This window comes from Strix uralensis, chromosome 4 (genome assembly GCF_047716275.1).
Source record: "Strix uralensis isolate ZFMK-TIS-50842 chromosome 4, bStrUra1, whole genome shotgun sequence".
In the NCBI taxonomy this organism is placed as follows: domain Eukaryota; kingdom Metazoa; phylum Chordata; class Aves; order Strigiformes; family Strigidae; genus Strix; species Strix uralensis.
In genome coordinates this window covers 33,165,849-33,454,206 of record NC_133975.1, presented here as the reverse complement: position 1 = coordinate 33,454,206, position 288,358 = coordinate 33,165,849, and the positions used below count along the sequence as shown (strand labels likewise).

The 288,358-nt window shown below is 36.0% G+C and overlaps 1 protein-coding gene across 1 annotated transcript; it reads right to left on the bottom strand.

The window, feature by feature from the left end:
- Window positions 1-123,225: 123,225 nt before the first annotated feature.
- On the bottom strand, window positions 123,226-265,985 carry TUSC3 (tumor suppressor candidate 3). Its single transcript, XM_074866287.1, has 10 exons — window positions 265,793-265,985; window positions 215,672-215,841; window positions 200,875-200,992; window positions 198,340-198,480; window positions 197,641-197,781; window positions 187,833-187,922; window positions 148,392-148,455; window positions 134,582-134,656; window positions 132,154-132,244; window positions 123,226-123,511 (listed from the first exon to the last, which is right to left on the bottom strand). Exons 1-10 carry the CDS (start codon window positions 265,919-265,921, stop codon window positions 123,496-123,498), a joined length of 1,035 nt encoding a protein of 344 aa, XP_074722388.1. The 5' UTR covers window positions 265,922-265,985; the 3' UTR covers window positions 123,226-123,495.
- Between the last annotated feature and the right edge of the window lie 22,373 nt (window positions 265,986-288,358).

Here is a 288,358-nt window from a genome sequence, read left to right as displayed (position 1 = left end):
AAAAAGACAATTTTCTGGGAGTTTTGTTTCTCATATTTTTAAATGCTTTTATTACACAGAAGATTAGTAGCCAAGATGCAGAACTGGTATATTTACATTAGCTATTTAGGGTGCTAGAGGCTTCTTCTAGTTGTAGATTTATAAATGCATTTATAAATGCAACATTATGATTACTGTGCAATATTCACTTGAGCACATCATTGGTGACATTGAAGTGATTTCTCTCATGGTGGAACCAATACTGAAGCCACCTAACAGGCCTCCAACTAGAGGTGCCTACTTGAAATGAGGATGCAAGATTCTCCAGAACATCTCTACACATGCATGATGCCTGTGGTTGGCAAGTGGCAATATATACGTCACAGCTGGTTATGACATGAGGTCAGCTTGTGGTCCTGGAACCATAACAGCAGCAAATCAAACCATGGTCTCTCACTCTTTGCTCTGCAGCAGTTGGTAAGGCAAAGATATCTATTAACTGCTGTATTACAACTAGAACAGATTTTGATGTTAAAGTTCAAAACAACACATGGAATCTTTAGAAAAAGTCTTCCCAAAAATGTGATGCAAACAAAAACACTGACTTACTTTTTAAAATATAGACTACCTGGATAATTCTCTGTATCTTGAACACTACAAAGGAAAACCAGAGCAAGTACAAAGAGTGAGATGTTTTTACCAGCCAAGCTTCTTCATAAAATGAATATGTACAGTAGCATCCAAAATATAAATTATCTAGTATGGTCATCAAAACTTTTTAGATACCATGAATTTGATGCCAGACATGGGAACTGTGCAGAGGAGAGGTGAGAAGATTTTTTTTTCTATCTAATGTACTATACAGAAACCCATGAACCTTCTGATGTTGTAGTGCCAGAGAATACATAGAAAAAGGGAAAGAACACAATCTTGTGACTGAACTTCAGGAACTGAAAGGCTGCACATAATCAGGTTTAAATAAAGCAGATATACTGAGTTGCCGTGAATGTGTTTCACTGAACAACTCTGACAACAAAGGATATGACAAAAAGCTTATGCAGTCATGTTTGCTGTATGCGTTATTATCAGCCTCTCATTTTTATGAGCTGAACTGATTTACAGAGTTCAAGCTTCTATCACTTATGAATAGAATGGGTATGAGATGAACTGTGCTGACAGTACTTCTCTGTAATAGATGATAAAATGTGTGAATACAGTACAACGTTGCCTAGTAAAATAATAACTCTTTCAGATGAGGTTAATTATCTTCATGATACAGATAAATGGTCTTCAAGAAGACTTTCTTTGGTTTCAAGGAAATTTATGGAAATATATAGGGTTTTTTGTAATTTTTGTATACAGAAAGTAATTAAAGGGGTTAGAGACCTGAAAATAGGTCTTCAATATTCCTCATTCTTCTTTGGAAATAGTCAGCCTGACTTTAATGAATAACAAAAGCATACTTTGTAATTAAACCCCAGTCTGAGGTCATGTCATACCGTAAGAGATGTAATTTCAAGACCAACCAAGCTTCATTACAAGCTGATAGAAAGCCAAAGCTTCCACGTGTTGGTTGTCTTTCTTAATCTCCTACTTGAAGGTGGAATTAAAGAGGAAATTTAAACAGAATGAAGTGGAATAACAGTATCTTCAGGAAAAAAATTATTGGTCAGCATTCAAAAAAGAAACAGGGAAATTAAAAGTTAGCTGCTATCTGATCATTAGTAGCACTTGTGGATCTAATCAGACCTCTAAATTATGTATGCAGAGGAGCAGAAATAACCTACCCCATCTTCTTGTTTCCTCTGACCAACAATTTCATTATTGTTTCGTCCTAACTGAGTGTTATGTACCTATCTCTGCTACCTGTGTTAAGGTCTTGCTTTGAACAGGAATGCTTGTCAAAACAAAGGGAATGAGCTGTCTGTCAACAGGATGTTAGAAATGTATGGCCTCTAAGTTTCTTATAAAAAACATTTTACAAGTTCTAGGTTATACAAGAGGGATGGGGCAAGAAATATTTTGATGGGGCAGAGGGCAGAAATAGAGTTATTTCTTAACCTTAGCATCTGAGAAAAGATTGAAAGGAAGGGACAAAGACAACTAACACCTGTGAGGAACAAACCAAATCTTATATGACACTATCTTCTGAAGTCACTGATACATCTGTGTGGATGAACACCTGAACATCATCCATTGCAGATAGAAATTAATAAACAATAAAGCAAGTATAGTCTTGATATTTTATACAAATTACTGTAATCAAATTAACTACCAAAACCAAATCTCTAGTAGAAAGATTATCTGCAGGTCTATGGCTCCATATCAGATTACGGTACACACTTGTGTAAGAAGCTTTTCCTCTAAAAATTGCTAATCAGTTCACATGCATCACTGACTTTGTCATCTGACAAATGAATGAGGTAGGCAAGTACTAATTTAATTTGCAGATTTGGAAATGGAGAAGCTAAGTGCCTCTGTCAGTGTCATACAGTAAGTCTCGTTAGCAGTGTAAAGAACAGAAGCTGCAACTTCTGATTTAGTTTTTCTGTTCTTTAAGTTTCAAACCACTACCGTTCATTCCCTCTCATTTGCAAACAACAAAAGGAATGGTGTCACTATTAAGATTTTCCATTTCAGTAACAATTTATTATTAGATAAATTTTCATTTTTAACAGCTCCAAATTCCATAATTTTTCATGTAGGAGAACGGGCTTCTCATGACAGATGAGCAGAATTTTTTCATGACAGATAGTGAGGCAGTATCTGCAATAACTAAAGTAGTCTGTAACAGTCTGAGATAAAAGGCAGAATCCAGTGGTCACATAGGTGCATCTTTTGGACAAGGAAGGTGAACATTAATTCATGATGAATTAATTTGTACATTTTTTGTATTATTAGTATTTCCTGAAGAATAGCTATGTAAAAATAGGAAAAGCAGGATATGGTTTCTGCATGAGGATAAAGTAAAGCAAGCCTTCTAAGTGTAGAAATAGTCTCTGGTCAAGAGACACAGGCAGATGTTTAGATTTTGGATCTGTCAGCTCAGTTTGGTTCCAGAGAACAGGGTATGTCTTTACGAAGTTTAATAAACCATATTAAAGATATGTGCAACAGTCATTTCTTTAAAGAAGGAAATTGTTACCGTGTATTGTACTCTGCCATTGTGTAATTGTAGATATTTCAAATAAGAAATCCTAAATGTTCAATTTCTCATTAGGTTATCTTTTGTGAATCCTAATCACATATATGCAAAATTTGCCCTCCCATTACAAGTATGTGTCTCATAGGGGTAAGTGAAGTTCTGTTTTGGATTTGAAAGCTTAGTTGAAAAATATAGTTGTAAGGACTGGAGTGTCGTTGATCTCACAGTGAAGATGCCGATTTTCATGTACAGGTTGTTAGTGTCTAATATTAAAGAGAAAAAAATTTTGTAAAAGTTTTATTTTTCTTTCAGACAATAAATTTTCATATGGGCAGATGACAGCTGAGGGTTTCTTTTTTAATAATTATATTCAAACAAGGATTTGGCAATACATCAAATACAGGATATAAACATTTAAGGATCTGGAACCTTTTAGTTCCCATGTCTTTGGAGTAGAATTCAAAATGCAAGCTTTCAAGTGCAAAGAAAGAGGTATTCATGATCTGATTTCAGGAAACTACCCTAACAAGCAAACTATGGGATGTTCAAGGTAGGGGCAGCCTCTGTAATTTGATTCTGATAGCAATCTCTTGGTAAATATCTAGTCTTATTTTCACGTGTGTCTTGGACTTGATTTTTGGACTGTGGAAACCTAAATTACATCCGTGTCTGGTTCCAAATGCCCCTAAACCCATCTTCATCTGGGCCCTTTGGCTTTAGAGTACTCTTTTTAACTTTTAGCCACATTTATTTACTCTTAGCCGCTCTTGTATGTCAGAGAAACTGATCAGAAATCAAGAGCTTAAGATCTGAGAATGATACAGGAAGAAGGCTCAAGAAGTCAGAAAAACACCAGTATGCTGAGTATGTAACAACCTTAGGTTGCCATGGGAAATACACAAGGGGATGTTTGCCTAATAAAATTAACTCAAAGTCTTTCCACAGCACTACAGGATGGATTTACTTATTTCTGCTAATAAATTAACATTCTTAGAAAAAATTAATAGGGAAGTAAAAAAGGGAGAATCAAACATCTGCAAGAAATATTGGAAAATTAAAGAGGAAGAATTAAAAACAATTACATGACTGAAATAATTCTATCAGCCCAGACTAACAGGTACCGGATCAGTCTGGGTATATTCATGTTTAGTGAGCAGACTGTAATTCAGAAGCCAGAAGTAAGATAGTTTCATATTATACCATCTTACTTGTTTTTCATTGTCTTTCTTGTTGCCTTGGATTTCCTTGTGTAGCCTATGCCTGATCTTAGAGAAACTAGCTCTTAAGCGGATGAAGTACAAGTATGAAAGATGTAGAATCATAGAACAGGTTGGAAGAGACCTTTAAAGTTTATCTAGTCCAACACTCCTGCAATGAGCAGGGGCATATTCCACTAGATCAAGTTGCTCAAAGCCCCACCCAACCTGACCTTGAATGTTTCCAGGGAGGGGCCATCTACCACCTCTTTGGGCAACCTGTTCCTGTGTTTCACTACCCTCACCGTAAAAAATTTCTTCCTTATATCTGGTCTGCATCTACCCTCTTTTAGTTTAAAACCATTACCCTTTGTCCTATCACAACAGGCCCTACAAAAAAGTCTGTCCCCATCTTTTTCATAAGCCCCCTTTAACTGCTGAAATATCCCAATAAGGTGGAGCCTTCTCTTCTCCAGGCTGAACAACTCCAACTCTCTCAGCCTTTCCTCACAGGAGAGGTGTTCCATTCCTCTGATCATTTTTGTGGCCCTCCTCTGGACCTGATCCAACAGGTCCATGTCTTTCCTGTACTGAGGACTTCAGAGCTGGGGTGCCTTTTCATCTTCAGTCTGGCGCTGATACTCTTGCACTGGATAGTCATCTGCTCTTCTCCCGGATTTACACCAGGTACTGGTCTATCATTTTATCTTCCACCAGCCTGGAAGGCTTTCATTCTATGAGGATGAATTTCAGTTCTATAGAGCATCATTTAACTCTGGAGTAAATAATTTGATTGCTGAGTAACATGTCTGGGTTATGCCTGTGTAAAAAGAAATAATCTGGGTCCTAAAAATTCATACAAGAAATCTCTGTGGTGAAGCATCTGTTGTTAAAGTCAAAACTTCTTTGAAGAAAATTTGTTCCAAGGGGGTATTGTTACCATATTAACACAACAAATCTTACATCTCTGGTGCAAGGTTATAACTGTGGAGTGAACAGCCCAGCAACATGCTGGGTTATTTTAGTTTGAAGTTGTTTAGAGAAGAAATCTTTTCTTTAACATAAAATCATCCTTAATAATCTTGATGGGAGGTTTTCTGGCTTCTCAAGAAACAGAGATGGAAAAATAATGAAGCTGAGTAAATGGAGTTTGAGTGTAAGGTCATAATAAAACACAAAGTTAATTCATCCAGTTTCAGGGTTAATTGTAAGGCTTCAGTACAGCTCTGAAGCTAATGGGCCAAATCATATTTAATATGAGTAGAAATAAATTTGAAAGAATATGAAAGGTAGTTGCCTCAAAATCTACAACAGGCTGAAGGGTAAGTCCAAATACATAAAAAAAATACTGTGTATAGTTGAGATACAAGGAGAAAAAGAGACACTTGTACTGGGAAAACAGGATTTCTTCCACTCTTAGGCTGTAAATTCAGCAATTTCCCAAACAGCAAATTGTTCAAGCTTTGAGCTGTGGTGATAAAATAGATAATATTTTATTATGTACTGTATTATTGAGTGAGTGGTGAATGTGTTCTTAGCATTGTACAAACAAGTAAGAGGACACAGAGCTTACCCTAAGGACCTTGCAATGTAGGTCAGACACAAGCAAAACATCTCAGGCACATTAAAAACTTCACTGACAACACATACCCAAGGTGGTGAAGAAATTTTGGAATAAGGCTTTGCAGGGGAAGGAAATACTTAAAGGAGTGATTTGAGGAAGACTGATGAACTAGATAATATAAAAGAAATAGTTGGTATACAGGTCTGCAGGGACCTGATCCAACCATGCAGTAACTGAACCTATAAAGTGCCATGAGTTTCAGGCATGAGGTGTCAACAGAGAAGAGGGCAATAATGCAAAAGCCTGTGAAGGGACAACGCCAGAGAGGCAGAAAGGAAATTTGTGCTGTAGGTAAAGTAGCAAAAGAATGATGATGAGGCAATTTTGAAGGAGTAGGTTAATTGGTAAGGGCATTCTAAAGGTCTTAAAGTATGGCTGCAATACCAAGTGTAACCTCTTGGCTCTAGGTTTTCTCTCTGTGAACATGAAACATAACAAATGGAGATGAAAATGACAAAAAGTTGCATTTTGATAGGAAAAAAATTCCTTTCATCAACCTTTCATCTGTTTTGTATCTTTATGCACTCAACAATGAAGCTAAATGGAATATTTAAGATTCATCCTACTATGCATTTTTTTTTCATCTTTTTTCTAGGATATGTTAGTATAAAACTGTCCTAAACCCATTTACTAATCATCTATTAATAACCTTGTGACATCTGTTAACCAAACCTTTTCAGAAATGCTTCTTTCTCCTGCCAAAAAAGATCTTTTCTGTCTTTTGCTTAAATAACATTTTTTATTCAAACTGTTTTAATTTAATCAGATAAATTTCTCATTCCCATTTAATTTTGAGGCTTCAGAAATTCACCATTAGTAGAAGATTTGATAGCAAAGACTAACACATAGCTACGGTTAGTTACTATCCAGAATAAGTTTGTTTAAAGAAATGAGACCAACCTCCTTCAGAAAATGAACATATATCCACACTCAAACTAACTGTCCGAGCAAAGTTCAGACATGACTAAAATAAGAATGAAGTGGAGAAACTAAAGCTATCTTGCAGCCACGTTTTAGGAGATAGCATAATTTGCTAACATGGGAGAATGGAGACAGATGTATGCCACTGACTAACTCAACAGGAATTTACACACTCTTCCCATCACCTGAAAATCCCAGAGGAATGAACCACCAAAATCAACTGGCATCACATATATGGCTTCTGAAGGAATGTCAATGTGAGTCACATGTGCTGGAGGCAGCGCTGACCCCGGTGTTGGTCCCTCCCCCAGTCCTGAAATACCACACTGCATCATTGTCCTTATGTTGAACTCTCTATTATCCTTTTCCTTCTTTTTTCAAAATACTGATATTTTTAATATGGGGAAAAAAGAACCATATAGATATGCCTGCTTTGTTTTTCACTGTAGAAAAGACAGTATTAGTTAGGCTAACAGTCTGAGTCAGACTATAATAAACACTTAACTGTTCAGTATGCTAGAGTATAGACAGCTGTGGGTAGATGGGTGTCTTGGATTATCCAGATTTGATAATGCAGGAATTTTGACACTGTTGGGAAGTACTACGTCAAACTGTCTTTGTTGTCTTCATTGATGCTGAAAGGGCAAAGAGCATTTGCCTTTCTGCAGTTGCTTGATGGGTTATTCCTTTTTTCCTCTCGAGATGCAAAGCTGGTGAAGGAGTTGTCACCCTGGCCCGTGTCAGCACTCTGCAAGGCAATACACAGAGATGTTTTGTACAGCAGTTGCTCTTTGCCAATGCTGCAGATTTCATATTTACTTCACCCCAGTTGTTGCCTCTCTTTCCACAACCAAAATCAGTGGAAGCAATGGAGAGGCCTGAACACTACTTCAGTAACTGATTGTGGTTGCCACTGCATTGTCATTACAGGCTAGACAGAAGAAAAGTTCTTCCTCTAAAAGTGACACAGACTTCAGATTTAGTAGAACCCTAGAGGTAGTGCTGAATCTTTCCCTCTTACTGTGATAGAGAATGTAAAGTTAAGTGAGACACTGGAATTAGGTCTTCTGTAGGACTTGACACTCCCCTTAGCTCATTGCCATGTGTGAAGGGCTCTCAGAATATCCTGTCCCTTGCTCTAATTATAAACTAAATAAGGATTAAACTTGCTTTAAAGTTATTTGTTTAGATAACAACCTAGTTGTTTTGCATTCTTCCTGAACTAGTAATTGTGAGCTGTGACATCCACCTCCTTTCCTTCTCTCTCCACTCATTATAATTTGTGGTCCCAGAATGGTTCATATTAAATCCCTATTAGGGGTCTATCAGTCACTTAAAGGAAGCTACTGGGGATTTGCCATACAATGGGAGCTGTTAACAAAAAACCCACCTCTATGCCATGCTCTGTGTGAGCTGTGACTGAAACATTCATGATTCTCAAGATATTGAGTGGACTCCAAATTAGCAAAAATTGCCTGTAATCTCCTCCAGCATGAGAGGGACCACAGGACAGCCTTGGTTAACTGTATACTACAGGCAGTTCAAATACACTGGAAATTGACTCATATATCATCCAAATTCTGTCCTGAGCACCAGAGAATACAACACAAGAAGCAAACTACTAAACAAGTAGTGGCAAAGATCAACAGTCTGCTTTTATTTAGGTAAATGAATCTTGTCTCTCTTTTATCAACCACTGTTGGAAGAGATACAGCTGAAATACTGCTTTTCTCAATTTCTTTGAATTTTCTATTAAATCTTTTACTGATACATTCAATCTTCTAAAGAGAAAAAGCATACAAGACAAGAAAACTATGAGGTAATTTTTAAATATTTTTTTCACCTCCTTTTTCTGTCTATTTTCTTCTTCTAATTACTTACTCACCTGTGTGTTGTTTTTTTTTTTTTTTTTTTCTCTCATTATTGTAATGGAAAAGACAGTGATGATACTAACTCATCAGCCAAATAAAAAATTATGAGGCTGATTTGTCATTACAAGCTGCTTTCAAATGTGAATTCCTCTAGTAATAGCAACACACAACAACAATAAAGGATGGTGGTGGTACCGAACAGAAATGAAGGATGGGGACAGATGGGAGCACACAAACACGCCAGAAAAATTACTTCAGGAATGAGAAAAGTGTGGCTTAGCTGAGAGGATGTGAAGGAGTATAAGGTAGATGAAAGTAAAGACTAGAAAAGGTATATTAGAAGGGCTGAGGAGCAAGTAGGATAATTAAGAGATTAAAAAGTTCAGTGAGAATGGGAAAACCATGAAGAAAAATAGGAGGATTTGTGGAAACACTATAGAGATATTTTTGGTTTGTGTTACCCAGCAGAAAATAAAAAGCTGTGCTAGGTATTGGCTAGACCAATAAACAAAAAAGAAAGTTTTAAAAACAGAGTGAAGATTTTTACACATAAAGCAATAATTTTGGGATAGAGTTAACCATTTAAATGGAAGTCAAATCATAACATGTTAATTGCCAGAGACTCTAGCAAATTTTGGTTTTTATAGACAAATGCACTTGTGCAGGAAAATCCTCAACTGCACACTGTATTCACACTATATTTAATGTGAAGATTTAAGAAACTGTACCCAGTTACAAACCTTGTAGTTTGAATCATTGAATTCTTTCTCACAGCTTCTATCACAGAATCACAGAATCAACTAGGTTGGAAAGGACCTTGAAGATCATCCAGTCCAACCATTAACCTAACACTGCCAGTTCCCAACTACACCATATCTCTCAGCGCTATGTTGACCCTACTCTTAAACACCTCCAGGGATGGGGACTCCACCACCTCCCTGGGCAATCCATTCCACTGCCTAATAACCCGTTCTGTAAAGAAATACTTCCTGACATCTAGTCTAAACCTTCCCTGGCGCAACTTGAGGCCATTGCCTCTTGTCTTATCGCTTATTATCAATTCTGCCTTCTACTTTTCCTTAGCAATATATTCAAGTTTAAGTAGAAAACAAAATCTAATTAAAAGCACCTTCAGAAATATACCTCACACTGCACTTCCCACAATCAAAGTATATATGATTGATACTGTAAGAAAATGTTAGCAGAGGACTTAAGGAAAGTTAGAAGTCATCCTAAACCGTACAGAGGGCATTTCCCCCCCTTTTCTACAGCAATATAGAATGACTTTACAGTTTGACAATCTTATTTCAGAGAATATCAGACTGTATATAAATGGGTGTTGTCTGTGAAAATATAGTTTAAGCTGTGAATGCTAACAGGCAGTAGAGAATTAGGTGTATGTGAATGTCCAAAATTGACTTTTTGAACTCTCAGTCTGAAGCCTGTTTCTTGCTAGAGGCAACTGGTATGGGCTGGTTGTAAATTTTGAAAGTGCTTGAGCTAAACAGAAGTGGCACATCGTTTCCTTCAATTAATATAGTCATGAGGAAGAACCGATTAAGTAGCCTAATTATGCATTGTGCTTCTGCATGTAGGCTGCTTAGATTAGGAAAACTAGCCACTTTTTCTTCTGGAAAGAGAAGTTGGCAGCAAAAGAAGAGTTCCCAAAAAGAAGAAGCAGTCTTGGAAAGACATTGAAGGAAAGATCTCAGAAGTGGGTGCAGATCCGGGAGATGAGGGAGATGCCAGGGGATGCCCTACGACCCTAGCTGGTGATCCCCAGGATGGGTCACTGGGAGCAGTGGAGGGACCAATACAACTTTTGAAGATTGGCTAAAGTAGAGCTAGAGAGGGTAAGTGAGTGAATGAGTGACACTGAGATAATCAAGTGCTAATCTTGTTGGCTCTTAAACAAACCCCAGTACCAGATCCACCATGGTCTGTAATTTACTCTGTCTTGTCATTATAATGGGGACATATAGTAAATTAGTATTAAAGTTCTATCAACAGAGAACCTTTGGAGAATATAAGCAGAAAGAAAGCCAGTAACTCTTCACATGCCTGGTCAAAATATTTTGTGACAATATGTTTTTATGATGCAAAGTATTGTCTTCGTTATTTTTCTTTGGGACAGCAGAACACACTGAAAAACTGTTTCATAACTTTTCTTATCTTTAGAAGCTTGATTCCGTGGTAATTGAAAATACAAGTTCTGCTCAGGCGGTATTGGGGAATAGGCAATAAGCACAGCTTGAAGATTTGTAAAAAAAAGAATGTGACAGTTTCCTACAAGGCATGGAGATGAAAACAAACAATAACACATCACTTTCTCAGTTATATAGGCAAACTGAATTCAGTTTAATTCTTCTTATAAAAGCTCTTATAAGTGTCTATTCTTTTTCCTTCACAATCATTTCATTTATTCACTTTCCAAATTTGATGTATCACCAAGGTTAGTGCCCACTAGATATAATACTCTACGTGAATTTGTTTCAGGCTGAAAACCAGAATCTGATCTTTAATGACCTTGAATTTTGTATATGCAGTAAACTTAAGGCAGAGATTGATTGTACAGATGTGCCTGTAGTTTTTTTACTGAAGGAGCACAAAATATCCTCTTCATGTTGACAGAAGAAAATAATTCAAGGGATATGAAAGCTGTTATGAAAACCTCTGGGAAACAGAAATGTCAGAATATGTTAATGGATAGATCTTTAAAAATGCATCTCATTCCTGTGAGCCTGTATACCAATTTCATCCACCATTCTTAGCAATTCCAGACACAGTAGAATAGATTCAAGATAACCATTTAAGAAAAGCATTCCTTTGAATCTAACATGGCTTTCATCATCCAAAACGAGGTGAAAACATCATCCATGATAATGGATGAAAAGGGAACTCTTTGGATTAAATGTGAAACATTTTCAAGAACATCCTTGCAGTTTGGTAATGAGCTATGAGATAACCCCACTTGGGACAGACTCAGTGGAAAAGTGGAATGGGATGGACGGAACTGATCTTTCTGAGCTGTTCTCTCAGCAAGCAGTGTTTTCCTGCTGATGAACGAGCCACGCAGTTTAATAACAAACTTTGTAGATGCTGTAATATCAGAAAGAAGCCCAGACTCTCTATAAAGGGACTTCCATTCCTCTGCCTTGGCTTTTGCCTTTAGTAGATGAAGCAGTCACAGACTACCTTTCATAATTAAATATAGAAGGTTCCATAAAAGAAAAAAAATCCCTTTTTTTTTTTTTTTTTCTTGGACTGGGAACCAGACAAAAGCGAAATCCATGGGAATTAGAAACCTCAGTGTTTTTTAAAATCTCAGAGGAGTTACTATCTGTGGGAACATAAGCACCTTAACAAAACATACCGTAAGCTTTTAGCCCATAGTCACTTGCACAGGGTGAATTTTCAGCAGGGGTAATCTGGATGATGATGATGATGATAGCAATTTCTGTTATCATGGCTTGTGCTATTTTATAGCATGGATCCATTGTACCAGGATCTGTAATATCACATAGAGCAAGAGCAATACAACATTTTCTCAGGAGATTTAAATGTTTGTGCCTAGGATTATATTGCTTATCCTGCTTGGTGGTAGGGTTCGCAATAAATGCAGTCAGATTGATCAATTCTGGTTAAATATCCAGCAGGTTAAGTTTTCTCTGTGTCTCAGTTATACACAAAAATTTTTAAATGCTGACCTGAACTGTTCATTTCAGGCCATACCTAGTCAAAAGAAAATATTTTGTCTCCTTTAAAAATGCCAAAACTCAGGAAGTGAATTTCAAGTCATTTTATAAGTCAAATAAAATACAGACACTTAACACTCTGTTATACTATCTGAATATTATAAAATTTAAGAGAGAATCAAAAACTGACTGATGAATAATACTGTAGTGAAGAAATAATTAAATAGTGTGAATTTTCATTTCTGCCTTCCCAGAGACCTATGATCTCTGTGTAGTTGCTGAAAGTTTCCAAAGAAAACCCTTGAAAGGAAATCAGTTCTGTTCCTTGTCAGAAAACCTCAGTGTAAATCTTTGTGTCAACACATGTCCTTCCAGTTTAGTGGCTAAGATAACAGTGAGATGGGAAGGAAGGGAGGGCAGTAAAGCTAAACACGTATGATCTTCTTTCATATATAGGCTCCTAGTTAATGAAAAGGCAAAAAGAAACCTGATTTGGAGACAAAGTTTTGTGGCTGGAAGAAAAGTATCTTTTTGTGGCTGGAAGAAAAGTATCTTTGAATAGATAAACAAGCCTTATCTTCTCTAAGCATACATGCACAGACCCTCAGGCTGAAGTGTGGATGTGAAGTGGCTCTGTATGTGTGGAGCTGAGACAAGTAGGTCACATGTAGGAGATAGTTGATACTCATTTTTGCCAATAGAAACATGTAAATTTGAAAAATGTTCCAAGTATGGGCTCATGCCCATACTGAGATTTATTGCAAACTTACAACCTGATCAATTTATGTGCATTATTTTAAGTTTTTCATAGCTCTGACAAACAGAACATCACAAAGCTAATGAATTTTCCTTGGTCCATATTGGTAGGATACTAGAACACTTCAATTTCCTTTTTTAATATTCTTATGTTTTCTATTAGTCCATTCATGGAAATGACTGATCTATTTTGGCTGAATTATTCTGTAAAATTCTTCGTGATGAAGTTATAGCTAAGCAGTTTAATGTAACTGGGAAAGGGCCTTTTATTGAGAACTGTGAGATCACCTCATTATATTGCTGAACTTACTTGACACTAATAACATTATTTAGGCCAGGTTACACCCAGTGAAAAGATTTGCTCCATTTACTTCACTCAAATTACCTACTTGCGGAAGATTTACCATTGGCACTTCCTGTGTATCATTAATCTTTTGTTAGGTATTCAATTAAAGTTCAGGATAAGACTTTTTTTTATACATTCCTACAACTTTCAGCATATTTAATGAATGATGCAATGTTAGTATAATTTTGGAATGTTGATTTATAGGGATAAAACATAATTCAATTTATATGGAGCGTAGAGTCTTAATTTCAGAATATAAGTCAAGTAAAGGTAAAATGTGAGACTATCAATACCAGTCCCCTGTATTTTCATATAAACTGAAGAAAATATATAAACCTAGACAGCATTTCCTTTTTCCCCAGTACTGGTTTAGTAGATTAGGAAGCCCATCTTTCAGTGTGCAGTGCAACAAAATAAATATTACAGAAAATTCCAATGTGGCTTTCTGTAAGAAAATAATAAAATCATAAGAAGATGAGGAAATTTATTAGAAACCTCAAAATTATTCCTGTGCAGTTTTTGCAGTTTTTTCACAATTTTATGTTTCTTTAGGTAAGAGTTATACACAAACTCACCACAAACTGCCATTGAAATTGAAGTACCAAAAACCTTCTTGTACCCTTGGTTAAGGGTTTATGACAGATACATGAGCTATTTTCCTAGCAAAGTATTTTCCATCATAACAAATAACAACACAGTTAGAGAAAACTAAATTATGATTATTTAAAATAAAAGAAAATGCACAGGAGTTCTTGCACATTTGTAATGTTAAATTTCCCAGACATATTTTTTCAATGTCAAATAACCCTGTCAATTGCAACCTATTAAAAATATAGTCTAATCAAAATGCTGCTAGATTTTACACTAAAGAAAATAATAGAGAATTACCTTCCTGAGGCAAAGACAGAATTAGACATCTGAGAGTATTGCCATTCTTAGATAGAGTTAGTTCTCCTATACCTTTATTCTAGAAACATCTTCCATGTTTTCCTTTGCAAGATGGGCCTTCACATCTCTAAATCTTGTGAAATTATTTTAGTGCTTTATTTAAAATAAATTCACAGCAATTAAAATTACCATTGTATGTTTCCGAATTAATGAATGAATGGAATATTTTTAAGGTATTGTAAAAATTATTAAAAGATTTTTAATATGCCTACTGAGGTTTGATTATTTTCAATTATAGCAACCAACTAAGTAATCCTTTTACTTTAGGCTGTTTTCCCAACGTTATTTGAGGGGTAAGAGCCTGGGCAGATTGAAATTGAGAATGAAAGCATCACCTTATTCAGTCTGCAGGCATTGGATACAGTAAAAAAATTGAAAATACAACTTCAGGCCAAGATTTAATAAATGGCCTAACAATGAAATTCCTAATTCTTTAGGTAGATAGTAAATATGCAAACAAATTGTGAAATAGTTAAATCCAATGAATATGCAGTTCTCATGTTGCACAGAAGACATTAAATGTGCAATTGTAGTCATTGGTAATATGAAAAATTAAATTCAGTTGCCTTTGCTGAAAAGAAGTTATCCCACTTACCCCTTTTATACTCTGCTACCCCATCCCATGTCATATATACCTTTGTAGCACAGCATCGCTAATAATTAGGGTTAGGAGGAATGACTACCCAATTGGGCAAGTCAGAAACATGCAAAGAAAAACACGTGTTATCTTTCTGTAAGTTATCCTCAGATAATCTATAAATATTGAAACATTGGTGTTTTTCTGTAGCCTTGACAAAAAGCATGTTGGATAAAATGCTTTAAAACAGACAGAAATGCCTTAAGTGTTTTCCAGCTCTTTAAATAAATGTCATGTCCCCGGTGATCTCCTACCTGTTTATACTAAACACTTTTGAAACAACTATTACAAAGTAAGAAAGAGGGCTGTGATATATAATATCAGAAACAAATATTTTATTCCTGAAAACATTATACTTATTACACTTTAGAACTCCTTAACAACTAAAAATGTTAGAGTAAATGTCTTACTAAAACATTCAGAAGTGTGTAGGAGGTGCTCTTGAAACCCACTCTTTGTTAGGTGAAACTGTTCTTTCCTGCAGTTTAAGGTGAGGTAGTTTATCTGCTCATCATTATAATGTCCTGCCTTTCAAAGACCATCAGTTCTCACCCAGCTTAGGTGTGGTATCCTCATATATGACAGGGCAGATATGACTATAGCTTTGGAAGGCAAACTTCCCAGAAAAAAAAAAAAGAATTGATGGCTCAGAGGTGGTAGGCAGGTGAGCTTCCCTTGCTGGCAGTGTGTCCTCAACAGTAATGAAGTGACAAAACAGTGTTGAGGTTTGAACTCAGCTGGCAGCCAGACGCCACATGGCCAGCCGTTCACCTCCCCCCTCCCCGGTGAAATAGGGGAGGGACAAAAAGAAGAAAATTCATAGGTTGAATAAAAAGAAAGAATTTACTAAATATAACAAGAGAGCAACAGTAACAACAGTGATTCCAAAAAGAAATGGGTAAAATCAGCTGTGGCTACTGAGCGCAGCGACCGCCCCCACAGCAACACGTGACCAGACCGAAAATGGCGCGCGCCAGAGAGAGCCCGCGCCCACCTGTATCCCTGGGCATGACATCACATGGGATGAAATACCCCAATGACTGATTGGCACCGGCCCTCTAGCTGTGCTTCCTCTCAACCCAGGGAAAGATAACTCCCTCCTGGTTGAAATCAGGGCAAACAAAACCAACTGATTTTTGGGTCCTTGTTCCCACAAAACAATGGGTGTTTTCAATGTGTGTTCAGAGTCTATCTATGAAGAATTACTAGACTGGAAATAAATTACATCATTCCAATAAGGTTCCTCATTAGCCTATGAAATGGTTATAACATAGAAAATGGATTAACTGCAGTTACTATGAAGTATATGAGGATTAAGGCTGTTTAGTGTTAATCCAACTGTATTGCATATAGTCTTCACAGACAGTCATGAAATAACCCAAAGTGGGAAGGTAAGTAAGCATACAGATTTTGTCTGATGGTCAAAAATTATTCCAACATGATAGATTCATCAGTTTATGATCCTCAAAATATGACTAATCATAATCAGTTCCTAACCCTCAGATTGACAGTTCACTTCTACTCTGTAGCTTTTGTAGGGTTACACACTAGCAGGTGATTGAGAGATAGAGTGAACATAACAATAAAAATATAAGAATAAGGGCATAAGAGTTTGTAACAAAATGAGAGTTAGTTAAAAGTTGTGTGATCTGAAGTAGGAGAATAGATGTGGATATAGACAGTACTATATGATCATTATTTATCAAAGTGGAAAGTCAAGATCTTTTTTTTTTTCTTTTTGGTGAAAATGTCCAATTTTATTTTAGGAAAGTCCAACAAGATATTGCTGTTTATCACTTTGTACCCACAGCTTGGGATATTCTTCCTCAAGAACTCAAAGAGTCTATATCTAAAGGGATAATGCAGGGTAAAATATTAAGATGCAAATGCAACAAGAAAAGCAATTAAGGATAATGTGGGATGGCAGTCTATGTTGTCTAAAATTTTGCTAAGATATCTGATGGCTTCTGATATTAAACCTCTTCAAGCAATCCTATAGATGGCTGAAAACGTGAACCTGATGTAAAATTTTCCTGGAAGTACAATGGTTTTGCTCTTTACACATGGTGTGTTATGAAATGTATGATGTCTGGGATCTTAGGGTGCTTCAGAAATGGAAACCAGCAAGAAGATATACTTCCTAGTGAGTGAAAGGTAAGTCACTTGTCCAGGATATGGAAGTCAGAGAAATAAAAATCACTGGAAAAAATAATAATGATTAAAGAAGAGGGTAGTGACCTAGAGATATCATGCAGAAAACAAAGAGCATGACACCACTGATATCCTCTGAGCATTTCAGATATGTGAAAAGCACAGTCAGAAAGGACACTGCACACCACTTTGAGATCACTTACTCCAGTGTCAGAATTGTTGCCCTAGTAAAGCTCACAGGATTGGAAAGAAGGTGTATTGTAGTAAAGTGTAAAAACAAAATAACTGCTGTATCTGAGTGAGATACAGCTGTAAGGCTGTAAGATGTAAATATTGTGAGAAAAACACATTTCAGAAGTTCTTTTGACTCACATTAAAATATTGGGATAATTCAATACAAGTTAGCTACTGACTGTATTAGCTATAACTACAGCTGATAGAAAAAAGCCCAAACAATGTCAGGCTTTTAGGACACTTGGGTAGGATGTTTGTCGATAAAAATATCTCAGGGACTAATGGCAGATATCTATGACAAAAGGTAATTTGATGATAAAGTGTTCAAATTGGACCAAGAGGTGAACTAGCCCCATGCAGGAGGTATAATTCTTGATATTAAGGATAAATTTCATCTCATGTCCAAATCTAGCCACCAGTTCAAACCTGGCATGCAAGCAAGGAATGTAGTTAAGCATCAATGACTATATTGCTGATCCTTTAGACTGCAAGTTGGTTTTGGCAGGGACTTTATTTATCTGGTATATTTTTCTCTTGCAGAGCACCATAAATGTCCATAGTTGCTGAGAGCAATGATACTTTTTGAACCATGCTGCAGGGAAAATGGAAATGGGATGCTGAACAGAAAGGATGTAAAATGCGGGAAAGAACAATTCAAAAGAAAGAAACAGAAGAAACAGAGTGATAAATGGAAAAGCGAGGAAAAAGATGGAGCAAAATGGGAATGGTTGTTGTACCAACAACGTTTCTTAATATATAGAAGACAGCCATCCATAGTATAACATCCCACAGAGTTATCCTGGCGCATATTGGGGTCTTTATTTATCAAAGCACAGGGTGCTGTAATGACCATGGACATAAGAATGAATTGACCAGGGATTCTATGTGCATTTTTCTCTGTAACGTAGAAGGAACAGCTTAATAATGTGTAAGAAACAAAATAGATTTGAAAAGAATATTTATCAAACCAAATAGATTGAGTCAGTTTGAAGTTATCATTTTCTTCAGTAAGTTCCCTCTGATTTCAAACGTTATGTAGCATATGCTGCTTACTCTATGGCAGACAACTCAAATAATCAATTTCTTTACAGCAATATAAATGAGTATTACTGAGTTAAGTATGGCTAATACAGCTCTGCTTAATAATACTACTATTATTCTCTCAGGCCTGTAACCCCTTCTAAGACATTTGTTTAATATATCAAGGTGACGTACACTTGAAACCTTGCTTTCCAAATACACTTACATCTTTATTTAACCTTGTGTCTGTGACTAATGAAATGTGCTATTTCTGCTTTACTGTAATGGATGGCTAGTTGGAGCAATACACAACTTAGTAATGACATCTCATTCCATAGAAGACGTTATAACAAAAATACATACATGAATCAGAGCTGACAAATGCATTTTTACTCCATATGTTTTATCTCTTTCTCTTTGACATGTGTTTATAGCCTAAATGGCTTTCCCTGTAAAATCTCACTGGTAACACTTCTTGAAAGTTCACTTCTGACAATCCCAGGGATTGCATTGCCCCAAGAAGTGAGGAGAACATGTTGGTACATTCACAGACTGTACACCTAAGTGTAGATTGAAATGTGTAACTCCTTCATTTAGAAGGCAACTGTGCACTTCAAAGGACTAAGAAAAGTATGTCATATCCCATGGTTACTAAAATGTTAAAGCATTTTTTTTCCTGAAATAAAAGAATTATTGAAATTGTTTTGCCTACATGTATCAAGCATTACAGGAAGATAATGCGACTTGCAACATTTGCAGTAGTAGACTAATTTATATAGTTGCATGAATATAATATAGGGAGGACCACACTGACAAGGCTGAAGGCTAAGATGCATCTTGAATTAACTTATGAATTTATCTCTTGTTGCGTTTATATTTAAAACAGCAAACATATTTTAGAACCTATTATTTATTACTATATAATGGATTTTTCGTTGGCTTAAAAGAAGGTCCTTCTAATCAAACACAAAATGCTTAACTGATCCAGATTATAAACCAGTGAAATTCTTGTCATTGCACCTCAAATGAATATGGTAAAATTGGAATACATTCAGGAAAGGATGGAAAGGATGGTTAGAAAGACAAGGAGTCATCACTTAACTAGCTTTTATTCAAGAAGATTTTAAATAATGTCTCATTCAGGAAAGAGATAATCAATTGAAAAGTAATCTATGCTTCCTAAAAGGTATGACAAAGATGACTAGGGAATGATGATTTTACTTTTATAGTAGCACAATGGGCTTTGAAGGAAATAATGAACAGCAGGCTTAAAATAAACAAAAAGAAGCACTTTTCCATACAACCACAACTCATAATTAAACTGGGAATCTGTCAGAGGAATTGCAAAAAGTGAACCATAAACAAGTTCAGAAATGGATTTGTCAAATTCAAGAAAAATAAATCCTTTGGCAACTATAAATGTAAAAGTCTTAGATGCAACCTCTGGAACAGGAAGTTCTTAAAGTGAAGATTGGAAGGGAAATGGAAATATCAAGGAGGATATTATTCCTTATGGGAATAATTGTTGTCAGTTATGATTGACAACCATTGTTGGTGTCAGAAAAAAGATACCTGTCTGGAGAAACCCCGTGCTGACCCTATATTGTCATTCTTCAGGCATTCCTTCCACTGTTTGTTGCACCTGTCTTTTATGTCTTCTACTACTTTCAGTTTATCAGTAAAGGCTTTTTTCTCAGTGTCATGGATTGAACCCAAAGGGCAACTGAGCACCATGCATCCATTCACTCACTCCTTTCCCAGAGGCACAGGGGCAGGTGATGGGGGGTGCAGTCAGTCCACCACTTCTTCCTCCAAGGAGGGGGGAAACGCTTCTGCATTTTTCCCCCTGCTCCATGTGACATCCCTCTCACAGGAGACAGTCCTCCATACACTCTCTGCCGTGAGTCCTCCCCACAGGATGCATTCTTCTCGAGATGCTCCGGTGTGGGTCATTTCCATGTGTTGTAGTCCTCCCAACACCGAACTACAACAGTGGAGGTTTCTTCTTCCCACAGAATCCCGGGGGTCCTCCATAAGTTGCAGATGGTTCTCTGCTCTACTGTAGGCCTCCATGGGTGACAGGGAGGACAGCCCTGCCATCTCACCACAGGATACATGGGGGCTTTCTGCTCCAGCACACCTCCCCCTCTTCCTCCTTCTTCCTTCCACTTACTTCAGTGTTTGCACAGGTGTCCTTCTCACAACTCCTACTCAAAGTCCCAATGCTCTCTCAGGTTCCCCTTAAATACAGTATCACAGAGGCGTGACCACCATAGCTAATTGGCCTGCCCTTGGTCAGAGGCAGGTCTGACTTGGGGCAGGAGGAGCTTTGAGAGTCTTCTCACAGGAGACCACCACTGTAGACCCCTCCTTCACTACCAAAAACCCCACTACACAAACCCAGCACACTCAGTTTCAAAGTTGATTTTGGAATTCATCTTGCAATGATCACAGAATCTATAGTACCAAACATTTGGAGAGTATGATTTAGAAATGTGTGTCTTACATCATAAAATGGTAACTTTTGTGAAGCAAATGGAAGATAAAGGTCCTAAACAAGTTTTGGACCTTTAAGGATAAAACAATACATATAATAATGAATGCTTCAGTTCTTTTCAGTAGGAAGAGGTTCAGGCTTTGGATCAAAACATCTGTTAGACTGTAAAAATCAGTTTTGATAGTGTTAATGTGGACCTAATTTTTTCCCTCAGAATTTGCTTGAAACCTGATGTTTTACAAGAATTGTATTTGTCATTTTGATTATTCTCAGCATCATTCACAAATGCTTATGTTATTCTAAAACACTCTGAATGTCAAATCTTCAGTATTGATTATTGTTGATATTAATGCTACAGTTAAAATAAAAATATTATAGAATTACTTCAAGATTTTTGAGGCATTTTAAACAGTCTTAACTGCTTTCTGAAAGTCACAGTTGCTTTGTTGTTTTTCCTATGTTAACAGATTTTTGTTAGGTGAAGTTGCCCCGGCAGCATTGCTTTTCTTTAAGATATGGAAGCAAGACAACAAAGTCAGCTTGGTTGGTAATTACAACAATTTGCTTGTCATGGTCATGAGATATATTGGATGTCCCCTAAGGGATTCTAGAAGCTATCAGGATGGCATATATTTTTATGACATTTAAAGTTGTCTTGTGAAAGAGATACAGGATAAAGTGTTCTTCCATTAAAATTAAATTTATTTGATAGTTGTGCTCCCATTCCTCTCCTCTCCATTCTAACATGCATTATATTTGATAATCCAATGGCTGTAAGAAATTGCTGTAAGGAAGTTTCAGGTAAATGTACACAGTGCTTGCTTTTGTTGTTGAGACAGCATGTGATAATGCTCTCTGGAGTCTGACATTTTCTAATAGAGCCTGCCAGAATGCAAACTTGCTTGGATATTGTCAGAAGTCTAAGTGCAAGTAGAGAGTTTTTTTATACTGCTGTTGATTTTCAAAATTTCCTTATGTTTATTAGGTAATAGAAATAGAAGTATTTCAGAAAAACTCTGTTTTATGACAATTGTTACAACCTCAGAAATACATATTTCTTCTAGGGTTATAGCACAAAAATGTCAGCTACCAATTAGGAATTAAGGTGGTGTATATACCAACACAGTATCAACCTTTGAGTCTTTAGATGTTTTCAGGTTTAGAAAAACTTATATTTTTTTTTGTAAAATATAATACATTCTTCATGAAGAATGTTAAGCTACATAATTCTCCAGTATTTTATGAATTAGCCATTGATATAAAGCAAAGATAAAAATAAAAGTTACTGCTAATGGCGAACAGCCTTTACATGTGCAAAATCTGCCCAAACATTTTTGTGATGACAAATAAATCCCTCACTGGAAGGGAAGAGTTAAGTTTTTTTTGATGTTTCTTTTGATTAACTGAAAACTACCTTTGGTCAACAGTGATTTAGAGGTATATCCACAATGTATCTGCAGGACATCTGCCAGGATTTTTTTTTTCTTTTTTTAAACTAGTTCTAAATCAACGACCAAATAGATATTAAGAAACTATTCATCTCAGTTCTAGAGGCTAGTCCTTCTAAGCTAGATCTGTGGAAGACACACATACTGTTAAGTCTTTTGTTGCCTGTTCCTGTTTTACCTCTGCTGGAAATTAAGAATTCTTATCTTCTGGGCTTACAAAAAAATTAAATTTGAGTAGTCATTTGTCTGCCTGTTCTCACTGTTACAGTGAATCCTTTATGTTTTATCTGCTTAACAAATGTCTTCCCACTGCATTTAAGTGTAGCACAATGACTCTTGACAACCTTTTAAGAATAAATACCTGAGATTAACCTATGTTCTTCCTAGAGAAATATTCTGTTTTATTCTGTTCTTTTAAATAATTAACTTATTATTCAGGCAATGTTTAACTAATGCCTTACTTCCCTGACTTTCTAATTAAAGGAGGCCCAACACTACATGGAAGCCTTTCAGTTCTACTGAATGAATAAATGAACGTTCCCTACTCCTTCAGATAATCCCAAATTTTACAACACTTTGGTATAATGATTTCAGTGAATATACTGTCACTACTGATGGCATAGATGATGACAAAGTTTTCTCTTCAAGATGCATAAAAGGCAGTTTTGGTTCATGATCTGTCAGCAGCTTGTATTTGAGGTCCCTTCCTGTATGTTTCCTTCATGCATGGCTGACTTTGAAGTATTTTTTCTGTATGTTATTAAAAAGCAAATGTTGCTGCTATTAATTCTTTTTTTCAGAGTACATAAATCAGGTAGCATGTGAGTGAGAGAGGCTGTGTTTGCAAGTTAAAAGCTTTCATGCAGCATAAAAGAATGACAATGTCACTCCTCCTAGCTGAAAAGACTAGTAAAGGACAATAGTTTTCAAAACCACTGCAGCTGTTTTTAAATAAAGAAACACATCAAGACATTTATAAGGTGGGGGAAGAACATTCATATCATTCAAGTGAGAAATATAACTTCAAATGGTATCTTTGCATCATATACATCTAACCAGAGCATAAAACTTTCAATGACCTTTTTAGTTAAAAGGATACAACTTAATATGGATATACTTAGGAGTGAATACATTTTAGATAAGTGAGGGAAATAGAAAACTCTATAGCAGGAGTAATGTTAAGCTGCTCTTAGCAATATCTATGTGCTCTAACTCCCAGGAATACCCCTGTGACAAATGGCAAGCTGATAACTTCACCTGCCTGCCAAATGCCTCATCCCATTCAACACTGGAGTCTGTGTAAGTGAAGATAAATGCTCACAAAATTAAGAATGGCCTAATTCTTAGCCTGAAGTTAAATACATCATGCTATACATATCATCATGCTGCCTTGCCTGAGAGAGAAGAAATTAGACTAAATGCAAACTAAAGTCCTAATTTAGGACAGCAAAAAACAAATTAAGCAGGAAATGCCAACTCCTGACTGTAACAGTACAGCTGTGGCATAGTCATATTATTATAGGCAGGATTATCTAAGAATATGAGTGACACAAAGGAGAACAGTTATTAGACCAAATGAAGTAGCTAGAAAATCCAAAATACTCCAGGTCACATGTTTTTCTTACTCGGTTACTGAGGAATGCAGGCAATACACAGAATCTGAGGAGATCTCAAGCTGTCAACTTCATTCTCAACTTGCTGCCTTTTATTGAGATATATTATAATGCAAACATAGCACTGAAAGCTCTGACAATGTACTGCATACCTATGTCTGGAGAAACATGTGGCATCATTGCTCTCTATGATTCACCCTGACTCCATGTGCACCAATTTACACAGGTTAATGCTCTATGACTAGTTAGTTCCTTTTATTATTTTTCATGTGAACTGTCTACCAAGCAGAGTATCTATACTTTTCCTTATCAACATTTGAGCTCAGTTTTGGGGTAGGGGTGTTTGTGTAAACTGTCAATTAGATATGGAGTTTTCTTTTTAGAGATGAAATTTTAAAACTTCTGGTTTGTTCCAGTTATCCTAGAGGAGGATGAGACAAAAGGCAGTAATCTCTGACACCAAAAAGAGAGGGGTTTGGTTTTGTTGTTTCTTCTAGAGATGCAGTAATGCCCAAGATATATGACTTGGGTATTTTTGCTTGCCTTCCTAGTTCACAATAAGCCTATTCCCTCCCTACCAATCAGACCATCCCTTTCAGACAGCAGTCTGTGATGCTGTTGGGCCAGCCAATGGTTTAGTTTTTCTTGCTGACCTGTTTTCTTTTAACCAGTTTACCTTAGTTTGAAGAGAAGACTTGGGTAGTAAAGGTGCTTGCTGCTAATTGGAAAGAAAAAGGTGACAAAAAAGGCTCTCAGCCCATGGAGACATTTTCCTAGAGATCTGTGTGTGTCAATTAGGAGTTTAACAATGGAAGAATAACTTTCCAGAGTCGTCAACAGAGAAATAATGAAGCAGGGAGGAGTAGGAATAGGAGTTTGAAAAGGTTCATCTTCTATAGAATGAGTATCTGTACATAGCCACCTAACTATGAATGTGGTAATGGGAAATGTATGTTTTGCTTTGAGCTTCAAAGTCTCTAAGGGAATTTATGTGAAGAAGGATGGCTTTGCTGCTTAAAGCAGATGCTGTATGCAGCTGCTGAGGGAAAGCAGACAAACCTGATTTCCCTTGCATCTGCTCCCAGGATTGTGTGGAGCCTCATAGAAATGTATTTAAGCTTCCCTCCCCAGCTATTTTCTTTGCCCTTTACGCCATCACATTGCATGGGTGAGACAGTCATGGCCTTTGGATTACCTCCACACAGGTTTCTGTTTTCTCCTTCAGTGTCTGTTGGCTGTCTTGTTTTCTCAGTAGCAAATATTGCAATTATGGTCGGTGACTTGTTCTTGTAGAGTCAGACAAAGCCCCATCTCATTTTGACCTTTGATGAAATGAATCATGTCATATGTTTCACACGTGCCCTTTCCAGATATGTTATGGCAATCTATCTGACAGGACATAGAGGACAGGACAAGATAAAATAATAACTGATGTTATCAGCAACAGCAGGAATGAAAGATCACAGGGTTTTAAGTTTTTCTAGCTACATGTGATTTTTCTGAGATAGTAAACATGTATTGCTTGTATAATAAACAAAACCTTTTTCTTTCTGGAGTAAATCAAGTCACCAAAGAAAAAAAAATTGTAAGCCATAATAGACGTTATCTCATTTTTCTATCTCCTTTCTCTATCTCCTTTCTCTGTCTGCTGCAACTAAGACTTTCAGTGGTTCTGTTTCTGGAAAATTCATCTGACTTTTGAATAAAGCAGCATAAAGGCTTCCCAGCAATTGTTTAAGAACATATTGCTGAGTTCAGCCTTTGTGGAAACAACAGTTCTGAAGTTTGTGTTTCGTAGAAGCTGTAAAAAAGCATAAGCATAACCTAAGCATAACATTTTCACTTCAGAATAAAAATGATCATAGATCAGCAAACAATCTGAATTCTTCTGAGCTGTTCTTGAGGAAAGATTGCCAATAATTTATCCAACAGTGAAACAAATGTCTTTACCAATGACTTTTATTTAATATGTAATAAAACAGAAGACCCTGTGCCCACAGGATCTCCAAGTGATGACTACCTAGTTTGGAAGTGGAACACAATGTAAATGAAATAACTCTTCATTTCCAGACTTCAGACATAGATTATTTTTTTCTTCAGTATCTTAAAAACAATGCGTGTCTTACGCAACTAAATAATTTAAGTTTTGGAACAGAACTAACATCCAAAGCATAAATGAAACATACGGACTAGCAAATAATAAAAATCTATCTATTATGAGAAATGTATGCTGACAAAATAGATTTTAAAAATTGTTTTCTGCAAAGTTGTGATAATAATAATATCTGGTAAGAGCATTTTTCATATTTCATCAAGGGTCTTAGTGTTCCCACTCCTAATCTCAGATTGAGCACAGTATTTAATGTGAAAAGGGTACTGTGCAACATCTTTTTGCCAGAAACAGGTAATTTATTTGTCTAATGACAGAAAGGAAGCCAAAGGAAAAGACAAAAAAACCCTCAGGTCTGACTCTATTACCTGGCTTTACCAATTAAGGCATACCTATGTGCAAACATTAGAAAGTTTGCTTAGATATTAACTCAGGGGTGCAAAGAATGATTTAAGATTTTGCCTCTTCACAGGCAATTGAGGCTGTATTTTGACCAATGAAATTATTACTTGTAACTGCTTGAAGTACTCTTATGACATTATTTTAGAGGTTCCAGATGGTAATCTGTGTATACCCAAACACAGGAGGGGAGGCACTGTTGAAAATTACCTATGTTTCACGTAAGATATGTACCCTAATAGATGTAGAAACAAAGATATGAATAATGTAGAAATGCAGGATTGGTTTACTATAGTTTTCTGCATATTCATAACTAGACACAAGAAATATAAAAATAGTCTCAGCACAATCACTTTTAATTTTATCAGGGAAAAATGAAACATTTACAATGTTCAAATAGGTACTGTGCTTGATTATTTTCTTTTACAAATTGCATAGATTAATTGCCTGCAGAAAGCGATATTTAAGCAATTTCAAGCAGCAGTAGACAGAAAAAAGCTATTCAGTTGTGGAATGAACACTGAGAAAAAGACTGAGCCACACACCTATCTTAGCCTGGGGTACAATAGATTTTTATCAGAAGAGAGGATGCTAAAGACATTGTTAAAACCAGAAGTATAAACCCTGTCAATATGTGAAAAAACTGACCACGGTTCTGTTTCTTTCAAAGTAGGAAATATCATGTTGAGTGTGGGAGAATAAGCCCATCTGAAAACTGGGAAATGTGAAAGAGACAAAGAGCACATGTGCAAGAGAGAAATGTCAGATGAAACATTTTTGAGCTTTAAAATTTCAAAAGCTTACACTTATATACTCAAATAATTTGGAGAATTTTCTATATAAATAAAGAAGTACCATTATTTTCAGCTGGATTCTTTTAAAAAGACACATGATTTATTGGAAAAAAATGTTCCCCAGAATGTTTATTTGAGAGCTGTAACTTTTTGTGAAACTATGTGTGAGGGCAATAAAATGTTTAAATTCCAATATACTCTACTTCAAGACTAAAAAATTTGAATTTCAAGTGATTTTGTGACACAGATTTGAAATAGCTCACTGCAAGTATTTGATATTCTGTGTGAACAAGGCACAGTATCACATCATTTGTATTTTTAAAAGATGAGAGATATTAACAATTCTATTGATATTCTTACTTAATGTCTTTGCGATGGATGAAGCCTTTATTTATGGGAAACCATCATAATTCTTATGCAAATAGCAAGAATGCTTCTTTCCTAATAATAATAGAATCTACCTAACAGAACTGTATAGATTTTTATGAGTTATGAACTTCTGGCATAGTATTTAACCTGTTAGACTTTTTATTTTTTATGTGTTTATGAGCACATTGGAGATGTTGAGTAGAATACTTATTAATGCTAAGTGTTATAACACCTACCACAACTGATGATTCTTTTTTTGTTCATGGAAAGCAGAGTTTTAAAAATCAAAACTTAAAGTGGATTACAAAATTCAAGGAAAGCTTGAGCTGATACAGAGGCTTTGATATATGCTCTGATATGAAAAAAACAACAATTGAACAAGTATACACAATTTTCTGTGGTTCTAAAGGAGAAAAAAGGCTTTTGTCATCTCTGCTTGAGCCACAGCTTACAGAACACAATCCTCTCTATATATGTATTTTTTTTTTGTGGAACGTCACCTAGAGTATATTAACATTTTATCACTTTTTATCTTTTTCTCACTCAATTTGTGTATAATATGATTTTTCAACCACAATTTTAGCACAATCAGAGGCAGCTGTGACAGGATCGCCTTTGTCTGGTATATGTAGAGGCTTTGTTTATTAATGAAGGCATTCCTTTCATTTGTGTGCTTTTACTGAAGTGGAAAGCTAATATAACATCTTTTCACAAGAGAACTCTGAACCCCTTTGCAGAAATTTCAATATAGACACCTCCAAAATGTCAAAAGAGTTTTAAATCATCACCAATCCATACAAGGACTATTGTAGAATATAAAACTTTTAGTACTTCTCTTTCATTGTAACATGTTAATTTGAAAAATTTTTGATGTTTTCTCCACAAACATAACTATCATGAGTAGTAATAACAGTAATGATGATCTTTGATAAGTTAAACTAAGAAATAAGGAAGCATTGCTTGTAAAAATAGAACTTAAACTTTTAAACAGGCGATTTTATTCTGCACACAGCAATTACTCCTGTTGTCAGCACGATGAAAATTTACTACCGCAGGAAGTCATAAAGACTCTGATGCATTCTTACACAACACAGTGTGAGCTGCATCTGAATGAGACTGTCCTTTCCAACAGCCTTCCCCTCCCCTTGCACTACATTGTGCCAGCGTTTACATCTGTGGCATAATATCCAAGGTTTTTGCACAATTCAGAACCAGACTAAGTTGCACACCAGCACTTTTTATGATTATTTCAAGGTTGGAAGTATTTTCTACTTATTTAAATCAAGGAGCTTTTCCATCATTTTAGAAAATAAATTAAGAAGTGTTTTTGGCAGGATTGTTTTTCTCCAGTGCCCAAATAGCCAACGGAGCAGATCCGTGTTTTGTTATGTCTTTTAGGAAGAATCTGACAAAGCTATGAAAAAGAAGCTCACTTGCTGCCCAGATTCATGACTAGTCTTTCTGTGAATGTGAAGAATAGGAGAAAATACACCATCAGTCAGAAGGGGAAGGACAGACTTATGCAGCACCAAACTCAGGAATAATAAGAATCATACTCCTGAAAATCTTAATGCAGTGGCTGAAATACCTGACAAGGGATACTCCAGATGAAAATTTTGCATATGGAGCTAAGGTCTGCAAAGGGCTTGCAATCTTGTTATAGAATTCAATCCTGATGGTGAGGTGAAGATAAAAATTAACTAACCACCTGATACAACAGTGTAATGACAGCTGCGGGATGTTGACATAATATCCTAATGTTGAGGATTTAGTGTAATCTGTGGCTGCAACTCTTCAACTACTTTCTGAACTGTTTCTCAGGCTACTCAAGCCACTCTTTTTGGTCCTGCAAAAAATCTGGGGACATGTAAGCCTACTGGTTACTGATCTGGACCAGATTTCAGAAGTACTTTTGTTAGGTATGGATGTCATATCAGCTGACATGGGTATTTGCTGACAGAGATTTTAGGTTTTAGTACTTTTGACTCAGTCTGTAAATTCTGTACACGTGTGGATCAGCTCTTGAAGACAGAAAAAATACTCTTCCCATTCCTAGTCCAGTATCCATTCTATATCACCTTTCTGTAAGTTCATGCATATGGAGAAGTTAACTCGACAGAAATGAAACCTTAAATTGAATTTAAAAATATTCACACAGATGTACAGAAAGTGGTTCTGTGAACAAGAAATACAAACATCTATTTCCTTTCTTTTGGTGTCAGAAAAATGCTACGTATTGAACATTTTTAGGATTCCCTTCTGTTCTGACAGACTAAACAACAGAGATTAGTGTTTGATCTCTTTGAATCACCTATATAGAGAAATTTCCTTACAGGTTCCAAGAGGTCAAGTCAGAGTATTCTGCTATGATGTTTCATCAAAAGGAATTCTAGATTAAACAAATAGCAACTCAGTCTTTTTTTTCCTGGCCTTTACTATAGAAATGTATGTATATTCAGGGAAAGTTTGTCTTCTGCCCATTGATTGCTCACCATTTCTTGTAAATATTGTTTATTTTGTTCAGTTTTTAATCAGTAAAAGCACAAGTCAACCACAAGTTCACTAAAAATAACAAGAAAAAAGACGGAAAGAAACTTCTTTTACAGATAACCCTTTTTTAAATCAGTAGTGCCATAAGAAGATAATTCAGAATATAGTAGTATTTGGAGTTAAAATCTTCTTGTTTAATCAAAGTTCCATGACTATATCTAAAGGTGCATCCTGAAGATACCTTACATTCAGCCAACCACAGAGCTTCTTAAATCTCTCAGGCTGGTTGTCTTTTGAATCAGTTTCAGGATGTGTGCCTTCTACTGGAATCTGAACAATCAGATTGGCCAAGTTTGCCTTGTACAAAGATGACTGATGTGTGGGAATTAGAGATGCAGGCTCTGCCTCATCAGAGACATTTCTACTTGATGCACATGAAGAAAAAACTGTAAGAAAACCTGTCTTTCTAGAGACCTGAGGACTCTTATACATACTTTATAATATATACACTATATGCAATATATACACTCTTATACAGATGGTGTTCATTCACACAGGAATACATTTGTTGTCTTTCTCTGTCCTGTGTGCTCCATTTTCTGGAATATTTTGGATGTTTTTCTGTTTATACCTTCTAATATATGTTGTGGTTTTTTTTTTTTTTTTTTTTTAAATCAATGCTCTATGGTATACTCTAAGGGTACCACACAATCAACGTCCTTTTTCTGAGTGTGTATAATTTTTACATTATTCATCCTAAATGTTGATAATAATCACTTGATCATATCTTCAAATACTTTACTTATTTCCTTCTTTTTTGTTATAGTCCTCTACCTCCATGAAGAAAAAAGTATTATACGACCTTGGTGTACAGGTTTTCTCTTTTTCAATCCTATCTCAGCTACCCCAAAACTTTGCAGATGTGCTTCCTTCAGACTTGTAATCATTTGTAGTCAGTATTCAGTTTGGTATCATGTGCATATTGCATAGCATGTACTGTGCTCTAGGAAGTAAGAGAAATAGTTAAAAAAAAAGTGTAATCCCTTCAGGTACCTTCCAATTACAGCATGTAAACAATATGATGCACAAAAATTTTATCTTTTTCCATTAGCAGGTTGTCATAATTCACGTTATCTATATAATTTTTAAATATTTTTCATCTCAGTTTGTCATGAAACAAGGCAAGTTCCAGCATTGCTGTTTCGAGATTTAATATGACAGGTTTTACCTCATTGATGTAATTTTCTCTTTGAACCATATGAAGAAAAACTATCAAGAGTTTTTAGCTATGAAATCAGCAGATAACTGCAGACTAGTGTGCTGGTATATTGGGGACCACTGAACTTTAAATTATTTTGTTGCACTACCTTAGTACTGAAAATTAAAAAGGGCCATGAGTAACATCAAAGCAAACTTTCAGCTTTTATTCAAAGTAGTAATTCTTTTTTGTACTGTTCTTTCAGATGTCCTCACACAAAGTTTTTCCAGTGCTGCCAAGCCAATAGTTTGTAATCTGAAATTGTTTCCCATGTTATCAGATTGATTCTGGAATGTCTTTAATTTACTGCACTAAGATAATATCATGACCACCACTTGTTATCACCTAGTATTCACATTTTATCTCACCTTCCGAAAATATTAAATCAAGGTTTTGAAATTTAGTACACACTGAAGGCAGTACCATCTGAATCATATATGATTTAAAAACATCTGTTAAGTTCTTAGTTAAATATGATTACAGAGGATGCATCAAACTTGTAGCCTCTAAACAATAACAGCAAATTTCTTTGCTGAACAAAGAAAGTTACAAAACAGTGAACAGATCTTAAAAAAAGTTAAAGCTCATATTTGGGCACTAGATTATCTCAGGTTTTCTCAGGTTTGCATGTCCAAAAAATTATACCAAAAAATCTGCATAGTATTACCAGGGAGTAAAGAAACTGGGTATTATTGTTGTACACTAATTTAAACAAAGAGGCCTCATTAGCCATGATGACATACATACACTACATTTTGCCCATGCTGATTTCAAAAGTATTGGTTTGTATTTATACTCACAAATCAAGGTTAGCATCAAGAAAATATTTTCTAAGTCAGAGAATGGACATGAATATGAGAAATATTACACAGTGAGATCAGCCTGTGATTGCTTACAATCTTGTGCAGCTGAGTGTAAAGAAAGTAATGAGAGCTGTGTGTAAAGGCAGTAAAGACATTGTGATAACTGTCTTTCCATTCCTTTGTCAGCAGCAATTCTTTAGACAGTTCATTGGAAAAACATTTTGTATGTACTTAACTTGTCCAAGTTGTTATCTTCTATTCCTGTAGCATTCATCCTTGTATAGCACCACAGATTATCTCTAAAATAGTTGTATTTTTATTAGACTTGTGGTTGCAAGTAGATTTATTTTGTTTTATTTTATGTTTGTGATGCCAATGATTTCTTAACAAAATCATCCACTCCAGAGACTTCTTTGCTCCTACTTCAGAAGATTCTCAGGAGCACAAGGTTGCAAATGACAATACTATTTCCTACTGTATTATTTTTTCTGAAAGTGAGATGCAGAGAAAAGAAAGTTTATATTTGCATGTCTCACAGAAAATCACATTACAATTGAACAGAGAAATTAAACTTTTGTTGTTTTCTACCATCACAGAGTAATACCAAAATATATACATGTGTGTAAGCTACATAAATGTACACATAAGTACATATATACACATATATATAATAATATTGTATGATGATATTGTTTACTGTGAGAAAATTTTCAGATTTAGTGAAATATTTTATACACTCAAAAACACATATCTATGCAAATGAGGAAAATATGACTGAAATAACTTGCTGTTATAAGCTTTACACTCACCTGATGTCTTACCATTTACCAAACATTTAAAGTAATAAAAGACATATTAATTTTTTATCCTTCCATTATATTTGTTCTCATTTTCATGAAGATATAAGGAATGCCCATTTCATAAGTTCTTTTGCAAAGTATAACAAATTATTTTCATTACAGAAAGTCATATTTTCTTCCTATATTTTTTCTAGTTTCATGACTATTGTCTAAAATAATGAAGTTCTCTAAAAATCTGGTTGCAGACAACTAGTAAAAAAATACACAAATTGCCATATTATCAAAAAAGTCCCCAAGAGCTCAAAGAAATATCACAGATGTGAAAACCAGCATTCCTAAACAAACACATAGATAACAACCCTGAAAACCCGCAAAAAGATGTATTAACAGATTATTCTACTTGCACAGCTTTACAGCTCTGCAAATCATAACACTATGGAGTACTGAATAATTTCACAACAGTACTGAATTCCATTACAGAGCCTTCATTACTGGATTATTGGTCCATTAAAGCCATCAACACATCGTTCTTGAATAATCACCATAATGATGAGCCACTGCCCTGAAACATAATGATGTGTATAAACCCTGCAGCAATAATAAAATCACAAATTAATGTTTATTAATATAAGAAAGTACTAAGTGGAACTGACAACAATCAGTAAAAAGACTGACATGCCTGTTTAGCGTTCCCTAAAGCAATGAGAACAGTAGGTGAAAAACTTCTTTTAAATACACCATATCTAAGTGAAGATATGAAGAAAAAACTGTTCTATCATCTCTAATGTCCAGGCCTGGAGGTACAACAAAGTTGTGCCTGTATATTTGTACAATGAATTGGTTTATTCCATATTTTCTGGATTTTTCCCGTTTATTAATAGAAATAACTGGGAGACTCACCAAAATTTCTGGAAACAGAAGTTCTGTATTTCCCAAGAGAACAGATACTGCAGAGCCACTAGTACTGCACATTTTTATATGTGTCTTCTAAAACACCTTAAATTTTAACCTGAAAAGACTCCCTTGTAGGAATGAAAGATTAGCTCATTTTCAGTGCTCACTCAGTTCTTGTAATTTCTTCTGAAAGTGACAACAAGGATGCCAATTAGTTGGAGTTAAGATAGATTTTGTGATGTGTTGAAGAGAAGTTGCTACAAGTATACTTGAAGTTGCTAATGTACAGGGACCAGTAAAATAGGACATTTAGTTTTAACGTTAACCATCACTTGTGTTTTTCTAGCTTTTATTTTTCCTACAATGTATGTAATTTCATTTATACTTTTTTTCCTAACTACCTTCTGTAGTCATTACCCACCTGTAAGATGTTTTGAAACTTTTAACTCCTTGCCTAGTGAAGATAAGACAGACCTTGGACAGTCTGAAAAACTCCCTGAGTACATCCCTAATAGCAGGAACCTAAAAAACAAGTGTCTAAGAAGATGCCAGTGTCAAGATAAGCAACTGGAAGCTGGTCTAAACTAACCTTCTTGGAACAAACAGGAGCTGAAGGACAGATGAGGTAACTCTATGGCCATATATGGACACGAGAAACCTAAAGTTCAACTAACGGACAGTGTGAGGAAGACTTATGTGGACCACTAAGGAGGGGAGAAGACGCTCACTCTATTTTTACTGCGCATGCTCAGACTATGTAAATGAATTCTGAGAACCCATTAGAATAAGACTGCCTTTTCTAAGAAATCTGATGAATATGTATACTTTTTGTGTATATTAGTCAGAGTGTTCTCCTAGTAGGGGTGACACTGGTGGTGCCCAGCGCTGCAAATAAAGAATACCTGCTTAACAGTTATACTCAATTCTGACTGTTGAGTGAAGCTCTCTGTTTCAGGGTCTTGAGATCATTATTGTATTTCATACATGTCACTGACCCACTGTTGGCTAGTAATACATTACTGATCAAGAAACTTCAATTTGTTATGATTCATTTGCCAAGTTCTCATTCTTTTTTGAAGGGAATTATTAAATTTTCCTTCTTTTCAGATAAAAATTGGATTCTACCCTGGAAGATACACTTTAGCTGAAATGCAAGTTACTGAACTCAGTTCAGGGGCAACTGGGTGAAATATAATGATCTATGGGAAGTGATCCCAGTATATAAGCAGGTTGCCTCTTGAGCCCCAGAGGCCTGTCAGTCTATGAAGTTTACCTGAAATATTCATGCTTTTTGAATCTGCACCGGTGTACACTGTGATAAGCTGCTTCTTAAAGAAGAGTTATTCTTGCAGTTCTGAAGCGGAGAGGATACCCCAAAACAAATATTTATTGCTGTATTGATAGAAGTGTAATCACTGACCCCAATGCTTGCCACTATAACAAAGTAGAATCCATTCACCCATTATCCTTGAACATAGTGCATTTTCACAGTTAGATTTTTTATTTCAATCCCTTTAAAATGAGGGAGAGGGGGTAGGTGAGGAGGGGTGATTTTTCTAAAAGAAACAGCCTGAGTCTGGCAGGGCAGGTAAGTTCATCTGATGATTTTTTAGATTTCCATGCATGTGTGTACTTTCCACTTTCCTGGCTGCAATATATTTTAGGATACAGGGGAAGGAGAATTATTTTTCAATTTGAGGGAGCACTGCTACATTGACTAAATGGAGGCTGAAGGGTCTTCAGGACTTTGGAATCCATAGACTTGGCCCCCTGACTAAGTCTCTTCACTTAGTGGAGAGTTTCCTATTTCTCCTTAATGAACTCTCTTGCAAAAGAATGAAGGCACTAAATAATGTGTATTTTCTTTGGAAGAAATTTGCACCCAGCTACTTGCCCTCTTTAGTTTTTGAGGAAGAGAGGTAAAAAGGAAAAAGGGTTTGTATAGGGCAGGTAAAGGTAAGGTGCTGTAGATCTGTGAGTATAGTGAGTACAATCAATAAGGCTTCAGAACTCCCAAGAAAAGTGTTTATAGTTTCCATGGTTGGAGACAGAAACTTGCAGTCAAGCAACTTTAGTTTCTTGCTGTAAAACCTTTGCTAATGGGTTTTTTGACAATATATTTTATTTCATCCGGTCAGAAGATGTGGCTGTTGACTACAGCATACAAGTTAGAGATGTAACAGATGGAGACGGTACACTAAAACTTTAAATTTTTGCATATATAAGGCAGTAATACTCCATCTGGGACTTTCTCTGCCTTTGTGCTTCATCAAACACCTCGTCAGGCTACAGCAGGCATCCCAGCTTTTCTGCTTCACAGACAGACTGTCCCAAACTTCTAAATACCTAGACAAAACTTTTCAAACTACCTTTTCCTTGAATGCATCTAATCCCCATGGGGAGAGTTTAATATTCTTACCTTCATATTTTCAACCCATACTAAGGAAAATGCTGATGTTTCAACTCAAGCAGACTAAAGATGCATTCATATTAAGGAACCCAAATGTTTAATGAAAAGAACCCCAAAATTAAAGCTTCTTGATCAGAAAACTAGCTTTTTTAACACTTAAGTACACATAATTCTGGGAAACTTATCTATTAAAATAGTTAATCCATACAAGATTAACTGTCTATAAGTCCCTTTCGGCTGAAAAATGTAAGTGGTAGGTAGTGAAAAATACAAACATTCCTCAAATGTTTTTAAGCTTTGATGTTGCTGTTGTCAGCTTTGTATTATTTTCATTCTTTCTTTTTATTTCTTGATTTAGCATGAATAATTTGTTAGTTGTAATTCTCAGACTACCTAATAGGCACAACTGATATCTTTTTGCAAATTAGACTTAAACTGATTACAGTTACTGTTGAGGTATGTAGGTCCAGTATCCGCAGATGGTTGTTATCCAGTGAAAAATACTGTATTAATTAAATCAGCTCTTAAATACAGCAGCCTCATGGACCCAAACTTCTGCAGAAAGAATATGGTGCAATAGGTATTTCCTCTCCATTAATTTGATTCATTGCATTGTTTACTTGTTGCCAAAATTTACTATAAAATCTAAACAAAGAGTAATACTTGTCCATGTATAGTAACTATAGCACATGATATATGGGACATATTTGTGCAAAGAGCATGAAACTGAATTCAAGATACATTTAATTAAAAAAAGATTATTTAGACTCTGCAACATAGAAAATTAAATTATATCTAGTTGAATTCTGGGACAATATTAGGTCACGTAAATCCTAAGCTGCATTCCAAATACACACAGTTTTCTGACTCATCAGTAACAGTAAGGGAGGAGTGTTGCAGACTAGTCAGCAGCACTTGCAATGCTCATCTCAGCAAATGGCTGAATCTAACAAATGCTGTTGCTTTCAGCATATGAAGTAGTAAGGGTGGAATGGGAAAAGAACAAATACAGGTACCTTCTTTATGGAGGGTACTTGTGGGAGAGCACTGTCCCTAATTTTCTCAAGCAAGCTTTGGCTTAAGTGCTTTTGTTGCACATCATCTGACTTCCATCCTGAAGAGTCTGCAATGTCTAAGGGGATAAATAGAGAAACATGCACACATTGACAGCACTGCAACTTGTCCAGAAAGGATTTTAGCTTTGTATGTGTTAGAATTTGGCTGGCCCACAACTAACTCTCTCCGTTTGCACAAATGGAGGCATTGAAGGGAATAATTGCATCTAAGGGATATGTCAGGGAAAATGGAGCAAGAGAACTCTCTTGCTTTATATGGGCATGGTGCCTCTAGCTATCGAGGTCATGGAAACTCTATCTGGGTTCTCATAGGACAGTTCTCCAGGTGAGGAAGACAGTTCAAAGTGAGATAGAAAGATAAGAATTTTAACACATGAATGTATTTAATGAAGAATGATAACTTCTCTTTTTAGTGTTAACTAGCAAGTGAAGAACCACTGAGGTACTTGCACAACACCCCAAACCAGCCAGAGCTTTAAGACAGTTCTGCCTATGTCTTGTTTTTTATGTGAGCTTTCCAACAAGACCAAACAGCTTTTATAAACCTGTTTTTATTAGAACTGTAACTGGAAAGAGAAACTCCGTTTTAAAAAAAGGAGAAAAAGTAGAATGTGAATAGGGAATCTTTGCCTGCCATGTTCTTGTGGAGCAGGACCTTTAATTTAGGGTTATTTTCATTCAGCAACCTTTACTACCTTCTTGGACTGTAACAAACTAACCCTGCAGAGGGTCTCTGTCACCCTGAAGGGATGACTCTGGATTTAGTCTCTGCTCAACAGCCTCCCAAGCTCAAATGTTCTGCAGAGGTACCTCTGCCTACCTCAACTTGCACTCTGAAACATTATCTCCTGAATACTTTTATCTGCTCCCACAAAGGAATAAATCTCTTCTCCCTTCTTCTAGAAAGTTGTGTTTGACAAAGCATGCAACAACCAGGACATGACAAACTTTTGCTTCCCAGATTCATCCTGAGAAAGAAACATAATGTGTAAGGTGTGAAGAAACAAATAAAAGAGCTGCTACTCACAAAAAATGTAGGCCATGATAAAAGGAATCAGAAGAGAAAATGAAATGAGAGATCATCAGTCTTAAAGGAAAATTTGTAACTTTACTGTTGAGTACTGTAATTAGTCATTAATAGACTTCTGCACTTTCAAAGAAATTTGGTTCAGTGTTTCCCAAAGCAGGGAGGAGGAGCTCCTCTGTAATATGATCCTCAGGCTCTGTTCAACCCTTGAAGCAAGGGTCTGTCATGTGCTTTGGGAGAAGCTGATATGTTCCGTTTTCTTGATGTTCATTGTCAATGCAGAGACATGTTTGACCTGCAACATCTTCTTTCAAATGTTTGCAACTGACACTCTTATAAGGGAAAGTTTTCACTTACAGACGAAGTTTTCACTTAGCTATTGCAATTCTTCAGCTGCACGTGGGTGGGATGGAGGAAGCCCTGTGAACACAGCTACTGGCTGGACCTTTGAGCAGGCAGAAAGTGCAGATGCATGGAAGCTGCATCACAGTCATCAGGACATGACTGCACATTAATTTATCAAAAGAAATGGAGAAGAGATGACATATTACGAAGTTGAAATACATCAAGTAGATTCTAGGCTCCAGTGTTTATCTTAAAATTAAAACGTCAAAACATTCTTCATAAGTTATTTTAGACCTCTTTTTTTTCCACAGAAAACACTTGGAGAGTTAAGTGCAACATTCTCTGATTTAGATTACATTATAGAATGGTCTTGGAAATATTTGCTTCAATTCTTCTGTTAACATAGGGAGACTACAACTATTCCCCAGCCAATTTTTTTATATTTTATCCCCTTATTTACAGAATATCAACTGTTGTCTTCCCATCTAATCAAAAAGTAACGTGATAATGCTGTAAATGCTGATACTGTAGGCATCAGACTTTATCATAATGAAAGGCTGCTAAGCTTTTTACTTTGTGCAAGAACAGGTTTTAAGAATTCTACCAGAATCATTAGAGAATGATCTCTGACATATTTTATCTATTTTTTCTTTCATTTATGCAAATGTACTAATATACTAAGTCTTACTAATATTTCACATCACCTCATCCTCGTGTATTAGAACATTGTACTGCATGCATGAAGAAGTACTATTCCTCCCTCTCCCCTGCCCCCCACCTCCTAACTAGCTTAAAGTGTATTTGAAGCCTGTTTATTGGACTTCAAAACTACATACGAGTATTTCTTCTTTTCTGGTTTGGAGGTCATCTGACTCAAAGTGTCTCTAATCCTTCGCTATCGCAAACAATCCCAAGTCCTCTCTTCTGCACACCATGGCACATATGATGTATAATTTTTAGTAATGCTTCTCTACTTTTCACATTTCTGTTTAGTGTATGAAAGTTCTAAGAGATTTCACCAGTCTCCTCAAGGAAAGCTAGTTTCACTCTTACCTGTTCTTCTGAGGACTATTAACTACTGGCTGGATTTCATATACTACCAAGAAAATCTGGAAGCTGTATCTATTGTGATGACCAGTGACAAGTGGCGTTCCTCAGAGGTTGATATTGGGACCTGTGCTGTTTAACATCTTTTTCAGTGACATGGACAGAGGGACTGAATGTACCCTCAGCAAATTTGCCGACAACACCAAGCTGTGTGATGTGGTCAACATGCTGGAGGGAAGGGATGTCATCGAGGGGAACCTTGACAGGCTTGAGAGGTGGACCTGTGCAAACCTCATGAAGTTCAACAAGGCCAAGTGCAAGGTCCTGTACATGGGTTGGGGCAAGCCCATGCACAAATACAGGTTGAACAATGAGTGGATTGAGAGCAGTCCTGCAGAAAAGGAATTCAGGGTATTGGTTGATGAGAAGCTCAACATGATCCAGCAATGTGTGTTCGCAGCCCAGAAAGCCAACCGTATCCTGGGCTGCATCAAAAGAAGCATGACCAGCAGGTTGAGGGAGGTGATTCTCTCCCTCTACTCTGCTTTTATGAGGCCCCACCTGGACCTCAGCTCTGAGACCCCCAACATAAGGACATGGACCTGCTTGAGTGAGTCCAGAGTAGGGCTGCAAAGATGATCTGGGGGCTGGAGCACCTCTCATATGAAGACAGATGGAGAGAGTTGGGGTTGTTCAGCCTGAAGAAGGCTCTGGGAAGACCTTATAGAGGCCTTACACTACCTAAAGGGGGCCTACAGGAAAGCTGGAGAGGGACTTTTTAGAAGGGCATGTAGTGATGGGACAAGCAGTAATGGCTTTAAGCTGAAAGAGGGTAGATTTAGATTAGATATAAGGAAGAAATTCTTTCTTGTGAGGGTGGTGAGACACTGTAACAGGTGTCCCAGAGAAGTTGTGGGTGCCCCCTCCCTGGAAGTGTTCAAGGCCAGATTGGATGGGCCTCTGAGCAACCTGGTCTAGTGGAAGGTGTCCCTGCCCATGGCAGGGGGGTTGGAACTAGATGGTCTTTAAGGTCCCTTCCAACCCAAACCATTCTGTGATTCTATGATTCTATTCCAGTAATCAGAAGGCACCATGAAAACCAGTCTCTTTATTTGCAGTACAGATCATATGGCTTTATTCACAGAGCTCTTTTTTGCCCTGCCACTTAACTCTTTTTCAGCTTTTTCAGGTTGTTACTGTTTTGCCTACTATTGCTGATCACCTGCCATCTATCACTTGCTAGTTTGTCAAAAGGCAAAATATCTGCTTTGTCAGTGATTCTCTAGGGTTTTTCTCCTCCCTGTAGTACAATTCAATGTTTCCATGTTCTTCCAGTTACTTTTCCATTTATCTGCCATTTGACTTTGAGAGATTCACTGGCTAGTTTATTGTGTGGAATTTGTCATATTTTTCTTTTTGACTTTTTGTCATGACTCTAATTATTTCTTAGGTGCATTTATGTTTAGGAAGGAAACATTTAAACAGACAGAGTCAGTAACCATACTATTAGGATGATGACACCCATTTCAACTTGGATTCTTTCAAATTTAGTTTGAAGAAAGAAACTTTAATCACTCCTCATGTCTTGCATTAATTCACTCATTATTTATTTAGTACAGTTCCTGTATGTTTTCTTTTGAACTTTTCAAATACTTTGGTCTCATAAATCTTCATGCCCAGGCTAAATCCCCTTCATTGTTCATTTCATGCACAATTCTTCCACCAAAATTTTTGAGCAATCCTGGAAATTTGCAGAATCCTAAATCTACCTATCTAAATTCAGAACTCATTGCTGCTTACTTTATATTGGTTAGTTTTCTCTCTGGAATACTGCTTCTTTCTCTCTTCACTGCTAATTCTTTGTTATACATTGGGCTGACAGGTTTGACAAACTAAGGAAAAACTGCAGATAGCAAGGGAATGCGCAGAGCAGTGATAGGTGAATTAAGAAAGACAAGCTGCTATGAGTGGATATGTGATTATTAGGATTGTAGTTAATGAGCAGAGAAAAATGTAGGGAACGTAATGGAATTAGAAGAGTTATGAAAACCAGCCTGTAGTTAGTATTTAATGAGGGAAATGGTTATAGCCCTCGCCTGTCCAGTATGACTCTTTCTACTAATGTAATTGATAGGTTAATCAAGTTAGAACATCCCGCGTGCTATAAAATTTAAGAAAATATCTACTAGTGTTATTATATATAATACCAGCCAATGTTTGACAAAATGTCAAAAAAACCCAAAAGAAAATTAGTAAAACTCTGTGGAAACTAAACCTCTGAGGTATCTTCTCTTTCACTCTTACAGTTTATTTAACCACATTTCTCCAATTGCTCAATTCATTATTAGTAAAGGAGAGCTGTTTGAATCTGCGGATTTTGATTCTAATTCCTTTTTTTAGCCCTCAGTAGCGTACCTGATCCATCATCTTTTCTGACTTCAGAAAAAGTCTGGTTTTGAAATTGTTTAAATCCGAATTTATTCCTTATCTGGAGATCTTGTTGTAACCCAATCCTCTCTATCCTTCATGTCTGAGATTCCTGTACAATTCCCTGTGCCTGGATGTTCTATTTTTTCTAACCATCATCTTTTGATATTAGCTGGATGTTTTCTGTCAAATAACTGGTAATAGTATTGGGGAGTCAGTAGCATCTTGAATTTCTATCTATCTTCCTCCATTTCTCAAGATCTTCTCAAGATCTTTACTCTGGAGGTTTCTATATTTCTGTGAAGTCTAATTGAATATTCAGGTTCTAATGTAGAATTACTTTAGTTTTTTGTGACATTGCATTATAGCTCAAATCAGAATGCAGCACAAAGTGAATTTGAAAACAGATAAGAAATGAAGGTAGTTACAAATGCAATCTGAAGTACATGAACAACCACTTTATTTATCTAGCAAAAATCTAACGGATGCCTGAGCAAGCTTCCCAAAGGAACAAACAAGCAATTTAAAAAGTCAAAATCACAAAAATGTCAGTGGTTATTTTGGCTCTCTTCACCATCAGGAGCATTCATTAAATAAACATGAGTCTTCTTTTTATATTCCTGTGGTTTTGACTTTTCATTGAATGCTTATTGTTCCTTTGGGGTTTTGGTTTTGTTTGATATTGCTTTCTCCTACATTTTACATTATAGCCTGGATATAAGGAATATAAATTGTAAACTAGTCTTACCAGATGTTAGAATTACAGTTGCATGAAAAAGATCCCAGGCCAGAGAAGCTTATAAAAATAAGTTTATTGTCATTCAAATTATTTTTTATTAAGATAATATAATAATAGGATAAGAATATCAGCCAGGATTTTGAAAAGAACTTAGGTGCCTGTTGTATTAATTTCACTAAGTATCAAGTTCTTAGTGTTAATCTTTGTCAGTCTCCCCATTAATTCTAAGTAGTCCACCAAATTCTTGGTTCTAGAGTTGATCCATTGAATAATAGGAACGACAACATCAGGAAAGTGATTGTTTTTCTGGAAATGACTGTGTCTCGTATCACAGAAGCACAAGACATAGTAGAAAAAAATACTGTATTAATCTATTTCTACTATAAAAAAAGTAATTCCTAACAGCAAAATAGCATGAAGAAGCCAAATTCTCCACGTTCACCAACAGAGGGAATAATATAAAATAGCTGCTCTACAAAAGCTAACTATTGCATTTAAAAGTTCTTTTATAAAAGTGCTAATATACACATGGTTTAAAATACAGTAAATAAAAACATATGCTTTGGTCTGAAGTCCAGAAATGGGAAGGTCATTTGTTATTATAGAGTTTAGATAACCATTCATTACATACATTGAAAGACATGCATTATCAGTTACACATATTATGATATTAAATCATATATTTTGTTTTGATTCTGTATGGGAAGAATGTTAATATAAACCATAGAGGAATGAGCTTATTCTTAGTTACATTAAAGAAAATGTTATTGGCTTGGTTCGAGTTTTAGAAAAAAATCTGAAATGAGTTAAGGTGCACCTGCATCATTGTGTAAACTTCGACTGAGTTTGGAGAAATTCTTGCTATAATGATTCACTACAGTATTTCTTCCATCTTTCTCTCCAACACTTGGTGCCAACTATTGTCAAAAAGAGAATATCAAAATATATGAATTTCTATATTTTGTTAGTTGTAGCAATGATTATATTTCCCATCATGGAATATTAGAAATTAATATTTCTGGAATTTTTCAATGCATAATTAAACCTTTTTTTTTTCTGAACTCAGAAAACTTTTTAGTCATTAATTAGAACATCAAACATGCTTTTATATATTCCGTAAAATTCTGTTAGTCTTAAAGCAGGACACCTGGTCCCATTCAAGGTTCAGCTTAATATTTGGCAGGCAACTTGTATCAGTGATCTTTAAAAAGCAGGCCTGTCACTCTCTCAGAAATGTTATATCAGTCTGACAGTGTTGCCTTCTCTCTTTCTCTTTTCGGTTTCATTAACTGCTGGCAGTAGACAAACTTGTTCATAAATGAAAATGAGAAGACCTTGATGAGGTTCATTATCTCTGAAAGTGATAATTATGTTATGATCAGAGGACAAGATGTTGATGCAGCAATTTTTGATAGGTGGAGCCTCAAGCATAAAATTACATACCCGGTAAAAAATGTCCATGGTGATATCTTGGAACAAAGCAGAGAGTGAATAGTAGCATTTCTGTAAAGAAAAATTGTGATGGAAGAGGCGCAGTGGAGGTATAATGGGCAAAAAAAGAATACATAAAATAGGTTGGAAAGATTGTTGATTTCTTTTGGTAGTGTCAGTAGAAATAAAAGAAAGCTCAAGTGCTGTCAGGACAAGATATCCATTAAAACAAATGGTAAAAACTAAAAATGAGATTAGCTGCAAATGAACTCAGAGTACTTTATGATCCCTGAAAACAATACTGATTTCAGTCTCAGGAGCAAGAGAGTACAGAAAAAATTTTACTTCAGGTAATGATACTTTGGGTTGGGACATTGTACTGGTATAATTCCAAAACTGGCTAAATGAAATTAATTTATGTTAAAAACAGCAATACAACTGAGTCAGAAAGTTATGATTAACCTGCCTCATCTTCTGTGTAAACCTGTAGAAATGCTGCCATTATTGTTAAGGACAGCAGGCTAGAATTATTATTTAAATCCCACTGAAGACATTTGGGCCTACTTTCTTCCTGAAAGGCATTTTAATTGCCTTGCCCTAGCTTATTGTCTAGGCTCCCTCAATACCACCTGTCCATCTTTGGAGGATATTAATCAGTCTGTGGAGGCATATTATGGTCTAACTACTATAAAGACAGCCTAGATGTCTGGTTTAGACAGCACATAATTTTTGAATATTTAAATTAATTTATGTCATTTTCACCCTTGAACTTGAGCACATGGTTTGAATGAAGTGATTTTAACCATATAATCAAAACCAAATATATTTTAGGGATTTTGCTGAATCAAAGCTTTGAGAAGTGAAATGAGAAACGTTTGTTTGCAGCATAGCACCACAAGCTTTGGTGAGGACTCCACATAGACTATAGAGCCAAATATTATATGGCATAGGAAGAAGCACTAAATAAAAATCTAAAATGAATAATTCAGGGGAAAACTATCAGTATCTTTTATCTCAGCATGGCCTCTTCTTTCATTCTCAGAACTATTTTATAGATGGTGGACTTATTCCTTGCCAACCAAAATATTCCCAGTGGATTTTCAAAGGGCTTGGTTGCTTAGACTCATTTCAGATGTAAATCTGCTGAAGTCAAGCGATGCAAGGGTTGAGTCTGGGTCTAGATTAGACACAGAATGACCTTCTGAGAACAATTCTGACCTGTAGTTTTTAAAGGAATTTAGACAGAAAGGGCCAAGAGAAAATGCATTAAAGGACTATATTAGGGAGTAACAGAATTAGTTAATTCATAGACTATATAAACAAGATAGAAAATGTTTTGTGAGAAATATAGTTTGATTTCAATTTCTTTTCTCTTCCTTTGGAGTTTACTTCTGTCCTCATTACAGGTATTCAAATGTGAAATGGGAATTTGTAAGCTGAGTAAATTGGAATTTCCTCTGAAAAGCACTACTTGCCTTTTGCTTTCTTTAGTTTATTCCATCATTTACTACAGAAAGAAATAATAAAAGAATAAAAATACATTATGTTTCATTTGTGATTGTGTTGTCAAAATGTCTGTGCTTTATAGGAGAGCTCTTTTAGCTACTCCTAAATAGTTATTTTGAAATCTAATAATTGGAAGGCTAAAAGATATGGTGTAATTATTCTCTCTGTAAAAATTTGAACCATTAAAATTTTTTGCATCCTACTGTATCCACTCTCTCTCACTACACTTTTTAAAGAGGGTTTTTTTAAGATACATTTTTTAAATGTGTCCTTGTATTTTAGGAGCTGAATGTATGTTTTGAAAATCCTATAGATTTTAGAAAGATGTTATCCACATTTTGTGTGTATTTAGGAAAACACAGTGGCAAATGCAAACCAAAGCATTGGAAATCAGTATAGTTTATGGATAGACTTTAAAAAACCCCAATTCACTGAAGCACAACTTTTAATGGTATAACTATCTTTTGAAAATCTTATTTCAAGTTTCACTGAGAAATCTGCAAACAGCTGTCATGAAGAGAAGGAATGAAAGAGGCAAAGAGGGGACTCATATGGTTAAAATTTTCACATGTTTATTTTGGTCCTGTTCTTTCTTTTTTTGGGCATTTGCTGTTAGATGTGCAGTTATGGTAAAAGATATGTGCTTTGTTGGTTATTTTTTAACTGAAAAGTCTGCTTTTGAAAGTGCGATGTTAAGGTGACATTCTTTAAATTGGAAAGCGGCACTGTTTTATAAGTGGCTAACTGTCTCTACCATGTAAAATGTTCTCCTGCAATACAATTTTAAAACCAGATTATGGTCATTATGATGAAACTAGGGAGACTATAAATCCAAACTTTTATTTTTCACCAGATCAAAACAGAGACTGTTTTCATCTGTGGATTGAAGTGTCTGTAAATAAAAGGTAGTAAGAATAAAAATATTGTATAGCTGCTATTCTTAGCTACACTGTGTTTCTATCTTTCTGTGAGATGCAAAAAGCATGTGCATATTAAACTGTGACTTCTTGAATGAAGGCACAACACTTGCTGTGTACTTGCTCATGGCCTACTACATTGGAACATGAATTCTGTCCAGGAATGTTATCTTTTAATAAAAAAAAAAAAATTAAAAATGTGAAACAAGAGAACAATAAATAGCTATGATAATAGTATTAATACCAAACTTACTCATGTAATGGCTACAAATACCTAGTGGATGTTTGAGCTTACTCATGTAATGGTTGCAGATATCTAGTGGATGCTGCTTCATGATCAGAATCAAACAATGAATACTGTTTTGAGCCTTAACAGTTTAACAACATAGCTAGAAAACAGGTTCACCTGGAGCTAAGTGGGAGAAAAGACCTATGATATTATATGAGCAGACTATAATAGAGAAAAAAATTCAGATGAGTAGCTCAGTCTGTTCTTTACACATGTAATAGATTCCACATTATGGTTGAAAGGAGGAGACTACTCCATGTCTTCTACCAAAGCAAAAGCAGGAACATTTGATGTGTTATTCCAAATTGTCACTGACTTACCCTAGATAGTAAGTATATTTCTAATGTCCATCTTTTGTAAGGGGATAGTGTCCCCTACAAAATATTGGCTTGGTTTCTTCTGGTTCTCTTATTAATTTACATAATAATGCTTGGCTGGACTCCTCCTAATCCATGTAAACCATTTTGAATGAACATGGGATATGAATAGTCTTTATTTTTTAAGCAAAATACAATAATCTGTTATTTACTAAAATTAAAGGTTTTTTTTTTTCCTTCTGTCAAGAAGTCCCTGCAAATAGAACTTAGTTGCAGAGGAAGGAGTAGTGCTGAGTGAAGGTTTCCACTGACACTATAAAAATATAAATTAGGTAAAGAAACATACCAAAAATTTATTTAAAATTATATGCTCAAATAATGATTAGAGCTACTGTTGTTTCAATATCTGGAAAGGTAAATAAGCTGGCCAACTTAATTATAAACTGTACAGCCTGGGTGTCAATCTTGGGCAAGTAATAGATAGGGTACTTGACTAATAGAAAATTAGAGGCAGGTAATGTAGTTAATTATAATGAAATGGATTTTTGGAAAATATATACTGTCAGGCTACTCTGATATTCCTTTTTTTTCCCCCATAAGATTATATGCTAATTGATAAAAAGTAATTATCAGTAAGACATTTTTCTTGTTTCTGCATGATATTTTGATTAAGAAAGTAGAATGATACAAAGTTAACATGACGTGCATTGACTAGATTGAAGCTCACTAACCAGCAGTCAAAACATAACAGTAATTGTCACCGAGGGGGACGATTCCAGTTTGGTCTCACTAAGATTCTTGGTCTTATTCTGTTTAGCATTAGTGAAAAAAACTGTACTGGCAAAGTTGACAGATGAGATAAAGATTGAGAGAATGATAAAAAAAATGGGTATGATAGGTCAAAGAGTATGAGCAAACAATATATGCTTTTGTATAGCCAAATGAAACATTATATATATACTGAAAAAAGTATGTAGCTCAAAATTAAAGGAGACTGTCTATGGAAGCCTACTGTCAGTAGTGTCCAAAAAGTTAAATTAGGTTATTATAGAAGCATTTTATAATTTTTGAATGTATAAAACCAGAGGGGGGTAGGCTAAAAAATCCAGATAATAGAATAGCTAGAATAGCTTGTTACTGTCCCACTGTGAAAGAAGGTGAATTGGGCTCACCTCTGCTCTCAAACCAGAATTATAATGGGGAGACTCACAGTAAGGAGTCTAATTCCACTAGGCTGTAGAGGAAAACATGCTTTATGTAGCAGAAGAGGCTGCAGAAACTTTTGGACTTTGAGGGCTCTGATTTAATTTCTTTTCTTCTCAGCTTCATTACAACTCTGTGTCTTCTTTTCTCTCTCTTTTTCTGTCTCTCTGTCTCATCTCCTTTCATTTTTACTTCCATTTATCTAACTTTAAAAACTGTGGGATTTACATACTGTTTGCTACTACTATTGTTTCCATTCTTATTTTAATTCATTCCTATATTTTGCTCCTTATTCCCAGTCAAATGTCTCTGTTGACCTGTTTTGTGTCTTTGGACAGAGACCACCAACTATTCCTTGACTGAACAACATCTAGCTCAATTCTTAGTTACTCTTTTGGCACACTACAGGACTATAAACCAGTTTCTAATCATAAGAGTACTGAAAGAAATTATACTACCTCCCACTCCATTTTATTCTTTAATGTGTTAAATTGCTTTAGGATTTTCACAGAAAATCAAGTTTTTTGAATTGTTTAACTCCTCCAACTACTACTATGTTTATCTGTAGCACAGTAATGAAATTTCAAGTCTCTGAAATGAAAAAGGCTACAATATGGGAAGTATTGCTAACTTCTTTTATGAGATGGGATTCCCCTACCCTCAGATGCTGTACATTCCTTGAGCTCCCACTGTATGCTTGTGGCAACTATGCTTTTGATGCTTCCAGCACCAGTTTTCAAATTCCATCCACATCTTAGCATCTTGAAGGCTTGTCAGTCACCAGCAAGGGTGACTGATTACAGTTATTTTGCAGGGTTTTCTCAGTGTAATCTTTCCTATAGGTGATTATTGCTGCTAAATTAACTTTTATCCTCTACTCCAATAATCAAAAATTGTCCTGTTAGAATCATCATATCCAGTGACCCCATGTGATTTGGAATTAACATTCAAGTTCATGAGTGGCATCCAACCTTTCCTGCAAGGGAGCTGTGTCATTGATCAAGAGATTGGCCAACAGTCAAAACCCCCTCAACTTCTTAAATTTATCCTTCACAATAAATTGCCTCTGGCCATGCCCCAGGACACAGACCTGGACAGATGCAGGAATACTGTCAATTACTAAATGCCCATTCTGAGGACTTATCCACACAGAGAAATTGAAGATGATAAATGTAGTCCATGCAGAGTAATCTTCTCAGATGACTTAATTTTCCTGCCAAATCCCATAGTTAAGTCAGATTATAAAGCAGAGAAACTTGCCTCTCTCATCTTTTCTGTCCTCCGGACAAGCCATACTAGATGCTAGATTCTTCTGTATTTCTTTTACTGTCAGTACTCCTAACATATTAAGCAATTTGCAAGCATATAGATAATTGATGTAAATTACAGACTATTACACAAAGGAACATATATGTTCCACTACCAAGCTAGCAGTAGATGTATAGTGTTTATGCAACATTTGTCTTGTGAACTTACTTCACCCCCTTTACTCAAATGATGGTGTCCTCTGTCTCCCTCCCCACTAATATTATTCTCTGCTAATCCAGACATGGTCTCTTTACCTTTGAGACTGAAGGGTTAATCTTCTTCTTTCCTGCCTGGACTGTATGTTTGATCTAGGAATTATCAAAAGGATTTGGCCTGAAGTGTGAAAATGAAGTCAAAGTGCAAGGGCATATTAACTGATGAGGTAATGTTAAGAAGCAGTATAGAATTTATAGAATGGCTAAATTTATAGTTTGCCTATATTGATATTGAGGGGTCAGAACAAGACAGTTAATTTGTAACAATATTCTAAGAAAAAATATATATTTAGTTGTCAGCAACTAGAAAACACCATATCTTCTGGCTTTCAAAAAAGAAAGAGTATAGGAAAAGTTGAAACTTACAGAAAAGCTATAATAGGGTAAAGAAAAGGAAATAGAGGGAAGGCAAAGTGAGACTTTTTATGGACAAACTTTTTTCAAACTATTTAACGTGCAAAGATTTGGCAAAGCTAGCTGCTCCTGTTAATTTACAGGATAAATTAACTCTGCAAAATAGATGAAGCATATATCGTAAGTAATCAAGGACAAGAATCACTTCTATTACGTCAAATATCAGAGGTCTGATCCTTTGTTACCTTGTGTCTTGCCTAGTCTTTTTCTAATGAGCACTAAATACATACAAGGTAGATATAAAATGCCATTTTAATATGTGAGGCAATTCATGTGCCATGTAGGACCTTTGCACTCTTCTGAGACTGAACAAGGTACAGGGCAGGAAAGAATGAGTGTCTACTGGCAGAGAGGGAGATGGGAGGGTAGACACGTGTGCCTGCTGAAAAAATCTACTTAATTCAGTGTGTAGTCCACAGATACTTCACAGAATCACTGCTCTGTGTAGCTTTGGTTTTGTTGTTTCTCTGGTCATTAGAAGACATCCTTTGAAAATTCTGTCTGAAATAGATGATGTGATGTTAAGGCCAAGAGTTACCTCATCTCCTCAAACTTTTGTTGACTGCTCAGCCCAAGAGGAATGAGAACTATTACTAGTCCCAAGGAGGACCTTGGTTGATAGGCAGCATATGAAATAATGCAAAAGTCAAACAGGTTACAACAATAAAAAAAGTGAAATCACTTTGCTAGACAATTAATAGTATCTTTTTCTACTACTTCCAAGTTACCATGTATTTCCTCACTAAAATTGAAAGATACATTAATGAAACTGGGAAAAAACCTGAAAGCAGTAACTTGAACTTAGGCAAAATTTCCACAATTATATGACTACTACTTAAGTGTATATGCTTTTACAAGTCTGATACATAGCATTTTGTGTCATGTGTTGTTTATATTCTCAGATAAGATGATCATTCTAAAAACACTGATGTTACTTGCACTCAGTCATATCACTATCTTTGTTGGTCTCAACTTTTCTACAAGTTTTGTTATAATTTTTCATATAAAAGATATGTCTTTTCACATTACCCATTATAGTCCTCTGAAACAGATTTATTAAAATCTGATTGTTCCCTTTAAATTTCAACATTAGTTACCATATCTTATGATGTTGCTTTTATCAATCTCCGCTGATCAAGTTTTAATAACTTTAGATCTCTTACCTGTGTTTCCTTCTAGTCTGGAGTATATTAAACAACATGCCAGTTATGGAAGCTTTGAGTGCAGATAATTTTTAATAATTTTGGTTTGCTACAAGAAGCACAAAAGGCTAGAATCTCAGCAGGAGTAAATACATTTAGCTTTCCATAGTTCTATGAAATTAAATGGCAGTGTGACAGTCACAGATATATTCTGAGCTTCTACACGTAAATATGGAAATATGGAAATAAATTACTTTTTCTGCAAGAAATATTTGAGGTTTTTCTACATATTACCACTATTTTTTCTTTGTCTGGGGAAAGTAAACTCTTCCACATGCTACTTTAAGGATTTGCAGTTGTGACAATGGGGAAAAAATGCAGTGCATTCCTCTTGGTGGCAACAGAATGAAAACAAAGTCCATCTATAATTCAGAACTATGGTGTATCATACAAAAATAAAATAATAATGATGTGATTCATGAATCAGAAACTCTGATTGTTCAAGAAATGTAATAATAAAGATAACGTAACTCATTAGTGATACGAAATACAAAAGTTTCCAAGCAGGAGCTGAAGAAAGTCTCAAATTTCTTCATTAGAGTTTATTAGAAAATTGAACATGAATTCATGCATAATTAAGGTTGAATTAGCAGCAAATATGAGACATAGCATCCATAGCACCCTCACAAGTGATGAGGGTACTTTTCTTAAGAACAGTGAAGTCTGGCCAGGTAAATCCCACCTTCAGGATACTCATTTGCATTTTACAGCAGCATATAATGAGGTTAATGTGGCATTCAGTGTGCTTAATTAAAGATAAGTTCCCAATGGTCAACTTCTTAATTAAGAAAGTGGCCTAAATAGGCCAGTATTCCATTTTTTATCATTATGACTGTAATCAGTAGTGCAGTACAAATTGTATGACACCTCATACAGCTGAAGACTACTACTTCAGTTTAAGTGTTCATCAGAACTATTCTTTTTATATGCAGCAAAATGGCAATATTTGCTTTTTCAAGGACATAGGGTTATAACTGAATTCATGGCATAGGCTGAAGATCAGAAGTTTAGGACAACACCTGCTTCTCTTCTTGGCTAATAAGATCTGCTGCTGCTCAGCTGCTCAGGCAGCTGTGCTGAACGCAGGTGTTTGTTTGGGGGTTTGCTTTTTCATATGGCTTTCTGCATGTTTACTTCTGGTTTCTGTCTAGACTTTTATTAGCAAATTCAACCACTGCAATCCTATATTATTATTTATCACACTGTGTAACTGCCAGGAAGACACTACTTGTGATGAACAAGTGGCAGAAATTTATCTCAAAGTGGTTACAGGGTCAGAACTTGCTGCTCTCTTCCTCAGTGAACTGCATGGCCTTCCCAAAGTGATGTCAACCAAACTTTCATGCCACGCTGTAGCATCCAGCACCATCCCACATCCCAACTCTTTTATTTAGACTATACTCATTCCTTGCATCAAAGCTGAATGTTACATTAAAAAGAAATAACTGAGTCATGAAACAAACATTCCAGGCATAAGCACTTTAATAGATGATGAATTAATTAACTCAGTTGCTAACTAACTTCAATAGAACAATGAGTTTAGCATGTAAAGGATTGAATTTACAAAGCTGCAGGCACACAAATGACTTGCTGAAGTATTCACTGAGTTTAAAACATGAAACACTGTCAAGTGTGGAACAAGAATTGTGAGAACTGAACAGTTCACATACTTTGCAAATGTAAAGAAAAAAACAATCCAGATGTGCTTAATTGCTTACAGAAAGCAGGGAGGTCAGAGAGTGAAATGCAAAGAGCCTTTTTTGGTGCCAATTTAAATTAGTCCACGATGCAGACACTGCATGGGTAAGTCTGGTATAATGGCAAATTAACTTTCAAAAACCGGAATATGAATCCTACAAATAAACATTTCTTATCTAAAGACAGTCCCCAGAATGGTGCAGTCCAACAGAAATAAACCGAGTTTTTGGTGTTGCCCTTTGATATCAGATTTCAAGTTATTAGGCTAATATGTTTCTGATGTACAATTCATCTTAAAATAGATGCAAGAATGAATTTCCAGTGAGGAAGCTGCTATTAGCCACAGTTTCTAGAACATGGAACGGCTTCTGGTTCTTCACTGTTAAATTAGAAAAGTAACTCACCCAAAAGCCTGACTAGAAGATAGGATGTTACTTTAATTCTGTACAGTGTGATATTTTTACACCCTTTCCCAGTAAACTCAAACACAGCTTTCCCAGATGTGTTCAATGAAAACTAAGTATGAGGATGCCACTCTCTCGAAATCAGTAGCAGTTTTGCCATTCCCATCAATGGCTCTAATACTGTGTGAGCGGTGCTTGACAGCCTGATTTCAGATTTTTTTTTTTCACTGCGCAGCATGTATGTGTAGTGTACATCTCACCCAGAGGTACCTCAGAAATGCCTCCCTTTCGTAGTTTGGAACATCCCATGCACAATTTTGACCTGAAATAAATGAAAATGTTCTAGGCCATGTATTCATTAATGGAGTCAATGTGAACATAGAAATAGTTAGGAGCTAGAAATACATTATTATGTATTTGGTTTCCCATGGAAACCAAAAGGTAAATAGATTAGTTTAAGCCATGGCTTATTACCACTGCTGTCTCTTTCTATTAATGTTCTTAAAGGTATCTGTAAAACACATGAAAATTTGTCTCATTCTTAAAATGTGATTCACCCACCAATTTTTTTACGTTACATATAAATCCTAAATGCAAAGTAACATCTAGTAATTATAGTAAATAAAAGAAAAAATACATCATTGAACTCTCAGGCTTTAAAATTACTTCATCATTGCTGATGTGCTGAATTTAATTTTTCTGTTGAATGTTCGTACCATCACAACACTGGCAACTCTCCAACTTTCTCCTCCTCAGAGCTTTAGCTGCTTCTTATGGGTGCTTTTATTGTATTTGAGATTTCCATTTTTATTAAAACAGAACTAAGTCTTTAGGATTATAATTAGAGTACTATACCGTATTGATATTTTTAAAATAAAGGCAAAATATCTGCTTTCAGAAAACGTATTATAGCAAGCTTCAATACTTCTGTACATCAACACTTAAAAATATATTTCTTCTCATACTGCAATATAGTAATTGTGCTTCTGAAACTTTTTTCATGACTATTATGGCAAGGTACCATTAAAACAGATCTTTAAGAATAATTTGATCTAATCAACTGCACCCATTTCTCCAGCAAAATAAATTTAAGGAACAAGTAAATAATATTTAAAATTGACATTTAAGCTTAGTTAGCATTAATGTTTAAGCAAAGACAAATATGTTAAGGTTGAGGTTTTTTCCGAGCCCTACTACTGCCAACCCTACCACAAGGAGACTATTTTAATGCACCAATTTATTTTCACTGAAGTATGTCATGTTCACAAAGGTAAACCCTGTAGCTTAGGTTGCTAGTTGTTCTGTTGTATCTATTCTTGGAAATGCTAGAAAGAGCTTACTTCCCCCCCCCCCCACCTTTTTTCATAATGATCTAAAAAATAATCTTTGATGTTTATGTCTTCTTCCTGCAGAAAACAAGCGGTATATGTGAACATATTGTAAATGGTATCAGTATAGCAGCTGTTTGCCTGTTGTAATGCTGACCATCTTTTGTCCTTTTCATTTTTCTTTATTCCTTGCCTTCACTGCTAATGATTTAGCATTTAATGGGATAAAAAGGTAAAAGAAGGGACAAGACCAAAATGAACACGATGACAGAATTTATGCATCTGCTGTGTGAACCATCTATCTCAACACTGTCCGTCTCTTCTGATTGCATCCCTTCTTCTACCTTTTTAAAGACATAGATCTTAGTGAAAACACATCTGAGAACCAGAATGGGTTTAGAAAACTGTGAAAGTGCATTGATCAGAACAGGAAGAAAATCAGATTGCATATGAGCTTAATCAGCCCTTACCATCACATCTAACCACAGAAGAAAATTAGTACTAATAGAAAAAGAACCACCAACAAGAGAGTGTTAAAGAGATATTATATCAGTGTTACTTCGTTTTGCAGGCATAAGAAATTTGGCCATTAATCTGATAGAGAAAACTTTGTCAATCTCATGTGTGGTTTATGACAGTGTGCTTTATGGGTTTAGAGGAATAGTTAGAAGGGAGATTTTTGTAAAGACACTATGAAGCTTATGGAAATTGTCTTTAAATATTAACTACTTAATTTAAATGTTGAATATGTCAGTCCAGGGAAGGAACAGAGGCACAGTTCAGTGAGATAAAGGTACATAAAACCCCTAAAGTTCTTATTTTAAACAAAACAGATTTAAATCTGAGTCTGCACAGTACTTTCTGAAGAGACCTGGAAGACAAATGAGCTTTCATCTGTGCTTCAACAAAGAAGTGGGGCATAGGGTGCAGTCTAACATGCTTTCAACACAACCAGCTGTGATGTCCTGGCTAGCATTGCCCACTATTTGGTACCATGTGGGCTACTCAGCCACAGGCTAACTAAGTTGGTAGGCCAGTCTGGAAGAAGCTGCACTATTGCCCATGCTGTAGCTTACTTGGGATTAAAAAATGGCTTCAGCTTTCCTCTCTTCTAGCTTGGTATTTTTCATGAGCATTAGACTAATTTACAAGATTGCTAGATATAAGCAAGCTTGTCTGAAAATATATTTTTTTCCTGGAATAAATCTATATTCTGTTGACACTGCAACCTGAGGTAATATTGTATATATCTGCATTTTTAATGTATGCTCATAAAACCATTACTGCCTAAACTTACATACTGTCACATTTTAATGCCCTAGCAACTGAAACAAAGGAAAATGTGATATATGCCTTTTCCAAAATTATATTTGGGAAACCACCAATGCCATTTACAATCCAATAGAAATGTAACTATTTAATATATCAGTACATTCTACCCTGCTGCAGTCCCTCTGCCTGAATATAATATCCCAAGCATATATCACTTCTTTACTTATGCTAAGCACATACAAATAAATCAGATTCCTGACTTTTCTTCTCCACTTCTATGGCTTGAAATAAGGTCCAGATATTATTAAACTTTTCCATTTTGTTGTCTATCCTATAAAGATATAACCTTTTCACATGATGCCATGGATTCAAGCCCCATTCAAAATTCTGGTCATTCCAATCAGTCCAATACTATGACAGATTTTTTTTCAAAATCATCAGCCTTCTAGGTGTCACCTTTAACACTGTTTTAAGCACAGCTATAATTCCTGAAATATAAATGAGTGAAAAAGAAGAATCTGTCCTTGTTTTCTCCAGCTCCTGGCTCATCTTTACATTATGGTTCGCTATTTTGAGGACATTTTCCATGTGTTCTCTTATTTGCTTATAATGTTAAGGTGTTTAAAGTGTTTCCTACCTATGTCTCTTAAACTCTATTCATAATCAAACAGCACTTTTTGTTCATGGTGTTGAAATACTTATACAATTTCTCTCTTTGAGAAGTATTTGGAGAAATATTTGGGGAAATTTCTCCCCTGATTTTGAACCAGTTCACTAAATGGAAAAGAAGCTGTGTAAAACATAGATTTTGATCTGGATATAACCAAGCAGACACTAGGGAGCAGACTGGAAATGCCATTTTCAGATTGCCTAAAAAGTAGATGCAAAATTTCAACCAGACTCTAGGAATGGGATTCAAGGTAATCACAGAATTGAGAGAAGGATGCTTAAATCAACTTCTAGGAAATGGTAGAGAGATGGAAATCTCGCTCCTTTCTTGGACTATGGGTGTCTAACCAAAAGGCAGCAGTGAGGGATAGTTGTGAAACTGGGATTCAGTCAGAAATCTCTACTGCTCTGAGTGATGAGGCAGAACTCTACAGGCATGATGACTGCAACCTTTTAACAAGGTCAGGACTTCAATACTTGTGTGTCTGAGCTTTTCCTCACCTCTGTAGCCAGGAATATAGATGCCTCCAGAAACCCTGATGGTAAGGATAAGAGCACTCTGTTGCATTTCAACAGTCCTGGATTCTGCTCCCTGCTTTCAGGATTCTTAAGGTTTTTGTCCCATAGCAGTTTAATGTAAACTGTATTTCTGATCAGTCAAGTCTCTCTATGCCTTGTGCCTTCTTAAAAAATCAAGTGTTATAGCAGCAAACAGTAAGCATTTAGTAGAAAGAGAATAAATCATGAAACAACAATTATTTTACTCTGAGTTAGAAACAGTAGTGTAGATAATGGTGGAAGACACTGAAGATTTTTTTCACAAGGGCAATTAATTTTATCCCAAGAGGGGAATATGATTGATTAAACACAATTAGTTCCATCTTAGCAATGATACCTGCTTAAATTTTAAGCACAAGTTATATGTTATATCTTTTAGGAATTATTTGGATTCAGAATATACTTATAAATTGTTTTTTAAATCCTTACAAAATGGACATAACATTAAAACTATTGAGATCAGTAAAAATGTAGAAAAACGAGACTGGGGGCTGAGGGCATGGAAATCACTCAAACAACCTGCTGGGCATTCAGAATAGCCCCCTTGCTGTTCCCATATTACTCCTTCATGAAGTGACCCATTTTAAAAGCAATTAGGTTATGCTCCTGTTCCTCTGACTAGGAATTTTCCATTTTATAATCTAAATGTATTCAGAACCACTTTATATACACTTCTTCTTGTGTCAACACTTATCCTTTAGCTTGAGGGGGGTTTTTTTGCCCCTCCTTATTGTTTTCTCTTTAATTTATTTATAGACAGTTATCCTCCATAGCCTTTATTTGCTTGACTAAAACAAGTTATACTATTTTAGCCTCCCCTGTTGAAAGATGTGCTCCATTTATTACTCAACCCAAAAGCAAATATTTCTCAATGTTGATTCTCTGTGACCCCCACCAGAAAAATTCACAAACCATAGAGCAGATTTCAGAAATATTTAAGTTGTTCCTTACATTCATGTCTCTGACAGTTAGCAGAACACTGTAATTTTCAGAATAATTGGTATCTCAGAAATAGAGTGGTACTGCTATAACAATGCAAAACTGTTGGCTTTATTTAATACCCAAGGACAGTTTTCATGGATCTTTATTGCTGCAATCAGAAATTACATTCTTGTTTCCAAAATTAATTGTCATCGTATCCCCCTTCCCCCTTTAATACATATTTCATTCTAGCTTTGAATTGCTTCTGGTTTCTAGCCAACAGAATGGATTTTACAATTCGTGACTGAAAAAAGAATGACATTGAATTTAACCTTCAAAATGTAATCCTTTTAAGTCTTGGTGGCTTATAATACAGCCATCTTGGTTTTAATGGCAGCTGTTTCCTCAGATTTACAGCTCAATTTTCACAAATACATGAAATACTCATTGTAGGTCTCAAATGACACGTGTTCAGGAACATTACAGTAATGAATAAAGGCATTTTTGTAGTGTCACTAAACATATAATCAAGCTCTCAAGAGTCAACAGTTTTGTGCTGAAGTGCAACATTATGGTTTTTTCCTTCTGGCATTAACTCTATTAGATGGTCTGTACAACCTGATTATTTGTCCTTTGTGTAACATTCACTTTTACCGACTGTCAAATAAAAGCTGCTAAAAGACATATTTTGCAAAGAGTGTTTATAGAGACAGCCACATCTATAGTATTAACTATACATTGTGAACTGCTATCTATCTATCTGTTACAGATTTAGGGGAAGGGTAAGTTTCAGAAGGCCTTAGGAAGTTTAAGGCTAAAAATTAATGAGAGTTTTCATGTTTAGTTTCCACAGGGTAAACAATTTTCTAGAGATTACCATAAATGTTATGAATCTTGTGGGACATTCTTAAATATTCTTAAATAATATTTACCATTCCATGCAAAATCTTGAGACAAAGATACAGCAAGTTTATGTGAGAGGGATAGGAAGAAGAATCATATAAGACTAACTCCCATCAGCTGCTGTGTTCTTGGATGAGGAATTGCTGTGTTCACAGCAAGGGGGAGAGAAGTGAATATAAGAAAATTTGGACAAGGCATAAGGAAAAGAGTGTGGCATATGCCAGGGCCCAAAACATCTTCCTTTGGTTCTGCTTTTATTAGTTATTGCTCTAGCTCTCTAACTAATTTTGACTGTTCTCTCTGGAGCTGTGATTTGGATCTGGTTTTACATGATGCAGATTGGGCCCCGTACAGTGACCAGCTTATGAAGAATGTTTCTTGTCTGCCAAATAATTGAGCTTCCAAGTTTTTGATTCTTTTGTTGTTGAAGTACAGTTCCACTCCCTTCTTTCAATTTGAATTGCATGTACTGAATATCGTATGGCTAGTCTATTGTAATTTAATTATTCTATTTAACTATTACTGTGGTTTGTGTTTCTATGATTTTATAAGTTTTAGCTATGTTAGTTCTCCAGTCTTGACTGATTTTATTAGTCAAGTTGAACTGGTTTTTAAGTCACATAAGGGTTTATAATAAATATTTAAAATCTTGTGATATAGCAAATGAAAATAGTGTGTAACATAATTGTACACACAACTATGTACACATATTTATGATACAATAGATGTCCTTGGCAGAATTGCTTCTCCTTAGTGTACAACATTTTTTACTATACCGAGAAGCATTGTTCTTCTCACAAGTGCTATGCAAATAAGCTTATACTTGTTTATCAAACTTAAGTTTGCTTTTGAAGCTTTGGAAAAGGCCAGTAAATTCCAGTAATTTCTGAAATAAGTCTGCTTTTGTTATTTTGAGTTTAACTTTCCTCAAAAATCTACATAGAATATTTTGTAGCATCTAAAGAAAAAAACATTCTGTATGTAGAGATCTCAATAAATAATAGTTAAGTGAAAATGTTGCAATGCACTATGCCTTCAGAAGAAAATGTTCTGGTCACATCACTATTTTATTTCACAGGATGAATTCACTCAGTGTAACAATAAGAACTATGATACTGCGTATGAAAAACAGAATAATTTTTTTTCTGAAAATAGATTATTTGTATCAATTACGATGTCTTAAATTGCTATACTGAAGACATAATACATTTTGTTTATGTCAATGCCAATTATATGGCAACAACAATCCAGTGTGTTATATGAAAATCACAACTGCAAAAAAACTCCAACATATGAACAAGACATCAAAAAAATTGGTAACAATTTTAATTCAGTTGAGAATAAACCAGATCTAAAATTTAAAGGAAATAGAGAACACTTCTGGTGTAATATGCTCCCTACTTCCTAATATTAGATCCTCTGATGCTAGAATTTCATTACAGTGACCAACACTGGACATGAGTTTTTAGTGTGATATAGCACTGTATTTCTTTGCAAGAATATTGAAAACCTAACTGCAGCATTTTTATTTCATTGAGGTTCAGCTTTATTAATGTGGCCATTAGTGGCCTACATAAATATTCCTTCTCAAAACCGGTAGGTTTTTAGATGATGCTCATTGATTTGATGTTCAAATAGAAGATCTTGGAAAGTTTAAAGTTGTTATTCCTTTATGAATAAGAAACTGGAATGAAGGGGGAAAAAAGATCATCCAAACAGACCACAGATTTTCCTCCATGTCAGCTTTAAAGCATGCACACTAGCATCATGTTGCCTTACCTTTGAGATAAGACAAACCCTCTACTTCTAGTAGGTAAGTCTTTAAGAAATGATGAAGTTTCAGTCTAGGTTCTTGTCCAGATTCTAGTACCAAGCCAGAAGCAACAATTTTCACATTTCTAAACTAGACACAGAAGTTTCACCAAGTACCTTTCTCTGTTCCTTGTCTTGAAAGACTTCATTTAGAGATGAAATAACTCTGAGACCCCTATAATTCACTGTGAATACCATGAGCAACCCTTTATCTAGGGAAGCCAAGGCAAAACTATAATCACTTTCTAGAAGAATAATTCTACCAAATTAATAGCTGTCTGAGACACAAACTTCTATGGCTTGGGTAAAAGCTTTTTGTGAACCTTAAAAATAAATGTATCTTCTTTAAAAAAGGTTGCTAAGATACATGCCTATACCCTATCCAAAACAGTGTAAAAGACTGATCCCATAAAAAATAAAATGTTAGTCATCCTTTCTGTGTAATCAGGTTATAATAATATTTCTAATAGCTACTATATTTAGTCATAGATATCTAGATAATAGCTGTATTTGAAATCCATGTACTGGATTAGACAAAATTAATTCAACTGAGTTCTTGAGTTTTTGCTTAGAGTAATGAGTCCTTTTTATCCCTCATATTAAAGCAGAAACCATCACATACCTGGTACACATACAACATGCTAGAATTGCAGGACTCATATAAAGAGCTTGTACAAAAGAGAGTGTGAAAACAGAGCCAGATGTTTGTGTTGTTTTAGTCACTGAACTTTCTCAGAATTCCTTAAACCTTTTCTCCCATTAGGGAACATTCTGTTACAAATGATGTCTTAGTGTTTTCATGTTCCAGAATCATCGTTCAGTTTTAGAGCCTCATATATAGCTGATACCCAATAGTACAGCTCTTTCCTATTTTTACAGTTTGCAACCTTAATTGCTACTATTGCATAAACAGTGATGTGAACCATGACTACCTGAGTGTAGCATTGAAACAGAACATATGTCAGTCTCTGTGAAACAGGAAAAACTACAGTATTGTCTCTGTATCACTTAACCTAAATGAAAATAATTTATATAAAATTTCTGATCTCTTTATTGCACAAAAAGAATAAAGCTAGAGTTATGTGACACCTCTTCTTAATTTTCAGGCTGAGAGGACTATCAAAACTAACTAGGAATTCTGAAAGTTCTACATTTACATGTCAGAAATATTTCCCCAGAACTTCAGCGACTGGTGAAACTAAGTGTAATTAGTCCTAGCTAGGCATTTTTTAAATTTTTAAAATCAGAAGTCGTTGAAAGATTTCTCTTAAGAAGATGAGTTGAACCTAATGAAATTATACAGTACTAATATTTTTAAAAGAAAGGCTAAATGTAATGGAAGAAGAGATATAATCCATGGTCAGTTTTTAATGTAATAAAAGCAATTGGTTTCTCTGACTTGAAAGAAATAACATGTTCTGTGCTCAGTAATGCTAATCCTGGCAGTTGCTCCTGGCCATGTATCGCATATAATTTTCAAAGGTACAAAGACATGAAAAAATTCTTACATGAAACAGAACTCATGGATATTAAGATGACAGAGGGTAAAGTGAAGAGTGTGGGCTTTGAAGAAAGCAGGGCAATTTTCAAAGCAACTAACTTTTATTCTTTTTCTAGAGTTACTCTGTCAAAGATACTTAGCTCAGCTGTCATTTCTTCCTTACTAAAGCCATATGTTTCACAACTTAAATCAGTAGATCCATCTGTGTTATTGGTGGTGAATAGCAGTGGTTAACTGCATACTCTGCATACAGATCATTCTGTTATACACAGACTCAGTTTTCATTAAAAAAAAACCCAACAGCCAAAACTGCCAGCTATAAGTCAGAGACATTTTCAGGTTTCTGACCTGAGAGGATCTGAGAAACAGCGAGGAATGAGATCTCTTTTTTCTTACCTGCATAATTTGTTCAAAGCCATTATGAAAAAAAAAATATTGTTTACCATGTAATTTCTTTAATATTTTCAAGTTCAGAATAAATCTGTTCCAATATTTACAGTGGCTTTAGAAGAGCAGAAAGTTAGCATACAAGATATTACTCCATTCCATCATGCACAATAAACTTTTTATGTATTGGACCAATTGAGTTTTAAATACTAGTACATAATAAAGTTTCAGTAACATCCGCTGCCTCATATCATCATCTGAGTCACATTCAGTAAGATTTTTCACCTGATAAAATACTTTATTTGATAAGGTCTCTTACATGGGTTTTTTTTTGCAGAAGTTGAGCCTTGGGAGGTAGAGGGACAGAAACTGAAACGATACTAGCATCAGCATGGTTTCAGTGAGGTATCATCTTCCGGGAAAAAAAATGTTTGCTCTCACTTTCAAACAGCTCTGGTAGTGCCTTAAAGAGTCTCAGAGTTGCATGCTTCTTTTAAAAAAGTCACCCTTGCATAACTAGCAGCCCCACCAGTATCAGCATGTTTCTGTTTCTGGCATCACCCGTTACATTGCACTAGGCAGGGATTCTCATTCCGGCATACCAATTAACACATTGCTGATTTATTTTGAACAAAATAAAAACCACCTGTCTCTCATAACATCTTTCTGAAACGGCAGCATTTGAAGAGCCAGAAGAGGTGATATTTGAAAGCTGTCTGCTCAGCATTCCTTTAGAGGATGTCTGACTTTAGAGAACATGTGTAACCAGACCTTGCCAAGCTAACATGTAGGAGGAGGTGAATTCAGAGAGGCAAAATCTCTCTCCGGATCCATGATAAGGGGTGACTCAGCTGGGCTGCTCTTCAAACTTCTGAGCTAAAACACCTTCTGTCAGTGACCTGTGGGATGAGTGGAAGGAGTTAAAAGCTTTGAATCAATGGCTTTCTGGATTACTTGGCTGCTTCTTTTTTTACCCATGTACTCCCAAGTCCAATTTAGGGCCAGTGCAGAAAATGGTTTTGTTTTCATGCAGACACAGAACTGCTCTGTTGAGGGAGAAGAACTTAGAGTTCTGACCCAGCCCAAGAGCACGAGCCGTACTCAGAGTCACCTTTCTGTAGCCATAGTGCAGACCTTTACATTAGGCCACTATATCTCACCTTCATCCTGAACTAAGTAAAATATGTATCTTCTCTGTACTAATAAAATTCTATGGAAAAGCTGCTTTTAGGCTCATAAAATTAGTCCCAGAAAAAAACCCTTGATAAACACAACAGATTAAGGATGAAGGTAAACTGCAACACATAAAAAGTATGTGTCAGTGAATAAACGCAAGCATTTTAGCTTTCTAGCAGCTTGTCAGCCATGCCCACAGTTATTTTGAATGAAGACATTTCCACAGCAGCTGACATAAGGATGTATCTTAGTATTGGAAGAATTGAGTGCTTTATGATTAAAGTTGAATAGTAATGCCAATGCACACCAAAATAAAAAAAATAAATAACAAGCTTCTGCATAGAGTGCAGTTTTTCATCTGCTTCTGTATCAGTTATGTGGAGAGCTGACATTTTCACTGTAATATTGCAGATGTGTTTCTATTACCTTTGTTTAATCAGAATCTAGGTGCAGCTCTTGGCAATGGAACAGGATCTCTGTTTGAAAATGAAGCCACTCTATTTTTTTTTTAATTTATTTTTTAATTTTTTTTTTTACATTATTAGCTGTTTTCAGATTAACAAAACCATGGATACTTTCATATAGGATATATATTTGCTGTGTCCACCACCACCAAATTTACTACAATCAGCTTATCCATGCAAAAGAGATCATGAAGAAGAGGTGCAAGAATCCCTGTCTGGTGACTCCACGTCAGTGCTTGGGAGCTGCGCGTGGGCTTGGGGCCCGCCCTGGTGCCTGGTCCCACCCCTGCAGGACCTCACCCAACTGTCCCAGCTCCATGTCCCAGCCTGGTGCCCAGTGATGGCTGTGGCTGACCCCAGTCTCTGTCAGCAGCCCTGCTCTTCTCGCCCTGTCTGGACACGGGCCCAGGTTTTCCTGGGGGGAATTGCCTGCCCCTCAGACTCACCCACTGCCCCCAGATCACCACCCTTGTGGGGGAAACCTACTCCTGTTCATCTTTGGCAGTCATCTTTCACCTCTTATAAATGGTTTTAGCAAGGGTAGAGCTCAGAGACCATGAGTGTTGCCAATGTGTATAATATTTGCAAAATTCCTGAAGGAAAGATTTGTCTGCCACCTCTTTGGCCAGCATAGTTTTCAAGCCTACAGCTATCAAAGACAGTAGTGAACTGAGAGGTACTTGTTTGGATGTTAGTATGGAGGGACCTCTGCAGAATTCAAAAATGGGATAGGAAGGAATAAAATGATAAATATGAAATATATTGTGGAAAGCCTGGAAAAATGAGAGCATATCACTGCAAACAAAAGTAGTAGTTGCATAACGGGCCTAAATAAGACAGTCTAGAAAATGCTATCAGCAATAGCTCTGAAATATCCAATTTGAGATTATCAGCTTTTTTGGGCTAGAAGAAACTGACGGAAAGCTAAAACTAATTGTTGGAAGAAGTAACACACAAAATATAAGCCAGTGCCTTAAAGATAAAAATTTTCCATCTCTGATTACTTTTCAACTTTATATCATGTGAAATTCTGATTATATAAACTGACATTTATCTTACTAATATGGAGAATGACGTCTGCTTGTGCACTGGAACAAAACAGTAGATATCACTACAAATAGCATAAGGTACAGAAAAAGAAAATATTGGTTCATTTTAGTCTCATAGAAACTTTGTGTTCCACATTTGTATATATAGATGATATAAATAAACTGTTCATATATTCACTTCCTCTGCTCCTCAGATGGATTGCAAACACTCCCCCACTCTGCTAAGAGATTAGAATACCTTGTCTCCTGAAATCATGATCAGAGAGATCCTGAAATTAAGAGTAGAACTAGATTACCATCTCTGGCTCTTTGTGCATATGTAGGTCTACTTATCTCTTTTCTTTTTTTTCCCCAAAGAATTGGAGTAGGATTTCTAGACTAAGAGTAGAGATCATTAATAGTAGAAGGCAGTGATTTGAAAAACATTGCAGATTTTTTTTTCAATAATACTGTAAGAATTGTGTCAAATGAAGCCTATTTGTTCTAGATGCATATGCATTCATTTTGTCCTAGTGATAATTTTAATTATGATTGGAGTGCTATAAAGAAGCTGATAACTTTCTAAATTTATAGATGAAGAACTGGGCCAAAACTAATTTTTCTTCTCCAACACAACATTTGATAAAGAGCTTGATCTTCAATATTTCGGGTTTTTTTTCTAACATGTGCTTAATTTTTCTCCTTTGTCAAGGGTTTTGAGCTATCTCTTTTTCATGATAAATAGGAATCCTTTCAAAAAGCAGTTAGGGTCAGACTACATACTGACTGCATGTACAGGAAGGTTTGAAAAGGATTCTTTCTTTTAAGTGTTCATTCCCACTACTAAAGCTCTATTGATTGCATTGCCAATGTTGCTAGCTATAGGAACTGCTTATATGGTATGAGCTGAGAAAACTGATTCTTAAACAACCTCATTCTGAGAGATAAAAAGCAATTGTGCTTGTGATGGCTTTTTTCTTCTGAAGTATCTAATTCACTGAGTTTCTTACACAGTATTCCACTTATATCAAATTATAGTGTAAAAACCCCTTAGATTAGTTGACATTAATATAGGTAGCTTCAAAGTTGTTTTTCTGTTGTTTCCATTAGTTTCTTTGTTTATTAAAAAGCTTTCCTAAAAAATAACTAGGTAAATCTAGTGAATTCTAAGCATGGCCAACAACTCCTATGGGCAAATGCAGAAACTCTCTACCCTTATATATAAACTAAATGAAAAGTTATTTTTGCCGTGTCTGTTTTTATTTGTCAATCTTACTACACTCTTACTTCCTCTGTTTTGACATTTATGTCAGGGTTCAATTTTTCTTTTCCAAAAAAGACCAAATATTAATCACATCGAGAATAATTAATGGACACAATTTCAGAAGTGCTAATTAATTTGGCCTGATCAATTCCTGGCAGTTGATACTTCACAGTTGTGATTTTCCAAGGAGCTGGGCACACGTTTCAACTCTGGGTGGTAACTGAAGCAGTGAAACCACAGAATATCTATAAACCAGCCCAAGATCTCAGCTTGGGCATTCACACAGATGAAGGCATTTAGTATTGGCAAGTAATCTGGTACAGGGCAGTTTTAATCTACTGAAAGGCTGAACCTGCAACTCCAAATTTCCTTTTTCAGCGTAGTATCCCTGCTCTGAAGCCACACCGAACCCTGGGAAATACCTTCTGTATTCAGGAGTGAAAGCAAGCTGAGTCAAGTTTTCAGCCTTTCAGTTGAATATTTAGAGTATATTTCTATTCATTAAGCCAGGCAGCAGGATGACTTTCTAACAATTATGAAAGATAGTATGCCTACTGCAGTAATACACCTGCTCCAGATCTGTCATGAATGATCTATATCTCCACCATTTGAAATTTCACTCCAGAGGATCTTATGTCATGTTCCTAAAGCAAACTTTTCAACATTTCATTGACTCCTTTCCTCATTTTATTTCCTTTCCTTTCACCTTCTCTTTTCTTTTCAGCTTGAATTAAGAAACTTATCCGTAGCTCATCAAGGAACAAAATTAGGCACGCTGGAGATAACACTTTTTACAGTAACTTTTGAATTTGCTAGAAATTAGTTATAGACAAGCCAGCTCATTTCTGCTTATCATGTAGCATGAGGAAAAGTTTTAAAATGTGGCTGACTGTGGACAACATTAAAATGCTTGGCCAATGTTGAACAGGAAAAACTGATATGAAAAGGCTATAATGTAGCACTACATAATCTGTCCAAAATTAATTCAGTCCATTTTATTGACTGATAGCTATGGTACAATATGCAAAAAACCACAAGATGTCATTTTAGAGGTTTCTCATCAACCTATCTGTGAAGTGTTTCCAGGTGTACTCAAAATATTGTTCATCTGAGGGCACTTCTTCCTACACATTGCACAGTGCACATCCAACTCCAGCCAATGATATTTGCTTCCAGTATGTGACAAGCATGCTCAGCGGGATGGACAAGCTATCTGAATGCAAATATAGGGTAACTTATTTGGATTCTCACTGATGACTGCCTGAACCAGTTTCCAAAAGGAGGGTCTTATGAAGCAAGTAATGTGTTTAATGTATTTGTTAGTGCTGTGCACTTAGCACACAGTACCTCATATTTGAATCCTAGGTGTTTTAAATGTATTTGTTATTTTTTAAATAGTACAGTAGGGAACTTACAGGTAATAGTATTCCAAATAGACATGTGTTTTACTGTTTCCTGTGTCAAACCAAATTTCAATGTCATATAACTGGAAATGCTCATGAGAGAATCTCTCAGTGGTCTCCACTCTGAGAATCATCTTTTTAAAAAACTTGTAATTTCTGACTTACTGTGTTAGTCTAGTTTAGCTGTTGTCAAATCAACATTTCAATATTTAAGAAATGTAGCTTTATGAATTATCACACTAAATTTCTCATCTGTGCCTCATTCTATAATTTGAAAATCTCTTCTCCTGCCAAGTTTTTCATAAGTGCTAGGAATCTACTGTAATAATAAACATCAGAAATAATTATATGAATAGAGTTCATCCTTTTGAGGGATTTATTTCCTTTACACCAGGTAAGCACTAAGTATATAGTTATATTTGCTGGAAGAACTGATACAGAAATTGTGCCTAACGAGATAAATCAATGTATTGTTTGGGCAATAAAGCAAAAAATATAGCATAAGAGACTGATAATTAACACTGTGGTGCTAGAAAACTGAATAATGTTTAGATGTGCTAGTACATGTCTAGTGACAGAGTTTTCACACATTTAAAATTCTTTAATAGAGTATCTTATTATTTCTGATATTATCAACCTCCATGTAGGTCTAATGGAATTTTCAACTTGCAGTACTATAATTTTAGCATCTTAAAACACTAAAGTGGTAAAGCCTCGGCCCTGTTTCATATGTTATTGCTATTATATAAGCTAGATATAGGGGAGTTTGGAAGAAGAAAGGTTGTCTCTGAAGCAGAAATAGCTATTTGCAAAATTGCCTCATGACAGCACTGCCTCTGTAGGGAAAATTTACCTCTGGATTGCAATTACAGATAAGAAGTTACATGGAAAACTCACTCTAGCTTTGCATTCACCATCTTGTTTAGTTTCAATCGTTAAGCCTTCCTTGGTGTGACTAGTACTTAACATTTTGCATTTTTTGGTCTCTTCAGCATACTCCCATGACATGGTTATTTATAACTTTCTTTAAAATTGGACTGTACCATCTTGCCCTCCTACCCTCAAAGCCAGTTCTTTTTGCCCAGTTTAAAATGTCACAGTCTGGGGTTTTAGAGTATTAGATAATTTTTCATGCTCATGAGGAATTTCTAGTGCTTTAAAATTTTAAATGTAAATCCCAATATCTTACAAAGGAACTAGAGAAAGACAGTTTGGCATAGCATCCTTCAGCCATCCCAGCCTGTCAAGACGGTTTTTTTTGAAAGGATGGTGACCCTCTATTGATACTTTTATAGACACATTGATGGCATTTATAGAGAGATTCTACATCATCCCAAATTTGTCTTCTGTTGTAATACTGAAAAAGGTTTTAAGAATTAATATAAAAGTCATCCTGCTCTGATGAACTAGAAGTTCACATACCCATTCTCAGCCAGCCACCTGACTCCAGACACACTTTGCGTAAGGGCATAACAGAGTACAAGGTATGAATCTCCTGGATAAGAATGCATATGCAGAAAGGTGCTGGAGAAAAATGTGAACTCAAGATAGCCATACTACTAGTAATGATCTAGATTAATTTTGGGGTTAAAGACAGAATTAAGTGAAGAGTAAGAGTATCTGTAGTTTTAAACTGCTACTATTACACTGCTAAAACATTTATGTACTTTCTTCCATAGGTGAACATGCTTTGTTCAGTGAATCTCATCTCTTCTTGGCATGACAGAAACCTAATTTTTAAAATCATATACTTAGAAATTGTTGCTCTGAATGTTTTACAAAGCTGTTTATCCAGTATTTATGAATATGAAATTCTGTCAACATTGAATTGTGTTTAATAACAGTAGTTAATGTTATTTGCAGAAACTGCATGGTGTTTTTTTCTCAAAACCAGAACCGTTTAAATGTTTTAAAACATTGTCACAGTGTAATATATGCAGCAAAGTTTTTTCTGCACAATAAGTAGAAACCCATATACAGGATTGCTATTTACCAGTAACTTGGAAGGCATTGTATCAGTAAAAACGAAAGATTATACTATCAATAAAACCACAAGAATTCATTTGGATTTGGATTTGAACTAATGTAGATCATAATAAAACTGCACTTCTTTAAGTCTAATTTTAAGTATTCTCCACTTTTTTAAGGAAATAGTCTATGACTTAATCAAATAAATTCATAAATTAAATGAACATTTGTGTTTTTTAAAAAGATATTAATATAACCATTTAAATCCTTAGGCAAAAGTAACACCATAGGGTTGTATTTTTGTGAATTTCCATTCCTTCATACACAGGCATGCCTGTCTGGTAAATAATCTCCAAAGTATATCTCTCTTAATCCAAAGAAACAAAAAAGGAAAAAAAATCAAAAAAACCCACAAAACAACCCCAAAACTCAAACCCCTGCATATGAGAGACAAGGATGAAATGCAGAATCAACAATGGAAGAACTTCAGAAGCTGTGAGAAATATTTACATTTCACAAAAGTATTCAAATTTTGATACTCTGACAACTTCCATAGGGGGAGTGCCAATAGCTCAACCTCTCCTGAAAAAGGACACTGTGATATTTCAGCTCTGACCTTCTCATTTCAAATTTGAAATCCAAAATGGGCAATAGAAAGAGGTTCCTTATGTGACAATTCAGATGTCAGTAAATCCTTGGCACTGAGTATGTTTGAATGCTGCTGATAATCACATGCCAGGTACTGCATTACTGGACTTCAGGAAATGGAAGTATCGCAAACTGGAAATTCCACTAATATTGCCATCTTTGTTCCCACCACTGAGTTAATGGCTTTTTTTAAATAGATCTAGAACCTAATTAGGCTATTTTAGTAATGTTCCAGAATAGAGACGATCCACTTCTAGCTCTCTAGCTCTATAGCTCATAACTGACATTCAGTTTTTAAAGATTTGATTCAGATCACCATTTTTACATATGCAAACTCAGAAGATGTTTTTCTTTATATAGCTAACACTTATTTTAGAACTCCTGATCAATCACTATCTCTGGATTATTACTGTTTGTTTTACTTGTTTAAGGAAGAGGGGTTTGGAGCGTATGAATTACTATGGTTACAGTCTGAATGGTAAAGAACAATAGATTACCCTTGACAGACTAGCTTTGCAATGATGTTTGAAACAGTGCAATAAATTAAAAAAAAAAAAAAAAAAGGAAAAGAAAATGTTGTTCTTTGACACTTCTTTTGCTTCATTATTCCTCAAAAAGTGCTGCATTAATTTTTATTATGATCACACCTAATAAAAGGTTAATTTCTGATGTTCTGGAATTTTTATAGATCAGATAAAGAATATGAAATTCTGGAAACGGCCAGCTAAAGTATAAGATATTGGAAGGGTTAAAATATTCTTGCAGGTATGAATCTTTTTAACAGACATGAAAACAATGCCTAGACCTTTTTTCTAACTATTTCATTTTAATGAGGACTTCATGTCTGAAAATTCATTGCTTCCAGTATAGATTTACTTTTTCAAGAGATTTAGAAAATAAATGTAAATTTGTGTGACCTTTTCCATGAGTTTTGAACATAACAATGTATCAATGAAATTATTCAGTATTACTGAATGTGATTTTTGCTGATCAAGACAATGTATTAAGAAAATCCTGCTTGTGCAGAATACCAGAAAAATAAATGAAACACTTATTGATCCATTTTGAATTAATTTAATTGAAGTTATATTGAAATAGGGTCATTTGGTTGATGCATCTGATTCAATAATAACTTTTCTGTTTTAAAAACTCATACTGCACAGTTCTGCAAGAGACCTTACTATTTGAAGTGTCATTTAAGCACCAATCTTGGACTAGGAAGGAAGGAAGAGGACCATTTTTATTATATATTTAAAAAATTGACTCTGTATGCTTAGTCGGTCTTATTTTTCATATTGTTTCTCTATTCTAAGTAGACTCGCTCTCATTAACAATGGCATTTCTTTGATTTACATTCATATTAGATGTGTTTATTAAAAAAGTACAAAGTCTGTGGGATTCCATCTGTTCTGTGACCTTGAGATTGTTCTTTCAAAGACTGGTTTCAGTTCCCAAGACTTTCACTTGCCCCAGGAGAGTACATGCTTTAGCATAAACGCAAATGATTAGGCCAAGTCTTATTATCACTAACTCTGGTAATAAAATTGGCAAAGCCAATTTGATCTATTACCTATATATATTTTGTGTTAGTCTCATTATAACATACAATTAACTTCTGAATGAAAGAGCTGTGGGAAATTACCTCATATCTGAAAACAATAATGTAACTATCTGGTGTGAACAGAATGTGGCAAAACCATAGCAAGCATGTGCTTGTAAGCAGGCTGCTGAAAGGTATGAGCTGTCTTTTTCAGCTGACTACATTTTTATCTCCAAGTTCACAATTTAGAAAATGGCCTCTGCTACCCAGCTTGACAGAACTAGAGAAAGCTGGGTCTCAGTAAGGATCTATTCTGCTCATAATAGGCTCAGAAAAGATGGGGTCAGGCTGCATAGCATGAGCACAAAGCTTTCAGATGACCTTTTTTTTTCTCTTTTCTGGTTAACTAAGTCTATTTTTTAATATTATGCCAACCTGTCACATCCCGTGTTACTAATGATACACTGACTTTGGAGGAATTGTTGTATGGGAGCACATCCAGGATGTGTCCAGGCTACCCAGAGAGGAAAAGTTATGGACTCCTTCATCAGCTCATCAGTTCAGGATTAGCCACTTGAACAATCTTTGCAAAGACTGGGCAGTGTCTGAGGTGGGAACAGGATGATTATACAATAGTGGATTGCTTTAAAACCTTACTAAATTCAGAAATGACTGTGCTAGCCCATCACTTGATTTTTTATTTGCTATTATAATGGAAGTTCAACAATGATGATAAAATCTCAACTGTTTGTATAATACTGTCTGGGGATTTACAAGAAGTGTCCAATGTGTTAGACAGGTGATAAAACTAAATATGTATCAACCAAATCCACAGTCCAAGCTGCAGTCCAAATCAATGTTCTGGGAACTAAAATTAGTCTGAACATACAAATTATTTTTATTGTTGTTGCATGAATACAAATATTGGAAGATAATTCCTTTATAAAGGTTACTAAATTGCGTAACACACTGCAAATCCCCCCCAATAATTTGTGATTGAGAAAATATGTTATTTGACCAAATATGAAACTTTCCATTCTGTTTTAATTAAATCAAATGAAATTGTGGAATGGAATTCCTCTTGAAAGAAAAATTTAAAACTTTTTTATTTAAAAATGGTAGAATCAAGCATTTTGAGGTTTTCATTATCCCCTGACCATTTTTTTTCAGCCAAAAGCTGCTCTCAAATTTTATAAATGGTTTAAGCTATTCTTCTAAAAGGTTTTTCTTTGGCAAGCTTTGGTCAGTTATGTCAGTAAGCTGTATATTGCACACATATTAAAATAAGAAGAATCTCTGTAATCCTCCTGCTGAATGAGAGAAAACGAAGCACAGATTTACCCTACATGACCTGAAAGTCAAGTGGCTATGTGTTCTTCAATTCCATTTGGCAATTTTACTGCAGGCACCTATGGTCACAGAAATAATGGTGCCAACTCACAATATTTTCTTAGAGCACTAATCCCTGCAGTCACAGGATCTCAAGACACCCTTCAGAAAGATGATAAATTTCCAGACATAAAAATTGTAAGCAAGAGCTTGGAAATGTGACTCAAATTCAGGATAAAATTTCAAAAACTAAAAGTGATTCCACAGTCCCAGGAGTATTATCCAGAAACACTGTGCTTTTGAGGCACAACAACCCAGAATTCTCAATGTATGTCTGGCAACTGGAAGGTGGTGCGGGCAAGGATGGTTGAATGTTGTAGAAAATGTGGGGAGGTGAAGGGAAAAAATGTGGAATGTTGTAGTGCCTTATAGAAACAGGGGTGAAGGAGACCCTGCAGGCAGAAACATGATGTGCTCTGGGGTATTTGGATATTTTGAGGAGATCCAGAGAAAAGTTTCTTTGTCATTGTGTTAGCAGGCACTGTAGATATAAACTCAGTGAGAAACAATAGACACTAAAAGTCAGATTTTAAGTAGAAATGTTGAGATGTCATTTTTTGGGGTTGTACATATGAGAGACACATGCTGTTATCTATGGGAGGTAAGCCAACGTATCTCAAACCAAGTAACCCATGCCTTTGTCAGCCAATGAAAGCATACTGCTTTGGAATTTTTGGTTTTGTTATTTGTAGATTTTTATCTTTTTAACTGTAGATTTTAATTTTTTAGCAACAGCTAATTGCAAAGCATTCTTCTGCATCTGATGGAAAGGGATGAAATATGAAAGGAATGCTGTAGGCAGTGGTTTTGAGCACCAGTTTTCTCTTCTGTAATTCATCCCAAAATTATGCTAGCAGAAAATGCAAGTGCTCTGTTGTGTTCTGACAGAACGGAGTTCATCAGATACCAGTTTGCAAATACTAATACATGATACAACATATACAAAGATAGATTTGTCTTTTTCAATTAAAAGATTTGATCTAAAATGTTTTAAGGACTTCTAAAATCCAGCCCATAACACCTAATATTTCAGAGGCAGGGAAGTCTAACTGTTTTCTATTTTATTATTCATCCACCTTATCTACACAAACCTTCCCATAGGTTTCAGTCAGAAAACTTGTCCTAGTGGAGAAGTTTATGTGAATTGCACCTGGTTCTGATTATTTTTAGCTTTTGTATCATATACTAATTCTCTTTTGAGATTTTTCATTAAAGTTCATAGATAAAATCAATACAAATCAAATTATATCAAAGTTCATGTCTTTAAAATGTGTGAATGGTGTTCAACTTAAATAAAAATGAAGTCTGGTAATTAAAAGCATTACCATTTTAATTAAAATGACTGTTAACAGATTGAAAGGGTGAACCTTGAAAGGTTAGATGCTGTTTGCAAACTACCAATCTCTAAGTCAGTAAAGTAAGAATTGGAAGAATAAGAAATGAGAATAAAGTAAGAATAGAAATCTACTCGTAGTATTATATAGTAATATAATGATATTTTTCAAAGGGAAAGCTATTCCTAGCTCCTAAATGACATTAAATTCAGGGAATTTCAAGATGCTTTAAAGGAGTTTAAGTTTTTAGGTCTTTTTTTTATTTTTTTTTTTTCCAATTTTTAATAAACTGCTATTGTGTAATGACAACTTTTGTATAAAAACAGCTTTTTTGCTTACTGGAAGACTGAGAGTGTTTGAAGTCTTACACATACCTCATACTTATTATTCTGGCTTCAGAATATCCTGAGCTGAAGAAGTCAAGGACATGATCATGTATTTTATGACACAAAGCACTATGTGTTTCTTTCATCAGATGATGGTTTTGGGGCTTTGTTATATTTCATAAGGTAGCTGTTGTGAAAAAGGACCTGAGGTTTACACTTCACTTTAGCAGTAATCCATAATCTGTGTGACCTCTGTTTACTAAAAGTTTGCCTATTTGTTGTGAAACCATAATTTCTGTATGTTTGTTAGTTTTGGTTGGGTCTTAGCACACAGTTTACATGTAAAAGAATTATTTTCTCTTTCACGCTTCAGCAGAATTAGGCAAAGCAGTTAGCAACAGAATTCAAATACCTGGGAGTTTTTCCATAACCTTTATTCCTCCTACTGTACAGTGCTTTGATTCTACTGCAGTGGTGTCAAAATGTATAGTTTTCCTTTTCAGGATTGCTGCATGAATGTGCTGTGCATCATATGGATCCAGTCCCATATAGGTTTAACTGTTTGATAGTGCACAATTTCTGAAAGCTTCACAATTATTTAGGAAAATTATTTCTATTCATTTTTGTTACAAAAAACCATGGAGCTTAAAATTTATAAAGCATGGAAAAAAATTATTACTTTATAACAGTAGAATAACTAGCAGTGATGGGAAGAGTGAAATCCAACTAGAGCCACTTATCTTCCCCTACAGCTTCAACTCAGAACTTTACATATCTTAAAGGTACAGAAAAGAGTACCAGACAGGAACTGCGTACCCAGGTCAGCCTGTTCTGTATGGGAGTCTTTTGTGAAAGAACTCATGGCTCTTATAACTGACCTATTGCAGTTATTGCAATTCATTACTATTAGTTTTCTCTGACTGTAGTCAGATCTCGGTTGTTTTCTTGTATGAGTTGGTTTGTTTCTAAACATAAAACTTTCTGTTTTAAGAAAAAAAAGTCTTTTTCCTTTAGGATATAAGGAGTGCAATGGTGAAAGGACAACATTGTCGTAAAGAGACACTTCTGATCTAATGAATACAAAGGAGACATTTCTACCTCAGGAGGTGATTGTGTGGTCATTATCAGTCACATAAAATATTTTAACTGCCCTCTGGAGTTGCGACTTCTGGGCTTTCATAAATCAGATGAGATACTGGTGGTCAAGCAGACTTATTTATATTCCCTGAGTCAAAAGAACTGTTTTTCCACAATCATTTTCACCCTGCACTCGTCACCTAGTCCTATTTTAAAATAACTAAAAGTTATTTTTCACTGCTGGCTAGTTTCCAGCAAAGGAAAACTGGTACCTGACTTCTGTGCAGTGAAAAATGAGAGTTTCTTATTTTATTACTACCCTGATCTCCCATGAAATTCTACCATTTACCAGTCAGCAGGACTTAGAAACCTAAATGCCTTGAGTGTGGGTGAGTGTACACCTCTTGTATATGTACACAAGTGTTTAACACTGAGAGCACTCCAGGAGATCCAGAAGTTTAAGGCTGCCCTGCTAGGAATAACCTCTCCTCCCACTCTTCAAAGAGCTCTTACATCTGAAAGATAGCTGAGCCCCTACTAGTGTTTTCTTTCTGTAATAACTTCTTGCTGAGCCTTAGCTTTTTCTTGTTGCTTTCTTCACACTTCAATGAGATGCCAGGCTCTTGGGGAACTTGGAGATCAAATGAGTTTTACGCACATAGTGCTAGGGCAAACAGTCAAACTATGGATGGCACAGGAATGAAAATAAAAGAGAAAATCAATCCCAGTGCCACAAAAAGCCCAGTCTAGACAAATAAAAAAAGGGAAATATCAGTCCACAAGGAAATAGTTTATCATGCCAGCGAAACTGAATGTGGTAAAAACATCTGATTCTGACTTGAGAAAGACTGTCTTCAGCTCTGATCTCTTTTCAGCTCCTAAAAATAAAGTTTCAAATAGTTCTTTCTCAGGTATCAAGAAAGACCTCAAAGAATTTTTTACCTTCAAGGAGTAGCAGTATTGTCCAGAATTATGTCTTATTACTTTCTTGGGAATGATTTGTAGTGGTATTATAGTGAAAAGTACAAAATCCCAAACCAAATGTGTGTTAGTCTGGGAAAGTTCTATTTTGTTTAAATTGTGTTAAAAATCTGGCTGGTTTGTTTCATTACAAGTATTCATCAGATTATATAGTTGGTTAGGAAACCCAACAAATATGTTTTCAGAAATTATATTCTAGCATTCAGTTTGAGGGCTTCATCATTTACTGTGAAAGAAGATGGCTATTTAAAATGCACTGTGAATAACGCCAGCTTCTAGGAGATGTAACAGAAGTTCTGTATGTAAAAGAGAGTAAAGTACATTAAAAAAGCAAGCTGTCTTTGTAACTGAGCCAGCCACCTAGAATCTGCTTTTTCATCCAGTGACCCAGCCAATATTGCTGCTCAAAGAGGTGTGGTGGTTGACATCTCTTCTGTAAATGCAATTTGATTTCTCCTGATTCACCCAGTACAGGCAACCTTAAAGAACACAAACAGGATTGTAAGGACATTGTAAGGACTAATGACATGTACTTCCCTGCATGAAACTGATACCAGGTTATCAGGTGTGCAGGGCAAAGAAACCAAATGTTGGTGTGTTACCTTGTAGTGACATAGACATAACATAGCCTCACAGGAAGAGCTGCTGCACATCAAACATCTATTGAGTCTCAGACTCTGGGGATGTTACAGGATGCTTGGTTGCTTGTTCACTCAGTTATCATGTAGTCTGGAACTTCTGTAAGAGCATTAGTCATGTCTTCATCACAGTTAATTATAATAAGATAAGTAAAACCTAAGGCTATTTACCTGAGTGTATATGTCCTGCACTAGACAAAAATAAGATCCTAGGAAAGGGAAGAACTGAAGGTGTTCCTTGAATGGTAATTGGAACTGGAGTTTTTGATCTGTCCAGAAACTTTAGCCACCAGTTCTTTTGAGGTATAAAATTTGTCACTTTTAAGCATCCTGAGAAATACTTCACAAAATCAAAAGAGAAGACTAAACAGACAAACTGGATTTTGAAATACATCTAGTTTTGCAATACCAAGTCACTTTTAACAATCAAGTAGATGCATTAGGTATTGAAAAATTTATGTTTAGGTAGTGGATGAAATTCAATGTTTAACCAATAGAGGTTAGACAATATGCTCTCAGTTGAATCCTTCTCATGCTAAAATAAAAAGGAGTTTTACAATTGGCTTCAGTGGTTGTAGAAATCAACCATTTCCCAGCATAAATAAAAAGCAGAGCTGATAGTTAGAACCTGGATTATCTGAACTACAGGAGGAATAACTTGTAGTTACTGTGGTATGTAATATTTAATGTCTTTTTGAAGAAACTGTGATTTCTAATCCCATCTATTTGCGGAGTAATAGTCATCCTTTTTAACAAACACATTGAATTTGTCAGCTTTTCAATTTAAAGAAGTACTATTGCGCAGTATATAACTATTTGCATATATATGCACATATTTTTATGTATGAATTATCTACATATATGCAACACAGATGAAAAAACCCTCTACATCTTTTGAACCTTCCTTGTATATTTTAAATCTTTATTTCTCAGCTGACAAGTGAAAAAAATACTACCATATGCAATCTTATGAAAAATATTCCTCTAAAACTTAAATGGATACTCTCTGCGGAGACAGGCTAAATTTTATGAAGAATTTAGCTATAGGGCAGATGTTTTCTATTTTCAATTTTTACAAGTCATCCCTCTCCCAGGATGCTCCTTAATACACTCATTTATAATCCAAATGATCTTTCCTACTGGATGGTTTCACCTAAGCTGTGTCTCTCATATCTGTGAGGTCAGAGAAGTCAATCTCATCAGTATTAAAGCTTGTCTAAAATTCTGAGTGACCCTTTTTAAGTTCACAGCAGCACATTAAAAGCTCAAAATTCTTTCCAGCTTCCGTGGGAGTTGGTGGCTATATGTGTAACTCCCCTTTCTTCCCCTACCTCCCCAAAAATTGTAAATTTTTAATGCTCTTTGGGCTCATATTTGGCCTTAGAATAATACAACTCTGGAATTATTTCAAAATATATCATAATTATACATGCTACGTATCCTAAATAATTTCATAAATAGCCAGCATGTCACAGGGTAAAAGAAATAGGATAGAAAGTGCATGGAGGGAGTGGTCAGTTGTGTGAAGGCCTTCAAATCCATATCCAGAAAGCATTATGCACCTTCTAAAATGAAGTCAGAAGAACACAAGTTATCTCCCTCTGCTGTGCACTACTCCACTGTTCCAAACATTGCATTCATAAAAATATATTATCTGTGTTGACAAACCTTACATTAAAGGGTAGGTTGTCTATGAAGCAGGTTCTTGGTTTGTGCTGAAAAGACAGCCACATCAGGGAACAGCTCTGTTTTCTACCAACATATTAATAGAAACATAGTTTTCTGAGGAATGTTAGAACTGCTGAGACAGGTTGTGAAGGTGGTAAGAATATCAGATGGGACCTCAAGAAATCAAAGCAGTACTCCTAATTTCACTAAAAAATCCCTTTGTGACCTTTAGCAAGTAATTTAGGATACAGTTTGCAAAAGCTCATAAGGAATTCAGATGTCAAAATCCCACTCATTTACAGTGAGAATTAGTGTGCTAAATGTACCTGAGTCGCTCACAGACGTGGGACGTGGTCTCAGAAGTTGCTTAGGGAAATGAGTCACCAGGGAATTAAGATGGCATTTTTTTTAAAGAACCTATTTGTAGAATAATGTTGAATAATACTAACCAGTTTCACAGAGGTTCAGGAATAGTTTGAATGTTACAGTGGTTATCAGCTTAGAAAGATATATGGATATACGTGCACAAAATGCGTGCTTTCTATGTGACCTAGAAGCATACTCTCCCTGGCTTCCCTTGATCAGGGTTAGAAAGCTCACCCTGCACAGATGGCAATGCACGAAGGTGATAGATCCCATCATTTCTGAAAATTATGGCCAGGTCATTTAAGCTACTTGAGAGAGTGCTGACATCTTGGAAAATTAGGGCTATTAATGCTTTATTTCAGGTGACCCAGAGGTATCACTGAGGAAAGTGAACAGCCTTTGCTTTGTTTTGTTTTCTTCAGAGAGCTCATTGTCTGGAAAAAAGCTGATTCTATAATTCACTTGATTATCCCACTGATAATGAGGACAAGAAAGCATTGAAGATTTCTCATGTAAGACTGTTCCTTGTGCTTAGCTTTTAATACTCCTAACCCAAAAGCAGTTCTCAGAGTCTAAGAGAAATCATAGTGTTTAATCATCTGGGACTGGGAAGGAGAACGAAGCCCTCGCTGGGTGACAGGAAAGGGTAGCACAGAAACATTCAGAGGCTGGTGATAAAGTAGGAGTTATTTCATCTTGTTTTTTGCTCCTCTGAAGGAGCACAGATAAGTTCACTGCTACAAGAAATAGGAAATGCCCTCAGGCACTGAAGATCTCAAGAGTGCATGTGTGTTTCTCTGCCTCTCTCTCACACCACTGAACAGAGTAGTTCTTTAAAAATCCTGTTCCAGGTGAATAACTGAACTCATCCCATAGAGCCAGGAGAGAAATGAAACTGCACTAATTTCCAGCATTAACTGTTGAGGAGGACTTTCACACACACTGGCCCAGCAGCTGGGTATCAGAAGACTGCATAGTATGTTCCTAAAGGTAACAGGTGGTATTTCTGATTCACAGCCCATACAAAAAAGCAGACAGAATACATTATTTTCCTTTCCCTCTTCTTCCTCTCCTTTCCAAACCATGCTCAAATATTTCTAAAAGAGGCAAGCAGTTTTTGGTCTAAGCCAATAAGCCAGAAAAGTGGGTGGCCCTTTAGAAACATGTTAATTAGAGAAAACTTTATTCTTTTGATGTTGAGTCAGCAAATAGGAGTAAACAGAGGCTAACAAGGAAATCAGAGGTAAGCTGAGGGTGTGCTCTTGGTGTTTATATATTTGTTTTGACAATCTGTTCCCCTGTACATTTGCCCTCTTTTCAGGCTTTCTTCACCTCCCCCAGCCTGGATAGTGCTCCTGGCCATGGACCTGTGCACCAGAGCTAAGGGCATTCTTCCCACATGGACCAAAGCAGGCTCACCAAGGCTTGACCTCTGAGAAAGAGAAATACCTTTACTGAGGGCATCTGGCAGAGTTTGGGTGTGAGCCACACATCCCACTGTTCAACACTATCCATTTGGCAGGGCTTTAGGGCTTATCCTGAAGCTAATTTTTAGAGACCTAGGGAAGATTAGTCTCAGCATCTGATGTGCCTGGAATTTTCAAGCATCTCCAGGGTTAAACAGAGGCTGTTTTTTAGGAGTTTGACTGTGCTCCTGTATACAATCATTTGGATCTAATTTTGTATATGTAATTTATGTTTTGATGGGAACACAGGTGCTATTTGAGGCTTTGAATTTACAAATTAAAGTGCACCTCAGGAGACATATATCCATGTAAATTGAAACTAATGAAGAGATTCCTACAAAGCCTAGCAAAGTCAAGCTATCCAGCTTCGTAGATCTCTGTAATAAAGGCATTCTATAAAATTGAGTTAAATGTATTAATGCAATAGTGTGTTACTGTATTAAGTTAATGTACTGCAGCATGAAATGAACTTTATCCTTTTAGAAAAACAATTATTATTTAATGTAATACAATTTTGTATGTGTTAGTACTGCAGAAACAAGGAACCATAGTCAAAATACAATTCTCATCTCAGCAAGATTGCTCTACATATTCCTGTTATTTACTTGCCCTGGATTATTTTTCAGCCTTGGACTTGCTGAATGTAAACAAACCAATATTAATTTCAGACAGTCATTTTCTAAAATCATCTAAAAGAATAATACGTTGCCCAGAAAATATGTAGATATGATTGTATTGAATGACATTTCTAATGGTTACTTACTCTAAGAAAACTGAAAATCAGCCACTTTATAGTGTTTCTAATTTACATTAGAATTCATTTTAGGCTGATTTCCATTATTTCAAATGTAACTGAACATGAGGGGTACTCACCATTTATTTGGGAGATAATTCATGGACTTCTGTGTCTCTAAAATGAATATTCACTTTATCTCATTTGCAAGCTTATTTGGTTTAATACAGAAACATGACTGAGATCTACAGTTTCATTTATATACTAATCTATAAATATGTTTATTTCTTACACTCAGCTAAACATGATACATAAAAGCAACATGAGTAGAAAGAAACAAATCATTATCTGTTGCTAGTGCTCTATCAGAAAAAAAGTTTTCCATTTTTATGTTGTGGCTTAGTTTGTATCCAAAATAACAAGCTATGTAATCTGTTATGATGATTGGCCAGACAAAATAGAAGATTTGTTTTTTCTGAGCTGGTACCAGCAGTTCAGCTGCAGATGTCACAGAGAGATAGAATATTGAACAGTTTTCCCTCTTTGAACATTGCTTTTCCTATTTGGTACATATCTCCCATAGAAGCAAGCTTAGCATGCTGTAGTGCCTAACCAGATTATCCTTGTGACTTTTTAAAAAACTGATGTAACAGATTTTGCAGTTTACTACACCATTCCACAAAAATTACTTTACAGATGCATGAATGTATATGTTTAAATGTTATGTTTTAAAAGATTAAAAAACAACTGAATAATTAAAAGTTTGCCTTCAAATGATGAAGCAAATGTGGTTAGAGACCAAGATGAGCTTAGTCAAGGGACAATAGTACATTATTATCTTCACTGACTTAACTATCTATCTTAACAATCTTCTCTACTACCATTTCTCAGCCAACCTCTTTTCTAGTGTATTTTTCTTCATAGTAATACTGTAAAATAGAAAAGTATTATGTCTTTTTTAGAAATGCAGAACTACAGGACATGTTTCTTAGTCATAAGCAGTTAGCAGAGGTGTCTAAGTCAGGACCCTATGTAAGTCAGGACAGTCAGGAGCCCAAGCAGTTTCTAGATTGAATGTATACCTTGCTCACATAAAATCCACATTACTCTGTGACCATGTCTTCCTCTGGCATTTCACTGCAACGAGTGTTTCCAAAGGTAGAATCTGAGCACATCTGGAGAAAAACAAGGACAAGAAGAGAAATGGGTTGTTTATTTTTGAAAAGTGTTGATTAAATTATCTTCAGCACATGTTTCTGTGGGGATTTTTTTGGTTTTTTGATGCTTGTCTGTGACATAGAAAAAACAGTGATATAAGAGCAATTTGTCTGCTGCTGATGTTGTGAATCACAAACCTGATAGGTGGATATGTGCGATGTGGCCATTAGCCTGAGCTGCACAGAATCGAATAATAAGGGTCATTTAAAGAAACTTGCAGGAATTTTGTGAAAGCAATGGGGTGGTCCATGAGAGGGCTGTGGGAGGGCACTCTTTCACTATGACAACAGTAGTCTACTGAAAGGACACTGGTTCCTTTAACAAGGAAGCTTGGCCATTTAGGGCCCACTTAGCCTGCAGTCAGCTGCACACATTCAATTATAAGACCTACTGGGAAAGAAACTGGTGATTATAAAAATCAGCAAGTGGCTCAGTTCTGACTGAGAGCTGCAGGGGGGAAGATAGGATCCTGTAACAGGCCTGAAGCAGAGGGATTAAAGAGAAGACAGTGGGGAGTGTATGTTTCTTCAATTTCCTTACCTGTGGTAGGCAGGGGAACCATTTTGTTTTGATGTTTGCCTAAATTTCATGCTGGAGAATAAATTGTATCCTAAAAAAGAACTGAGTCCCTCCTGCTCTGGGAAAGGCTAAGCAGGTCATCTTTAATGAAATCTTCCAGTGACACTATGATTTAGCTGATAATATTACTTTAATGCCTCAAGTACTTCCAGAAAGGATAGAAGATGTTTTATTTTTGTGGTTGTTTTCCTCTTTTCTTTTTTAAACATATATGTATTTAGTCCTTTTAATATCCCTCTGGGCCACATCCTGTCCTAAAAACTATCTTTTCATGCCACCTATAGTATAATAGATGTGTCATACTGTCCATATTACAAGTGCTGTGAGTTCTGGAGTAGCATGAAGTTGCTTATCTGTGCACTGACATCTTCATTGTCCCCACAGGAGAGTGAGATTTTAACTTTCTCAGAGAGCTTTGGACATCTCAAGTATTTATATGATATAAAAAGATGCTGACATTTTTGCCCCTTCCCCTCTCATTTTGAGTTGTGCAAAAAGCAGCTACTTCCTACGGGCTTTCAAATATATTGCTGCTCAATGATTTTAACATGCTTTTTCCAACAGGAAGAAACTATCAAGGGCATTTCCCAAACTATTTCCAAGTTATTACTCATCTTTATTTTTTTTATAACTTTATAAATTAGTTTAATTCTAGAGAGCAGCAAAACCTGCTGCTCAGGAAGCAATTAGCACTTATTAGCATGCAGAACTGGGTATTATTTTTCTTACTGTACTGTGGTTTAGAAAACAATAACAATGTGACATTCAAATTCTTTGAGTATGTTGACAAAAACATATTTAGTCAATGGGGCTGCCTGTAAACAACACTTTTTGAAGAGCAGGCTATCCTGCTTATCACTGTTCATATTCACAAACATGACAAACTAACAGACATTTTGAAATACAGAACCAGAAAGCAAATTCAAAGATATGCCTTAGGAGTTTCTGTCCCTAGTTCTCAGCTTTGGTCTTCAGAACACATCTTCTTCTCTAGGAGGTCACATGTCCTCTTCCTCTCAGATAACTAAGTAAATGTAGAAGTCACTGCATGTAAACTAGGTGCATCTGGTTTACCAAACTCTATCTGGGCAATATCAATTGCTTTCTGTATTAGTCACTAGTAGGATAGTAGATGAGGTACTACATTAATTTTGGAAAGAAAGACACTTCTATCATCTTAATTAAGTCCTTAACAACTATATTTTAAGGTAAGTCAAAAAAGTAAGGCAATGCTACTTTCTGGACAGAGAGAAACATTGGCAACATACAAACATACAAAATGATACTATGAAGACAGAAAGCCGTCACTTTTGTTATGCAATGTTTATTAAACATGAAAATTGTAACATTAAAAACTGCTGGTTAATCATTTATTTTGTCAAGTGAGGAGGAGGAATCACTATATCATCTTCTAGCCAAACCTTTATAAACTTAGGGTTCACACTTTTCTCATTCTGTCTAAATTTTGGGCATGATTCCTACAAACATCTATGTCTGTAAATACATTATCATCAGATTAAGAAGGACATGAGTAGGCTGAAAGACCTTGAGAGGCTAAGATGATCTAGACAATTTATCTGTACAAGAATGCTCATGGAACTTCCCTAAATTAACTCCTGTTTGTACTTTTAGGAAAAAATATTGTTTTATTTTAAAATTGCCAGTGATGGGTGATTGTTTCTTTTGGGTCTATGTTTTGTTCTCTGTCATTTAGTGAAGAGCAATAATAATTAGCAACTATCAAGAAAACCTGGAGCTTTGAGGTAATTCCAAGAGATGGCTCGATATTTGAAGGATTACCTTTAGAGGCTATTTATTCATCGATCCTCATATTAAAATATAGGAAATAGTATGATGGGAAAATGCAGGATAAAACCTTTAAAAATAAAACCAGTGGAATTTTAATGCTTAAAAATATGCTTTAGTTTTGAGTAGCAAAGTTCACTCTACAAATTTTGCCGACTATTTATCAGTCAAATTTCCCCACTGTGAAGATGCACTGAGTTACATTTGGGACATTTTTAATCTGTTATCTATGTAAAGAAAAGGCAACACTGGTTTCACCTTCACATAACTTAAAAGTGAATGAACAGAGTTTTCTTTACTTTTAAAAAATTCTCCTTCCTCTTAAATAAAGATCAGACTAAATATGCAAAAATCCAAACTCACTGGTTTCTTATAAAAGACCTAATGAAATACTAACTACATAGAATGTTTGTTAAATACTGTAATTATTTTCTATGCCTATGGGTACTTACGATTTGTCTTATTTGTCATCAGCTGATATTTCCTTAGCCATCTGTGTACAGGAAAAGCATCTTTAAGGTTGTTCAAGGTCATAAGTAAGCATTAAGTTCTGTTACAGTTTAGGTTTTGTCAGCTCTCTGTTTGAGACCACTGAACACATGATGCTCAAAACCAAATTTTCTTATTTCTGCACAAATATGGATATTACTTCCACCTCCACTCACAAATATATAAAGGCAGCGACAACCTGAAGTCACTGGACTTAGCGTCAAGTCACAGCCATATGAAACCATAGCAGCTATCTAGCCCAATGCTGGGCCAAAACTAAGCAATGTGATATCTGGGATGAAAAAGTAAGGAGAACAGGAAAGCCCCATATTGCTGACAGAGTTGTCGATAGAGCAAGAAAATGTTCTACTGAGCTGTGAAGAAAGAGGGCTTCTGGCAACTGTATATTAAAGTGCACTGAAGAGAACAGATGCAGATGTGGAGACCTGCCAGCAGTGCTGACACACGGTGCCAGAGGCTTTCTCCCCTGTAAGAGGGAGCACAGAAAGAGGTCAAATAGTGTACTGTAACCATCAGAGCCTTGCAGTGGGTGGTTTGAATCTGCTCCACAAAATAAGAACAAGCGAGGTTTCTGTGCAGATGTTGCACTGTCTTTTGAATACATAAGGCTTGAAGGAAACAATTAAATACTCTTCTCTGCAAAACCCTGTGCGAAGTTACAACCTTCATTTGGAAGAGCCTGAGCAACTTCCATATCTGTAGATAACCCCAGATGAATATTTGCAGGATGTTTGCAGTCCTGTAAGAATCCTGTTAGTTTTAAAAGGTGAAACAGGTTTAGGAAGTGAAAACTAACAGGGAAATATATGGAAGTGTTTTGGACAATCTGAAGGATTTTGAGTAATGCAGTTTTTGACCTGTTTTGCTCATTTAACCAAGAATAAGTCAATGTAATATTAATTTTATAGCAAACAGGAAAAGGGAGAATTAAAAATACTAAAACTAAACCACTGTAAATGACATCAAACTAGTTAAGGGTTAAACAACATAATCAGAAAATCAAAATAATAAGGCCTTGTAAACCAGTTGGCTGAAACATTGCTGTCTTGTTATTCTAAGCAAACTATAGTCAGTCATCACTTCATAATCCTAAACAAAAACTTGAAGGAAGTGGGTTTCAATGTAATTTCAAATGATATTTATTTTTTAACAGTTTTCAGATTATATAAATTAATCCATTTTATCTTACATTTGTAATGGATTAATTGCATGCATTTACTGCATCTCAGCAGTAAATCTGAGTAAAATACTCACCAGGGGTATTTCACTAAGTGATGGTACCTCAGTCATTTGCAGTCCTGCAAATATGCTTTTAGGCATCTCTGTAATAGCTGGCTTTCATATGTTCTACAAATGCCCAGTATGCATTCATTTCAAAAAGGAGTTTAAATAAAAATAGTTCCCTCCATAATGTTTGAAGGAAAGAAAGCAGCCTTCTTTGGTTGTCGTTGTGGTCAAACCCAATTCATGATGAATGAAAATAGAGCGAAATGGGGTGATGAGGATCAACAATGGCTTCTGGAGTTTATTATTTTGCACTAATGGGTATTTCGGGGTAAAAAAAAATTAAGTTTATGGTTACATGACATCTCTTACTTTCCCTCAAGTGTGATCCAATCTGAGGCCTTAAAAGCCAGTTTTGTGATGACTTTTAAACTAAAAAAACCCAGTTACTTCCCCTTCTAAGGGTTAATATTCTATTTTATTAACCTTTTTACACATCTTTTTTTTAGTTTTAATATACAGGGAGAAAGAAATCAGATAGATAAGGCACAGCAGTGGATAAAAGATTATCAGTGGTCAGGAGAATGGATAAAAAGCAGAAGGTACTCATATAGATAGGAGCTGTAGCCAGTTAGCTGAAACTGATAGTGAAAGATTAATCCAGCTAAGGAAATTAGTTTCTGGTCGGTAAAAAGTAATTGAAATGCTATATATTAATGCCAGCAGTCTCAGTAGCAAAACTGAGGAATAAGAACTGTTGGTGCAGGATCTGAGAAATAATATTCTCCAGGTAACAGAAGCATATTAGAACAGCAGCCATGGCAGGAACACAGGTATTAAAAGATATGCATTGTTCAGGACAGGCAGAAATAAAGACATAAGGTGATTGTATCTTAAGGATATGAAAAACTTCAGGAAATAAGAAGATAACAAGATGCATAAAGCACAAAATTTTGAAGTCAAAATCATGTGGGGAAGCATGAGCATGGTAAAAGATGAATTATAGGTAGGATACTGAGAGTTTTTGAGTTAGATATAGATAAGGATGGAGATATTCATGGAGGGAGAAATATTACCAACGGTTACACATCTATGAGAATCTTCTGAGCTACTGAAGGTAGATTGACAAATAAATGAAGCAAATATTCATAGATTCAGTTAATCCTGGAGATGGTAGTTGAGAGATTCTTCATCAAAAAGTTAGAGTGCAAAAGAGGAAATGCTATTTTAAACTTAGTTTTGGTAAATAGTTAAGAAACAGATGGTGTTAAAAATAACCAAAGTTGGAAGACTGTAAATTAAATGGCAAATAAGTAAGAATAACTAAGGTACTTGATTTTGAAATGTAGAAGATGACTTAGGAAAAAAAAAAGAAACAAGTTGGGGAAGATCAAGAAAACTTCTGATGGACAGAAGTGTGACAGAAACAAAGAATTTATTTCAGTTGAAGGTACTATGAATACTCAGGATCTACATCTCAGAAAAAGAGAGAGAAATCCTTGGAGGAAAAAGACTACACTTACCAACATGAACACTTTGAGATAGTTATTCAAACTATATACAGCATCTGAAAGGAGCAGGAAAAAGGAGGGATTGTCAGCAAAGAAAAAAATGCCAAACTAGAAGTTAAGAAATATAGGGAAGTATTAAAAAAAAAGAAAGCTTGCTCTTGGGAACAGAAGATAAAAGTCGTTAAACAAGGATGATATATGAAAGAAGAACTAGTGCATGGTTCTAAATTTGAATTAACATTTAGCTTCAGTGTTCAAGTTAGAAAGACACTGTTGGTCATGAAAGCAAAGCCAATTTAGGTGTATGAATGAATATGGAGATGGAGTTTACTCCTGCAAAGTGTACGCTAGTTGGGAAGACTGGATTACCCTAGCCCAGAAAAGCTAGTATAAAATACTGGGAGTTTCTTAACATATTTTCTTTTTTTTTTTTAAAATCTATTGTCTGATTCATGATTAGGTTAGACTATTCATTTAAGGGTAGTCACAGCCATAGAGAAGAGCAAAGGTAGGAAGGACTCATATTAACAAAGAAACTAAAATGTCCTGAGGATCTCCGATCATGCACCCCTTCACAAGCATTAAGAAAGCCTTTTAAAAAAGTCTTGAAAAAGAGTAAAATGGAACCTGGACGCAAATGAAAAACTGAATAAAATGCAGCATGGTTTTAACAAATTAAGAACATACCACACTAATTTAATAACTTCCTTTCATTTTTCTGTAGGTAAACTCACTTGACTTATAGAAAATAATTGATGATGGTGAAGAGAGAAATGAGAAACTGGAAGATGGTTAAAGAACTCACAAAACCTATTAAACACAAAGACAATAAGAGTTTATTGTCTAAAGATTATTAGTGAAATTTCTATGAAGTAAATTTGTGACTCAATGTTTTTAAATATATTAATTAAGGGTCTTAGCAGAAATATGGATGAAATCAACCAATATCACAAGATCAGTAAATGCACTCAGCATGTAGAAGATCAATCTCAGGAAAAAAAGGGCACCCTTGATTAAAGAAATAGGATATATTCACCTTCATAAAAGGCAAGTTCTGCACTTGGAGACAAAACATACTTCAGTTTATATAGGAATTTACTCTGAGAGCAACTGAAGACAAATATGAACCTGTATTGATAGAGAGATGTCCAGTAGACTTAGACAAAAAGTGTATATGAGTATATAGATCCTGAAAATATATCATGTCAAATATTATCCTCACTTCCAGTTGCTCAAACTGTCAGAGATGCAAAGATTGGCTACTAGGAGAAGAGAAAGCATACTAAAAAGAAGCCTAGAAAAGTTGAGGCTCAACACAAAAGTTGGAAGTAGATATAATTCTCTGAAACGCATAAAATGCATTAGCTGATGAACACTTGTCTTACCAAGAATGCCAAAAAATCATAGAAATTCTCAGATTATGACTTGAGGCTGAACCATATCTATCTCAATTCAAACAAGACGCTTGAGTTCCTTCCATGTTATTAATAACTACTTTGCCAGCTATTTGCTGACTTCATTGCAACCTAATTCCCTCCATGCTTAGTCTGAAGGAGATGGTCCAACTATGCATTTGGCATTGTTATCTCGAGATGAACAGCCCCTTACACACCTTTGAGAAAATGGCCCTAGCTATATAGGTGAAGACTCATTCACAAGGTATGTATATGACCTTGTTCAAAATTTTATTTTCTACAAGTACAACATTAGATTAAAACCTATGCATAAACCAAATTCAAAATATGAATAATTAATGTTAATGCTTACAAAGACAGCTTCTCTCACTGATACACAGGAGATAAGGAAATGCATTCATATTTGAAGATATGCATGTCAGTCCTCACATAACCCTGAGGAACCTTTTCCTCTGGCTGTTGTATTCTTGCTGCCAAACTCTCTGCTGCTTCCACTTAAGTAGAAAAGTTTTAGCAGTTATTCTGTGCTATGAAATTTACATTGGTTTTGCTACATAACCTTTTCCTAGATGGCAATGGTCTGACTGCTGTATCTAAGGAGATAGTGGGACAGTCTGACCTAATCAAATCATGTGTAGAGCCAGAGTTCAAGATGGTTTGGAGTTTATTCATCAGAAGAAAGGTTCAGCAAAACTTAGTTCTGTTCCCGTCAGTCAGATGTGCTCCTCTTCTAAATCAAAATGAAGTTGCTGGAAGGGGTTGCAAACATGGGAGAATCATACTGGCAGAGAAGATACCCTTCATGGGAAGATTTCATTCATTAACAGCCAGGATTTTACCTGTTTAATTTTCTCTCCGTAAGTTTTGATATTTGTTTTTGGGCTTTGTGTAAAAATAATCAATTTATCTGGAGAGCTTTTCAGCATTAATAGGTTAATAGAATAGGGAGAATTAGAAAAACAGCCATAAACTATATGTTGAATAAGAAATTAGTTTATCCCAATGTAATCAGAACTGCACAAGAAAGTGAGGTTGGAAAAGAGCCATTCTCATTTTGGTCCCTGGTGTCCTGAACCTGTGAGTACAGCTTTCATCAAATCAAACAAACTTTCCTCAATCAATCAAATAAACCATGGAATTAGACCTTCATGCAAACTACCATGTCCTTTAATTCTCTTGAAACACCAGGCATTATTCCCAAAAGTCAACCAGGTTAATGAAAGTGGAGAACTCCTGGTCTCCAGGACACATCTGAAACTGTGTGCTCTAATATGTGTGTTTATGTAATGCTACCTAATTGAAAAAATAATAGTAAGAAGCAGAGGATTAGTAGAAAATTCAAGTGAACCAAAGATGTTGCATAATGCTATATGTTTCCACTTGAGCCTGCAAGATCCAATACAGTGGTTCTCTATCTTTGTCTCTTGCCTTCTTTTCTAACCTGGGTGTTACTTATATCAGAGTTCAGGGAAAATATATTCATGAAAGAATTAATAATGATTATTTTGTTCACCACTGCCTTCCAATGGTAATTCAAGAGCTGCAGAGAATGGATTTTAAAAAGCCAATAATCCAAGACACTGTTCCCAAGCAGTTGAGCTGGTATAGTGAAACAACCCAGTAGTTGAATATTCTCACTATTTGTACAAGATAACTATAAACAGTAATTTGGGGTTTTTAAATACAGCAACAAAGAAAACAAACTGTAAAACCTGACTGTATCTTCCATTTCTCATCATATGTGATAGTATGAAACTAATATAAATTGCACCATTGTGACAAGTATTCCATGGAAATTAAAGAATTTCCTGATCCCCCATGTGAGAGAGGTTAACGTGGAACCTGTCACAGAATTATTAAGGCAAGGTGGTAGTAGCCAGGATTTCCACCTTATCACCCTGCCTGGAGGGCAGAATGGGATGAAGCTGGAAATTTTCTGGCTGTTTCAAGTGTCTTGGGTTTTTTGTTTGAAATATTTTGTTTTATAAATCAATAACAGAAAACCCTGAGGACAGGGACTGAAACTCTGGCACTGGTGAGAACATTATTTATCTTCCTTGGTTGGTTATTCAACCCACTGGCATACAATCTTACATGGAAAGCGATAGCCATGCCTAACAGAAATGGATGATAACTTATCTAAAGGCTATATGTATTGGGACTGCATTATTATATTGTAGGTAAAGGGAATTTTGCAAATGACTCAAATAAAATGAAGACTTGGCTCTGAGTGGGATTACTTATGAGTGGGATAAAGTAACTTTACGTTTTCAAGCTACATCAGGATATGGTAAATACATCTTTTATTATTAGAGGCTGAAACTCATCCATGTGTATCAAGCCAGCACAAAGCTTTTATACTACTGTCTATAGTTTAGAGATTCTATTGTTGGAAAATATTATTTTATCATAATTTTAAAGAGTAGATAGGTTGTTATAACATTAATATCTTTGCTTCAAAGAGGGAATCAGCTCCCTGCCCGAAAGAAATCTTATCAACTCTAAAAAAAGAAGCTAGTAAGGGGCTCTTACACCTTTCAGTATGTAAAAGAAAATGTGATTTATTTTTCTGAACATGTACTCTTATACACACAAATGACATGTATGTGTATCTAGTTCAGTCACTGTTCATGTAATTGTGTTCCTTTTCATCATCCTTGCTTAGTCTATTGCATGTAGAAAGAAGTGTTAGGAGAGAGAAAAGACTTTCAGAAGCACAGACACTCCCTACAACATATAGTAGAAGAAAGCCTATAGGTGTTGGTGACTCATTCTTGCCCATGTTTGTGAAAATGTCTAGCTTAGTTTTCAAGCTCTTCAGAACAGAATCTTTTCTTTCCTAGTGTGTTCAGAAAACACTTGACACCATTATAAATACTATTATAAAAACATCCATCATATACAGTTATTCCATGAATGTTATTTCCTTCTGACTGACCTGAAAAATTCTTAACTCCTTACACTTGTACTTTGAGTATCTGTCATCTTACATCTATTAATTTATATCTGACAAAGCTAAATGTGTTCTGTTCTTTTCATCTTTCCTTTAGCATCTTCTTGTAGTCTTTTATGTTCCTCTCTGTGCTCTCTTATGTGTCAACATTAGTGATCACAGAAAAAAGGAAGACTTCAAGATGATCTAATAGATAGCTCTAAATCAGGAATTGGTTTGATAAAGTAACACAAGCTAACCAGCCCAGCTTGGTACACTGCGCCTAGTGAGGCAAATGGTAGAAATCATCTTAAGAGACAGCTACACATTTTTATGGTGGGAGAAAATTGAAGGAGACAGTGACATAACAGAAGGTAAGGGGAAAGATAAGCTTAAGAGGAACAGACTCTTTGGGATAAGTTGTCTTTCCTTGTATAAGCAATTCTTATGCTTCTATGACACCTCTTACTTCAGCAGCTGGTGAGGCTTGATTTTACACAAGTAAAAAGTTTGCTAATAAAATAAAATTTTTTTTTTGTTTTTAAAAAAGCAGCACAGAGTTGCTTCAGGAGTTCAGGGCAGGTTAAATGTGACACAACTGAGATTTAATATTTGAAAAACTAGCTTTTCTAGCCAGAGATACTGCAGATTTAATGTGCTTGATAAATCACTGTCACTGCTACAATGGGACTGACATAGCAGGTATAGTAATAGAAGCCTAAAGGAAACACAACATGTTGAAGATGAATGATATCAAACAATACATTTAATGGAAAACAACTTGGACAGAAATGCCCTGAGCTGCTATGGTTCTTTATCACAACATCTTTTAAAATGTTGCATTGCTTCAACAGTAATTTTGAAATTGATGTGTAGGTGTATGAATATACTGTAAGAATTCAGAAGTGTGAGAGTATTTGATATAACATATGTTGCATACATTATTGAATGTAACTTTGTTTTATTTGCTCAAACCTATCCCAAAGTAAAATATGTGAAAATAAAGTGGAAAAGGTTGGTTGAGTTCCAAGCCCTGTACAGATTGGGATATTTCCACTATATCCTTCAAATGTTAGGAAAAATAATGTAGAGTAAAAGTAAAAAAATAACAAGATTATTATGACACAGACTACAGAATGAATTTTCTGAAGCAGTTTCTCAGTTAAGAAGTGTGACTGCATTTGTACATGAACAAGGTTTAGCTACCAAAAAAAATGAGGCAGAATTTAGGGGAGACATTTACACCACTTCAAACAACTAAAGTGTTTCTCAATTGAAAATTAAATTCTAAAATTAAAATCTTATAAACTTTGTCCAGACATTGTCATTGATGTTTATAGTATAATGTGAGAAGCCATCTTGAATCTGCCAGTTATAATTAACAGTTGTCTGTTTAGTTGGCGTTGTACAGCACCTTGACATGCCATACACAGAAAAGCAATGATGTGGTCACTGACAAAGAAGTAAAAGTATGCAATTAAAAATCCATCTTGGGAAGCATAGTCTGCATTTCATTATTTTTTCTAATATTACATTTGTTTTGGAAAAAATATCACTTTCTTACTCAACAAGTTTGCTTCAGAGTGTGGCTGGATGTGTTATGTATGCCTGTCCGTGAATATTTGGTTATCTTCAGGAGATAAAAATGTTTTAGGAGAGTGTCTCACTGCTACTTCAGCCCCTGGGCTACATTGACCTTATGCCAAATACAAATATTAGCAACAAATTGGATGGCAATAGTGTAGGATTCCAGTAGAATTCATCATATTGGTCTACATTTACTAAATATTCTTAGGTTAAATACAGTGCAACTTGGTGAGTTTGTGAAAAATAGGGCTCTACGTGAGTGTGGTGGGTTGACTCTGTCCAACAACTAAGCACCCACCCAGCCACTCACTCACTTGTTGCCCCCAGCAGGATGGGGAAAAGAATTGGAAGAGCAAAACGAAGAAAAACTCATAGGTCAAGATAAAGATGGTTTAATAAGTGAAGGAAAAACACAAAAACCCCACAAACAGTGATTCAAAGGCAATCACTCACTCTCCCCACAGGCAGACTGATGTCTAGTCAGTCTCTGAGCAATGTCCACCTTGGAAAGACTGCCCCACCAGTTACACGGCATGGAATATCTCGTTGGTCAGTTCAGGTCAGCTGTCCTGGCTGTGTCCCCTCCCAACCTCTTGCTCACCCCCAGACTACTCACTGTGGGTGGCAGAGCAAAAAACAGAGAAAGCCTTGACACTGTGCAAGCACTGTTCAGCCATAGCTAAAACATCAGTGTGTTAACACCATTTTAGTCACAAATTGAAAACACAGCACCATACAGGCTGCTATAAAAAAAGTTCCATACCAGCCACACCAAGTCCAGTATCGACTAAAACTTAATTTTAATCTTCCCCTGCCAGGGAATTATCTGTTACAGAGTATGATCCTGATGTCATTTGACTAATTGCAAATAGACCCCCGGCCACAGTAAAAGATATTTTGTCATCTCTTGAAAGACCTAGTTACAATATTCAAGCTGCACCTGATTGTTGCAGTGATTTTAACACTGTCCCACATGACATCCTTGTCTCTAAATTGGAGAGACATGGATTTGATGGATGGACCACTCAGTGGATAAGGAATTGGCTGGACAGTCACACTCAAAGAGTTGTGGTCAACGGCTCAATGTCCAAGCGGAGGGCAGTGACGAGTGGCGTTCCTCAGGGGTCGGTGTTGCGACCAGGTCTGTTTAACATCTTTGTTGGTGACACGGACAGTGGGATGGAGTGCACCCTCAGCAAGTTTGCCAACGACACCAAGCTGTGCGGTGCAGTCAACACACTGGAGGGAAAGGATGTCATCCAGAGGGACCTTGAGAGTCTTGAGAGGTAGGACCTTGAAAACCACATGAAGTTCCACAAGGCCAAGGGCAAGGTCCTGCACATGGGTTGCAATCTTATGTACAAATACAGTCTGGGCAACGAGTGGATTGAGAGCAGCCCTGTGAAGGAATTGGGGGTATTAGTGGATGGAAAACTCAATATGAGATAGCAATGTGCAATCACAGACCAGAAAGCCAACCGTATCCTGGGATGCATCAAGAGAAGTGTGGGCAGCAAGCCAAGGAAGGTGATTCTGCCTCACTACTCTGCTCTCATGAGACCCCACCTGGAGCACTGTGTCCAGCTCTGGGGCCCCCAGTATAAGAAGGACATGGACCTGCTCGAGCAGGTCCAGAGGAAGGCCACAAAGATGATCAGGGGGCTGGAGCACCTCCCTTATGAGGACAGGCTGAGAGAGTTGGGGTTGTTCAGCCTGGAGAAGAGAAGGCTCCAGGGAGACCTTATAGCAGCCTCCCAGTACTTAAAGGGGGCTACAGGAGAGATGGGGAGGGACTCTTTATCACGGAGTGTAGTGATGAGATGAAGCGTAATGATTTTAAACTGAAAGAGGGTAGATTCTGATTGGCTATAAAAAATAAATTATTTTCTGTGAGAGTGGTGAGACACTGGAAGAGGTTGCCCAGAGAGGTTGTGGGTGCCCCCTCCCTAGAAGTGTTCAAGGCCAGGTTGGATCGGGCGTCAGGGACACAGGAAGGTTGGAACTAGATGATCTTCAAGATCCCTTCCAACACAAACCATTCTATGATTCTATGGAATGTCTTTGAAGTCAAATAAAATATCGAAGAGAATTAAACTGGACTAGTGACATTTACAGAAAGTGCCTGGTGCAGTCCTTATGCCTCTCTGAAATCTAGATTCAAGTCCAGGGATTTGGGAGTTTTTGTCAAGATAATGCTTCATTTTGTCCAATATATTCAAAACTGGATGTGATTTTTCATCCTCCCTCCATCACACCTAAATATATTCAAAACTGGATGTGATTTTTCATCCTCCCTCCATCACACCTAAACCTCTGCAATACTAATAAAGATTGAAACAATAGTATCTAAACTGGTATATAGCCATTTACTAGAGTATTTCAATAAATGAGAATATAAACTGTACTTCTCCAAAAAAAGTGTAGCCAACACCAGTGCTTATGGTACGCACCTGGACCAGGTGAAAACAAACAAACCCCACCACTATTATTTTCCCTATGCCATTTTACATTCATTTTCTCTTCAGCAAAGTGTAGACTATCATGAACAAGGATATAAAGTGGGCACTGTTTACCCACACTTGAAATATGCTATTTTTTTTTCTCGTGCATGATTTTATGTAGACATCATTCATGTTCAACATTTATTGTCACTTTCAGATGTGCAAGTGGAAGTACCTGAGTCTGACCCCTTTTCTTCCTGCAGCTCCCTGTTCTGAAGACTTTGAAGGTCCTTGTCAAGAGCAAATAGTCAGATGTTGTTTTAACTGTATTAACAACAAAAACTGTGGTTTCTGGCAGAACCTGTGTCAGCTGAACCATAGATTTACTCCCCCCCCAAATTAAATAAATTTACTTCCCCAAATAGATAAAAGAGAAAAAAACCTCACTGTACAGTTTTACAATTTTTTGAAGTTTTTGTAACAGCAAGGAAATGAAAGTTGTAGTGTTTTCCTTTCTTTAAATGATTCAAGTGGAGTGAAAACTGCAGAACAGCTTTCTCATTGGTATAACTTTACTGGAGGTAATTTATTTTGCAAGATTATGCCCTTCTGCAGCATTCTACCATCATCATCCTGCCCTCCATTTGCCCTAGATGTATTAAACAGCAATATATCATTTCACATATATATACCATTTCTAAACTTAAGAGAATATTGAACAAAGTAAGTTAATAAAATGTATTCCATTCAAAATGTCAAACATCATAAACTCTGGAGACAGAAACAGTGTGGGTTTGGATCTAATAGTGAATAATATGTAGTAGCTTAAAAAATTGATCATAAAATTTTGCTAAGAAATTGCTCTCTGAATATGTTAAATTTATGACCACTGAAAAACCTATGAGCAATAAATCCTGCATCAGCTGTATAACTGTGGTAAGTAATGCCAAACTGGGAAACAACTTTACCTAATGGAAATGTAAACAAAAAATTTAATTGGTCCAAGGGGATTCTTTATGTCATTAAATATGCAGTAGAGTTTGTATGCAACAAACTTCCTCTCCAAACTGATGAAAAGATTGGATCCACAGCAGAATTGCCTGCCCCTCTGCTAGGTACATATGTAATCAATCTGTTTGTATTGTCACAACTGATGCATTGGATAACTCACTTTCGATATTCATCACCAAAAATAAATTAGACTTAACTGAAGTTCATAGCTGGCTGTATTGACACTCATATATTGACATAATCACTGTCTCTCAAAATTCATAAAGCTGATGAAGTAACTATATTTGCACACTCATCTACCATATTTTTCTATGATTAAAATTTATAACAGAATTTGAACACCACGCTCTTTATAAGATGTTGATATATTTTATGTGTACAGCTAGAATCATTGGCACTATGAGTTGGCACTTGTCAGAAAGGCCATGTTCTTAGTAATAGCACTCTTTCGGGAAACTTTCTGATTTTTTTTTCTTAGTTCAAGATGTGTTTGTAGAGTAGAGATTAAAAGGAACATAAAGATCCTGAACCATGAGTATAGTATAGCTTATGTAATTCATTGTACTATCATATTTTCCTTTTCTAGGACAACTGCCACTTAGCAGGAACAGTGATCCCCTGTGAAACTTACTGATTGTCTTTACTAATGTCTGTAAGAGATAAGAAACCAGGCCTGTGAGACACTAAGAAAAACAGTCCGAGAAAGCAAAAGTTGAGGCTGATGGAAGGAATGCCTCAAACACTCGCAAGACAAAACTATGAGTCACAGGGTGGATAGTGTGGAGGTCGAAGCTGATAAGGCTGCCCGAATAACACAAGATGCAGCTGGAGGAGGGAGCCCTGTGGAGACAGGGCAGCTCTGCTCTGGTGCACCTGGACAAATTTCAAGGGCCATCTGTCCGGTGAATGACCTTTGCTTCATTATCCATGAAATGCATATTAAAGTTAACACCCCTCAATATGCTAACGAAGGCTGACATGATCATGCTAATTACATCATCCCATGAAACACCTTACCCCTCCCCGTACATGGGATACGTAGGTATGTGGGTCAACCTAGGGAACGGACCCAAGGAAAGTGTGTGTAAATCAAGGGAGTGAAAGAAAGGGGGGGGACTGGAGAGTGCAGTGAAGCAAAGAAGATGGATGCAAGCGAAGAAGACGGATGCCTCCTGGAACCCTCGCTGGCAGGATCAGTGGAGAAACCCAGACCGGTGATCTGTATTTCCCCATTCCTTCTATCTCCCTCTTTTCCCTTTCCCATTAAGATATGCAAGGCATATTGTATTGCTTGCCACAACTTGCTATATACTTAGCCAGTTATCGTGTGTTCAATTAGTACATTGTGGGTAGTTAATAAATATTTGGACTTTGAGACTTGTCTCACCGTTGTCCGCTCTGTTGGGGATTTGCGAGTCACTTGTCTCCCTCATCTGAGCGGGACGTGACAATGTTCCTCTTCCAACAGGTAATGATCTTTTTTTAAGATTAGCATCTGTGTTTATTCATATAGTCTGTAACCATAGGTAGAAACAGCCATACAACAGAAATGCTGATGGCATTCTTTATAGCATGATAGGAAAGGAAGTCAGACATTACTTGAAATACATCAGAGCATACCAGCTCTTTTAGTTTAAATGGGAATTGTATATTGGCAGTCACTATAAATACTGTTGTGATCGGGATAAACATAAAATGAATCATACAGTGCTACACATGGCTGCATATTTGCTCCAGATTTTATCACCAAAAGTATTCTCACTAGCACCTGTATGCTGTACTCATGATCAAGATTAGTTTCTCAAAATAAAATGTAAATAAAGGCAGGGCTAGAAGTATGGTGCTTACTAGAAAATAAAGTGAGAAAGATTGATGATATATAGTGGAAAAGTGTATTTCTGATTTTGCATTCTTTTTCTTGCTTCTAGGTTCTTCCAGGAGAAAGGGTTTCTTTCTGCTGTGCTTGCAGGACCAGAACTAACCCTGATCCCTGGTGTGACTCCAGGTGGAGCAGACTGGCTTCAGAGCAGCACCTCTCCACTTGCATAGTCCTGATGATCTGCAGTATCTTGGATGCATCCTGGGTCTCAGGCTGGGCTCACCGCAAGCCTGCACCCCTGTACCACAGAGGTCTGAAGCCAGGGGAAGCAGGGAAACAGGAGCACTTACTTCTGTCTAGATGTAGGATATTGCTTCTGTGGAAGGCAGTAATACCTCTGATTACTTCACAACAGACTGGAAGTCACAGACTTTTGTAAAGGTAGGGTACAGCCTTTATGAAAGGTGGTTTCTCCTTGGCTCCTGTCAACCCTCCGGCTCACTGAGAACCAGGATGCCTTGACTGTCAAGGTGTCAGGTTCTCACTTCTATAAAAGAAGATGCTTTATGCCCTGGTCCTTCTGAAATTGGACTTAAGCACTTTGGGAGTTAGAACTGCATCTCAGAAGACATGATATTTCTCAATTGAAGCAGATCACAAAAGAAAGCAGGAAAAAAACACTAGGCAGAAATTTTTCTGGATGTCTGAACAGATCAAAGAGCTACATTCCAAGCAGCTTAGAGGATATGATGGAGAGAATAGCCCATGAACTGTAGAGTGTTATATCAGTATTGGAAGCTTAGTTCAATCAAATAAGAATTATCCACTTTTCCCTGCTTGGGTCACATGCTGCTTGAATAATTAGTGCACATTATCTTGAGAAATGATGAAATTTCTAACAGAACAGCTTTCTCTGTACTTCTCTTTTCCTCCCCTTTTTCAGAAGGTAAATTACCCTCTGCTTTTGTCCAGTCTGGCTCATTGTTTGATTTTTCACTCCTCTCAGAGCTAACATATAGGATATTCAGGAATATTTCAATCTTGCCCATAGGCATTAGCGTGAGGGTCTCCGCTCTCCTTCTGTCGACTCTCGACTACATTGCTTCTTCCTAATACCATTTACCTATACAGAAACTGGTATGTTATTAACTTTAAAGGCAATTTTCCCACTCTCTCTTCTTTTCCTATGACAGAAAGCTCAGCTTTCCAAATCGGCTGTCCCCTGAAGGCATTTAGTAAGATAAGAAATAACCTTAAGGCAATATTGTGACTTTTGCAACTATTGCTGTTTTGGAGATACAGGGTAACGAAGTCCATTCCTTTAGTTTGAGCTGCCAGAGGCATTCTGTCCACAGAGGACAGAGCTTATGTTCCACATTTCTTGCCTTTCATGAGTAATGCCAGAACTAAGAAATCTTTGACATATTAAAGGAAATTTCATACAAATCCCTGTAGCCTCACAATTTCAAACATTTTTAAATAGGAAAGAAATATTTTCTTACTCACTTAAATATTGAGACATAAGGCTATTTCCAAACTTGTTTTAGGAAGGAGGATGCACTATCCTGAAATTCCACCATACAGACTGGGTAATGGGGGAAATGAGGTGGACACAGTAGTACTGTAAGCTTTGCAGATGTAAATTTGCCATCAAAAAAAGAGAAAGCCTGACCAAGTAGCTAATCTTTGAGAAAAATATTAAAAGCTACTGTCTTACTAGAGAAGTATTTCAAGGTTAAATCCCGTAGCACTTTCAAAGACAGTCGCTGCTGTAAGGCAGTTATGATCCTGGAACATGACCAAATCTAGCACTGAATACAGTGCACATGGAAATTAAAATAGCTGATATAAAAATTTGGGTTATTCCTATTGCATTTATCTCAAAGAGAAAGAGTTGAATCATTCTCAATATAGAAGAAAACTGGGATTGAAATAAAAATCTGTAAATTTATAAAGTATAAAAATTTGTTCTTATTCTGCTAGCAAAAGCATTCAAGTACTTTAACATCAGCTGAGCCCAAGATCATGGGGGCTTCATAGATGAGAATTATTCCCAGGGTTAAAAACATGGAATAAAATCATGTCTGGAACACAGACAGTATTAACCATTACAAGCTCCCTAGACAAATTGCCTATGGATTTCTGAGACTATGCCACGTGCCATTGAAAGTGAGAAGGTATTGCATTTCTTCTTTGCATCACTGTGAGCACAGTGCAGTGGGAAGCAGGCCCAGTGTTTTCAGAGAATGTTTAATAAAAGAGCATAACTCTATCTATCTACGGTGTTTATTAGTCACTTGCCACTGGTTTCCTGCTTGAGAATCACAACACTGTGTAGTTGAGGTGTAGCCTGCTAACTACATTTCTCTTTTACTCATTCTTCCAAGACTTAAAATAATCCCATATGAGCTGAAGTGGGTCAATACATTCCGAAATATTCACTGAAGCAGGAAACATAATCTCATGGAATCCTGATTGTCTGCACAAGAGACTCCTAAAAAAAGTGGAAGCTGTGCATACTTGTTTAGATTCAAAGACACCGAGATGAAATTTACTTGCATCTCACTCATCAGGATTTCATCTTTGTTTTTTATTGCTGGTGTATAGATGTGACAATAACAGGAATTATTTCTGCAGACACAGATAACCACTAGAATTAATGTTTCAATAGCATTAGATTCATATAACATTACAGCCGAGGCACAAACTTCTAATAATAGTTAGTTAAGTCACAGCCTATTTAAGTTAATGAACAGCAAACATTCTTTCAGGAAAACCAAACAAATTTAAAGACTTCAAAGAATACTGGTTACCTGGTTCTTCTAGATGAGAATACCAACTATGCTGCACTCTATATTACTAGGACTATTTGATTAGGCAATGATGTTTTCAAATACTGAGTTTAAGTATTTGCCAGACAAGAGCAGTACTCAAAATTTCACTCAAACTGTTGTCTGCTAGCTAAACTCAACAGCGAAAAGCCTAAGAAACTCAACAAGCTTAGTTTACACTGAAATAGAATTTCAGCCTAATGAGCAAGAAGGGATATTGTTCAATTAGTGTCCCATGAGAGACATAGTCAAGAAATATGAGTTCTCTGTACTCTTTCCAAAGGTGCCTAAATTTGTGTCATAGTTGTGGGCATATTTCTCCATATCTATACATGATGCAAGTGCTTGTGTGATGAATTGCCAGACTGGAGCAAACTGACTCACATAATCCCAATACAGTTATTTTTCAAACCAGTAACACCACTAGGGCTAAAAGAAGAGAAATCTGTGCATGTGAAACTCCTGAATACCTTCAGGTACGAGAGACTCCTTGGCTACAGCAGTCTCCATTTCTGCAAGGAATCTCTCTTGTCTCCCTGTCTAACACATCCCTTTGGTTTAAACAGAAATTCCTGGTTGAACATTCCTCAAACAAGTTACAAGAGCAAGCAAAACTGCTTCTGATCACATCCCAGTGCTGTTACTTCATCTGTATTTTAGTTATGTTTTCCATCTGGAATTATTTTTACAAGTATCTCAAGAGTCCCTTCCCTTCCCTTCCCTTCCCTTCCCTTCCCTTCCCTTCCCTTCCCTTCCCTTCCCTTCCCTTCCCTTCCCTTCCCTTCCCTTCCCTTCCCTTCCCTTCCCTTCCCTTCCCTTCCCTTCCCTTCCCTTCCCTTCCCTTCCCTTCCCTTCCCTTCCCTTCCCTTCCCTTCCCTTCCCTTCCCTTCCCTTCCCTTCCCTTCCCCTTCCCCTTCCCCTTCCATTCCCCATTGGCTTTCTGAATTTTACACAACATTAAAACACCTTTAAATCTCCAAAGGACACCAAATAAATCATGCAATGCATTTTGTGGAATCCAGGACACATCACAATCACATCTTAGTTCCTGCTATCAAAAAGAAAATCAAACACGTAATTGGATAAAGATTCTGACAGTGTCAAAATTTTGACAGTTGGGACACTATTTTTTCTCTGTTTGGTAATGTGAAGTGCTGCTTTCTCTGCACAGTGGCAAATTTAAAATTATCTCATTTGCTACAGTCTGTTTGAACTTTCATTTCTCACCTTTTCTGTCAATCAGAGAATGCAGAAAGGGAAATAACTTCTTGGTGATTGGACACATGGAGCTTTAATCATCTGTCAGCTGCTGTAAATCAGCAGAGAGAACAGCCAAAGACAGTTCAAAAACTATAACTAAAGTGTCTAAAACCAGTCAGGTTTCTCTGATCACTGGATTAAATTAAAAAAAAAGAAGAGATTAAAATTGAAATTAAAGTACAGTGGGCAACTAAAGATGTTAAATACCTAAGGGAGAAGTTATAATGAGCCTACACTTAAAAGAATATGTATAACCTAATGGTTAATTAGGCTTTGGAGAACATAATGTGCTGAGGAATTTTGTTAAATGGAGAATATCATAAATTAATTTCTCTGCTTAGGGTTTTTGAATGTAGATACAGTCAGTCCCATAAACTGGGTTCTCGCACTAGATCTCCTCTTTGAGGCCACTCAAGGCCAGCATCTTCTTCCTATCAGCAGTCTAGCATCAGATATAAGAAAAACAGGTTGACAGAAATTAAACTGAAACAGAGTTTGAAAAAGGTGAGGCTTACTTTGTATTCACTGCTGTTGACTCTGTAAGTATCTCTCTCTCTCTCTAATTTAAAATATGGTCAGGAGACTAGGTGAAGGAGTGGTCGCTCACCGCGTCTCACTGCTGACATTTTCTGGCTCTTTCTGGAATTCATCATCTTGTTCATTCCATCCTGGCTGCAATGCTCAGCCCATGGTGACAAGAACAGTGTGAGCCAGGGAGTGGTTCTTCTCTATGGCCAAGCTATTGACAGCAGTAGGTTATTTCATTTTGTCAGTGTTTTCCCCACTTCTCAAGGCCTTTTTTCTTTTCTCACTTCCCCAATTTTTCTTTCAGGTTCTATAAATGTTCACTCATATTATTGTTTACACCAATTTTTGTGCTAAGTGTTTACAAAGTTAGATTTGTTGACTCTTTTCAGCCTGTAAAACATCAGTTCTCATGGTTAAAGGAATTCAAATAGTTTTCCTAAAGGAGCTATAATATTTTAAAGTTTTTCATTCATGACAGAAAATGCATTTCAAGTCAAAATGCAGTTTAATGAATATCGACAATGCAATTAAAACTTTTCCTATGATGGATAAATCCCAAGGAATTTGATGAGAAACAAATAAAGGTAGTTATGAATCACAGTTCCTTTTTATTTGCAGAATAAAAAGAATGCAAATTAAGAGGCAGAGATAGTCATGAGCAAAACATCCCACTACATCATCATCGACAAAACTTATCTTCATTCTTCAAGTACATTCATATCTTTTCCCCCAATTGCTTTACTGTTCCTCCATGGATCAGTGGAAATATTAGAACTGATTTCTCCTCTTGAGACATTGAAAGAAGTAGCAATAAGAAGTAATTCTGATAATATCAGTGATCAACAAACCTCTAAAAAATATGAAAGTATAGTTAAGATAAGACTCAGTGTTCTCCTGTGAGGAAGATCCCAAGGCCCCTTACAAGTGATGCATGCAGGCATTACTCTGTCTGTCAAACAAGTGTGAAGACCTTCAGAATACAGCAGTTGTTTAACAAGACAATATAATGATGCTGTGGGATGCAGACAAAATAAGGCAGTTAGATCGGTGGGAATATTTACGTGCTTAGAAAATAAACATCCGCAAACTTGATGTTTACTTTTAGAAGTTCAAGCTAATTCATTGCATTTCCCTTCCCTTCTCAAAAAGTAATTTGTAGTCTAACTGATTTGTTATTTTTAAATGTCTAGAAAAGTGGAAGGGTGAGATGTGTGGCAGAACGTAGGTGAGGCTCATCGTATTTTTGCTATTTCAGAGCAATCAGGGCAGCAAATTTCCAAACCCTGGAACTTTATTGCAAACACTGAGTCAGAAATATTTTCAAATATTTCAAAATGGGCTCATACACCTCATGCACTGGTTTCTGTGGCACTCACTAATCCTGAGACCACAATAGTAACAGGTAAAAATAAATGTGAAACAAAGCATGAAGGATCTGTTGGAGGGCGGGGAACCAGCAGTAAATGATGTTTTATTACATTACTTGGGAAACAACACTTAGGGCAAAGTAGAGAAGTTGCCATACAAACAACAATCAGAGGGGAAGAGATCAGAAAGCAAAGACTCCTGGTGGTGGATCTCCAACACGTCATCAATCTCTACCCAACATTTGTGTAGCTTATTACTTTAGAAACACACTGATAAGATAACAAATGCAAACACTATTAAACATACTGTCAGCATAAACAGTTTTTTAGAATAACATTTTATGAACCTTTAAACTATTCAGGTTTCTCTCTGAATTCATCAGTATTTTTTTCAAAAGTAACATACAGAATGGGAGAAGGAAGATCATTCCCTACAGTAATATGCATTTTATAAATGTATAGCTTAACTAACAAAGTTATCAACAAGCATTTAAGGAAACATTTAAAAACACATAAATAATCAAAATATGTTTACAATTTACAGCTAATTTCCTTGAAATATTTATACAATTGATAATTCTATTTATAGCAAAATTTTGCATATATGAATATTTCCCAAAAATATTTATGGATAATTGCAAATGGTGGATAATTTTATCAATTGTAGTACTCTTTTACAGCTTATTAGACGCAGCTTAGAAACAGGGCCACTGAATTCAATAGAAGATTTGGTACCATTCTAACATATATAGATTAGAGTCCAGAGTTAGTTATATATAGTACTAAGGTTTTTCAGTTTCTATTTATTTTATTTTATTTTATTTTATTATTTTATTATTATTATTATTTTATTTTATTTTATTTTTTTCACTTTAATTTTTTAAAATTTTACTTTATTATTCTATTCTATTCTATTCTATTCTATTCTATTCTATTCTATTCTATTCTATTCTATTCTATTCTATTCTATTCTAATTCTGTTCTATCTTTCTGTTTTGCTTCATTTTATTTTACTGATTCAACTAATCAATAGTTCCTAGCAGGCTCAGATTTACACATCTAAGCTCTCATTTTCCTCAGTCATATCACATCTTACCAATTACATGGGCAAACCACAACTATGACTTGCATATTTCTCTAGGATAGACACTTTGCTAATTTTCCTTTGTTTTCTTGATGTTCATAGAAAGAGCTCAAATTTTTTTATTCTTTTATATAACTTAAGGGCCCACCCTTCTCCAACCTGCAGAAACAATGCAGTTTGTGGGTTGCAATATGAGAAATGTTGCAAGTTTTTTAGTATTATTTAATTAAGGTGAAATGCTTTGAGTTTAATAAATAAGCACTTAAAGCAACCATAGAGAATTTACTATGTTTTCTGATTCACAGGAGAACAAGCCCCCCTGTTCTGGGCAGAGGCACTTGGGGCTGTTTCCAGAGGTGGGAAACCCGGCAGGTAAGGAAGGAGAGCGCTAGAGGAATGCGTGGCGGTGGCTCCTCCAGCAGATCTCCAGCCAGCAGAGGTGTGGGAACTGTGTGTACAGAGGGTGTGCTCCAGGCACCCTGTGTGACGCTGTGCTCCCTCTTTCCTTTCACCCCTCCATGTCTCAGCTGGGCCAAGAGCGGTTGCTGCTCTTTGATCACTGAGATGGACACAAATAATGGTGTGTACACCTGGGGAAGGACATGAAACACTGGTGGGAAAGTGGTGTGAGTACCCAATGGAGGGGCTATCCAGATTTGTGCTGGATCCCTGCAGGGACTCAGCAAGGGCTTTTGCAGGAGGTAGCTGATGTCCACCTCTGTGATCCTGCATAGAGCAGTGTAACTGCAGGATGTCACCTACTGCTTCAGCCCTCTCAGCAACTGAACTTGCATTATTTTTACTCTCACAAATCTTCAAGTTCTCTGCAGCTGGAAAAGGATGCAATAGCTTAACATTCAGAATTGTGAGGATGGTATCATTCCTTAATGCTGTTAGTATTTTTTCTTATAGAATCAGAATTATAGAATCATTTAGCTTGGAAAAGATCTTTAAGATCATCGAGTCCAACCATAAACCTAGGACTGCCAAGTCCAGCACTAAGCCATGTCCCTAAGTGCCACATCCACACCACTTTTAAATACCTCCAGGGATGGTGACTCCACCACTTCCCTGGGCAGCCTGTTCCAATGCTTTTCCGTTACTGAAAACGAAGAAGAAGAAAATGGATTCAGCCACAGTGCTGTTCAATAGTGTAACTACATCTCTTATGCTGGCAGCTAGCACCAGTACAGCATACTTCATGAACAGTTACTTTGATGGACTGTACCCCTGTGACATTGGACAAGAGCAGTAATGGCAGGCAGTAAGTCCATCAAATGGATTCACACTGAGAAAGATGCAAACCTTGTCATATTGTGACCTACGTGTGATGGTATGACCATTAATTTTCCCTTTTGTGATTTTTTTTCCTTTTCATTAGCAAAGATTACTCTTAATTAAACACTAGCTGTTAGATCAAAGGGAATTAGATCAAAGAGGAAAAAACCCAATACATTAAATTATTTGGCATAATACTTTCCCAACAAGCCTGTGAAAAATGTTTTTGAATGATACACTAGTAGCTAAAGCCTGAAATATGGAAGTCTTGTGTTTATTTATAGCTAGAGTCCTGCATATTACCTTGTTGTTTTTTTCCAGTTCACATAATATGTTGCTTTCAGGACTATCTCAGATAAAGATACCCGGCTATTGACAATCAACCTGGAAGTGGTGCCCAGCTTCAGTAATAAATACAAAATAGTCTTGCCTTTGCTACAAATAAGCATCTCCAGTTTAGGAGGCAAGTGAATTTGAAGATGATTAAGTGGAAATCTGCTCAAAGTTTTAAGAAGGATTTGACAAGAGAAGCAATTTTCCTTTGAGCTTGTATTCAGCTTTGAATCTCACTAGAGCAAAGCTTTCATTTCGCAGGCAGTCACTCACTGCACACCCGAGCTTTAAAATTTAATGAATGCACCCTTTGCAGGAGACTCTAGCAATAGCTCAGATATATTAGTAAGTGCAATGATGTCAATCAAAAAAGAAGAGAAAGGAAGTGCAAGTGATGTCTTTCATTGTTATAATCATTATTGATAGTTTTCAAGCTTCTGTGTTTTGAATTCCAGAACCATTCCCTATTTTGAACAAAGCAGAACCTCAAAAAAATAAAATCAGCCAATAAGATAGATCTATTATTTTCCTAACTATACTAATTATATTACATTAATTAATATGCATATTTTAGAGAAAGTGTTTCCAATTTAAAATAGCCAATGCTAATTTTCATGTAGCTATTCTAAAAGGTAGCCACAACTCACATATGTAACAATTCCAGCTAGTGTTAGGGTAGCCATTAATATTTATACATTGCACCAATAGGATTTACAAACATGCCATGGCAAGGCTGGGGTTAACCTCATGAATGAGACAGGCCTGAAGGAAATGGACTCAGATGCTGGGAATAAAAGAGTAGGAGGAAGCAGCTAAAACTTTGAGAGAGTAAGGAAGTCTTGGGGCTGTGGAGGGTATTGATTTCATGAGCAATAGTGGTATGTGACTGCTGTGGGGGAGAGCTGTGTTAGGAGACTGCCCTCTACGCTGGAGAGGCTCTTCTGGAGCACAGAGGCTGCTCTAGGTACAGCTGTGGGATTTCAGCCCATTCTGGGGACTGTGCTGGCTTGTTGCCTTGTGAAATTTATTCTGACGTGAATATTCAGGTAGACCTCACCTATAGCTTAGCATTCTCTATCAAACACTTAGAGCATGTCTTGTGTACTCAGGGCTTTTTGTGTTGTGCTAGGAAGGTAGGAAAAAATACAAGTTTCGTGTGTGAGAATTGCCATGTGTGACATGTGAAACTCTTTCAAGTGCTGTGTCTATCTGATATTCCTGATTTTCTTGAGTTGATCAAAGATAGCTGAAATTAAGCTGTTTCTATCTTCTCCTTGGTGTTAGGATGCCAAAGGCCTTGCAGTTTTTAAAGTCTGAGTTTTATTAAGGTAATCCAAATAAGAATGCAGAGCTGCTATGTAAAATGGAACAGAATATGAGTCATTTAAGCTTGAGTTATCTTGCCCACTATATCCTTGTACAATGGGTGATTTTCTTTGTCTTAGGTCCCAATAAACAATGTGGTCTTTTGTGTGCTCCTTGGACAGGATGGTGTCTACCATATCTGACTTCTAGGTGTGGATCTGCTGTCGTCCACATCTTAAGAGTACCTTAAACCTCAGTCTAAGCTGTAGAGAACCCATTGCTTAGTCTCTCCCCAGCCTACTGCCCCCAATCCTGTGCTCTAAGAAGCCTGTGTCAGTAGAGGAGGCACAGCATCCTTGGGGAGCATGCCATGTCCTTTGCTCCTGGGGTTGTGTCTGACCAAGAGCAAAGCTTCCTTTTTGTCTGTGCTTGCTGTGAACAAAACCGTAGGGGTATTTAGTAAATAGAGCAAATAACCTATACCTTCCATCATGATATGCATAACAACTACATTCAGATGGCAGGAAAAATGGTATATAGGTGCATTGGTTCTCTTTTAATTTTGATCAATTGATTATTTTTTTATCCACATTCCGTTACCTTTACCATCTTCTTGAGCTCACATCTGCTTGGAAATAGTGGAAGCTCATAACTTGCCTTTATAACTGGAAAGGTTCCGTGTTTTTCTGTTTCATGTTGCATGTTCTCTTTTGCTTTTATAGTCCTGGCTTACTGTGTTGAAAGCAATAACTGAAATAATGGGTATAGAAGCCATAAGTTGTAAATATAAAGTTACTTTTTTTGTATAAGACTTCTAAGCTTGATTTAACATCTTCATTAGAAATACTATGCACTCTTGTTCTTGCCATGTCATTTTTGATTAGGACTTTGCAGATGATACTCATAATTAGTGTAAATGTGTGCCTGCTGGAAGCATGAGTGAAGAACTCAGCCCAGCAGTCTCCTAAACTAAGTAAATTGGTAACCAATCAATTATTCTTAAATAGGAAGACACCTACTTTGCATAAGAAAAGAACCATGTAAAATGTAATTGCTGCTTTTATAAGCCAGGATTATTCATTACTGTGTATCTCATAAAGCTGTAATCCTAAGTACATAGAAGGCTACATGTAAGATCCACAAGCCAAATTACTCCTATATCCTCTAGTCCTGAAATATTTACTCTAAGGCCATGACTAATTGTGTAGTATTGTCTTTTTTGTGAACAGTAATAAATTTGCTTTTAAATTAACATTTTCTTGAGGCTAAATAGGATAAATATAATACAAGTTTTAGATAATTTAGAGCAGTGAACTGCTAAAGGGATGAGACATTATAGGATCTAAGTAATATTTTCTGTATAATTCTTGCTGAATCCTGTTATATTGGATGAGGTCAAGAAAAGCTGACTGTGTACTAAAAAAAGTATAGTAATTAAAAAAAAAATTAGTAACACCAAGAGATAGTTACTCTTCTTTAATGATTACCTGTACTTGAGGAAACACAATAAAACATCAATAAATTTCCAGTGCTTTGGATTGCATTAGATTTAACAAGGGAATACTATGGTTTATACTTATGTACAAATTATGGATATGAGGTGAAGGGGTTTATCTTGAAGATTTACTATTGCTTTTTAAAAAATAAAAATAATTAGAAAACTAATACTGTATGTGTCAACATTACCTTTAATTTCAAGGTGCTTAAGATGCATTATCTCTATGTAGAAGTTAACAAATTGGACTCCAATTCCCAAAGTTACTCGGCAACTGATAAGTGATTAGTGTTTTCTGATTTGTGATTTATGTACACACATCTAAATACCTTCCTTAATGGCTCTGAGTATGCTCCTCTTAAGCTCACAAAATAGTTGTACTTGCATATGCTTGTACATACACCTTTACAGGGTAATGGCTTAGAACATCTGTACCTCTTGCCATAATTTTTGGCATCTAGCTCTATAGTTGATGTGGTATTCGGTACTGATTACAAGCTATTACCTGATGAAAAATACTGTCTGTAAAAAGAATGAAGCATGCTTGTTATTGAGTTTTGATATAATTGCAATCAATTCCCCAGCAAAGCTGAAAATAAGACTTTGTACTGCTTAGGTGTTTTCTAGGATTTCATTGTTGAGAGCAACCATTAATGTTGTGGTGGTTCTTCCCCTCAAACTACTGAATGGAACTGATTTAGTTTTGGTGATGGATTTTATATTTAATAATTAACCAGTGCTGATTGCAGAAGACTGTTTTATTTACCTTAGCTAGTTTGTGTATGAGGTGTGACCCAACATCCTGTATCAGCTGTTGTAGCCTATGTGATAAAATACCTAATTTGTAATATTTGCATTTAACCCAGCTGAGAGGCGATGGTGGCATAAAATGCGAAAAAATATGCTGGTAGCAATTTAGAAAGGCAACTAAATTTTCTGCTTTGGTGAGCTGAATTAATTGTTTTAGAAACTTGGTTATCTTCTCCACTAGAGACCATCTGATACTCTTTGTTTTATGGCTATCTGGAAATGCAGAAACCTTCCTTTGGTGGAGGTAATAACACTGAAGATAGTTGTTTTGTTAAGCTCAAATCACCTGCAGCATCCTCTCTGTACAGAGTATTGGCTGAATGAACTCTTCCCAGCAACTTCCTATAATCAGTATTAATCAAAAGCTTTATTTTGTGTTCTGTCTTCTAAAAATAGTGCAGTTGGGTTCTTTGTGCAGGCTGTAGCACTAAGCACTGAATGTCAGTGGTTCCTTACAACAAACGTGGCTTTCTGCTTTTAGTTAGTTTACTTAGGAGTAGACTTTTCAGTTTCACCTGAATACCATATACTGTTGACTGCAACTAACACTCAGGAAAGGATTATCAGCACATAACATATCTGAATGCAAATAATGTTTGTGGGGACAGCGAAGCCTTATTCCATTATTTCTTCACAATACAAACATTGGTTTGGGAAGCTTGGCAAGTGTGAACACCAGGAAAGCTTGCATGAATGTGCTTGTTAGTAAACTGCAGCATGCATGGGAGAACTGAGAGCCTGGTATGTATTAAGAGTATATTTTGTAGCTGCAATTTATCTATAAATCCACTGACATAATAATATTATAAATCTATATATTGAGCAGTACTCTTGCTCTTAGACTTCTGACACTCCTAAGAGTACTGTTGCTTGCTTTACCCCATCTGCAAATCATGCCGAAAGCTGGTCTGTGCCAATGCGTTCCATTACACATCTTCGTTTACCTCTATTATCTTGCTGAGTTTTTTGTCTTTATTAACGCATGACACTCTAGAGCACCCTTCAGTGCTGATTTATATTAGTGTCACAAAAATGGCGACCTGCAAAAAGAAAATTCCCTCCCTCAAAAGGATGATAAATGTCTACTTAAGCCTGTAATGACATTAAATGTTAATGTTTTCCTGAAATGAATCAGACAGAAGAGGTGTTTGAAGGAAGAGTAACTCAGAAAGCATGACCAAGTGAAACCAAAGTGTGTTAATGCACTTCTTCAGGTACCCCTCAGTGTGAATGACACTTGAAAGTACTAAGCCACTTCAGAAAGAAAAGTGGTGCTACATTAATAGCAATAGAGAGCCTCTTAAAGGAACAGCAGATTTTGAGGGGTTTTAAATATGCCTAAGATTTGGCATGAAAGGAAGCTGAAAGAAAGACCATGAAATGTGTGTTTTACGCAAAAGATGAATTTAGCATGGGGTACTGGACACCTTGGTTTATTGTGCACTGGTTATATGCTATGTCCTTCTAATATTATCCCTGTTGATGAGCAGCTCTTAGTGACCAAAATGTTTTTTCAGTCTTTTTCAAAACTTAATTTCATAACAAACAGAGACCTCAGAGGTATTCAAATGTCCCTGAATACATATGGAAAGAGGGGTAAGTTATTTGGGGTTGCTTTGTGGAAGCAATTTCTGGTGAGGGAGTTACAAGAAAAATAAATCTAAATGTTAATATCTCAATAGTTCCTGGGTTGTACCAGCTGGTTGGCCTGTTGAGAACAATTAATATATCCCTGAACAGCATGAGTTGTAGCATCTGGGTTTGTTTTTTTTATGAATATGAACACTAGGATGTGAGTAACCATGACTTGTCCGTCAGAGGACACTGATGTCTTGAGCAGCCCTGAGAAACCATGGAGAATTCAGATTTCTCCTAGAAGGAGTCTCTGTGGGGACCGAGGTCTTGGGACCTTGTGACATTTGGATAATTAAGTATGTAGTCACTTAAGACTAATTTTCTTGACCCCTTAAGAATTGCCTCACCTGGCAACAGTTTAAAACGTGAAAAAATCCTATATCTAAGCTGTGGTGGCTAGATTTTTCAGTGTTGTCTGTCTGTCTTAATTATAAATGATAGTGGCTTCATTTACTATCATGATGAGCTGGCATGAATGCTTTTGCTGTTTTTATTCTGTGAACTAAAATGTAATCTTAGGATTTGCCGTGATGTGTGTGCCTGTGGCTTACACACTTTTCTTGTGGAACCCGTCTGGGGAGGGAGCTATACCCCCAGCAGGAAATCTTGTCTTCATTTGAGGAAATTCCCCTGAGACAGCTCTTACATGAGAACAGGGCATTGCTGGACTAAGGCTTTTGACAGACGTGATTACCAAAAGGGATGTAGGATGAAGTTAAACCATTACTGTCATCAGTTTCTTAACTTGCTGTATTTTAAATGCTCATTAAAATTCTCAGAATTTATAAAAATTCCTAAATAACTGAACTGTGAGGATAAGTTTGACATCAAGCTACAAGGGCTTCAGGATAGAGGCAGCATTATAAAACCAATGAACTGTGACTATATCCTGCTCTCACTGAATGAGAAGTGCTGGAGAAAAGCTTACTCTGCTCTTTCTACATGTTTTCTGTATTCAGGTATTTGGTGCATGATATGTTAATTGAAGATTTTAGGTGCAAGTAATTGCAGTGCTTGTATGAAAAATACTGTTTGTAAACTTTATTTTTGCAAAGCTGTATCTGTTCTGTTGTGCTTTCACCCTGTCCTCCAGAAACAAATGGGCCACTAACTGTGGGAAGGCCTCTCTGGACTGATGTGTCACCATGCAGTAGAGGCTCACTTTTAGCTTTGTTTCCTCTTATGGATTTATAATATGTAAGCTATGAAAAGGAAAAGACCATTCTGCTTCAAAGGGCAGGGGCACTGGGCCAGCCAAGCCCTCTTCTGAGAGAGGATCACCTTAGGAGGAGAGTAGCAGGGAAGCTGGCAAAGGCAAAAGGCTGCTTGGGTCATGCGGCCATGGGAAATGCTGTGTGTGCAGGCAGGGAGTTTTGGCCTGGGGCTGGACACCTCTGGGGTTAATGAAATTCTCTGAGAAAAGTCACAGTACCATCCAGTCAAGCTCCATGGCTCTGGCTTTAGTCATGAGTCAGAGACGCAAGAGGAGAGCCTGGAGAAAACAGGGCATCTGAGCAGCAATTAGCTGATGAGGATTTTAAGTGCCATAGTAGTAGGGCCATCAACCTGCCATGACCTTATCTGAGATGGAGGTGAGGGAAAGAATTGGTTAAACACAGCTGAGGGGAGTGAGTTGTTATAGAAAAGGGAGGGCTAAAGGCTGTTCTGCACCAGCTACAATTATTCCTAGCTCCAAATACCTTGACTAGGGAGGACTTTGTATTGAGACAAGATGGATGGTCAAATCCAACATCACTATTGAGGTGATTTATTACTTGCCACCAGATGTGCTGGTGGGAGATAGCCCTCTCGAGGGCAAAAACTGGCTACAAGCTTCCTCTGATACTAACAATAACTTCCACTACCTTTGACCAAGAAAAATATATTCAGATAAGTAAGCCATTCTGTTTACCTCCATTCTGCAAAATGACTCAATTGCTAGTGAAAATACATACTATCACAAAACAAACTAAAACTGAGTAGGACTCTAACAGCTTTTCTTTAAACATAATGTAAAACTTCCTGTTCTCTGTCCTTAAATGCAGAGAATGAAAGTCCTGCACCAAGTGCTACCGGAGAGGAAACAAATACTTATGGAAGTGTGCGCTCTACAGCCTAGATAAACTCATATTTTCCACTGTTTTGCCTGAAGTGCTCGTCAGTAATGACTTACCTTGAGGCTTTTTTTCTCTCTAGAGTAAGACTCCTAAAGCAAAAATGTAACTATTAAAAGATAAAACAAAGCTTTCCAACTTGGGAACTTCTGAGGCTTCTTCAGTACTGTTTATACTTGCGAAGCGTTTTTAAAATGCAAGGCAGAAAGGCTAAATACAAACCAGAGAAATATTCCCTATTTAATTCAAGTAGTTTAGAGGGACCAACACACAGCCTAGTGTTATGGAAGTTGCTCATTTCAAATAAAATATACTGCCCTGTGTTAATGCACAATACAAACCTCTCTTGAAAATATGGAAAGATGTTTCTTTCAGCATTATAAACTTATTGTGATGCTCAAAGAAATAAATTTGGGTTTGCTTATTCATGTTAGCTGTATCTTCCATAATAGTATAGCTAACTGGTATGAATGGAGGACACAGAATTTAATTTTTTTAGCATAGGTAACATCAAATTCAAAACCATTCTGCGAAGGTTTGTTCCCCTGCAAATACTGGTTTTATATGACAATGACAGAGAAAGACTTGAGTTGTTTGACCTACCCTTCCTTTATGGATGGTGTTGGGTTTGGTTTGCCACATGGCAGACAATGAGCTCTGAACTTGTGTAGCTCTTTGTGTAGCATGTATCCATACTTCAGAGAACATACAGTGCTCCTGTTCATATATGGACTACATAAGCGAATGTCTACTCTTGGATTTGAGAGGTTCTAACAAAAAGTTGTTAGAGCTCCAAAATTTCTTCATTAAGAACTAACGAGGCATTCTTGTGTTATGTGTGCATGTGTCTGGGATAGATAGATATGGGGGTGAAATTCTTCTAGGATAGAAAATATAGGGGGGTAAAAACCACCAAAGCCTCAACAAGTGTATAAAATCTTCAACTCATATTAGAACATGAAAGAACATGAAAGAAATATTACATTTTAATCACAGACAAAAACTATAGGCTAGTTCTCTCTTGAATATAGTTATTCAGTACTATCAAACATAAAGAGTGAGCTCATACTTGGTTGTTCATGTATTACAAAGAATTGGAAGAATAACTACCAGTGCTTCTGACTTGGTCTAAAGACATCTAAAATCTTTTAAGGATGAGGTCCTGAGTTTGTGTATGACTCTGCCTGACCAGACACTTGCATCCCTGTGGAGGTCTGTCCTTAAGAGGACACTGAGCCTTGTTAATGTCACTTACGGGACTGTGGAGAGAATTTTATTTGGCTGTTCTGAAGAGTATCTGGAATTGAATTTGATTGGAAAGAGAAGGGTGCTTTTTTTTTTTTTTACACTTTCTTTGCAACTTGAGTTGCAAGGCTTTGCTGCTATGAATTGCTATGCTTTGATCCTCAAATATGGATTTATTTTTTTTTTTTACAAGTTTGTAGGTGTCTACTGCTGCAGTCATGAACTAGTGAAAAATGCTGTCAACTTTTTTAGTATCACACTTCTGCTCATTTAGAATCTGGATACTTTTAAGAGGTACTGCTTGCTTATCTCTACCTTCAGATTTATACATCATTTAATTTTCATCTAAATGGTTCTTTAATGACAACGTATATTTATTCCAATTATATCAACATCTAGTTAAGGTAACTAACAAAGTGCAACAAAACAAATGTGGAACGAGGTTTCCCCAAACATCAGTTGGATCCATGTAAAAACTTTAAGGCCTGTGATATAGAAAAAGGATACAAGGAAGAAGCTGCTGGTACACGAGGATGGAAGAAAATGTAGGTAATGCTTTTGAAAATGCTTGCTAAGGTCTATAGAAAAATATCTAAACATGGGTGTGGGGAGGAAGTGTATGTGCCAAGTAGCATGCAGCAGAAGAAGCGTAAGAAATGGAGGACTCTGTATCGCCTGCTGCATGTAGACTTGCAGTTCTTACTGCCTGTGCTACAGCTCTGTTGTTTCTCATTGCTTCAGTTTGTTCTTTAAATCAAACTCCAACCTGTCCATATACTACTCTGAATGCTATAGTTAAGGTGATAAATTCATAGCACTGGAAGTGATCGCCTATGAAATACGACAGAAACTGAGTTATCAGCTCCTTATGAATGTAACAGAAAGGACTTACAACAAATAGCATTCACTCTAGCACTCCATAAAATGTTGTGCATTAGCATCAAAAGAAGATCACAAGATTTTTGATGCATCACATGTGATGAAAATGTCTTGAAGTTATTAATGACGCATTTCTGCATCTATTTTAAAAAGTGGTTCTATGTGTTCTTGTTGCTCAGCGCTTGAGATCTAAATGCATTACTCTGCTCTCTTTGTTCTGCTAAACTTTGTACTTTTATTTCCTACAGGGTTTGCATGACCCACTCACCTTGGGACTGGGGTCTTTAGAAATGCTTCTTGTCCTCCTGAGCTCTGCCAGTACCTGTGTCTGTCTGCCTCCTCCCTGACTGCTAGTGCTTTCCAGGCCTGCTTATTTGTGCTGTTAAGAGAAGAAAAGTTGCAGGAGATCATAGAATCACAGAATTATCTAGGTCGGAAAAGACCTTGAAGATCATCTAGTCCAACCGTTAATCTAACACTGACAGTTCCCAACTACACCATATCCCTCAGCGCTATGTCAACCCGACTCTTAAACACCTCCAGGGATGGGGACTCCACCACCTCCCTGGGCAGCCCATTCCAACGCCTAACAACTTGTTCTGTAAAGAAATACTTCCTGATATCCAGTCTAAACCTTCCCTGGTGCAACTTGAGGCCATTCCCTCTTGTCCTATTGCTTCGTTAAAGAGACTCATCCCCAGCTCTCTGCAACCTCCTTTCAGGTAGCTGTAGAGGGCGATGAGGTCTCCCCTCAGCCTCCTCTTCTCCAGACTAAACAACCCCAGTTCCCTCAGCCGTTCCTCGTAGGACATGTGCTCCAGACCCTTCACCAGCTTCGTTGCCCTTCTCTGGACACGCTCGAGTAATTCAGTGTCCTTTTTGTAGTGAGGGGCCCAAAACTGAACACAGGAATCGAGGTGCGGCCTCACCAGTGCCGAGTACAGGGGTAAGATCACTTCCCTGTCCCTGCTGGCCACGCTATTTCTGATACAAGCCAGGATGCCATTGGCCTTCTTGGCCACCTGGGCACACTGCTGGCTCATGTTCAGCCGGCTGTCAATCAACACCCCCAGGTCCCTCTCTGACTGGCAGCTCTCCAGCCACTCCTCCCCAAGCCTGTAGCGCTGCTGGGGGTTGTTGTGGCCAAAGTGCAGCACCCGGCATTTGGCCTTATTGAAGCTCATACAGATGGCCTTAGCCCATTCCTCCAGCCTGTCCAGATCTCTCTGTAGAGCCTCCCTATCCAGACATAAGAAGTGATTTCCTGTCATGAGAAGTGACCATTAAGCCCTATCCTTGGCTTGGTATCTTTTAACTGGTTTTTAAGTCATGAAGAAGACACTTCTCCCAACTGCAGATTAGGTTAGTAAAGCCATGCCAAATTATTTTTATCCATGTGCTTTTCTGACACTATTTTAGCCCTCTCCAAGCTTTGTAAGCTTAAATTCTCCTTTATACAAATCCTACACCTTTCCCAGCTGACTACGTTTACCCTTGATCTCAGTAAACTTTTTATTGCAGACTAAAACATCCTATCAGGATTGGAAATAGTTCATTGGTCTGTAGCTCAGTCTTTTCTCTAGACTCTACTTTTTATAGATGACAGCTGTGTTGGCAATCCATCAGTCCTCTGATACAGAGGCAATCTGTAATGATAGGTGAAGGCTCCTTGCTCAGCAGTTCTGCAACCTCACATCTGATTTCCTTCAGAGCTCTTTGATAAATGCCATTTGGTCCTGATATCTTACCAGCATCTAGTTTATCTATTTAAAGCAATTACAAAGAAGGTGCTAGACCATGTTGATCTATATCTTCTGGCCTAGCTCCTACAGAGAATTTAGCTTCTCTGTCATAGTCTTTATCACTAGATGCCCCTTCTTAAACCTTTGTCATCAGCTCTCTCACTAGGCCCCTACCTGGTCCCCTGCTTTTGATGTACTTTAAGAATTCTGTGCTATCATGCTAACACCTTGAGCATCATCTTTAGATTATTGTTTTAGACCTGTTATGTTTACAGTTGACCTGCGATGTGCTGTGAGTTCTCCTGTTTCTCTTAGCGTTCAAACCTGAATAACTTTCCTATTGACCATGTAAGTATTTTTTATTTCTTTTTGAGTTGCAGCACATGTTTTACCTGGGCTTCTAATACAGTATTTAACAGCCCCCAGGCTGGTTGTAGGTGTCTTGCTATTTGGACTGTTCTTTTTTTTTTTTTTGTGGGTTATTTTTGTTTTATTAACTGCCTTTATTTCTACATTGCTCCAACTTACTAGTTCAGATTTCACTTTGACTGTCCTCTTGCAACAGTATTAATGCTACTGTATTGTGGTTGCTGTTATAGAGAGCTCTCCCATGAACACCTCTTATGCTAGTAGCCATGCACTACTCAAGCTGCTACTTTTGATTTGGTTATTATTTGAGGTCTACCAGTTGTTCCAGGAGGCAGTCATGTATCACTGCAATACTTTACACCTCATCACAACCTGAAATACTTAATCTCATTAGCATGTGGTCTCATGATCTCTCATGATTATGACCTGCCTGAAACACAGTTTCTCTAAGTCTGTCTTCCTGTTTGCTACTGTCATCTTGATCAGGGGCCACTAGCACAGTTCTAGTTCTTTCTTAGAGTAAGATTTTTTTTTCTTAATTAGCTCAGTACAGACTTTCAACCATGGAGACCTACTGCAATGCTTCTTTTCTTCCTGTACGATGTCCATGCTGTTGCACTCTTTCACATGTAATCTTTCACATATGGTGCCACTTTGTCACCTGCATATCATGCTGTGCTGTTCTCAAGTCGGTAGCTTGGCAACAGTGTCCTGATTTTTTTTTTTTTTTTTTCTTCCCCCCACCAGGTCTCTGAATGCCTGTTATACCAGGGCTATTGTTTGATACCACAGATTCTAACTCCTCCATCCATTTCTCAAGCTTCTAGCACTGACATAAAGCTCTTGCAAATTCTGCCCTAGCTTCATGACACTGGCGTATATCAGTCAGCTGGCATCATGATCAGTCTGATTTGCCTTCCCTACACAATGTGATCTGCCTTTCTGGCTAACAGCTGATGCACCTCTGAAAAGGCTGCATCCCCCTTCACAATCCATATCAGTCTGTGAACTGGGTGTTTTGACTTGGTCAATTTTTTGCCAACTTCTAGTTTAAATCCTGCTCCACAACCTTGCAGCATTTCCACACCAGAAGTCTTGCTTCGTTTTTGTGTAAGATACAACCTGTTCTTTCTCTTTTTTCCTGTCCTAAAATGTTTCTCAGTCTTAACATACTGATATTTTCTGGAGAAGGAACAGCTAGAGCATTAGATGAAGTGAGTTTTGAAAAGTCCTATATCATGAATGGAGAAATTCCAACTTGATTTCATTCCTGGAATGCCAGGGACAGTGAACTGGTACATGGAAAACTACCAGCAGAGAGAAAAAGAAGAAGCAGGACTGAGGTAGAGTTTCATGTGATTCTTGTTTCCTGAGCTACAGAGAACACACTATGTAGGCATATGCAAAGGTTTATGAGCAATTCACATAATATGAGATGTGTGAAGCTACAAAAATGGCATTACAAATCCCTACATAAGCATTTCACAAAGCTGGGTGAACAGAAAACTGGCAACTGCTGTAACTCCTGTTCCAATAGACTCATCTGTATTGCTTTATTAACATTGTTCAGGATAATACATTCCTTCTGCTGCTACCTAAGGAAAAAAGCACGTTGTGGATTACAAAAAGTTGTTGCTCCCCATCCTCCAATTTTGTCACCACAGAGGCAGCTTAAAAGGATCCGCGTTCTGACTGATCTAAGCCTTCTTGCCTTCAAAATTCCACAAACCATTTTGAATTGTGCTCTTTGGTATGAAAGAGATATGAACTAGCAGTGTATGCACTCCGAAAACTACTGAGCCAGGAAAAGAAGAAATCCAGGATGAAAATATGTAAATATAATTTTATATTAATGACTCAACATGACTGAAGTGATCAGAGTCTATATATACATATACTGTTTCAAAGCAAAGCGGTGGTGAGGTGCATGTAGTCATTAAATGTTTCCACCATGGTTTTCTCTTAACAGCAGTTGAAGAATCGACAATATTTTGTTCAGTTCTAAAACACATTTCAAAACCTTATAACAAACTTCACATGAAAAATCTTGGCAATATCCTTTGGATTCATGTACTAAAGGTAATGAGGAAGCCTTAAACAGAAGCCCATTATAATGAAATTTATTTAAATTCTTGAGCACACTATATTCATAACTTTTTAGCACTTCCCAATGAGGTGTTTACTGTATATTTCTATAAATTACACATTCATTGCATAAAACTGCATTCATTTCTCTATCAGCATACTATATAAATTATCACAAAAACAGATGAACCAACAAAAGATTCTTGAATACATGTAACATTGGTGGGCAGATAATATCAGTAATAGCTTATCTTCATGGTAAGCAGCTCTAAATGAATCCCTCTTGAATTCATTTAATTAAGAAGCTGAAAAGAAAGAAAACATGATTAGATACTGAAAAATGCATATAAAACATAGCATCACAATTATTTGAATAAACAAAGAGTTCAAAACATTCATTTGAAGTCATTCGACATTTATCTAATAATCTCTTAAGTTTTTATATCCCATTTAGTAATTACTAAACAAGCATGAAAGTCATCAAATAAAACTTGAGTGACTGAAACTTAAATTTGCCTATTTAAAAAAATTAAAAAGTAAAAGGCACTTCAAACATCTGTTCTCTTTAATCAAGTTCTGCATCTGCTCCTACTACTTAAAGTGAGAACTACCTCTCCCAGGATGTTTCAGATTTATTTAGAACATTTTTCTTTTACTGTTGAAGTGGCCCCAGAGTGGGGAGGGTATAGAGGACTTGGCAAGGCTCTGTAGGGTTTCACTCTTCAACTCTTAATATTTGAGTAAATGAAGACGTTTCAGATGACACTGTTGTTTCTTTACCCTGGAACGAAACTTTGTGGTTTTTAAAAAGTAGGTATATATTGTGTGTCATATCTTTCTAAGTACTTTACCAAAGAACAGTGATGTCATAAATTGGGAAATGGGAACACAAAGAGAAAGACTTGTGCATGACTACAGAGTGAGTTAACTGTACAAACACAAAGGCAACGAACTACCGAATGGAGGGGTTTCTTCACTGCCTCTAGCTTTGAATGGAAGATCTTTCATCTCCTTATCGATATGCAGCACAGTCTAGCATACACATTGTAGTAATTTCATCAGTTTTCCATTCATGGCATAATTAATTAACCTTTACAAAACATAAATACAAGTGCCATAAGCTTAAAAGACTGTATCAGTATAAAGATGTTCCCTGCTGCAAAAGGGTGACAAGCTCATTAGGCAAGACATACAAACCAAGGCAAAACAGACAGCAATTGGCTGGGTGCTCCAGGGTGAAGTGATTATTGAAAGGGAACAGCTAGCAAGAGCAACAGCATGAAGAGGTGAATTGCAGGGTGCTGAGTGGAGAAGAAAGAGAATGCTGAGCACATGAGACTAAAAAGATAACCCAGGTCTAGGATAGATATGTAAGGCCATGTATAGGAATGGAACTGAGAGGAGAAGAGGAATACTGGTAGTGAAAAAGTTTGGGGGAAAGAGTGGGAAGGTCTGAAGATTACAATAATCAGGCAGGTAGCACTGATAGGTTCAGGAGGGGTAAAAGACTGAATCATATAACTGTCAGGAAATACAAATATGGCAGTGTCATTTTTGATAAATATGATACTACCATAGCTATTGTTCCTTACTTTCTGTCTACAAACAAACTGCATTTTTAGCAGCTAAGAGACATGATCTAGAATATGGATAAGGTAAACACTGCAAGTTATATGGAAGCTATAAAACAAGCTTAAGAGGCTAGATACACAAAGAAGGAAAAAGCCTAAGGTGGAAAACCACAAAAAGCCAAAAGACCATAAAAAATCATAAACTAGAGAGTAGCCAAAAAGAAGGGGCAGCATTTATGAAAAATCTAGAATAGCAAATTGGACAACATCTGTTGGGGTAGATCTACAAAAAGAAAAAAAACCCCATGTTCCCTTATGCAAAGCAGAATAGGAAAGGCTGGCCAAACTGTGCCCTTCCAGACATTAACTAGCTGGAAATGGGTAGTATAGGTAGGTAAACTAAGACTTACAGGAAAGCCATAAAAGCAAAAAGAGGAATTCTTAATGGTGGTAACCACAGAAAGAAGGTTCTACTCATAGAGGAGCATGCAAACTGTTTGCCACAGGATGAAGCACATGCTGCTTAAGAGATCTGCTATGGGGTCAGCCACCTGGAATTCAGATATCCCATTCTTTAAAGCACTAGAAACCAGCAATGAATGTGGTCACTTTACATAGAGAGGAATGTGGAGGTCTGTGGATATTCATGAATTCAGTGTGCTGTTGGATGGTTTAGATGATCAGAGAACTGAGTTCTTTTGCCTTCCATTTCAATGGGTGGTTTTGTTGCTGAAGAATGCAGTCTCTAGCCACATTAAGAGAAGTAGCATAGAAAATGCTAAATTTAAGATACTTTGTTTTGACAACTGTGCATTACTGTTTTCTTGTCTTAATATAATCCTGATTTCTGCTGTTTTGAATAAAGTAGCCTATTTTGCTGAGCACTACAGACCTGAATGTGAATCTTGGTAAATCAGATTTACCAGTTCATAAACTTTTCATGAATCAATTTAATTATGCATGAAATCAACATGAAACACCTGAACAATTGTTAGTAGTGCTCACATTTATTAATAAATTTAATTTTGTATGTCTGCAAATACTATTTATTCTACATACTAATATTTTACCAGTATATTTCCAAGAAATAACTATTCCATTTTATTCACTTGCATTTAATTTAAATTGCTCAATATTATACAGGATTTCTTTACTGAAACTAATTTAATTACAGTGAGGGTAAACATTTGTTACGTGGTGTATATAGTGAACAAGAGGAATTTTCAGGCTCTGGGGTATCTTGCAATTTGTTCTTGTTGCATTGACTGCTTTTCTCTAAGCAATGAATGAATACTTCAGGTCTGACTTAACATTTATGTTCTTTTGATGAAAATAAGGCATCTTTTATTTATCATGCTTTCCTGCAGTTTAGTTAATTTTCTCTGCTAGTCAATACAGAATATGTATTTTCTGTTCCACCAATACATAGTTTGGAAGGATGATTATTTTTTATGGTTTAACTATAAACTCTTCATGTTACTCTTTTCAATAATAGCTAGATACACTGGCTATAAAGGATAATCTGATAATGAAACACTTAACTGCAGCTACCAAAACATTCCTTAAAAAGCTACTTAATGAAAGCTATTAATGAAAACTTATATGAAAACTTTGAATTTTCAGGTGTTCATATCATTTAAATTCAGATTAAAACAACAGCAAATGATAAAACGTAGACTTGAAAGGACAATTGGAAGTCTCAACAGTAATGAAAGTGTGCTAAAAGTTTCATCCAGAAAACAAAGCAGAAAAGACAACACAGGGCAGTTCATAAGTTTCAGCCAAAGCTAAAAAAAAATAATCAAGAAACCTTTTTTAACATCAGTAAACAGTGGGTAACACTTCTGTGTCCTCCTGAAAAAAACAGTATTACAAGTATTTACATTCCTAACATCCCCAGTAATACAATACTGTGATAGTGTACTGATGTCGTCTGGTTTGTTCTTACCATTCTCCCTCATTCTTTTTAATATTCTGTGTGCTTTTTGGACTGAAACTTCCTGAAGTGAGGTTTCCAGAGAGCCTTCCTAGCTCTTTCCTGACTAGCAAAGCTAACTTAGAGTTCATGCTTTTGCATTATAGTTAAGAATAGTTTCTGTCATTCTCATGTATATTAGTTGACAGATAAAATTTTGTGTTGATATAACGAAATTTTATTGCTCAATCACTGAGTACCTGATACTTAATATATCACTTATTCACTTTAAATATTGGGGTGAGAAGGCTTCCAAAAAGATTCTCTCAGATATATCAACACTCTTGTCTTATTATTATAAAAGGGAAAATGTTCAACAATATTAGATAAAATTATTGCATTATCTTTCAACAGTTAACGACAGCAATTAAAATGAAAGTTTTAGCAAAATGAAAAATTTCATATAGTTCCCATAAAAAAGGTGGATTAGTACAGGCATGAAAAAGCCTGGCCATGGTAAAAATGGCTCTAGCAGAGAGATCTGTAACATGTTAGCTCATTCATCACGATTGTGCTCACTCAGAAAGTAACCTTCATGATGACCTCCATTTTGCATCACCTCTCCCACTCCAATACTTTATTGTATAAGGGTATTTTACCAGCACATTAATTAAAACATTTTCTTCCCCAACCCTAGCCTACAAAAAGAAAATTATTTGGAAGGAAGACTCAAAAACTTAATTGGAAAATGTGTGAAGTGGATGAAAGAAATGCAAACAAAATGTTACTGTCCTACATACATGCCATCTAAAGAGCACACTTATAGACCTGTACTCTTATCTAGCACTCCTCTGGACACTTTTCTGTTTGTCACAGAAATTAACAATGACAATGGCATTACCAGGGTCAAAGAAATAACAGCATTCCCAGTACTTTTATTTATGCACATTAGAAAAGGAAGTAAATCTCCAGTTTTTGAATCCTGCTTTATGTTTATTCACCTGTTTTATCTTCACTATGTGGAGGTCACTGGAAAGAAAGAGGATGTACTGCATGTTGTGTTACTGTTTCACTTTTTATGGACCCATGCTGCTTCACCACAGAGGACTTAATTGGTTGTTCAGGGCCAGAGAACAGGAACAATATAGTTTATTTGACTTTTTTTTTTTTTTTTTTTTTTTTTTTAAAGTAGGACAGTGAAGTTGATGCTTGAGATTGTGTATATAGCATTAAAACAATTTCAGTTTTCTTCAACTGTTGCTTTAGGCTTGCCAACATAAACAGTCTTTCTTTTTTCTGCCAGATCATTAGTATGCATTGTTGTTAGTATTGTTAAAGGCAAAGCTTTACTAGCCTGAGGACAATTTATCACATGAACACTGATAGTTTCAAGGTGAAATCTACAACCAGTGAAAGTAAGAAGACAGGCATATTTCACATCTTAAGATATATCTACACTGGGATCAATTGATGGGACATGGAACTCCTTGGAAGATCCTAAGGAATTCAGACAAAAAGATATATTACTGAAGTTAAAATGCAGGATATTAAACTAAAGGGGGAAAGAGAAAATAACAGAATTTATATACTTGGTCCTCCTTGGTGTTTTGCACATTCACTTCATTAAAATTCAGAACTATGCACATCAAAGAGGTTTCTCTTCAGAAACACTATGGCACTGTCATGAAGATGACATGGTTGAGATCACTGAAGTGTCAAAGAATCAACAGTATTTTTAATGCTTAATAAATAAATATTAATAAACAAACAAACAAACAAATAAAGTTTATTTAAAATAATGCAACAGAAAATGGGGTCAGAGCTACCCAAGAGAAACCTGAAAGATTGAACACTGGAAAGGACCAGATAAGTAAATTACACATTTGGGAAACTAGCAAATGAAATTTGATAATAGAAAAGCAAAAGGATCAGTTCTAGTTACAACTTCCAGTAATTCTGCATTGAGTGAGGATTTAAGATTGAATGATTAATTTATTCCCATGAAAACATGAAGAATCTAGGACAGTCCAAGTAAGCCTGTAAAATCTTGCTTAATTCTGCAGGAGCAGTAACAGTATAAAAAAATCAAAGAAAACTGCATAACACTTAGCCATCCATTAGACGTTTTTCATGTACTTATGCATCCACAGGGTTCATTCTTTTACGAATTTACTTGATGGGTGTTACCGATTAGTAAGTTGTGATATTGAATCTACTTAGGTCCTTAAGTCAGAATTTGGTTTATGGATCTAATAATTCCTTCATAGTAAAACATGATGCAGCACTATCTCATTTTAACATTGTAATGAATCATTCTAGTACTATCCTGGATTTCTTCTATTTCTTTCTTCACCATCTTTAACATACTAACAGGTTCACTTCTTTTCCACAGGCATTGCATACTAAATTTCTTGAAATTAAACATTTAATAGAATCCAAAATTTCTCTGTTCCCCCCACTCCCGATTCTTGATGTCCTTTATTCTTAGCTTGGATACTAACAGAGGAGTACAAAATCTACACAGGGCTCCAACTTCTCCAAATAAAAGATGTGTGATATTTCACTAAATACAGGCTCAACTGTGGGGAAAAAAAATTTTGAAAATAAATCCATCCCACCCAAAATTTACAGCAAACAGATTAGCAAGAAAAGAGGAAAACCCCCTACATTACTTAAATATTCTTAAAGCTCACAATACATGATACAACAAGATATGTAATGCACCTGAGCAATCAGGTCTGCAATAACATCAATGGTATTCACAGAATCACAGAATCATCAAAGTTGGAAAAGACCTTGAAGATCATCCAGTCCAACCATTGTGTAGGCTTGCCAACTCACAGAGCATACTAATATTCACAAGGTACTGTTCCACTTCAGACGTCCTAGGTATCATACAGCAGTCAAAAAACCCTAGTGCAAACAGTCACAAAAGCCATGCAAGGTCTGGAAATTGGCACAATCATATAAGCATGTTGTTAATAGGTGATAAGAACATTCCTAAGATGAAAGAACTAAATATGAAACTAGTACAACTGTCAGGTTTTCTTTAGTAACTGTTAAACTGCATGGCAACGAACACAACAACAACAACTGCTCTTTCCTTTTAGTAAACTTGTCATGAGAAATGCAACTGACATAGCGCTGAGGGATATGGTGTAGTTGGGAACTGTCAATGTTAGGTTAATGGTTGGACTGGATGATCTTCAAGGTCTTTTCCAACCTAGATGATTCTGTGATTCTGTGAGCTCAGAGCATGGGGTGACATTTGGCAGTGCTTCACAAGTGATCTTATGAGCTGCAGATCAAGCTCATAATTCCTTCTTCTTTTAAGACTTAAGCACTTAATGGGAAGTAAGAATACCTTACGCTTAGGAAAACTGGATCCTGTCTTTCACCCCAAGTCAGTTGAGCTAGAAGGTAGTCTCCAGAGAGGATGCTGAGAGGCTGTACACATTATCCCAGACGGCAAACTACTAACTCCATGCTGATGAAATTTTGCAATACACTATTGGGCCCTATACAGATGTCTTTACTTAGCAGAAATGAGTAAAAAGCAGAAGCACACCTTCTGTGCATATTGCAAGGGGAAGAGTTTTCTTGTCTTGAGTATGATGTTATTAAATGCTAAAATAATCTGAGGTGATCTAAACTAAACGTCAATTAATCTGCATAAAGAGACCAGAGTCAGGAGACAAAAAAATAGTTCTAAAGTCTTGCAGCAAAAACTAACAGAAAAATTGTATGTATTAGCTGAAATGTTAGATCTAAGTTGGCTTCCCAAGGCTGAATCCTTACTAGTGGAACATAACACAGAATATAAAGCTAGCTGCTGCACTGATCACAAGACCTAGTCATACAAATCAACACTAAGAAGTATCTGAGAAAAATCACAGAAGTATTTCTCATATGATTCTTTAAGAGTGACTGTAAAAACAATAGAACTGTTATCATTAATAGAGACAGTTCTTTTGTTCTCTGCTTACTAAAAAATAGCCCTTTCTGAATCTGTTGTACTAATGTTTCTCTTACGTATATATAAATTGACATTTCATCATGCCAGATCTTTCAGCAAAATGTTACTATATCTACATTGCAACACACATACCATCCACTTACTCTTCCATACATGGTAATAGTAATGTAGACTAATATTCTGTGAAGGATTAGTCTACTAGTTTATAGAAACCAATTTCACTGGAAATAAGGAAAATCTCATTTTTTTTAAATGCACTGTGGCCACCTAGAGGGGGGAAAAATGCACTCATGAATATTATCTCTATTGTAAAGCCTAGCATAGCATGTTAAGACTATGTCAACTGTATACATATATATACACACACAAGTATATGTACATATATATGTATATAAATATATACATACGTATATGTACACATATATATGTTTATATACATAGATATACATCTCTACAGGAAAAAAACTTAAAAGGGAGCAAAGATTGAAGCAATGAGAGGAACAGCATAGTTTCAAATAGGATCAAAAGTCAATGGAACAAAATTGCTAATCCTGGAGAATAGAACAACAGGAAAAGGACTCTTCCTCATTAAAAATATTTCGCCAACCTACAAAACAAAAGTTTGGGAGAGAAAAATCAAGAAGTCTCTGTTTTGTTCCAGAAACTTGATGAGTAAGGAAATGTCAGTGTATTGCTTTTATCTCAGTAGCCTGGTCCATCACTACTATAGCACTGAAGATTTCCTTAATTGCACCTTCCCTTTTCCTCTAGCTAGGCTTTTTCATGTACATCTGAAAATGGTACAAGGATCACAAAAAAATGCTATGGGCCATCTGTTCCTGACAGGTTACTAAAAAAAACATGTAACAGATCAGCAAGAAGATGTGAATCATAAGTCTAGACTACCTCTGTAGCTGACCTCCCAGTTGAAAGCATCCACCTACAAAAGGCAAGAACTGTATTTTCTTTACTATTTTTCTACTTTTTCTGCTTGTCAGACAAATTATAACGGTTTAATCAACAGCTGTACATATAATTAAGAAAGACTATAACCCTATCTTTACTCTCTGGTGTGGCTGACAGAAGAAGAGGGTACTTTTAGTGATATTTCATAGCTTTAGCACTGTACACTGGTTTGGTGTTTTTGTGACTTGTCTTATGTACATCTTATAAAGATACACAAATAAATATATCATAAAGGTTTATAAACTCAAGCACATGTTTTCTTTTGCATTTTTCATGGGGCACAGTGTATTCCATGTGCCTGTGCTCAAACCCATTTAACTGGTCTGCATTAACAGTCACATTAAAAACATTAGCTTTTCAGCCATTTTTGGTTTGCTTGAATCAATCACCATTCTTCCTGCTTCTTCTAGCTCCCACAGATTTCAGTGGTAAAAATTAAACATTGTTTACCTAAAAGCTATTCTTAAACTTATACAAAGCTATTAAAATCTATAAAATGATAATTCAATGAGAGATTACCTGTATGGGTAGCCATGGTATTTGGAGCGAAATATCGACAATAGGAAACTGAAGAAAAAGACCACCAGACCCAGGCCTACAAGGCATATTACTGGAAGGAAATAACTTTATTAGCACATAAAAGATTTAAAACTGGAATCTCTACAAAGAATATTATGTATGTCAATCATTTATGGAGAATTTTGATACAGTTAAATACAAAAATGTTACTGCCTTGACTGCTGATGCCCACTATCTTCTGACAGGGTTTCAAACATATATGGAAATAATATTTATGGTTATTGAGATAAAACAATTTGTCAGGCTGAAATGTATTTTCAAGAAAAAAGAGCAGAAATTTGCAACTCAAATGTATGTGACTGATGATAATGGATTTAATAACCCTGTAAATTATACAAATCAAGCAATGTAATTTCAGGTATTCGCTTGTTCTTTTTGGAAAACAAATTACATTTAGAATAATATCCTTTGACTAATGGAATCGTGTTCTCTCTAGTCAATCAACTAAGGCTGAAGTAAAGCAAAGGCAGTTTAGTAACTACTTTAGTAACTTAGTGGCTAAAACATTTCACTGTTGTAAGTTCCAAGGCTGGTAGCCAAATCACTTTTTAATCTTAACTTGATAGCAATATAAATCCTTAGGTTTTGAAGATAAATAACAATGATGCAGACCTTCCAACAGCATCCAGATGCAAGCACTTTGAGCCTTTTCAGGCAAAGAATGAATTAGCAAAGTAAATGCTTAAATTAACAAATAAAATTTGGAACACCAGTTGGCACCCTGTGTAATAATAGCATAAAATCTTTTTGATCATGATAGCTTGCTCAATTGCATCTAAATTAAAAAAAAAAAAAAGGCAACATGTTACAAGCTGATGCATATAATTAAGACACACCTCATCTACATTAGATGATGTTTTGGTTCTAGTGAGCTACTTTGACTTTAAAAGCTTCTCTCCTTATACTATTCCTACTTTAGCCAAATCTTTGCTATTTAATTGCAATATTCATGCTTCAAAAGTGTGTTGGCTTTGAGTGAAGGATGAGCAACCATGAAGCTGGGGAAACTGACAATGATGCATTTTTTCATTAAAACTGACCATGTGGAAACTGACATATGTCAATTGAAATATAAAATTTCTGCAGTTATTTTGAGAAAACTAGTCATGTACAAATCTTATAAACACACTTCATTATGAAGAAATCACCACTCACAAATATGATTTCAAAGCATGGATGAATAAGTTGCGAAGCATGAACAGTACAAGGCAGGTACACAGAGAGCATTCCAATAATGTCCACAAGCAGAAGAGACTCTGAATTTGTACTGCAGCCCACTGTTATTTTGCTGTTTCCATGTTCACAGAGCAAGATCTCAATCATGATCTAAGATCAAATTCCAATTAAACTCATGTTACTGTCTCTTTTGACATCAGTATTAAAGCTAGATACTGTAAAATATATTCATAATTAAGTTATTTATGTCTTCAGCTCATTGAAGGAGACCCTCAAATCACTATAGATTAGAGATCTCCAGCCAACATTCAACCAACTATTATGAAGAATTATAGAATGCTTTTATAGAAAACAGTTGACCAGCCCTATCTGCAACACTGTGTATTACATAGAAGAAGCTAAAGAACTGATCTAGAAAGAAAGGGGAAGCAGCATAGGAAGTCTGGTATCTTTCAAAGGTCTTCAACGCCTTATATGAGAAAAAGATTAAGTGGCAGGGGATATGAAAAAACATATTATAAAAGGTATGAAAGCTGATGGGCGTATTTGTTTCAACCTATGTCACACTCAGTAAAAGTTTGTTCGACATAACAGTTAGGAAGATTAAATCTGGATAAAAATACTTTTATATTTTGTGTTTATGCAATTCATTGCCAGAAAAATCTTGCAAATATTCTGAATTACAACAACATAAAACTTGTACTTCAGGCTAAGAATCTTTAGACATTACAGGATATGTTCTGCACTACATCTACTGTTGGGCTTTTACCTTCCTCTGGAGGAGAGGATACTGAGAAAGTTTACCAAGTAAATGAATTTTCACACTCCTCTGGATGTTGTCATCTTAAGCATCTTAAATACCTAAATTCATTTTGAAACAATGTTTTGAAACTCTTGTTCTTTACGTCACTTTCAACATAATTCAAGAGCCAAAAAGCATTTATGCAGTACTACGTAGTAGAGATACTGTGTCAAGCTGTACTTTGGCTGAGTATGCTTAAAACATTTTTTTACTGTTACAACTTCATGTGAATGCAGTTTTGACAATAGAATTTTTATACTCTCCTCCACTCCACAAAAGAAAATTGGTTTAAGGTAGAAACCTTCTGAAAACTTAATCAGATATTTATTTGTAATTTTCCATTGTCTTCTAATTGTCTAAACATTGGCTTAGTTGTACTAAAAAACTTACTTCTCCTTTTTCCAACATCCCCTTTGGAGGTAGCAGCTTCATTCAGGAGTACCATCCCCATGGTGATAGCAGCATCTGTATCGCTATTGTCAAGGAAAACAGCAGGTGTGTGGATACTTAAAAGGTATATCTATGAACTAAAGCTTTCAAGTTCATAAAATGAAAGTATTTATTATATATAAAACTGCGTATCGCAATCTGTACTGTATAAATACACTCACCTGTGGCAAAAACGTGCAGTAAGATTTTCCTTTGTGCATTCTAGATAAAAAAGGAAAGAAGGTTCGAAAAGCTTTAAAGGAGAAGTTGTCAGGTAGGACACAAATTTCTGAGTTATGAAAATAGCTACTTCCCGTTATCTTACAATATTCTGTATATTGTACTAAAGGATTTTAAAAAATGAGAACTGTAAGAACCAGAAATCATTCAGTGTTACTGCACACAATTCATTGGTTATTTGATGCAAACTGAAGCAGCTGGACTGCTTTATCTTGCTCTGCTTTTAGATAAGACATTAGCTCCCTCTTTAGTGTCATATTGCTTAATAGTTTAGCAGAGAAACATCTCAGAGGCAAAGTCCTCAGTCACTTTCAGTGTTTTATATCTCATTATAACTGTTACAAATGTGAACAAGTACATAATGATAAAACAATTGAACTAATTTAGCAAGATCTTAAACCATTCACTTAATTGCTTATTTGAAACTGTATAAACAAAAAGGAATGGTTACTACTGTGCATAACATCTGTTCTGAAGAGCAGGCATGTCTGAATGCCATACTGAAGGAGGAGTGCATCATGGGAGCTGAATCTCACAATTTCAGGAAATATGAACTTCATAAGAGCTAACTACCACTTGAATACGGTTGGATCTTTAAGCATTACTTATCCCAGGGCTAGGTAGTAGGATGACCACAAACTTTAAGAATGATAAGATGTTTCTATTTACACACACAGAGAATTAATGGGAGATAATTCAAACATGCTACATCCATAAACAGTATCTGCATCCTGTAACATTATACTTGCATTAATCCTATCAATGTTCATATTAACATTTTTCATATTAGAAATGTTCAAAATTAAACAAAAATGCCCAAAGACATCTGAAATTTCAGTTATACAATTTCAATTAAGCTGATTTAGAAATGTCAATGCTAACATCATCACACTTCATCAGAGATTAGCAGTCTGATTCAGGTCTGAGACTTCTAAGTTTCATACACATAGAATGAGAAAAGTCAAATGAAAAGTAACAGGATTAAAAAAAGCAAACACTAATGGTGAAGGAGGCAGATGCCAATAGGCAATGTCAAGGAAATAGAAGTTTTAACACCACCTCTTCAATATAGACATCTACCTACAGTCCTAAATTAGACACTAATTAGAAACATAACAATTAGCCCAAATTAGTGCCTCACACATGAACAAGGTATAAGGCAAAGGGTTACTCTTATGAGTAAACGGTTATATTCAAATTTTCCAGCAGCTTATTACTGGACTTGACAAAATAGTAAAAAAAAAAAAAAAATTGAAAAATATTGTGAAAAAAACCAACACTAGAATCCATGAGACTATGTAAATTGGAAGGGAAACCAAAAATTACTTTCTAAAAATTTTTCCTGTTAACGTTCAGATTCATGAGCACAAGAGACTGGCAATGTCCTGTGCTATTGCTATGCTTCAAGCAGGAAACAGAATTGGAAAGAATGTAATGAGAATCATTCAGTTCTCTGCTTTCAAAAGCTACAAAAGCATAAAAATGGATTAACTGAAGAAGCTGCAACAAGAAGGGCTGAGAAAAAAAATTCCTCATGTATTCCTACCCTATTAAGAAAAGCCCCTAATGTAGCATTATCTAGTAACTTTAATTTACCAATCCCTCACTTGTATTTATAGTAGTGTTTTTGTTCTTAGTTTAACTGAGCCATGGGAAAAAAATAGCCCCAAGATGTAAGAATAACTCACCAGACCCTCTTAGGGAAGTGCTACTTTGCAAATGTTCTGGACTGCTTTGTAAATGGAATTTATTCACTTGATTATCTCATGCAATATTGCACATAATGTCGTCCTTTGCTATTTCCCTTACCTGGCTGCCTCTGAGAAACAAACCAACCAACCAACCACCCAACCACCCACACACTAAAAAGCCATTTGGCAGACAATTTTTCTGTATCTTAGTTCCTATTTTTCTTACCAGACCATGAGTTTCACTTTTCTTACCATCAGGAATAACAGTCTCACAAAAGTAACTGTTTGCTCTGCAGATGAGAGTTTTAGATCTGTAACCAGCTGAACTGTGCTGGGTTTTTTTCCTCTCTTTTGGAGTCTCACATCATTACCCCTAAAGCTTCCCTTACATTGCCACTGTTTTTGCCTCAGTTGTTGCTTTCTAACTTTAGTCATCATTATTGAGCTTTCAGACTCACTGGTTGCCTTTTAGCTTCAATGATATCAGCTTCATAACTTCACACTCTAACACCGAGCATGTCACTTGCCTCAGGCTCTGGGATGTTGAAGTAAAAATTTAATCTTACTGAATTGTGATTTCAGTGCAATAATTAGCTTTTTACCACAGAATATATAGGTTATTATTTTTCGCTCCTGTTTCTAACATTGTATGTTATGTCTTTACTTATTTTGTTATTCTACAAAACAAAGCAACAGTCCTAGCTCTGAAAACAGTCTTCTACAGTATCATATTTGTCTAGCAGCGCAGAATGTAAAATTTTAGCACATGGTTACTTGGACAGTTTTCCATTTGCAAAAAATGAAATGGCATCAAAAGATGTACTTATTTTCTAATTCCTCTTTATCTCCCTCACTATGCGTTACGAAAATATTCTGAAAGCATGAGGAGAATGTGGCACTCAGATAAACCATGGCTAGCAAACTTTTTAAATTCAGATGCTCATGTTTTCTGATAAATGTATCCCTCTGTAGCAATTCTTTTTTCTGTGTAAATCCAGTTATATGTCTTCTCAAATTTGGAATGATTTCACTTTTATATATTAAACTTCTGCTGCTCCTTTTCTCAGCTGGTAAATGCTTTTCATAGAAATTGACAACATATATTATTTAGTTAGTGCTTTTAAAAAGGTTCTTAATGTTTTGATACAAGAAGAAGAACAGTTTTAAAGTAGGATGAAAAAGACAAGTGGTCATCAAAATTTGTAAGATTATTCAGAAAATGATCAGCATTAATAGAGCATAGTATCTTGCTAAAATCAAGATGCCCGATCAGAAGTATTAAAAGAAACCACAACACCAAACACAAACCCAAAAAAACCCAAAAAAAGATTGAATCAGTAAACTCCAGAATGATAGATACTCTGCAAAATGAAAGTGACTACTAGTAAATTCTGGACACTTTTTATTAGCATACTTTAATAGAAGATTAAATCACCGTTCATTCCAGCCAGAATGCCCAAATGGAAGACTACCTGATGATTTGTAAGTTCATTAATGTGATATATAATTTATATCTTTCCTTCACAAGATTAGTCCTAATTAGTAGTGAGTGGGGAATAAAAGGAGAGAAAATAGGTTGACTAACACTTGGTTGCTTTTGTGAAAAAAGTTTGGTGGTTTAATTCATATTCTCCTGGATTTCTGCCAAGAGTACAAAATCCAGCAGTAGCATTACACACATAAAGAAACAACTACCTTTTAGTTGCAAATCACACAGTTGCTTAATAACACTTGAGCAAGAAAAACTAGAAAACAAAATATTCACCCATTCGACTTGGTGCTCAGTTTACTGTTAACTAAAATGGGGACAGATTATGACACAAACTTTGAAAACTTTTAGTTCACTTTATCATACATGAAACAAAGAAAAGCACATAGATTTTTTTGTGAAGGAATAATATGATCAACAAGAAAATCTATGGTGTTTTTTCTTCTCTTTTTAGGTTTTTTTTTGGCTGGGGGGTGATGATTACAGCATGAGAAATTCTTTGGCGGCCTCTTACAAGGGGGGCATATTTCACTTGCTGAGAGATATTTGTCTTAACTTTTCCCTACTAATACTTAAACCTCTAAAAATCCTGTTATGATTTCAGAAATACCAACCACATTACAGGTTCTTTATCTGAACCATTTCCATGTGGTTTTAACTTTCAATTTACATTTGAAAACTATAAGCATAACATGCATTCTAGTCATTCCATTTAGGAAATAATCTTCAGCTACATGCAGTTCTTGAAAACAAGGTATTGGCCACTTTTCCCAGCTCAAGAATCTGATTTTTCAATCACATGTTGACGAAACTGATGAAGACAAAAAGTATGGTTCTACAATGGAACAGGTTTCATGGTTTCTTTCAAGACATTGTTCAGGGAACAACGAGCAATGATTCTAATATACCACTCATGCTATTCAATGTGCAATCAATTCTCAATTAGACCATAACCATCTCAGTGGATGACTCAACAGGCCTTGAGGGCTGAGGACAGAGGCATGTTTAAGATACCAATCACTGTATGTCTCATTTCAGTGAAGGAGGATGACTCCTAACTCAGAAGTTGAAAAAGTGGAGCATAGTCTGAAAATTATTTATTTGAATATGAATTTAATTTAAGCATGAATTGTGCACAATCAAGATGTGCTTCAGGATTTTTAAATGACCTGAAATCTAGTGGTGCTGATACTCACAATAACCCTGAACATTCTTTGAGCTTAAAACCTTCTGGCTTCAGCTACACCCAATGGCTTTTCAAGAATTTTAGGAATTATTTCATAAGTCTTGGCACTGGAGTTCCCCTCAACTCCTTGAAATATGCAACTTACAACAATGAAGTAGCTGGAAGTCTGCATTTCAACCATTTAAATGTCAGCCAAGTACACCACTTTTCTTTTTAATGCTTTTTCATAATTTTAACAGAGCAAAGAATCAATTTGATACTAATATAGAATCTCCTATAGTGAAAAAATTTCTTTATTATTCATTCAATTAGTTTCAGCTTCAATTTATGAGACTGTCTTTCTAATCCACAGATAATCTGATGGAACCGTCCTTCAGACACTTGAGAATGTAAAGGCCATACAAAAGCTTCGGGAGAATCCATTTTAATTCAACAGCAAGAAAGTAGCATAAAGATACCTGACTAAGTTTGTGCTAAATCACTAATAAAACATTCAGGGTTTTCAGCCTGATTTACATCCTAATTATTCATATTGGTGTCATGTTTTAGGATCACCTAAAACTAACTCTGGGGAGATGATTTTAACATTTATTATTCATGACTTTTTTTGGTTTTTATGTTACATCTGATGGAGTTTCAGGGTTAGTCCTGACCATTTTGCAAATTCTTATAGTCTGGTTTGCCACTATACAAAATATATATTTTTTTCTAACCTTATTTACATTTTAAAATTTGTCTCTACAAATTTTCTTGCCTAGAGACATAGAAATCACAGAACTATATACATCTCCAGAACAGCTAGATGCATAACAGTACTTCAGTTTCCTTAATGTTAAGCATACCAGAGATTAAAATAATTGAATGAATTTCTTAATAGCTTCATTTCTTAACTTTTAAACACAGATACATTGCCTAAAACAAACTCTATTTGAGCTATTTGTAAGTATTTATGATGCTATATAATTTTCTCTCACTGTTCTAACACTTTATTCCAAACATCTACCTTATTTTCAAGCACTTTCTTTCAAACACTAGACAGTATGTTGTCTCTTCTGTTTGTTAGCATACACTTGATCCTTCAGCGTTCACAGACACCATCTCTCTTGCTTTCTCTAAGCACATATAAATCTTTTTAAGAATATCACACATTCTTTTTCTATATCATAAATCATCACCAGTATAACTCTAGGCTGGCATTATACTTTCCTCCATTGTTAAAGACCTGTGCAGTATCTTAACAGACACACTTTATTCTTAGCTGAATGCACTTGAGGACTATTCAATTTAGTAAAGGCTATCTGTGGATCCAAAAGTTAAAACATTTAACTTTGGACTATGTTTCTGCATCTTTTAGCCACTCAAATATGTTTCTTAACAGTTAAAATAAATATTAAAATTATTAATTGATGCCTAAAGAAACCCTTAAGAATACTGTTGCCTTCAGCCTGCAGTCACTGAATGCCTCTTGGTCTGTGGACTAGTAGTCAGGTATTTGCAAAAGGCAAATAGAAATGTGGCAATTGCCAGAGCAACCGACAGTTAAATCTGCTTTGCAGGTATCTGCCCTTCATTGGAAAATTTTAGAGCCAGAAATTGAAAATGGTTGAAAATCTACAAGAGTTAGTAATTTCATATAGAGGACACATGCCATATTTGAAGGTAATTCACCAAATCAGGTATCATTCAATTAGGTGACAAAAGAGTTGTATGTTGCACTGACAAATGTCCAGCTGTAAATTTAAGGTCTCTGCTTACCTCTCTGATATCTAAGAGACTTTAGTATCTTTCTTAAAAGGTCATATTATGAATTATTTTAAGGTCAAGCAGTAGTAGAGTTAGCTAATGGAAGGAAATTTCTTGATTTTACTAACTTTCTTGATTTTACTAACTAGTTCTTGATTTTAATAAGTATCAGCTCCTTATGCTTTGTTACAGTTAGGAGGAGTCAGGCAGTCTCCAGAAGAGCCTACAAGGTTAACAGACAGTATTGGTGGATAACCAAGACTAAAGAATAGAAAACATGCAGTATGTTTTGCTGCTTTGGACGTTGATTTCCATAGTTAATTAAGAACCATTCTTCAATATGCTGTAATTTTGTTCTTTTAGTTCTATCGTTTTTCACTGTGGTGTTCTTCCCTTTTTTCTTATCCTTAAGATCAAGCATACAAAAACCTTATCTCACTGCTTTAGTTGTCATCATCATTCACTTTTACATAATCTCTGGGGAACATAATTTGATTCCATTATGCATGAGTGATGGAGTCTTACTACCAAGAGCTAAATGACTATTGTTCTACTGACTTTGACTGAAAATTTCAGATTCTTATGCTCAGTGACTTTGCATGAGCCCTACTGACACACAGAAAGACATCTGCCATTTAAATTCATTCTATGGTTAAGTTTCCCTACACCAAAGAGGCACTTAATACACTTCATTGAAATTCACTCTGTAGGACAGGAAATATCTTTCATAGCAGGTGTAATTTTAATGCTACAGAAAAGATTTGTCTTTTTGTTTGTAACCAATCAAATTTACTTTTCCTTCTCAATCAACATCTCATATCCACCTACACAGCTGTCACATTAAACTTTGCCTTGGGAATTCAAATTAACAAACTGAAAAGCCATTTCCATTTTTACTTCGGTGCATGTGTTTTATCAGCATCAAAGTGAACTAAGTTTAATAGTAATAATGAGAAAAATTATCAGGTTAATAGTAACTGCTAGTTCTTATAATAATGGTTTAGATTTATCTCCTGTACAACAAATAATTTGCTTAATAACTGAAACTGGTTTGATAACGAAAATATTTACTGTGACTTTTAAACTTACTCGGTATAATAAAGATTCACTGTTATTGCAAAAGGAAAAAAAAATGACACACTGCATTCAAATCAGTTTTATTTCTCCAGGGAATGACATAAAAACTTGATGAAAATGGATGTTCATTAGAAGTACTGATTAGTGTATACCAAAGGGAGAAATGAAAGAATTGAAGAAATCTCTCAACTTCAACACAGCCTATCCAACCATACTATTCCTTATCTTTCTCACTGTATCTTCACACAGAGCCATATTTGCAGCTCAACACTGCATATTCCAATGGCTGTTCAGTTTACAACAGTCAACATACTCTATCTGTATTCAACTATAGTTAATTACAACAGTAAAAATATCTCTTCTGCCTCTATGTCTTCTTAATAACTCTAGCCTCCCTAAGTCTAGCAACAGTACTTCAATACCCTTGTCTCTAATTCCTCTTCCTTGCCTCTCCAAGAATGTGAAACTACCTGCACTTTTTTTTTTTTTTTTAATAAATACCTGATAATTTCCACTGACTCTTATTATCTGTGACCCCATTTCTATCAGGAAATGGTTGCAAGAATAGACACCAGCAACTTGGAACATCCTCTGCATGAGGAAAGAGTATAATTTTTCAACTTGGAAAGGAGAAAAGAAAGAGAAATCTATATGGCAAATTTTATAAAGCCCCAAATAGACAGAAAAATAAAAAAAAAAGAGAGAAAGGACTATTCCCCATGTCTTTATTTAGTAAAGTCACACAATACCACTATTGTGCAAATTATAGGCTAAAAAAAAATCCTAGAGGAGTAGCTTCTGAATACTACATGAAGTTAAGACTGAAAATTGATTGCTATAGAATGCTGTGCCATAATACACAAAAAAGGATTAAAAAGAAAAAAGAATGTATTCATCGGTGGCTAGGAACTATAATATTCTGTATGCTAGATCTGGCCCAAAAATGCCCAAATCATTGATTATATTTGGATGTTTTGTTTTGTGCAATCCTCTCTATCTTCTTAACAGTCATTGCTGCACTTATACACATGGATGTAACCTGTGATGATAACTTGAGAAGATGCTAAACTTTACTGCTAAATCATAATGCATTTAGATATATGCTCTTTTATGTGGTAGAATTAGATATCTAGCTAACAAATAGATTGTCTTACCAGGATTGCTCATGTGAACAAAGTTGTTCATCTGTGTAAATTATGCAGTCCTAGGGTCCTCAGAGATATTCAGACTCTTGCATTAACAGGCTGCACAATGTCCAGCAAGTTGATAGCCCCACATAAGTTACTGCTTTCATATCCATTTAACAAAAAAAATTTCTGTTGAAATAAAATCTATTCCATACTCTTATTTGAAATAATTTTTGTTTGTGCAGTCTGCCACATTTATTCTACAGCAGTTATACGTCCATTTCTGTGATGACTTTTTGATAACTTTTCTATTTCAAAGGGAAGTCCCAATATTGATACAATTCTACATAACCCCCCAAATTATTATGTGTGTAAATTACACTCAGTTGCTTGAAGCAGTGATCATCAGGCTGATGTGAGGATAAATACTAATTTTATATTACATAAAACTTCCTTCTCAATTGCAAATGTTACCAGGGTTCTATTGCTCCTGGGAAGGAAATCAAAGTTGGTCAATTTCAATGAAAACTGAAAGCACATATTTAAAAGACCAGCATATTTTTAAGGATGATTAAATGCAACTTCAAATTAAGTTTATACTTAAGTGTTATTCAGTATTACTTTTTCTCTGGAAATAAATATTAAAGCATTCTCTCTGCCAGAAGAAAAAACAAAACCCAAACACCTGCCAATCTATGGCTAGCAATGAGCTGTAAAGAAGCATGAATAAAAGCAAACCTTGCCTTTTGTTTTCTTCCTAGGCAATAAAAAAGCTAAACCATAATGGATCACATTATTCTACCCCATAGAATGTTCTGCTCATTTTTGAATGAAAACATTACTGAAGACTCCACTAATTCTACAAGGCTGGCAAAAGATCCAAAGGGAAGCCAAAACCTTATGACAGACAAGATTGTTACACACAGCAGCATGAGCCATGAACTGCAGTTTGGGAGGTTCAGACGGGATGTTAGAACAACTTCACTTCTGTAATTGCCCAGAGAGATTATGTAATCCCAACCCTTGGAGTGTTTAAACACTTGCACTAGACGAATACATGGAAGACCAGATCCAGTGTTGGGGATAATCCTGTTTTAAGAGGAAGATTGGAGAATATGATCTTGAGAGGTCCTTTTCAACCAACATTTATGATTTCCATGATTATTTCTTGAAGTTAACTTTCCAAGACAAGGGAAAGGGGAGACAAATAACAACAAAACTAACAGTCATGTTGTCAGTATAACATAAACCCCTCAAAGTTTCAGAGTATTAATGGCCTGAAGGTCACAAAAGTGTATCATATAAGAAGCACCATCATATCCAACCATGTTCTTTCACTGTTTCTGTGAGGGTGCTCACCCACAATGACACAATGACTAGCTCAGGCACAGTTTTGGATTCCAGCTCTATGTATTTGCTCCATACCTGAGATAACAGCCTCTTTCCTGGGTGTCATCTGAGTGACTGAGCAGGAAACAGTGTGTGTGCAGCAAAGCTTATCAGCTCTGGGTCAGCTTGAGCATGGGCAACTAGGTTACTTTGCACTGCATTCCTAACGGGAAAATTGTATTGGAATGCCAAGACAACTCTGGATTTGGAGATAGATGAGATCTCTGTCTTGGCAGGGTGAAGCTATACTGTTGTGGACTAAATGCTCCTGGAACAAGAACAAAAGCAGTGATGCCATGCTGTGCTGGAGTTTGACTGGAGTTGCCTCTGTACTCAGCCAGCCCGGTGTCTCCACATGCTCTGGACCACACAACCATTTTACCTCAAACACTGCAGTCTAGAACTAGCTTGGGCAAGTGAGTCTGAAAGATCTATAAATACTCATTTAATAAGGTCAAAAGAGTATTAGAATTACAGGGGCTAGTTCTTATATGAAGGACTGTTTCTCATTTTTTAAAAGTTTACTCATTTTTATTCACTATTCTGCAGCATGGAATTCAACAAGGTCTATGACAAAATATTTCTAAAGAGAAACTTTACCCAAGGTATAAGACGCTATGGACTCGGTAAGATGTCCCCATCAGCTACCATTAAGAAGCCTCAGAATAAATCAGAACCTGATTTGGGACTTTGGAAATGAAATAATGCCTCCTTGTTCTGAAGTGCTTGCTTAGTATGGGTTTTTAATGTCTCCAGAAAGTGTTAAATCTCACCTATTTCAGCTAGTCTGATCTGACACTAAATGCAGTATCAGTATTTTGGCTGTTAGAAAACATCACAGAAATAAAATTAAGTAAAAAAATAATCAAAATGCCTTTTTTTAAAAAAAAATTGTTTTACTGATGTAACATTGTACGTGCTGTAGTATTACAGTGACTTCCATTGTGGTACCAATAAGATGTAGTAACCACCTGTTAGGACTAAAACTATTTGTTTAAAATATTATAAAAATTTTGGGCATACACCTAGTATGTAATCAGTAACATTGTACAGATTTTATTTAATGTAATTTTGCTTTATAATATAACTGAAACAGAATATCTTACGTCTTTAAAAGTCCTCCTTACCCATGTCCTAATTATGTAGCTACAGCTCTGGAAAAAACAGCAGATCTTTATATCCAATTCATCTAGCAGACTGGGTAGAATCACCATCTAAAAGCAAGTGTAGAAATGCAATGGAAATTCATATTTTCTCATCAGAGGTATTAAAAATTCACTTTATAGAGAAACACAACATTGCATTTCAACATCTAGCAAGAAGTGACAATCTTGTCCTTGTCCTTACTACTACAAAGTGAAAAGAAGCAACCAAATGAAGCATGTACGTTACCAGCACAGTAATATCTTGTTTTAAAATTCAATGCATCTTTTAAACTTTAAAGGATAAAGTGAATGTATTACTGTTTATCAATCTGGCATATTTTTTTCTAATTCCCATATTTTCTAACATTTCCTAAATAAACAAATAAAGAATAATTACTACCAACATTGAAAGGATAAAGAAATATTAATTCTTTCATGCATAACTGTTAAAATCTGTCAAGATTTCATGTCACTTGTGAAATCTGTGTGTAACCAAAAACAGCTCAATAGTACTGAGCCATGAAATGAAACCTTAGAGAATTCTTTTTGAAAGTGGCAATGAACAATCTCACTGAAAGGATTCTTTCAGCCAGCTGCTTTAATGTCGTTAGCCAACTTCCCAGTTTAAAGACAGTCTCTGCCAACAAAAAGATATCACTTTCATGCCTGAGTCAGACAAACAAAATATGTCATGAACAAAAGTTTTGTTTATTTTTAATCTCAGCTGGTTTTTGGGTTTACTCTTCCCATTCTCAAGCAGCCAAAATGATTTGTTTTAGGTAACAGATTTGTTTAAAATGTGGCAGTTTGGGAAAAGCAAAAAACATTAAAAATAAATTGTGGCTATACAAAAGAAAGCATAAAGATGATACTATATAAAATGCATACTATCTATTACACAAGAAACTTTTAATCTGAAATATAATAGCTGTCTCTGTATACTTTTAAAAAAATGTAGCAATTAATAATCACTGAGTTTTGACTTGGCAGTTTTCAGGTAAAGCTATCTATCTTTAACTCTCTCTTCCCAAGAAAAGGTGCCCAAATTTAGAAATAATGAACAAATAAATGTGTTTCCAAAACTTTAATGAATACAATGTAATTTTGACACAACATCAGTTAGGGTATGATATAAAACCTGGAGAATTGACAGAATCACAGAATGGTTGAGATTGGAAGGGACCTCTCGAGATCATCTAATCCAACCCCTCTGCTCAAGCAACCTGCTAGAGCAAGTTGCCCAGAACCATGCCCAGTCAGGTTTTTCACATCTTCACAGATGGAGACTACAGCCCCTCTGAGCAACCTGTTCCAGAGTCTGACCACCCTCACAGTAAGAAGCATCTTCTGGTCTTCAGACTGAATTTCCTGGTTTTCAATTTGGACCCATTGCCTCTTGACCTGTCAGAGGGCACTACTAAGAAAATCCATCTCCTACTTCATTTCCTCCCATCAGCTATCTATACATACTGATAAGATCCCCCTGAGTCTTCTCTTCTACAGGTTAAACAGATCCATCTCTCTCAGCCTTTCCTCACATGAGAGATGCTCCAGACCCTTAATAATTTTTGTGGCCCCTTGCTGGACTTGCTCAAGTAAGCCTACATCTTTCCTGTACAGGGGGGCCCAGAACTGGACACAGTATGAATGTTGCATTTACTCTGCAAAATATGATCATAACTTTGAAATTAAACTTGCAATGGCTATCTACAGAGCAAATAAGGTTTCACAGGTAGCAAAATTGTTGCCAGGTAAATGAATGTAATGAAGCAAGATACAACAATGGTGTTCTCTTTGGCTAGTAAATGTCAAAGACAACTGTAGATGGGAAAGCCAGAGGAAGGGCAGGATCTAAGCAAAAATAACCTCAGGGAGAGAACAAGGGAGTAGCTATGATCATCAAACTCTAAGATCTGCCCATTACTTCAAGTTGGGAAATGTTTTTGCCTCTCGTTCTCCTTAGAGGAAGGTATCTGTGATGAAATTACTGTATTTTAATAGTGGTTAACATTGACTACAGATTTCATTTAATGAGCAAAGCTGATCAGAAGCAGGGTTTAAAGAAACCAGATAGTATATGACTTTTTCTTACAGATTATTAAGACATATTCACAAAAAAATTAATTTAACCTGCTCTGACTCAGAAAGAATAAGAGTAAAAGTAGGTCTCAGAGTCTTTCTGTGAGGATACGATGTCAGAACAAATGGGACTGGGTTATTTGTTTGAAAAAGTAGTAAACTGTTTTAAAGAAAACCAAAACCTAAAGACTACTAGAGGACAAATCATCTTCATGCAAGATTAGTAAATTTCAGTATGCTTGTCAGTTAAAAGAAATCAAATAATTTTTAACATCAAATTTTTAACTTTCATAACAAAGAGTGAAAGAGAGAAGAAAATTAATTTCTGTTAGTGAAAAGATAACATTGAAAGGAAAAATATTAAGATTAGTAACCAGGCATAAGAGTAACAAAGGAGGTAACAAGGTACATGTTAGTGAAAAGCAATGTCAACTTACTTGTCAGTAAACAGCAACAACATTGAGTATTTATTTAAACATATAAGTAAGCCAAAATACAATACCTGCCCAAAAGTTCAATGACATTCACTGTCAGAGCAATTTCATTTAACAGCACACTGTGACTCAGCTTGCTTTTTTTCTATTCATCACCACTTTGAAGGATACTCAGCAGAAGAATAATATGTGATTCTGCAACAAACTGAGCCTGACTGCTTCCATGTATGTAACTCTGTAAAATAAAAATGAAAAACAATCCTCTTAACAACAAAGAAATCCATTGAAAATGGCACAACTGGATATGTGAGAATCAAAATAAAACCTGTTCTTCAGAAAAATACACAGCAACAGCTACAGGTGAACAGCACAATTTATGTATGTATGTTTAGCAAAAAGGAGTGTTAAAACCAGCATATTTAGGCAAAGCACATATATACAGTGAAGGTAATGTTTCATATACACGTGGATTATGCTGGACCTCTTTTCACACTGCTGCTGGTGTGGAATAAAGAACATGCAATTAGTTGCTCAGGAGACATGATTTTGAGAAGGGAGGTGATGAAGTCAAGGACATGCCTCAGCATGGTTTTGACGAAAGTTAAAACTGAACCTTGCCTTTAAAAGTATCAATCTATTTTCGTCTTACTCAGATTGAGTGGTTTCTTCACACAAAGTCTATTCCATCTGTCTCCATGAAGGTACAACTGTGTCCATAAAAAAATCCTAATTCATAAAATGTCTTGTTCATATCGAATTGTAGTAAATGCAATCACAGATGTTAATACTAAATGCAAATCTTTTCCCCAAAATAATTATTGTTAATGGGCTCATTCTGTACATTTATTATTAAGGACTGTCCTGGTTTGTGGGAGTTGCGGGGTTTTTGGTAGCAGGGGAGGGGGCTACAGCCCCCTGTGAGAAGCTTCTTCGAAGCTCCCCCGGCTCCAAGTCAGACCCGCCTTTGCACCAAAGCTGAGCCAGTTAATAATGGCGGCTGCGCCTCTGCGATAACATATTTAAGAAGGGGAACCTGGGAGGAGTTGTGGGAGTTGTGAGGAGAAGTTGCAAGGAGAACGCCTGTGTGAACACTGAGGTCAGTTGAAGACAGGAGGAGGAAGTGGGTGAGCAGAGACTCTCCTGTACCCCATGGTGAGATGGCAGGGCTGCTCCCCCTGCCACCCATGGAGGCTTACGGTGGAGCAGGTGCCGATTTGTGGCCTGGGAGAGTCCCACACTGACCCAGGTGACTACACCTGAAGAAGGCCGGGACCCTGTGAGAAGAAGGCCCCGCTGTTGTAGTTTGGCACTGGGAGGATTGCAACACGCAGGGGTGACCCACACAGTGGGAGTGACTCATGTTGGAGAGAGTTTGTGGAGGACTGTCTCCTGTGAGAGGGGGACCCCGCTGCAAGAGGGAAGGAATGCCAGGAGTTCCGCCCACCCCGAGGTGGAAGAAGTGGTGAGACTGACTGCACCCCCCCATCCTTGTAGATATCAGGAGCAAAGCTGAGCCCAGGAAGAAGGGAGGGATGGGGGAAGGTGTTTTAAAGATGTGGTAATGCTTCTCACCGTCCTACTCTGTCTGTTAAGTGTTGCTGTTGTTAGCTTCTCTATTAAATTTATGTCTTTTTTTCTTCACCTAACGAGTCTGTCTTTTGCTTGTCACCATAATGGATGAATCATCCCTTCCTGTACTTATCTCAATTCCTGAATCTCTGCTTTCCTTCCCAGCACTGGGGTAAGGGGGTAATGAGTGACAGAGTGGTGCTCAGTTGCCCTCTGAGCTCAAACCACCAAGCCTTTTGCTTTATTTTCTCCTTCTCAGCACTGGAGGGGAAGGGGAGAGTGAGCGGCTTCATGGTGCTCAGTTGCTCTCTGAGCTCAAACCATGACAAGGACATATAGTATATTATTCAGAAGTTATTACTATTTATTGTTAACTAGCTATGATAGCAAAAAAGGAAGCAAAAATCTGCAAACATGCACAAAATGAGGGAGATTCTCTATTCTGCTACATCAGTTACAAACATTGCGTATAGCTTATCATACTAGCCTATGTGAAATTAAGTATCTCCATGTTCTCAAAGTATTATTTATATGTATTTTTCTTAGGCATAGATGCAATTTTCAACCCAATTAAATAGAAAAGAAAATGCTCTCTCCTATTAAGGTAAAGAAAAAGGAAACTTTTTGTGTCCTCTTTATGAATTGAGGGTTTTGTTTGTTTATTTTTTAACTTATATGTTTTGCTTTAATTCATCTTAATTCTGCCTGAATAACATCCTTGTTAAGATTCAGAATAATTCTGACTTTATTTACTCTGATGCTTCAGCGTACAAAAGAATGCCTTCATCTGCACTGGTTAAATTTTGGTTGATGCACTGTCAAAACACGCAGTTCATAAGATAGATGGTTATCTCCTGTTTTCAAAATTCACTTATATTATGCTCATTCAAATAGCCAAGTCAAAGCTAAACCAGGCAAGAACTTAATGCATCTAAAGATTCCATCTCTCAAAGAAGACTTATTTTTTCTTTAACAAGATAAAAAATCATTGATCTCATAAGAATATCTCATTGCAGTATGATACGACAACAAGCCAATCTGTATTTCTTGATCTTTTGCAGGGCTCCTTATAACTCTCACTAAGGCTATTTATAGACACACACATACACACATATACATAAAACGAAGAAAGGAAATAGGAGTATTTCATATTAACAAAAATTAATGATGAAGTTAAAATGCTTAACAGATTGCGTACTCTGACTCAGCTGTGACCACAGTCCTGCAAATAGCGACCCTCTGTCATTACTTCTCATGCAGCTAAAGCAGTATATATATATGTAGGTATACATACACACCTGCAGGATCTGGACGCAAGTGTGCCTAATGTTAAACATCTACTTCTTACAATCATAGCACCAAGTTATAGTCTAAATTTTACAATGATCACAATACGTACTGTATTTGTTAATACAATGAGAACTGAAATAAAAGACAAGCCTTTCATCAGAAAAGTGTAACAGGGTCTACTACAGCTATTTAGTTATTAAATACCTATATGCATTTATACGTAATCACTACTACTCTTTCTCTACACACATGCTAAACTGTATAAAATTGCACACTGGGAACTAAAGAAATACACTCTATGTTGAAGAGACATTATTATCACCGATTAATAAAACTGGTTGTCACATGTCTCCTAAGACTATAATGCCTTCTGTATTTGTAAAATATTTAGATGAGAGGTGTCATTTTTATTGATACATTTAACACTTTGTTAAAGTAAATTATTTTTCTCTTTGTGGTAGCAATTTAATTCACCATAATACCATTAAAGGAACAGAATCTAAAGCATGTACATAAACACATACACATGCAGAGACTATATAGAGAAATCGTTCTTTTCCTCAAAATAGTTTACTGACATTAAATTGCTTAGATTTCATCTTAAGAGGGAGGAAGAGTCTCACCCCCAAGAAAAGCAAATTTTACGCTACTGCTTCTGATGACCTAAATATGTCCCACACTAGGGAGTAATCACATTTTAGGTGCTAGTCTTCATCACCCAGCATAGTAACTTTATTTAAAAATATTACTCAAGTTTGTGTGACTTCTGGTTTCACTTGGGAATATCAAATAATTTTGTTAATGAAACAGGGCAGTTTCATAACTACCTACCTGTCAAACCCATACATTAGTGATGCTTTTTAAAATGCCAGCAAATATACTCTCAACTCTGAAAATTTCAAGCATGTTTTTTCATCAGGTATTCACACCTGAAAAATTGACTGAAAATTTCTCTCTCAATGTGAGGATGATAAGAGCTCTCAACAGGTAAACTCAGTTTGCAATGCTGTACATGTAGACTACTTACAGTGCACAGCTGAAACACCACAAAGAAAAGACTAGAAGTTATAAAAACTAATTAGATCATTAATGTTTGTTTAATCATATTCTAATTTTAAAAAGTGAAATCTTGTCTACTTGAGAAGGCAAGTTTTCATATGTACAGCAGTGGTATGGTGATTTGATATAATGTACTACCAGGGTTGGTATCACAATGATATAACAAGGATACGGTTATTGGAAAGACATTCTCAGAAATCTTTGACTGCCTGTTCGTTAAATTCCCAATGTAATTAGTTCTAATGCATGACACAAAATATGTATACTCGTCTTAGGATTTTTTCATTTGAGGTTTTTCCAGGAGCTGTTTGAGAAGCTTTCAAGGTATGAAACGCATCACGAGACCAGTGTCTCAAAATATTAAGTCCTTAAGAAGACAAAATCATGAAAACAAAGATACTCTCATTTTCACTATTAATTAAGTGACAGATAGAGTCCTAGCTACCACCTGGTAATCAGTATAAAGAAAAAAACATGGACTAGATACAGTTTATTTGCAAATGCTGAAACTTGGCCCAGCCAAAACCAAACAAACCAAAACCTGAAACAAAATCTGCCTAGAAGACCTAAATCAGAAAATGTAATTTGAAAACTAGCTGATGAATATGAATCTCTGGCTAAACATCTTATAGGGATTAATACCGTAACTATATTTCTTCAAATATGAGTTGCTAAAGGCATAGTCTTGCTTGCAAGGAAGTGGATGTTCTTTGATTTAGTTCTGGAAACATTATGTGTATATTAAAAATCTAGTAAGAGACAATTGTTACCTACTGCTCTGTCCCCAGTAGAGCAGACAGGAATGGATAAAGGCAAAGTAAGTAGCCATGTCAAACACAAAAAACAGGCTTCAATATTGTTTGAGAGGGCAAGAGATCTCAGGTTAACTTAGAGAGAGTGTGCTAATTGAAAGCCAGTTATTTAAAATGTTAAATAAGGCAGACGTTTACTGTCCAGTATTGCCTTTAAAAAAAAAAATAAAAATTAACTGTTAACTTAATTGTTCTATTACAAATGTCCTTAGGTAGATTATTTTTTAAAGTTACCTAGTAATAAATCAATAGGCTCCTCAAATTGCTTCCCCAAGACATTGTTCTCCAAATACTCAAAAGAGCAGCACCATGCATCTCCTCTATAGTTGTGGGTCAGTCAGAGCGATGGTAGTGAAGTTGTCAAGAAAGTGAAAGACTTCCAGTGATGAAGGATAACGAAAATAATTTGCATTTGACAATGTGAATCACCTGAATTTATGACGGTACCTCACCCCATTTCTAATGAGGAATGGATCTTAACCACTTTATAAAGGAATTACAGATTGTGTTTTTTCCACGATGAACTTTCAGACCTACGTCCTAAACAAGACAAAAATCAGAGTAGAAGTTTTCAGAAGACAGAAGACCAGTAATCAATATAAAGATGATGGCAAACAGCTTTTCTTTAAGGGAGAATAGTGAGAACTGTGTGGCATTTGTCCTTGTGTCTTTCCCTACAGTCATATGATGACACTGTGAGACCAAAGTATAGATTATATTTGTATGCGAACATATTTATGCACATTTACCCACATACACCAGTTTTGTACACTGCAATGGCCACTGACTCATCAAATTTTCAAATTCATGGCCATCTGTGGCTCATACTTACCTAAAATAGAATATATTCAAAGCCAACATTCTTTTAAGGAATTTTGACAAATTAGCTTTTCAACAGTTCACAACCAGTTTTCTCCACACCTTTCTGTGGTTCCTCAGTAGCTTTTAATTGGGTAAATTTCTTGAAATTATATCCATATAACCAAAATAAAGGATCTTGTCACATGTGAGGTTTATTTTCATACTTCTTTCCCTCTATAAGAAGGTTGCTGAATGACCTAAATGCAAGGTGCATATTATCATGAAATTTTATTTGAGGCTATAAACTATTAAGGGACTGAGAAGTAAGATTTCTTGTTTTACTATTGTTTCTGCTTTTGACACTGAATCAATTTAATATTTGGAAGCTCTGTGAAGTCTCTCTGGCTGCAAATGCTCTAGGCAAATGCTTTAAATAAATTCATGAATAAACTCAGTATTTCTCTTTCATTTTAGAAGCATTAAGAGGGAGGACCATGTAAGATGTAAAGCTAAAGTCTGTCAGAAGAGATGGAACCACAGTCTGAGCAGACACACAATTCCCGTAGCCACACAACTGATGCAGCAGCAAATGCCATGTTGGTACGACTAATAGGGGAATCAAAGCATGAGTGACTGACACTTTGAACCAGGTCCTTTTCCAGCTTTAACATTCTCCTATCTCAGGTCTGATTCCACAGAAGCAATTTGAATTGCTAACTGGGATAATCCTGTCCCCAAATCAGGCCATTTTCTTTGGCAGTGACAAACAATTGTTCAGTGCATGCATATTTCTACAAAGCTTTGTTAAATATTTATCTGTTATTTGTAAACTCATTAAATATTTAGTGTTATGGAACTGCAGATGGTACATATATATAATCCCTCACTAGGATAGTCAAGGATAACAACAATGTAATATATTTTTAAATTACCCTAAATACAGCATATGCTTGTGATTTCAAGAGTGATAGTTGTCATGGTTCAGTGAAATACTTAAGCGTAATCTGTACTCTTTCCTTCCTTTCTGTTAATACAATGTGAATAAAACAGAAATAAAGCAATTGGAAATAAGGCCTCTGTGAGTTATATGTTAACTCTTAAGGCAATACAATTAAATTGTGGAATACCCAAGATCAAAATTGAAACATGATTTCAGGTGCTTCAGTACTCTAAAATAAACATAATGATGTTTATTTTTTATGACTATGTGAATGACGGATGCTGGGGGGGAGGGACCAGATTAAACTGAGTAGGGTTTGGTAACAGCATACCAAACAAGGCTACTCCATGAAATATTATCATTTTGTATGACTAAGAAATAAATAGTCCTGAGTGTACAAGACATGACAAACATCTAATAAAGTGTATTGGAAAACAATCAAAAGCAGACAATTTTGATAATAATCATCCTTTCTAACGATAAACTGAATTTGGATTGCATGTTGAAGAAACCTCTAGATGGAGACTACACCCTGGAGGAGAAAGGGGCCCAAATTCAAGCTAATATATGTGGAAAGAAGTGAAGCAACTCACTAGTTAACTGTCCCCAAAGAGACAGAGTTACGAACTCGGTACCAATATTACATTAACATTCAGGGTGAAATTCATCAGAGAGAGGAACATTACAGAAGGCCATGGATTACTTAATTATGACTAAGCCTTCAGAATGGTCTATTTCAATTACAGTCCATCAATTTTGCCAACATATATTAGCTATAAGAATTTGCTCTTTTCTCAATTTAGAGGGGAAAAAAAGAACCTCACAACATTCTTTATCACATCAGAGTTTTGTATGTTTTCAAATTAATGTCCAGGAGGAGCATGACTTTCATCAGTATTTAAGTGTTTAAAAACCAAAAGTTCTAAAACATTCTCTCACAATACCATTTATACACCTTACCATTGTAAGTGTGAATTCAGAAAAAAGTTAAACATGCTACAGAGAAAAAATAGTTCATTCAGTAAAACAAACACCAAACACCAAGTTATGTTAATTTTTATTGTGTTTCATGATCATATGCATATTTCTCCAGACAAGTTTTTTTCCATGTTAACTATGTAGCATTTCACAAGCAGCACCCTGCACAGCAAGAATAAGAATAAAATCTTATGCGGGTCAAAAAACCTAGCTTTCAGATTACTGACTCTTTTACACCTGTTTAAATATTGTTTTCTAAACAACAGCATAGTTTCACGTAACTTCACTTGAAGCAATGCTCTCCAAATATGTTTATTTGGTTACTACATAGTAGTATCTGTTCAGTTCATACAGGCAGATCAAAGTTTTAATTTGCTTAAGAACCCAACAGGGGACTTCATATGAAGTTATTAGCCTAGCAGGTCTGTGAAAATCTGAATATAGAAACCTAATGCAATTCCCTGTTTTCTTTCCAACATAGAAGGTACTGTCACCTGCTGTGAATAGTACATGTACAGTAGTTTATTCTCCCTGTAGCAGCCAGCCCTCAAAAGCCCTTATTATGACCACTCATGTGAAAAACATGAGATGATGCTGTTTTGGGCCCAAGTTGTTCACATCTGTCAGAATGGCTACTGACTTAGAACAGTTGTTCGTGTATGGACGTGATTTGCCAAAATAATTTAAAGCCTTTTATTTAGACAGGGAATGTAATGTGGGTATGAGTTTATTTAAAGAACTGAACACCGAAACTGATGAATTTATATATACTTCGTATATAATTATATATGATAATATACGAAGTAACATCTCAAAAAACAAAGAAATACAAGAAGTCTTGACTCCAATTCATTTACTAAACAGCTCAGAAACCTCTGACTATTCTAATCACATATTCATTTCCAACAGTTCGGATAACGTGCAAGTGTTTAATAGGACAATTTCTTTTATTGTAGATATTCTGTTATTGCAGATACTCTGTTATAGAAGGGCATATCTGCAAATGATGCTTAACTGCTTCGGAATTTAACATAGTATTAAACACAAAATGAATCTAAACTCGCTGCTAACAGAAATTCTGAATTAATGAATTCATGTTTCTGGCAAAATGAAGACCATATATGTCTATAGTAAGAAATGTGCAGCCAGCTATTTGAGCCAGTAGCTTTCTCAAGGATCTTAATTTTATTTAACAATGAACAGGAACATTTTAGTTTATCACTAACCTACTTGAAATAAACACTTTCTTTTACATAGTTATTAGCTCTGTGAACATCTATAACTCAAATATAAGCCAACAGAATGCCAGTCTGGTGAAAATTTCATTTATTATATTCCTAGCAAGCAATTGCTCTAAGCAATGTCTCTACATGAAATCCAATCCAGCTCAGTTACAGGCCAACAAGACGAGGACAACAGCTAAGGTGCACATACCAGCACACACAAAATGGTGAGGAATAGACAGAATTACTAGAGGTGGTGACTGTGCCCTTTTAGTGATTTTGTTCAGCTTACACTCAAATGATTCACTGTAAAAAGCAGTAGGATAATCTAGAAAATCAACATTGGACCCCACAAATAAAACTCTATGTATTTACACCTGTCTCAGCATCCGTGGTGCAACACGTAGTGCAGGTGTTCAGACTCCCACTTAGTAAACATGACCATAAGACATACCGGCTACTTTTGATGGGAGATTTTAATATATGAATAAATTTTACCCTATATAAGAAATATTTAATGTTGAATACACATAATGTTGAATACACATAACCATCTCATAGAAACTCCTTGATTCACTCATTTATTAATTCCATGAGCTCACTGCTGCGTTCACTGTTGCCCCAAACCAAAGCAGAGTCTAGAGACAGCAGCCAGTTTTCACAGGACTGGCTGGCTGAAACAGGCTGTGCTGGCTGCCTTCCACAAAGTCCATCTGGCACCAAGCACAGAATATGATCTGGGTTTCCAGCCCTAGAGCAGAAGTGGAGAAAATGCTGCCTACTTTTGCAGGGTACCTGACTGGAAAGAATAGTTGGTATAATTTAAAATAGTATACAAATCCTAGTGTATGCTGCTGCTTTGGTTGTCCCTAGGCAGCTTTTATAGCTATACCACATTATTTAGGGTGTCTACAAGTGCTATCAAAGGAATTAGCTAGTAGAGGTGATCTCACAAATCCAGAAACTGCGAACACTCTGCTCAGCTATACAGAGGCTTTGATACAACCGTCTGAATAAGAATTTATTCTGAGGGACTCCTCACACATTTATTAATTACTAAATAGTAAGAAGACAGAAGATACAGCAATCCTTTGATGAATTATGACCTTGTGGGTTTCAGAAAAAAAAGATAACTTCTCATCAGGAATAAAACATTTCTAGCCTTATAGCACTTAATTCATAAATTACCTAATAGATTGGCATGCAAGAAATGTCTTCCTCCTGAATGGGCATTATGACACACAGTATCTATGTGGTAGAGACTTTAACAGAGATGAAGGTAAGATTTCCAGCATCTCTGAAACAGCATTCTGGTAGTTTTGTGAAGTTTATGTGACACAGCTTAACCTAGCTGCCTAAGGAAAATAAATTTTTGCAACTGTGACATGTTGATTAACATAACAACTTTTTAATCAATTTAAGAAAGAGGGCAAAAAATATCTCAGAGAAAACCGACATTCTTACACATTTTATCACCACCAGAAAAACATAACCAGTGATTCTGATGCAAGAAAAGTCATAATTAAAGTTCAACTGTTAGTGGTTATTTTAGAGTATGGACTGTTTGCTTAAGACATGGAAGCCAAACTACGTCACTTCTAATTAGGAAACAAAAGATATTGAGATGGTTTTCATGAATGGCATTCCTCTAAAAACACTAACACATTGCTAATAAGAACTATTTTCTGAATTCCAAGATATCCCTGTACTTTGTGTCCTTATTCTGAGGCTAAGCATAATATGGGATATATTTCATTGGTCATTTGTCTGCCATTTTTTTCTTTTCTTTTTTTTTTTTTTTTTAATAATAGTCAAAGTTAAAATATTCACCTAGATGCTGCTATATACCTATAATTACTACGGGTATATATACTATAGTATAGGCAGCACTGATGACACAAGTCCAATCAGATAACACCATAGTTAAATAACTTTACTTTTCCCCTTGGCACATTCTAGAGTGGGAACTCTTCTTCCCCACTCCGCCTTCTGAATCCTTTTGTTCAACAAAACGTGGAAGTGTGATGAAAAGACTGGTCATAGCGTAACACGGGAAAGACAGCTACTGTATAGTAGGCTCAAAGAAAGATGTTGTGATAGATCATAGAGATGGAAGAGATGAAATAGCCATCCAGCGGAGCTCATTTTGTTGCTGTTATTTAAATTATGATTTAGAATCTAAGGCTAGTGGAGTGTCATATGATTGTAGCTATCAAAAAAATATCTACACATTTAAGTTTCCTTTTTTTTTTTTTTTCCCCTGGGTCTGCAGTAGCATTTTATTTTGACTGAAAAATTACAGCTATTCTGGATATAGCCTGCACCATAATAACCTATACCTTTAGGTAATATTTATGAACTCAGATGGTTTTAATTTCTTAGTCAGGATCTATGACATTTTTTCTTCTGAAATTTCAAAGTGTTCTTTCAATTGGTTTCCAAGCTGTGAGGCAAAAAAGGTTATTTGACCTGAATGCTGAAGTACTGGAAGCAGACGTGAGCAGAAGTGAGGCTCTACTACAACACTAACTCCGAAACAGACTTTACTGAATTCAAACTGTTGTGAAAAAGACAAACAAAACAGTTTACTTTGTAGCAAAAGCAAGGGGGGGGGGTGTAAATCCCAAATTACCCCAAGGCCACAATCCAATTAACAATAGGGGAATGTGAGAATTGTTTGATGTAGATACCTACCCCAAGCACATTGGATACTGCCCCTAAATCAGCCACACAGAGTTCAGAGATAATCATATTAAGTTACTTCAACTGCAAGTTTCCCAGATGACCACTAACTGCAAGTTCCATAGCAGATAAAGTCATTTTTTTGATTTGGAATAGCAGAGAAACTAGTTGAGTATAGGGGAAATATTCGTGTACTTGGAATGTTGCTTTTAAAATGCTAATTAACTAAGAAGGTGAGACATATAAGGCAGGCATGACCAGGCATGCAAAATTGAGCATGAAGAATTAGTCTATATGATTGATTAGTTAGATACATGCCAGAGAGGAAAACCAAGTTAGTTATTCTTGCCAAAGTCATTTTTAGTACCATCTGAAGCACAGCCTGTACATCAATTTATAAACCTTAACACTTACTTTAGAAAGTGGTATCTGAGTGAACACAGTATAAACTAACAGATTCATGAACTGAAAAGTTTATTTCCTGAGTACAGCTGTGGGTCTCTGATCCCCTTTCAGATTATACTTTTTAGTAAACACTAGATTATTCTTGAGAAGACTGACAGCTAATTGACGAAACATGAACCCAAGAGAATGGAGTTACAGCTGTCATTAAGGGACAACAGCCATTTGTAGGAATGTATTTATTTTCAGCTATTTGTATTTCAGGATTATTTTTTTTTTATTGTAACAAAAAGAAAATTATACTTGTGTGAAAAATGTAACTGTTTCAAGTACTCTGAAATTTTATAACCAATTTTTTACAACATATCATATAGCACATACAGTCACATATACACATGCATGTCCTGGATTTTACATCCTCTGGGATTTTGTCATTATGTGACAGTGAACCAGAATAAAACCTTAAAAATGAAAATTCTTTATTGAAGACAATTTTATGTACCGAACTATAAAAGTACATAAAGTATCAACATTTAAGTCATTAGAAAGTAGGAAGTATATTTTCACTAAAACAAGAGTTTTATTATTCTCTTCAGATTTAGGCGTAGCTTATCATCTGATGTTTTAAGATATCATTTCAATGATCTAAACCTCTAAATACTGACTTTTAAAGTTCATTACATACTATTGCTCCACAGCATTATGTATTAACATTACTCTTGGGATAAAAAGAACATCTCATCAAATTTTTAAGAAAACAGAATTCAGGATGGCACTCATTAGTTGAGGGATACTTATTTACACTCCTTAAATTCTTTTTCCAACCCCTACCTTTTTTAACTTAATTTCTCTTCTCATTCCTCTACAAGCTAATTTAGTAACTTCCATTATGATGGGAAACTCAAATCTACACTCAAATTTTCTCAATGGAAAACAAATACATGTTGGTTATCTTCTTCCCAGTACAATCTCTCTCATTTGGTCTTTGTTTCTGCTAATTAACACTTAAGATTACAAAGAAGCAGTCCTTTGGAGAAGGGACTAAGGAAGAGGACAGACCTAACATGATTGAACAAAAAATTCAAAATAGAACTGAATGGATAGAAAAAAGGGTCAAAACCAACTCAAAACAAAGTTTTGGTGTACTGCTTTTAATCTTCATATCAATATTCTAGAATAAGCCTATATTTTTCAGAATTGCACAGCGGAGTTATTAAAAAAACATTGCTCTGTGTTGCCCAGAGCAATTTTTTGCACGGTATACCAGGTCTAGTTATCACTCCAGAAGAAGTATTGCTGACATGACACAGAAACTGAGCAAAATGACGCTTTTACCAGGACAAATTAAGAACAAAGTAATCGCTCCATGTTTAGAATATAAAATTTGAAAGTAGACACACTTGACAAATAGGAATTTATTTCACAGTAACAAATGCTTTGAATCCATGATTTATGAAGGCAGCTATGGGAGTCACTTATTTAAATTCACTGTTTAATGCACTGGCAGATGCTTCCTAATTATTAGAATATAAGAGTGAGAACATTTTTTTTAATGGATGTGCTATGCCATTAAACATCTCGTACTTCAGCAGCTATCAAATTTGTGATGATGTATTTTGTAAAGTTCTGTTTAGGATGGCAGGCATTGACTCAATATACCATAAAAGCCAGTAGCTAAAAATTTTAGGTCTGAGGTTTTGTGTCATAACATATTTGCTGTGCTATCCTTAGCAAGTATTCCAGCCTGCAATGAATACAAATCAAATGCTGCTGTCAGCAAGACAAGTTGCATTTCAATTTCCTTCCATCAGCTGTCTCTGAAAAAACCACCCAAATAGTCAAGAACTGAAAAGTTCCAGGACTGCAAAAAACAGTACAAGTCTTACAGACATTCAAAATGATCATTACATTCAAGCTTATAGAGAGATATTTAAAATGCTAGCTTTACTAAAGAAGTCATAAAAATTAAAACCTAGAAGAGGAAAAAGCAATAGAACATTGAATGTCCATGTATTTGGGACAAGAAAACTTGGGAAGCATTTGAGGACAAGTGAAAAATTCTCTTAAGATATAGTAAGTGCTTGTTCATGTGAGACTTTCACACTTGCACTACAGCATGCAAGGAATTTAAAAAAATATTACAAGTACTGAATTGTGAAACTGCAGTATGTTTTCAGCTCAGAAGTGAGAGAATCTTAGTCATATTTTACAAATATCAGAAGCCAGAGTTGTTCAAAGCTCAATTATTGTGCCTAAATTCATAAAATAACAAAGTTGTAGTTTTATGACGTATTTAGTGTTTTGAAATAAAAACAATAAACAGGCCACTGTGGACAGATAAGCTTTTAGGTCAAAGGCAAAGGCCATATAATGAATTTCATTAACAAAGTGAACTGAAATACAAGGTGGATATCTGAAAGAGCAGATACAATACCTCATGATAAATTATTCTCCCTTTTTGCAGTGAGGAACAGAGAAGAAATAATTTTCCTTTAGTAGAACACAGCTTTGCAGAAATGAAGGCAGTTTGCAAGTAAGTACTATTAATTTGGGCAAAGTTGTTGAAAAGCAAAAACCTTAGATGGTTTACTTTTTAGAACAGTGTATTAATTTATGCAGAAAAAGGCACAATACTGATGTCAACAACACATTTTATGTAATAGCATTCATATGTTCAATGTGAAAGCACTACGATGCCTGAAAGAGGTAGATGAGAACATACAAAGAAGGTCACCGTGAACAGGCAAAAAGACAGGAAAAGGCTAAATAAAAAGAAAAATCCAGAAGCTAAATAGCTTTTCAGAAATTCATGTGAGCAAATACACCATGAAGGAGATGGTAACAAACGAGTAAATCCAATGTGATATTTAGGATTTTGAGGGCTCTTAGGGGTTAAACTTCAAATTACCACTTGGGGGGAAAAAAACCCAAAACCAACCAAACAAAAAATACCCAAAAAACCCAGAAAGAGAGACTTGGATTAGCATGGAAATAACTGGAAGAAACTATATAAAGAAGAATCACAGTACATGATACTAATTTAGCAGGTGAAAGAATATCACAATGAGATATAAACATATACGAAATATAAAATAGAGCGCACACAAAATTGTTCTCCCAATTCAAACAAGAACAGAAAAGGTTCAGTCTGAAAAATGTTTCTATGGATGTCCTCAGGCTGAATGGCAGTGAAAAGATGCTTTCAGTCTATGCAGCCTAGATATCTGGAGAAAACTGTCATGCCTACCAAGACGAACCATAAGTGAAAAGAATTTACAAATTACAGAATGTTATTTTGGTGCTTTGTATTTAGTGCTTTAAGTTGAAGGTGGTTCTGAAAGGAATTTATGAAACAATAAAACTAGAGATATAATTGAACGGTAAGAATAAAAAAACCCAAGTAGGCCAAAGATATTGTAGCAAGCCTCAGGACCATTAAAAAAAAAACAAACCCAAAATATTATACAAGAATTAAAACACTCCTTGTACCTCACTTGGGGCATTTTACTTGGTGACACTTAGCAATGGTCAACATGGGATTGCTATATACTATACTGAACCATGGTATTACACTGAATAGCCTGTTGTAACAGTTGCAGATATAAAAACATCAGCGATCTTCTGTCTAGGAAGGTGCAAAACAAACTTAGTACTATTATCTTGCCTGTAAAATGCCATAACACACATGGAAAAGGAACGCCTGGGAGGCTTTAAGAGACAACAGTTTTCTCAGCAATTGCAAGTATGCATATAGTGTATGGGTTACTTCATTGTATAAGGAACTGCAAGAATATGTCAATAGTTTCCATGTACAAGAAAGAAAACTTTTACATCTTAAGACAAAAATAACCACCAAGGCAGAAAAAAAAAAAAAAAAAAAGAGCCGAAGACTCACAATGAAGGGGAAAACTGAACAAGTTAAGGACTGTATGTTGTCTAGTAAATTAACATAAAAGAATTGTTCAAAAAAAGAATTAACGCACAAGAACAGCCTGTCAAACTGATCAAAGATCTGGAAGCAATGTCAGACAGATCTGTGTTCAAGCAGATTTTAAAAAATGTTCTAGTTATGAACCATCGTGTCAGTTTTCAAGTGGCTTAAGTAGTTACAAATTTAGCATTCAGATAACTTAAATGCATCACAGTACCAGATGATTGAATGCTTTGAGAACATTCAGAAACTTCATCAACTTTAAGGTCATTAAATATTATTTTCCTCTTTTCTTGGCCTACGGAAATATCCAAACTTAGAGACTTCTAAAAAACCTACATTACAGTTGAACTACTATAGTTTAATTTTTCTGTTAAATGTATTTTTTTCCCAAATATTTGTTCCAAGCCAAAAACTTTTGTTCTCTATTGTGGTGTCCATAGCAGCTAACCGAAAATTAATAACAAAACATCTAGTACAAGAACACCTATTGCATATATCATGAACGTAAAACATGGTTCTCCAGCAAAGAGGCAGAAAAGAGCATGGATGTCTGGGCTTACAAAGTTAGCATAAAGTAAGGACGCAAACCACAGCCTTCACATATGATGGCGAAGAATTGTTTGCTTATTGAGTTCCTTACGTTTAGTCCCATTGTACATAAACTTGGACACTGTACATAAATACATAACATTTAAAAAATATTTTTCGTTGATACTTTTGTCACAACAGAATTTCAAGACAGGATGTCAAATCCAATTAAAATTTCAGACTTTTACAACACATACAGTGATTTCTTAACACCCTGAGAGTACTATCAGACCACTGAAACTAAGCAAAACCTCCAAGTTCGCATTTCAGATGGGTACTGTAGTGAAAGATATTCACTGGCTGAGCCTGAATCAGGGCCTGACAGGCAGAACACTGCCTCACCCAGCACCTTGTATTTCTCTGAATTTAATTAACTCATTAATTTACTGCTGACTGAGACAAGCAAGTTTTAGTGTGGTCTTTCTTGTTTTCTCTAAATGAATTACAACAAAACTCCAGTCAACAATTCTAAGACACCCCAATGGTTTTGTCAGTTTTCAAAACTCTTCTATACAGGGAGGTTTGCCTTTAATTTAACTATGTAATCTGAAGATTGTTTCCCCACACATCCCACCACTTCAGTACAAAGGGTTGTTCCCAATGCTGGAGGAGCAGTTGTTGGCTTTGTAATGAATTTTGCCCCCTTTCACACCTCTGGACTTTCAAGATTCCTTTCAGTACTTACAGACTAATTATGCAATTCTTTTAACACAACAGGTTTTATAAAGTATCCTTTATTGAAAGAAAAAAAAAGTTTTCACCACACACCTATCTCTCTAGTTTATACGTGGTGTGAAGCTCTAATTACAAAACCTCACAGTGACTTCGACCTAAGCAGATTTCCAGTCCTATGATATTCTTAGAAGAGCACAGAGGTTTCTTCTCTGTACCTAAAATAATTTGGGTGAAATGCTGATTCAAAAGAAGTCAATAAGCATTTTGCTATTGATTTCAACAGAGCCAATATTTCATTCTGATGGTTTATTGGTGATAGAATTTCAGAACATCAATATTTAGAAAGATATATAGTATACAATAAGCTTATAATTGCATAGAACAAACAATAAAGTAAAACCATTTACTCGATATTAAAGAATTTCAATCTAAAGTATTTATTTCTACATAACATTTAGCTAAACAGTCTGCCACATGAAAAAAAATTTTAACGTAGAAGAAAGGGTTCTGCAAATAACTTCAGGCAAGAGATTCAGCAGGTAAACTGTCATCCACATGTTTTTTTAAGTTAGAAATGCCTCTCTCCCAAGTTCCTTCTAAACTGACCTGGAGAGTGAATTATTTAGTAAACCAAAATATGGCTAACATTAAGCACCTGAATGAGAAAACACATCTAGGGGACACTTCATTACATCCTCACAGTAATGCTCCACATACAGCCTAGTATCCCCTATTTAGCTTCTGAAGTTTCTCTGGGGAGAGCTCTTTTCTCTGTCCCTCATCAGAATACATTTTTTTTTTTTTTTCATCTTGAGGTGACTACTCCTTGCTTACTTCCAAAGGCAACTAACAGATGAAGCACTGACTTTTACTGCAATGTCTATTTCAAGAAGGAACTGTGATGGCTAGAAGCTACTGTATGTAATGTACTCGCTCTTCTCAAAGATTATGAAGGGAAGAGGATTTGATCACACATCAAGATGAGAACAGTCACAGCCCTCTAAGTACTACCTCTATTACTCTCAGCTTCTAGTGGGAGCTAAGTTTCTCCCAATTCAATCTAAACATCTTTTACATGTCTTAAAACTCCTTCAAGTAATAGGGAACACAGCATCTGCCTTGATAAAGTACTCCAAAATGTAAGTTATTTTCAACACTAGGAAGTATATTTTTATCTCTTTGGCTAAGCAGTTTAAAAGCCCCCTACTAGTGAACATCTTTTCTGTTTTTAAGTATCTGTCTCCAGTGATCCATATTCTCTCAAAAGCTAATCTGAACAGCTGGCACGCATTGCAACTGCATGTATTAGCAGGACTATGTATTGCTCCCTACCAGCCCACATCTCATCTTCCCTTCCTCTTTAAATCTGGCTAACTTCAAAGGATGTGAATTAGTATATACACCATGTGAATGATGAGGGTATTCCAGTGTGACACAAAGACAGCGCTAGCATGACTGCACAGAAGACTCTTCAATCCTGCAATGTAACAATAAAAATCCACTAGTTTCTTTTTAATGACCAACTACTGAAAATCTTTATTCTTGTGTCAATACTTCCAGTATTTTCACATCTCCTGAAATACACACACTTGAATAATTTACAATAAAATTTTATTCTATTATTTTATTAAATGCTGTGGACAAAGGAAGAATAACTTTGCGCTTGATAGTCTTCTTTTCACATACTCAAAGACAGACGCTATTAATGACACTACAGTTTAATGTTTATGTTGAGGTTATGATCTAGACTGGTCCCTTTATACTTCTCCCTGAGACACTGCCTCCCAAGACATACTCCTAGTTTTTAGGCAGCCTACCTTGAAACTACCATCTTGAAGGCATTTTAATAGCTATAAATTTATACAGTAGCTTTCTGAAAGCTGTAAACTTTTAATATGTGTGATAACCTGCAGCAAAGAGTTCCACAGCTAACATGTAGAAACTTTTTATTTGAAAATGTCACCTTCAAATTTAATTTGAATTGAAGATTATTCCCTTCACGCTTCTCTCCATGTCAGTCATTATTTAATGCACCTCACACAAATTGGCCTGTTATCATTCCTTCTACAGAAGCACAGCCATACTTTGGTCACACTGTGTCATCTCCTGAGCTTTTTCCAGACTGTATTGAAGCTGTACATGAAACACAGAATTGATAGCATTGAAAGTGTTTTTCTCTCCTAATAATTCTAAACATTGTTTGCTCTTTTGTCCACTGAGTATTTGGAGGTTATTTTGATTATGCTATTCTAAACAAAAGACCTTACTCCTGAATAGTCTGCCGAGAGCCAATCATTTTACAGGCATTTTACTTTTATAGGGAAAATGTATGATCTGCTTTTTCATTCACATCCCTTTACAGCTATTTCCAACAGAGCAGTAAAATGGCAGATAACACTCTTGTGCAGTTCTTCTGCACGGAACTCCACCTATATTTCACAGCTGGCCCTTCTCTTTATCCTTCCAAATAACTTAAGACCAAGAGCAAACTGTCAAGCTCTTGGAATGCGATGAACAGTAAATAGTGAAGGTGGTTACATAAACTCCTGTGAAACAGCATTGATTTCCTTTCACCTTGAATTTATGCCTATCAGTTCCTTATTCGTTCATGAGAAGAACTAACTAGACCTCATTCTGCAACTTCTTCAAATCTATTTGATGACAAAATTTCCATCAGTTCAAGTGGACTGTCAGCAGTAGTGCTCTCATTCCTGTTGATGCCTTCAAGGAACTTGAGTAGGTGCATGAGGCAAACTTCCTTCTATTGCCATGCTGCTCTCCCCAGTGTGTCACATTTAATCATCTATCTATTAGTTTGCCCAATACAATTACTAGTTTTCATCTCCCTTAAGAGCCCTGATGAAAAAAACCTGCTCACTTCAGTTTTATCCAAATCAGGGATTCCAGAAGCACAGTTTTCCCTGTTCATATATATCTCTCCCACTGTGCTCTCACTGTATGTATATCCATAAAGCTCCCTACAGTCCACTAAAGCACGCACCAATACAAGCATCCCACAAGCCCAATGTGCAAGTCCCTCATTACTGCATCCTATACTATCAGTCTACTAGCTAGATACAGGCTATGCCCAGCATCTGAGGGAGAGGTTGGTCTGTCAGGCCCAGGCAGTGTCATACTGCCAGTGGGGTCACTTCCAGCAGGGAGAAAGGTAGCTGCTACTGTTGCTCTGTTCTCCTTCCAAGGTCCTTCCCCATTGGTACAAATTCTCATTCTTCCTTTACACTTATTTTCAGATTTATTCCTTCTCTTATTTCAAAAGTCTCTTTGCAATTCCCTGGTTTAATCCATCTAATGGTTGCTACCCTCTTTACTAAAGAGTTAAGGCAAATAACTTCTCACTTAGTTTTGGTACTCCATTCACACACATATTCCTATCTTAACAGCTGTTATCTAGAGCATTTTTTGTTCAGTGTGGGCCTTGCAATACCCGCATACCTTCTTTAAAAACTGACATCGCATTAGGCACACTCCCAGCCCTCCAGTACCAACACCACCTCTCTTATTTTATTTGAAACTCTTTTAATGACACGGAACATTAGTGTCTAGGTTACTAGGTGTCCGGAAACACTGGTCTTGCAAAAGTCTTCCTTAGTGATCTCTCCCTGTTAAAAACCTTTTAAGTATTGAGCAAGTTTTTAATGCATTAAATGTGAGCCTTGTCCATTCCATACAATGTAACTTAAAGAAGTATAATGCAATACTTAAACTCTTGCAACAAGCTTTACCTGGACTCACTACTCATCTTGGAAATGTACAGCTGTGGTATCTTAAATCTCCTCAACCGTTGTCTCCCCCTTTTAAAAGCTCTCATTGTCCATTGCCTCTCAGTGTAAATTAAGCAACATTCAATTCTTAGCTTGAAAGTCAATTCAATATAAAGTAAGTACTCCATATCTCTGATGCACTGCATATGTTCCTCAAACTGCTTCCAAAGATGACATGGTATCTAAGAATTAAAGATTTTATTTATATATTATTACGTGTATCATAAGGAAAACTTAAATCCTATGAAGTGTAATGGATAGCACAAAAGCTTTTTAGTGAACACAGGACAGACTCAAGAAAGTTTTCCCCTCCTACACAACTTCTCTTTAGCTTTTACTAGTTTTTAAAGAGGTCCAGGCCCATCAAAAACAAGAAGTGGTTGTATACAGCCCACTTACTATGAAGTCACCTTTTTTTGTCATAAATCTTTGTTAAAGAAAGATCTGAAAAAGGCACATAATTGTTTTACCCAAGAGTATTTACATACAGCATAGCCTATGGATATGAACATTCCTTGTGTTGTTTCCACAGAAACAAAAAACCCAATCCCACCAGAAGAAAAAAAAAAACCAACCAAAAAAACCCCAGCCCTGGAACTAAGCTGACAGAACCCTGAACTTTTAGACTCTTATCAGCTTTCCGGAACATAAGAAAAAAAATTAATACTAGTAATACTAGAACTTGTAGCTCGCAGGTGTAACTTTCATTCTTTATTAAAAAAAATGTACTTCAATAATGTTTTTTATTTTCTTTCAATAATATCTTCATATATGTGGTAAACAGTCACATACATCTGAATGTTGACTGTTTCCATATTTTCAAAATATCTTGAAGTTCAGAATCAACATTAAGCAGTAAGTTGTTGGGGTGTGCAAAAAGAGGAAGAGCACCAAAGACAAACTAAACATACTGATACAAAGTTATTCTGGACAAGAACTGTAGTAATGAAGAAGTAGTATGTCAGCAGCAACACCATAAAGATTAACAATGACTGAAGGGTTGAAATAAAGGCACGCTGGACACCCCTCCCCACACCCCCACCCCGATATTTAAGATGCAAAAGTAATGGATAGAGCACCAAAAATGGCCATAAAGCCACGAAAATACTGTAAAACATATCCTTATATAAGGATACGTAACTATACATGCACACACACACACACCTTTGCACATGCATGTGAAAGTTTTTATAGTTAGTCTATTAACTAATTCATTAACTAAGAAATGCTTCACTTTAGCTATCAGGTGGATTTTTTTCACCCTCATATCCACTCCCTCCACCCAGTTATATATTTCTTAAACTAGGGATAAAGAATGTGAAATCAAAGTATGTATTACAAGCTAGTAGAAAAGTATCTTTAAAATCCACAAACAACTCTGGAAATTAAAAGTTATAAATATCTAGACACTAAACATACAACATAAATACTTCATAGCAAGTTTTCAGGTAACTTTAGGTTTAACTCAATTGTCGTAGTCACAGATTAATGATCAAAAATAAATTCGTATTCTTTTGGCCTGCTCTGTGACAGCTTCAGATAATCCTTGAATAGAAGTGACCAGTTTTGTGCAACATCAGTGACACAGCATCAGTGTTTGACTTAACATCAGTATTGAAACAAGCTTTGTCTTTTTATGTTAAATGTAAAAATGTCACACAGAGAGGCGAAGCAATCATATTTAACAAGATAATCTACAACCAAGAATGAAGGCTAGTTTTTTCCCCATGTTGAATGACATATGACTTATTTTGCAATGTTTGTTATAAAATACTTGCTCGTGCCATTCTTTAATCTATGGCATCAAACTCCACATCCCACTTTCACAAAACACTGATTAAAAAGAACGATGCTATGGTTTCTGGAGGGAGGTCATTCCAGATATTTCAGTATATTGCAGTCTCATCCTAATAGTAATTCAAGATTCATGACACAGGTTCCTTGATTAGTATTTACGATGCTCTTCAAAACAGGTAAGCTAAGCTGGTTAACAAAAAGCTAAGAACAACTTCAAATATGGATGCCAATTATTTAGTTATCTTAAAGACATAATTATTATATTTTTAAAAGTTAGTCTGTGATATCATAAGTACAAATATTACCAGTAAACCTGTGCTTTTGTTGGAGCATTTTGGATAAAGTTCCTTTATTTCCCTATGTATCTGGAACTTCAAATACAGTCTTTAGCACACTCTTAGAAAAAAAAATTACCTTCTACAGCAGAAAAGCTGAACCACTACTATCTGAATTACTCTTTGGTAGACGACAGTCTCTGGACACTTTCTCAAAGAAGACTGTACGTTATCATTATACAAGTTAATAGGAAGAAAAGTTGGATAGTAAGTAAAATATTTTTCATCAGTCTTGCTTCTGCATTTTCATTTGTTTCAATTGTTTCTCTACTTCCTTTTTACATTTTGGATTCTTTTAGAACTACAAAAACTACTAGGATTTAACCTGCTAAGGTATACAGAGAAATATGAAAGTATATATTTGAAAATAATACTGGTTTAGGTATGGGATTTTAACTTCTTTTCTATTTTTATCTTTTTAGTTCAATGAATCACTCCACAGGCAACAGGAAAACTGAGAAAGAATGCACTTAACCACTGCTTCAACCATTTTTGCTTTCCTGAAGACAGGTAGATTCGCAGGAGAAGAGATAAGGCAACTAAGAACAACAAAGTGGAAATGAGACAAAATTTAATCCTCATTCTGTAAGATGAATACTATAACCTGACCTTTCATGTATTATAAAATATATATTATCAGCTATATAGCTTGCTAAAATCAGTAATACTCTAACACAGAAGTTTTCCCTTGGCAGAGTTCTTAACACAACATCCAAAGTTGGCCTAAAGGTCATTGTATGAATTCATCTAGAGTTTTACTGTCAAAAATGTGTTTGTTATCAGTCTTGAGTGATGCTAACAGGGAAACACAGTGAACTTTATATGATATGGGGTACTGTTAACACCAAATGAAGATATATATTCACTAATAATTATTTTCAACAATCACAAAATACGGTCTATTTTTTGTGATACTAACAAAAAAAGGTGTAGCTTTCAGCAGAGCCACAATTTTGCCTACACAGAATTTTCCAAACATTTAGCATATTTGATGATTATTGGATTTTAATTTTCATGATGATGTATTAGATATTAAGGGCTATTTTCATACACCTGAAACATTTGAGATTGCTGGTGAATTCCTAAGTCCTGACATACTTGTCAACCTTTATTTACTAACCCGTACATTAGAAGATCAGGGATGAGAATTTCACTTCAGCAAAATACAAATATTACTTCAGAATATCTAAATGCAGTAATGATTCATAAGACTACCTAAATCTTGTAGTGGAGATAACATAATTCTTGTAGAAAGGATCCTGAATAATTGAGTTAACTGACATATTGCTAACAATGACCTACAAGTCAGTGCAAATGAAAATAAATCCTTTGTAGTTCTCTACAGTCCACTAACAGTGGTTAAGCCCCTGATTATTTTCAGTGTAAATATTAACAAATTTGAAGTGGGACACATGTAAAAGTTTAGCGAAATTGTATTATCATGCAAAATTTGCACAATACTTTTGAATGCATTGAGATTTTGTGCATTAGCTAGCCCATAGAAAAAAAAATACAATATATAAGAAATAAAATTAACAAGCCCATGAACAGCAGATCAAACCATTTCACAGTCAGCAGTTAAAACACAGGACCTGAATGCCTTATCAAAAAAAGCATAAAAATTCATACTATGGTGATCATAAATAACTGTAATAGTATTTGTATATTACGCAACGTGCTAGCTTTTATTCTGTTATGTTTACATTCCAGTGCTAAACTCTGAAGTTCCAACTGGCTGACAATTCAACATACATCCCAGAAAGAAATACATATTTAATGTCAATTTCCTAAAAAGGAAGTTAGAAATGTGTTTGAAAATTATTTTGTTTCCCAGAAAATGCTCATAAAAATCTCTGACAGGGGGGACTAGACTGGAATTTCATACTGTATCAGGACTGACAGAAACATTCAGAATTTAGTTTAAATGTCTGACATTTATCATTATACTAATATCTTAAACTGTATTAAAAACTGCATTTCAGTACATGCAATGAGAAATTGGCTACACTATAAAAACACTGATAATAGTGTTATCTCTTCTGTTCCAGCGAATATAACGTCAAAGAGGAAGCTTTCTCTATTGACAATTCAAAGCCTTCTTGAGTATTCACATTACGACCCTGACACTTGCATGACTGATAAGAGACAAAGTCAGAAAAAGTTTGAAGGTTACTCTTTTGTCTCTCTTGAAAATGGTATTTTTAATACCATCTAGCAACCCTTTTCTGCTGAGAAATGCACTGGTTTTGGGTAGATATTAAAATACAACTTCTCTATGTTTGAAAGTGTTCTATTCCCTTTTTTTAGCTTGCCAAATTAAAATAAAATCATCAGGAATAATAGAACTGACCTTTCAAAATGAAAAGAGGAAGCACTACGATTAGGAAAAAATATATATATACACACACCATAACTGTTATTCTGTTAAAAGATTGAGCTTTTTAAATTGTTTATGCCTAGGATCTAAATATCTACTTAAATATGTATTTTAACTGAAATTTCAAGAGTTGTAGAGAATTATAAAAACATTAAAGGACTGAATATTGTATTTAAAAGTCATAAATAAGAGAATATAAAACTATTTCTATAGTATTACCTATTAAATACAGGAAAATTATTTTCATAGCATATTAAGAAACTATCTTCATAGCATATTAGAAGTAAATATATGTCAACAGGGGCCAGGATTCACCCACTGTAATACTTAAAAATATGCTAGAATCCACAATGAAATGTTTGTTATGTACAAATACACAATATACTTTAAAATTCTTATTATCACACATTAATAGCATTTAGGTATTAAGTTAGTTTTATAGTTTCTCAGTTGAGAAAATCTTGATTTGATAATTAAACAAAAATATCAACCTTATCTCTACAAGACCTAAAATAAGTCAAGATGTAAAATTAAAGAACTCATTAACATTAATTACATACAGACACCTCTTATGACACATTATTTATAATCTCTTCTCAACACCAGAATTGTTTCATAAATTTGGAATGAAAAAAGCAGTTTACACTTTGGTAATCATATTTTCTAAACAGTCATTCAAAGAGGCATCTTCACTGTCAATAGAAAATTACAAGATTGAAGAAAGTTCTTCAACTTAAGTAGGCTCTTCAGGAAATATATTTTCTCATCTGACATACAGTCTAGCAAAGCCTTAAAAGTATAAAAGTAAAGCATTTAAGTCAAGATTTTGAGGAGTCTACTGAGATTCAGTCTTTTCTACTCTACTGAGATTCAGACCAGCACAGAGCTACTAAGATAAAAGCAGACATGACCCAAAGTTCTGTCAATCATATATACATATATTAGCAGGAAACAGATACACATTAATATGATGATCCATTATCAGAATGTATCTGGTAAAATGTAAGATACACTTTCTCCTAGAAACAGGGGTATCAGACACAAATCTGAATGAAATGTCTTTGCAGAAGCAGAGCCTCCTTCTCAACATCACCCTTCACATCAGAACCAATTTCAAAATTTGACTGGCAGAATATCACCATTACTGATGCAAAGATGCTTACGTTGAGCTGCTCAGGGCTCAAAGGCTATGTTTATATTAGCAAATAGTGCTTATTAATTCTCCAAACCCAACATCCACACTACATACATCTCAAGTGGTTCTACTTCACACTAGTTCCTCTTTGATCCAGTGGACTGAACAAACCAGTAGCAGCTGGGAGTGTACTGCCTGAATTCCTGGAGTCCACCTTCTTGCTTCATGTCATCCAAAACAATCGTAGTCCATGTGCCCTGTGTAACATGAACCAAAGTATAGAAGGTGGGAATGAAGATAGCATGGGCTTCAAAAGAGCACCCCTTTATCTGGACTAAGCACTGGTGCAGGTGAACTCACAGAAGAACGGAAATGAAAAGATAAGCTGAGCTTCAGCAGAGTATTTCACATTTTGGAGGAGGAGAAAAAGGTCAAGAGATAACTCGGACTTATGGAGAAGAATATTACAAAGTTGAAGAACTGAAAAGCATTCAGAAAAAGAGTTCCTCGTAGTAGATTGGAGACTCATTTTCTAGACAGTACCTATTTCAATTCTACTAACAGCACACCTCAATGATCAGTATGTGACACCTGGCAGACGCTATCCTCAGTTACCCACTGGTTCAACAAGAAGCAATAATATTTTAAGTGCATAGAAAAAAGGGCACTGTAAAGACACAGGAATAAAAAGTATAAAATAACTTCAGATAAAATGATCTGAGTTGATTCAGTAAATTAAACTGAAAGATTAATAGTAACACATTTAAAACTTTCAATTTAAGAATTTTATATTTCAAAAGAGTTTAACTAAGATGAAAAACGAATGAGGGAAGTCATCTACGCTAGAAAAATGTGGTGAATTAAATGAGTCAGAGACTAACAGTTTAAGTTTCTTAAGCTATCTTGAATCTGTATCCCACAAATCTTAAAAATAAATAAATAAATTAGTGGCCTTTCAGGGAAGGATTCCAGACCTAACTGAATAATAATCCCAAATGGAACACAATGAACAACCAGAGTTTAGAAAGAATGGAAAGAGACCAACTAGCAAATACATTTCCCTCTTAAAAGATCAAGATGCTTAGCAATAAAATGAAAGTTGTCAGGACGTTAAGCTGAGGTGTCCCTGCAAATTAAATGAAAACAGGTAGTTCATATTTCAGCCATTAAAACAGAGAAGTTAATACATAGTAAAGGGTGGTAATGACCCCATTTCTGAATTCTGTTTTCAGCAATGTTTATGATGAAAAAAAGGGATACAAGGGTCCACAGCCGAAAGAATGCATCTATACCACAGAAAAAGTTGAAGGAAAACTCAAAAAGCAGAATTCCAAAACTAGTACATCAGTCTTAAAGACTAGTAGCTGTGGGAGACATCGGCCTGTCAGCTTTGCACAGCCTTTGAGAAGCAGCTAGGCTTTGATGAGAAACAGGCCTTGGAAGAAAGATAAGAAATTGCTAAGTTGTGCCAAGGTGGCAGGGAAAAACAATGGACAGCTGCAACACTGAACTGTGGAAAAGTACTGAACTGTGAGAGGTTACTGCCGCGTGAACAGCACGTGAACAAGAAGGTGATTGGTCTGCACAGCGTGTGTTAGAGTGGTCTTATGCTGATAGGAGAAAAGGTTGATAGCTGTCTAATTGCTGATTTGTTAACTATGAAATAAGAGCTTTGGTGAGAGCATAAATATATACTATTAGAAAAATAAATGGCTTTACTTGATATAACTCTCAGAGAGTTGTGCAAGTCCGATATCCTCCCGCAACAAGTAGCAATTTTATTTTTTTATGTATATATTTGAGCCAAGTCTATCTGAGTATGTTAGTGCAAATCTATAGCACGGCATATGTAGAAACTAAACATGTTCTGTAAGGAAGTTAGATTTCAGTAACATGAAATGCTTCTGAGTGGATTTTGAAATAAAGAACAATTAAATATATGAAGGAACATGAAAAATGAGAGGAAATACAGCCCACTTATTTCAAAGAGATAGATTCCAGATTCATCAGGCACAATCTCTTTCTTAAGGTAATTAATCCTCTTGACAAAGAAAATGTGCTACTATTTATCTGGACTTTGGCAATTCATTCTGTTACATGTAAAGCTGGAGAAAAATAGGTTTGGAACAAACGCTATAAGCAGGTTGAATAACTGGCTCAATGGGAGACAGAACAGGCTGTTTAAAAACACATAAAGGAATCCTAGATCTTGGGACTAATTTATTAAGTTTCAAGTCAATGACTTGAGTGCAGGAATAGGTACTAATGAATTCAGCTGATGCCAGAGGAAAAAACCTCTACATTACATGGCATGAAATGAAGGTTATACGCTTCGTAAGTCAGGAGGATTTCCACAAATTATGTTCTTGTTATCTGAAAAGAACTCAGCTAGAAAAAAAGTATCCACTATATAAGTACAGGCTGAATATGATTCATTAATGTGATCTGCCTATTAAAAAATTAATTCAAAATCAAGGTACAAAATACTGCAATCCGTGCAACAATTCAAAGAAGTTCCATCTGACTACAAAAAGGTGGTACAACAGCACCGTAAAACAAATCTAGGAGCAAAATCTTAAAGATTTTGATAAAATGCACTTGCCCATAACTGGACAATGTACAAGGGCTCTCCCACTACTGTGTGCTCATGCACTATGAGTTAAGCATTAAAGTTATTTGCTGGATCAGAGCTATATGAAACTGCGTAGATAAGCAAATCAAAAAAAAAAAAAAAAAATCAACGAAAGGGCAAAGGAGAAGTTAAAAACCTCAAACCAGTATTACGCATTTGGACTGAACTTATTAACTTGGTAGTACGCTTATGTTGTTAACCCAACCTTACAGTATTCTTTAACTCTCAAAGGGAATAAGTTCCACTGAACAGAGGCTTACTTTAAAGACAAATATATCGGCAGAAGTGTGTACTGGTCACCTATACCAGTAAAATCCAGGATTCTGCTGGAAGATGTTTCTGTTTTTCTTTCCAGTTGTCCTTTTCTTTTTTCAAATTGCTGTTGTGTGTTTACCATTTCAGTTGTGCTGTTTATTTTCAGGATTTATTCTACCCCATTCTGTATCTGCTATCCTTTTTGGAAGGTATGTTCTTCAATTTATATAGAAAATACTCCTCTGAGTAACAGTGGTTTGAATGTCTCTCTAATCAGTTTCTTCTAGAATTTTTTCCTCAGCTTTAAAGAGGCTTGTTTGGAGGGATTTGAACTGTTTGTTCTTCAGTAAATGAAGCCTTCCAATATTTTAGTAGGGTTAGAGAAACAGGAAATCAAACAAACAGGAGAAAAAAGCCAGAAGAAATATAAATTAAAGTCTGTGTACTGTTTTTATTTTTCCAGTTACTCAAGGTTTGCAAAATATTTGTAGGCCTGAATTTAATATAGTGTTTTTAAGGGATGAGAGGGATACAGTGGAAAGACCACAGTAGCAAATAGACTATGGTCCCTCTGTGAGCACTACCTGAAGTGGCATATACATTCACATCATGTTCTTCTGGTTCTGCATTTTCCAGAGATAATTAATAATAATGCAAGTGATCAATTATTGGGATATTAAATGACTAACAGCATGAATTTAATTCAATTTGGTTCTTAAATCAATTCTTAAAATCCATTCTTAAACTGTGCAGCTGATCCAATGCTTGCATTATTTCCACTTACTGTAGCATGCTTCCAGTTAAATGCACATTCAGAAGGTGAAGTAGCTAACATTGACAAAACTCTCCAATTCTTTAGCACCACAAAAAAGGGCTGAGTACTACTATGCCCAAATATTTCTGCACATTTCCAGAGCTCAATTTTAAAGTTTTGTTTTCACGCACAAAGCATTTTAATGGCAGTATACTTACTTGGGTTCTAAAGACAATCTATGCCTTTTTTTCCCAATTTCCAGCATTAATAATATCTTAAATGACATCACTGGACAAGATCAGGTGGTGTTTATTCATTCGTTATACCATCATTGAAGTGTTCTCTGTCTATAGGCAAATAAAACAACAATAATTCAAAAAACAATTTTCAGTTTAGTTCTATGACTCTGGTATTTAGCCACAGAGAAGACTATGGAACAATTCCTTCTTTTATCTGACAGGGATTACTCAGTCTGTTTAATATGAACTACAGAATTATGGATGTGCAAAAGGCACATGAACATTTTTTTTGTTTGGAATGTTTTTTAGAACAGTGATTATAGAAAAAAAACCCAAACCAAATTCTTCTTTCATTCCATTGACCCATATTAGAAGTGCGAAGGGCTGATAAATGCAGACAACTTCCCTTTTTGAAATGATAATGTTATTTTCTCTTCATGTAGAGTGTTCTGCTATGCTAAGTGACCTCAGGACCTGTGAACATGAAGGAGGTTATTTCATGTTTTTGTTTATTGCTCAAAACCTAGATTTGCAAGACCTTCAGTAAAGAACTCTTTTTAATTTGCACTGTACCTAAAATTAGAGCACTCCAGCCTTTAACAGCTTTCATATAAATATTAATGATACACGTTTAAGGGGAACAGTGAAAAATGCCTCCTCTTCAGTACAAACATGTACAAAAGAACTACAGTCTATTTCTAATAAATGTGAAAGTTTAATTCTGTAAGTACTGAATACTAAGAAAATGTGATGTACATGAAATCTGCTCCTCAAATCCACTTCTGTGCATCATACTAGCTTGATGAAAGATGCTTTTAAAACATTGAAAGAGCTGATAAATCTCAGTTATGTTATACAGAAGTAAACTCTCCTAAGAAGGGCTCTAGACCACCTTTTCTAATCAATACATGTGGGAGTTCTGCAACAGCTTTTTAAGTGGCAGACAGGAGTGTCCTTGTCTAAAGGGTAGTGCAAAGTGAAAATAATTCCTTGTTCTAAAGCTTGTGTAAAGCCCATTTCTTTTGTGAACTTGTTTCTCAACAATGTGGACATAAAGAGTTTGACTCCTGAACAGCAATCATGATAGAAGTTAAATTATCTCCTCCTCATCCTCCAAGGAAGATGGATGGAGCAGTTGGAAAATAGTAATTCCCTTTCAAACATTTTTGGTGACTTTTTTGATTAATATAGCTTACCACTTACATAGCCACAGCAAGACAATTGACTTAGGAATGTCCCTTTCTATATTTAAGCACTGATAATCTAACAGCTGTGTAAGATATCCTTGTGACCAAAACCTAATTGAACTAACATAAAAATAGTTAAATAAACTGGACTTTTCACCAGAATCCTAAATTATAGGACTACAGTTCACATATTAGAGTATATTCTAGAGAAACCCAATAGTTTAGCTTGAATTTGTCCTTTGGACATAACAGAACAGCAGAAAGCTTTAATTTTAATAACACATGTCGTATGGCATTTCTGATGACATAAGCATTGTAGATTCAGTGAGTATATGCTTATAAAAACTTAGAAATAGCTTTTATATGTTCAAGATATATTTCAGTGAGCATTGAGAAGATTAAAGTATATACATAATTCCAATTCTTTTATAATTACAATCATTGTAATAAACAGAAGTGCAATAACAATCAATGAACATTAAATAAACTGTATAAATTTATTTGAGAAACACTAAACATCAGGAAACAAGGTCTTTCATTTATTTAAAGATTCTCTTTGTTTATTCTAAAGCTAGACCACATTTATTTCTCCTATTGAAGCATTACTGTGTCGAAAGAAAAATGAATACATACATGTTCCTTGGATATGATTTTTAAAGGTGTTTTGAATAGGTCTACTGTTATAAAAATCAGTAAAATCAGTAAAAATTTTACCACTGACTTGGAAAAAAATCCCAACAAAAAACCCATCAAAAAAACAAAACCAAACAAAAAAACCTGTTTAACCCAGTAGTCAACCCTTGTCTTTACAAGAGCACCTACACTCACATTATGCTCATATGCATAACCTTCCCAAGTACCACTGTACTCTATATTAATTTTAGTATAGGAGTACATTTTGCCTGTCTGAGCACATTATCTGAAGCCAAAACTGGTTCCTCATCTACCTGGTTTCAGACTCTTGAATTCTTAAGCAAGTATGCTGCTAGGCAGTGAAGGGAAAAAAAACCACCCAAGAATAGGACACTTCTAAGTCTCAAAATGAAAGGTAAGGAACAGTAGTGGTAGCATCGTTAACCTTGTGAATGTTCATAATGCTTCAAAAGAATATGTAAGGAAAATAATGAAAATAGGCATGTGTGCCTATCTGTCACTATATAATCTACACAATCTGGGTGTCAACATATAGAAATTAAAAAAAGAAATTATGATTCAAAGAACAGAAAAACAAAAACCATAGATACCCTGCCATTTAATGTCCAGGAACTCTCTGAGAAATATTTGATATCTAAAAAGTGAAATGTATAGTACTACCCTGCTGCTTTTTAGAGGTTCAGAAGAACAATCTGATGTACAATAAAACTCTTTAGTTTACCTTTTAATTTAGTCCTTAAGTCTTCTTCTATTGTTTCTTCCTTCAGGAAGAGCCAGTAAACATGAAAGGTCAGCCAAAGAAAGGAATTAATGTTGGCACCAGAGCTAGACAAAAACCATTGTCAGAATAATTTTTGTTTCCGTGAAAACATACAAAAAGCATTTTATACTGATCAAAATATCAAGCAGCAAATAACTGTTGCCTTGCAGATTAAAAAAAAAAAAAGTATCAAAAGTTCTTTACGTTCAATAAAAAATAACCACCTTAAAAAAGAATAGCCACTGAACCAGAGATTATGGGTGAATTAGCCCATGAAGGACTGTCTGAAGTATGTTGCTTCATTTACATTAACACACTCAAATGCATGTTCCTTCTCTTGACATTGTTCACAGACATAAATCTAATCTGTTACATTGAAATGACAGCATTAGAGTTTACTAACAAAACTATATGGAGAGGCAAGAGCTCTCCAGTGGAAAAATGCACCAGGTCTATAACTATAGAAGGCTCTGCAGGATAGACAATATTGTGATACTTGCTTAGTAATTTGCAAGACAATTGCCAAATGCTGAAATTGTACTTCAGCAAAAGGAGCATGTGCCCCCTTGTGCTATAGATTATCTTTCTGCAGGGAAGAGGAAAGATTCACAAAATAATCCATCTGAAGTAGTGAAAGACTGTGCTGTGCAATAGGGAAAATATGGTAGAGTTCTTTGCTTTCTTCTCCCTTCCCCACTATCTCAAAACTGTTGAAAACTTGTAAGATTTTAGAAGAAAACAGACATGCTTAAGTTGTTTAATAGCTACAGGAAGAATGTCTGCACATCTCTATTCAAAGAACAGAATCTATACAAAGAAAAATCTCTATGACTACTCCAGGCTTAATGTTTTCTTGTTTCCAGTGTGGATATTGTAGTGATATCATAACAGTGCTAGTGCTACTTAAGCAAAGGTATGCTGTCAGGAATTCTGAAAAGCTGTACTACTGCACTAAGTCTAATTTTATTAAAGTCAGTGTTAAATTCTGATTAAGAACTCAGCTAAATGAGCTTTTACCAAAGAGAAGGATAAAATTTACCTTGACTGTTCCTGAGGGAAATAAAACAAAGATAAAAATAAATTAAAAGGTAAAAATTAAAATAATGATGTCGATGGCCAAACACTGGAACAGGTTGGGGAATTTCTAACCATGAAGACATTAAAAATTTGGTTAGACTAAGTCCTAAGCAACTTAACCAGCTTTGAGCTAGCAGCTGGACTAGATGATCTTCAGAGGTACCTTCCAATCAAAATTATTTTACTGGAGAAAGCTCTTGCCTTCTAACATTTACACAACGAGTAAAGTCCAGGAAGACAGAAAAACTAGGTTCCTACCCAGCACTCAAGCTGGGTTTAAGAAAACGGCTCTTGTTCTAGTAGTAACAAAACAACACGAACAGATTTTTTCCCTTGTATCATTCTGTTTTTCTGTCTTAAAAGAAGTATATTTTTCTGTATTACATTATGATTTTATCATCACATACTCCATACCGTCACATATTTGAGGTCTCCCTGACTTCTGACAAAAAGAACTGTTCTGTACAAAACAGTTTTTCTTTCAAATGAAATCAAATTGCATCTATGAACCCATCTACACTTAGCAAAAAGTGGAGGAGGGAGGAAGAGTGTTTGTTAGTTGAAAGTGGTATCAGTCAATTAAAATTGGATTTCTGTTGTTACAAGCAGTAATTAAAATCTAGTGCTTTTATTTGTTTTATTGGATTTTATCATGACAGACTACTTGCTGCCTGACTACTTGTCTAAAATCCAGTTTTATTTTATGGGAACGTGTTCCAACTTTACTCAGCCAAACCTACAGTACATGCAAAACCATGGTACTATCTGAGCTTTTACAGCATGTATGCTTCAAGAATTGACCATTTTGAGAAATTTAGAGGTTCTAATGGCTCATCTGAGCAACCCTTCTGTCATGACCTTTTTCCTACCTCCTTTTCTTCCCACAAGAAAAAAGGGGACAAAATATTGTGTAAGGTTTCCGTTTTCTAATATCAAACTTGTTATATGGAAAGTTATTGAAAGGCCAGCTACAATCACCCTTGCAATCTCAAAAATTAGGAAAGATGTCTTACACAGATTAATAGTTTTCCCAACACTAGTTAGATATGATGTTGCCCATTTGTTAACATGCTGATCTGTTAACAGAATTAAGATTGTTTTATACTAGTTCTACATCTTACACTGACAATTGTTAATTTTTTTGAGTAAATCAAGGAAAAGGTTTAAATTAAAAGCTTGAGAAACCCTTTATTAGTTGCAGCTTCTGAGTAGACTCACTGCTTTGATAACCACAGGACAGCCATTTCATTAAATACACTCATAAGATAAACAACGTACTTCTCATTTCTATCAAGCATATGAACATAAATAATTGGTTATTCCAATAAAATATTAAGAAGTATTTCCAATAGCACTACAGTTGTGATTACTGTTGACAGATGCACCAAAATATTTCTGTGGTAAAAGCGATGCCAATTTGGATATCTTATGTTAGATACTGATATAATAACCTGAACTTTTTTTTTAAGACAAATATGTAATAATATATCACACAGTAGTGACTTTTGTATATATTGAAATGGCTAACAAGCAACATGGCCACTTTCAGAAAAGTCAGGTATTACAAATACAGTCTTGGTGAACTGTACTTCAAATATGTTTACAGATAGATTGAAGGAAAAAGGACAATGCATTTACTGTGACTTACTGAGTTTGAAAGGGAGAGTCATTCTTTAAAACTGTTCCAAGAAACAGTTCCCTTTATTTTAATTAAGACTCATATGAAAAAGTCATGTCAGAAAACACAGAAGAATATACTTTAATAAATGACATTTTGTCCTGCTTAGCAATAGCGGATTAATGTGAATTAAGAATTTCGATACTCTAAGCATAAATTTTTCACACGGAGTACCTTAATTTTGCATTGGAAGAAACAATAATGATACTAGCAGTCAAATGTATTTTTCATTTAACTTCAGAAACATACAGATTACCGCACACCCATTACCAGCAAGATCATTTGAAAAGTGATAAAGACTGCTCCTGAATCAGTGGTTATAAAACTCTGAAAGGTAAGTAGGAAAAAAAAAGGCTGAATAAAATCCACAATTGAACAAATACTTATATTTGATCTGATACTGCAAGGTGTCTGTCTAAAAGCTCTACTAAACAGATATAAATTGCTTCCTAACGACATAATTTGTGATATGTTTAAGCAATTTTAACAAGCTTTTAAAATATAAGAAATCCAATTAATATGGTGGCAAATAATACCATTATCCATTTCAGAAAGCATCAGTTTATGTAGGAAAACCATTTAATATCTGACAATAAAAATATCATATTTTCCTCTTCACACAAAAGCTTTTCCAACTTGTAATCATTTCTTCTCAGAGAAGGAAAGAAAATTATGAGCTTTAGAAACCATTTTAATTCAGTATTTTAGATCAAGCTTGTCCTTTGACCTGTTCTTATTTACAGCAAACTTTCAACCATTTTAAAGATGCAGTCTTGAGCATACCGCACAGTAAAAACTGTAGATTTTTTACCCAAATCAAGAAAATGGCTGCTAATCCCTGGATATACAGAAATACTTTCTTAGCCATTGCTGCTATTTGATTAAAAGCTGATGAAAATCTAATGAGAATTCTTTGCTATTAGGCCAGTTAAACAGCAACAGAACTACCTCTGCAGGAGGCTCAAAAATATGTAATCACTTTCTCCAGCTCTCTACTTGTCTCACCACCAGCTCTATACAGATCAAGCTCTGAATAAAAGTCAGAAGTCTCCCAGGTCTGTTTTTATATAGAGACACCAATGGAATGTTCAGTTTTTACTCTCAATCCCAGTAAAATAGGTACAGATTTTAGTGTCACACAGTCAGTAATGAGCTAATCCTAACAAAATCATTAGGCAAAAAATGGAGAACTCCACAAACTTAACAGACATAAAGAATGTGTCAAGATAGAAGACTAGCACCAGTTTCGTTAACCTAAACCAGAACTGAAATATAAAACTATGGTACTGCATCATTCAGCTTTCTACATAAAAATTGATATTGCTTTCATGTTGACCCAAAAACTGAAATAAACCGATGCCAACGGGGAATAAAGGAATTAACTGCAACAACCTCCACAAGAGAGCACATCAACTTCACAGAATAGACCCACACAGAATTATGGTTTAAAAGCTTCACTCAAAGAATACAATCATAGAATTAAGATAGTTTAGGTAATCAAGTGAAGAATCACAAATGTAGTGCACAAGCCAAAAATTTTAAGAACTGGTAATGTTACTCGTACAAGATACTGGCACTAGTAAGTACTGTTTAAGCAACGCAAACAAATCTCTTTTCATCTTTTAAAAAAATAGGAATTTAAGGAAAAGAAATGAAGTGTCATCTAAAATTATGACAAGAACAAAGCAAATAACAGGAGATATCCAAGGTAAGGATCAGTTTATGAAGACAGAATATTGTCACTATCAAAGTCTGGTGGCATATCAGGCTCTACAGCTAGCACAGAACTAAACAACTAACTCCTGTGAAGTAAGAAAAGCTGAGAATTAGTAAATTTGAACCTAACAAAAAAACAGTTAAGCTTGGTGGCCTGCTCTATGCCTCCTCTTAAAAACAGAATTTTGTAACTGTTTCAGAGTATTACATACAAGAAATCCTTCTACAAAACTGGCATGCAAATTTGGAGTTGGTACTAAATCCTAGACATTGGAAAGAAAGTGATGAGTTAAATTTCATCCAGATGTAAAGACAGCAGTTGCTGACTTAATGAAGAACATCGTTACAGTGAATTATTGTGGTTGAATAAATCTCGCAGAAGTGTTAGATAGCACTTTTATGACTTCAAATTCACAGGAACATAGATAAGTGCTAGAAAAATTAAACAGGAAAATGTTCAATAGTGTTATTTGAAAAAAATCCACAGTGTAAAATAGGTAAGGTTTACAGAGTACTTATTAAGCTTCTAACACTGGTAAAAATCAGAGCTTTAAGTTACAACTCTACCGGTCAGTGATACCTTAAATAAATCAGGAACTTGGTGATCCTGCATCTAGGGTTTTTTTTTTTTTTAATTCTTAGAATCTGACTGGTTTTACTTACTGACACATAGCTCCAAGGAGGTGAAAGTATGACACATATGAACAGTGACAGGTGAATCAGAGGCACAAAATAACTTACCTGAAGTCATATAATGGAGCAAAACCAAAAATGAAGGTATGTAGGGTGACTAATACAGTAGCTTAGTATCTAGAACTTAAAACCATCTTTACCATTATTTTCATTATTTAGTTATGTATGCTAACACTCCCAAACTAGTAGCTTTTCAGACACTGAGGATGAGTTCCCACTGAAAACTGAGACAAGACGGCACAAATTCAGGAACAACTGAAGGGATATTTTAAAGTAGGGTATACTTCAGAAACAGGTCTTTAAGAAGGGCCAATGTCTACAAAACTGGATACCGTAAAAACTAGTTTGTCACAAACAGTGCTTTTTCTATGCAGTATTTCTCCTTTCTTTCACTCCATAGGAAACAATCATAAATTTAATACTGCAAGGCAGTAAGGAAAAACTCTGAATTTTTAAAACAGTGTTTTACAGAGATTATTTATTACGTTATCAATTCTTCTTCTCCATAACAAAGTTGACAGAGCTAGTCATATCATTTTATGATATCAGTATGCTGCTACATTTCTGATAAAAAGCAGATCAGCAATCAAATTCAAACCATCATTTTTTTGCTACTCCAACCAAGATACAACACAAAGGGAGCTTCGAATATTTTTTTTTCTTTAAGACATAAACCAGTCTCCTTTAACTAGTGATGGTCAAAGCTGACAATAGGTCAACAGGCCACTAGTTATGAAAAAGCTTCCTAATCACTAAGTTCACTGCAAGTTTCACAGATTCCATCCCAACAACTTGTTTGAAAAGTGGTAAATAACAAAGAGTGGTAGAAACTAGCCAAGGTCGTCTTTGCCTTCCCAGTAGGCAAAGAGAGTTTCTCCTTCTGAACTCTGATGAACATTTGCTAATTTGTGAGAAGGAAGGAGCAAAGTAAGAGAATTCCTTCAAAGACAGCAGTAGCAGGATATAACAGTACTTTTGGCAGTAGTCAACTAGTTGTAACTTCTTACTAAAGCTGATAAAGAATTTAAATTGAAGGAGTCAAGAGATATAGGAAAAAGCATTCCATAAAGTTCAGTACAGAAGTTATGGGCATGATGGAAAAAGGTACAAAGCACATGAAAATATTTGCCATCTCCTTTTCTAACCAAAAAGCTCAAGAAAGAAGAAAATATGGGGTTAGAAACCTCAAAAGTTTGTGTAAATGGGGCCTGAAAACAAGAAAAAAACAAACTTGCTTTTCACTTTTTGAGGGAGCATGTTTCTACAAAAAGACACAATATCCATTTACCTCTGGGTAGTGAAAACTGTGTGGTATGGACCTTTTTATAACACATTCACTACAGCTGAGAGCCCGATAGAGAGAATTTTGAAAAACACAGCCACTTATTCCATGCTCAAATGGAAGTTGGTGGCACTTTCTAAACATCTGAAATTACAAAACACACTCTGCTTGCAAGTGGAGATTTAAGATTGATAGACTGTCAGTGCTATGAAACTGCAATTATTTGCAATTGTAGACTCACTGTAGGAAATGTCTGTCTATATAGTATTTCCCCTCAAAATAAAATTAAAACAATCAACTCACCACTTGTCCATTCTGAGGATTTTTATGTGCATATGGGGGTCCACGGATGTGATTCCACATCTGACCAGATGTCATAGCAAATACAACACACTAGAAAAAAACAGACGAACAATATACCCATTTATTTAGCCAGAGAAATTTAATAGAAATCCATTCTGCTGGTGATGCCTGTTTTAGATACATAATTGTTTACCTAACCAGATACAGTATCCACCTCTATTTGATTTTTAGGATAGGGTTTTTAGATGTGTTGCTCTCATAAAATTCTTAATGGCTTCTGTTAGAAAATGAGTTAGCTCAAGACAGATATTTTCAAAATCTCACTTGGAATAATCCTGTCTTTATGTGCACTTGGAATTGCCACATTTAAACATCTATATGACAAAAAGCACTCACAGAAGTAGAAGGCGTTCATTGCAAATATTCTGCAAACTAGCATTCAAAATTTCATGAAAGGAGGTACAAATCATTTCTGCATCTAAACTAATACAAATGTTAGCTTACCTGTTTGCTTTCAGGTGTATGAAATGATATATAAAACCATAAGAAAAAAAAAAATCCAATTACAAAAAAAAGTCTCTCCCATTTTATGAAATTCTCATTGTGTGTCATAAATGACTATGATTCATTTTAGTTATGACAAATACCAATGGTTGAGTTGGTAGAAAAGTGAAATTCCCTATGGAAAGAAGTGGGAAGCTACGTTAGGTATGTATGACAACTGTAAAAATGGTTGTCAAAAAGTCATACTGCAGAATCTACATGACAAACATCGCAGTCATAGCAAGAGTCATTATGACTACCTTAAAGAGGACAATATAGTATCTTTTGATTACCAAATGAGAAAAACAGAAATGGGAAATATGGATCATCTAAATATGTCTTCTGACTTATCAGTACAGATAATCCTTACAAAAATTCCACGATAATTTAAGTACAGTTTTACATATATACTCATTTTCACTGTACAGCAATGTTTCCAACAGCACAGTATAGTGATTTAAGCAGATGGATCACAAATGTAAAAATTCATACCATGATGGTTAACTAAATCAGGGTTTACTAAAACCCTTTAAAGGGTTTTCTTTAAAGAATGTTTACTAACATATTAGTGAAATAAAAGTAAGCTAGTGTAGCTCTGTATAGCCATAAATGCAGTATTGCCACCTCTAGGGATACAATTTGAACAAACTTTGCAAGGCCGTAGGACTGAATCTTGTCAGGCTTTATCCAAATCTGTGTTAGCTTTTTTGTGTTTTTTTGTTTTTTAACTTGTTTAGCTGAAACAGCAAATTTTTCTAAGACCAGGTGGCTATATCTAGTTTACATAACTTTTGCTTATCTTTGTATGGAACAATAATTTCTTTTTTCTAGTCTATTTAGGATGAAGTAATTATGACCAATAATTATGCTTTGGAATCCAAAATTTCCAAAACACCTCATTCACTCACCACTACTGTGAGTTGGTGTTTCCCAGGATAGAACTGTCAAATTCATTCCTACGAATGAGTAGCTACATACTGATGTGTTGTAAGCATGGGACGACAGCAGAGACAACAAAATGCAGTGTACCAGTATGGAATGAGACGAAAGGGGGCACAGGATTACACTGGATTCCCCAAACACAATAAATATTGTGCCAGTGGTGAATTAAAGAAACACAGACATGGGAGCTGGTCAAAAACAGTTTTAGGGGTAAAAAAGAGAACGAAGGACAAGCAGACCATCCCCATTTACCCAGTAAATTTGGATGTGAAATGTAGCTGCAGATCGGTGAAGGAAGCACAAAGTGTGAAAGTAGCCCCAAGTGAACCCTAGAGCAAGGAGGAAGAAAGCAGCAGCATCACACTCCTCCCAGCAAAGAACCTGAAACACTGACAACCCACCATAGCATCCCCACGTCCCAAACCAAAGCTAATGAATGATCTCAAGATCCAGACAGAAACAGTGGCTGAGTAACCAAGACATCAGAGAACGGGAAAGATACTAGCAAATGTATGCATAACAATTTTAATTGTGGTGTTAAGATTTTTTGCCCTTGTAATAGAAAGAAAAAGAAAATATTGAAAAAAAAATTTCATACCCTGTTTTATAATAATTCTTTGTTGTCATGTTACGATTTCAATTACACTAAGAAGAGATTCTTGGCTTTAAATCTAAGGTGTCTTTCATTTTGCCCTTAACAGGATTTGGAATGTAACAGTACAGTATAATATGGCAGATGAAAGCATACTGGTAGTGATTATCAGCAAATGGGTCATGTTTTAATTAATAATATGCAAAGAAATGTGTATGATTCTATTACTGGAAAAGGGTAACATAGTTATTTCTATACCTTGCAGATTGTTTTAGCAGAAAAATTTATGCTGCAATTTTGGTGATGAATCTCACAGGTGATAGCTTATGTGAAAGTACAAAAGTATAGAAACTAAAAATATGGCAAACAAAAGTGAGGCGAAAGAGGTATTCTGAAAGGCCAAAAGCTGAAAAGTAAAACATCAAAAGAGAACAGATGCATAGATGCAAACTGTGGTTCTCTGAAAGTGAGTTTTCTATGAAAAGACATTTTATTCATTCTTAAATGACTGTAATTTACATTCTCTAGGGCCAAATCCGCTTCCATATGGATAGATTAAAAAAACCCACCCCCATTTATATACAGCCATACTTTATAATGGATAAATCTCTCAAATTACTGAAGATCTTTAATGCTTGCCAGTACAAATGCACTGTCTCACAACATGGTAACGTCTAACAAAAAAATATCTAGGAGATGCAATAGTGTGGAGAAACAAATTCCAAATATTAATATTACTGAAAAGGAAAGAGTTACAATATCGTTGTCTATCCTGAAGGCATCTTTCATCCTCTTCCAGTTCAGACTGTTAGTGACCAAGAAAACTAATTTAGTGGATCTGCCACAATTTCCTTCCATCATGCAACTCTTTACAGTGTATTTCAAAATTACTTTTTCAGAAGCCAGAAAACATTCTCCAGCTTCTCCCTTGTCCTCTTCTACTCTTCATCTATTTTAAGTTTCAGAAGGAGACCACATTTCCATCATATCCCCTAAGCAAGAATTTGGTATGCTACAGATTCAACATTCAAGCTCATTTTGTTGTGTTTTATATTCTTCTACTACAATCATCCAGATTAAAAAAAAAAAACAAAAAAAACCATTGGAAACTACAGACTTCTACTGTTTGTAAAATACACTTGAAATACACACCATTATTTGTAGAACAGATGTATGCATCTATGATACCTGATACATCACACTGATACACAATGCTTACCATTCCAAACCCCATAGTTTCCATAGGATCCCATGCTTTGGGATCCAAAATTTCCAAAACACCTAATTTACTCACCATTACTGTGAGTTGGTGTTTCCCAGGATAAAACTTTGTCAAATTCATTCCTACGAATGAACAACTTGTAACATGAGATTAATGACTTCATATTTAGCTTATGGGTTTATATTGTATTTATTTCAATGGAACAATTAATATGCAGAGAAATGGCCCCTTTCTGCAGTTTTCTTGGGTCTTGTCAAAGTACAAGGGATGAAAACTGAAGAACAGGAGAAGAATCAGGCTGTGGCACTTTTCTCTGAGCACTTAGAATGATTTTCAACTCCACTTATCCAGAGTAGACTCTGCACTTCAGCAGTTCTTCAGAGAAGAGTACCATGGACATCCCCTTCATCCACCCGCTCCCTTCCTTCTCCTTGTCACACCAAGAATAACACTTTAACTGCTGCATGCCACCTGAATTATCAGGGTAGTTCAGGGGTTAGCTATTTTAAGAGCTTCCAGATTTAGGTAGCTTATTCTGCATCCAAATGATAAAAGCAAACAGTAGATCTACATTACTGGCTGGTGCAGTGTACAGAGTGAAGGAACAATGACTTGCTACAACACATTATGGTTCCAGGACCAAATGTCCACAGGATGTCTTTAGTGTCAATGAAGTTCAACTCTATTACCTGTCCTAGATGAGTACTCTGTACATGTAGGCAGGACTGCTCAAGGAGCCTGTTAACAAATTGCATGTGGTGCTTTCTCGATGGCTTCACAGTGCACGACTTCAGCCTTAGTTTCGCTAAGAGGGAAACTGCTTTGAGCTCACCCGTGGTGCAGCTGTGTGTGTACCACAAGGCTTCTAAGAACAGACGCTAGGTAAATTAAGCACCAAGAGTCCCACCAGCATGCTGAATTGCTAGCAAGACACGACTTTACACGTACTTGGGCAGAATTTCTCAGCTGTTCTTGGTCTTGCAAGCTTTGTCAAATGACTTGGGTTTAATACACTATTTTCTCAAAGGTGTAAGTTTTGTTTAATGCTATCTGCCAGTTTATTAAAATTACTAAAGACTTAAAAAGCCATTTGTATGCATTTTGACGTGAAGCTTCCTACTAGCAGATACTATACAAAGCAGATCATTAGATTTCTCTACGCAACTTTAGACCCCAGAACATGGCAAATACTTTGTAACATAAGAAAATAATGAAATTCTAGATTCATTTATGAATATAGCTAAATTCAAGCATGGTTTCAAAAAAAGGTGAGACACAGCCAGTTCTATACTTAATTTCTATACTATTCTGTATATGTAAGTTTTAGTCATTTCACAATTATTGTTTTAAAGAAATATAATCCTTTCTATCTAGTTTAACTTTGTTTTTGTACTCAATGAAGGCTACAGAGCTGCAAGATCTGTACTCAATTTCTAAATAACAATCCCTCACTTATTAGAACGTCCAATAAGAGCTATACAATTCGAGGACAGGGAGTACAACAGAGAAGGAAAGAGAATGGGTTTCTGTATCTTTAAAAGGTGCTGTGCATCTCTAAAACCTCTAACTAAGGGAAGAAAAGGAAATTAATAATTATTGCTGTTCTTTTGAGATGCCTACCTACTCACATAGAGGAGCCTGACATTTTCTAGCTGTATCTTTGAGTAGAACACATTGTTACCCTTATTCCCAGAAAGGGTTACGAAGTCACTAGTAGCCATGATACCCTTCAAGCTCTTTTGGAGCAATAACTGATCATGAATGTACTGTATGGTATAGGTACTGTGGAGTGTATCAGCACAGAACACATTTCTCACAACCATTAAGTGTTACAACAACAGTAAACACGTGCTTTGTCTCCTCATTCAAGTGGCTTGACATATTTTGCCCAATAGAGTCAACTCCTAGGCAGCTGACTTCTAATTTGAGCACAGACTTTGCCTTCCCAGATTCCACAAGTATACAGGCAAATCTGAAATATACACATAAAATAAAACTGAAAATTACATGCAGAAAACCAGTGGCAGTCTGGTAAAGCAAATACTTTAAAAAGCCCCCTAGCAGCCCACATCCTAGCCAACAAATAAACTCTCAGCACCAGTTCTGTTGTCTAAAATGTGGCAATACCTTATCTAAAATGTTAGGAATTTGTCCAGTTTATACCATCTGATGTTTTATTCTCCCTGCTTAAGAAATGAAGAGTCTTGACAAGAATCTGAATTGCTTCTTATTATCAGTATAAAAGGACAGGACTCTGCAAATATCTAAAGACTGAAGTCCTTCCTCATCTTTGTGCTAGCATGTCAGAGGGAAAAATATCCATAGATGAATAGTAGGATTTGAATTAAAGTCTAAAATAATCTAGGGGATAAATTCTGGATGTGATCTCAAAAGACATCTTTTGGGATATTATGTACTGTGACTCAGTCATCCTGGTTTGCCATTTTAAAAGTCTTCTGGGTAATGTTGCAAGTAAAAATGCCTAAGGCATACAAGATACTACCAGAGTATGCAGTGCTTCAATGAGGGGATGAAACTGCTAATAGCATTGCTGTTGCGCAATCTAATGTTGAGGCATTGGAATCAATGTATGAGATGAAAGCCCTGGTCTTGCTTCTGAAAGTCTATCAAAACCATTAGATGGATCACTAAAAACTGCATTCCTAAATATCCTCCTAAAACAGTGCTGGAAATATTACCTATGAGACAACTTTTTGGTATCAATGGAGATATAAAAAAAAAAAAAAAAAAAAAAAATCAGTCAGTATTTCTGGGACCCTCTGTTCTCCTGCTAATAAAAACAGCAGAGGCAGTTTATGCCAGTAATTTTTTTCTAATTTTTAGGAACAGATCATTCAATTAGGCAGAGAGGCACTGTCCATTTTTCATTTAAAGTATCCAACATTTGAGAGCATAAAAGCTCTTCAAAACAAAGAAGCTCTGAAAAAGAAGGAAAAGAAAACAAGAGACTTGTCTGTTTGCAATGATACAGTTTTCAGTTACTGAATTCCAGGATACCTATGAAAAAGTTTCAGTTGAAACTAAAAATGTTATTTTCCATATGGTTAATGAATTCTGGCTACCCAGCAGTACAACACTGCCTTAAAAACAATCAAAAAGCAAAACTACAGCTTTTAGAAAAAAAGCTCCTTTGCTTTCTCAGTTCTGCAATATCCATAAAAAGAACTGCCAATTAGGAACAAAATTGCCAATAGTCCTGTCAAAAACATGGGCTTCCTGTAGTTTTTATGCATCCTGTCAGGCTTTCACTGTTTAATTTGTTTTTTAAAGTTCAAAAAGGAAAATATATTAATGAAGAATATAATTCTTTAAAATTAAGTATTTATTAGTTATTTATGCCATTCATAAAAGCATTTTATTAGGCATGACTCTCTCCCCTTAACTAGATACCATCTTCTTCATTCTCCCTTTTAAAGATCTTTTACGAAAAAAAAGCTCTAAGCTTTTTTGGTAGAAAAAAGCACCATGTAAGAGAATCATAACTACACAATAGCTTAGAATGAATATATTAATGCTGTCCATTTTCTTCTATGGATCTTGACATATTCTAGTCTTTTTACAGAACTGAGGTCATCTGTGCAAAAGCCTGCAATGCAGACTCCCTGCCCATTCCACCAAAAAACTTACAACATTAACTTGCACATCCATGTAGACCTGAGTAAAACCAAAAGAACTTCTGGTAACTGCATGATCTTTGCTGTAACATCATTTTGCAGGATGGGGCTTTGACAACATTGTGAAGGCAAAAGAATAGTAATGAGTGAAAGAGGGAAGCATTGGCTCAATACCATGATTAATTGCTACATACATTCAGATATAAGACCTTTTCCTAAAACATCCTCTAAGTGCTATTCATTTTTACAGTAAACAGAATTTTACAGGAAATAGTATTAGCAACAATGATGAATGGCATTAATGCCATTTTAATTAATTTTAACTCTATTATTGCTTGTCAATACAATCAGCAGGATGACAATTACTGAATGGCATTAATACAATTTCTTTAAATGTTTGATCACATTTGGACATCGACCCTGTCCACAGGGGTTCTGTTGAATGTGATTATAAGTTTTCTACACCGAAATTTACAGTTATGTTCAGATCTAAAATGTCCAGTTGCTGCTAAGGAAAACAGCAAATATTTTAAGAAAGAATTGATGTGTTAAATTAAGAAAATTAACTAGAAAGTTAATTATGTCTTCGACTATTTATGAACGCAGATTGTAATAGAATGATTCTTGATTTGAAGAACTAATTTTTAACTGATTTTTAACCTCTGCAAGACAAAAACCACAATTCTCCAAAACATTCAAACATTAAACTTCTGATCTGAAACCCTGAGGTATGAAATTGGAATAAAATTGCCATCTCCTGAGATATAGTGCATGGTTAAACAAAGAAAATACCACTGATTACATATCTGTTTGGTTTTTGACACAAACACCTATTTTGGTATGCTAATTATTGTTTTATTCAGGTGATCTCTAAAGATTAGGAGTCCAAAAAAAGTTAGACTGATACACATCGAATTTGAGCTTTTTGGTGATAGTGTATCTCATTGAAAAATATTGGTAATCTAGAAAAATATATGTAACTAAATAGCTCAGACTTGGTTTGGAATAGAAGTGTCAAAACTCTGTGCTAGGGCTCAGGATACTCCAAATGACATCTTGGAACAAAGAAGACATTCTGCCCCTGGCTCTCTAAACCTAAAGGAGACATCATTCCACTTGAAATCTAGTTCTGTAGGTGGCTTATTTAAAATCTTGTTCTTTTTTCCTTCCTCAATGTACAGGGTGGATTAACAAACTGCTCAAATAAAGAATGTATGCCACGTAGACTAGTAGGAAATGCTATGATAACACCATGAGAGAAAACAGCATTATCAGTAGCCATTATTCAAGAGTAATGCCAAATACTAAGGAACTCTGAACAAAGAGCTTGCTTTAAGATCTTGCTAATCATTTAGACACAAAAATTGAATTAGAGCCCAACAGGTACTAGGTATCTTCATCTTTGAACTGATGTAATAAAGGCTGCCAGTGGGCCCATTAGCTGAAAGTGTCTCAAAAGAAGGTATCTTCTCATATTATTGAATGAAAGCAGAACAGCAAACTATCAACATGAGGTGGCTTTGAAAAGGCAGAAACAATTATAGGATATGTCAGTAACCTACTTCTAGCAGAGCTAAAATACACAGAATCATAGAATAGCACAGGTTGGAAGGGACCTCAAAAGACCATCTGGTCCAAGCTTTCATGGGAAAGGGAGCCTACATGAGAAATAAAATATGAATACTGCTGCACAAGTAAACTCATATTCATTTGTCCTAGCCATGTGCTTTCAAGAAAGGTTAATTCATATTGATGCAAGTTGAGAAAAAGTCTTTAAAATGATGAAGTGAATAAATAACCATTTACATGGAAAAAGAACAGCTTGCCCTATGTCATACAAAATATATGAACAAATTATTAAAAATTACTGTTCTCAAATTAATATATAGCTCATACAGAAGGAAGGAGCTCTATTAAGCTGTAAAATGCTGGATTGGACTTGATAACCATAGACACTACTCTACTGTTGATAACTATGCTCTTGACTCCACGTCCCTGAAAACTAAGCCTTAGATGCTGCTACTCAGATTTTTCCTCTTCTGTCAGTCATAATGATGACAGAGTAACAACTATTTATTGCTACACCTTAACCATCATCTACCATCTTTGCATGCTACTTCCTATCTGAAACTGAGACAGCTATGCCGCACAGTCCACATTTTTCATCAGTCTACTCAGTTATTTGAAAACTATGATATAAATAAATATACTGCGATATACTATTAAGCATGTTAAACCTTAATTCCTTATTTATGGCCTTGAGGGTTTAGTGGACTAATATTTCAAGCAGACTATTGGCTAGTTTTACAATTTCCTCAGAGTTAACCCTATAAGATCATCCTATTCTCATTTAGGCTAACAGTGGAACTTTGAGGTCAGTACTCCTGAAACTAATTTTGGAAAGAATTGCTACCTTTTTCTTTCTTTCTTAATTCTTTTAGAATTTCCTTACAAATATATAAAAGCCTTTGTTACTTTTCTTAAACTTTCATTATTCTAAAGCAATACAGTCTGACATTAACATCCACACTGAACCAAATCACAACATTACTGCTTTTACAAAAAAGGACACATTGAATGATGGCAGTGAACATTAGTAACACTTTTTATTAGAAATATTTTCTTATTAAAGCTCAAACAAAAAACGGCAGGTAACTACCAGAGTATTTGCTAATTTTCATTGAATCACTCATAGTAACTGATACTGCTTATGAGAATTAGCCCCAAAATCTAGATTATGAATCTTTGTCTGATAGTACCATTCTGAACAATGTATTAACACAATCATTCTTAATTTACTGTGCAAGCAATGAAGACACATATGATAGGATAAGAAACTAATAAAAAGCATATTAGTAAGGAAAATCTGCATACCAGAGCTGCCATGGCCCAGCCAGTTTTGTTGTAAATGAACTCCAAGTTATTTCTTCGCAGATATAACAAGCCACCAACAAGAGATACCAGAAGAGCCAGTGCAATTGTACCAGAATAGTTAGGAGGCCTGAACACTCTAATCTGGAAAAGATAAATGCAAATACAGATCGCAAATAAAGGCATACATACAGATCGTATTTCATACAAACAAACAGGGAGCATCTGAAATCTGGTTTCAGAGTCAGAAAGACTAATCCCTAAAGGTATACTTAAGACAAAATAGTACTTCCCTTATATAAGCACATAATATGAAAAAAGTTTTAAGCATCATTTTGAACTGTTCAACACATTACTTCTCCAACAGATTTCAGGTTGTGTCTGAATTAGGAGTGGCTACATTTGGATCTGGTTTATATATAGTTTTGCAAATCACGTTTTACTTATTAACAACTAATTATCACAATATTATTGCTTGTTTTCCATCCAGAATAAGACTACATAAAATTTAACAAAGCGAGTGGAATATAATCAGCAAACTGGAGAAGTTACCACAAGTACGGTGACTATTTTTTTTTAATGTGTTCTAGAATCTACATTTGAGGAAAAAACGTATTAAGGAGAGATGGAATTTGTCATCAGCCTGTCTCAGACTACAAAGATACATTTGGCTTCAACTTTTAAAATTGTCAAATAACTTACATGAACATCTGTTCTGTCAGCTATCCATTTAGCTAGCTGCTCAGCTGCAAATCCGATTCTCTGCAGGTCAAATGTGTCAGCTCTCTTGGGTTTACCTTTTGGAGGAAAATGCATGAAAGTCGGAGCAGAATTCATATTCAGCTATAAACCCAAGAAAAATAGCAGAAAAAAAAAATTAGTAACTCTATCCTCAAAAATGTTTACCTTTTATGTATGAGACAACACAAGTCTAATTCGCATGAAAAATATTATTTGCCTCCATAAATTACTCTTTTTTATATATCTTCATGTATAGTCCTGCAAAAAGAGTGCTCAGAATATTCCTTCCAGAAGATTCTTCGGGATGTTTAATTATTTCACCTACAAGCTCTTCTGAGTAACAATATCTTCTGCTTTACAAGTTTTCACACACTGTAAGAACTTTCCTGTAATTAGTAAAAGAGATGTCCCACACCCATCCAAACTATTAAAGTCTATTAGGTTGTAATTCTAGGGGAGGAAAAAAGTGTTCAAATAGCTTGACGTTGTTTCTCTTGCCTAGCTCTCACCAATCCAAAATTAACTAGACTAAACTATTCATCCAGTCTTTCACTGGCTTCAAGACAGACAACCCACTAGTGACTAGTTATTTTTGAATTCAGAAAGGCCTAGATAACTAGCTTAGACTACGTAACTTGCCCTAGAAACTACATGACTGTTAATCCATGTGCTGATGTCACTGGAACTATCACAGTATATCAAAAAACTCAAAGTTGATAAACACAATTTACATTTGCCACTTTAAATTTTGACTTCAACTTTGCAAGGTAGTATAGGAGAATATAACTTTACTGTATAAAATTCCTCCATATTTAGTCCATCTCAGAAACAGTGCAATAAAAACTCTTGAAAAAAGTGAAAACACAAACAAAATCAGGGGCAATACTTAAAGATGATGCAATATGGAGATCTTTAAATTAAATAACAAAGGCAGACTAAACTTGTTTGTTTCATTCCTACAAAATGAGTTTTATCACATTACCAAAACATATTTAATCAAGTACAGAACTGAACTTATCAATAGAAATTACCAGCTAGTAAAATATTCTCCATCTAAGCAAAAACCAGCCCTCTTCTTTAGTGAACTGATTTGGAAATAAAAAATATTCTGAGAAAGGCTAAGACAAATATTGAGAAATAGTTGAATAAAATATTTTGTAAGATACAGAAACATTCTGAGATACACACACCTTCTGACATTGTATAGAGTTTGGGGGCAGTTGGTCTGCAACTGCTTTTTCATTTCTCTATAAACAGAGTAAAAGCTGAAAAATCAAATTCACATTACTTTTTTGGGGGGTTTTGCTATGGCATCGGTATTACGTGACTTTTTAGCACATATAAACATAAGGTCAGAACTAGATTTCCCCCAAATCAGAATAGTCATTAGTATCACTTATTCTTAACACTAGTTTTCAAAGACAGTCAAAAATATACATATTTTATCCAATTTGGTCTAACTTTTACATGACTAAATACATACCACCTGAAATAAGCTGAATGTGTGCCCTTTTACACAAGGAGTAAATTGGACTGGACTATTCTAATATGTATTGATTGGCCTAAGACAAAAGCAAACAACGTATTTTGCATTATTGTAACTATGTAGGATAATGTAAGGTGATTGTAAGGCTTATTTGAACTAAAATTTTTAAGGCAAAATCTTAAGCCATTAATAACCATTCTTTACACAATACATTCTAAGATGTCAATTGGAAGCAAAAATATATATGAAGCACAGTAATTAAACTTTTTAAATTAAGTACTTTAAAAATAAATATTAAAATTTTCCCCTGAAAATTTTCAATCACACACTTCACCATAAGGTGGTTAAAAATACAGAGAACTTAAAAACTTGTCACTCCTCTTAATCTACATTTTTAGCTTCAATAAGCAGATAAATATCAGAGAAAAACATCAATATTTAGTATTCATTTTCAAGGGATGCGTTTTGCCTTGACTACTTAATTTAAGAGGGGGCCTTAGACTGTTCTCCAACAATTGATTTTTCACTCTTCATAGCCAATATTTAAAATCTAAACCTGTCTCTTCTGTTCTCCCTGAAGAACTTCCAGAAAAATAAAAATATTAATGGAGTTGAAGAATCTTGTATTACATAAAAGCAATTAAAAGGCTCTTTTAGTTAAGAGCTTTTTTCCCCTAAAGGAAATCTTTAAAGGCAAACATTAGTTGCATTGTGCTTAATTCAAAAAATGACATTAACAATGAGTTGAAAAAAAATTTGTGCACATATAATGTAATCTATAAACAAACATTATAAACTACACTTGGAAAATACTAGAAGTGGCTACTGGTAAAAAATCTGTCTTCACTTACGTCACAGAAACTGCAGTGTCTGGTGTTTTTAACCAGGAAGAATTTGTACATAAAACAGAGGTACACAGCTACACACAGAAAATAATTAGTCTTGTATCATTTGTCAAATCAACATGTAGTTCTAAAAATTAAGAATGTTTTACAGTATCCAACATTTACCTGTTGAAAAACATCTGCCCCTTCATCATAATCCACTATTGTGAAAAACAGTTTGTTCGAAAAAGCAGAGGAATAGCGCCATGAATTAGCCAGCACTTGATATTCTTCATTAGCTTGCCTGTTAAGGAAAAGAAACAATCATACAGCCATGTGGCAAAAAATATTCTATAACCAGCTGCAGATCTTAGATGAATTACATTTGCAGTGTCATTCTCAACACCCTTAATATCAATTAAAAAAAGTTTCAGCTAGTTATGCATCTCCTTGCTTCAAACTTGCCTTCTCCAAAATCAGAAATGTGTTAAGTCAAACTATACCAGAGATGTCCCAAGATGATGTTTACAACTAACGTTTTCTGTATTTAAGAGTCTCAGAAAACAGGAGTGGCCTGAGTGGCAAGCGTCACGCAAATCTGCTAACAGATCCATGCAAGGAAATGCTTACATGGCCCTTGAGCAGGATATCAGGATTTACTTGCTGGAGACAGCTGCACATAAAGGAATTCTGAAACTAGTGGAAAAATAACACAGAGATGTGACAGGAGTAATCTTCCTAAATTAGCAGAGCCATAGAAAAAGCCATAGAAACTGCTAAGCACTGCTAACTAAATGAACAGTACGCTTGTAAGTAGCATAATACACTCAAGATAATTTCTATAAAACTTGTTTTAAATGTGATGATTTTTCACAACATACAGGGTTAAATAATCTTTGCTATCATCACTAGAAATTCATATTGCTACTACTCAAATTTGTCAGAAAGCCTCCTCTTGGCTTTACTCATGGCTCTATATTCAGGTGATTTTTTTGTTGTTTGGTTGGGTTTTGTTTGTTCCTTCATTCATTTTGAAAGAAGAAAAACAGCCAAACTGAAACAAACAACTTTGCCCTGTCTGCACTGAGAAGAAAGGAAAAAAATTAATTCCAGGAGAATTCTGGGATCCTTACCAGCAGAGATGTTCTCTAAACACACAATCACAAAACGATAAAACCACAGGTTCTTCCACAGGACAAATCCGTATCAGTGAATAGTTCAGAAAAAAAAAAAAAAAAAAAAAAAGAAAAGAAAAGAAAAAACCCCAACAGGATCCTTGCAGTACTTTTGGCTTTACACAGGCTCATTTGCTAATTATTGCTATATTACTAATTAATTGTATCTGCTGTCAAGTCTAAATCAAGGTTCTACCACTTGGCAACTTATCTTTTCATGTGGTAAGATGCAGAACTAGTATAAATAAACATGTTCTGCAGCTTTTCTCAAAACAGTATTTCCATAAAACCAGTTCCATGTGTTTGATGGTGCAGAACACTTTATTTAAAAGCTGTAGATGCAAAAATCAGTTTATTGCAAGAGAAACTCTGCACTAAACACACAATAAATTATGTATTTTGAGAGAGCAAAGAGAGGAAGATGATGACAGGACCACGGATGTCATAAGACCCTTCCCATTTCCTCATAACTGAAATCAGCCTTAGGCATGAAATATATTACATACAACTCCAGCAGAATTGTTGTATCAAGGAATATATTGTACACAAAAAAAATCTGTCATAAAAAAAACAGAAGTTAAAATGAAATTTTATGATATCTTACACACCCCAAAGAATAAGTCTTATTAAGCACAACAAAACTCAACTTTCACCCTTATTACCTGATTGAGTAACATTTGCTACTTAACACATTTACACAATGGACAAAGTTTGCAATTATAAAATAAAACAAGTGAATTAGGCATTAATTAGATTGGTTATTTCTAGAAACAGATACTAACATTAAGCAGACTAACACAGTCACTGTCATCCTGAAGAGGGCAGTCAGACAACATCAAAGAATGCTGTAAAATCTTAAGTAATATCTGTAGGGCACTGTTCTGTTAAACCTACTATATTAAAGCTGGACCATTTTTATTATAAAAACAAGATAAAAATCACTTCATCTTGATGCCATCATTCTTCATAATCTACCTTTCACTTGTGATGAAACAATATTTCTGGGAAATTCAGATACTCCATTTATGCCCCCACTGTTTGAGAGAACACACTTGTTCCCATTGATCTCCATGTATTTTGCATCTTTGAATTATTTTGAATTAATATAATAGGTAGAAAGTATACTTCAGGAAATACAATTTTGCAAAAGGTTGTCTTAGATTTTCTATAATAGATTCAGAGCACAATTTCATCTTCACACTGAAGACAGCAAAGCATTCTGTAATACATTCTCATAGCAGCTCTTCAGGCGTGTACAGAAGCAAGAGTGAAGCAAGAGTGGAACAAGGAGGGGCAGGAGTACAAGGTTACAGGATTCCCACATACAGAACTGAAGAACATCCTACAGTCCACTCTATACTCTCCAACTGATACATTGCTGACAGTCATATTAATATTTTTTGTAGCATTGGTTACTCCTTTTCAGATACAGTAATAGTAAAAACCATAAGCACTTGGCTGAAAATTTCAGTCTCCAATTCACATCAGGCAGTATCAGGTCTGTCACTTCTTATCTACCTATCTCTATCATTCGTTAATATCAATTCTATCAGATTGTTTCTATGAAGTAATGTTAATTATATGAAATTATAATAACTACATGAAAAACTACAAAGGGCAGAAGTACACTTGGTATGAACTCATCAGAACAATAACATGTTAGCACTGCTCTTGCTAGTTTGACAGAATTTTCTGATAGACGGAGAAGATTTAAATGCTTTTGCTGCTAGTCACCTCTTCAGAATTTCATGGTAACAGCAACACAGGAACTAGCAACAACAACAGTAATATTAACCAACTACTACCAAATAGTGGCCAGAACAAATGGGAATGCTACTATTAGATTTACCTAGAGAATTCAACACAGTGAAAACTAAGCTGCGGAGCAAATGCTCTACAAAAATTTCTTCCATTAAGCAAGAGGTGCTCATGAAATATTAAAAGTTTTATTTAAAAAGATTAATTATGTAGGTGTCTATGGCAGATAATCAGATTTATATAGCTTGAGCTATATTAAAGTAGATTAATTTTATTCTATTAGTCCAACATTATAGTAAGGAAAACACAAATGGAATATTAGGAAAAGAATAAAAGAGACTGTGGATTTATTTGTCAAAGAAAGCAGTAAAGCATTATTTTTTGGCACCTATGGACTGTACAAAAGACTTACAAATGTACAATTGGCAAAGAGTGCACTACCAGGTCACGTACCCATTCTTATGTTTAAAGTAAACTGTGATCAATGCTGCAATTGACCTCCAACAACATTTTTTATTTGGAATGACTTTCCCAAAATGAAGAGAAGGGGATAAGTGCACGTTTTGACTTCTCAGTTTCAAGTAAATAATAAATTCAGAATGCTAATTTGCTTTTATTTATGTTTAGGGTGACTCATAATGTCACAATGAAAAGCACTGAAGAATCTATAAATGTGTCCAGAAAATTCACCACACAGAACAAAATGAAGAGAGTATGGACAATAGTTGAAAACTACACTGTTCATTCAATGTAGGTTTCTACAATAGGAGAAAGCAAGCTAAAATCCATGCTATTCTATTTACAGCATCCCATGAAATTTTCAATATTCTGAAGATGAAAAGAAGCTACAAGATCATATTTTGTAGAAGCTGCAAAGTAAAAAAAAAAAATAAGTTGTGACCACAGGAAGAATAAGGAGCCTGTTATGATCCAAGTATAAAATTACTGCCTTGTTAAACAGGACTCAATACTTCTACCAAGATCCTGAAGAGCACTAGAGAAGCAATTGCAGAACTTTCAACAGCTCCTTACAGATTTCCTCTTCCTTCTTTGAACAAAAGTTCAAAAGATAATTCCCTCACAGTACAGTTAAGAGACATGTCAATGATTTTCTCACTACCCACTCTTGATCAACGAGCAGAAAACTGAAAGGCAGAGGAGGATCCTGTTTCTTGTTTCTGATGACACCTCCTTGACTGTCAGAATCTTTTTGCTGTTGACCTACTCTTTGATCGGCTACTTGAAAACAGTTTTCCAAGATACCTTCTTGGACAGGGAAACAAACAGAATTCCTCTCTTTTCTAGATTAAAAATCTCCTCTTGGAGGTCTCACTGATAAGGTAGATGTTAATAAAATTACGTGGAATTCTTCTCAAATTTTGCCATTTCCTTTTACACATTATGAGTGAACAGCAGAAGGCAGCTACATTCAGAGCCCTTTATGAAACACGTACTACATTAAGCTCAAAACTTAAAAATACACAACTATATGTTGAATTATAACTTACCTTTTATGCATTGCTGTAAGAAATACAGAAGGCATAGATTAAGCAGTTGACTTTGAGCTCATTCTGCAGCAGGCTTTCTGCAGTAACTACAAGCTTGTTCCAATAGTTGCCATTAATAATTTCTGACAGCATTCAGCCTTGTCACTCAAATGAAACAAAATAAGCCTTTAGAAAACATGTGCTACACCTGCAAAATTTACCTCCCTCATGTGCTACATATATATTTTTTGTATATACTTTATATGTATATTTACACACACATATGTATTTATAGACACACACACAACTTCAGCTAATGGGAGTAATCAGTGCTCCTTTCAGTATAATGAAACTTGTGACGCTTTTAAAAATGCAATAGTCTAGTCAACATAGGGGTGAAGAAATCACTGGCTACACAAACTGCTCTGCATTACCAGCTATTTCTAGCTGCTTCTTCATAAATACTGTCTTTGCAAAACTGTGTTTTCCAAGAATCTGGAAGCAGGTTTGTTACTTTCATGGTAAAATACTACTAAACATCATCCAGGACTGAAACACAATTTTCAGTTTACGCAGCTTATAAGTTTGTCTCCACAAGTGGTCACCTGTCATTACTACAGTCTTACTCTGTAGTATTTCCCCATTTTCCTCCTGATCATTTATGATGCTAATTCTAGGTTTTAATCTTGACTTGCACCAACTCAAAGATTCAAACAGGCTCAGTTACATCTTTAAAAGAAACATCTCGTGAAGACTATAAAGATGTAGTGAAGCTATGCAGGGAGAACATTAGGAGAGGCAAAGCACAGCTAGAGCTCAACCTGGCTACAGCTGTTAAAGATAATAAAAAATGTTTCTATAAATTCATTAACAACAAAAGGAGGATTAGGGAAAATCTCCCTCCTTTATTGGATGCAGAAGGAAACATCGTAACAAAGGATGAGGAAAAGGCTGAGGAGCTCAACGCCTACTTTGTCTCAGTCTTTAGCAGTGGAACTGGCTGTTCCCTGGACACGCAGCCTCATGAGCTAGGAGACAGGGAGGGGAAGCAGAATGAGGTCATCACAATTAAGGAGGAAGTAGTCAGAGACCTGCTACACCACTTGGATGCACACAAGTCTGTGGGACCGGGTGGGTTACACCCAAGGGTGCTGAAAGAGTTGGCAGATGTGCTCACCAAGCCACTTTCCATGATTTACCTGAAGTCATGGCTAACTGGGGAGGTCCCATTGGACTGGAGGGTGGCAAATGTAACACCCATCTACAAGAGAGGCAGAAAGGAGGATCCAGGAGACTATAGACCTGTCAGTCTGACCTCGGTAGCAGGGAAGGTCATGGAGCAGGTCATCTCAAGTGCCATTAAAAGTCATATAATGGACAACCAGGGGATCACGCCTAGTCAGCATGGGTTTATGAAAGGCAGGTCCTGCCTGACAAACCTGATCTCCTTCTATGACAAGGTGACCTGACTATTGGACGAGGGAAAAGCTATGGATATTGTCTACCTGGATCTTTGAAAAGCATTCGACACAGTTCCCCATAGAATTCTCATAGAAAAACTGGCTGCTCATGGCCTGGATGAGCGAACGGTCTGCTGGGTCAAGCACTGGCTGGATGGACGGTCCCAGAGAGTGGTGGTCAATGGAGCTAAATCCAGCTGGCGGCCGGTCACAAGTGGTGTTCCTCAGGGCTCAGTGTTGGGACCATTTCTGTTCAACATCTTTATTGATGATCTTGATAAGGACATAGAGTGTATCATCAGTAAGTTCGCAGATGACACCAAGTTCAGCGGGAGAGTTGATCTGCATGAGGACAGGGAGGCTCTACAGAGAGACTTGGATAGATTGGATCGGTGCGTGGGAGACGGGCAAGTCAACATTGGCCTGTCAGCTCTGCGCAGCCCCTGCGAAGCAGCAAGGCTTTGATGAAAAACAGGCCTTGGGAGTAAGATAAGAAACTGCCAAGTTGTGCCAATGTGGCAGGGAAAAACAACAGACAGCTGCAACACTGAACTGTGAAAAGTTACCACTGTGTGAACAGCGAGAAGTTGATTGGTCTGCACAGCGCGTGTTAGAGTAGTCTTTTGCGATAGGAGAAAAGGTCTAATTGCTGATTTGCTAATTATGAAGTAAGAGCTTTAACCATAGCATAAGTATGTCCTAATGTAATAATAAAGGGACTTTCCTTTTGCACTTCATGGAGAGTCCGTGCCTCAATTGCCACATCGGTGGGCCAACGTTAACGGGATGAGCTTCAACAAGGCCAAGTGCCAGGTCCTGCACTTGGGCCACAACAACCCCATGCATCGCTACAGGCTTGGGGAGGTGTGGCTGGAGAGCTGTCTGGAAGAGAAGGATCTGGGGGTTCTAATTGACAAGTAGCTGAACATGAGCCAGCAGTGTGCCCAGGTGGCCAAGAAAGCCAATGGCATCCTGGCTTGTGTTAGAAATAGTGTGACCAGCAGAAGTAGGGAGGTGATAGTCCCCCTGTACTCTGCACTGGTGAGGCCACACCTGGAGTATTGTGTCCAGTTTTGGGCACCTCAATACGAGCGAGATATCGAGGTGCTGGAGCGAGTGCAGAGGAGGGCAACGGAGCTGGTGAAGGGCCTGGAGAACAAATCCTATGAGGAGAGATTAAGGGAGCTGGGATTGTTCAGTTTGAGGAGGAGAAGGCTGAGGGGAGACCTCATCACTCTCTACTCCTACCTGAAAGGACATTGTACAGAGGTTGGTGCTGGTCTCTTCTCACAGGTGATTAGTGACAGAACAAGAGGGAATGGCTTTAAACTGCAACAGTGGAGGTTTAGACTGCACATTGGGAAAAAATTTTTCCCAGAAAGAGTGGTCAGACAGTGGAATAGGCTGCCCAGGGAGGTGGTGGAGTCACCATTCCTGGATGGGTTTAAGGGTCATTTGGATGTGGTGTTGGGGGATATGGTGTAGGGGAGAACTTTGTAGAGTAGGGCTGATGGTTGGACTCAATGATCCCAAGGGTCTTTTCCAACCTGAATGATTCTATGATTCAGGAATTCACAGGCATAAATAAACATAGTAGAAAGTATACAAAACAAAATCGATTTGTTTCAGGTAGCTTGATATTCAAAGCAAGATGTACATGTATAATTCACATGTTTGAACCATTATCTCATAACGAACTAGTGGCACAGGTTAAGGTATAGTCCCTATCCACTGAAACTCAGTATCTTTAGCCTCTGACACTGCTCTGATCTTTTCAAGGAACACTATGCTAAGGAAAAAAAAAAAAAAGAAACAAAATATGCATCTTTTTGCTGATGGGCTTCAGCTGTTGGGGAAAAAAAACTCAAGTGACCAGTTTCATTTCTCTGACCCAGATATCCCTTTCTAAATGAAGATACCCCAGCAACAAATTTGAAAAATGAACCAAATATGTGAACTGTTTGGCAACAAACAAGACATCTCTGATATGCACCTGTACACAAAACAGAGATGGCTGCTTCTGCCAGTAATATGAGAGAAGCAGAGCTTAGAAAGTAAAATAAAAGACCTCATATAATTTTTTATGGAGTTATTAGATGGTACAGCAACACACAAAAAAAGAACAAGTTAATGATAAGGATGAAGAATGCAGAGGAACAGGCCACACAGTGATGGTTTCAGCAGGCTAGAGTTAAAGCCCATATGCAGCTGAAAATCAAAGCACTAAGACTCAATCAAGTGGAGTGGGGGGCAGTCCTTGAAGTATGGTTGGTAAAATGGTGCTGACCCCTTTGGGAAAATGTAGTAATAATAAAATGGGGGGATAGATGGCAAGAGGCAGGATGTCAAAGGGCAGCGAAGTTGAAAGAGAATTTCCACCCAAAAATGCACTCAAGTCAGGCTAGTAGTTACCATTTGCCTGGATGCAATACAAAGTACAGGCTGAGAAACAGTCTCTTCATCTCTGTGAAGACGCTATTGTCAGAGTGACTGTTCTTTTGTTCTCCTTACATACATAAGTAATCTTTTCAGTAGTGTGACTGATGTGGGTAACAGAGAGAAATTCTCTAGTTGAGTGAATATGTAAGCACAAAGTAAAAAACAGAAGCTGGTCTTATATCCTGGGGAGTCACTGTTTAGAATTACATTCTTTCTGACTGTTCATCCAAACCAAAAGAATCCAAACTGATTCATCATCACAGTGCATCAAAGTGCCCTCTAGTATCTGCTTCTAATGTGCTCTTGCAGAGTACATACACTGAGAATAGTAATAACACTTACGTCAATTAAGACTAACCAAGTTTAATTTCCTGGGACCAAAACTGTTTAATCGAACACGTTTCCAAACGTGCATGGAAGAAAACCCACATCTTCCAACTGTTTGAAACACATTCCACCCCCACCGATGACTTCACATTCAAGAGCACACAGGATATCTAATCTGTTATGGTTAATTCATCTCTCAATACCAGCTATGTCATACTGAACCTCAACTGGAAAGCTGACATTTATGCTACCACTTACACAGTTGTGAAGGCATCAGATGGCTTTCAATAGTTTTTTGGACCAGAAAATTGCAACTTGCTTGTCCACAAAGCTAGATGGAAATGTTGTACTCCAAATTTCACTGTAGGATAAAGATAGAATTTACTTGAAAAACACTATAAAGGCATGACTAGAGGCACTACCAACATGTATTCAGATATGGATATATTTTACAGATTACAGTTTGTGAAAATGTTTCATTAAGATGGATACAGAACCAATCTCTGTCTCAAAGATGACAAACTGGTAGTTGTCTTTTAGAAACACCTTATAAATCAACCTAATTTCTTTTGGGCATAGAATAAATTCCAATCAGTAATGCATATATATTACTTCTAACTTTTAAAAGTATATACTGAAAAGGGTTAATGTCAAAAATTAGAAGTAAATCAAGCAAAATTAAGTAAAGGGAAAGCATTAAATACAACAATATGACATATATCAGGAATAAACAGCACTAGCATTGTGTTTTGCTGATTAAGGATACCAATTAAACTCAGACACCAGAGTGAAAAGAGTAGGCGTATTTTACTAGCGATAACCAAATAATCACAGAATCATCTAGGCTGGAAAGGACCTTGAAGATCATCTAGTCCAACCGTTAACCTATCACTGACAGTTCCCAACTCCACCATATCCCTCAGCGCTATGTCGACCCTACTCTTAAACACCTCCAGGGATGGGGACTCCACCACCTCCCTGGGCAGCCCATTCCAACGCCTAACAACCTGTTCTGTAAAGAAATGCTTCCTAATATCCAGTCTAAACCTTCCCTGGCGCAACTTGAGGCCATTCCCTCTTGTCCTATCGCTTATTACTTGGTTAAAGAGACTCATCCCCAGCTCTCTGCAACCTCCTTTCAGGTAGCTGTAGAGGGTGATGAGGTCTCCCCTCAGCCTCCTCTTCTCCAGACTAAACAACCCCAGTTCCCTCAGCTGCTCCTCGTACGACATGTGCTCCAGACCCTTCACCAGCTTCGTTGCCCTTCTTTGGACATGCTCGAGTAATTCAATGTCCTTTTTGTAGTGAGGGGCCCAAAACTGAACACAGGAATCGAGGTGCGGCCTCACCAGTGCCGAGTACAGAGGTAAGATCACTTCCCTGTCCCTGCTGGCCATGCTATTTCTGATACAAGCCAGGATGCCATTGGCCTTCTTGGCCACCTGGGCACACTGCTGGCTCATGTTCAGCCGGCTGTCAATCAACACCCCTAGGTCCCTCTCTGACTGGCAGCTCTCCAGCCACTGCTTCCCAAGCCTGTAGCGCTGCTGGGGGTTGTTGTGGCCCAAGTGCAGCACCCGGCATTTGGCCTTATTGAAACTCATACAGTTGGCCTTAGACCATCGCTCCAGCCTGTCCAGATCTCTCTGCAGAGCCTCCCTACCCTCGAGCAGATCAACACTCCCACCCAACTTGGTGTCATCTGCAAACTTCCTGAGGGTGCACTCAGTCCCCTCATCTAGATCATCAATAAAGATGTTAAACAGGAGTGGCCCCAAAACCGAGCCCTGGGGGACACCACTTGTGACCGGCCGCCAACTGGATTTAACTCCGTTCACCACAACTCTTTGGGTCCGGCCATCCAGCCAGTTTTTTTACCCAGCGAAGCGTGTGCCCATCCAAGCCACGAGCAGCCAGTTTTGCCAGGAGAATGCTGTGGGAAACGGTGTCAAAGGCCTTACTGAAGTCAAGGTAAACTACATCCACAGCCTTTCCCTCATCCAATAAGCAGGTCACCCTGTCGTAGAAGGAGATCAGGTTTGTCAAGCAGGATGTTTCCTCCTGCATCTAGCAGGGGATGGATACTCTCCCTGGTCTTTCTTTTGGTACTGACATACTTATAGAAACATTTCTTGTTGTCCTTGATTGCTGAAGCCAGGGTAATTTCCAGCTGGGCTTTAGACCTCCTGATTTCTGCCCTGCATAGCCTCACAGCCCCTTTGTAATCACTGTGAGTGGCTAGTCCCTTCTTCCAAAGGCTGTAAACTCTCCTTTTCTCCCTGAGTAATGTAATGTAACAGAGTAATACAGAAAACATGCAGTAAGGCAAAATAATGCACCCAAAGCAACAAATAGGAAAATACAGGGTAATGCATCAAATCATTACTACATGAGAGAGAGAATAGTGATTAAGAAAGATACATCACCACTTGCGTATGTTACCATCATCTAGATCCGCAGATGCTGGGGAGCCCCAGTTACAGCAAGGATTTGGAGAGCCTGTCCTGGCAAGTGGGAAGTCCTACGCGATGCGTCCATCCATAGGTGAGGCATCCAAAGTCGCTGTGAGCAGGTCCAGCCTTATATACCAGAGATCGGCAAGCCAGAATAGCTGGCATCTTTGTTTTGAGCGGAAAATTTCTGGTTTCATTCTCCTGTTGGATTCCACCCAAAGCCTGGCCAGGGCTCAGGGGTTGGAGACCAAGGGAGTTTCTAACAAGGCCAAATACATGGGTTCTCTGCCTTGACCAAGGCTAAACAAGGGAAGTTGGATACATTCTCTCAGCATTTCATCCTCACTACTGATTATATTCTAAGCTGCATCTTTCACTAGTGAGCATACATACTTTATTAATGATTACACACTAAGTTAGCAGCTTCAGCTTGGGGCCTGTTGTTCAGGCTGCAGTATTTCAATGCTTTAGCACTTTTTACATCAGCACAAGTGGGTTGTTAAAACTTAGTACAATACCCACTAGCACAATGGTTATCAATTATACAGGATTCATCTACAGGTCAACTCTGGCTTGGGCCTGTTGTCCAAGCCTTAGCACTTCACATTGGATGAACAGGTAAATTTCAAAAAATTGGCAACCAAAGCATTAAAAAAATTCTTCTAATTGATCTTTCTCAAGATGATGCAGAAGATTATGTATTTATCTCCTGCAATGATAAAGAAACCCTCTTCATTCCATTGAAAAAAAAAAGACCTTATGTGAAGTAAACTTTTGCTAGAGAATACCTACAAAACACAAAATATGCTTTGGTTTTACTGGAAAAAGATCAGCCTCCTTTGACTGAAAGGATATTTTTTACATACAAAAGTCTCATCCTAATATCTGGAGTCCCAGCAACTTCTTTGTATGTGGCATTTTACAAGTAAATTGGTATTATTTCCATATACTTCCACAAATCATAACTGTTACATAATTTATGTGATTGATGTTACAACATCCTCCTTGCCACGCACAGAAAAGCCTTGGATTTTCTGAGCCAAGTTTGGTCAGCTTTCCACATGTAGGTATATGGATAGGTAAGACTTTTTTAAAATGTTTAAATATCATGCCTCCAAATGTTTTAAGACTTGGCTAAGACCACCTCAACCAAGTTTTATCCAAAATTTGGAACTTCTCTAACGTTAGAAAGGATGGGCAGGGGCGGGGCAGGGGGAGGGGGAATACTTTCTTTATTCCTTCTAGACAATGTCCAAACCACAGCACTTCTCAGCAATAGACAGGCACAATAGTCCTTAGTCTGGTAGAGAACCTGGATCACCAAAGTGACTGCATTCACTTTGAAGAGTGCCAAAAGTGACACTAACTTTCTGAATGCAGGAAGCTACCTCTCCATCTTCGGTGGCACAATCATTCAAAACACCTGCCATAAAAATCACACTGGTTTTACTATAGGCAGGGGCTCATTTCAACAACAAACGTTCTAAATATAATCAAATGAAAAATCAGATACATAAAGAGTATAGTTTATTTTAATAAGATAGGATACACACAATATCTTCTGGCCTCAAATGTGCAAATTTGCAATGGCCTGATCTAATGATGACAATCAACTTTCACCGCTCTTCTCCAGAAGAGGACCACATTTCCTACCATTACTCCCCATCCTGTTATTTATCCTTTTTTGTATATTGCTGTGTTTTTCATGCTTAGCACAGAGCATTTGTAGCTCTATGCAACAGCAGCACACAAACATCTTTTTTTCCTTTTTGAAAATACTGCACCCCTGTTCTTTATAAACTGGACATTTAGAGGACATGAAACACTGAAATCTCAAATCTAGCCACCAAAGGGAAAAGACAAAACCATTTTTTTTAAAGAATCCTGTGGTGCATAAACTAACCAGGTTCAATTTTATAGCCAAAAAAAAAAAGTACTAATTCTTGTAATTCTTGTGACAAAGTTATTCAAAGTCAAAGATTTTAGTCTATGTTCTTTTTTGTATTTGAAATATGACATTGATTTTTTTTTTTTTTTTATGCAATTGTTCTGAAAATATTTTGATGAGTAACAGTTAACTTATATCTTGGACAAAAGCATCCTCACAGAACATTACAGATTAAGTTAAAAATCTATTTCTCCTTTAGGCAAAGTGGCTAGTCAATAGCTAACAATAAAGTAACATGTGAATTTCAGTTTCATATATCCTTTCAGTGTTCCTAATTAGCCATTGATTTGAACATGTCGATTTTCCTGATAATGGTTTTATGTGCAGTATGATCAACCTCATTAAATTCCTTTTATTTCACATGAAAAGGTGGATTGCAACTTCACATTTATTTAAACAAACCCAACTGAAAGTAGTATGTTGATTTTTTCCTTCATTTTGTGATTAAAGATTTTCAGTTGCTTCTGTACATAAATGGTTATCCTGGCATGTTACAGGATGAAGTTTGTAAGCTCTTTTTCAGTACAGTAAACAATATACAGTTGCAAGCAAAATTAACTTCCTCAATAACGGCAATATTTATGTTGTTTTCACATGCCCCACAAAAAAGCGGTACATAACACATTTGCTATGGCTATTATAATGACAAATAAATACACTGACCCTTACACAGCTGAACTTAATGCATCTCCTGTAGCTTTATCTACTGGGTAGGAAAATAAGGAATTATTTAAAAAAATATGGTAAACTTTCAACCCCTATTTTGTCTCCTAAAGTTGAACTTTGGCAACACGAAGAAATGACAGCAATCAAATGCTGGAAGTTTTAAAGGAAAAATTCCTTTGACTTAAGAACGTTGTAAAGCTTCTGTACTTACTCCTTCACAGTTCACATGTGGAGGGTGAACTCATGGGACTGCAATTTATATACTCTCCCTCAAAATTGTCCAACTGACTTCAATGACAAAAAATCTATTAAAAAAAAAAAATCTAATAAAACCCACATATAAGTACAGGTACACGAGTTAAAAGTTTCAATTGTAAGTGTGGCATTCCAACTCCTAAAAAATCTAACAAGCTGCTTGTGTATTGTTTAAAGTGCACCTACTTAAAACCAAAAAATAATATCTCTTCACATACAGCTTACGTATTTCATAGTTCTACAGAGTATTTTGCTGCCTATTTAAATACTGTTTAGAACTCCGTACACAATAATCCCATCTACTAAACACAACAATTTCTAATGCATGTTTTGGCTGAAGAAGGTTTTATTAGCTCAGTTTATGGTTTAGCAAGGTAATTAAGTGCATGGCTACCTTTCAGTCCCTTGGCCCTATTTCCATGTCTACCATTAGTGATTTTTGGATTACCTTATTGAACTTGGAATTTGCAGAGAAAGATCTTGAACTTAGAAGAATATCAGAGCCACTCTAATATATATTCTAAAAGGAGTCACGAGAACATATCAAGTGCAGTGCCAGACAGTATTCCACAATAAGCATGTCCTCATGGAAACGTGCTTGCATGTAAGAACTTTCCAAAGCTGTGAAATCACAGAGTAACTCACACCTGCATCACAGCCTTGGATATCTATTAACTGAAGAAATGAATCACTTCTGTCACAAAACATCTTTGGAAAGATCATGGTTGACTGATAATAAAATAAAGCAGATTTCTTAAAGAGAAAGTATTCCTCAGTTGTGTACACTTTATTCAACTGTAATTTAATAAAACCCAAAACTAGGAAGACTTTAGAATTTGACACACAGATTAAAGGGCAGTTGAAAAGATGCTGTAACAAACACATGAGCCTGTTAAATAGTAAGCATCTACCCCACGCAAAGAACCATCCTACTCAGTGTACTGCGCATTGATTAAAATGTTCACTTGAAAACTGTGGCGTGGAAGATGAAAAAGATCACTGAAGTATAAATTACCTGCAAACAGAGCACTGACGCTGCGGCTGGAGAGCAGTGAACATCACTATCACAGAGTAGTTACGAGGTGGAGCCTTCACAAATCTTCGGAATTTGTCTCCATTCATGCGGATGACCGAGCGCCTTGAGCTCCACTCCATCAGCTGTTCCACCTTCTCAGCCAAAAGATTCTGTAATTGAGGACAAGGATGAAGAATGTTTAACCTTAAACTTCAAGCACTTCATACCTATATTCTGCCTTTGCATCCTCAGAGCTCCTATGAACTTAAGTAGGAGGTTGGGGGCACCTCTATATAGCTTATAGCACAATTCAGTCTTCTGTGCAGACAAGTAGATTTTAAGTATCTAAAAAAATAACTCAGTGTGGCCTTAATCAGAAAGGATGCACAAAATGAAAATCAAACATGTTGCTACTGAAGGCAAAAGAAGAGTAAGGCTGATTGTCTAAATATAAGATACCAGTACAGAAATAATTTAGCTGTTATTAAAAATTGGAAGCTTTAGAAAATGCTGGATATTATTTCTATTTAGTAAAAATCACAGCAGGATATTGTCAGTCACTCAAATACTAAGATGAAAGGAAAATGTAGCTACAAGGAGAGAGAAATAGTTATTATGTTCAGAATTTCCTTACGAATATGTATCATACTGAATTTAAATTAAAATTAGTTTTATATTTTGCTACAGATAGGAGTGCAGTGACTTATAAACTCATCTAGGCACATTCCATTGAAATCAATGTTTTCAGTTCCTTTAAAAAAAAATATTTTGGCTGAACTATAAGGGTATAAGAAAAAAAAAAAATTGCTTGTGTGTGGCTTTTCTTTTGCACGAAAGCATTCCACCTCTTGAACAATTTAAAAGCAGGCTATGAAACATATTACAAGACAGCTCTCAAGTTAAATGCATTGATCTAACTACTCCTATAAAATTCTATTTAGATTTATTTTTTTTATCAAGTAAGCCTGATGTCACACGTTCTTAGCAGAGACTTTTTAGTCTCCTAAATTACCTAGGTTCAGTGAGGTTGCACTGACCATGCTCTAGGTGGATTGCAACACCTACAGCATATCAGGATCAATGCAACACTTCATCTTGTTTTAAGTCTTCAGTTCCCTGCTCAAGGACACTGTGGAAGCTGCCTATACCAAATAAGAGCTAAAAAAAAAAAAAAAAAGAGTGGAGAAAACTGGAATATTACAACTTGAACAGAAGTTGAGTTCTGAGAGAAGGTGGAAAGGACAGAGAGGGGGGCAGACAGAAACAGAGACCAAAAGTAAAGAAGGGGCACCAAACAGAAGAAAAACTAAGTTCAGAAAACTGGAAGGTGTGAGACTTCTGATAAAATACACATGAGTTAGTGAAAGGGTATACAAACTGATGAGGGTGGGAGGAAAGAATAAACTAGCTTAACAAAACATATTGAACTAGGGACACTCTGAGAAAAGAGAACATGAAGACAGGCAAGGCAAGGATAAAACTCAAATACTGTGCAGGAACAACTGAGCAAGGAGACAAGGTGGCTTTTCTAGGACTTTAAAAAAAAACAGAATGAAGTAGAAAAAACAGCTCATCTAGTAACATTCTGACAAATCAGTAAGGCTATAAATAAAAGTAAAGATAGATATATGAGGGGAAGGAAGGAGTGAACTACAAGGATAAAGGAAAATTACATTTTGCCTGTCAGATCTTCCATCTTAAAAATTAGCAGATGTCCCTTGGAGCTCCTTATAAGGCACAGCTGGTCATCAGAAGTTTTGAGTCCAAATGAAGCTTTGATCAGTGTAAATCATGAACAGTTCTAATAGTGCCACATTTATTTGACCCTATAAAGCCTTTAAAAAAAATCTTTTAGGTTTTCATTCCTATTCTCAGAATTTAGCTGAGGTTTGTAATCACAAATGTGAAGGAGAGATTACAACTCTGTTTATCATGAGAATACCAATGAATCAATTAATACTACAATTTTTCTTCTGCTAAAAGACATATTATGTTTTTGGTAGTTTTGCTTCAAAAAGATATTATGTAAGTTCTTTTCTTTAAAAAGGTTACATAAAAAAATGAAGCCTACTCATCTGTAAAATTTCCTTGGATTAGCAGTGCCTGGATTAAATATTTCTGTTAATTTAAAAGGATTCACTAGTTTTGCATGAGGTACTCCAGTTGGTAATGTGCAACATAAGGAGCGAAAAGGATGGGTACTCTTATTTCCAAAAGCTTGAATAACTGAAGCAAAAGATAAAAAACAAAGAGAACTAATAAAAAGACACAACTTTTAAACTAACACAGGAAGGATGCATAATATCCTACTTGGTACAGAAAAACAAAGACTTTTCAGGATAGGCCTTGTTCAGAGAAAAGAACTAGAAACCCACTAAGTAGTTAAAGGTATTAAAGGAAAAGCATGTTCTTGATAGAGAAACAGGGGAGGAAAAAACCCAGCTCTGTTACTGCTATATATTTTTTTTCTACAAAATAATCAGTGATATCAGAATAGTCTTACTCAGAGAAGTCCCATGCAAAGTTTTACTTGGAAACTTGCTGCAAATAAACAATTCTCTTGATTCATTCAGATTCAGCCATGTATAATGTTATCTTCACACAGCTCTTGTGCAATACTGTGAAGTTCACCATAATATCCTTAACCACTTGTATCTTTTGTTTTGCTTTTTCTAAATGCACTAGGCAAAAAGCTAGTAACTAAACTAACCTAATATGTTTACTACACTAGGTAGCCAAGCTAGTATTTCAGGACTACAAAGTCACTAGGTACAACTGTATTACTTGCTTCACTGGATTCTGAAGAAATCTATTTTTTTTTTTAAATAGAAAGTTATCATTGAATAGATTACAGATAATTGCATACATCATGAAACATTCTGCTCTAGGCCAGATTTCTCTTAGGTAAGCGACTGCACTTAGATATCCTACCACTTTTAGTCCATTTATTCCAGAAAGTCTCCTTTTGCAGAGTAATTGATAGAAGAGACCTTGGGACAGACAGCTTAAAATTCACAATGAAGTCTGTGGAATATCCTATATTTTATGGCTTTCTGATTTGTAACACTTTACAGATAGATGAAGGCTTCATATTGTTTTGGCATTTATAAAATATTTGCACAATATATGCTGCTAAGTTACCAACCTTTTCTTCATCTCACTTAATAATGAAATCCAGGAAATAAATCTAGTGTTAAATGAGTTTCCATTTCAGCTGTGCATTTTACTTTGAGTACGTGTGTTCAGGAAATATGCCACATTTCAACATTCCCATCGTCTCTACTGTAGCTCTGGATCAAAAAGGCACCCACTTTTCAGACACCACACTCAGAAAATTGACCAGTCTGTTAAAAGGAGGAAAAAAATGTGTATTTTAAACAAATGTTCAAGCTAGCAGACTGGCCTTATGGATTTCATAATTCAGAATGTAACTTTGATATTTTTATATGAAAATCAAAAGTTTGTAAGATAAAAGTGTATAAAAAAGAAAAATAGACTACTGAATAAAGATGCAAGTATGAGCTCTACCCTCCAGTCAAAAATTTTCTCCTGTATAAAAGAAGTGTTGAAAAGTAAAGAAAAATTGACAGAAAACATTTAGAGACAAAAGGCAGAATTTTCCCTATTACCCTAATGGAATAATAATAAACATAATAACCTATTAATACCCAGGAATGCATTGTTAGAGAAGACAACGATCTATCCGAAATTATACTTGCCAGGAAGGTACTAAACTGAACATGTCCTCCAACTATACAAAACAGACATAAAACTGTCACCAAAGTGAATCTCCATTAGGATTCTAGACATTTACAACAATTTTATTAACTTGCCTCTTTCCACCCCCTGGGGAAACTTTTCTGCCAGAGAAAATCTGGAAATAGGAGAGGATGGCTAAATCAAAGCCACTAGACAAAACACATCTTGTGATGACTGAGAGACATGAACAATAGTTACTCATGTCCAGAAAACAAGAGACATTATCTCATTTTTGCTCTAGACTGCTAATTTTCTGCTCTCTTCCACAGTCTATACAGGTAAAGCCTCTACATTTGTTTACATCTGTTTATTTACAGAATGCCTCTGAGCATTTACAAACTTTATGTTGGTAACTCAAGGGGACTGTTTTAGTTGAAACACTGAAAAAAAAAAACAACCCAAAAGCATAAATCTGAGAAAGGAAATTCTACCTTTACAAAGAAAAATGCAGTTTTGTTGGTGCAAATAACTACAGAAGGGTCAGCAGTTAACAGTCTATTCATAAAAGCATAGAGAACATTTAAATCAATTGGTGAAGAGGCAGCCATGTATCATTTATTTATTTTCATTAGCTGATGTCCCAAGCAGAATAAAGAACATGTATGATCTATGTGTGGAAACAACATGAATGCTAGTATCTGTAGAACAAACAGAACTATAATATTACTTGTTGTTTCTACACTATTTTGTAACCAGTGAAAATATATGGCACAGCAGCATTTTTTTCAAAACTAAATAACCCTTAAAAACGTAACTAAGAAATCCAGAATCCAGGATTTTTTCTGATGCAACAAGGAAAGCAGTTCTTTGTTTAGGACAGGTATTTCTCCATAAAGAGATCACCTATGAAAATTATTCTTGTTGCTGGAGTTTTGGCTTCAGTCCTGTTAAGCAGATGAGCAGTCCCCACTGAAATATGCCGCTTGGGAAAGCAATTCTAAATAATTCTGCTTTTCTCTCTATGGCTACCAAAAGATTTTTCCATTTGCAGTTGTCCATATCATTGAATCAAGAACAAAGCAAAAAAAATAAGGTTAAAGTTCATCTATTATACATCTCAGTTTCCAGTGATGTGATGAAACAGCTATGTCACCTGTCAAAAACACAGGCAAACTGTGACAAGTTATGAAACAGAAGATGCTGGCAGGCCCAGCTTCTGGCATCTGCACCTGAAGCAACTTCATATTAGGGATTGGTTCTGAGTGATCCTCCATATCCCCTCTCTGCTTCTTAACCCAATAGAGCTTGGCATCTACAAGCCTTCCCTTTCACACTCTGTGACTAGCAGATTAGCTACTCAAAACACATTTTATTTATTCACTCTCCCAAGACACAGTGCCTACAAGACAAAGTGTAAACAACAATAACAACCACCCTGTATACATACATTTTGCCTCACTGGATTGTTAATCTTCCTTGGGCAGATTTTAAAAATTTCTTTTGGCCCAAATAAAACCATATATCTCCGGGGAAAATCAAAACAAAACAAAAAACCACTCAGATTTTCTTAAATGCTGCTTGCTCTGTCTGTCCAGTGGGTGACACTGACATTTTCAAGACAAACCTCATTTTTAAAACAAAAAAAATATTTAAGGTTTAAATGCTTCTTGGTTCAGATTTGTTCATCTGGGAAATATACATCATAGTGAAATAGCTGGAGTATGGCGAAGGGAAGTTTCTCCTTGATTCTCACAGAAGTTTTATCAGATTGTCTTTATCATACAAACATATTTCTGACAGGTTTACATTACTGAAAATGTACTTTGAGTTACGTTTCTTCTTTAGACCTCCTTTCATTTACTTTGCCTTCAGTCAAAACAACATCACACAGGTAACTTAAGGCATAAAGGGCTATTAAGAAAAGCAAAGACTCAAGAATATCACTCAATGCTTCAGTGTCCAAACTAGACTCCTTTCATTTGACACACACTGGCTCTACCAATTTGTTTCTTTCAGGTTTCAGAAGAGGTTCAATCTCTTTCTGATGTAAGAGCATACCCTCCTGAATGCTACTGGACATGTGAACATGGAAGACCTCACCTCTAAAAAAAGTAGGGTCAAGATCTGTAAGATGAGCTACTGGTACTAGGAAAAGTCCTCAAAAAAATTAGGCAGGGACTCAATCTACTGTTGACTACCAGTAAGGCTGAGGCATCAGTTTCCTGATGAAAAAATCAAATTCAGTCCAGTAGCTCAAATTTCACAGTTTCTGTGTGAAAGAAATAAAGCAAGGAGTTACTAATTAATGATTTTATACTGTATTTGCTACTGGAGATAAATTAACTACAGATTTTGTTGAGTATTTCTTAAATTATGATATTGCATAAAAAAAATTTGAGGTGGCTTGACTTCCTTTACGTGTATTTTATCAGCTAATGTAGACTGAAAGACTACCCTTGATGAAGACTGTTTTGTTCACTTAGGTGCATCAAATCCCCAAGAAATGTTAGCTTGTAGGTAACTACTTCAGGACAACACTCATTGTAAAAAAAAACCAAACCAATGTTGCACTGATAAGGTATGTAAAAGTATCTCATAAATCTCTTAATCTGATGTATGTAGCTTGAATTTCAATTTAACAGTCCTCTTTTTTAGTCTTTAATTACATTAGGAATAATAGCATAGAGAAATCAACTGTATTAATAAATGCATTTCAGCAGTGTGTTGTAAGAATAGTTAAGGTAATGTAAAAGTGTCTGATAAACATTCACAGATAGGTAATTACATTAATGGCAGAAAGACAGTGAAATTAGCATTCGAAGTGTTGTTACAGCCTACGTAAATTTATAGTCATTCATTCCTCTGTTGTCCCTTGTTCACCTGATGCCTGCATATAAATGTAATTTATACTACCTATATATCAATATCCTTGAACAGATCAAAAATAGTTTTATCATTCGTAAACATTGACAAACAATACTTGCATATATTCAGGTAATTTTATGTACTTATATCATTCCCTACGCATTAGAAAACAAGAAGACAGATGACTATTTTCCTGCCCAAGCCTTATAAACAAGACCTCACAAGGCTCATGGACTTGAAGGTGCTAAAGAAGAGTAATTTCTTTGATCTGTCTAGATCTTCACTCTTCTCTCCAACACCTCCTAGGTTATTCTGGAACCTACCAAAAATTCAAACGTATTTCACTTTTATCAAAGTGTATTCCTCTTCAAAGTAAGACATGCAGCATCAGTAGCTTTATCCAAAATATTTATTCCCTGTTTTGAACTCGTCTATAAGCAGGAATAGAAACAATGAGTGATGGCAAATTTACAAACTTCCTTAAATGTAATTTCTTGATTCACAACACAAGAAACCTTAAGTCTAATGGAGAACTCCAGGATTAAGTATCTGGATATCCCAGTGAGCAACATACTTTTCTGCAGCAGAAATTAGCAACAGTTACATTAAATTCTGGAGGCATCGGAAGCACAGTACAATCTGTTCTTAAGTCATAAAGTCATAAATTCTTCTATTGAGAATGGCTGTATCAGTACTGCAAATGTTTCCTTCCCTGTCCTACTCTCCTCTGCAGCTTTCCATGATCTTTCAAAGGCTGTTTTTTAATTAACAGGGAAAAAAAAAAATAAAAAAGAACATGAAATAATGCAAATATTACTAACCACAAATAAATATAGAAATATGTTAGGATACTCTTTGATATTTCAGATTATTTACAAAAAGCCATTGCCGTAACATAACTGAGAAGCCATGTAAGCTGGCACAGTATGACTGACTTGATAGTATGCTCCATTGACTTGAAGTCATTTAACTGTGACTGAGGATTTGCTTCTTGGAATCAGATGCTGATTTTCATCTTTATGCAAACTAGCCTACATTTTGTGGTATTAAGCCTAAAAATGTCCTTTTAAGGCTGAGTAGATAAAAACTGAAGTACTGAGGTTTTTTATTCTAGCTTCTAAATTGCTCTATTAGCAATTTAAAAAAAATGTTTGATTTCCTATTACAGGAAGCTGTCATTTTCTGATCATTATACAAGAAAGTAGTAACAATGCAAGACAGAATGTAACCTGCATAATGGTTTATACATAGATGTATTTTGTTCAGTTGATTTAAAAAATATCCTTTATTTCCATAGAGTACAATCCAAAATTGCCAATTTCTTTCAAGATATAAGAAATTAATCCTTTTTTGCAATTAATGCTTTTCAAAATTTTCACAATATGTCACAAATTGTATTTTTTAATGAATGTAAGTATTCATAAACTTCACCTAATTTAAATAAAGTCTGTAAAGTCAACAATATGAATTACAGAGTAGAACTCTAGTACTGTAAACAAACACACATTTTACTTCAGGAAAGCGAATCCCTACTGTACAGCATTAAATGAACACAAGTTAAACTGTTTAAGAGTTTATAGAAATAAGCCTAGGTAAGATGCCTTATACAACTATAGGATTCTTCCCTACAGTTTCACTTTGCTACTTTTTTTACAAGAAAGTAATTAAAAAACATAATGAGAAATATCATAAGGATGAATTATGAATTAGAGAAAAGATACTACAACAAAAGCATTAGCTAAACCTCAAAGTACATTTTGCTTAGGTCACCTTTACACTGAAAGGATATTAGTCTCCGGAGAGCACAATATAGGACAACCAGGATGATTCCAAGAGTACTTGTTATACAGAAAGGCTAAAAAAGTTTCATTTATTCTCAGTGGAAAACACTTCAGGGTGACCTAGCAAAAATATTGCAAAAGTTCTTGATTAAAAGATGGGGGGAAAAATACTTAGCAAAATATTAAAATTATGCAAAAAAAGTTAAAAAACTAACACAATTCTGCACAAATATTTCAATTCAATAATAAGATGATCAACCTCTTAATTCTAAATGACGGTACATTTTTTCAGTACTCAGAACCTTCAAGTTCCTGGAAACTGGATATGACCGTAGTGCTAAGTTTATAATTTTTAGGTAGGTACTTCAAGTCAATTCTATGCACAATTATTATTTCAAAAATAAAAACTCTAAATCCAGGAACACATCTCAGCTACAGATTATTGAGGCATGTGTGACTAATATACTCATTCAACCTGTCATTTTCAAATCTTTCTGAGTTTTAGGTAAAACTAAACTTAGCTAAGACAGCCTTTTAATCTAATTGCTATTTATATAGCCATTCTGAGTTTCAGAAATTCTTGCACACATCCCCCAAGGATTAAGTTCAGCTTGCTGCAACATTCATCCCGCAGCATTCAGCAGTTTGGCAGAATTTACAGTTGAGAATTATGAATCAACTACTGAAAAACATTCAAGAACTATTACATACTTTGTGTACCTCTCCCCTGCTCCAAAGAATATTGACTTCCTGGACACATTACTAACATTGTGCTTATTTTTAAAAATAAAACTGTTGATCCCATTCTTTTCCGTTCACTTCTTTATTATTTGCTGAAATCAGCAGGCAGCCTTATTTAAACTAGCTAGATCATTTGAAGAAATGGCATTTCTCTACTAAAAGCAAAGGCTCAATAGTACAGAAAGACACAAGCCATTTCTCCTTTTTTCCCCCCAAATGTCATTTTTCTGTTGTTTTCTAAGGCTAGAGTCCAAAGTGCCTTTGAAAACATGAAAGTGAGGTCTCTCTCTCTTGAATTATACTCCTGTTTGACTACTCTCAAGCACTATTTGAGAAGTTGAACATTTCTCCAAACAGTGCTACATAACCAACTGCTCCCTGTCAACTTTACTGCAAATTATTTTGTTCAGATGAATCTCTTTAAAGCAAGAGATCTATTTAAAAAATAGCCCTACAGAACAAGCGATAAGAACCTGATAATCCAGGATCGGGTTGCTCGTACACTAAATAGCTTTGTATGTACCAGAGCATAGCTCATGTACTTTATATAGAATAAGGAGACCCTGCCCAGGGAGAAATGCAAATAACTTACATAGTATGATCATTTAAAAAAAAATCCAGAAAACTATTCAGAATAATTTGTCCTGTAATACTTTCTGTATCCATAAGAGAAAGACTGCAAGAAAATAAAAAAGTCTACGTTAACTTGAATTTGCTGTGTCTTTGGGATACTGTACAGGCAATCAGAATAATGACTTCAAGTCTGAACATGAAGAAAACAGTCTGCATTTCTTATCTAGTCTGGTTGCAGGTTCAGCTGACAACTCTAGAGCCATTTCACAGTATCACAGAATGGTTGAGGTTGGAAGGGAACTCTAGAGGTCACCTAGTCCAATTGCCCTGCTGAAGCAGGGCCACCTACAGCCAGTGGTCCAGGACCACGTTCAGACAGCTTTTAAGTATTTCCAAGAAGGGAGACTCCACAACCTCTCTGGGTAACCCTCGCCAGTGCTTGGTCATCTTCACAGTGAAAAAGTGTTTCCTGATGTTCAGACGGAACCTCCTGACTTTCAGTTTGTGCCCATTAACTGTGTTCCTGTCATGGCACCAGTGAAAAGAGTCTGGCTCTGTCTTCTTTCACTTTACCCTTCAGGTATATACATTGGTAAGATCCCTCCTGAGCCTTCTCTTCTCTAGGATAAACAGTCCCAGCTCTCTCAGCCTTTCCTCAGAACATTTTCAATTTTGAACATTAGATGGAAAGCATGGTCTTTAAAGGATGTGCATGACAAGACATCACTTTACTGAACAGTAGTTCCACCCTATTTTTTGTTCTTCATTGAGTGTAAAGCAAGTTCTACTCTACAGAGCAAGTATCATCTAGAGGAGAGGGGACTTGAACAAGCATAGACACCAACAAAATTACCATTTTGTACGTGTACAATATTCAATATGTAAACAGTGCTGTTGAATTAGTGTACCACCACACCTCTTCCCCACCCACCCCCTCACACCCTGTCCCACACACTCCTCTGCATATTTGTGGAATGACAAGATTTTATGTTGAAAGTTGATATAGCAATGATGATGGCAACACCACACACAGAGGTAAATCACTTTAGAAATTTGAGGTTACTTTGCCTTTGGTGGAATGCACGAATCATAATTTGAAAGGGGGCAAAAAGCCAGCAGACCAACAGAAGTTCAGGGTATTACTGGATTTGCTCTCTGAAAAATTTAAAGAACTTAAATGGCATCCGGATCTTTTCACTCTCTGTAAACAGGGATCCTAGAGAGACATTTTACAAAGCCATTGATAGCTCAGCTGTGGAATCACCACATAGAGACTAATCCCTCAAAGCCCTGATGTACTCTGCTACCACTGAAGAATTACCCAGCAATCAGGCCAGGCAACCAAACTATGGGTAATGTTAAAAAAGAACTTTCTTCCTCTTCTTCAATTTTCTAAGTTATTTCAAATACCCGGTTAAAATACAGATGCTGTATTTTCAATCACTGAACATACAGAATAGATGACTACACTGCTACAATGAAAACAAGTTTTATTTAAAAAAGAAGCTTATGAACTGCTACTATGAAAAAAGCATCAAGACTTCACAGTGAATTAGATTATAAAGGAAGACTGGGAATGGGCAGGAGCATATCCTGTTGAAAGAAAGAATGCTAACAACAAATTAATTCAACAACCATTTAATATTTAAAATGCATAGTAAATTGAACACATATCAGAGATGCTTTGGATCCAATAAATGAGTGAAAACACACTGGAATGAAGAGGAATAAAAGGGCAGAAACTAAATTGCTATAAGGGCACTTAAACACTGTCTGGTAATCACAAATATAACAGCTTGAACAGGAAAACAATGAGCCCTCGATCAAACATACTGAAATAATTTTGACAGAATCCCCTTAGGAATAATGAATGAAAAAATTGGGTTTTTTTAAACTGCTCCATGAAGGAATATAACAGTACTTTACCTTACTTTGTTATTATATAACAGACAGCTAAAATGAGGGTATATAACATAAAAGAATTTTAGAGGAAGCTAAGTGACCTTTAACTAAATCAACAAATCAGCTGAGTTCTTATGAATAAGTTGCTCCAGACAAGCATAGAAGACCAGTTAAGTTGATCTAGAGGCCACATAAAGCATTTAGTTGAAAAACATTCTGGGTATGAGCACACTGGCTACTTCATCTTTAAAAAAAAAAAAAAAAAAAAGAAGCCACCACCAAAAAACACATAGGCAGATGTCAGGGACGTGCCTGTTTGGTACTACTGAGAGGATTCTCAAGTACCTATTCCTTATTGGCACCTTTACCGTTAATAAGAAAGGATACCTAGTTACCTTTGAAACTAAAAAATAAAATTAAATTTCTCATCTGCTTCTTCACAGCAACAGAATAGTAAGTGAATTAGAAGACTGATGGCAGAGGAAAGATATGGTGGTGATAAGCAATAAACACTTTCTATCTTGTGACAAGCCAATTAGGTACTTTCTGAAATAAGCTATCTAGCTATGCACAAACTAGTCCATGTACAAATTAAGAATTTCAAAGATTATAAATCAAAAAGTTGCAGGCAGAATAGTTACCAATCTTTAGAGTGGAAAAAGTTGTTATTATTATTACCAAAGACACTGAAACATTTTCTAAGTACCTACCACAGATATGAGTTGCATTTCTTCCTTAAAATTCCATGTGTTCTTCATGTTTTACCCATAAACCCAAGTACCCATATGATTAAGCCTCCGATGTACAAACACAATAGAAAAGAAACAAACATTATGTAAAATGACTTTACTATTCTCACTACACAAAAATGATAGCTCTTACATCTGCTAAGTCTGGAGTTATCAGGGTTAAAAATAACTGCCGATTTTCCACAAAAAATAATAGATTATTCTTTTGCTAAAGAGGAAAATGCTAATTTCAAGACCTAAACAAGTCAAGAAATATTAAGCTTCAATTCTGTAACAGCCTGCTGATTATTCTGCATCTAAAGCTAAGGAAAACTGAAAGAATATTTGTGCTTTTGAAGTGCAGGGTGTTTAAAAAGACAGACGAAAGGAAAAGAAAAAAAAATATTTTGCATTCTCGTTTGTGGTTGATTTTAAGGAGCCTGTTGACAGAGAAGAATGAAAATTATAAAAGGAGGAAATATGACTAATATTTGACATTCTACAGACCTATCCTAGAAATTTGCTTTGAAAGGAATTAGAAGGGTAACTCTGCAAAGCACTACCCCTAAATTTTTTTTCAGCTGAAGAAGTGACATCACTGTTCCTGATTACCTAAATGCAGTCAGATATGTTCTGAAGTCCTCTCTAGATCCCAAGTCCATTGCCGTAAGGACCAGCTCAGGCCAAGATCAGCCTAGTCCACATTCAACAGTAGATTCCTACAAAACATCGTGAGAACTGAGCAAACATATATATCCTAGTATATATTCCCCCAGTCCTCACCATTTGCATCTCAGGGACATCCTGAGGTAGAAAACACTATCTTTGTATTTAAAATAACTCCACAAAGGATAAACACTGAAAAATTACTGAAGTCAAAGGCTGCATTATCTTTAAAGAACATATCCATTCGTATGTGAATAAAATACATGCAGCTTCTTGGCTTGGCTTGGCTTGCAGCTACCTAAAAAGATACACGAAGCTAATTTAACTTATTATCTCACATTTAAATACTCCAGTTTTGAAATCTGCATTCTTTAATGTCAGTGTTAGCACACTAGTTAACCACACCACCTTCCAGCACCCCACATTCAACTCCCATTCAACCTAGTTTTTAAAATCAGCATGGGGAAAAAAAATGCACCTCAGAAACCTTATTTTATATAGCCTGAGGAATCTGCAGAAACAGTTTCCCTACAAAACGTTTGCCTTTGAGTGAGAAAGCCTTCAGTACTGCATTTTCTCCCATGTGACCCTAAGACAGCCACTTCCCTAGTTCCCCCACAAATGCTACACCATTTGCCATAATAATGAACTAGCAAAGGTAGGTACCAAATAGTCCAGACAGAAAGTGAAAACAAATCATTTTAGTTAAAAAATAGGATACATTGCCATTATTATTTTTTACAATAGCACAACGGTCTAAGCTAGAACAGTCATACCTTTCCACTGGAAGGAAAAGCCATGAAAACTGAAGCAGTAACTGACCAAAAAGCACAGAACAGTTCTGATCTATTCATTTGTCAATTTAACATTACAAACTCATTTAAAAAAGATGACCTAAGAGGCAAGTTAACTGGCTAGTCAAAGATCAAGTGAGAAAAAAATCTTTCATAAGTTTAGCCTATTTTCAGGAGCAGGAGAGGAGTAACAAGGTGATACTTTTGATAGATTAACAATACTTGCTATTGAGAGGAAGATTAGAGCAGCCTAAAACCAATTGTAAGATCTGATGAATAAATGCAAAGCTCATCAATATGTTTAGCAACAAAATTGGTGAATATTCATTGAATGTGCAAGAACAAACAGTAAATCACCTCATTACAAGGAAAATGCCAATCAGGAACATTAACACTGTTTGTAGCACTTTAAGTATAGTCAGTTAGGGAGATTTTCATCATTGAAACTTCTAACAGTCTTAAAAAGATGTCAGAGAAAAAGCAGATACCACTTATCAGCTCATTCCAATTTTAGTCTGGCACAATTTACACTCCATGCTGTTCAAGGGAGTCAGGGCTTCATATTTCATGAACCGGACACTAAAAAAATAAATGTCCTACAGTACTGTTCTATTCATTGTGACAAAATTTCCTTCCTCATCTGGGGGGGGGCAGGGAGACCAGTATTAGCATTATGTATGTGTACATCCCTAAATAAAATTCTCAACTTACACAATTGATTTTTTCCCCCTCTATATTTAGAGGAAAACAATTATGGAAAAAACTCTCATTCTGACAAGCCTAGAGATGAAACATAAAGTAACATGAATTATATTCAGATTTAAGAAATCCACTGCAGACACTTCAACTCCTCCCCACACATTTTCAGTGAAATAATACATCAGTGACCACACAGAGGAGAAACCATCACCAGAAATTAGATGCAATTACTGTCCTAATCCCTACAGACACAAAGACAGAGAATATACTTTATCTCCATTTGACAGAAACCTATCCTTTTACAAGAACACCACATGGTTTGCAATAAACTTTTAGGTCTGAATCACATTTAAAAATAAGTACATGAGGCATTACTTTCTAATTTACTTTCCTGGTACAAAAGTACTTATCTCCCACTCCAAGAATGTAGTTCAACTGAATTGAATTTACTCTGCAAAACAATATAATTGTAATAACGAAAATATTTATGAAATGTATATTTAAAAATTAAAAAGAATGTAGCTAAATATTCTGCACTATATATGCACATGGAGTTACATATGCAGGACTGAAACTTCATGAATATTAATCAACCAATCAAATGGGTTGCTTTATACACACAATACAAATAGCATTCTGACTTGACTGAAGTAATCTGATTGCCCAACTGACACACTGTTAGTCTGGCTCATCGGGTTTGGCCAAATAACCAGTAATTTAATGTTTTGTGTTACAAGGTGAGAAGAGACACTTAATATTTTTTCTGAAAAAATACTGCTTTGCCAAAAGCTTTTGCAAACATATTGTTCAGAAAACAAATAAGAGTGCAGAAACACAAGTCTTTAAAGATCCCATAAAAGAGAACAGACAGGGCTTGTGAGCCAGATGGCTTTTTTACCAGCTCTTCGTAAAAGGGGGTGGGGAGAAGTAATCTGTAGTGTGACTAAGTCACTGTGCATATAGACAGTTCTGTCTTCAGGATAAGTTACCAGAATCTGTAATACTAAAATAAAACTTATTTATACAAAAACTAATACCCTGTTTGAAGCACATAACAGTTTCCAGTTCAAAAAATACGGTTAACACAAGAGGAAAATTTACTCCCCTGCTACTTCTAAATGGCATTTGAACAGACTGACAAGGAGAAGTAGCAAGACACAAATAAAGCAGTGTTCAGACAATTCAAAGTGCAAATTTCAACGAACACAAGAAATTTCAGGAGAGCATATATTTTAAAAACATTAATGCAAAAGGTTACGTACCAGAGGCAAGCCAATGCTTTCACAGAGGCTGCAGGTTTTAAAGGAAAGATGTGCTGGAGAGAATACAGTTCCTGAATCCACTGGAGAAACCACGTAGAGCAAGCTCCATTACCTCCTGATCTTTCCTCACAGTCCATACTATCTTCAACAGCTCCTATTTTATCTTCTTCCCTTTTCCATCACTCATTGACATAAAAGTACCCACTTTTCCCATGGAAATGAATGAGAGAAAAGGACTACTGATTTACTGCCTGCAGATAGCACCACGAGGATTGTAAGTAGAGCACAGAGAACGGAAAAGAAAGATTCAGAAAGCCATGGAATATCTTCTAGAAGATAAGATCCAGAAGATACTCTATAGGTATCACAGGATCAACAACAACAGATGGACGAAAGCAGATGTGGAAAACGATCCAGAGGCTATAAGCGTAAGGGATGCAAGCTTCTGCCATACTCACAGCATATGGTTCAATAGTATACTTTAATACGTGCTACAAAGCTTAAAGAAGCAAGAAGTTACATTCAAGGCCTTAAACAAAAGCCTGTAAAAGAATCCATGGCAGCTGTATTGAACTCACAATTGAATACACCTTTTAAACTGAAGAACAATGTATTTCTTCTTCTTCAATATTACACTGATAAAGAATTTATAGACCAAATTATGTTGTTCAGGGTACAAGCATAATATTGTTGGTTTCATTTATGCTCTTAATTAATTTTGTGCAAGGAATTATTATTTCAGTATTTTTGTTATTTATATAATCAGAGCGCTAAGAAATCCTAGTCAAGGAGCAAAATATAATCATGCAAGGTATCGGAGAAACACATAACAGAGACAGCTCTTGTCCCCAGGTTTGGAAGCTGCAAATCAAGGAAGACAAAGCAGACTGCATTTGCTTGTTTATGTATGTCTGCACACAGAATACAAGAGACCAATGTAGACCAGGGGTTAACATAGTCCACAGTTGCTTCGCAACATTTATTGTCTAAATAAAAACAAAAAGAAACAGACTTAAAGAGGGATTTAAAAGAACACAAGTCATTGCAATGCCTTGTGAGGTGCTGTTTCAACATGAAAATATAAATAAATTTGATCCAGAGATACTTTAAGATTTAAATGAATGGACAACAAAGACAGACACTGCAGGATAACAAAGAGTAGGAAGCTGGTAAAAAAATTTGTTTACACACAAAAAAAAAGAGTAGAGTAAAATATCTTCTGTAACTTTTGTTTACTATCCATAGTTGCAGAAGTAAATGTTATGTCACTTGTCAAATATTGAAGGATTCGGGCTAGAATACAAACACAAGACAGATGTGGGTAAGTAAAATGCTGTCATTTTTTAAGTTTTCAAAGCAGCCATTGCTTTAATATTCATTAAGTGTAGAGACCCTTTATTTTATCCCTGAAGCCCTAATTATTGTGAACCCACAGTCATCTACATTTTTTGCAAGACTGCATCCTCTCCCTTTTCAGAAAACTTAATTAAATCTTTAATAAGCCAGTATAAATGTAAAGGATGTGGAACACAAAATACCACCTTATGCATATTTATTAAATTTCTGCAAACCCTAAAGCATTTCTCCCCAAATTAATGGTATGGAAAAAATTGATTTCAGATTACCTGCCAATTTCTTTTCTTGTAATAATTCCATCTGTTAGTTCTCATGACAGGGACCTTACCACTAAATACTACCTGGATATAGACTCCAGAACTTGTATCATCCCTACAGGCTAAACCACATCTGATCACTTCCTCAGGTAATTGATTAAAATAATGCTGTTCTAATCATTGCGCGAAATTAAGCGTGAAATCTACCCACCCTCAGCAAGTGGACAACATTGTTTTCATATTCTTGCTCAAACACTAGCATATAAAGTAGCCAACGATCATCGAGGAAGTTAGTAATGACATTCAAGTGGTGTTACCACCATACGGATACGAGATCTCATGTTGAAACTGGTGACAGCGTAAGCACAATTTCTAAAAATAATTAATCCAATCAATTTCAGGTAATTCATTAGACCTCTTTTGACAAGCAAAGATGGTAAGATAGATATGACAGATCACTGAACTGAATACTGAAGGTTGCATATATGCAAGTAATCTTGTCCTAACAGCAATACTATGTTACTTTCACATAATACTAGCATATTCAAGTCATCCAGGGGACAGAAGAGGAGGGAGGAGGACAAAACATTGTTGAAATGTTCTAAAGAAGTGAAAAATTGCACTGGTTTAGGAGAAATTACATTAGCTTTAAAAAAAAAATAATCTTAATTCCAACTCTGAGGCTTGTGATGAAAACCGTATAAATGAATTGATTGATTAGACATCAGTGCGCTGTAAGATTTCCTTAGGTTGTGGAAAATTCAACAACTATGAAAGCATGATTTGCATTATTCATCTGGTCTAACTTTGAGATCTACAAATGGCATTTAGAATGTCAGCACTTAATTTTAGCACTGAGTACTCTGATAAAAACATTCAGCTAATATTCTAAGAAAATGTATCCAACCAACTTTCAAATACCCTAACCCCAATGATTAACAAGATAGCAGTACATCTAGTTTGTCACTCTGCAGTGCAGTTATGCTTTGTTGATACAAGTATGCAGCATACAGAAGGACGAGACAGCATACAAAATGAACTGCAAAACAAAAATCAGTTACAGAAATTGGGTTAGTTATAGGTAGTTTTCATAGCTGAAGCCAAAAAGAAGTGTTACAATTGCTAAAACTGAACAACAAAAAATACAAAATATATTAAATCCCCAAGTAAATTAACCAGAAGTTAATGAACTATCTTATAATACAAAATTTGAACCTAATTTCTTACATCACTTTGCCTAAGCTTCAGCTTTCAAACCAAATAAAAAATTTTCTGATAGATGAGAGACACCTTTCTTAACAGATCTGTCTTCATATGGGTAATTTTAGATTGTGGTCAAGGCCATCCTCAACGCTTGGTTTTAGCCAAGGACTGAATTCAAGCCATTCCCTTCCAGGCAGGTTACAAGTATTTGTTGGAAATTTTTCCTAAATACTTCATTATTTGTCAAACATATTCTTTGGTACTGATCTCAGCACTGTCTATAATACCCTATCAATGGTCTAATCCATGCCAGTACTATGTACATATGCAATAATGTAATCAGCTAATTATTTCCTTGATTGTTTATCCAGAAATCACACTCACCCTCTCCACAACAGCTTAGAATTGGTACTCACTTTCAAATGGCTGCCACTCTCCCCTCAATCATCACAGTATTCCAGGACCATCTTGTGACCTTCAGTGATCTTCATACTTTGTTCCCAGTCACACAGAGCAATCAGGTAGGTGAGTTCAACATACAGAATTACTGCCCCATTAGTTTTTAATCACAGGAAATAACTCATGTCATGTATAAACCTACTTATCTTTCTCTAAAAGACTGATGTAAGATGACCAACGTATTAAACTGAAAAAAAGATTTCTAGAAACATTCAAAACAGTAACATGAAATTAGCATTTCTTATTTTTAGATACTTCAAGATCTAATGACTTGGGGAGCCTAACACCACAGCACCATCCCTTCTATAAAGATGTAATGTAGATTCATCTACAATGCTTTTCAAAAATCATATGTTCTTAATACTTACTGCTTCTACAAGTTTAACCACAAGTGCCATGAACTCTGAGTTGCACCTTCTCATTTGTACTATTCTTGGTGTTTCATTTGATCTGTTGTCACGGTGGAGATTTTACACGTGGAATGATATTTTGTGTTCTATGCCTCAGACAGTCGGCATCTTTCCTCTGGAGGTATAAGACCTATTCCATATGGTTTTTTCTACTCCAAGCTTTCATCTTTAATAAAAATACAACACGGAGAGCTATTTCTTCAAAATAATGGAAGTTCATTTTGGTTACTAAGGCAGGTTCAGAGTTAAATTATGATTTGGGAACCAGGACAAGGTTCTCCCATTCAAAACCATATTTTGTGGTGTTGTTAATATAAATTACTGTTATATGAACATGGTTTTAGTTCAATTTTTCAAGAAAAACTGCTAATATACTTCAAAAACAGTCAGGTTTTATATGGTATTGATTTCCATTACAAGTTCATTCCACATTTGAAGGACCAGCATTGAAAGCACTATTTCGTGCCCTCACACAGGCCACCCTAAACACTAAAATGAACTGTCACTGTGTCTTTAAAACCCAGAAATTTTGTAATGCAATAAATACAGGCAAAACAAAGATCATCTTGCTGCTTCTTCAAGAAAGTGTTTTGTTTGGGTTTTTTTTAATAAAGATTCAGAACAGATGGCAGGCGATTACCTCGCAAGTAACAACTGTCATCTCTTTACCAATTGACCATATTAAGCTTATTTTTTTTCCCCCCCATATATTTAAATCACTCCTATCAGGCACTTTCTGTTACAGTTCATGCATGGTTACCTATTAAGTATGCAGTTGTGCACTTAACAGCTTTTGGACAAAACCCATAACAGTGATATTTCTCCAAAAATATTTTTTCCTGGCAATTTGGTCCAGGTAGATTGAGGAATTTTCACATTTGTTTACATTTTGGACCTTTCAGAACTACTACATATAACCAGGAATCCCAGGTACACTCACTGAGCCTACATAGATCCAATGCACTGTTCATACATCTATCACATATATGTTCAGTAGAGAATTTCTAATGAATAACAGTACTGTGATACCGCATCTAGAAAGTACACTTTTGCACATTTATAAAAATGCGAAATGAAATGGCCTCTTCTCAGTTTACAAGTAAATGAAAAGTCCACATAAAATTAAGAAGCGTATTGCAGATAATCTGTTCAGGGAATGCAGTCATTAGGATTTTCATCGTTAGAGTACATCTGCTAATTAGATTTAAATCAACTGCTGGAGTACTAATGTTCTGATTGATAGAAACTGAAGTGTTCTACACAGATACACAATTCACAGAACTACATATTATCAAATATTGTCCTGTCTCCTTATATTCTTAGCTGCTTATTTTTCCCCCATAGTCACAGTAATCCAGGACCATCTTATAAAAGTATTTTAAAAGATGCATGAGAGCCATGCAAGCAGAAATGGCGAATCCTTAATCAAGAAAAATAAGTTTAGTACTATTGTCTTTAAACTGTTATGTCTCATACATAGTCCAAGAATCTGTATTATCCAACTAGTCAACATACGTTTTTTTAAAATCTCGTACTTGCTACAGAAAATCTTGAACTTAGAGAACTATCAGCTGCAGATGACACAAACCTTAGAGGAGTAATTGATATACCTGATGATTGTGCTGCCCATCAGAACTTTGACAGGCTGGAGAAATGGGCCAACAGAAACCTCAAGTTCAGCAATGGGAAATGCACACTTCTAAATCCGGGAAGGAAAAGCCCCATGCACTGGCACACCCTAGGGGACCAGCTGAAAAGAAAAGGATCCGGGGGTCTGGGTGGACAACAAATTGAACACTGAGCCAGCACTGAGCCCTTGTGGCAAAGCAGCACCTTGTCCTGCAGTAGGAACAGCAGCACAAGCAGGCTAAGGGAGGGCACTACTCCTCCTTCAAAAAAAGTCAATATATCAGTATTTAATATATCAGAATGTATCATGCTTTTCAAATGCATAAAATTTTTATTCAGTTATTCTCATTAAAACTTTTTGTGGTAAGTAATGACTTGCATTTAAGTTGTGAGAAGAATTAATTTTAGTCATATATTTGCAAAGTTGAAAAATAAGACCTATATTAATACTTCTAAAACAAAATCTTTCTCTTTGCATAAAGTACCCATTATTGAAAATTAGTATAAGTAGCTCAAGTTTATTACATAATTTATTACTTATTTATTACATAATCACGGTAAAAAACGTGGTAGGAAGGGATCTCCAGAGGTCATCCCATTCAACCTCCTCCTAAAATCGTGGCTAACTTCAGTAGTTACGGTGGGTTGCTGAGGGTCTCGTCCAGTATAGTTTTGAGTTTCCAAGGATGGAGATTCTGCAACCTCTCTGGGCATCCTTTTAATTTTTTTTTTTTTTTTTGTCTTTCAATACCCAGTGAAAATTTCCTTCTTGCTGCATCTTGCGACCTTCACTGCTTGTCCTTTCACTATGCAAACTACTAGATTATGGCTAACATGTGCATACCTCATGTTTCTTGGGGAAAAGTTAAGAAAAAAAAAAAAGAATTAACAACTCTGATTGTTCGTCAATTCAGGAACTGCATGACTTGCAGAAGGACAGGGATCTACAGGAGGGAAGAATTCCCTGCTCAGGGCATGAACGGTATAAAACTTATACCATCTGAAAAACTGGCTAAGTCTGACATGCCGTATCAGCTGTCTGTATGTCAGTATATTGCATACAAAGAACCAAACATACCTTTATCATAAGAGTAAAATACAATCCACTTTTGCAATTTTCAATCTGTTTCAAGACAAAAGGGTACCGTCCAATTCAAAGGCCAAATGACCACAAATTTACTCCGAGCTCAACCTTACTTATTCACTCTCAGTTCCAGAAAGCTGAAAGACCATGTTGACAATTTAAGATCATCATCAAAAAGGTCCAAATATCAACCCAATTATCCTGAAAGAAATATGCCCTTCATCAAGAGAATGGGCTCTTTTGCATCTGAAGTAGAGGCACCAAAATTTTGGTAGAGTCTTGGTGCAGTGTATAGCGGGAAAAGGAGAACCTTACTCTTAAGAACGCTGACCTTCTGCAAAGAATGTATTTTCTGTGCATATTTCCATGTGACTCTGATTAACATGTGAAAGCAAGTATTCTAAAGATGTGAACAAGTCCCCTCAATAGAGGGGGTAAAGTCAGCATTGCAATCAAATTTGTGCAAGGTAAAGCGTAAGTTTGAATCCAGGCTGATTTGGCAGTTTCACTTCATTCAATACTCAAGGCTGAGAGGAAAAAAAAAAAAAAAAAAATCTACTTCCTGCCAGAACAGGTTCTTGTAGAAGAAGAAATTAGCTAAGGAACAAGGTAGCTGTAAGGTGTTTTGAACAGTAACTCTATTCAGTAAATCCAGGGGGATGTGTAATGAAGAATCCTACCCTAGATGGTAGGAGAGAAAAAAAAAAAAAAAAAAAAAATCACTCACTCTCTTTGACACCAAAATACTTGGCAAGGAGTAGCACAATGACAAGGCATAAGCCATAACATTTGCCTGAGCTCCTCAAACAAACTTGTAAGATTTGAAATTCAGTTTCTTTGTGTTGCATATGACAGGATGCTGAATGAACATTAAAACTAAAGCTATTTCATGCATGGTTTTACCCATCTCTGGATTAAGAGCACCACACTCCTGCAACAGAAGGCACACAACAGCAGAATACATCTGATAAGATACTCAAAGTTTGGGGCCAGGTAAATCCTCTCCAGATACTGTTGTAACTACAGATCTAGATTCCTTAACAGACTCATTCTGTAAAGCATAGAAAGAAGATCTAGGGTTGCTAAATTAATCGTGACCAAGCATTATTCGTACAGAAATACATTAATGGAAAACATGACTCAAGAAAACCAGAGCTGAAAACAGCTGAAGGGTGGGAGATTATGTGTTAAAGAGGGGGTAATGCTTCCCCTTCCTAGGCATCCATTTGCAGGTGCTGTTAGAGAAAAAAATATCGCGAATAGGTGATGAGTTAAGCCATTCTTACCCATCTTATATTGAGATCCTAGCTGATTTGATGTTATAAAATATTCAAAGCACGAGGTAGTTTTTCACCACTGCTCAGGAAGGAAGGAAAAAAAAAGATTTCTTTTGATTATCACAATATGGCGCACAGTTTGCTGTTCTGGAAAGAGGTATCTTCTGAATCATTTTCACTCAACAGAACACAGCAACAGGACGAAAATCACTTCTGTAAGAGGTCCTGTCAATAGATGGATAATGTGAGAGGCAACTATTAGAGCTTAATGAATGAGAACCATCCCTTTTAGAGATTAGCAGAGTGATCATGATGAGATCAGAATCCATTGCTAGCCTTGTGCATATGAGAGAATTGCAGTAAGGACTGGAGAGTGAAAAATAAAAGCATCTAACAAATCACATTCGTTTTGATAGCATTTCACACAATGTCATCCCAGTTATTCTTCTCCAAGTGTAGTAAAGAAAAAAAGAGGTTTACAGAGCTAATTCATGCAGCCTATTTTGAATTTTCCGTGAAGAAATACAAACTCAAGACCTATGAGTCACAATGAAGACCTTCAAGCCAAAACCAAGGAACCTTATAAATCTCAAAGACAAAAGGAGCTCACGGAAAAACAGAATTGTGCTGAATGTTGGAGAACTACTTTATGTCTGTCGTGGTGCAATTCTTACCACCACCCCCCCGCCCCTCCCTTTGTTGGGCTGCTTGGTGCTACCTGCAATTCCACCCACATCCCCTGAGCTATACACCAATCTGTGGAGATAAGGACTGATAACTTAAACGAGCCTGGCTCCTGTCCCCTGCCAATTGTGGAAACAGCTATAACGGCCCATCATCTCCTAAGGGCCTGGCACACCTGTGCCTGGGATGTGGTCAAATGGGAACAATAACAGAGTTGCACATTCATCAAGTTCTTGTGTAACTGCTGGAAGGCACCAGAAGGTATTTGACAAAAGTAAATTATCTTGGACCCTATAAACTGCAACCACCAGGGAGTCTCTTTTGAGCTTTCCTGGGTCACAGTGGGCCTGTGACCAGCATCTCCCCTGAGCTGGGATGCCTCTCAGGTACCAAACCCTTAAGATGTCGTCTGCTCCAGACGGAAGGCCAGGGTGAAGTCCACCCGCTCGAGTCTCAGTTATCACCCGTTGAGGAACGCCAAGGCATTGTGAGTATTTGCTCTAAACTCGAGAGGGAAATTTTCTTTGAGCTAGCTTCTCTTTCACCCGCTCTTTCTCTGTTTATTGGGGGTGGATGTGTGTGGGTACGTACCCTTGTTTCTGTGTGTGTTTGTCCGTTTTGTGTTCATTCTACTGAATCTAAACACCTTTGTTTCTGTGTATGTGTATGCCCGTTTTGTGTATGCGTATGTATGTATGTATAAATTAAGGTACCGTCAAGTAAGTTAGTGTGAATCTTGTCATTTTAGAATCTGGGAATAAGTCGCTTTTCTTTCTTTATTTATTTCTGAATTATTTTGTAATAATAACTTGCTGTTAGTTATTAATAAACCTAGATTTCTTACTAAATCATTACCGTGTCAATACTTTCATCCGCGACAATGTCATGATTAGAAAAGACAGGCCCAACAGAATTAATAAACCATTTTGTCTTTCAGATTAACAGTCTGTGTCGAGTATCTATAAAACTAAAAGTCCTTTAGTATCTTACAGTTAGAAATAGTAATAATGATAGCCGAAGGATTTATCCTTGTTCTTACTTTGCAGTGCTTTTAAACACCGGGAGAGCACATGACACTTAAGTATATGCTAACAATCAGATTAGTATTACCAGGAATTTTCACAAAGAAAACCTGAATCACACCAGATAGCAACTGGAAAGCAGATTTTGAGTATTTCTTTCTGCAGTGTAAGCCACGAGCTAGACTTCTAAGATGATGATTTGACTGACCTAGAAGCAAATGGATGTTTTCATTTTAGGGAAAGTTGACTAGCAATTTAGACTAGTTTATTTGTCCAGAAATAAATAAAAAAAAAAAAGAATCCTTAAATTTCTTCACTTGCAAGGGGTATGGGCTTTGAAGAAAAGCTGACGTGAGGCAGAAACAAATAACTGAAGTAAGAACCAATGCAACATTCAGTGTCAACTCAGCAACAGGGAGGAACTCAAATAGTGGCAGATATCTGCTGACAGAAAACAGAAGGAAGAATGACATAACGTGAGCTACTCTTTCTCGAATGTTGTAAACTGAGCCATTTGGGTCCTGACTGACAGGATATATTTGCATACATACCAGCACTAATGTGCACATGGTCTCTGATTTTAGAACAGATCATACAAATCAGAGGGTGAGAGAAGAGATGAGTATCAAATAATGAAAACAAACCCTTCATTCCTTTCCACATTTGTCTCCAGATACTATAATGATTACAGACATGGCTTCCTCCCCCACCTCAAACAAATCCAGAGGGATCATACTGATATTTTGGGAGAAAGAAAAAAAGAAAAAATTCCAAACAATACAAATCTCTTCAGATACATCAAAATTTGACCCATCCTACCTTATTTCCTTCAGTCTTCTCCTTAAAGGAGAGCAAAATGGGACAATCTATCTTAAAAAAATAGATATAAACCAGATAATGGGTATGACTTTTAAAATCCAGCTGTACATATCAAGAAAAGCAGAATAATGAAAAGGGGGGGAAAAAAGTTTAAAATTCTTCTTTAAAATGTTGAAAATATTCCAGAAAAACATGGGAAAGATGAAACCAAAGGCTATAACAAAAAATATCTAGTAAATCACAAAAATGTGACACTAAGCAAGAAGTATGATGATGAAAAACATATGAAGGAAAAACATCATATAAAGAAAATAGTAGAACTGTTGCGAGTTACAACATGGACAAACAGAATGGAAGAAAAATAATGCACTCTAACACTAAAGGGAAGAGAAATACAACATAATACAGGAAGTGAATGGAGGCAGTCTGAAATCTGACTTTGAACAGACCTAGAGAACAATTTTTGGCAGAAAATACATGAGTAACTTTCCCCAGGGCAGTCACAAACGTTACAGGATGGTGTTTGCTCTCTGAGCTGAGCAGGCATCAAGTGTTCATCAAAATATGTGAATATTCCATTTCTAGAGAAAACAAAAAAAGCTAAGATAAAAACAAAAACTAAAAGAAAGAGGAACTAAATTGTAGGAAGCTATCCAGACACACAAAAAGAAAACCACCAGTTAGGATTCAGGAAGAAAATAGGTAGACTTTTTGGTTAAGCATGTAGTCACAGGAAGAAAAAACTAATGTTTTCTGTGATGACTTGAGGATGCAGCTGGTGACTATTTTATAAAAACCCAAGATGGTTTGGAAGACAAGCTGTACCTTGAAAAACAAAAGGAAAAAAAGGGAAAAAAGACAATAGAAAAACTGTACTAGAAGAGTTGAAAGTTATTTCTAGAAATATCAAAAATCTGCAAAAACCCTATCAGTGGAAAAAATAAGGTTATAAGAGACTGACCTACTATTATGCTTTTTCTTTATTTACAGATTTTATATACAAATATCAAAGGACAACATGGATACTAAACTGCTCACCAAAAGAATGACACAGAAAAGGATAACAAGAACAAAAGGAAGATAGCCAACCAGTTCAAATAATGAAAAGATAAATACTTTTCTGAAGTCATTTAAAGCCAATGCAACAAGCAACAGCTATCATAGAATAATTGTATTCCCTACCATAAATTTAGGAAAGAATTTATTCTGAGTACATAGAGGAATTTCAAGGAGAAATACTAAGTCAGGATGACTACTAGATACATGAAAAGTAGCTGCTGAGATGGCAAATTTATTTAAAAGCTCTAAATATTGTCTAGAGGATAAAGTAACCTGAACTTGGAAATGTCAGTCTGTATCACAAAGTTACTTTAGTTACCACAGGAGTAACCTACTGATTGGACTATTCCTTAACTTGTCTATTAAGAATGAGCATCCAATAATCGAGACTATGCAAGGACATGTAGCAGGTAAGAGAAAATCAGACAAAAAAAACCCCACCACCCCACAGCCATTTTATTCAGGCTTCCTTGGGAACTCTCACTAGAAAGTGTTGCTTTTCACTGTCTGTATGGTGCCATTAAAAATAAGGAAAACCTTATCTCACTATCAAACACGCAGTGTTATGAGGGTAACTGTTAGGCCATTTCTCTCTGGAAGATATACATATTACTGACAATATTCTCAGTGATCTAAATTTCCCCTTTCTACATAGTGATTAAAAAATATAGGAGAACTCTTAGTAAACTACTTCCCCTTTTTGAAAAATTAACCCAAGAGAAAATGGTTAAGAAAATAAAACATTTATACAGTTTTAAAGGAGAGAGGGATCACTAGAGAGACTAAAGCAAGGAAAGGACAGGATACACCCTGAATGCAAAAGAAGCCAACCTGAAATATGAGGGAAAGATGGTAATTGGTTTACTTCCATTTCATATCTACCCTATAAAAGATTTTTTTGGTGGAAAATGCTAAGTATAATGTAGCTGACTACACACAAAATGGCAGACATTCTGGAAGACACCAAGTTAGGGAGGCCATCAAGAATATTTATTTTAATTTAGATAGTTGTTCTCAGAGTCCAGAATCGAAGCACAGGATTCATTTTCCTTGAAAAGAGGATTCTTTACATAAGCCAGTAATAGCACACTAGTTTTGTCATCCATTATTGAAGGAACATTATAACACATTGTTTCAGGTATATATTTGCTGCACATACCAAAAATATATATTATTGTCATATACTCAAAAATTAATACCACTTTGTGCTACACAATTGCTAAGTTTTTGTAAATGGTAAGTTTAGGTTAAATTATTTCAAGTATTTTTTATGTGATCCAGTATATCTTTCATGTGGCAATACGTGCATTTCATCAGTACAAAGACATCTGACCACAGTATAGTAGAGTCATAGGAACTGCAAGAAAGGCTAACAGAGATAGCACCCATGGAACCATATGGATTTGTTCTAACAGGTCAGATTCAACCTGCAAAATACAGGATGTTTTAACTGTTCATATCACCAAGAGATCATTTCAGCAGCCAGTAATCTTAATGTAAAAGTGATGCTGCTTTTCCCTGAGAAACTCCTAAGAATAAAAAGGTAGCCTACGTAACTGTATGATACCTTAGATCTGTTCATACTGCACTATTTCAACAACTTTACTGGCTTCTAGATATTTACCATCACAAAAACGAAGAGTATTGGAGGCAACAAGCTGGACCAACCTGTTTACATTTTGATGTATGACTTTAGAGAATTAAGTAGCTCTTTGACAGATATAATACGGTATCCTGTTAATAACAAACATCTAAAGCTATATGCACTGTCATTGGTTTTACAATATCCAATACTTGCCAGTAAAAATAGTTTGATTATAACTTTATGACAATTTGGACTTCAAAAGTTTCCTACAAGAGTTCAGAAGTGATCTGCTAATGTAGTTTGTGGCCCCACAAGTTTTAAAGAATTAGAAGCCTTCACCTAAATTATCAAATTGTACAATTTTTACAAATTGTGTGTTTTAAGTTTTGCACTGTAATTTTATAGTCCGCATACCGCGGCAGCAACAATTTGCACATCTTCCCATCAGTCTTTTAAGTGTGCAAGACTGAAGATTTTAATCCATTTTTCAGGGATAAAGATACATGGTCCATGCACTCAAATAGCTGAGCCTGAAAGAAGTAACTCTTTAATCTTGGTGCACATGCTACCTGACAGCCATATTTTTACGGACAAAGAAATTCAGAGGAGGAATTGTTTCCACTGCAGTCGAGTGTAAGCTGGCTGCCTGACTCTTAGCAAGGGCAGCTGCAAGACACACAGACACAGTTGTTCAGCATGTGAAGTTAGCAGGGAAAGAGGCAAATCAACAACCAGGAATGCATTTGGAATGTATCGTAAAATCCAACCAGGAAGATACTGGAAATGCAGAGGAAAAGGAACCAACAACACCCCTTGACTGAGACAACAATAAAACTGATCATGGCATAAACTGAACATTGAGAGGTTTGGAGAATTTTTCACCTTATTTCAGAATGAGTTTGCTGAAATTCTTAGCCAACTCAATACAGCTATGAATACTAAAACATTTACTAAGGGAGATTTGAAACAGCCTAGCATAGACCTTCTAACAAAGGTGTAAAAATAAACTCAAAGGTGTACTTTTGTTGAGAGGGCATCCCCTCTGAGCATCCATCTGAGAATTTTTCTGTATAATATTAACTCATGGCTATCCACCCTCCAACCATAGTTTTTGGGACAGGACTGTAATAAATGCATTCCCAAAAATATGCATGAGTGAAGTGTAGAAACTTTCTCTAAGCTGTCTGTAACACAGCTTACAGGTCAGAATGACTTCTTGCTACTGCTTATGACTGTTTATATGACTACCTTTGGCTTCTGGAGGCACACTGTATACAGCAGTTATTTGTACTGACACAAGACTTGACATCTATCCTGAACTTGAAAATAATGGAAATAAGGGAAAATTCAGGCAATGTGAAATTGGAAGAGAGCCCACACACCTTTCTGCTCATCTTATTTATACTCATAAGAATTTGTGTAAACATAACATCCTCTTGTAAACATAAAGACACAAAAATCTACTGTTATTCATTTAAATAAAAATTTAGTACTGAAATGTAGCAATATTTCTAACTACAGAAGAAATTCATAAAAATCTACACATGCACAGGAAACTTTTGAAGAATGCTGAGACTCACTTGCATTTTATGATATGGATTATAATAACACCAGCATTAAACTTAGATGGAGAAATTAATTACAGTAAAATAAACCCATGTAGTTAGAAAATATGATGCCACTATCCAACTGGAGACGAGTTTGACTGTTACTGTATCTGCACTTTCTAAAACACCACTCAGGTATCTGGAAATCTGGTACACCCTGCAGCAACTGAAGGTGCTGATGTAAAAGACTGCCTATACTAGGTCAAGTACAGTGTACTTTCCATCAATACTGGTATGTAAAGAAGGGATAAATGTATCTTACATTGACAGTGGACATTTATGCATATGGAACAGCTGCCATTTTGGATATCACTCAAATTCACAATTAAAAGCTCGAACCCTTACCGCTTTTGCTAATCAGACAGTTCTAATCTTGAAATCTGTCGTATACTCTATATCCATAAATTGTTAAGAGCATCAACCAATGAATTGTCCAAAAATCATGTGATGAAAACAAAAAACTCATGTTCTTTTATATTGCATTGAGTGAATTTCACAACATCAAATCATAATTCCAACTCCATAACTGAGAAGTCTGGAATGTCTTGAATGTTTTGCCAATATGAATGCTCTAGATCAAAAAGTATTCCTCAATATGTTGGATGTTATTGAGCAACACAAGTTTTAACTAGCCACTTCTACATAGCCCAGTCTCCAGAGGAAATGAAACATTTCTCTTAAGTTACCTTTTTTTCCTTTTTTATTCTTTGCTATCAACAAGAGAAGACTGATAGACAGGAAGTGTAGATTCTATTCCTGAGAAATAATAATGATTAGGAAGGAGGTGGCAAATTAGCTTGGTCACTTTGAAAGGCAGGATGAGATAGTGTGTAAGACAGACAATCAGTTTTCAGTCCTACATCAGTATTTTTTTTTTTTTTTTAATTTGGAAAATATACTGCTTTCTACTTTCCAAGCATCATTTTAATTTTCTTGTTCACATCTCTGGCAGAGGTCCTCTAGACAAGACAGATACTTGTATTTCTACCAGCTATTTCCCTCCTCTTTCGTCCATATGTTTATCAGAAAGATAACCGCATTTGACCCATGGCAGATATGTAGTCAAAATCCCCTGGGCTTATCTTGGTACATGAATTCTCTATTATGGCAAAAAACCCCCTGTAATCTACTTCATATAATTGAATTGGCTAATCAAGAGATGATATACCATGTAGCCCAAAGAGATTCCAATAAGGGCCTTACACTACATTTAAACCATGTTATAGAAGAAAATGAGCACTATGACTAGTGTTGGGTAGAAATAGAAAAATAAGCATCCTCGCAACAATACTTTTTCAAGACTGTATGAAAGATTCTGATATTGTCAAAGTTTACATTCTGCTCATTATTTTTTCCACTTCAAACAGACAAGCAGGAAAAAAAGATAACATTTCTTAAAACTGAACTCCAACAAAGCCATAACTGAGATGTAAGCAAGATCTGGCTCAAAAATTTGATTTAATCATTCTGTAACTTCAGTTTTAAATGCATTAAACTTACATTAAATCCATAGAAAAGATGATCTCTGAAGGCAGGTGGGGAAGAGTGTGTAATTATAACATTGTGCTGGCTTGCTGAACATACACAGTGAAGAATTTGAAGTGGGACGGAGGAAAAAAGCTCAGGACCAGATGGCCTCCTCTAGTATTTGCTTACAGTCATTCCATATCCAACCAAGAGCAGGAAGGGTAAATGAGAAAAATTCACTTTTAAAAACTGTTGCCAGAAAGAAGCCTTTCTGAAAGGGCTGTAATCCCTTTACTGAGCTCTTACTTTCTCCTACCTTTTTTCATGAATGCTATGTACATTAATTTAACCCAGGTCCTTGTTTCAGTAATGTGAAGCCTACAGTCTTCATGAAGATGGAAGGAAAGAGGACAGAACACTTGTCATCCATCCTTCTCTATTAAAAGTATTGCAGAGTATTACTAAAGGAATCTACAAAAATCAGCAGATCGTTGGCATCCTGGAAAGTGGTTTAAAAGAAGTTCAGAATTTCCTTTAATTTATTAGTTCACATACACTTTTCTTCACAACTGAAGTGGTATACAGAAGTGATGACAAAAATCACTTATTCTTTGGACTGCTGTTTTAAGTATTTTGAAGCAACTGTTATTACAGTATGTATGCAACACTACATATTCATCCATAAAGTAGCCAACCATCTGAATGTACTTGTGTTCCTACGTTTCCTTAAAAGGTAATTTTTAACATGGCACAACAGCAGCCACTGATAGAAGTGTCAAAAATTGTAAGGGGAAAAAAACAACAAACCATCCTGGACCTTCAGGCTTTTCTTTTAAAACATGTTACTGCTAAAAAATCACAGATAGTGCTTCAAAAGACATAAGGGGAAGTTGGTTTTTTTTGACCATGTGCATCCCTGTATATTTGATGGACTTTTATTGTACATTCAATTTTCTCTGCTTTCATGAAATTTCATAACATACAGAATAAAATTTCATAAATCCTTTTGATTATGCTTTTCCAGATTGACAAAACCTATCATGAGCACTTACAGCACTTTTTCAAAATTATATTAACTAAATTTGACACTTATCACATGCTACTAGGAAAGGCATTAAAATACCAAAATCATTAACATTAGAGCGCTGAACTGGCCAAAAGGTGAGCTTCTCAAGCAGCCTTTTTTTTTTTTCTTTTAAACTGAAGTCTTCTAAAATTTTTAGAATTTACAGAATTACATAGCACAGAGCACATACCAAAAAAAGACTATTACTTTTTTCCAAAAAGAATTAAAAAGAATTTGTGCTGCGATACCTCAAAAACAACAAACAAAGCAATTTATCTGCTTAACACATCCTTTTGATGGCTATGAAAAGGAAAAAGAATGAACAAAGGGAAGTACCAACCTTTCCATTTTATACAATGGACAAGTAACAAAAGAAGATTGGGCAGTTACACAAGAAAGCTGTTACACATCTAACAATTGAATTGAAATACCTCAAGTCTCCAGATGATGCTTTAACATTAGAGGCAGTCTTAGCAATGACTCCCTCTCAAGTGTAGAAGGTAAGGTAGCAAATTTCCTTTTCCACAGGAGTATTAGAAAGTAGTACCTTGTTTCATTACTTCACTTGAAATCAGCGAAAGCTCACTTTGGTTTCAAGGTCAAACTGTTCTCAGGATGAAATTAACTGTGAGCTTTTTTTTGTTTTCTCCCAAATATCAGTCAACCTGCCTCTCTGAACAGATGTGCATTTTAAGGGCATTAACAATACCTATCAAAGACAATCACAAATATCTACAGCACTTTATATGGGTATCAGTAGCAACATGATCTAGTCAATTTAATGGACAACCTACTACAAGAAGAGAAAGAAAAGGTTCCAAAGCAGAGTATTACTCTGCACAACTTCCCACCAAAAAAAAAAAAAAAAAAAAAAAAAAATCCAAATTAATAAAAATCCTACTTCATATAATGGAAAAGTCACAATTTTCTTCTTTGTTAGAAATGACAAATTGTAATATAGAGGGTTCAGATGACACAACTACCTAATTGCAAAAGTTTGGCTGCAAGTTCAGACTGTTGATTTTTCTTTCTCTCATCATACACAAAGCAATCCTCTTCCCTTCTTTTTTATTTCAGGAAAACATTTTGGTAAAAAGATTCCACAAGTAATTAAAACAAAGTCAGAAATACTAGGTAATAAAGAAAGTTTTGAAGGCATCAAAATTCATTGAGTGTAAGCTCCACTTTTAAAAATTATGCAATTTGTATATGGTACCCATTATTCCTGTGTTAATGTATGTTTCAGAGTAGAATGCCTCCTAATACTTTTTTCAAACTTCTTTTGGTCATGACTCAGGTCCTTCATTGTGAGAAAAATCATCTATCCTTGCTTACATTATTTCACTGCCATTTTATTACTAATACATTCTTTGCCATTTCTGACATTTATTCTCCATAGTTTTATTCTATTATGCCATCCTTTTATTGGTCACTTTATTGTCAGAGTTGCTGAGCAATTTTTATTTCTCAGGAGGAAAAAAACCACACAAAAATATGATAGAACAACATTCTCTGTGACTAGTACCTCAACATTTTCAAACAACAAAACCTGTTACAAAGCTTTCCTTTTTCCTCAGCCATCCAGATGAAGTTCTTACATACTTGCCATTTACCCATACATTAAGGGACAGAAGTATTACACGGTTCCTTGAGCAGGAGTGCCTTTCATCAGAATACTACTTTCCCTGATAAGTCATTCATTAGAAGACAAAGCACATAGCATGCTGCTAAACTAATGAATGGCTTCTGTGGTTCAAGAGGAGGTAGACAATTTCTAGTGATAAATAAAGCCCTTAATCCTTTTAACATAAAATAATTATTTTGTAGTTTCAGATCTATTTCTGAGTAGTTTAAGGAAAGACTATTCATACATACCAGCACATAATTTTGTTCCAAATAAAAAAAAAGTACAACTAAGACTAAAGCAGTTCATTTTTGAATGCTAAATCAAGAGTGTACAAGTGGTCAGGAAGCTTTAATGCAAAACCTAATGGTTTAAATATGTTAAGAAACAGCTGTTTAAACACCCATACTCAGCATTAATTTCTGCATTGAATATTAAAAATTCACGTACTTTACAGTGGATAACTCAATATCTCACACTGAGGAAACTGGAAGTGGAATTAATGTTTACATTAGAAAAGTAAAAATTTGAGTGTTTACCAAAAATAACATTGCATTCTCATAAAAACATTGACATATCATGAAGGCTAAATTTTTACCCTATGAAATTAACTTCTGAAATAAACCTGAAATCAAATTTCTAAAGGTCTATGAATTTTTAATTCGTAGACAAAGTGACTATAAATCTAACAATGAAAACCAGCTGAAAGTGTCTCTCTAAGCTCATTTTTAAAGCACACTCTTTCAACTCTTTGTAGACTCAAGATTCACTGTAAAGACTGGAGTGAAAATGTGTTTCCTCCAGAACATTTTTACTATCAAACCAGTTCATTAAATTCAAGAAATGTTCCATTTTCACTTCTTGGGAGAAGTACAGACTTCAAATTACTCTGGAAAACAAAGCTGCTGTATCAGCTAATGAACTTGTAATTTTCTCCCTCGCAGCCAAGCAAGCATGAGTTCTGCATGAGAGCACAATGCATTCGTTGCTCAAAAAACTGATGTTGCTATAACTGAACAGCTTCAGCTAGATTTTTGAATCACTCAGGATACATGCCAATAAACTAATACACTAACAAATCATGATTATATTACTTGAACATGGTGGGACAAGAAAAATGCAATTAAAGATGAAAGTTCTACTTTCTATGAAACTACATGTCATCTGAATATGCAATATATACTTGGACTTATGATCTCTCCAACAAAGCTCACTTGAGGCTCTTGTAAAATGAACATATCTAAGTCATCAGCATATTTGTCCTAAATTTATGAAGAGGCTGAGGATGGAAATATTCAGTTCTTACATAGGTGGAACTGTCTCCATCAGTACCACTACTGATGGCACTACAGGCTGCTAAACCTCCAATAACAGTATCTCCACCAAAAGCCTAGAGCGGGGTGACTTTAGGCCTCCCTGCTTTCTTGTGTAGCCCACTTACTAATATGTTTTCTAAAGTATAAAATATTTTGCACTAAACTTACCAGTTTTAGTGCCTCTCCCCCCATCTAGCATTCCATTAAAACCAAATCAAATATGGTGATATTTGACCACCTATAAACTAAATCAAACACCACTATAATCTTGTGCTATACTCCTTTTGCTTGGTATCTGTAGATGTAACACAGTATTTAGTTCAACTAAGCCACACAGAAGCAGTTAACTGAGGAATTTTGATCTACAGCAAACAGGAACTGAGACCAGAGCTAGCAATTCCATATTTGAACAAGCTTCTCCTGTCTGCCACCAGGTACTTACAACCCAGATTTTGTGTAATCTTCCCATTCACGTAATATACAAACAACCTAGAACAGCAAAAGAAAAATGCTGATTTGAGCACCTTTACATTACCAGCAAGATCCCCATTAAGTCTAAATATTCAAGGGCTGGCACTTTGAGCACTGGGCACACTTACTTCCTTTAGCCACCTCCACTGACAAAGGCAGTTACAACTGAGAAGGTGAGAGCAGATTAAATTGAGAGAGTGTACAGAGGTTACCCTAAAGAACTTTAAATACTTAAACGTAACCTTGATTTCTTTCACTTCCCTCCATGTGTTCCCCAACTTAGAGGTTTGGCAGGCAGCACTCATGTCCAGATGGTGGACAAGTAAACCTACTTGAACAGATTGTATTACAATGTTTTACACTAAACAGTTATTGGATTAAACGTATAAATAGCTGTGGGAACCTGGGACTTCCCTCTTTTGAATGATCATCATTCAGCTAGAAAATTATCTTCCCTCTTGTCACTCCTCTGTGGCCCAGTGAATCCTGCAACCTTCTCTGAAGCTCTCTGCCTGTGTAAGAGGACAGTTTGACTAGATTGGTATCCGCAAATACTGCAATGTGAAAGAATGGGTTTGCAGAACAAAATAGCTGGTGCTGAAACCTTAATACCCACATCCTGCAGGACTTAGTTTCAAATTAATTCTAAGCTGGTTTCAATGACTGAATGTTGATTAGCAATTGGAGTGCACAACCTTCACTTCTGGACTGCACGCTTCAGTTTAGTTACAGTAATAGAATCAAGTCCACACACTCAGAGACTGTTTCAGAGTGTAAACAATGCATTGCAGGGGGAAAACAACCGATACTCTTCAGAGCAGAAGCCTGCTTTTTTAAGTAAAACAATAATGCAGACCACCTTAAGAGGATCCAAGCACCCAGAAGAACAGACAGACAAGTGTTTAGGATCCTTTATGTGAAGCAGGATATCATTTCCCAGAAATCAAATTAATATCAACTGCTCCCACTATTTCAGTTTCCCAGACATGCTCTAACCACAATGCTACTGTATAAAAGGTTGAGATGTCACATTTCATTGATAAATTAAATCCTATTGTAAATGTTACAATTTCATAGCACACAATGACTTAAGAATGCCTAGTTTCTGTGTACAAAATGGGCTAAAACACAAGATGCCAAATCAGATGAGGATTGTCCTTCTGTATCTACAAAAGGAGAACTTCAGGTGCCTATTACTTATAAAGAAATTGAATAATGTTAGCAGCCTCCAGAACCAATACAGAGTTACACAAGAGCATTTCAGATTAAAATTTTACTCTGAAAGCTACATCCTCCATGAGGTCTGGTTAAAGCACTTTGATCATTTAGGTTTAGAGTTACAGGAAGACAAAAACTTACAGCTGTCAAAACCAAGGTAAATAGTATTTCACACAGACCAGGGCAAACCATATTGTGTATGTATATGTGTGTGTGTGTGTATATATATTAAAAAAAAAAAAACAACTATCTGTATTGACTGATTTATCCAGCTTAGAGGAAACAAAGAGAAAATTAGAAAGCTTACCATGCATTTTAAGTGGAAAATGATTAGCAATGCCCCAAATAAAAAAAAAAAAAAAAGCATAAAGGAAATTAAAAACAATAATATCTAGAGCCTGTCCAGCAGATATTAATAGTGTTTTATCCTAGTTTCTAAACAAATTGCCCACCAAAGAAGTTAGCGCATTGCTATCAATAAATAGATTTGAAGAAAACTTATAAAACCAGACAAGAGCTTCTATCCACACACAGCTTAAAAGAGACAGTGTCTCAAAACAGAAAGAAAATATTTACATAGTAACTTCAGTATAATACACTATTCCTGTCAATTTCTGAACAATTTCTGCCTCACCCACTCAAAGCACTGTCACATTGTCAATACCTGAATCCATCTGCTGTGGACAAGTAAGAGGCATAACAGACTCACATCTTGAATTTGGATTAAGCTTCCTAGGACTGACATCCCCCTTGAAATTCCACTGAAATTCCCACCATTCACTTTCCACTTCATTTGGAAGCTTTGGTAGAAATCAGGCATAGAACTGAAAAATGAAAAAGCTTCCTATGAAATGCATTAAAGCTGAGTCATCATATGGTCACCGAGAGTACAAACCATGACTAAAATATTTAGAAGTGTGTTGGAAAAATAATATAGAATTCAGACAACTTAGCACTACAGCTTCTATCCTCTAACAGATTTATAAAAGATTTAAGGACCCTCACTGAATACATTTGATCACTGAACTTGGCTTCTCTTAAATCTTAATAATTAAACCTGGTAAACATCTTCACTATGTTTTAAGGCAAGGTTATGTCATGTTTCCATAAAGAAAAAGAATACCATTAGAACAATTTCCTGAATGAAATTACCAAATATTGCTATCTAGATTTTGTGATAACAGTTGCTGCTTAACTGTAATAAAAGGACACATCTAAATAGCATGACCAAAATATTCATGCTGGATCAAAACTTGTCTTTTTAGAAATGCATGTATCTTACTGTGTGCTTTTTAATCTATTTACATGCAATTTGTGTGGTATCATATTTCACAGTCATTTTGCTTCAAATTCAGATCAACTGCTCATAGAAAAGAAAAAGTTGATCAGATTCAACACTCCTACCTGATCAAGCCACTCACTGACAAGTCACATTTCAGCATGAGATAAGTTAGAAGAATCTAGGACTTGCTGAGGGAACAAGCAGGAGGAATCTGGCTACTAATGAAGTTTTATGTGCCATTAACAGCAATTCCATTTAAGGCATATGGCTGGTAGCTGATAAGAAGAAATCTTATCAACTTTAGTCACCCATCACCATAAAGATTGATGCACTTCGAACTGATTTTTGCAATACTCAACTACTAGATTCATAGATAGCCTGAAAGCCTTCTTACAGTGTAATGGCAACATAAATGGTTGATGAAAATCAAGCATTTTTTGGAAAGGAGGTCAGAAAGGTACAAGCATAAGAGCAAATAAAAAATTTCACTTCATACTTTTTTACAGTAAAGCATTGCATTTAGTGTCATGTTAACCTACTTACATGTCCCATTAATTCTGCTAGCCTTGTTATTGTAGTAAAAAAAAAAAATCTTCTAGGACTCTTTCAAAAAAGGCAAGGTAGCATCTCAAACAGATTGTTGTATACATTAAAGCTAGAATAAACATAAATCCTGGCAATTCATGCCTTCTTCATTTCAAGACAGCTTTTAATAGTTTATATTTTCCCTTATGTACTTCTTCTATCCTCCAGCCCAATAATAATAAAAAAATCCCAGCTTTATCGAAGAAGTTAACTTCAGCGATTTGTCTTTGTTTTCCAAAACACACTCTTCAGGGAAACATGTGATAGGATTTCTATTTAAGTCACCAGGATGTGTAATGTTGCACTGGACATGAGGTTTGCGTGTTTAGCTAACTTGTTTTTCATTGGCTAGATCCGTGGATAGAAGGTAATGAAGCTCATTAACCAGAGGCATCTGTGACATCTTCTACTTCATATCCAACTACCAAGTTGCATAGCCTACATGTAAAAACATTTTCAGACACAGCAGTAAAGGAGGAGGAAGAATTCTCAATGCTTTCTAGGCATGAACTCTGAACATGCCCTACACTTAAACATGCCAGACTTTGCAGTGAGATCAAGTTATGGCCACACTAAAGAGACTGATAAAATAGGTAGCAAGTGTATTAATTCCCCTATGCATCTGATCTAAAGCACAATCTGAAAATACCTAACTGATGCCTGAAAACATCTCGGTAAGAGGCATCACAGAGGATTTACTTTAAAAGCATGCTTGAAAACAACTTATTGCTGTGTACATTTGTGCACTCTCCTAAATTTCAGAGTGTTTGACCAAGCAGGGAGAAGTGGATTCAATATGATCTTTCAACATGGAAGTATTCAAGTCCCGCATCTCAGAAGAAATCCCTGAAAACGTATCCTGTAAACCACAATCAATAGGCATGCCTGCACCACCTTACATGATCTGAATAGAAACCAGAGTATACACCACCTTAACCATAAATACATCACCACGTGGAGAAAGTAAAGAAAGCAAGCAACACTCTAATCAAGTGATTACATTATTATTTTGCCTTTTTATTGTTAGAATTTTTAAGGACCATGTACATAGTCCTCATTGAAGAATTAGTACAGTTATCACCACTATCTTCTCCTCTCGTAGCTGAAGCTTCTACATTAGGAAATGATACCAAATTCTGGACAGAACAGAGTGGACAGCACAGTCTTACAGTTCTGATTTTAGCATCTAAACTCTAGAGGACAAGATTTGAGAAACAGCATTTTTTTGCATTTCTTACTCCCTAGTTCAAGATCACCAACTATGCGGAGTGCTGGTACTGCAACCTATGATGAGGTGCCCTACTCCTTCTGTTACTAAGTTGCTTTACAATTGCCTCACCTAATTGCAGCTTGAATTCCTCTCTTTGGACAAGCACCTAAACATATGCTGGTACAGCTAACTTATTCCTTCACTGTATGTAGCCCTAGACCCGCAACTTCTAGGGTATCTAGAAAAGCATTACCTCTGTCAGTCAACACAGATTTCTACTTGTATTCAAATACAAGTTTATTTTTCCTTATACTGTTAGATAACCTTGAAATAAAGGAGTAGAGAAAGGAGCTATATTTCAAACTATCCCATCTGCTCAGTTTCATCATTCCCCACATTAATCTCCCTTGCAGAATCTGAGTCTCTAGCCATGTCTTTTGTAGAAACATGAAGATTCATATTAAAATACTTCAATAGTATTAAAAACAAAAGTTATTTTAATATTTTTAGTATATCAGTATCCCAGTGAATTTAGTAATTATGGATTAAATGCAATTTTGATTTCATTCTAGTTTACTACCAAAAGTAGAGGAGGGTCATATGGAGTTGATGATAACTAAGAGAAAGAAAAAGAACAAAATGTTTTAAGCAATATCTTGAACCACTGAAGTAAACAAAGAGAAAGCACCTACAATTACCAAGAAAAGTTTAAGCAGTACCATCCAAAAAGATACCTCTCATACTTTACTGTTAAAATAACCATATTCTTCAGCACAGTACAGAAAAAATACTGCAATATAAGTCATTATCCTAAGCAAACAGACTTTTGGAGGACAGTGCAGTTTTGAGTTAAAGGTTTAACTTTAGATTCAGAATGCACCTCTGCCACTGACAAGATCTAAGAAACAAAATACATGAAAAAGCCTGAATGTGTAGTCAGCAGGAGCTGATAATATGCAGTATTAAGGGAATTAGCTAATTAATTAGCTGAAAAACTGTCAGTTATTTTCATGAGTCATGAAAAACAGGATAAATATCAAAGGATTTCATAAGACAAGTTTACAAAAATGTTTAGCAGAAGTTATAAAATTGAAAGGGAATGAGAAGGCTCAAACAAATGAATTTCTAACAATTATTAAGACTAAACTGTGATGTGATGTATGAAAGCTTTGCTTCATTTGTTTCAAAGCCTTGCTTATGCATTGCTTGATTTGTTTCTCAAGGACTCCTGACTTCTCAACTGTTTCCTTAGGTCCCTTTATCTGTTTAGGTAAGACTGAAACGCTCGTTAGGCTCTCTATGTAAATCACTGACAGCAGACTCAAGGCCTTCAGTGGACACTTGGGCAACTCCTAGAATGAGATAAGGGGGGTTTAAACAAAGAGACACAGAGACCCTATTATAGGGCAACTGATTTGCTGACTTAGGAGGGAGACACCTGGACTTTACTTCTCAGCACATGCTCCGGAAAGAGGGTCAGCTAGGGAACACTGTGAAGAAGACTACTTACTTCCTCCCTCGACCACCGGAGACCCTCACCCTATTTTCACTACGCGTGCCCGGACTATGTAAATGAATTCCAGGAACTCATTATCATAAGACACCCCTTTCTAGGAAATCTAATGAGTATGTATGATTTGTGTGTATGTAAACAGATGTCCCTTGTTAATTCTGGGGAGCCCTTATGGTGGAGAATCCCCAGGGTGACCCCAGCACTGCCAAGAAAAGAATACCTGCTTAACAGTTATATTGGATTCTGACTGTTAATGTCTTTGTTTCAGTTGGCACCCCAGATGGGACCCTCTCTGTCCAGCTCAGGAGCCGCTGAGACGGAGGACTCCCTGGGCACCCCCGGGACTTCTCGGAGGGACTCCTCTCCTCACCAGGCTCATTGTGGTCTTTGTTTCAAAATAAAACCCAGAAATGAACCGTATACTTTAAGTATTTTACTAAATTACCTACACTTTTGCTCTAAAAGCTCAAAAATCTCCATTGAAGAGACATTTACATGGCTCAGACATGAACACATGCACATCAAAATCTAGAAAAGTTAAACAGAAATGTAAATATATAAGATTCAGGACTAGACCCTGTCACCGTTGGCCTATGCAAGCCAACTGGATAAGGAAAGTAACTGAACATGCTAGTAGAGTAGACAGCAATAGTAATATGAAATTATTAAAAAGCCAAACTAAAAGCAGACCAGAAAATAGTTTTTATCCTTCAAGGAGCAGATGCTATAGCCTATACCCTTGAGCAATTCTGTGAGCTCAAAATGTCATTCCACAAAGGGACTGCACAACTGTAATTACATTTATGAACCTGATATACAAATGTTTTATTCAACACAGCCAAACTCTGATAAGCTTAATGACCAGTATATCTGAAATTCAAAAATAAGTTGCTTTAGATTCAGAAGAAAAGAACAAGTAATGTAATGGCATAATTAGGCTAAGGACTGCAACGGCTTAAGAGGAAGATGAAGAACTTAGGGTATTCCAAAATGGTGTTAGCAGATACAATCATAAGAAGAAAATCCTGGAGTACAGTCTCCCCAGAGAAACAATGAAAGTCCTGCCACCACTTTAGCAATCATGAATAAGAATGTTGTCACGAAAAAGCCTGTACTGGCAAGGGTGCAAATATTTTCCATCTCAAATTTCTGGCATTATTTTCTGTCACCAAAATATTGCCAGGTTTTCTTCATTCCATCATAAGAGAAGCAATCCATTCAATGCAAGTATCAATTTTCTTATCTTTCTTAGAATATGAAGGACTGGTGATAATAGCATATAAAAATATGAGTTTCTCTATCTGAAACACAGCTTTGAGGATCACAATAAAATATCTTTCAATTTATTTCATGGCAATACCTTATTATTGAAAGTTCTAACACAAAAAAAAAAGAATGGTTATTAAATTTGATATATGCACCAAACATTAAAGATTATTTTTATTTTTATATGTATAGGTTATAATATCTCATAGCATGATAAGACGCTATGAAAAGATAACCGTTCTTTTTTATTATACCTGCTTTCAGTTTTATTAGAGCAAGAGGAAAAGGCCTAAAACAAATACCAGGTAAAGTTTCTTTCTTAGTTCTGATCATTATCTTGGCCAATAAAATGAGACCTTCAAAACACTTAAAATGAAGAGAATAAATCTGAAGATCCAAAACAATAACACAAAAACCCAATGCTATCTTACTCTAACTGTACTGACTGATTTTTCCAGAGCACTTAGAACCCAAGCAGATACAATCTGTATGTTCCATGTGGTTGCACAGGATGTGCTGTATAAACGGTTATAGAACAGAACAGAGGAAAAGATCAATTACGCCACTGATCTGTCTTCTGACAGCAAGGATCCCAAATGGAGACATCTGGGATAGAAAAGCTTCAGTAACCCAATTACAAAATACTATCAGGCTGATGTTAAGTATCCTTTGTTTTACTTATTGTATGTAATCACTGAAGACATCAAGGTTTTCTATACAGAACTGTTAAGAGTTGCTAGTTAATTTTATCAAGTTTCTCCAAAACTTTTGTTAATTAGGAACAGAAGAGGAAGAGCTATAGAGGTTTTTGCTGCTTGTAAAAATCAGCAGAAAATAAAGAATTCTTGCAAACACTTTCTTCCCATTTTTTTCATGACAGAGAAAAACATTTAGAATTGCATTTAAAGAATGTAACATCTTCAGGCATGACTTATCACTGTTATTTCACTTCAAACCCAGGACAGTTATTTTAAAGCTTTAAGCATTGACTGAAAAAAACTCCTCTCTCTCTACTGCAACCATACATAAAATGGCAAATTACACCAATGGATATAAACTCTCCGCTTAAAAATATATCTTTAAAATGGCCTGAAGCCAAATCTATAGTCAGGATCAAGTTTCTCTTCACAGAGTCAATCTTTGCCACATATCAATTTTTAATAAAAGTTTTTTAGAGAGGAGTCTATACTTGGTATAACTGCCAAACATTTTCCTGCATGCTGTTTCAAAAGCCAAAACACACAGAGCTCCACATTCTGGAGACCAAAACCAAAATTTTAATTATTAGATAAGACCAAAAGGGCTTTATATTCAAGTTTAATGTTAAATAGGATTTCAAGAGATAAAGAGAAGATACTTAAGTTTTAATCAACATTATTTTGTTGAAATAGTATCAGAGATCCTGAGAGATCAAGAATCTGTCTCTTACACTACACGAGCCATTGAATCTATACTGAACACTCCTCATTCATCATACATTTTTTCTTCTTTTCTTTTTCTCTACTCACTCTACCATGTTTCTCATAATTTCTTTCTCTAAATTAAATATGCAGGCAGAACACTGATCAGAAGGAAAGAATGCTATAGATCATCAAAAACAGCATCAGGAGACAGAGGAGAAACTAACTAATGCTCTTTCCATTTTGGAGCAACAGAGACCAAGGGCAGGAGGCTTTGCTACACATTTTATGGGTCTTATCTCTGAAAGGGTGAGAATTGCTACATTTATGGTGAAAAAACACCACGAATTAGACTAGGAAAGGAATTTTAAAGCAGAAGGTACCATTCTGGCTGCAAGGGAAGGAACACAGTAATAATCATCAATAACTTTGAATAAACAAGATGGGCTTAATATGTAAACCCAAAGGAATACAAGAACACATGGTGCAGAAACAAGAGGATCCTGCCAATATATCCCAGTTAATTTCACATAAAACAGGAGACAGTATGTTCAGGACTGAAGATTTTCTCAGGAAAATTATCACATTTAATACTTAAAGCCTTAAAAAAAATACACAGTTGCTTCTGTTTATAAGAAAAAAAAAAAACTGGAAAAACTGTCAAATGCTACCTTTAGCCCCTGTCTAAATGGAGAAGACATGAAAGAATAAAGTGTTCTTTATGGTCATGATGAGGACAAGAAATAACAGGCTCAAAAACGTGGGGATTGAACACACAGAAATTTACGTTAGATCTTTGGGAAAAAAAAATCCTTTTAACAGTAAGACACAGGAAGAGGATACCTAAGAAAGTTGTAGAGTCACCACCACTAAAGGTTTCTAAGGGCACATCAGATAGACATTTGTCAGGAACAATAAAAACATGGCTGAGCTTTGGGATAAAGGATCAGTTAGACTGTCCTTCCAACCTTATCTTATGCAATTTCTCACAATCGCTGTAACTTCTAAATCCAGTTGGAGAAAGGGGAGAGACATAAGGAGGAAAAAGTAAGGAATAGTGGTAGAGATACCAGTCTTGAAATACTTCAGAAATACTCAGGGCAAACTAAGACATTGCAGAAGCTTACACTACAGAAGAGTAAGATTACTACAACGTTGTTATATGTCATCAGCATCTTTTTTAGTAGATTTAAACTCAACAAGATAATTCCACTTGAACAAAGCTGATACGTTGTTCTACATAGATAGCTTCCCTGTGTCAGATTTAGCAGTAATGACAGTTATCCACAGAAAAATAGCTCCTTCAACTGCGTATCAGTGATTTAACTAAGCTTCTGAATCATCCACCTGAAAGCTCAAAAATAAACTCTACCCTCTATGAGAAGTGCTTTTAATACTGCAAAACCAACATTCTCCTTCTACATGTTTCATTAAAAAAAAAAAATCTCATATATATCTATATAAATTGTCCATGTGAAACAATTTATAATAAAAAGACAAGTGGTATTTTTCAAAGTGTAATATTCTCATTCTGATTACTTTCAAACTTCAATAGTTCTACCTACTTAGAACTTCTGTAAGATATATAAAAAGCATCAAAAGGTTGGGAACATGCCTTACAGAAAGCACATGTATGTTAATGCAAATATACTACATCAGACACTGTGGAAACAGTCTATTATTTTCTCCCATTATGAATATAGTTTCCAAGAGAACAGTCCTTCTTCAGTTACTTGTTGCTGTTTCCATAACCAGGAACTCGTTTTTACTCCACTTTATTTAAAGGTACTGTTCAGCACCAGAATTAAATCATAAAAGCAGTCTTTTCAAATCTAGTTAGCTAGTGTGAGCCATGGCAGAAAGTTATGATGTTGCTCTTCATCTAATTTCCAAATTATTACATTTTATCTGTGGTCATTTGAAGACAGTCCAATGTTTTCTATTTATCTCAGTGGTGAAGGCTGTCATGGGTGTCCACAATCCAGAAAAGTCAACTGCACGATTAAAGAGAAGCAATAGGAATGTTTGTATACTTACATATTCATGCAGCCATTCTAGAAATAACTTCTGTGACACCAGATGACTAATTAGCAATTAATTCAAATCTATTCCCTAATAGTTCTTTAAACTTTTACAAATTTAATGAACTTTAAGATGAACCTCAGCGCTTTTCAGTAATTTGCCACAGGAGAAAGTTTCTTTAGTTATCATTAAGAATATTTTACTGTATAGGACAATGTATTTTAGCAATTTAAGAACTTACATATTTTCCACTCTAAATACAGCTATAACATAGTATTTCACAATCAACACAGAAAATTACGGCAATGTTCTCTAGTTTCCCCATTCATCTTTCTCTGCTAGCAGTAAGTCCTTCAAAGACATCTAATACCTTAATAGGTAAAGTCATTATTTCCATCTTCCAGGCTCATACAACTGATCCACACGCCTCTAATTATTCAGACTTTATGCACACTTTTCTATGTAGTCAATGCTTTAAAATAAAAAAAAAAATAAAAAAAAAAAATCATTACCTTCACCAAGGATACCTTCCCTGCTTAAGCTCCAATTCCAACATCTCAAGTTCTTTTTATTTTCAAGTATTTCATCTTCAAGTACTTTTCAACTACTGAAGGTTTTCAAAAAATTGATTGGGAAAGAAGTCTCCTTTCTCTCGTCCTTAACCCCTCTTTACAGACAACCACACCAGCAAACACACACACACAAAGGAAGCAAGAAAGAAGAATCTTGAGACATGACTTCTCTTTATCTCACGAGATATACATTTTAACCATACTACATTAACTTCCCTCTTGCAGTGCTCATTTTCAAACAATTCACTCTATATTCAACTGTTTTTCAAAACTCCATAAAAACTATGGCAATCTTACCACCCTTTGTACAGAAAAACTTAGGTTCAGTTTACACATTTAACATCCATCATCTTTGCCTTTTACCACTGTGCTTCTGGACAGTATTGTGAACAGGAATCTCCCATAGCACGAGATCCCGTGCTCTTTCAATTCATATAAGCTTTCCTCAGAACAGTTCTAAAAAGTTTCTAAAATTTCCAAACTGCTTACTGTAAGAAAGTTCAAGTTTCATCTTTCACATACAGATGGTTTTCCCCCACATATACCGGTCAAACTACTACAGCTTTCAACATGAGGTTAGCAGGGCAAGAAAAGGGGCCAGACTTGACCTGTAACATATACAACAGAGACATGCAGAAAATTATATTAATAACATAATATAATAATAAAACCCTGAAAACCACTAACCTACACTTTCCTTTAAGCTTGCATTTGAAGTGAAGCAAGCACTTACAATGTTGCACTAGTTTCTGTAAAGATGCAGTTGTGGATACAGTATGTCTACATAAAACCAGTAAGTGTTTTGTCTGTATGAGCAGTATTTAGTCCATTGCCTTAACAGAAAAATATTAAACAGGAATGAAGAACGGAGGTAAAAAGATACAGAAGACTGAGACGTGTTAATCAATTAAATCAGTTAAAAAGGAAAAAACCTGAATAACAAGCTTTACGGAGGAGAAATACTAGCTTGAACTGTAGTACCAAATGGCTAGTCAAAAAATATCCATTTCAAACCTGTTATGTACCACCTCTGCAGTAGGTCTGGGAAACTTTACAGAAAGTAATTGTAGATGTCCATTTTAATTTGCCATTATTTACTTGTTAGGAAAGGATTCCATTTAAAAATAAATAAAGATTATTTCAGCTATCTTGGTAGCACAGCTGGCACTCCACTTGAAAGCGTCAACAAAAGTTGCAGTGACAGCCCATCACAGCAAGAGAGAATCAAGAGTGTCAAATATTAAACACATTTTATTAAAAAACCTAATGTCAAAGTTTTGAAAAGAAGTTAATTATAGCAGCAGAAGATCAACACATTACTGCCTACTCTTTCCAGAAAGAGGGAAAGAGAGAATGCTGAGACTGAAGGTCATTTTTCACACTGATGCCCAAGGGATTTATCTGAATGATCAGGCTATTATTTAACTTGATAAGACCCCAAAGTCAGCCACTATTTAGATACTTAAATAACAATTTTACATACTAAATTTGGCCTTGTAGAATCACAGAATATCCTGAGTTGGAAGTGACCCATGAGGATCATCAAGTCCAACTCCTGACTCCACACATGGCAACCTAAAAGTTAAAGCATATACCTAAGAGCATTGTCCAAACACTTCTTGAATACTGACAGGCTTGGGGCCATAACCACTTGCCTCGGGAGCTTGTTCCAGTGCTTGACCACCACTTCAGTGAAGAACTTCTTTTCCTAATATCCAATCCAAACTTCCCCTGAGGCAGCTTTAAGCCATTTCCTCAAGTCCTGTCACTGGACACCAGAAGGAAGACATCAGCACCTCCCTCTGCTTCTCCTTATTTTACTTCTTTGGCCTATAAGCCTTAGTAACCTACATAGTTCTTTAAAGAAAAAGAAAACAAACAAAAGTTGGACCATCCTTCTCTTTGTCTGAGCAGATAGTCCCAGGAGAGGATCTGTTAGCAAAATTGTTCTTTCCCTCTCCTCCACCATCACAAAGCACAAGTCCTCTGGCAACACTAACAGAAAACAGATGTCGAAAAATAATAATAATACAGCTTGGTAAAAAGCTATCTCCTCCCCTAAATGAAGTTGCAGAGAAACTGTAACGGGACTCTACTGGTTGGCCTAGTACCGGGTATATGAGAACCTGGCCTGAAATCGAGGGCAAGCTAGGGAGCGAAGTGTAGGAAGCTCAAATGGCATTGAACACTGAAAAAGGCAAATATTTACACTACTTATTTCTGCACATTTCCCGGTTTAAATACAACGGTTGCTTAAGATAGACTGTTGCTACTGAAACGGAATTAAAACTGCTCCTTTCTCTAAATCCCTCTTACCCAGAAGACACCTTGAAAGAGAGTATCAGCACCTACACCACCACACACCTGCTGCCACTACTTCAGTGTTAATTTATTAACTCTGGGCATTTTTTTTAGTTGGCACCACAAACACGGGGTTTAGCTTCATTCCCCTGACGGCTCATTGCAAATCAGTGCTCCTCACCCTCGGCTGGCTGTTGAGGCACCCGAGGCCCACCGCAGCGGCCAGCCGAGCACAGGACGGCGGCCCTTGCCTTTATTTGCTCAAAACCAGGGAGTTAAAGGCCCACAGCAACGGATGGCACCCGCCGGGGCTGGGACATCACGGTGGGGACCGCGAACTCGGCGCTGCGCGCTGGCTGCGCTGGCTCCCGACTGCCCTGCAGACGCCGCTGGCGGCAGCCGGCCATCTTCCGCGGGGCGGGGGGAGAGGCTGCCCGGCGCCCTCCGCCCCGCAGGCGCCCCCCTCAGGGCTGGCGCGGGAGGGGGGCGGCCCCGGGCCGCGGCGGGAGGAGCGCGGGGGAGGCAGGGCGAGGGGCGCCAGGCGGAGGGGGCCGCCGCCGGCGAGCGCTGACAAGCGGGAGGCTGAGCGGCAGGGCAGCCCCAGCCCCTCAGCCGGGCGCGATGGCGAAAGAAGCGAACATTTCTACCTCCTTCTTTTTCTGTCCTCCCCCGAGCTGGCCGCAGAGGAGGAGGAGCAGCAGCAAGAGGAGGAGGAGGCGACAGCTCCCAGCCGGCAGGTGCAGCAGCCGCCGCGGCGCCCTGGTACCCAGCGCCATGTTCCCCCCGCCGCCCGGCCGCTGGCCTCCGCCGGCGAGCACCTGCGGCACCGCTGCCCGCCTCCTGCCCGCTGATTGGGCTCGGGCTCCGGCCAATCGCATCGCCCCACGGCGCGGTGGCTCTTGGGAAATGTAGTTCCTCTCCCGCTCGCCTCCCCGCGTGTCCACTGAGGCGCTTCGACGCCATTGCGGCGGCGGCGGGCCTTGTCCGGGGGCCCTCCCTGAGGCAGGCCTTGGGGCTGGGCACCCGGCAGGCCTCCCCACGCTCAGCCCTACGGGCAGATGATGCATGATGGAGAGTTGCTGCCAGCTTTAGCAGTGCAGCGTGTTGCACTGAGGCTGTGGCCCTAGAAGTAGTGGTGGTCCTCAGCGCAGGGGTGGGTATTTCAGCCCACCTGGGGTTGGGGTGAGCAGCTTTACCTGCTGCTGCAGATTCCCTGCCATAGCTACCTGAAGCACAAAGTGCAATCGTGAATCAAGACTAGAAAAAAGAAAACCAAAGACCCTTCTTTTCTACACATTTGCATGCATACACTTTTCAGGTTTCACTATGCACACAGCCTTCTTTGCAGAAAACAATATTAATGTAATACACTATTACAATTAATTTGAATTTAATTCACAGAGCATTAACCATGCAGCTTTAATTTGATACTCTCATTCATAGCACAGTCTTCAAATCAGTGAGTGCATATTTTTTTCCATGAAAGTACATACTGTGGTGCACAGGCTAGGTAATGTTAAATTAATGAGTGCATACTTAGTTTTTTCTTGTGTTTTGTTTTTTTTTTTTTTTTTCCTAGAACTCCAAGATAGCAGAGATGGGATGAGTGCAGGAGCAGGCAATTGAGTGAGGGTGCCTAAATAGCAAATGAAAACAGGTAGGGGAACAAGCAGCTACCCAATGTGTGGCTCTGGAGACAAGGACTGCAGTGAAGCTTGTCTAGGGAAGAGTGAAATGAGCAGCAGTTGACATGAACATAACAAACAAACAGATCAGATTAGCTCAAATCAGACCTTGCAATCCAGAAACACTTAAAAAAACTTTAAAGAGTGAAGATTATTGGATGAGGGGAAATCAGTAGACTAACAGTTCCCTAAAAGGAAAAAAAAAAAAAAAGTGAAGAATTTTAGTAACACTTTAAGAATTAGTTATTCTTACCTCACATACATACTTTGTTAGCTTTTTTTTCCTTGTATTAAGAATATTCTTTGTATGCTATTTGATTTGCATTCATGAGTGAGGAAAATGAACTCTCACAGAACCAGAAAATTTAATATAATTATCCAAAGGTTTATAGGCAGAACTCAAGCCAGCATTTTTTTTCAAGTAATCCCCTTAAATTTAAACCTGACCTTTGTTACAGCCAATCTAGTCTGACAGAAGAGTTATATGAGTTAGACAGCCATATTCAGCCATATAAAAAAAAATGTTACTGCTTTGGTTGTCAGGTATCCTCAGCTACTTCTTTGAGTCACCATTATTTTTATTTAGGGTATTTTTGTTGGACTTTTTTTTTTAAATTAGAAAAAATTTCCACAAACCCTCAATATTTTCTGCAGGAGTACAGTATTACATCCTCTAAAACTACACACCCATTCAGCAGTGGGGTTTTTGTTTTTATCAAGCCATCACTGGAATGTTTAGTTATGATAGCAGCCTGGCCCAATGAGAAAAATGTCATGTGAGGCTTATATGCTACAGGTTCATGGAAAAAGGAATTACATTTGTTAAGTATAATTTAATGTTGAACTGACCTGAAATGAAGCAGTTTGGTTCTTTTATTAAGCCTTGATGAAACATCTTAGCTCTGGGAATGCTTATGTGTGTCCTTAAAACTAATGATACTAAAATATTTTGATGTTCCTTAATTAAAATTTCAAGGATATGAAAAAAAAGTGAATTTTATTATGATTTGGTGATCTAAATAAATAATGCATCATCACTTTCTACAAGAAATTCAGACTTCTGTTATAATTCCTATGTCTGAAATTTGTAGACTTAATAGGCTTGGAAAGTGATCTGTATTAGGATAATCCTGTTCTTTAGAAGATGGGTGATGTGTGTAGGTTATGATACAGACAAAGTGTCAAAGGCAGTAGCAAGGGATACTTCCAAGAGAAAAGATTACAAACTTCTGGACAAACACGGTTTCTTGAGGACAATCTTTTACTACTTTTATATGGTCATTTAACAGTCACAGGTCAGAAGTTGCAAACTTTAATGTTGAAAGATGGATTTACTCCTACAATCAAATAGAAAGATATCTTCTCTTTTGGCTTTCAGTCATCAGCCTTCAGAGAGCTCTTTTTCATTCATGCCCCATTGATTTCTTTTTAACCAATGAGCTACATCACATCCAAGTCAGGTCTGAAGGGTGGTGTACTGAGTTATATTTTTTCTTTCTCCTATTAAAGGTGAAGTGTGCAAAACAAAACATAAGAGTTGCTAGGAGATGCTGCCTCCCAGAGAGGCAAGTTGCCATTAATCAATTGGTGTCGTTAATAGGACTATTACCTCTCACAGATGTGCTTTTCAAGATACTGAGGCTCTTGGGTTTTGGCATCGCACAGATCCTAATGCATGCCATTAGAAAAAATCTGCTGATGGTGTATGGTTGGCAGTAGTGTAGTAGTTGCTGATTCTTGTTCTAGACTTTGTTTACTCTGAGTAAAGAAGATAAAACTACCTAGCTACCTGTCAGCCATCCAAGCTTACCAGTTTACAGAGTGAACTATTACATTCCTCTTTTTTTTTTTTTTTTTTTTTTCCCCTAAACAAAGGAAGGCAGCAGTGGGACAGGCTGGTAATACTGAAAATGCCTTCTAAAACTGAAACCACGTTAGCAGTTTTTTCATAATCTTTTCTTTCTGAACAAGGCACCAATCCTTTCCTCAAGAAGACAGCTATAGTACTTGTAACAAAGCACACTGTGTTAGCTGTTCCCCATAAATTTTATTAGCATGCTTTATACCCCTTATATAAAAGACGAGTGCTATGAAACCAGATTGACTACAAAACCTCATACCGTCTTCACTTTGGTATTTTTCATTACATTTAATTTTTAGTAAGCTTCTTATTTATGTATACAATTCAAGTGATGTAATTTTTTTCTATCATTGTCCTATTTAACTGACTTCAGCTAAGATTCCAAGAAATATTATACAAAAAATTGCTGGATGGAATTGAACAACAAAATAATTTACATCTACACCAACATGCCATACATTTAAATTTCTTTTAGTTTTCAAACTTTCTTTTTGCTTTGTTCATAAATTAATTTCATGGATGTCATGTTATCTTGGATAAACAGACTTACATACAGAATAAAATAATCCATATATTCAGGAAAACTAAAACAGCAATATAAGCATAACCAAGAATTTTCTTAGTACATATTATATTTAAAGATATATATGTAGATGTATATAAGTCTATATCAGCAATGGGTGTTCTTATATTTGAGAGCAAGACCAAAGCTCAGATTGCATTACTGATTTGTCTAATTTTGCACCCACACTGATAAAACACAAGTAGCTATGGTTAGTGATCCTGACCCTTGTTAACAACTTTCGGGCTGTTACAGTACAGCTGTAGGAGAGGGAGGTGAGCATATAAACAACAGGAATGACATTTAGTCTTCCTGGGATTGGGCAAACCATCAGGCACTAAGAAACACTGTGCAAGTATCTCTTGGGTCTCCAAAAGAAACATCTTATAAAGAAATGAGGAGGCTAGAAAAAATGTGACAGGCAGGTAAGTAACACATAGTGCTGGGAAGTTAATACACGCAATTAAAATTTGTAAGCAGACAGAGCTTTTATCTGTCGAGAAAGTATCAGTGCAGTGTGCTTTTCTCTTTCTCTGTACATATGTGCACTTAAAGACTAAATTAGGAAAAGAATTTATTATTACGAAAAATGTATGATCAGATCTTTGTCTTCATAGTTGTATTTTGAGTGGATTCAGATTTAGATCGGTTTCTTAGCCTTGTTACAAACCTAGTTTTGGTTTGGTTGTTTAACATGGCTTTGGATAATCTTATTCTAAACGTTACTTTATCTGTAACCAGTGGTGTATCATTTGTAATATTATAGAAATATTTTTAACCTTGAGGAAAAGTTACAGACATACATCAGCAACATTGGATTGTGAAAAGCTTGAGTTAGGAAAGTGAAAACCAAAACATTTAGAAAAAATGTTTCAGTTCCCCAGTGACCAGCAAAATGATTTGCAAATAATGAATATGGTTTTTAACTACTCTGTAATAACTGCAAATTCATACAGTTTTCCAATTAATTTAAAATTTACATTTTATTTTATCTTTTAGAAGTTTCCATTTTCAGTAGCTTAAATGGGTTAGAAGGATGGTGAAGCTATATACTTGATTAGCTGTCAGTTCTTGCTCATGAACATCTGGACTAAAAACCTTTTGGAAGTTTTCCATTGTTGGCAAGTAGTGGCAAAACCAAACTTAAAAACTATTCCAATGGTCACCTGTATTTCTTAAAAGAATGTCACCATAACCCATTCCCCTCTCAACAGCTATGCTATTTTGCATGAAAACTCCAAGTTTGGCATTTGATTGTAAAAAAGGATGTGAAATTGCTCATGCATTTTAATACCTCACTCCAGAATCAAGAGTGAAGTAAATATTTGATATGAATCATAGAATATCCGGAGTTGGAAGGGATCCATGATGATCATCGAGTCCAACTCCTGACTCTACATAGGACAACCTGAAAGTTAAACCATATACCTAAAAGCATTGTCCAAATGGTTCTTGAACATCATCAGGCATAACATGAATGTCAAAGTGATCCTGCCAGGGATATAGGGTAGATTCATGTCACCTAATTCTGTCTGAGTTAATTTTTTCTAAACTATCCAAAGATACCAGCTATTTTAGATAACTTTTTGGGGGGATCAGATGAATCACTCTTTGAGAGCACTTGTTTTCATTAACAGTATAGGCAGCTTATTTCAGAGTAGACATCAAACTGTTGATAGGAGTTGGGACAAATGAACACCATTTGCGGAAATATAATCAATAAATTTAATACTTTGGGTGAATGAATGGAAAGTGGTCTGCATTTTGAAGTAGTTACTACAATTGCTTCCCTGAGAACCCTGAACCTTGCATTTCCTAATGGTTTCCTAGAATAGGAGCTTTCTCGTGCCACACTAAATGTGGCTTTTGATTTCTGGAGATACAACAGTAAATATACAGTTGGTATAGGACCTGTGAGGAAGACAGGAATATATTGAGGGACAAAGTGCACAAAACTTCTAAAAATTTATAGTATTGGAAAATTATAGTCCAAGTTTCAATCATTGTCTTGGTAACTGTCATGGTGGATGCTAATTTAGGGATGTGGCACAGCACACCAAGCTCACAGGTCATTTTTTACTATGTCTTGAGTATCATCAAAATTAAGGACATGTAAAATACTTACTAGTCTTAGGTATGAATATTTCATTAACAAGTGAAAAGAAGAGTGTGAAAAAATCCCAAATCAAGCGGCACAGGTGATTATTTCAGTAACAATCTCCGACATGTCTCCCTGTGGAAAGGTTTAAATAAAAATGACACCTTTGAGAATGCTAGTTATTTCTTCTCTAGGAAAGTTAAGACAGACATACATCATTTCCACATCAATAATGAGTCTTTTTATTGCACAGAATCAGGTCTGACCTGTTCCAATAATAATTGTAATAGACTATTGAAATGCTGTTTTACTTGAAGATACTAAATTTTTCTGTTAAACACCGGTTCAGATTGTGTACTTTTAATAGAAAAACAAACTGGTGTTTGATTAGTCAAAAGAATATAATGTAAGGAATACTGACTATTGTTTAGTTTATTGTGGATAGTCAAAACAATTTTTAATGGGTAAAGGTGGCAAGAATATCAGATGAAACTAACAACGTGTTTAGTGTCTTTAGATAAGCCATTACAGAGTTAGTCAGCTGCAATAGCAACATTTCAGTTATAAATAATCTTTTAAGGAATGATATTAGGAGAGAATTAACATGCATTCACCTAAGCATACTCTTAGGTAAACTCTGATAGCACACAAAATTATAGTTTCCCCTCTTTGGTACTCACCACTTTCAGACTTTTTTGTGTGAGTGTAAAAGGTCCAATTTTCCCTAGAGAGTGTGCGATGAATGAAAATATGATAAAGGGTTCTAGACTCAGTTTATGAGAGATGGCTAGACCATGGATGGATAAGCAATGTTTGAACCTCTTTAAGATCCTAGAAAAAAACCTAAAGTTCTTCAAAGAGGAAGCAGGACTCTGCTCTGTAAGAAACTCCTCTGTGCTGTTTACTGTTTTAACCAAAACAATAAGTTTAGTTAAAGCAGTAAGTTCCAGCTTTCAATAGCACTCCCTAAGATCTAGAAAGATCAATGGTTCTAGCAAGACAAAACCAAAATATGGTAACTTAAAGTGTTTCTCTCCAGCATAACAAAAATAGACATGTGTATTGAAGCTTTTTGCATATGAGATTTCCAGAGGAAAAGGATTTTGTAAGTTTAACTATCTTAAATATTTTACTTAATAAAGTAAGCAACAACATAAATATGTGAATTATGATATTCATCAAGCATATGAGGATAATTTTAAAAATATGATATTAAGCAAAGGTAATGGAAACATTTTAATGACCTATAATAATCAGAGTAAAATATTATAATTTTCTTAATGACTTCTTGTGCATCCCTGTGGGTATTTATTCCTCACAGAAAGCAATTCTAACTTACTGTGGATAGAAAATGACACTGGATTTCCTAGGCTTCTAACTATTATTACTTTTAATACTAATGTTCCTGAAATATCACATATTTTAAACTACTGGTATGTCTTCTACTTCGTATTTAATATGGAGAGATTTTTGCTGATACCTGTTTATTTCCTAAAAATCCTCATCAGTTCCACTAGAGACAGGCCTTAGTCACCCTCTTGAAAGTCTTCAGGAGAGATGCTCCAAATGAGAAGACTAGTAGATGATACTGTTGGGATGGCAGCTCAGTTTACAGGCTATGAATGTCTCCCAGTAGCACTTCATCTTTATCATTCTGAAATAATTTCAGCATTCTTTGAATGCAGCAAGCTATTTCATACTCGTACTAAGAAAAAGAGATTTTCTCACTGAAGAAGTCTTTAAAGCTATCACAAGGCAGTCTTCTCCCCTACACATATATAAATTTTTAACATTTCATTTACATGTATTTTAAAGCTTACCTATATGGCTGTATTAGAGGGAAGAGAGGGAATACAGTGTCAGAAGTCTAGTGGGCAGTGAGAAGAATCTCCCTTCATTTTGCTTTCCCCGCTAGTCTGTGAAGACATGGGACTGATGGACAACTTTTTCACTACATCCTCCTGTTTCCCTAATATGGGTTGAAATGACATCTTAAAGAATGAAAAGGGTAGTACCCATAAGAACTGCCAACCTGCATCTTGTGAACTTCATAGAATTAATCACTATTTCCCTCCCTAACATGAGGACTAGCATGCCTCCATAAACTATGTATATTGAGAGCTTCAAGAGCTACTATTGCCAGTCGTGTATCATCTCTCTCGCAGTTAGCTGGTAAAGGCAACCTCTCACCTCACCCTTTCCCCACCCAGCTTTCATATACTCTTTGACCTCTTACAGTAAATTGTAAAGCATCCATCTCAACCAGCTTATTATAAACATCACACACATATCCTAAATAATGATTCAGATGTTATCTGTGGCGCTGTGACCCAGTACCTGATGCTGTTATGGTTAAGACCATTGCCAAAGCAGAGCTTGCATTATTAAGCATTCTGCCAGATGTGATATTTAATAGGTTCTTAGTCCTGTGAGCTTTGTTACAGCTGCTGCCACTAATAGAATCGGCTTCACAACATGGGAGAAAATCCTTGTCCTTTTGAAGCTTCATTCTGCATCCTTTTGCATTTTTTAAAAATTATAATTTACATTAATTTATTAATCTTGGGTACCATGGTCTAATAACAGTAAATGAAAGCCAAAACATAAGAACAAATTTAGGAAACAGTTACAAGATAGAAAAACAGCAATTACGTGTGACCTAGGGGTTATGCTACTAACTCATACAATACGACCACTCATTGCCATGCAGTAGCCATGTGGTGGTTCTCTAACACAGTTCTTCCATGCATAAGCAGAGAGATATAAAACTGAATTAGAAGAGTATTAGTTTTTCTATAACAACTAGTGAGACCAAAATTGGAACATTATATCTACATATAGTACCTACACTTCATGAAATGCAGTTAAAACCAGAATAATGTATAAAGGCTAATTATTCACAAGATTAATGCGAGCTCTAGCTTATCTTACAGTAAAGACTGAGGAACTTTAAACTATTTAATTCCAAGGAAGAGTACAGCATAACATGATTACAGTCAACAGGTATATGTGTAAAGACATCTGACGGTAGCACTTTCATATATATGAAAAAAGACATTATCAAGAATCAGTGATTAGAAACTGAAGTTAAATTCATTCAAACAAGTAACGTGCAAAATGTCAACAATATTAGCAGTGTGTTCTTTGAAAAGCTTCTCTAGATATTCTCTATCACTTGAAATCAAGACTGAATGCCATTCTTACAGATATATTGTAGTCTAAAGTTACAGCTTGTTTCAGGAGTGACCAAATGAAATTCAGTGGCCTCTTCCACATAATTGAAAGCATGTTTATAAGAGTAGTCTTTGCATTTATAATCTGTGTGATATTTTAATACAATGGGTTACCTTGAGTTTTGTTTTGTTTCATTAATGGATATTTTCAGTTTTCTTTTCAAAGCTCTTAACCTTCAAACACTGAAAAAATTTGCAGCTTTTAAAGAAAAAGTCAACAGTAAAGAAGATGAAATGATGTCTTTCAGCTCAAGGACATTTATGGAAATTAAAATTACTTGCTTGATTTTATTTGTAAAAACTGAAATATTACATCAAAACAAATTATTCTTGACACAAACGTAATCAGAAATATGTAAAAATGGTTGATTAAGCAAGAGATGTCAGACTTGTTTTGTTTCACTAAGATTGTAGTCATAATTTCCTAAAATTTGCCTCAGTCTACAAAATTTCTTAGATATGTTTGTTCACTAAGTACTACTTAGAGGTTTCTTGCCAAGCAATTGAAGATTATATATACTGTGGTATAGGTGGAATCTGGAGGACAAAATCTGTGATAAAACAAATTTTATTCAGATGATCTAGAAGAAACAGAAGTGCAGGAAGGAACAACTTCTGTTCCTTCATTTTCCAAAACTTGGTCAATCTCATTTAGGTTGGAAAAGACCCTTAAGATCATTGAGTCCAACCATAAACCTAACACTGCCAAGTCCACCACTAAACCATGTCCCAAAGCACCACATCTACATGTCTTTTAAATACCTCCAGGGATGGTGACTTAACTACTTCCCTGTGCAGCCTGTTCCAATGCTTGATAACCCTTCCAGTGAAGAAATTTTTCCTAATATCCAATCTAAACCTCCTCTGGCACAACTTCAGGCCATTTCCTCTTGTCCTATTACCTGCTACTTGGGAGAAGAGACCAACACCCACCTCGCTACAACCTCCTTTTAGGTAGTTGTAGAGAGCGATAAGATAGACTTGCCATGATTTGGGTGTGATCACCAGTCCTACAGAATCAATATGCTCAAATTCTTGAGATCTCTGTTAATGATAAAAATTAGTGCATACAAAAATAATGTGTTTCATATTTGCCATTTATACTGTGATGATAGTTTAATTGATATGAAACAATTATGCCTGAGAACATACGCCTGGTACCAAAATAACTCTATTATTTATTTCTGCCTATATATAAATTAGTATATGATTTGCATAGATATTTAACATCTAAACAGACTATAAAAAGAAAATGCTAACTGAAAAGGTGTATTGGGATGCAAACCAAAAAAAGACATTATACTTTAAATGTTCATGGGCTTCAAATCAGCTTTTACATCTAAAGTTTTAGAAGTGGACTGAAATTAGTAAAATATAATCAGTATTCTCACAATCTAGAATCCTCCATCATTCTTTAACAATTTAATTAAAAGATGGCCAATGAATCTTATGTCAGCAGATGAGTGTATCACCATACACTGTGAAACAAATTAATCAGCAAAAATACAGCACTGCAGAATAGTGTTGCAATAACCTTTTCCTAAAGAAGCAAGGACGTAGACTTAATTTTTAAACAAACAACTAACTGTTCATTTCTTGACTGAACTTAAGGTAACTCATGTCATGCTTGTGTTACCATTATTATGGCAAATGAAAAAAAATTACACTCTTTACTAAGCACTTTAATGGGAATCTTAGATTGAATCATCTCTCCCAATTAGAGGGTATTCAAAAAATATAAAATGAGAGTGCTCTCCAGCTCTGTACTAATATGATGGCTTAGTTACAGTTTAGGGTTATATAAGCATGAAAAGGATAGAACCTCTTGAAAAATAAATCCCATCGATCTAATTAATCTAATCACCACAAATTATATTCTCCCTCAGTAATGTATTTTCTAGTACACATAGAAATATAAAAAGTGTAATTTATAGATAGTCCAATAAACTAATCTGCTCTCTGTGTTACTGTGCTGTTACTACCTCTAGTATCATGAGGTGTGTTAATATTTGTTGACCTTTTCAGTCATTTTTCTTTGAAAAAACACTTGTGAGAGCCAAGTCAATATTATATTGTAAGAACGTATCCTCACTGCAGGTGTAAAACATCTGAATGCTACTTTTGTGTGCATTGGATCTAAGCACAGTGATGCAAGTGATGTGAGGACACCTGAGCTAATTTGGCTTTACAGTTGCGAGCTGTGTGTGCCACTGTGTCTCAGTGTGGTGCCAGCCTGGAGGAACCTCCACAGCAGTCTGTCGTGTTGGAGGACTTTGAGAAAACATTTGGGTATATGTCCGCTCTGCAGTCAGTGCAACAGAAGTAGGAAAACCACATAACATGAGCATATTAAATCGATACATTACCTTCAGGACTTATGATAGTGAGGGCAAAAGTGAATGGTTGTATATCTTTGTTGTAGTTGCATGGAAGGAGGCATTTCTTCCCTTCAGATAAATTTAATGGAAGAAAGGTTTGTTCAGTCTGTTACGTCCCTTAGAGAACAGTGTTTCTGCTAGTACCACTTACAGTTTAATTTATGAAGAGTCACAATTTGGGAGTGTTATAAGGCATGACCTCTGCCTCCACCATTGTTAACTGCCCTAGCCTAACTAATTGCAGCTGACAGTCCATATCTGACAGGCTAGCTCATATGGCTGTGGTTGTGTGAGAGACTGAAATGTCAAATGACTGTCTCAAAGCTTGCTTGTGTCTGTGCAAACCTCAAGGACAAGCTGCGGCCTTTGGATTAGTCTAAGGAATGTCACCCAATGAAGCAGGAGTGTATGGAAAGATGCACCCCCCACTCCCTCGCAGTTGCATTGACAAACTCCTTAGACAAGCCTCAAAGGGGGACATATGGACTGAGTGAAACCAAATGTTTATCAGTGGCTCCATTGTGTAAGCCCGATACTTTGTGGTGCCAGACACCATGCATGCATTGCTAATGAACTGATAAGAGATGAGCATTTCTGCCCCAGAAATGGATGATTGCTCAAGAAGCATGAAGTCAGCAAAAACCTGTGGGACCAGAGGAAAAACTAAAGATGGGCAGATATGCTAATCAGCTGATAGGATGAACTTAAAAAGGCAACAGAAAACTTTGCTCTGTGTGCACCCACCATCAAAGAGGACCAACGGGACACTGCTAGATCCATGTGCACCCACCACCGAAGAACTGAAGACTGAAGACCAACAGGACACTGTTGGATCCATGATGGTGACTATTATTGCAACTCTATTCTGGATGCTTCCATGATTTATGTCTCTTCCTTCCATTCTGTCCTGTCACTACCAGTCTTCACTTTTAATAATAAAAACTGTTTTGGGTGTATGGCATTTGACCTTGTTTGTGTCTTAATCTCGCTCTTGGGATCATATTTAAACCTCCCCTGACATTGGATTAGGACAGGATGCAACCACAGATAAAAATGAACATTCAGGAGTGATGATTGGCCATAAAAGTATATATTAATGAAATAAATAACCAGGCAAACTGAAGCGTCCTGGGGGACACAAAAGAAGGAAACAATAAAAAGAAAAAATCTCATGGCAATCTGACAACACTACCCATTCTGTTGTCATTTCATTATGTAACAGGCATCAAAGGGAATGCTGGCCAGTTTTTCTGTGTAGTAGTCCACCTAGCACTTGAACATAATAAACTTCTTGTTAGGTCATGACCTAAGTTGTTATTTTCTTCAAGCAGTCAGCCAAATGTTCCACCAACAGCCTTACTGTTCTGCTGCAGTGCAAGGAGAAACTAATAGTTTCTCTTGAAAGGTACTTCTCCCTAAATAGTTCTCTGTGATACCAGCTTCCAGTTGGCCTTTGGACCCTTGAGAAGCCTATAGGGAATTCTGACCTTGTGCTGGGCATGTGAGGATAGACCAGTCTCACTATTTAGACCTGCCACTTCCTAGGGAGTGAAATTCCTATGACTTTGCAGCTCCCCTGAAATCACTGACAATATCTGTAATGCTCTGATGTAGAAGCTAACTAAGTTTATTACAGTAGAGAGCCAAGTTCATGAAATCAACTGTTATATTTGGAAAGAGATACAGGAAAGTAAAACAGGACATACATGGTTGTTTTGATTTCTGGTTTCCTGTCTTCAGTTAGCAGACTGATGCCATGCTAACTCCCAAGAAAATTTCTCCAGCCCATCAGAGCTAGATTACAATCCCATAGACAGGGCATGCACCCAAGTTTGCCTTTGCCAAGATATTGATGATTGGGTTGCTACTGTACTCAGTAAGATTTCTGCTGCACATAAACTCATTTAAAGGCTTATGGTAACTTCTAGTCTTGCTAACCACTCCAACATCTTCAGCCCTGTGTCCTGTGCCATGGTGTTCTGCCTGACATGGACTCATCTCATGAAGATACCTTTGAATGTAAGTTCCAATTAAGTGGAGTTCACTTAGTCTTAATACATTTGTTTATAGTCAGATGTGTCAAACAAATGTAAATATGCCTTTTTTTTGGCAGCCAGTTGATGAAAGTAGTATCTTCTCTGACTGCATTTATTTAAATTTATGTTTTTATAATATGTAGCTTAGAATCATTCATTACATAAATTTACAAATGAGAATAGTGACTGTTTAATAGCTTTTGTTGGAAATTAAATGTGACTAAGCAGCAATGCTGTGCTAAAAATTGGTAAATCCACAATATAAGCAAAACTGAGAACTACGGAATAAGGGAGATTTCTTATATTTAGTTACAAAAGCTTTTCAACAGTTCGGTTCTCTGACCCTTTTGGAGAGTTTGCTAAACTAGAAATGAAAAGTAGAGTACTGAAGATGTTCTCAAAAAGGACAGAATGGAGCTTAAAAAGTTTCAACAGAACAGCAAAGATATGATCAAAGATATGAAACAATTTCAGTACAGGGAGCTGGGCTTCTTCACCCGCAGAAGACAGTCATGGAAAAGGCAACCAGATGGTGATCATTTCTCCCAATACTGAACTGAAATTAGAGTATGGCAATCTCAAAGAAACCAGAAATACCATTTGTAGTCCACTATTACACTCTTCCCTGGTCATCTACTACTGCTCACAGTTCAAGATCAGATATCAGGCTACATGCTGAGTGCAGCCATTCTTATGTTCTGTGGACCCACGCTAAATATATCATGATAAAAATGTGTGTAATTTATGTTGTGGAGTAGATGACTGGGAGGGAGTTATGTTGCCAGAATTCTCAGAAACGAAGTAGACATTTGGAAAAATAGCTTTTATCTTTTTTTATCTTTGTGGTGTTCCAAATACAACAGAGCTCCTATTGTTGCAGTCACTGGGGAGGGAAGGATAGGAGATGGAAATCCTGGGTATCTTTGGGCACTCCAAGTTTAGCTACATAAGGTAGTTATAGTTTTTCTTATAGTTTGTCTGCTTTAGTTTGTAAATGTCTGTTTGCAAACCAAATAATCTGAGTGGGTGACTGCAGTGATCACATCCCTTTTTCTGGGTGCATGAATGGCTACAGTACAATGAAGGCAGCAGATGTGCCTCCTGAGGATCCCAGGGAAAGAAAGATTCTCACAAGTCCATCCCTACTTATAGTTTTGTGCCTAGAAATGCAAAATTCAGATGGAGAAAGGCCCATAGTTTTGCCGCAATCCTTTCACAAGCACTAAAGCAAGCTTCTCAAAAATATTATGCTGGAATTAAAGCTGAGAGTTAATTTTTAAAATCATAAACATATGGTTTGTCTGTTCCCAGATGAAAAGATAAATCAGAAAAAAATTGTAGTTGGCTTGAAAGCCATTTAAACATCAGCTTATATAAAATGTCTTCAATCTGTGTTAAGTTCTATGGGGAGGATTCTTCAGCTTATTATTTAAAAAATACGTATCCATACAAACATAAGTACTCAGAGCAAAGAGATTCAGCCCTGGATTAGGGAATGCAAATGAGCTGCAGGAATACAAGCAGTAAAGCTAACAAGAGATTAGCATAGAAGCTACAAAGCTAACAGGGGATTAACTTTCAGAAGAGCTTACCAGTTTATCGTTATGAACAAAAAATATAAAATAAAAAAAGAGATGAGAACAAAAATAACCATGAAGGAAAATATACAGGGTAAAACTACTAAAATATAGCTGCAAGAAATATATTGCACTATATTTCTAAGCACAGACTTGAGCATACACTTCACACCAAACCTGCCTTATATCTAACCAGATTCAAGTCCAACATAAAGCAACGTGCTTTAAATTAATTTCAAAGCCACACACACACACACAAACACACACGAGAATACAAACCTGAATGACACATCAGTCAAAAGAAGGCTGTAATCTTTTTACCATACAGTTGAGAGGCACTAAGGACAAGAAGTTAGAAGGTTTGTACAAATAACAGATCATATAAATAAAATGTTAAAACAGTGGTTTCCTAGGGAACACTGCAAATAGTATGAATGCAATTAAAATTTGTCCTGAAATGTGGAAACTGACACCCAAAGCTTATTTTGTCTGCAGAACAGTAGACCTGCATTGGTTGTTATTTCACACATACTTTTTAAGCTTTATTTTTATATGTTCATCGTATTACTATATCTCACTTTAAAAAAACCCCAAGCTCAGTATGCTGAACTGTACCATCTATCTGCATGGGAAGTTTGAAAAGACTGAGAAAGCTGAATTCAGTTCAGAGAATGCCTCACCCTACATCATTAACAAGGTTTTTCTTGTAAACTGAATGCTCCAGCTCCAAGTTCTGCTTCAGTGGGAAGAAACATTTGCTTTTCTTTAACTCTGCTCTGTAGAGTGGGTAGCACATACCTTCCTGATAAGAAGCTTGGAACAGATTGTTCTTGTGATTATCAGACATACCCAACCTAATTCTTGTACTCTTACCTGCACTGGTTTTCTTTCAAAATATTGGTTTGACCTGCTTTTTAAAGTTTTAGCTGTCAATAATTACATACTTTTTTCCATTCCAGAAGTAATAGGAAAGTTACAACACATAAGGGATCTGAAAGATAATTGTAGGGAACTTCAGGTCCTTTCTGAACAGGCAAGAAAACTGTAGTCCCTTAGAAAATTAAACATTGGAAGAAATAACCTCCATACACTGACAAATGAATTAGGAAGCCTCCCCTTGGTAAAGCTGGGAATATAGGTAAAGCATAATAAAAAAATTATGAAAGTCACAATTTGTTACAGCCTGCCACTACCATAGTGAATACATGTGAAACATCATATGTATCCATTTCTGTCCATCTAAAACAACTACTTTGTCCTAGACTGTATAAGGAGTGAACACACTTGATGTTCATTTTACTCCTAATGAAAGTCACCTAAATTTTTAAGCATTTTAAATTTTTAAATTTCAAGGTCTTCATCCTAGTCTTGTCTTTAGATTGCAGACGATGCAAGTTGAGCACCATGCTTTATTATGTTTACTAAACTTCAGGTATACACTTCTGATTATCTGGACGAAATTCACTCAGAAACATTTGCTCTTCACAAATATTTTGATGAATCATACCTGTCACAGATGAATTAGCAACATCCCAAAAGGATACTTAAGTAAATCTCTGTACCTAATTCTTCACTGACAGTGCCTTGCAAAGACCTTTAAACTAATGCAAAGGGCAAATCCTTTACCATCCCTATTTAGTAGGCTGTTACATTGCCTTTGGACAGGTGTGAATTAAAATTATCCACACAAATTTACTTGGGATGCTAGATTAATTACATTTTCCAATTTAATTATGCTGACATAATATCTGTGACAGGCATATTGCATATTATTCCACTTTTGGCCAGTCAGTCTCAAACCGTTCATTCTTGAAGCCTCATCATTATTATGTCTGCATTAAACTGAAGAGTGTATTTGTGATGGTGTCACACCTGAATGGTGCAGGTTAAGGAGGACATGGTACTGTTTGCCAGTCTATCTTCCCTCTGTTGCTATAGATAGCTAACCTTCAAGACAAGTGCGCCTACATATTTTACTCAGATTTCTGTGCTTATTACCACTGAAAGACAGAATAATATCTGCAACTTTTGAACTGCAGCACCACCTTTAAAATTTAAAAATCTAATCTTTAAATTGAAAGAAATGATGTGGAATTTTCCTGTGAAGCCCATAGAAGTAGATGTCCTGTCCTTAAGGCAGTTCTGTGGGATGTAAGCATTTTAATCTTGCAGGCTTTGCTGACAGTATCCTAAGAGTCTGGGAAAATTATTTCAGGCTAATGGCAGTGAAGCCTCCAATACTGAGATCACCTGTTTCTATTTAACTGCAATGTAACTGCCACAGTTATAACCCTCTACCTCAACAGTCACAGAATACGGTATCAGGCAATAACAGAAAACAGCAGAGTTACTTAAGAGGAAACTGAAGACTTGGCTTTTTAATTCCCTTAACATATGGTAAGTGAAGAATTCAGTCTTATTTTCAGAGTCTGAAGTCTCCTATATACTGCTGAATAGTCTTGGCTTAAGTGAAGCTGTGGGGACTTTGCATGCTATGCTCTATTGAGTGTTCAAACTCATCTTCCTCCCACCTTCCTTCTTCCCCCCCCGCCCCCAGCCCCTCCTGAAATGTAGAGTCAATAATGCCACCCATTGTATGTCCTGGAAAATCCTTCCACCTACCCAATATTTGTACTGTATTCACATTTCTTCTTTCATTGTTAAAAAGACAATAAGCCCTTGCTTGTGGTGGGTTGCCTTGGAAAGATTCTATTTATAGTTTCTGCTTGAACCTTGGGGTTCAGCTGGGTACTTTGGACTGATTCTCAGGCAAGAAGGAGGGGACCTAAGATCTTGTTAGGTTTGACAAGTTACTCTGACATATGACTTACTAAGTTTCAGTGACTTACTGCAATACATACAGTTGGATGGCCAGATTTGGAAACAGCCTTTAAGAGTGTTGATCTCATACTTGCTGGTTTGTGGAACAAGGTAAAATACTGACCTTAAAGCCTTTACCAGCTTTGAATGCTGTAATTTTTCTTTACACAAAGGATAATATTCTTTTAGTCTTAAATTACTTTCAAGTTATCTTGAAGTAAAAATTCTGACCATTAACAATTCAAATTTATATGCAAGAATGGAAGAATATGTGTAGCAGCAACTAAAACAATATTTGCATCTGCATAAAGTCAGCAGTTTTAGATGTTAAAAATGATGGATACAAAAAAAACCCAGATGATCTCAGTTGACTAGCTACACATAATGCATTTAGGAATTACTTTTACTATGCTTATCATTTTTCATTCTTAGAGGTGATTAAAGTTGAGCAATTATATGTTGTTGGGGTTTATTTACCATAAATGACAATGTATTTTAAGTCATTTGTGTTAGATTGTAATCTGTACATGATACTGGTTAAATTACTACCAACAAATGTAGCACAATCTCCTAACACATAAACCTGTGAGATTAGGTTCACAGTTACTGAAAAATTTCTGCTCTGGAAGATTTTTTCCTCTCTTACTTTTGTTTATTTTTCAACCCCTGATTGATATGTCTATATTTGCTCTCTGGTTGTTGATTACTTGTTTCCAGAAAGCAAAGTCCCCTTAGCTGTCTTAGGAAATTATAAGGGATCAGCAAAACAGCAAACTTCTATGGCCTCTGCAGGTATGTTCCTGACCTTTTAGTTAGGCTGCTAATAATGGGTAATGTGGTGGCCACAACTGCTTGAACAGACTTTTTCATTCCAGCAGAATTATGATTGTCTGTTTGATTTTTCCCAGTTCCTTTTTCTTTTTTCTGTCACAGGTGTTGTATATCAGCTGATGTCTACCATCACTCCCCAGTAAGGTCATCCAACTGCAGGGACAATTTGCCCACTCCTTTCTTAAAGGAGGTTGGTTAGTAGAACTTACAGTAAGGATGAGTTGTTATTCTGGCTTTCTGTGATACTTCGATGTGCAAATAGAGTGACACACTATGCCACCTAGTGTAACTTTACTATCAACAACTACACAACACTCATTTTAACTCTATGTCCATTACCAACATGCAAAGCTGCAGTTGGCAGTTTGATCTAATGTGTAGGGGAGTCTGCATTCTGGTGGTGTTGTACCTTGGGTCCTGGTGCTGCTCCTTGGTAACGTTAGGCAAGGACCATTTCCACTGCTTTATCTCCACCACCCTACCATGTCAGTCACTCATAGATGCTATGCAGAACTAGTTGTTTCTGCCAAATCAAGGTCATTGGCAGATCTGCCACTCTTACTTGTTGTAGGACTTGTGGTAGAAGTATCTCAATCTATTTCATGTTAGCACTACTTTCAAGAGACACATTGTTACAGGATCAGCTACTTATCAGTTCCTTGCTGGCCATCTTATATGGCCAGGTGATTCTAGGGGATTTCCAATATTACAGGAGTAACAATGCCTCCCACTGATTCTTCATATGATGAAAATAATTTTACAATTGTCCACTGGAAGTGAGACAGCCTGAGCTCACCAGAGCAAGCACGTGGTACTGTTGCAGGTACATGGAGCAGTGCAGGCACTTGAGCTCACTGGTGCCACTGACAGTTTTTCCTGAGACCACTGTCACCTTCACTTCTTTTGAGGCATTATGAGATAGCTCATTACTCAAAAATAACACATTAGCAAGGCAACATATTTGAGCTGTGTACCTATTACCATCCACATGAACACATCTCTTAATTTACCCTTGCATCATACAGTGTGGTTTTGCTCCTTCATTGCTTATGTGATATTTGAACAGAATTTGGGCCAAACTGAGATGCTTATGGTGTAAGACGCCTTTACTATGGACTTTCTGTACAATTTCTTGCCATGCAATTGTGGCAGGTGCACCTGCCCAATGAAAATAGGACTTCTTGGCTGCTGAAGTGTAGCAGCTATTGATTGTCTTTGTTCTCAGGGCTTTATGGTAGTTGGGGCTTTCGGCCAATGGGAGCCACTGTTGACCACAGATCAGACCAGACCTGGGTATAAATACAGTCCCCTGTAGGAGCCATTTTGAGCTAGCTGTCCTGAAGTAGTATGCTGTGGTTGAGGACTCTCCCCTTGGGCTAGGACACTGCTCCTTGAGGTTACTTGGGCCGGGACACTGCTCTGAGAAGTTCCTCGACGTTAAGAGACCTCGCTTGTTAGGTGAGTGATAGGGTGTTCTGGGTTGTTGTTAAACTCTAGGAAGTGATAGTGTGTTTTGGGTTATTGTTAAACCCTAGAAGTGATAGAGCGTTTTGGGTTGTTGTTAACCCTAAGGAGTGGTGCTTTGGTCTATGTTTTGGGTCGTTGTTAAACCCTAGGAAGTTGTTTTGTTCTCCTCTCATGGACATTCAAACCTGTAATTGAATACTTGCATATGTCTAGTTAATTGTGTTGATAATAAATTTTTAATTTTTGGTGGTTGGTTGTTTATTTGAGAGCCTCTGTAACAGCAATCTAAATCTAAATGTGGGAAACTTCTGGAAACAATGGTATGCATGAGGTTTTTGTGCTGGTATTTCTCTACTTGTCTGCTTATTTCAGTATATTTTTATTTGAATATTTAAAAATACAAAAAATATGGAACTATAGCCAGGTACTTTGTAAATCTGTCTAGCTACTTCTTGAACAGACACTTGACTAAAAACTGTGGTGATACAGACAGACACACACATGCTACACTTGCATGTTGGTTTTGTTTGTAAGTTTTTTTTTTTTCCCTTTTACTTTCTTCTGACTATTGAAATTCTCTGAGTTAAATATTGCAATACATAACATAATACAAAGAAACAAAGCAACATTGTGCTTTTACTGTGCTTGAGAACTGTAAATGAGAGTATAAAGAAAAAAAATAGGCAATTTTCATCCCAAAGCTCCACGTTAAAAAAATTTGGGATGACAACCATAAAATTGTAAATGTCCTAGTGAAATTGAGGCAGGTGGCCATGACAGCTGTTTCAAAATCCATCAAAATCTTTGGCATTTTTGAATTATTGAGGATATAATATATCCACATGGATTGTATTCAGCTTTTGATGAGATTACAGTTTTGGTGAATAAAGGTAACTGAATCTAATAAATTTGCTCTTTTGACAGGTTTTTTTACATACAACAACATGTTTTTTAACAAAGTAACATCAAGTAGCTTCAATAAAGTAGATCTAGAACAGCTACTTGTTATGTATCAGAGTATCTGTTAATAAAGAATTATCAAATTGGGATGCTTCTAGAGAGGCTCTGCAGAGAGCAGCTGAATGCTGCTATTAAACATTTTTATGACTGTTCTAGGAAAAAAAAAAAAAAACAACCAAACAACAAAACATCCTTAGACATGCTGCTTACAAAACCTGGAGACTGGTAATAATAGCAAAACAGTCTTGTTGAATCACTTGGATCACATAGCAGGCTGAAGAAAATAATGGTTTATACATCTAAAAAGAATTACAGTCCTTGGTCATAGACAGGGGAATCCTGAAGATGATTTACAAGAGAAAACCAGCTCACAGTAACCTTAGTGTAATCTGATCCTTGGCTGTAAACAAAGAAGTGGGAACTTAATCTCTCAGGGTGATGTTGCTGACTGCAGTGTTGGAATACTACATATTCTACTGCTGCTCACATTTAACAAATTGGAGGAGGCAGAGAAAAGAACCAAAAATCACTGAGTGCTGAGAAAATGCCTTAGAGGAAGAGTCATAAAAACTTAATCTGTTTAGCATGTCAAAAAGAAGATTGAAAGGTGACTTGACACAATGCATAAGTATTTCCTTGAGGAGCAAATACTTGGTATTAAAGGGCTTTCTACCTCAGTAAAGAAAGGCTTTAATAAAGCATAATAACTAGAAGCCAGACACAGTTAAGGTAGAAAGAGGACATGCATTTTTAAAAAGAAGGATGTTTGTGCATTGATTCAAACTGAAGAAAAGAGTCTAACTGTTGATGTCTGGTACAAGACCAAATGCCATTTTATAAAATAAGCTGTTGGCATCAACTGGCTGAAATTCAATGGCAGATATCATGCATAAGGTCAGAATAGATGATCTAATGTTCCCTTCTGGCCTTAAACACAAGAAATAACTTTCCCAAAAACCCTATGAATATTAAGTATCAGAAATACAAAGCTAAATGACATCTGCATTCACTAGTGTGTTTCAGGGTAGATGCTAATAATTAGTTTCATTAGTAGATGCTAATAATATGCATCTACTTCTTTGAGTTGAGCTTTACAATCACAAGTCTGAATATTATGGCAAACAAAGCTACTTAATTCATGTAATATAATCAGTGCAAACAATGGTATATAAATTGAGTTAGAGTCTTGATGTGGTGAGGACAAAATCTGAGCAGCAGTTACCCAGTGCAGTAAAATATAGTTCTACTTCTGTATCAACAAGAGCAAGTCACTTGTATCCTTCATCAAGTCAGCAAGCAGATAACCAGTAGATGAGTTTTCACCACACATACTATGTTGTCTAACAATATGATTGCTCCTACTCCTTATGCAGATTCCACCTGCTAGAGCACAAAATATTTTTTTCAGCAGAAGAATCTAGTTCATGTAAAGAGCCAAGTCCCTTCAAAAGGAACTTCATGCAGCTATTCGAGAGCTCAGAAATACTGAACAGATCATGAGTGCCTATACTGCAATGCACAGACGTCTTCTGCATCAGGAGGCTGGCAGCAGCAATGCCTGGCTCCCACCTAACCCACCATGTTATGTACTCTTCCACCACATCACAGCATGCCAAACTAATTAATGGCAATCAGTCAAAACTATCCAAAACCTTGGATCAAAGGCAATAAATTAATTTCAGTCATTCTTCTTCCTTAGATAAAT

Coding starts and splice junctions, on each gene's coding strand:
- TUSC3 (XM_074866287.1), bottom strand. CDS start 265,921: ATGGCGCTGGGTACCAGGGCGCCGCGGCGGCTGCTGCACCTGCCGGCT. Junction 197,782..198,339: donor CTGACAGAACAGATGTTCAT/GTAAGTTATTTG, acceptor TATCTTTTCCAG/ATTAGAGTGTTCAGGCCTCC. Junction 187,923..197,640: donor GCTGGGCCATGGCAGCTCTG/GTATGCAGATTT, acceptor GTTTTTTTCTAG/TGTGTTGTATTTGCTATGAC.